This window comes from Patagioenas fasciata, chromosome 20 (assembly GCF_037038585.1).
Source record: "Patagioenas fasciata isolate bPatFas1 chromosome 20, bPatFas1.hap1, whole genome shotgun sequence".
Taxonomy (NCBI): domain Eukaryota; kingdom Metazoa; phylum Chordata; class Aves; order Columbiformes; family Columbidae; genus Patagioenas; species Patagioenas fasciata.
This window is the reverse complement of record NC_092539.1, coordinates 8,958,163-9,246,520: the sequence shown is the minus strand read 5'-3', so window position 1 is coordinate 9,246,520 and position 288,358 is coordinate 8,958,163. Positions and strand designations below refer to the sequence as shown.

General features: G+C 47.0%; 2 protein-coding genes and 2 long non-coding RNA genes across 6 annotated transcripts; all 4 read right to left on the bottom strand.

The window, feature by feature from the left end:
* Positions 1-26,690: 26,690 nt before the first annotated feature.
* OLFM1 (olfactomedin 1) lies at positions 26,691-57,170 on the bottom strand. 2 transcript variants are annotated; one of them, XM_065853908.2, is made up of 6 exons: positions 56,628-57,170; positions 44,565-44,714; positions 39,060-39,215; positions 36,556-36,775; positions 30,789-30,895; positions 26,691-28,445 (listed from the first exon to the last, which is right to left on the bottom strand). In XM_065853908.2, the coding sequence occupies exons 1-6, from the start codon at positions 56,691-56,693 to the stop codon at positions 27,771-27,773; spliced, it is 1,374 nt and encodes a 457-aa protein (XP_065709980.1). In that variant the 5' UTR covers positions 56,694-57,170; the 3' UTR covers positions 26,691-27,770. The 2 variants fall into 2 exon arrangements, with proteins under 2 accessions (XP_065709980.1, XP_065709979.1); XM_065853907.2 differs by lacking the exon at positions 56,628-57,170 and adding an exon at positions 46,524-46,954.
* Positions 57,171-65,964: 8,794 nt separating this feature from the next.
* LOC139829527 (uncharacterized) lies at positions 65,965-77,663 on the bottom strand. Its single transcript, XR_011742036.1, has 5 exons — positions 70,904-77,663; positions 70,246-70,310; positions 69,602-69,678; positions 68,644-68,804; positions 65,965-67,227 (listed from the first exon to the last, which is right to left on the bottom strand). It is a non-coding gene; the product is annotated as an uncharacterized lncRNA (long non-coding RNA).
* A 15,960-nt stretch (positions 77,664-93,623) lies between these two features.
* Positions 93,624-96,321, bottom strand: LOC139829506 (uncharacterized). Its single transcript, XR_011742000.1, has 3 exons — positions 95,736-96,321; positions 93,984-94,109; positions 93,624-93,883 (listed from the first exon to the last, which is right to left on the bottom strand). It is a non-coding gene; the product is annotated as an uncharacterized lncRNA (long non-coding RNA).
* A 3,673-nt stretch (positions 96,322-99,994) lies between these two features.
* COL5A1 (collagen type V alpha 1 chain) lies at positions 99,995-239,146 on the bottom strand. Of its 2 annotated transcripts, none has more exons than XM_065853747.2 (66): positions 238,804-239,146; positions 210,131-210,298; positions 204,333-204,546; positions 203,561-203,723; positions 178,047-178,178; positions 176,138-176,284; positions 175,766-176,014; positions 172,063-172,215; positions 171,710-171,766; positions 167,919-167,960; positions 167,587-167,649; positions 161,727-161,801; positions 160,090-160,182; positions 157,384-157,440; positions 157,177-157,230; positions 156,241-156,294; positions 155,340-155,393; positions 153,485-153,538; positions 152,549-152,602; positions 151,188-151,232; positions 148,392-148,445; positions 147,159-147,203; positions 146,505-146,558; positions 145,846-145,890; positions 144,675-144,728; positions 142,331-142,375; positions 140,689-140,742; positions 139,623-139,667; positions 138,832-138,885; positions 137,073-137,180; positions 136,411-136,464; positions 135,203-135,256; positions 130,986-131,030; positions 130,501-130,554; positions 129,509-129,553; positions 128,410-128,463; positions 127,784-127,837; positions 124,539-124,592; positions 122,843-122,950; positions 122,570-122,659; positions 122,423-122,476; positions 121,700-121,807; positions 119,914-120,021; positions 119,272-119,325; positions 118,601-118,654; positions 118,284-118,391; positions 118,141-118,194; positions 117,945-118,052; positions 117,770-117,823; positions 117,284-117,391; positions 116,187-116,240; positions 115,762-115,815; positions 115,252-115,305; positions 114,775-114,828; positions 113,943-114,050; positions 113,452-113,505; positions 113,300-113,353; positions 112,486-112,593; positions 111,979-112,032; positions 111,379-111,414; positions 110,543-110,596; positions 109,925-110,183; positions 109,396-109,508; positions 108,001-108,069; positions 104,379-104,612; positions 99,995-102,870 (listed from the first exon to the last, which is right to left on the bottom strand). In XM_065853747.2, exons 1-66 carry the CDS (start codon positions 238,901-238,903, stop codon positions 102,724-102,726), a joined length of 5,514 nt encoding a protein of 1,837 aa, XP_065709819.1. In that variant the 5' UTR covers positions 238,904-239,146; the 3' UTR covers positions 99,995-102,723. The 2 variants fall into 2 exon arrangements, with proteins under 2 accessions (XP_065709819.1, XP_065709818.1); XM_065853746.2 differs by lacking the exon at positions 108,001-108,069 and adding an exon at positions 108,124-108,192 and having other exon boundaries at positions 238,804-239,145.
* Between the last annotated feature and the right edge of the window lie 49,212 nt (positions 239,147-288,358).

The window sequence follows — 288,358 nt, the reverse complement described above, 5'->3', positions numbered from 1 at the left end:
GCAGGCAGCAGCCTTCCCTCAAAGCCTCTGCTGGGTCTCACTCCTCACACTGTTCTCCCTGGCTTACAGCATCCTCCGAGCCATCCTCTGAGTCTCTCAGTGGAACCCCCCTCACCTTTCATGTCCAAGGGGACACCAGCTGGTGACACATCTCCCCCCATCTCTCTGTGTTGTGCCACTCAGACCCTTCTCCTCCAGCTACAGCATCAGCCACGGTGCCAGAGAGAGTCCAACACTTATTCATCAGCCTGAGATTGCTTCAACCCCTGGAGCACTCGCTTTTCTCCCATTCTGAAGGCAATAAAAGTAATGAGAAGAATGATTGTGCCATCTGCTCCTCAAGCGTTTCACCTGCACTGGCAAGGCAATTTATTTCCATGACTCTGGCAGTCACCGTCCCCAGGGTGGCAGCAGGCAAAGCCCAGCGATCTGGGTGCCTTCCCCACCCCAAATGGGCTCTTCCCAGTGCAAGGAGCTCTGCAAGAGGTTTGCAGCTTGAAAAAGAAACACTGAGGTGCATCCCTTTGCTTGGGGAGACAGAGTAAGGGGCGGAGAAGTTGCTTTGGAGATGAGACTGATTCTGGCTCAAAAGTGCTTCATGGTTTGGAGTCAAGCTGAGACCAGTTGGGTGCTGGGTACCCCAAAGGCCATGCCAGTCATTCAATGTGGTGCCATTAATGGTATTACTGGAGTGTCCAGAGAAGGATGCGGACATTTTAGTGCCCAAAAGAAAAGATGAACAAAACAGGCTGAACAAGAGATAAGGGGAAGGGAGAGAAAAGCTTAAGGACAGTCACGAGGATTTGTTCTCTTAGTGGGGTTCACTGGGAAATCAATAAAGGAGATATTAATTAAAAATAAAGGAAAAGTCAGGCTGAGATTCACTTGGAAAGCGTGGCTGTGAGCATCTCAAAGCCCCCGTGGAGCGCGGTTGGAGGAAGGTTTGGGTTTGCCAGGCTTGGTGACAATGGCAATTTGTGCGTATCTGGAGCACTTGGTACCTGGGGCCAAAGCGCTCGTCAGTAAATGATACCAAAACGTCACAGCTTGCCCTGTGAATATTAACACTGCACCCCTGACACTTGTGCAACCTCAGATGCTGAGAGTTTGAGTACTTGCTTGAGGTCACAGAGAGAGACAGGCAGTGGTTGATCGTGGTGTGACCCTTCGCATTTGCCACCAGCTCACACTTCTTCATCCATCTCTCCGAGGAAATGAGAATGATTTTCTCTATCGCCCTCCCTTGTAGCTGAATGCAAAGAGATGTATTGGTTCAATCTAAAGGCACAGCAAATAGTCACAGGGCCTTGGCTCCAGAGGGATTTTTTTGTTCTTTTTTATACCAACTAATTACATTTAAACAAATTCTCACTGTTGAGCTTGTTGGGAAGTGTCAGCTCCTGTTTTTGTCATCTGGCCTCTCAACGCTCATTCTGGCTGAGTTTGCCTGGCACTTTCATTAACCTTTCAGGGCATTTTGCTGATGAAACAGTGAAACAAATGAACAGTGTGCCGCTTCGCCTGAAGTTTCAGTTCTGCTGCACTTTAATTGGCCTGCGCCCTGACTTTTGCAGCGGTCCAGTCCCTATCCTGCTTGTTCATCTGTGTCCACTTATCACAAATCAAACCCTGGAGAAAGATATATAATATACGATATATTTATGTCTTTCTCCTTATATATGTTTATAAAATCAATCTCTCATGCTTTGAGTGAAAGGCAGGACTTCACCTTACTCCAAGGCATATGGTTTGTGATAATGGGGAAAATGGAGTTGTAAAGCCTTTTGGGAACCTTTCATAATGCCTAACTGCAGGAATTTAACTAAAAAAATCTCAGTGAAGACCTTAGTCATCTAAACACAGTGAACCGTGGGGCGAGAGAGAAGTAAATGGCTCCAGATGGCTATTCTGAGTCACAGGAGACAGGGTGGAAGGACCTTGAAAAATCATTGAGCCCATTTCCCTGCCTCCGGGCAAGATCAGCTCGACCAAAACCACTCCTGACAGATGTTTGTCTGATCTCTTCTCCAGAATTTCTTCTGCTGCTATTTTAAGCCCTTCACTTCTTTTCGTGAAGAGCAGTGAACTTGTAAAAAAATTGAGCAAAACTGAAGTATCTTCCTCTCTTGTGGAAAACTTGAACATACTTGGTGAACTTTTCTTCTAGACAGCAAATGAATCCCATTGCTGGATGTGTGTAGGGAAACCACCTTCTATCATCACATGGGATGGATGGGTCTTTCTAAAAGCATCTCTGAAGTCATTCCAGAGTCATTTTTTGGGGGTGAGACCTAAAGACAAGTATTCCCTCTTCTGCCAGCTCCCCCTGCTCTGTGGCAAGGCCAGTCCTTGATGACAAATCCCTCACCCCAACGTGCCCACTGGTCTTTTTGGGAGGAAACCTTTGATCTGAAGCTTGTTCTCAACACCAACAATCCCGCAGCCTTCCTGTGTTAGACTGGTAAACACGTTCAGCCACCAATTCAAAGTTTGACCTTTCTCGCTCCTGAAGTGCACGTGGATGGATGGGGAGAGGGACACCAGTGACAGCTCCAGGGAATCACTGCCTGCAGCTCTACAGTCCATCCCTTGGTGGTACCTCAAAGAAAGGGCTGTGGAGCAGAGCTGCAGAGAACATCCACCTAAAGCTTCATTTCAGCTGCTAAAAATATACAAGAGATTAATTTCTCCTACGTGGTTTTCCCATTACAAGGTAAAAATCCTCCTGTTAACGGATCGTAATCTCTACCATTCCTCATGGCAAATAACTGGTGAGTCTCGAAGGGCAAAGGAGCTGACTTCTGCTACTTTTGTTCTTGCAGACAGGAAACATTAGCACTGACAATTTGGGCTGTGCAATATGTTTTACTCCGGGAGGAGAGACAATGGTGCTGCAGGAACAATATGAATAAAACTGCAAAGCAGCACAAAACACCAACTCGAAGGGACTGAGCAGGGACAGAACAACATCCTTGCTGGTCCTCAAACAACAACTTGACCTCGCTGTTGTGTCTTTTCATCCAAACCCTCCCTTTATCTTCTCCCCTGTCTCGCCAGCATTCCCTGCCCAGAAAAGCCTTTTCCCAAGGGCTGCAGTCATCTGGAGGTGTTGCTGGGCCATTTCTGCACAGAAGGATGAGCTACAAGTAATCTACTCCAGCAAGATATGGAGGCAGGCTTTTTGGCCAGAATCCAGGGGGTTTTTATTAATATCCCAGGCTGGGGGAAGGGGAAAAAAACTGTTCTTCCATGCAGAAAGTGCTGAGAGGAGGAAGAGAAAGATACATTTCTGTTTAAGCCTCCTGCAGCCTGGAGGCTCTTGCTGCCCTGGAGGGTTTCTGGTGGGGATGTTTGCAGGGCAGAAGGATGCGCAGGGTGGTGGGGATTGGCTGTGGTAGGACACCTGTACAACTCCTTTTTTCATGCTATACACAGGTAGGTAGAACTGAGAGGAAGGGGAAATTGGCTGTTTGCTTAATAAATTACGGAGACACCTGATTCCCGGGACAGCAAATGCTCCAGCCAAAGCAGAGGAACTGCTCAATTTGGGCCAGTTTGGGGAGGTTTAGGCTGAAAAGTGCTGCTGGAATCTCTGCTCTGTCCACAGGGTCAAGAAGGGACGTTCATCCCCAAGGGCTGCTCAGCCCACAGTTTTCCACAGAGCTCAGAGGGCTCCCATTTGAGCTTTAACCCCAGAAAACACCACCCCTCTGCCAATTCTCTGGTTTAGGGCAGCCGAGGCACCCAGAACCCTCATCAGAAATTCTAAGTGCGAAACGGTTGGCCAAACAGAAGGATTCGAGTATTTTCAGAGACATTAAAAACAGTGAAGAGGTGGCGGATGGAAACACACAGTCCAAACTCGGTGAGCAAAATTTAATTTTAGGTCTTTTTATTGAACCTTTTATGTTTTGCAGATGTTGGAGGTCAGGCTCTAGACTATCACAGGTGACATCATTAATTTGGATTTCAGGAAGCCTTCGAGGAAGATCTCTGGTGTCAGCTCTGATTTTTCTTTCATTATTTAAAGCTACAAGACAAGCCAAGGAGGTTCAGGAAAGCCCCGAGGACGCAGCAGCAGGACAGACACACAGCAGGACAAAGAGTTTGGGCAGCCAGCGTGGGACAAGCGAGCTCACGTGCAACTCATACAAAGAGCGCTCAGACCTGGTTTGTCTCCAAGGAGCATAAATCAGCCTGACACTTGGAAGAGGAGGCATCCTACCTTGGAGAAATGTCACCTCGTTCCAGGAGCATCAGGGCAGCTTTCCTCAGACTCTTGCATTTCCCATGGTTGTAATACCAGTGTTTTTGAAGTATAAGGGCTGCTTTCCTGCTCTGGGAGGCACCAGGAGACATCTGCCCCATCCCTTCCCATTGCACCTCCTGTGTGATGGAGGCTGCAGAGCATCCTTCTATTTACAGGACTGCTGTGGACTGTGAGATTTAACTTGCTTTTCTGGGTGTTCAGCTCTTCCTTTCCATTCAGTAACTTCACCTGACTAACCAGGCTGAGTTTCCATAACCCTATAATTCATTCCACTGATACGTAATGGGCTTTGCTGCAACGAGGCTTTCCTATACAACCGGCATTTAATCTGGGCTTAATAAATTCTCCCCAAGGGCTAATGCCTCACTTTTATTTTGTGATCTCCAGCAGCGGCAGCACATAGTGTTCCCCTGCCAATGTACACAAAAGCCACCAAACACCAAAAACTCAGGATCTTATTGAGCAAACTGGACCCCAGCCAGCTAAAGCCCTGAATTACCCAAACAGCAGCACGAGAGGTAACAATTGTACCTTTAAATAGCTTACAAGGAATACACAGAATGACCCTTTTTCCGAAGTCTGCAGAAATAGGACCGCATTTTCCACACCTGCATGCCCATACTGTTTACGGCAAGAAAGGGTCACATCCTGGACCACATCTCAGCTCCAGCAGACTGAAATGGTAATGCAAGTTGGTTTAAAAGCAATGATCATTGGGTGGGGAAGGGTGTTTTTCCATCCCTTATACTGACCCACAAAATCGCAAGCTGGGAATTAAAAAAAAAAAGAAAGAAAATAAAGAAAAGGATCTTGTGTTATTCATTAACCACACTTTTGAGTTTATTCTCACCAGGCAGCATCTGTGCTTGGAACAAATCCCTGTCTAAATACAAGTAAGACGTTTGGCTTATAGACTTGTTAAAGTGATAGAGAGCCAGAGTTCAATTGATACAGCCTTGTGTGATTGTACCATTCAAGGACTCTTGTTCAGTCGCTATTCCTGGCTTTAATAGCTGTGATTCCTAACCCAACCCCTGACTTTTACATGATGCCATATGTATATATATACACATACAGACACACACACACAATTTATCTCTAAAGCAAAGCCCTGGAGTTCTTGAGAAGCAGCTCTTGCTGCTCAGGAGATCTCAGGTTTTATCTTAAGCATCTCTGCCACCAGAATGTCTTGTTATCAATTTGGTCCTGTGTCAAATTTTCCTTCAACTCTGACACCAAAAAATAGCCAGATAGATAGATGAGGGTCCTTCCTAACCTGCAGTTCTGACACAGGCTGGACTCCCAGAGCGAGCACAAGGCTGGGGCTTTTCCCCTGGCTGCAGGAAAACGCAAAGCTGCTCAGCAGAAGTCAATACTGAAAGGAAAAATCTGCCCTCCCTGTGCTGGCAAAAAAGTTCCCGTGCCCAGCAGTACATGAAGATTGCTATTTCTTACAGCAGAAGAGCTGCTACATTTCCCAAGGCCATTCTCCCTCCCATCCCACACACTTTGCTTTCTCCAAAAGGCTCCCACGTACCCACCGCATCGTACCCATCACATTGCTACCCCAGCCCTGCCACCCCACACCTCTCATGGCCCTTCCAGCATGGAGTAGATTAAATCCACCCTGACCGGTGAAACAGATCTTTGTTGTCCAGCTCTGATGGGCACCACAACTTGGATCTTCCATCTAATCCCTTCCCTTCTGCAAAGGCCATCTGACCCTTTATCACTGCAGTGCACCAGGCACATTGTCAGACAGGTTCTTCTACACTGCACCAAGATGATTCAGTCCCCTGGTCCTTATTTAGGAGCCAGTTATGGCAGTGACTGTATTATAGATTTCTCCGGTTATGGCAGTGAGTTTATTATATATTTCCCCCTGCCTCGGCAGGACTATAGCGCTGCTGTCTTCTCTGACAGGGCTACAGCCTTTCCTTTCATGAAATACAGCGAGTCTGCTTTCCTGCCCTCAGAAAATAACACTGATTGCACAAGGAAAAGGTGTCACTAGATCAGATCGATCCACAGTACATAGCACTGCTTAAGATGTGCCTCTAGTTCAATTTTGAGGAGGCGAACACAGGAGGTCAGATTAAAAAGGCGAAGAAATCAGCAAGTTACACTTGCAAATGTGTGTTCGGCCCTACTTATTCAGCAATTACCTTTTCAAATCTGGCGGCAGGAGGTGGTGGTTGCAGGGGACAAATGTGTGTGATGTGTCTATGGCATCTCAAATCTTGCAAAAAGAAGAAACCCCAAACAACCCCAAGGTGAAGCTGCAGTGCTCTGGTCCAAACTGGTGCTGACCCACAAGTGCAATGAGCACAGCACAGCGATTGCTGCTGCAGAGCACCAGTACAGCCCAGTACCTTGCAGGAGAAATATTGGCAAGTTTGGTGACTTCTGTTCTGCAATAACTGGGAGTGCAAAGGTCCTCACATAATTAAAAGTCCTGGAAAGCAACAGAACTAATAGAACAAAGTATGCAAGCCCAGAGAGGGAGGCTGGGAGGAAAATGTGCAGAGAGCAGTCTATTAATACCTTCCTGTACTGCCATTGGCTTTAATCAGCACTAATAATCCCTCACTGTCAGGAGTATTTCCATTCACCCTCTAATTTTAAGTAATTATTATAATAAGGATTCTACTACAAAACGCTAGAAACAGCATCCTTGTCACTAAAACTGTACCTAGTAATTGAGAAACAAACCGGCAGAGGATCTATCAGCCACACATGCAAAAGGAAAAGAACATTAACTACCACACCACAAAGCCCTTTACTTGTCATAATATATTAGGTGTTTCATTACAAATCCTGCTGGAGCTGCAAATGTGTGGTAACCCAGCCAGCACACAGGAAGGGAAGATCTGAACAGCCAACACCTTTTAGGGAAACAAGGTTTTTGTCAACATTGTCCTGCTCCAATGCAATACGTGTCAGAAGGAATGGCCTCACCTCCCGCTTGGGAACTTGAGGGTCATCTTTTTGGGTGGCCAGGAAACCACTCACCAGCTGCACGCAGCTCACAAGGTGTGAAATCTTTGATGCACATCGGCACCATCCATATACAGGTTAATTTTGTGCATGGATTTTTCACTTATTATATTCATTCCATCTTATGGAGGAAACTAAGACGTCCTTTTCCTTTGAAGCCATCACCACTGTAACGGAGCTCTAAGATTCACGGTGCTGGAAACTCTGTGCCAGGACCGGAGCAGCAGTGCAAGTCTAATTAAGACACAGAGGAAGGCAGGCTATAATCTCCTCGGTCAATTAATCAATTGGTCAATTAGCTAGCATGGTGATGGGTGGGCAGGGAGCAAGACTATGAGCTCCAAACCTCTTTGAGTTGATCGCCTGTCCACCTCACATACCAGACCCCTGAAGACCCCTTTACCCCCAAGATCCCCCACATTCACCACTTCCCCAAGCCGCATCTTTACGGGCGTTTTCCAGCTGCTCAGTTGTAACGCAAAGAAAATGAGTGTGCAAAACCCCCACATTTCTAGGCTGGAAACCCTTCCCCGTGGCCACTTGAACCCCTGTACCAACTCATCTCGCCCCACAGCTGCTCCACCTCCACCGTTTGATTCTCAGGGCAGACACCCTGCAAGGATGTTGGCTTATTTAGGGAAGGAAATAGCGATACAACTCTGGAATAGGTCAAGCTGAAGGGGAAGGTGTGGTTTGTGTCTACTTCTCCCCTCCTCTTGAAAAGTCTGGATGGAAAACAAAACCAATAATCACTTAAAAACAACACCTCAACGTAAATGTAATTATTTAAAAGCTATGAAAATATCAGCAAAGAGAGAACAAGGGCTGCAAAAGTTGCTCTCTACAGAAAACCAAAATGTTGTTCTTAAAAATAACAAAAGGGTTGAATTTCTACCAGTCTTACCAAAAGCTTTTAAGTACTTCTCTGTGTAGCACAGCAACAACAGTACAACATTGAGAAAGACCATCCTTCTCCTTTCATTACAAATGGCTGCAAAGCCCAGGGAAAATAACCATTTGCTTCAAACCAGAAAGAACTGGGAGAAGAACCCCAGTTTCTCTCCAACCTTTCCACAGGCTCAGCTTTACTTCTAAAGAGCTGCTGGTTTTATGTGCCACCAGCTTCTTCCCCTCTGCATTTTACTGTCCTTGGAAGCAGGGACTCCTGGCTTTGCTTTAAATTTATTATTGATAATAAAATAAATAAATAATCATTGCAAAAAGCCCTAAAACGCTTTCATGCTTAATTTAAATGCACCAGTATAACGTTTGGAATAATCTCATGAAGAGATGCAGGAACTAAGATCACGTAAAATAACATCAGCAAATTATCTAGTTGCCAACGCAACTTTCTGATAATAAAAGGCAGCTCAGGACAACTTACCATTGTTTAATCTAATTTATTTATCTGCACATAATCACAGTACAGCCCTAAGGGAAATACAGAGGGGGAAATAATTGGAGTTGATTTACTTGTATTTGTTGGCTCTGAATCGGAACGGAAAATAAAAAGGTGGAATATTTTACAGAAAATCATTCCAGAAAAATTAAATCTCTTTTGTGGGAGCCAGTTTGCACCTGGCTGGTTCTTCTGCAGGCAGAGAGTGAAGCAGACAACATCCCAGTAGGCACCGAGGAGCTGTTGTTCCCATTCCCCCAATGCAAAGATCCATTCTTTTCTTCAATAAATCCATTTTTGCTGCTGCAAATTATGATTTTTTTTCCTTAGGAAAGGCTATTTTCCTCTTAAAATGCCAACCCAATCTGGAAATAACAGAGCAGGCCCCGCTAGTGAGGACTTTGAAAAGGTTAAAGGAAGTCTACAAGCTATTTGGGAAAAACGTGGCCGCTTCTGTGGGAAAGAGAACGCATCATTTTGGAGGCGAAACACGAACACCTGGACTTCGCAGCCTGCCAGCCTTGTTTTTGGAGGCAAGCAGAGAAGATGCATCCCAGGCTGGGCAGGAAAACAAAGGTCTGGGGAGAAGAACAGAAAAGCTCATTTAGTATCATGGGTTTGATGCGTTCTAGACACCTGGTTGCAAGGGAGGCAGAGAAAAGGCACTTGGGAGTGTTTAGCAAAGCCAGAGCAACATGTAGCCCTGTTCCAACTCCATGAAGAAGAGAAAGGGCTCTACTTGGGGATTTCTGATTGTTTTGTTTTATTTTTCCCAGTTTTCCCAAGGAGAATGCAAGAAAGGATACACCAAACCCATCAGTTCAGGCTGGACCTGCTTTTTAAACCCAGGTCAACTTCAGACTGAGAAAGGCGTGCAACAGTCCCAGCAAAGCAGAAGACAATGCTCTTAATTGCCAAGCTGGGAATTCGGTGACAAAACCAAAAAGAATAAAATACGACTTGCAATTTTGAATTATAAACTGGCAAAAAGGCTCCTACCGAGCTCCAGAAACCTGTCATAGGTGCAATGAAATGCCCTCATGAGCTGGAAGAGATGCTGCCAAGGCTGTCACCAGAACCAACAGGAGGACCCGTGCAGGAGAGCAGCTCCCATCCCCATCTCTCCTGGGACAGCTGGGCTCTCCCAGGCCCTCCTGGCTCCCAGATTTGATGCCCCTGCCACAGCAAAATCTGCATGTGCGTAACAGAAAGCGTAAGTTCAGGAGAAGCACTTTGATTTCTGCCTAGTAAGGAGCCATCTTAAATAAATAAATAAACCATCACACTGGAAAACCTGGTTATTTTGCTAAAGCCTTGCCTTGTGGCTCACACGAAGAAGATTTCAACCCAGCAGCATGTTTCCTTACCTAATTCTATGTCACTGCTGTTCCCCTCTCTGTCCCACATGCAGCCCCATCCCAGCAGAGGTGGTTGAAGGGGACAGGGTCCCAGTCGATCACCTTGTCCCCAGCACACAGCTCCACTGAAGCTTCACTTGTGATGCTCAGCTCTGCATTTAGAAACTCTAAGCTATAAGGACTTTCAACAGCATATTTGTTATTTTCCTTCCTTTGTTATCCATTTAACTCCTTTACATATCAAAACAGACCATTTATAGCTGCCTGTTCCTGGAGGATCTGAGCAGCTCAGTTGGCTGTGGTGGGATCTCTAAGCCCTAGGCCACATCAAGCAAGCACACAAACTGAAAGAGATCTCTCTTTGTGTTGCAAATAGAGCTGCTCTTTCAACTCTGACTGTAGCTAAAGCTGAGCAGGAACAAGAAGCCCAGTTCTCCCAGGGATTCTCCACCTCATATGTGGAAACTGAGAGCGCATCACATTTTGCCAGCACTAGACTCAGCTTTTAGTTCTTTCTCTAGCAAAAAAGGGAAGAAGCATCTCATCACCAGACTGCCAAGGCTGAAATTGCAATTATTGGCTTAATTTGTGTATGGTTTCTCAGATTGCTTGGGCCTAATAACTCCACTAGATGGACCCAATACTATTCTCAGTGTCATGTGCCCTCTGCTACCAAAGGATGATGGAGCATCCCCTGGGAAACGTCTTCCTGAGTACAGCCCTGAGCAGACCTGGCATGCAGGATTGCAGCATCCCAGAGTGGAAAGTCTCATTACAACTTCTTTTGTTGCACAGCAACATCAGATCTACAGGGAAACAGTTTCCTTTGGGTCTTTGCTTTAACTGAATGTGTGTAACCACAGCCTACTTGGATAAAGTTATAGCAAGAGAACGAGTCCTGTTTTGTGGCAGGCTGTGCGAGGATGCAGCCACTGCAGGGTTCCCATGGCTGATGCTCACCTACACATCACTGAGGGTGACAGCCACAAATACCACACAAAAGCAACAAAAGGCAAATCCCTAGCAAACTGTGCCATCTGCCCCATTATCCTCTGTCATCCCAGCCATCAAATGTGCACTTTTCTGGAAACATCCATGTGCTGTCCATCTAAACAGGACAACAATCTCTCCTGCTCTTGGCATATAGGTAAGCTGCCCAGTTGGTATTTCTGTTTTCCCATCCATCCGGGAGTTGCAGATGGCCTCTTCAATATTTTATTAACCTCTGACACCATCTAAAATCCCCAAGCAGTTTAATTTCTGCCTTCCTAAATCTACTGAAATGGAAAGTTTACCCAGAGTGATTTTCAGTCAAGATAACTCAAGGCAGAGTCCTCGACTGAACTCACTTCGCTCTCCCACGGTAAAGCCATTCTGAGCTCCTTTTACTTGCAAGTAGAGATGAAATAAAAGGACTGTGCTCTCGGAAGGTTCAGTTGAGCACAGTTGATCTCTGTCAGCAGGGTGTCTGGCCCCAGCGATGGAGACTATTGAAGCTTTGCCAGATATTACTATGTGCAAGCATACAGCTGATTCTTGTGACATCCCACAGCCCATCAGAAGAAACTATTGGTCCGGGGAGGGTGTGGAACCACACTTGCAAGTAAACACCAAGTTGCTTACAAGTGTCTTAAAGAATCACTGAAAAAAATAACAATCTTTTACCCGAACACTTGGAGAAAGCAATCCACTCCAGCTAATGCCTAGTACTATGTCCTGAGCAGGAGTTAAAATATTTATATTTAACCACATTAAAATTAAGAGCGGGTTTAATAGCCATACTTAGTTTAACGCTGCCAAGTGTTGTGTTTAACACAGGTTGTCACTTGTGGGTTTGGAACCTGGCATCGCAAAGAGTCTGACCCTTGGTGGCTTCCTCCTCTAACCACCCCAGTAACCAAGGCACACCCGAAACAGCCAGAAACCAGCCCGCTTTTCCACCGAGGAGGTGACGTTCATCTCTCCCTTGTCACACCATCACCAAACATAGACCGAAGGCTCAGGTGATTCCCTACAACAGCCTCCACAAGCAAATCCCGAGCCCAGGCTCCGGAGAGTCTGCGCCCTTCGCAACAAGGACCACTCGTGTTTCTGCCCACCCTCTTGCGTGGGACCCGGCTCTGACAGTGAAACCGATGCACGAAAGCAAAGCGGTACAGCCGGGGTCACCCGGTACTCACCGGGATGCCCGAATCCTCCGAATGGGTGACACCGCAATTCTTGTCCCCACCTCGGGTTCGTCACAGCTCTGGCTCCGTGGCAGCTCCCACCCACGGGAGGGGACTCCTCGGCCGGGGCGGGGTACTTAAGGGCTTCGGGTCAAGTAGCTGCTAATTACCCGTCGTTCCCACCCATCTCATTGTCACCTCTTTGACTTGCTCAGCCCAGGGCAATTAGCACCTCTCTGCAGGGGCCAGGGCGGAGGGGCTGCAGAGATTTAACCCCTTTCCCAGCCAGGTAACTGCCCTTTGCTCTCCATGTGCGGTGTTTTTGCCGCAGGGTGCATTTCCTTGGTGGTGGGGACGGTTCCTCGGCTGCAGAGCAGCTGCTTCCCAGCTGCCATTCGCTGCTCGGGATAACACGTTTTCCTACGGATTCAGCCCTCTGTTGAGCCGATGGGAGCAATTACCTGCTTTGTCCGATTTGTATTACAGCAGAGAGAAGGAGCCAGGGAACTGCTTGATGGCCCAGACCTTTCTGAGATGGCTAGACGAAGAAAGGAATTGTTTTCTTGTTTTCTTTCCTTTGTTTTGACTCTAACGGTTTAATATTCGGTATAGCGGCTGCTGATAAATAGTAATTCATTGAGCCTGCAGCCATCTACCCACATCCTGAGCCCTGCCAACAAGAAAGGTTGCCTATTCAACTATGGCAATTCATAGCTATGCTTTAAAGCCCCCCAAATCATCTAATCTTTACATGTAATTCAGATACACATTTATACATGTACCTATAGACAGCACCTCTGCCTTTTCAGCTACAGGTTAAACTGGCATAAACAGAGCACCGAGAGCCCAAAGCAACTGAATTCCCTGGTTCCTCTGCACAACTTACGTATACTGGTGTTTGTTGGTATATCTGCAGTGGCTCCTGTACTGAAGTTTCCACTGGGCCACAAACAGGTAGATCACAAGGGCACTAATGAGGATTCCCAGCCTGGCAGGGGGTGCTGAGTCCCTGGGCAAGCACAGCGCCCACATTGATGTTCCAGAGCAGATCCGCCTGTCTGATTTTCCCTGGAATAATCATCTAGAATCTAGAACTGATCAATGAGCGGGTGGTATGGCCCAAGAAAAATACACAGCTGGAGATGTACCAGTATGTCTGATTTCTTCAACTTGCATTAAAATCCTACATCATACTTTATAATGACTAAACCTCTGGCTGTGTTTTCGCTCCTGAAATATATTAATGTCAGCTGCTTTGCCTGGTTCCAGGCATTAAAAGCATTGCTGGATTTGAACTGTAATCCTTGGTGCAGAAGTGTAATCCAAGCAGGACTAGTACATGTGTGTATAACTGGCCAAAATACCAGATTAATGGACCAGCATCTGCCTCAAAACAGCCTTTGGAATTCCTGTGCCATTCAGTGCAAGGAAATGACTCACTGGTTTAATTTTCCCTTCAAACTAACCCAAATCCCCATTTCTCATCTTCTCCCTGAATTTTGGGGAGGATTACAGGGAATCTTTTGGATGTGCTCTCCTTCCCCAGCACACAGATACCCACACAGCTGGGTTCGCTCTGCGCCGGGTCCCACAAACCCCCTTCCCAGCCCCGCTCTCATGGAGGGCACAACAAAAGGCTCCAAAAATCCAGGGTTGTCTGTTGGCACTTCACCATTCCTCCCAGGTTCAGAGCTGGCAGGAGGAGGGATGCGTGAGAGGCGCCTGGAGTTTGGGGAGGCTGCAGGACCGAGTGGAACAGCTTTCAATTATCACAAGCCTCAGACACAGTAATGAAAATAGCATCCTGCCGAGCTGCCGTCGCTACCAGCAAGGACAGGTTCCTCATGTACGCAGCAGCCTGCGTTTTCTCTCCTGCGTGGCTGCGTATCCTGCCTACACAAAAACCATGTTGGGCTGCAGAGGAACAGAGATGAAAGGGGACAAACTCCTTGAAGCAGAAGGAACGAGAATAATTTGCAGCAGTTGAGGATCTGGCTGCTGGGTGTCACGCTCTTGTTGGATCTGGACATTGGGGGCTGCTGCCTGGACCTTTAGGACCAGATGCCATCCCACACAGAGAAGCTCACCTTGGTAATCTCACCTTGGGAAGAGACAGGGATCGCTGTCACTGCTCCAGGTTTTACTTCTCCCAGCTCAGAATTATAAACCGGGGCCCTGGAGCTGAGCTGCTCGGTTGTCTGAGCGTGCTGTCCTGAACACCCTGGCAGAGGGTAGTGGGAGAAGGACCCATTTGCACATCCTCATCATAATCACGTCTTGTCTTCTTGCCTGTGATCCTCCCGGCACCCTCATTTGCAATTTTCACATGTTTCTGCTTTGTCTCCCTGGACCATAAATCATACACCCGAGAAAGGCAAACTGGGCTGACAGAAGCCATCAGCAATAAGCCAGACAAGACAAGAGATACCATGGCAGCAGAAAACAGGACAGTGCTTTAATAATAGCATCATTTTATTTATCGTGCCATCTAAAAGTTCTCACTGTCTGTGTCTCAATACTCTGTGCCAGGGGACAGGAGGGACAGCTGGAACATAATAAGAGCTGACCTGAGCTGTTGTGGAGGGCTTAAACAAAAGACAACTAGGAAAGAACTTGAATGTTAAAAAATAGTCTCAATAATACAGTTCTTCTGGTCTTGTCTTTCTCAAATCTTTCACAGCTGATTCAATGCCACTGCTGGATCTGCTGCCCTATTGGGAATTAGCATCTGTGATGGGGTTATCGGGTTCTCCATTATACCCAATATTATTACTTACGCTGGGGTAAATGAGTGTGAAATGCCACCACCGGGACTGAGCATCCCCACCACCAGCTTTGCTTGGGAGGTCATGCCCTGTGGCACCATGTGGTGACTTCCCAGGCTCACAGACCTTCCTGGAAGGACACGTCACACGTTGTCCTAGGCACACTTGTCCAAAGCGTGGTCGTTCTTCAAGCTGCACCACAGCCCGGCACACCTCAAAGTGGGATAGGACCTTCTAGATATGGAGGTTTTTTAATGACCGCAAGAGGCGAAAATATCCCAGATCCATTTATCTTTGCAAGGGAGCACCATGGAGAGTTCATAATTAAATTGTGCACATCCAGTTGCTATGGAGTTTTTACCAGTCCCTGTATCCATCATCCAGAGGAAAATGGGTCAGTGTAGCTTTTTGCAGGCACCAGTTCCCAAATCCGCCACCTTTTGCACCAGCAGCCGGGCTCTGAGCCGAGCAGGGGCCTCACAGGGGACTCGGCAGCATTTTGTAGCTCCCAGTCCACATCCATAACACAGCCAAGCCCATGGGAGTCTCCACCAGGTCACACCAATGCGGTCGCTCTGAACTCAGATCTCACATGGACCCATTAGAAAATCCAGCTTAATTTTTCATCTCTTTCGCAGTGTCAGTCCCAACTTTTGAAAAAACCAGTGGAAGAAAAGCCAATCTTGCTGATGACCACAGAGGAGGCTGGTTGCTGTTTCTTCCCTTCGTTTTCTGGCCATAAAATTCCAATTTGAGACAGGGATGTTCTTCCTGGAGGTAGCCTTTCTCTACTTAATTTTCTGTGAAAATCAATCAAGAGTCCTGCTACCCTCTGAGTGATTATTTGGGAGATTTGGCAGTACAAATAAAACACATTCCAGACACTTCCTTCAAAGTGCTTTGGGAAATACACGTGTGTTTTTTTATCACCTTTAACTAGGTTTATGTAAAAGGTCAGAGCAGCTGTGTCCTCCCTGGATCCCGAAGAGGAAAAGCCAAAATAGACAGCGGAGCAGCTGTCCTCAAGGTGGTTTTGACCTTATCAGATGTAGGAAAGCACATTAAAAAATATATTGCTGGTGCAATTAGGCAGATGCCTCTGAGACCAGGACAGTAAAAGCTCCTGTACAGCCAGCATGGGCCTGTGACATGGGCTGGAGCAGCATCATCCCGAAAATTACCAAGCAATGGAAAGCAGTGGGGGATGTGCATATATTACAGGTTTAATTATAATCCTCCAGCCCCCTGTTTGGAGCAGTCAGAGGGACACATTATTATTACTCACCTTCAATGCAAGAACTTTCAGACTTTTCTCTTTTTTAATCAGTCAAACAGCTGGAGATGATTAGTGCTTTGCTGTCTCAAAAATGTGATTCTTGACAGGAAAGTCCATCCAGGGAGCCGGCTGCATTAGTTTGGTTCTTCCAGCAAGGGACAACCACCTCCACACCACGAACACCAGTTTCTCCAGGGCAGCAGGATGGGACCAGCCTGGTCACCCCGTGGAAGGGCAGGGATTGGTGAGGACTCCCCCCATTATTTAAGAGAACACAAGTGGCACCTTAAAAACCCTAATGAGCTCCCCATGTGGAGGGGAGACACCAAGGGATTTCCTTCCTCATAAACACCCAAAGCTCCCGGCCAAGGTGGTAATTTATAAACCTCATTATGCCATCAAAACAAATCACCTAGATGCTTCAGAGCGCCACAGCTTTTATGCAAATGCAACAAAAGCCTATTTTTTTAGGTTGTTAAGGGTGAGAGCTCAAATAGGAAAAGGACCATAAAAATAATGATGCATAGTTTGATGGTGAGGAGAGACAAGGTGATGTTTGTGCACATCCAATGGCCCGTGGAGAATTGAACCAGCCTTGGCCACCTGCTCAAGCTGGGAAAACAACACTGAGCAACCACCAGTGGTTTGCAAACCCTGGGAAGATACTGGGGGACAGGGCAGGGGCCCCTGCATCGCTCCATCCCAAACCTGTGCCATTTCAGAATGAAAACCCCAAATAATTCCCAGCCCCAAGTCCGGGCTCGCGTTAGCACAGTCCCCACTACCTCTACAGGACTAAGCTGCAATCTGACACTTTCTGAGCAAAATGCAAAGTCCACTTAATGAGGCTTGATTAAAACATAGAGACTGGTGCTGCGTCCTGCAGCTGCAGGCACCTCAGCTTTGCCATTAGGACCGGAGGGTGCTGGCAATTAAACAGCCCTGGCAATTACTTGTTTACTGCTTTTGTTGGTCTTGCTGTTGTTTTTCAATCTCTTCCCAAAAGGGATGCAGACCCACGCACCCTTTGGTGGAGCTGGAAACTGGACCCTGTTCTGAGTTAGCTTTGGAGGGTTATCAAAGATGTGGTGTAACGGAGACACAGCTGATCTGCAGGGAAAGAGAAAACGACCTCATTTTTATGTAAAAACTAATATTGCAAAAGAAAAACAAAAATCCCATTCTTTGATATTTTCTAAACAAAGGGGTAGTCCCAGAGGTGAGCTCCAGCCCTGTGGAGAAGAGGAAAAGCATATTGTGCAAGTCTGAGATTTTCCAGTGCTGCTCTGTGCTCCTGAGGTTATACCTTGTACATTTATTTATATGCCGGTGACTTAATTAGATGTTCTTTTGTCTCAAGCGGCAGCGAGATGAATCAGCACTCTCTGTACGCGTGCAAGGTCTCTTCCCAGCGCCAGCTCCCGGCAGCCCCATCCCTCCGAAAAGCCAGGGGAGGGCAAGGTGGGGCTGCTCTCACCTCTCACCCAGGACCCCCCTTTTTCCCTCTTCCCCTGCCTTTGCTCATCACCCCAGAAGAGAGAGGTGCCCCAAGCCCTGAAGGACCATTCTCACCTTTCAGCATAAGCACCATGTCCTCTGAGAGCTGCAGAGAAGCTGTTCCTTGTAGAGCTGAAGTCATTTATCCACCACCCCGTTAGCAAACGCAGCTCAGCACCTGCAAACACAGGGGTGTGGTGGGTGCATTGACACCCCACTCCCCCCCAGCCTGCAAAGCCACCCTAGGGACATCGATGAGATGGCACCAGGGGACATTTGGGTCCTGGGAAGTCCTGATCTGCTTCAGGACATGGGTGGATGCCCCGTATCCCCCAGGCAGGACCCCAAGGGTGACCTGTCCCCCAGCTCGTGTTGGTGTGGCTGCTACAAAGGGACTTCTGGGCTGATTTTTGCTGAACTGATTCTTTTTCCAGCAGAAGAACCGATCTCTTGCTGTTTTATAAGCTAAGCCCATGCGGTCATGTTCGAAGCGATGCAAGTCTGAATTATGAAGTTTTACACATTTCCCCCAGTATCTGGCTTCATTTTTCGTCGATGTTTTCATATAACGTTGCCAATATCATGTTATAAAGAAAAGGAATGACTCTGTCAGCCAGATGTCTGCACTCCAGCACATTCATTTGCAAACAGCAATTAATCCCTCCCAGCTCAGGAAAGGTGTAAAGCATGAAGCAGGTGCTGGTGCCCAGGGTACAGTGCAGGATACAGCGATTCTTCCCAGCTCGCTCTTGCTGTCACTTGGACAGGGTTTTTTCGCAAGCAGATGGGAGTGGGTTGCAGCATTATCTGATTGCTACCTATTTATGGCAGTCTCACAATATTCTGTTCCACCAGGGCAAGAAGCCATTGGCAGGGGGTTGGACATGTGAGTGGGAAGTCGTTATCAGTCGCTTTTCTTCAGCCCAATGATTATGCAAGAGTGTCCAACCTGGAGGTCTGTCCTGTAGAGATGGGGCTGTGAGAGGGGCAGGTAGGGCTGTGCCACCCCCAGCAGTGTCTGGTGGGACGTGGTGTCCTATCCGAGGTGACAAACCACCCTTCTTCCCCTACCCAGCTGCCAGGTACCTGCTCCCATCTCCTTGTCCAGCCCAGCTTGCTGCCAGACTTTGCTCCTCCAAATGCAGTTCCTTTTAGGGTTTGCACAAAGCTTCTTTGCATTTGTATTTTCAGTGAGAGATTGTGATTTAGCGCGGAGAAGCACAAAAGCCTGGCTAACCTTGCATGGCATGTGCTGCCTGCTGAATCTCCCTTACAAACCAGGCTTCCTCAAGCCAACAACCCCACTGCAAAGAGCTAAATGGGCAAAAACCTCCTGAAATAATAAGTGAACAGTCCACACTCTAGCACAGGAGTGAATGCAGTAGCAATGGAACTTCCCAGGCCTTCGCATGGCTTTGGGTGCCCCCTGAGCCCCCTGCCCATGGGGGCAGCTCCAGCTGGGGACATTGGGGTGATTTGGCCCGGACTGGCCTCCCTTGCAGCCTCAGGAGTTGTCACAGCAAACTTCTCCCTGTACCTGGAGTTGCAGGCGTTATTACTTCCGCAGCAGAGACAATATGATTTATTGAAGCTTTTTTTTAAAAAAAAACTATTATTTCCTGGTGGTTCATCCAGTGCTGTATGCATAGGGAAGATAAACTGTCTCATTATTGCCCCGATCTCTAATCACATCGCATTTTCGGTTGCTCTGCGGTGACGGTGCCATGTTGGTATTTTGCTCTGCTCCGTTGCAAAGATAAAAACAAAGGAGAGAGGACAGAGGAAGAGGCGCAAACACAAGTGTGATGCTGACTCCAAAATTATATTGCCCCGGCCTTTCCTTGAAGAACAACACACACATACACGACTCTGCTTGATTGCGTGGTGTCGCTGGAGGCGACATGATGGTGGCATGTGAAGTTATACGCATGCACGTAGGAAATTGGGGGGGTTCTGAGTGGCATGTGCACCCTCCCAGCTGTGCCTGCGCAAAGGGAGTTTGCACCCACAGCAGAGACCCCCAGTACTCACACCATCCACCCCAAGAAGTCCTGAGTAAGCCGGCACAGGCTTGTAAAGACTCCAGGAATCTTATTCCAGTTCATAGAAGAAAAATGGGATATTTTTTATCCCTCCACATAGCAAGGCAACACACGCAAAGCAGAGAACCCCTCCAAACCTGCTGTCCACCTCGGCTCACAGGGGCATGGGCTGAGCACCGCTCTGCGTACAGCGCCTCTTCCTTACCTGCCTGCAGCTGCCGTTCGGTATGTAGGGCAAAAACTCCGCAGAAAACGCTTGGGGTTTTTTATGCCATCATTAAGCAAGGGAATAATATGACCAGATGCTCTGGAAGAGACTGCTGGATTCATCAGTGAACAACAGAGAAGCCGTAATGATTAAACATATTAGGTAGTGAAAGACAACAGAGGATTAATTTCAGCACTTAATTAGAGTACCTTTAATCTTCCCCTTCATCACTGTTTTCCTTCTCTTCCCTTCCCTAGTTTGTCCACATGTGCTTCCAGAGAGCATCCTTCAGGGAAGAGGGAGGTGTGAGATATGCCAATGTTTATTTTAACAGCTCCTTTTTTAGGGCTCTGCTGTGAACACGCTCCTCCTGTTGAACAGGCTTGTTGCTATGGGATAAAGCGATCCAAGTTCCTTGGGTTTGTATTTTGTCTCCTCTTCTAACTGGCAGTTTTCACTCTTCACTGAAGGGCACCCTTGGGTGTGCTCCTCAGGCACCGGTGACCTGGTGTTTCCACCTTGCCCCTTCATTAGTGCTTCCAGGGAATTAATGAGCTGCCACCAGTTTTATTCCCTTGTGGAGTTTCAGCTGCACCTGGGCTGAAACCAAAAGCAGCCAAACCTATGAGGGTCCTACCAGGCAGAGCCCCAGTGATTTCTGCACCGCCTGGGTGTTTGACATAGCGGAGTATTTACAGCATTGATCGAACAGATGGTGATTACAATATTAATACCGCATTTAATATTTAAAATGCAAAACCGTATTAGAACAACACCGTGGACTCTCAGGTCTGGTAGCCCGTTTCCAGCAGCAGCAGCTCAGCATTTCGCCTCCCAACACAGTCCATTAGATCGCATCACCCCCAGGACGAATTTCTTCCTGACCCTTAGCTGACAACCATCATGTGCCCTGGTGCGTGAGGGCCCATTGCCCTTCCGCAGGTTTTATCCTGCCTGGTTTAACTGCAGAGGCTATTTTTATGCTGAAGGCTGGACCATTTTACAGCTCTTTATCCCAGATTTGTGCGTGCCCGGGTTCCTCGCCCTGGCTCCCAGCCGGCGCCAGGCAGCACTGAGCTCATTGCTGCTGCTACGAGCAGGAGTGTGAACATCTGGCAGCTGCAGAGCAGCTTCTATTCGCTCACATTATGATAACACAGTAACGACGGCTGGTAATTAAAAGTCTGACAGTTTTCCCTACGCAAAACACCGGTTTATTGAGTTGTTGAAAGAAAGTGTTATGGCTAAAATCTGGGCACAGAGCCCTGTTCGTTTGCAACAGCTTTACCCTCCTCTGTCTTTGCTGCAGCTCCAAGCACCTGCACTCGAGTGATGCATGTGTTGGGAATGTGGCAGATACTTCAGGATGCTCGGCAGAAATTTGGGATCTCCACTTGCAGTACACCCTGCATTTCTAGCGCCTGGTTTCCTTCCCAAGGATGAGTGGGGTTTTGGTCCTAAAAATCCGCACATGAGAGCCAGTGCCCAGCTGTGTGTCCTGGAAAGCAAAGCCACATATGTGGTGCCACCAGTGAATTGTCCCCAGACCTTGCTGCCCCAGCTGAGCCCAGACGCCTGCCTGGTGTTCACAGCCAGGATCACCAGCAAATTTGTACTCAGCTGCCAATTAAAAATCCCAGCACAGCTCTTGAGGTTCACCCTTGCAGAATTGCAATAAAGCTTTAATTGAATGCCTCCTTCCAAAGGGGACCTCCCTGAGTTCATGTCAGCCCCTCAGAGTGACCCTTCGCAGCCACAGTTTGTCTATTTTATTATGGCACGCCATGGCCAATTTAATGGGAAAAGGATACTGCTCAGGCCACCGGGAGGAAACGCTTTAACATTCATTCAAAGTGACAGTACCCTCGTGCAATACGACTGGTAAATGCTAAATTGCCACAGATGGCAGATTTATGTTTCCTTTCCCCAAGGTGCCTTGCTTGTGTTGCTGGGGGCTCACTGTGCGTGTTTGGGGAAGGACCCACATCGCAGCTGCAGGTGCTGATCTGCCTGTAGACACCTTTTTTTCTTGATAGCTGAATTCTCAAAAAGTGTTAAAATGGGAAAGAAAATCTGAAAGTGATGAGGTCTTTAAAAGCCAGATCAAAAAGCCAGAGGGAGGGCGAGAAAGCTCAGCCCTTGTCTGTCGAGAGGGAGGTGATTTACTGCAAGCCCATGGGCAGATGCAGCAGCACCATGGCTGGAGGTGGCCCTGAGCCTGTGTCTGGGTGTCACCCGGGGCTCTGGGATGCTCCTCTCTCTTCTAGACCAAAGCTGTTTCTCAGCATCATCTCTACCATCACTTGGAGGACAGCAAAGCCACGAAGCCGCAGGGAATTCCTTATGTAATCACTCCTTTGCTTTCCTCTTTTCATTCTTTTTTTTCGGTTTTATTTGACAGATTTGCTTAAAAAACAGCGTGGGAATACAAATGACATGTTCAATACAGATCAGCTGATGGCTTTACAACATCCCAAAGAACATAAGTACCACATTATCACAAGTCCTCGGCACAGGCTGAGAACAAAAGCCCAGCGCACGTCGCTTCGGCTCGGCGCTGTTTGTCGCGGCTCACGCAGATCCCTCCTTTCAGCTCAGCAAAGCCTCTTCTCTCGGTCATCTCCGCTCGGTGATACGTGTTCTCCTATGATGATTATACAACAGACTCTTAATGGCCATGACCTTATTCAGCCTGGAGGACCTGGGGACTATTTTACAGGAGGAAGAAGCTGTTTGGGGTTCATTAAAGCTCTGTGGGCTGGTGCCTGTTCTGCTGCAGACAAGCTGCATCCCTCCTTTATACTCGTCGGATGCGATGTGAAGATGGCCATCCCTTCCAGGTGGCTTGGGAACTGTTTTTAAGAGGTTTTAAGCAAATCACTCAATCCCTCTCTAGGTCAGCAGAGCCATTGCCGTTCCCCTTGCTTCGTGTTGGCTCTTGCAGATTTTAAGAAGAGCTCAGCCCTGGGCTTGTCAATCAGCCGCCCGCCTTCTCGTATTTTTGGCCACAGACTCATGCGAGGAATCCAGGTGAAGCCTCTGTGGCTCTGTGCTTTGTAGGAGAGACCCATTTTTCTCCTGTGTTCGTATCTGCTAGCTGCATTCCTCCATCTAACAGCTTGTGCAATACAGTGAATATAATCCATGCCCATCTGGCTCTTATCTATTCATGATGGGTCTGATCCTGCAAAGTGCGGTTGAGAGGAGCCGAACCTTGCTAACTCCTCCTGTACCCCTGCAGAAATGGAGGCTCTCAGCATCTACTGTCATCTGGTAGGAAAATATGCAGAGTAAATTAATATAAAGAGGGATGTGCACATTTGTTTTTACAGTGCTGCAGAAGTGGAGTTATTAGGGAATCAGCCTATAATTGCCCTCTTAATGATTCTTACTCTTCTGCACTCATTCAAAGAGAGTCATCTCTATTGTATCAGGTATAAAAAGAGCAGCTTCATTGACATGGTTTATGACTTTATTAAAACCAAGGATTTTATATTAATAACCATCAGCTCCTCAGCTATATTTCCCCAGTGAAGAAAATGTGTGTATTGGTGTAGGTCCAAGGCAATTTGTAAACACAAAGTATTAAAAGGCTCAACAATTCTAAAAAGTTTTAATTGGAAACTCAACAAATTGCTTTGCAACATCTTAATGCTTCAATATGGAGCTCTCAGATAATGAGGAGCTAATTAAGGGGCCAGGATTCATTTTTTTATGATAACAGTCTCCATATGGGCTCCACATTTGGTGCTTGCAGAACTAATGAAGGTCAGAGAAGTAACAGCGAAGGAAGAAAGGAAAATTTTTAGCTCTTGGTGTTGTGATGATGCTAAGCAACAGTCAGTATTTCTGCCTGGGTTTTAGGCCAGGTGCTGAACAAGCTTCATTTAATTCGATGGGACAGTCTGTGCAAGCGTTATCACAGCTCGGAGCTGCATTTCACAGCCCAGTGCTGCTCCCGGGGGCTTTGCCACCGGTGGGGGAAGGATGAGCTGCGGTTTCTGTATGTCAGCCCAAAAACCAGGCTCTGCCCTGCACACAAAACCAGGGACACACATCGCTAGGTGTGACCGTGACAAAAGGATTGGGAAGCATGTAGATCTGCTCAGGTCCTACCGTGGCCAAAAGCTGGGGTGGGCAGGAGGGCTCCAGGGATGGGGGTTGTCTTGGAGAGAAGGACAGAAGACGACCACTGCTTGGTGAGCTGCAGGCATGAAAACAAACCCTATCAGATACCCCACTCATCCCAGGGCAGGGTTGAAAGCACTGGAGAGCATCAGCTCATTGGACTCTAATGTCGTGACATGCAGAATTAAATCTGTGCAGTGACTTGCTCAGCTACGGAGCTGGGAGATGGCACAGCTGATGGGGCTGGGAGCAGAACCTGGGTTCTGCATCCAGCCAAAACCCTCACAAATATCTTCTGAAGTAAGCCCTTGCGAAATATTAACAACACATAAGCACACATGCAAAAGTATGGTCAGATGTTCCTCTGAAGTCGCTGGATCCCGTGACTAAATTTGGACCAGCAAGCCTCGTGCACCAAATAATTAAGTCACAGGCTATAGAAAGCAATCCTCTGGGACGTACTTGTCTTTGAATGGCTCATTCACTTGAAAAGTAATACATACCATTAAGTACATGACCATATGGCATCCATTTATAGAATATTGCACTACAGGCAAACAGGACAAAGGTACACCCCTTAAAGTGCTTTTCTCATCTCATTAACTTTGGGTTGCAGGAAAGCTTCTCCGTCTTTGTTATGTTCAAGGACATTTTGTGCTGTTGAGCCTTGTATTAAATGAATTACACTAGGAAAATTAGAATCTAAATGTAGCTGTACCCTAAAGCAAACAGCATTATTTTGCCTTTCTGTAATTCAATTTATTTTTGCAGATCAATGTTTTGAAGCCAACGTGTTCTTTTGTCCTCAAATCTTACCTAATGACAAAGCTGAGGTTGGGTGATTTGGTGCATGGCGTGGCAGGTTCGGGTGGTGTCGTGCCATGAGCTCTGATCTGCCTGAACCATCTCCCCAAAACCGGGCAGATCGGCTGGGACAGTCTCTGTGAACACCTCCAGAAGTCTCTGAGAGGAACCCACTCAGGGCTTGGAGCAAACAGAGCATGAGAAGCTCAGCTGCTGGGACAATAATCTCAACCCATGCACTCATGGAACAGGTTCAGGTGGCTGCAAAAGCTCCGTCCCTGTTGTAGCATCGGCATCCATCCCATTGATTGCAGCGGTCGCTGGATCCAGCTCTAAATCTTGGAAAAACAGTGTGCTCCCCTTAAATGAGCTTGCACTGAAGAAATACATTAATTAAATAGGAATGACTGCAGGTGTCTTACAGCTTTTTGGCTTAGCAGATTTCTCTTGTGCGTTGAAGATCAATACTGCTGCCAATTACACCATGGGTATCTAGCCCCTTTTCTTTAAGCTTCTTGTGGGGGAAAACCACTGCTAAATATTGAAGATCTCCACAAACCTGGCAGTCCAGAGCCCTGGAATTACGGTGTGCAGCAGAGAAACGAGTCCTCAGAGAGCTGTCCCCGTTCTGGATCCAGCCAGCGTTTCAGCAGGAGGAGCCGTGCTGACACAGGGCAATATCTCAAACCCCTGGAAGAGGCTCAAACATCTACATGTGGAGGATCGTTCATTGCCGGTGGTTTAATCCAGCTCTGGGAAAGCACATTACACCGTTTTTTTCCCTTTCCCCTCTACTCCTGCTGAAAAGCCCAACAGGGACCTTCTGCTGAGGCCGAGAGGTTGAAATGCACGTGTGCAATTTGCAGCCGTCACCAATTGCTTATATTAAATTTCCTGACCTCAGTGATCTGCGCTCCTTCCAAGGGCTCTAATGCATCCGTCGGCCGAGCTCGGAGCCTGAACCTCATCAGTGAGCACAGCTGTTCACAGATCACTTGGCTGAAAAATCCTCACGTCTGGTGGTGCTAAACACCATCACCTGCTTCTCTGGCTGGAAAGGAGGCAACAAGGGTCTAATGACACCAGGGCCAGCCCTTTGCAGCTTGCAGAGGTACCGAGCATCACCCTGCATCTCACAGCAGAGAGATGGGACCCCGCATCTCACAGCAGCCAGTGGCAGCAGAACGAAGCTACTGGTGTTGTGTTCCCGGTAGAATGAGCCCTGCCACAGGGACAACGGGGAAGCGCAGGATTTATTAACGGTGGTTGAGAGGAGCATGCTAACGTCCAGAGTCTTAAGCTTCAAAATACCAAGGGTTTCAGGGCTGTTCAGCTGGAAAAGTGCCTCGGATTGCTTCAAGGTGTGTGCAGCATCCTGCGATGCTGTGAGGTCCCTGCTATGGCAAAAAGAAGAGGGATGCTTGTGTTCAGCTCTCAGGTCCCAATAGTAACAGTTACTAATGATGATAAGGGTCACAGTGCTAGCTGCAATAAATGGAAGGTGATCTTTACTAGCATAAGATCATCATAAATTCAGGATAAGAACTCTATGCATTTGAGAAGGAAGATGATACCATTGCATCTGGTGGTCCAAGGCACCGTGTCTCCAACTCTAATGAAGGTGACAGACACGATTTCCTCCAGTTGCAGCATTGATACCAAATGTTGTCACGCCCTGCAACAGGAGAGAAATCTGAGCCAAAAACCTCCCCAATAATTCCTGTTACCCCTGCCCTATGTTTGGTTTTTCATACAGAGAAGACAATAAACAAAGCAGGGAAGTCTCCTAATATTTTTATTGTTCCTTAGATAACTGTGGATAGTACAAAGTTTTCCTCTTAAAAAAAATTAATTACCTTCTCACTTCCATAAAGCGGCTTCCCATGGGAATCTGATGCCACAGGATTTCCACAGAAGCGATTTCCAACCACCATAATGCTATGTAGATAGTATAACAGTAAGAGAATATTCTTGTAGTTATCAACATGAAATTGGTTACCTGTGTATAAGGGTGAACACTGATCTTTTTTTTCTTTTTAGAAACAAAACCATCATTTATTAATCCAAACTACATCATTGCATTTACAACATTCATTGCATAAACTGGACATACAAAGTTTTGCCACCTCTGGTAAATAACAGACATACATTATACAATATATTTGCTGAATACATAAGTTCAAACAATATGGGTACAACAACTTGTTCATAATACATACTTAAACCATCGTGTTTAATAGTTACTAAGACACAGATCCATGAGCTACTTCGGGTCTCAGCACAGTTAATCTAAGTGACAAGAACACAGTTGAGAGACAGTAGCTGCAATGGAAGGCGAAGAAAACTAACCTGTGATAGGTCTTGTTCAGACAGCGAGAGCTCCTCACGGGTCAGCGTTTTCTGCTTAGAAATACAAATCACACAACCATCACAGCTGCCCGCGATGCTGGGGAAATGTCCATGCAACCCACACACAGAAGAAAGCGAATCTCCCAAGGATAAACTTTCAACAGTCATTGCCTTACTTCTTTAGTATGTACTACAGGTTTGCTATCGAACATAACAAAACAAAACCCCAAAACTTAAGTGGTTCTTCAAGTGCAGTTCCAGCTGCAAGTACATGGTTATTCGTGAGTCTATAACACAGGGCCAGACTTCTAGAAATGTAGAGGTAATGCTGATCTGTCAGGTGTATGCTGAATAATCCTCCATGACATTGGTCTTAATTTTGGCAGCTGTTTATATATTTACTTATTTAAAGAGTGTTTCCTTGATATTAGTATTTTTTTTTTAATTAATTTCTCCCTTTTTTCCCTTTTTTTTGTTGTTTTCTAAACCAGTTTCTAAACAAGGATGGACTACAACTCATCAGACCTGATGACGTGGAAGAGGGTGACATTGTAAAGTATTTGGTGCCCGTTGTTCCAGGCATAGAGGGCCCGATCCTTGGGGTTGTAGTCCAACATGGAAATGTGCGAGTACTTGTTTTGGAAGGGGATGTCGATGTACTCGTAGGTGGAGGCGTTGGTCTGGTAGGCATAATGGACCTTGGTACCTCCCGAGTAGCCGTTGGTGACGTAGAGGGTGCCGCAGATGATGAAGGCCTCGCCGGCGCTGCGTTTCGGGTAGCTGGTGTTCCAGGTCTGGAGGCTCTGGAGGGTGTTGGGGTCCAACTTGCTGATGACAATGTTGCCGGCGTTCTGGTTGGTGGCGTAGACGGCCCACAGCCCGTTCTCGTCCACCATGAGGTCAATGTCCGAGTGGCCACCCCAGGCGTAGTGGTACATGTTGTTGTAGCCGGCATAATCCAGGCTGCGAGTCTTGAGAATGGTCTCTGTTTTCAAGTCAAACCTGATAATTATGTGGCTTTGGTATTTATTGAAATAGATGGAGCCGTTATAGACCACTTGACCAGTGCCTGACCATGGGTGAGGGAGGCGGTGAGAGGTAAAATTGTCAGTATTCATGAAATCTGCCATGGATTTATATTCACGGACGAAGCGGTTGTTGTGGTAGCTGTCCATGTACCAGACCTGGGCGAGCAACGAAACACATGGGGTTAGAAAACAGCAGAGACCCAGCTGAGCCAGGCACAGCACCCTGGAAACTCAACTGGGAGCAAAATCCAGAGCGAGGAATCCAACCTGCTGGAAAACAATGTACCCAGCACCTGCCGGTGATGCCCAGAAATAAACCCAATTTTTGGAACCCCAGAATCAAACAAGAAATCAACTGAATAGCAAAGCTTTCCTGGGGGGAAACTTGGTATCTGTGCAGGAACATGGGAGCTTAAGCGATGCCCTGGGAGAGCTACATGATGGTCACTGCCCTTCCAGGGCACAATTAACATCTTTTCTCTGGCTAAATCCGGATTACTACGTTGATGCTGCTTTCACTTCCCATAAGCCCCACCGAGGTGGCACTCAGTAACCGACCCCAGGACTCCATTAATCTGGCATGCAGAAGCGACGGATGCGATCGCTCATTGTCAAGGAAATTCAGGCAAAATCCATATTGGTTTAAAAGTCATACACTTCTGCATCAAAAGCTGAAACCAAGGCCACTAAAATATAACAAAGACATCAAAATGTTGCTATCGGTAGATGGGGGAGAGATTTTAGATCATCATTTAAGCGCCAGTTCACTAGGGACACTGTCTAGACGCCATAAAAAAAAAAGCTTCTGTCATATGAAACCAATTCCAAGGCAAATGACAAAGCTGTGCAGTTAATATCAAGATGAAATATCCAGCCAGTGAGGGACATTCCGTATGAAGTTATTGCCTAAAAATAAGATAGCTGCTTTCTGTAGAAACCGTTTAGGAAGGACGAAAAGTAAATTAAGTAACAAGAGGAAAGCGTTTAAGGATGTCAAATTGGGTAATGTTGTAGTGCAAACTTCTTGTGCAAACCCCTTGCAAAATCTGTCGGTATCGTCGCTGTGATCTGGCTGTCCCCAGGGTCCCTTAGAAGAGCAGGCTGCTCCCATAAGGTTTACATTTTTCCCCAGTTATACTCAATGTATTCACAATAGATTTATATATTATATACACACACACGCTTGTGAAGCTTGAGCTTCGGTCCAGAGAAAACTGCGTGTCTACCCTCACAACAACAACACACTGTAGAAAAAGGCATGGGTAAAAAATAATAGTAAAAAATACCGGTTTGAGACAAAAATCTCTGAAGACACGGAAAGATCTTTAGAATCTGATCAACCAGCTTCAGCCGCCAAAGGTCTGACCCTCCTTTCACAGATGTATAAATCATATTATTAATAGCGCTGAGGGCTGCACAGCCCAAAGGGGACAAGTCCCCTCTCTTGAGCAAAACAAGATGTGATGTGGGTAAAGTCTTCCCATCTCACCTCATAATTAGGATCGTATTGGGGCTATACATGAAGTTTTGTTTTGTAACTGTAAAATATGGAGGTTTTGTATTGAGGAATCAGTTGCTAGAGGGAAAGAGCCCAACATGTCAAGTCACTGCTGCTTCATTGCTGCACATCCACAGGAAAACAGAGCCAAGCCCAGGGGTGGCTTCTCCAGAGCATCCCTCATCCTCTCTTAGCTACTGAAAGGTGATCATGGGGCAAAGCTCTTAAAATAGATGCCCCAATACAGCCCTTGCTGCTGCCTTCATCCTTTGATGGAGGATGCTGCATGCAGGAGGGAATTACCATGCAGCCAAGCTCTCTGGGTTTTGTTTTGTTTTGCTGCCTGCAAATCCTCAGGAAACACTCGAGATATTTTCCATTCCATCAGTCATGGGAAGCCCGGATTGATTTTCAGCCAGTTATTGGCTTCCTACCTCCTTGGGATCAAAATGGAATGGTCCGAATGGGAAAAACAAAAGACCAAAACAAAGCAAAACAAATCTCTCTCCGGCTGCAATCAGTTAATGCCTCACAACAATGCAGGAGGAGGATAATGAGGATGGAGGACAAATGCAGTCAGATGATGTTATTGGAGATATTGGCAGCAGAAGAGCAGCAGGGACCAGGACCATGGGTCCCTCTGGCTGGCCCCAGCTTCCCCTTGGCTGCCAAACCCAGCTGAGAAACCCCATTTTTGATTTTTCAGGAGCACAGACCTTGTGGTGAGACTTGTGAGACCACGCACGCTCATCACTGCAGTGAGCGTCACCTGCCCTGGGAAGGGACCACTGCATGGGGCTGCTCAGCGCCCTCCTCATCCTCCCTCCCTGCGGGATGCTCAGCCCCCTCCTGCAGCAGATCCTCCCCGAGATGAATTAGGACCTTCCACCGGTTTCACAAGGCACAACCTGGGCTTCAGTGCTTGGATGTAATGAGTTTCCAACGACCTCAGGCACATCCGCAGAGGTGGGAACGCAGGGATGAAGCTGTTATGCTCTTACCTTGTTCTCTCCCTCGGGAGCAAGAGGGTCTGTCATCCATGATCCGAACCTGGACCCCGAGGTTTTAATTGTGATCGGGTCACTTATTCCCGTCAGCTTGCCACAAGCTGAAAAAGAGTGCAAGGCTGGTGAGCACCACGTCAGAGCACCTTTGGTGATGGGTCTTTGCCAGCCCTGAAGCCCTGATGATGGGCACCAGCACTGGCCACCACCCACTGCTCTCCCCTGCTGATGGGCAGCTCTGTTTTTATTTAATTAGAGGTAACTAAGCGAGGTAATTAAGAGAACAACTGTCGGATGTTTTTGTTTGTTTCCTGCCTCTAAATAACAATTATCCTTATCACACTGCCCCCAAGAAAACAAGCTTTCCTAAACCAGCCCTGCTGCTAATGTCACGGAATAGAAAATGAGAAGCGTTAGCCAGGGTCGAGCAGCCAGGTGGGGAAATTAGCTGAATAGCTCTGCTCATTTCTGCTATAAACAGAGTGGGTGCAGCCAAGATAAAAAGACAGACGTATCTATTCCAGCCCTGCTGGAAACATGCATTTGTTATAGGTTATGCAAAGGAGAAAAAGAAAACAAGGTGGGAAATTATATACAACATAAATCTCTTCCCTGCAAAGGCCATTTACTGGCTCCTACCAGCCACCTTCTCTGCTCCCTATCTGTTGGTGCACTTAGGAGACACTGAGGAATTCACCAGCCTCCTGTCTTCCCCACCAGCTCCGTTTGAGGAACCCAAACGCAGAGCACGGAGGGCAGGAGGTGGGGGGTTCCAGGGGTCCCTCTGGAGCTGCCTCCAGAATCCTCCCCAGCCTCAGCACCACCACACTACGGATGAGCACCCATGCAGCGCTACGAGCCAGGTTTTGCAGCATATTTAGGTGCTTCACACTGTTGATTTCACGCCGTTGAATTCAGTGGGGATGTCAGCACATTTACAAGCCCAGCTGAGTGCCTGGCTGTGTTTTTAAGCCCTAAACACAAGACGAAACAGCGGCAACTCTCCTCCCAACTCACTGCGCTGGCAGCTTGTTTCCCTTCCCTTCTGACACTGGCCCCAGCATCCCTCTGGGGATGCCCATGACTAGATACCCACAGCCTCAGCATCAAAGGTACAGCCACATGCCAAGTTCCTATTTCCAACAATATCCCCAAGTTTCGGCAAAGCTGCCATTCTGGTCTCCTGCGGCACCAGCATTTTAACACACGTGCACCAAGGAACGGCAGGAGAAGAGACGAAGATGCCGCAGGAGGGACCGGGGGCTGGTGTTGGATGGTCTGTGGTTACAGGAGCACTCGTTTAAAACCTGGACACATTCAGCGGACCTGCAGCAGCATCTCCTGAGCAAGGCGTTGGTATTGACAAAGGGATGCAATGGGTTAAAATAATAAATGCTTAACGTCTTGCAAATTCCCCTTGCCGAGGACTGGCCTTCCTCTAATCACAGATCTGCCCAACGCTGCCTTCCATTATCGCAGCCCTACATTGCTGTCACTTTATCTCTTTCCATCCATTTCCCTGGAGAGAACAGTTGTATAAAAGCTGATTGATTAATAAAAAAGTAAAAAAATAAAAAAGCAGCAGCTGATAAAAGTAAACTAATGTCGTTTGCAAGTAGTGAGGCTACACCTCATATATGTTTAGCTGGAGGCACATTAACAATAGCTCTTAGTAATGCAAGAGAGTTGCTCTTACACAGGGCAAGGTGTTTTCTTTCCTGGTGTAAATCTATCACAGGTACTCATGCCAGGGGGAGGTTTCAAATGGATGCTGGAGCCAAACACTTTAAGGTCCCTTGTTAGCCAGGTCCCTGCAGCTCCCAGGGGATGGACAACTTTTTGCAGCAAATGTGCTCTCCTGTTGGGATGGAGGAACGTGGGATGCTCTGGGCATTTCAGGTCACTCAGGGATGAATGTGAGACAGGACAGTGCAACCTCGTGCCCGTCCACAAGCCCAGGACACCGGGAAAGCCCGTGAGCAGCAGCTTTCGGGGCGTTCACACAAGACCTGTTTTCACTCCGGTTTCCCCAGCACTTTTCACATCCCTGGATCTATGGCCTGTGGGGGCTTGTGTGTCCCTGTTCCTGGAAAACTGCCCAAATCGGCCTCTTCCCAAGTGACCTTCCAGGCAGACCCAGCCAACTATCCTGACCTGCCCTCCTGCAGCTCAGCAGAGCAGCAGCAACCCCGCACCCCGCACACAGCCCCTTCTCCAGCCACACCGGGAATTTTCCAGCAGGAGAAGACATGCTTTCCTCCAGCTAAAACCAGCGCTACCATCCTCCCAGGATACTAACACCCCCGCTCCATATTTCTCCCAAAATCCAGCCCACAAGGGACGTTTAGCAGCTCAGCAGCAATTTATCCACCACCGCGACCGTCACGTTGACACCGGCACCGTCTCCTTCCGAACTCTGCGGTTCTGCTCGTGCTGATGCTCCTGCAGCCGAGCACCTTCTCTGCTGGGGCTCCCCACAGAGGTGAGGTCTGATCCCCCCCCATCCCATCCCCAGCTCCCCACAGCAACGCTGGGGCTGCAGCAGTTGGGTTGTGTCCTACCCTCAATTCTGTTAACCCAGCTGGGAGCATCCGCCATCCCCAAAATAGCTGGGACAGGCTGTGAGGGCTCTGGCCCCATCTCTGCACCAGGATTGTGAGCTGAGATTTTTTGCCAATAGTCTGGGCAAGCTCGTGCTACCAGGCAAACATGAGCCTGTAGAGCATGGATGAGTTAAATTCCCCCTTGAATCAAGGAGCAACAACCTCTCCACTCCTCCAAGGCTCCTCTTATGAACGTTAATGGAAACGTTAAAATCCCTGTATAAATAGTGATCTTTAAGAGTGTAAACAGAATAACAGATTGAATGTGCCATTATTGATTTTTTTTTTCCCTCCACACACATGCCAGGGTCAGGAAGTGTTTTCACTATTGATCCATCAATAATGCTTAGGGAACCTAAAATGCAAAACAGGACCTTGTCTAAGGAAAATGCTGCTGCAGTGTCGAGCATCAGTGCTGCCCAGAGGTTGGGGAGAGGTGAACGGGACAGGAACACATCCCTTCCCCTTCCCTTGTCCTGGGCTCATTGCAGCAGCTCCCTGATCCCATTCTGGGCATTCTGAGCTGGACCCTGAGCTCTAACAAGTGAATAAGCACCAGATAAGCAGCATTGCTGGTTCATGCAGGAGCAAATCTAAGATAAAACGGGCTACTTGAAACGCCAGTGAATCCCTCCGAGCAGATAACGTGCAGCAAACAGCAATCCTCAGCAAACAGGGCCTCATCATGTGGCAGTAAAATGTCTGTAAGGCTGTTATCCGAATTTAACTCAATTAACTACCATTTTCACTGGTTTACACTCCGGGGCGATAAACAACATTGGAAATTCAATCCATGCTGTTTGCTGCTAAGCCACTGAATAAATCACCCTCCTGGGCAAACCCTTATGGGATTCTGCGTCCATCTCCATGAGCACCCAGGGGTGCTGCAATGCCTCAAGGCAGCAAAGCTCCCCTGACCCCACAGTCAAAGGGAGAGCCAGTGAAGAAAGAAGGGGCACAGCCAAAAAGCCCAAATAAAGCCTCAAAAAGATTTAAAAAAACCCCATTTTTTTTCTAGAAAAAGCTGCCTGCAAGAGCTCACCATCATAGCTGCCTCCAGCTGTCTTACCTGGGCTACTGCCTGGGGTGGATGTCCCAGCTGGAGGACCTGAGCATGATGGGGATGTAACAAGCCAGGATGTGGCCCAGAGCAGAAGGAAATAATGGTCCAAGAACAAATTCTGGGGTTTTTTTGGGCCCTGAATGGTTAGGCAGCTCCTTCTTAAAGTCTGCCCAGGGTCTGCAGGAGAATCATCACAGCTTCCCCGGCTCTGGTGGAGCCAGCCTGGGCTGGGCAGCTCCACCAAGGCCGGATACAGAGGGGCTGTGGGGTCCAGGATGGTTTTGTTTAAAAAAACTATCCCTGGGGAATTACTTCTCCAGCCCCAACCGAAACCCCTGGTCCTGCTGCTGTTCCCTGTACCCCTCACCTGCGGCTCCTCCTCATCTTCAGGAGATGTTCTGGCAGCTGGTGGCTGCTGGGAGGTTTTCTACATGACCTTGGTCAACAAGACACTCCTGGGCCTGTTCACCACGGTCATTCCTGAGATGTTGGTATGGTCCTCATGCAACAAAACTCCAGGTTTTACATACTGCTATCACAGAATGCACCATGTCCTTATAACCTTGATCATTTCTGTCCCCGTTAAGCTTTCGGGGTGGAATTCAAGAGGGTGAGGACAAGGTCAGGACTTCCCTGTCATCCCCGACCCTGCTGCCTTCCCTGTGGCCATCACAGCGCGAGGGACGACGGACACGGTGCAGAAAGCGATGGCACAACTCGCCTCAGCCCATTCTGCTCCCAAACCAAACCTGGGCACATCAGCGCTCATTAATAAATGAGAAATCAGGCTCTGTCTTCCCACTCAGCCGGAGGGGTTGTACCTGCTGCCCAGGCAGCTCCCCAGGGGTATCTCAGCGCACGACTCGCTGCACATTCGTAGTTCAAATACCTCTGAGCATCCAGGCTTACGTGGAAATTCGCTTTCCTCTCCAAGGTTTCAAGCTTATAAGGGATGTACAAGGTAACAGAGGACGGGATGGAAACGCAGAGGGGAAATCTAGGGGAGACAGCTGCTTACAGAAGTGTGCAGGCATCTAGAAACAAGCAAAAGCAACCCCACCAGCAGAGAGAGAAACAGCGTTACCTTGCCAAGGATATAAAGCGCTCAGATGAGATCTGATCTTCCATGAAGTTACCTGAGAGTGTAATTTCATATGTGCCTCCAAAATAGACTGCAGAGCAGTTAATGTGTTTAGATTATCTAAATTGCTTAACAAGAAAGTCAATAATTTAAGTAGAAATTAAATCAAGCCAGAGCTAGGCCAAGGAATGGTGGGGAGATGTCTTGCAGCTGCGGAGGGCAGTGCCCTCCTTCCCCTTCTCCATCCCCGCTTTGGGGTCAGATGCTGGGTTTAGCTACAGTTGTGTCTCCCCACCATAGACCCACAGGCTTCACTCAATTAATGCTCTCTGAATGAGATTACAGACGAATCTCTTGCATTTTCACATTGCTGGTTACTTGGCCTGATGGAAGGGGCTCCCTCGGGGAACAGGAGAGATGGGGAGGAATTTATATCCTGCACGCGGCATCGTCCGGACCAAACCGCGCACCCACACCAGCTACACCATGCTCTTCTCAACAGGGATTTGCAAGATGCAAAAGAAAAGGAAAAAAGGGAAACCGAGTCACAGCTTGCACGCCCACCCCCGCTACCTAAAGCGGTGCACGGAGACCTTTGCTGAGGCGTCAGGTCCAGGTAGCAAATAAGATCGGGCATTGATGCATAAGCAAAATGGGTGCATGTGTTTGCTTTGCATAAGTGTTATTCGCAAATCGGCCACGAATTCGCCGCATTTCACCCTCCACTTATGCAAACGCTGCAAAACGCCACATGCCTAGTGCCAAGGGCCCGATCCTGAAGCGTTTACGCCATGAGCAACATTGGTCATGCCAGTAATCCTCAGCAGGACTACTCCCAAGATTCATGTTACTTATCGCATAAATATTTACAGGATCGAACCTGGCTGGGCGAGCTCAACCCTTCCAGCCAGGCCAGGCCCAAGGAGATGTCCAGTCTAGCATCTCTGCCTCCAGGCGGGATGTGGGGTTTAACATCGATGGTGTTTAGCCAGTGCCACCATGTTGTTCTGAGCCTACCTAATTTTTGCATGCATGCACGAAGCCTTTCTTCAAGATTTGACACTCTGTTCTGAAGCTCTTCGTAGTCATAGGCGCCAATCTCTTCCTGGAGTTCGTTTAGAACTGACGTCAGATTCTGGACCTCCTCTTTAAACTGCAATACCAATTTTGCATCGGCTTTGTACTCTTCCAACACTGGTATCAAAGGCCTAAGTTCCTCCATTTTCGCTTTTATTGCCTGCAAGGTTAAAATAAGCTCGGTTCAGTGCTATGCGTGCAAAAATCTGCAACACTCTGCCTTGACCTGGTTGCTTCCTATGTGAGCGCAATGTTCATATCCCACAATTATTATAATTAAAATTAGTTTTAGTTATTACTTTGGTCCAAATGATGTATTGGAAAGAACATATTAAACAGGCTGCAGAACACCAAAATATTTGGGAAAGGCCTTTATTTGTCATTTTTAGAATGCAACATCTTAGGGTTACATGCTTCAGATCACATACACAAAGAGTTCTTTTTTTTTCTTTCCAAAAAAATAAAATAAAATAATATATATATGCATTGACAAGGGTTTCAAACTATTCATGAAATGCATCTACAATTGCATGCAAAGGAAGATCTCGGCTGTGTGGTTCAAGGTTCCTTAGTGAGATATGGTGCTAATTTGGAAAATAATCAAAAAAATCAATGCATGGTGCAAAATGCTCTGTGGCCCTCTTTTCATGGTTACATGGGAGTGAACTGCTTCTTCAGTCACTGCAGCATTGAAAAAACTTGCTTTTAAGTTAGCCCTGTAAGCAAGAAAATGAAATACTGTTGAGGATCTAGCTCACTAACCTGCCTTATATAGATAGCCATTCATAGACAAATACTCTTACGGAACTAAAGAGAAAAAAAAAGACACAAGAGCTCCAAACCACTCACATTTTAATGCTGGCATTAGCAGAAACAAAATGCTGTGGCTGTTATTTAAAATGGTGCTTTGGCAGCAAATTAGACAAAAATTCCTTACTGGTTTTAGGCATGCTATAAAGAACATAAAAATCAAAGTCATTATCAAATTTATTTTGCAGAAATGAAGACTTTTTTTTTTTTTCCTTTTTCAAATTCAATGAAGGCCTCATTTAAAGGCATGGTATGCAGCATTTTGTTAAAGATGCTTTGCTCCAGCAGCTAATGAGTAGACATAAATATGCATGCACCTACCCGTTAATGAAGCATGTTAGCATACACAGGATACCTGGTGCTGCTTAAATCATTGCACAGGGGCCAAGTTCACCGCGCTCAGGGCTGTGACATTTATTTGCTGAAGCAGCTTGGGGGCGAATGGGATCAGAAATGGGTTCCTCAGCCTCACTTCTTTCCTCCCCATCCCCTCCTATTTAAGTCAAGAGGCTTTCCCTCCTGCTGTTTGCATGTGGGGAATCGATTTGTTTTCTTGTTTACTTGCATTTCTTGGTGCAAGCGCCCTGGCAGGCAATGGGGAGGATTAAACTCATCAGGATGGAGGGTGGGGGAAAAGAAAGAAATAAAAAAGAAATAAAAAGAAACTCAGGTTCAAATCAGAAAGATGGTCCTGACATCCAGACTGCAGAGCTGAATTTAGGGTCCTGCAGTAAATGGAGATGGGGAGTAGAGGTGGAGTTGGTGACAAGTTTTGAGAACCTTCTTCCCAGCTTTTCCTGATGTTATCTTGGTATTTCGGTATTTAACACATCAGTTATAATAATTCTGCTTTAGAACACCAGCCAGCTGGGCAGCTCCCTGAAGATGAGGGTGGGAATCAGCTGGGTCGCTGATCAGAAATGTCCCTAAATTTCACTAGAAATCTTCTAGATTATCTATTAACCCACAACACTACTAAAATGTAACATTCCAACTATTGCTGACAGCCTCTTTTTGGCAATTTTGTTTGCTCTTAATCAAGTTCTTAAAAGTTTGACCATTGCTTGCTTCATTTAAAAGGCTGATATCTTTACTTCTCGTTTGCATGACACCAGGACAAAACACATATAACCCATCACAAGGTGCTGGCTCTGCTGCCAGCACCATTCCTTCAAAATTGGACGTTTGCACATCCTTGAGATGTGCAGTTTGCCAGCCTGAGGTTTTGCTTTTGGGTTTGTTTTTTGGGGGGGGAGTTGATTTCTTTGCTCGATTGCCCCATTGCTACAACCACCCCAAGGGAACCCCCCTCACCCTGACCTCAGCTGCCCCGAGGTCTCCCCACAGAACCCATCTCACCCTACACCACCCTGCGTGGGGCACCCAAGTGGTTCATGGTGATGGGAATGCAGAGATTTATGCTTTTAGCCTCTAGAAAAATGTTCTGCGGCTGAGGATGTGATGGCACAACCGGGATCTGGTTGTGCTTTTGGGAGGAGGGTGGGCGGCCACCAGCACTGTGTACAACCGGACCAAGAGCTACGTGAGCTGATGGGGACCAGGGTCACAGTCCCACGTCCACCACGGCAAACCCCTGGCCACAGCTCCGTTAGAGGATTGGAAAGCAGACATACCTTAAACTGCCTTGCCAGGTGCTGCTTGTGGCTTTCTTCCACTTGTTTGAATTTCGATTCCAGTCCCCTCATCTGGTTTTCCATCTTCTCGACGTACTGTAGGTCTCTCTGAGTCCGCCTGTCCAACACCTCTATCGACTGGGACATGTTTTGCACCTGTCAAACCAGAAGGGACTCATTGAGAAGGTGTTTCTCCGGCAGCCCCGCTTGCATCCTAATGCTGAACGTTAACCTTTTCCTACACAGTCAACAAAGCTAAAGGGCAATCAGCCTATGCATTATTTACTAGTTAATCAACAGCATCGCATGGTATTATGACCCCACGTTCTAAAACAGAGCAAATTGGTTTCCTAAACATTTATTCTGCTGTGCTGCAGACAATAATTTAAAGACCACACATGCAAGTAAGGGCTGCAGTCAAGGCTAAAATGCATCATTCTCAATGGCCTCTGAGAGGCTGGGATGGCATGAGAGGCTCTTAGTCGAGCAGAAGCACATCTGACTGCGAGAAACACTTCTGAGGTGCACATCATCATTTCTTCTTGCACGTAAGTGACACTTACTGATTACTTAAGTGCAAACTTTACTCCCAGCTAGTAAAAACTTCATTATCCAAACAGCCCTGCTGTTTATCCAGCATCTGCCACAACAAATGCAGCTGCAGGTGAGGGTATCTGGAAGCTGGGAAGTACCGCGGGAGCTCCCGCTCTGGCTGGTCCCACCGGTACCTGCCCGCTTGGGCGGTTGTGCTGCGTCGGCATCTTTTGCAGCCGACCGACACCGCATCCCCGCGGCTCCCCGCACAGCGCCCATCTGGCCCTGCCGAAGGAATGATGCAAGAAGGTTGGCTGGGCTCCTCATGAGAAAAAAGGTGTGAGGAGGGAGGGAAACGATAGCTAGGCTGACCTGGTTTCGAAGGCTGGCTGCCATCTGATTTATTGAGATATTCTGTTCTCTGTTTTTTCAGGCTAGAAGAAGGTAAATGAAGCTCTGACTTAAGCAAGCACCTAATCACCTGTTTAGCAATGGGTGTAATTTAAGGTCTTTGCATCAAGGATGGTTGTGTTTGCACCACGGTTCGTACATTACAAGGCTCAGCCCGCAACTGGTGCTCCTGCCACGGCCGCGATACCCACAGAAATAAAACCGCCAACATCGGGAGGGATGACGTTTGTGCTTAAAATGAATTAGGCATCCGAGTGTGCTGCTGCGTCATGGCCCGAACTAAAGGCATCGTGGTTCAAGACTCTTCATCTGTGGGTGTCTGAGCAAAACCCAAATGTGAGCCAGTGCTGTCTCTGCAGATCCACCCCGAGATGCTTCCCAGAGCCCATCCTGCCACAACCGCTCTTGTCTCCATCCTTGCCAAAGCCACGCGCAGACAAGCTGGGATGGGGGAAGAACGGTGCAAGTGCGATATTGCCTCCAGCAAATGACACCGGGCTGCTGTGACTTACCTGGAGTGACAGAGCGAGGGGACGGCGGGACACCCACACACAGCCGGGTCTCAGAGACCACTCGCTGCAACCAGCACAGGTCAAATGCCAACTTTGGCGTGTGCATCTCTGAAGGGATCAAAATGCCCATTGCTCATGCACAACGACAAGAAGACTATTACAGGGAACTATTAAAAATGTATGGACAACCTATATTTCAAAGGCCAACAGTGAGGAAACATTTTGTACAACCAGTACAACTGCTCCAGGGGTCTGATGGTCCGCCTCAGCAAAGGTGAAGCTATTTTCAGTCTCCAAGTCCCAACACATCACTCAGAGATGGACCAGCACCCATCTTGATTGCCACCCAGGACCTGTTCAGGGAGATGTGAGGAGCAGGGAAGAGCAGAACAAGACCCTCTTGGTTTGAAGAGGAGAAGAGCAAACCTCCCAGGGGTTCAGGAGCTCCCAGCAGACACAGTTGGGTGCTAATTCACCTGGGCTGAATGGGGAGGAGTTTAAAGACCTCTCTCTACCCCTAGGCAGGAGAATAGAAGTCTTAGACAAGTCTTAGACTGGTCTGCAGATACTTTTATCCTAGTAATCCAGCCTACCTTCCTTTGAATTGAGCAATATCTACACAGCAGAATTGCTCCAACTGATTGGAATAAGAATGACTTGTAGGGATTGTACAAAATTGGCCACATTTATGCCACTAATGCCTAACCCTAATTAAAGGTCAAGCTGCAAGTAATCAGAAAAGAGCATTTCTGTAGCGATACGCTGGTACATGACCCTGCAGGGGCTGAGCGAGGCTATGAGGGGCTCCTTACGCTGCCTTTTGGGCAGTGGGGAGGGAGAGACAGACTCCGCTAGGAAATGAATCACAGCATCTCACTCTGCTTCTGCTCTGAATCACCTCTGGAGGAGCCTCCCTCTCCCCTGCCTGCAGAGGAAAATAAAATAGCCTCCTCGCACGGATCTAAACCGAGACGCCTAAAATTAGCTGCTGTGCTATTTCGGGGATGTGTTTTACAAGCCCAGGCTCTCGCTATTTGTTGCCCATGCTGTTTTCAACCAGGCAAGATTCTGGCCAGACTTGCACAAAGTCAGTCTCCATCACTCCTGATCTCTGACAGTAACGCGTGCTTCATAAGCTGGAGATCTACTTGTTTTCCTTCATTAGCACATTAAGCCCTTGATCCAGCAAAGTACTTTGGCACATGATTAGATTTCAATGAGCCTGTTCATGCTTAAACTTTAGCGTGTACATAAGTGCTCTAATGAACCAAGACTGAAGGATACTGTCTCTCAGATTCCCCCAGCTTCATCCATTAACCATTATCCTCAAATATCAGCTAAAATGCTTTTTGCCTCCATTGGTGGAACACGCACTCTTAACATGAAACCTCATTTTCCATCAAGCTAATGGGAGAGAGATACCTGCAGTTGTCTTGGGGAAGAGTTAATTTTAGCATTTGAAATAGAAAATTGATACAAATGAAACTTCCAGTACTCTTCTTGTCATCTTGTTTCAGAATTAAACCAGAGTAAGGGAGAGTCAGTATTGGTTTGACAAGATTTGCATGGCCAAAGCCATGGTTTGAACCCTGCTCAGGCTTCCTTGTGGGTCAGCCCAAAAGAGCTGTTCTAAGCCCATTTTTGGGGTTTGAATTGGGATGAATCTTTAGCTTTGGGTATCCAGACCAGCTGGTGGAGCAATACAATGAGGCATCTTGAGGCAGATTTTCATGGTCCAGAGGAAGAATTAGGAGAGATATGGACTCAGCTGATGGACCAAGACATGAAAAGTTCATCTTAGAAGGTCTGTAGAAGGCAAAGCGAAGCCTGAGAAGAAATGTTGTTGTCCTCCCTATGTACACCTCAAAGTGAATATCAAAGGAACAAAAAGAACTGTTTAATCTGGAAATCAGTGCTGGCAAAGAACAAGAATTGGCAGGAAACCAAAAATGGTTAAACTATCAGAGGAGGAAGCCCTCCAGATAACAGGTCCAAAAAAAAAAAAAACCAACAAAAAACCAAACAAAACTCAACTGTTCGAATATAAAACATAATCTGTTTATGACCAGGATTTAGCTGATGTCTTGGCTTGAATGCGGTCCAAGCCCTGGCCTCAACACCTGACACACAGGAGGCTGGAAGGACTCGGTGCACTCCAGCCAAAGATGAGCTCAGGCACCTCGGTGTCACACCAGGGCTGCACCGGCTGTGCGGCGGCCCTGGCTCCCCGTCCCCCCCACCCCCTGCTCTTGATGCTGACGGGGTGCCCAGGATTCTCTCGCAAGCAGCATGAGCTGCAGTTTCTGTGCCTGTGCCCATGTGTTGAGTGTCAACGGGGTCTTGGCAGCTTTGAGCCTTCAAGTACATTCAGCTGCTGAAGCCTCTGTGCAGAGATTTTCCACTGAGGATGCTGTAATTGGTTTGTGTACACACACACACATAGAAACGCAGGTTCTCTCTTGCCCATAAAAGCAACACCTTATTATTTCCATAGATGAAATGCAGGTCTCCTCCTTTGAAAACCTAAACACAATTATCTCTTCGCCACATTATGCTGCTTTGTCTGCTGGCAGAGAGAAATCAGGAGATGCAAGTTTTCCCATCTCAAAGCTACAGCTAAAATGCCAGATGAAGGAAGGAGTTTCCAGGTTTGAAATCCCTCCTGGGAAGCTGGAAGCTCTTCTCTGCCATTGCGTTTTCCTATAGGGATTATAATTTCAGCCTTCATCAAGATCAGATGTCTGGCACTAAGAGCCTGTTCTTTATTTTGGGGTTTTCATATAGGTTAGCGTAGGAGTGAGATGCAGACGGATTATCAGGCAGGTACCATATCCCCAGAACACATGCCTTGAAATTCCGCTCCTCCCTCACTTTATTCATTGGCAGCCAGAGAGCTGCAGAAGGGGAAAAAAATCAGCGAGCACTTTCAGCCTCCGCATGGGAAGCGATGCTACCCCAGGTCTCGTGTGCCCAGCTCGCCCGTCCATTAGCAGAGGGCATTGGGTCAGATCCTGCTCGTTTAATGCATACGAGTAGTTCTGGGAACACGACGGCTCTCGGACGCCTGCGTCAGCTGCTGATATAATTCCTGCTGCCTCTCAGACAAATGTGCTGTTGGACCCATTGCTGTTATTGCTTAGAGAAATAAAAGCTTGAGTGGGATTATTTATAGAAGCCTCTGACATACGGAAGGATTGTTTTAGGGCTAAAAGTTTCCTGCCTCGCTTTATTGTCCTTATCACATAGGAAAATGAGTTAAGTGTAGGTTTAATATTGTTATGAGTGACTAACACATCAACTTCCCAAAAGCAGTGGGATAGAAATTGTTTTGTCATGCACAACACATGCCAACATAGCATTAGGGCATGAGGGATAATTAAATCTCAAGCACAGGAGTCCACTCCTATTTTAAAGAGAAGAGCAGCGTTTCACATGAAACAGCATTTCTTCAATGAAATCTATTATCTGGAAAATTTCTTGTTATCGGGAATGTTTCCCTAATGAGATTCTTTGATCTCTTTGGACAGCAGACTATTAAAAACTAATCAAGTGGATGTCAGCATTAGAAAGAAAACCACTAACTGTCATTTCTGTGCTATTTGATGTCGACAGCTTGTACTGTTTTATTTGACCTTTTTAATATCAGCTTGGCTAGGAATACAGGGGCTTTGGGTTTTTAATACTATCTTCTCTCATCTTGTTGAGGCTCATCCTTTGAAACTGCTTGTGTTAGCGTAATGAAAAAAGGAGTAAATAGTAAATTACATCTTTTTTTTTTTTTTGCAATGTGGTTCAATATTTTTGCTTTGATCTCAGCAGTTTTAACCTGACCTTAGGCCACGGTCCCTTTTCCTCTGTGCCTCACAAACACTTAGAGATTTATCCTCCTGACTGCAGCGGATTATTCCCCACTACATGGGGACGGCTACAGCACTGCGGGGCTGGCCCAAGGGGTCCGTCTGCCCTGCAAACCAAGGCTCAGCACAGGTTTTTATCCCCAATATCATGCCAAACCAAACCACCTTTCCCACAAGGGTTCAACCGTTACCTTTTCTAATAGTTGTCTCAGCTGCTTTGTCCTGGCATCACGCGAGCACATCGTCTGTTGAGGTGCCACCACTGTGCATATACAACGTCCCTCGCTATCTTGGGCAGAGCTGTAGACCTGCCAGCTTTCCTCTGGGTTGGTAGGCAACACCTAATTAACACAGGGAAAAATGGGTTAAGTAAATGAGGGGAGGCCTGGCGGGAGGTGAAGGGGGCTGAGTGGAGGAAGCCATGGGGATGTGGCAGATACCGGAGCTGTGCTGGAAGCAAAGGGAGGCTCCTCTGAGGGCCAAGCTGGTGGAATTCACTTGCAATGCAAAAATATGGATTGGGGACAAAGAAAAGAAGGGTCTGAAAAGGAGAGCAAGAGCCAAAGCAACATGGAAATGTCAGTGGTAAAGTATGGACACGAGGAAATCCATGAAGGAGCAAGGGTTGTAGTGAGCTGTAAGGAACCGAGCGCTCGTGGTGGGGGACCCGCTGCCCGGCTGTCATTGCAAACCCCTCGACTTCTCCTTGGCACCATGAGAAGAATATGCCCAAGCTACCAGTGAGGATACAGTGTCCTGGCTGAGGGCTGAGCAGCGGTCACGGTGTATCTGCAGAGCTCTCCCGGAGCAGCAGGAAAACCAGCTTTTCTGAGCAAATGTACACCGGGAGTTATATTTCCCCCCTTCTCCACCAGACTCTCCTGGGGATGGGGAGCTTCACCTGAACAATCCTTTCCCTGCCGATGTTCTGGGGTTCAGGGCAGGGAAAGCCCCAGCCAGGCACACCAGCAAGGAAGGGATGTGGTCCAGAGGGTACGATCAGCATCTCAGCCTGAGCTTTCAGGACAGACCGCGGAAAGGGAGCCCAGCCACAAGCACAGCACATTCCCCAGTCCCCCTCGTGCTCTCCAGACCTCTCAGATCTTAATTTTCCTTTGATCTCGCAGCACTTTGCAAAATACGTAATTTAATCACAATTCAGCCTCTGACCGCTTTGAAGGTAGCACTGTTTTGCCAACCAGAAAGGAAACGTTCTCTTCACTATTTCAATCGATTACAAATAACCTTGCAAATACCCATGTTGACAGACACGCACTATCAGAGACGGCTAGGCACACAATTTGATTCTCTAGCTAAAACAAGCCGGGGGTCGGGGGGAAATAACGGGTCTCATAATCCCTTGTAACATGGAAAAAAAATCCAGCTTCATTCATATCCAGCAGAACCACTACATTAAATACTCGTCTTGAAACTGCAGAGCTATAATACGTTGGCTGCTTCGGAAGGCACAAGCATACAGCCTGGAGGCAAAAGGTGCCCGTTTTTCCCCTGCTAAGGCAAGACAGACAGACGAATTGTTTTTCTCAGCTATTTCCAACGTGGCAAGATCAGGCACCGTCCCAGCCCTCCAGCGAAACAGGGACAGGAAACATACGGCACGACCAAAATAACACCGCAACTTCACTGCATTTCGCACCCCATTAACGACTATTGATTAAAGGCTGGGACGCGAATGAGATCTCGCACCTGCTGTCCCAAAGCTGCTTTACCCAGCGACTGCAAAGCAGCGACGAGGGAAACTTTGCAACCCTTTGGCTGAAGACACCTGGGGGGCAGCCGTGTCGCCCCCAGCCCAGCCTCCCATCTCTTACAGCCCCGCACCGCGCCGATCCCGGGGGGGACACTTTGCAAGCGATGTCCCCCCATCATCACCCCAAAGGGCGACGGCTCTGCCTCTCTCTGCAGCCGGGGGGGCTCCTGCAGGGTCTGCCGGCGGGAGGGGGAAGGCGGCAGCGAAGGAGCCAGACGGCCAGGGAGCTCCCAGGAGCAAGAAGGGATTTAGGCAGCCCGGGGGAGACCCAGGCAAGGAGGGACCGGGCGGCCGGAGGGGAGCGGGGCGCAGTCGCCCCGGTAGGCAGGGATGCTCCGGGCAGCCGGGCGCCCCCCCGCCCGCCGCCCCCCGCACTTACTCCCGTGCTGCGGTCCAAGGTGCCGCCCGTGGCCGCCGTGAGTTTGGTGGTGTTGAGCCCCACGAGGGAGGGCAGCGTCTGCGACATCCAGTTGGTGATCATGGCCATGGTGCTGAGGACGACTCCAATCTTGAGTAAAGGCACAGACATGTCTGCGGGGGGGAGCGCCAAGCACCCTTCATTCTGCACCGGCGCCGGGCTCCATGCCGCTGGGGACGGGCTGCACCAGCCGCCCGGCCGCCGCCACCGCTCGCCGCCGGCCCATCGTCCGCCGCCGCCCCGCCGCGGCCCTGCCCGGCGCTGGCGATGGTGCTGCCGGTGCCTGTGCCGGTGTCGCCGGTGCCGGAGCGCTGCTGCCTCCCCTGCACCCGCCGGGCGCGCCCCAGCCGGAGCCGAGCGAGCGGCTGCAGGAGGCGGGACGGGGACGGGACCGGGGCGGGAGGGAGAGAAGAGGGAGGGGCGGGAGGGGGGGCGTGAGCGCCGCGGAGCGCCCAGCCAGAGAGACTGCGGAGGGCGGGTGGGAGGCAGCGGGGAGAGAAGGGATTTGGGGAGGGAGGAACGGAGGGGAGGAGAAATTTAGGGGAGGGATTTTTTTTTTTTTGGAGGGAGAAGATTTGGGGAAGGGGAGCGGAGGGGAAGAGAGGAGAAAAGATTTGGGGAGAAAAGATCTGGGGAGAGGGAAAAGGACTTTGGGGAAGGGAGAGTGAAGTTTGGGGAGAGGGGAAAAAATTGGGGAAAAGGAAAAAGATTTGGGAGGACGGACGATTTTGGTGAGGTGGGGAAAAGATTTGGGGAGAGAGGAAAAGAATTTGGGAGGAGGCGGCAAAGATTTGGGGAGGGAGAAAAAGGGGGCGGGGGGGGGGGGGGGCGTCCCCCCCGTTGCGGCGCGGCACGGCAGCGCCCCCTGCTGGCTGCCGGCGGCAGCGCCGGGCGCGGTAGCGGGCGCGATGCGGGATCGGGATCGGGATCGATCGATGCTCGGTCCGGAGGGGCCGCGGCGAACGGGGGACAGAGGGAGCTGTTACCAGGCAGGGGGTTTGGGAGCAGCATTCCCCGCTGCGGTGCACGCAAGGCTGCGCCACTCCCGTACAAACCCACGAGGCATGGGACCCAGGTGGGGGCACACGGTGGTCCCCAAGCCTGTGGTCTTCCCGGGCTGCAGGTCATCAGAGCATCTCCCATATCTCCACTTGCCCCCTCACCACATTCTGCTGCCTTTCTCCATCAGCACGAGGGATGCAATACACTTGTGTCAAACCAAAACACCCAGAAACTCTGCTCTGGAGCTGGCAGCCCCGTTCTTGCCCCAGCACTGCTCTTGCCCCATTCCTGCCCTAAAGCTGCTCTTGCCCTGCTCCCAGCAGGCAGGGCTGCATGGACAGGAGAGACGGGACAGCATCCAAAACTGCCAGAGCATCCCACCCCAGAATTCAAAAAAACCTCTTGGCTTTCTGTGGCTTGTGCAGCTCTGAGGCAAATCCTAACAGGACCTTAGCCCTACCTGGGATCATCCCAGCACCCTCCGGTTCTGCTGCTCTGGTCAAAGGGAGCAGGGACAGGTGGCAGCCAAGTGAAGCTGGTTCTGCAGAGAGCGCTGGGGACTTTCTGTTAAAGCACTGAAAGCACATTTACCAAGTCCACCAGGTGGAGGAAAAGAGATGAGTTAGAGTACGAGTGCTGACATCAGGTTGGATCCTGTCCCTCCAACAAGGCAGTGGCAGAATCAGATGCTGGCAGCTGGGAGGCAGTGGCTGGTACGTATCACAGGCTACAGCCATGAAATGCCATTCCCTACCTTCACTTCCCAGCACCCTCAAACAGCATTACCCCTGTCCTTTCCTCCCGCTCCAGCCAGACCAACTCTCATCTGGGTAAGTCAGCCAGCTGACAGGTCAATCGGCTGCTGAAATCAGTAAGAAAATACTCCAGCCCTCTGAATGTGACACTGTTCTGCTCAGGGCTCCCAAAGTAGATGAACCCCATCGAATCTGCTTCAGCCAGCCCGGGCATCCTTTGCATGGCACAACTGTTGTCAGGTTGTGCTGCGTTGTCCCTGAGGAGGCGGTCAGCACCAAGGTGTTCCAGCTGTGGTTGTAGGAACAGGGTCATTAGGCAAAAGCCTCAGATGGTTTCAATCTTTTAGAATAAATCACAGCTCCCCGTTTTGTTCCAGTTCAGCCCGCTCTGCTTTAACAGGTGCTTTTGCTGCGCTCAGCACTGTAGCAGCTGAGACCCTGATTGCTTCTCTGATTTCATGCCATATAAAACACTTGAGTGCTGCACTTACATCATCTTAATGTTCATTTTGAAACAGAGTTTGTAAGTAAAGTTTGTCCCTCCTATTTGTCTACTCCAAACACATACAAAGGCAATTAGACCTACAGATATGTTGTTATTTAAAATGGTATTCAGCAGGGTAAGAAGCATTCCTCTGCCTTGCTCTGGATTCCACCTGGACTAACAAAAGACTCATTTCCTACCAGTGCACGCAGGTAATTTAATTCATATGCCCTTCAAATGCTTTGCAATGATTAAAGCTTCTGCAGACAGGGACAGCGAGGCACGGAGAGAGGAGCAGCAGCCACAAGTCCCTGCTAAGGAGGGGGCCCATTATTTGGAATATTTTAGCAATGCCCAGCACAGAGGGTCCGTGCAGGCGGGGGGAGGCAGCAGCAGTCAGGAGAGTTGCTCCATGTCCCTGCAGCAAAACCCTTACGTCAGCGGAAAGAGGGGCTGCGGCTGTAACAACGGGGGAGAGAGAAATCCAGGTGATTTTCTTCCTTCCTCTTGCTTCCAGTGGCTATGAAATAGGCAAAAGCAGCACATTTTTGGGAGTCTTTGCTGGTAAGATAAAGGGAGTTAAGGCAGGGACATCACGAGATGGGCTGTTCTTTCCTACCTGTTCAGAAAGTTCAGTGACTCGATGCATTAACGGCCTGCCCGGGGAGCAGGGTGGCCCTGAGCCCATAGGGTACACCCTATGCTGGCAGAGCCACAGCCCATCCCCAGCACATCACACTGCCCGTGACCAGCTGAGTCCACATCAGCCGGTCCCAAGCAGAGACTTGACAAAAAAGAGGCTCCCAGAAATGCCACTATTTCCATTTTTCAGGGATGAAGGGTTATTCAGCGGGAAGAGGCGCTGGTGACCGCTGTGCAATGAGATGCTGCCGCTCACCTCGTGCTGTGCTGGGTCACGGGCATCAAGCAGGAAAATGACCTCTGTCATCTCAGTGCCTGAAGTGGGTGATGTGCAAACATGGAAACCTCTTCCCTACCCTAATGATTTCCCTGCTTGTAGAAGCTCAGCGTGGCAACAAAACGAAACATAGGCAGCAAAAAACAGAAGGGACGTGAACTTGATGTGGGAGACATGATGTTGCCCTTACTCATGCTATAGCAAATCAGAAGAAATGCCAGTAAAATCAAGAAGGAGGGGACTCGGGTGACACTGTTTGACCTGAGAGCATTCACTGACGGGTCTTTCCAGAGAAAAGCAGGATCCATCCTTAAAAAGAGCAACTTTTCCTTGTAACATCTGCAGAAATCTGTTCGGTACCGGTTTTGCTGAACTGGTTGAATTCACCTTTCTCCTGATCAATGCACAGGGCATTGCCTTGCAAAAAAACCTCCTCATGTCACTGAGTTTTTCTTGTCCTGAATGTATTTGCTACAGTCGCCCTTCCCACAAGAGCATGGGGTGCAATTGTGCCCTCTTGGTGCCCCCCCTGCAGAGAGTAAATAGCAGGAACAGATGAACTGTTAGGGAACAAAAGATCCTATTTGCATGCATATATTCTGAGCAGAGAATGAGAAGGAATGACAGGTAAAAGCAAAGAATAGGGTCTTCCAAAATAGCTACTTGGTGGAAAATTCTGCTGCTGGGAAGTGCTAATGTATAATGGGACTTTCTGCCTGAAGGAGCCCTACAAGGGTCAAGGTTTGCAAACATGGCCAACTCCTCTGTGTGTGTGCAGGACGTGACGGTCATTGTCTCCCTCTCCTGGCTGGTTCAGAGAAGAGGTGCTGAGGTTTCTGTTGCTCCCAAGCTTAGGTGGCGATGGTGCCTGTAGACCCCAGTCAGAGAGCTCCTATTTAATGCATGGTGAGAGGATGAGATCTGCTTTAAAATATATACACCTGTATTTTAACAGCCTCAAATGTTGCTGTTGCTCCAAGCTGGCTCAGTAAATGCTGGAGGCACCTCAGCTGACACCTGACATCTCCGGCGAGGAGGACACGTCCAGCTGGCTGCCGGATGGAGGGCAGTGCCCCAGGCACCTTCCCAGGGCTGGCAGCTCCTGTCCTGGGAGCGCAGGGCTCAGGAATTTCCCCGGGCACTCAGGTCGGACCTGGGATTGCTCCGGTGCCTGGCACAGCCCATACTCCAGCTCTTTCCCACTCCCCTCTGCAACGAAGCCCTGTGAGATGTTCCATGTCCACTGGCCAAGAGGCTGCGGGAAAGGTCTTGTCCTATCCAGAAGGACCTCTCTGTGTCACTTCAGGAACCCTCCTCAGACACTTAGACTGACTCTTCTCCAAATCTCCCTCCTGTAGTCGATGGGGCTCTGAACCAGCCTCTGGAGGACTCTCTGCCTCCGCTGCCTCCTTTCATCCCTCCCGGAGTCCTGACCAATGCTGCCCCAGTCCCTGTTGCTGCCGCGTTCCTGAGTGAATGACGACATTTCTCATCCCCCTCTCAACACAGCAAACGTTCACCCCCTTCCCTCACATTTCTCATTACCTGGGCTTGTGGCAGGAGGTACCCGAAATCCCTCTGCACCAGCCTGTGTTCAGCAAGGGGCTGTGAATGGTGCCAAGAAGCAGAGACACCCCCACCTACTCCAGAAAGCAGTGTGGGCAACTTCATCTCATTTAGGAACATACACTTTGTACCCATCACCTCTGGAGCGTGCGACAATCTTCTGTTGCGGTTGCCGTGGGGCATCTGTCTCTCAGCAGGTCACGACTGCCACGGGAATAAATGGTACCAGGTTTCCACGATTTTTGGCTCTAACCTCCAAATATCCTTGTCCTTTTGGCTGTTTTTGTCACTGTCTGTGCTACCATCACTCACACAAGCCTCAGTCTTGGAGCTGCACCCTGTTACCTCAGCACTGTACCAAGGCAGAACAAACTCTTCCCCTCCCATTATGGACAGATGGGGAAAGCAAAGTAAGGAAGAAAACAGCAATTCAAGCCCCTAAAGTGCTTTGGACACAGTGCCCGTGATGCCGCAGATCACTGCCAGCTCCTGGTGGGACTTGGTGTGAAACCACCTGTGCCTGGTGCTGAGCTCCGCTCCAGGAGCGGCCTCATTTCAGGATCAGGCACCTCAATACGCTTTGGAAAGTTCACCCCCGAACTATGGACACTGGGACTTCTCCTTCCACAAGCAAAACGCTCTGCAACACTCCCTTTCGTCACCCGCACGGCGCGTGGAAACGCTGCAGCAAAAGGAACACGCTCCTTATGTTACGCTAGAACAGAATAATCCCCTTCGCAGGTCTTCACTCCGCTAAATCTGTGTTTAGCTAAAGCTCCTCTTGACATGAAACTCCTGCTCTACCAGCGAGTGCCAATCCGTGTCAGAGCCTCTGGGCAAGATCAGAGCCCATTAAAGTCGGCGCAGGTTCCGCCGGCGCGTCAGCGGGTTCCTGTTACTCGGCTGTTTTGGTTGGGAATGATGATTTTTTTGACGTATTTCCCTGGGTCAGTCGCACACGCCTCCAGTCACAAAGTGCCTTTACACGGAAAAACTTGTTCTGTGTGTTGCTCGCTAGAAAACACGGCATCGCTCCAGGGGTTCTCCTGGCCCCAGCGCTGGCACGAGCCGGCCCCCGCTCTTATCCTTCCAGGAGATCTGTTGCATTTTGGCTGCTTTTGAATGCTGGAGGCTGGGAGCCAGGACCTGGGTCCTGAACACAGGAGAATGGTTCCCAGGGCCAAAACCCAGCACAAAAACCTGGAGGCTGAGAGCAGGGTCCTGCGCTCAGCTCTGGGAGGGCAGTGGGCAAGCAATAGCTACAGTCTACAAAAGAAGGAAAAATCAAGATTTTGAGGTGCTCTTCCCCCACAAGTGGGGCTCTGAGACATATCTCAGGCTCTGTGCCTCGGTTTCCCCAAGTGCATCATCTGCTTTTTGGGGGACTTGCTTGACTGATTCAACCTCTCAGGTATCTTCCTGCCCACCTTGGGTCTTCCAAAGAGCCCAACCAAGGCACCTACAGGCAACAAACCCCAGAGGAGCACTCCTTGGGTGTCCCTGTCCCTGCTCCTTTTTGTTCACAGCTTCACCACAGCAAAGCCAACACTTATAACTCAAGAATTAGCTTTTTCCACTGTCAACGCCTTCTACAACCTTCATCTGTCTAACTCACTCAGATAGTGATTAGTTTTGTATTACTTTACGCAGTGATGCTAATACTGATTACAAGGCCTGATAACCTGAGTAATAAATAAGACCCAGGGCTGAGAATTACCTTTCTTTTTTATTGGTTAAAGCTGAAGTTAGTGAAACAAGACACAAATTGGTTTATGAGATGAGGCAGCTGCCTCCTGTTACAGGCTGCAGATTTGCAGCTTAATCCTTCGAGTTTTGCCCTGACAGGGGAGGGAAGAGCCCGGCCAGCACACAGGGCACTGGGAACATCCCCATGGATGGAGGGGACCAGCACAGCCAGACTGGATGGCGCTGGGGGCATGGGAATGCTCCCCTGAAAACAGCCCCGAGAGGGACCTGATGTCCTTTTTCAGGAAAATCAATGGAATTTTTATTTATTTATTTTAGAAGCCTTGAATGTTTAATAACTGCCTGCTCCAGGAAGGTATTTCTTCCCGTGTGGTTCCAATGATTACCAGGTAAGCGGATGTCACAGCATCGGGGGCCCTGCTCCGCGCCTGGGAAACTTCGAGGAAAGCAAAGAGCTTTTCACTGCTAATATCCCAGCAGCTCACCAGCAAGCACCGAGCATGACAAAAGGACAGGTCGGACAGACAGACAGACAAGCAGATGGCATCCAAGACCCCCTCTGCCGATACCCCTGGCTTTACTACAGCAGCCCAAATCCTCTGCCCCCCTGGCAGCACCATCTTTCTGCACGTGACAGGCTGATCCTTAGAGAGCAGAAGTTGGCTCTGCTCCTCCACGGCTGCAGAGGAGCCGTCCTGGGTCTCACCCAGAACACGACAAGGCGAGAAAGCCCCGTGCTTTGCCTGGGGAGCCCTCAGCCCCCAGCTGCATGCAGAGCCGGAGTGAGGGTGCTGCACCCCAGGGTGCCCCCGCTGCACCCCAAAACCAGCCTGTTCCATTCAGCCAACACATGTCATTTCAGGTTTTGACTGCTGACCTGTGGAGAGCCAAGACAAGGCACAAAACACATCAGAAAACCTTTGGCTGCTTGGGCAAATCCCAGAGCCTGGTACAGGTCTTGCTTTGGGGCTCCTGCAGCCCCACCCTGGGGGCACTTTGGGGGATTGAGGGAAATCTGCAAAGAACTGGGATGTTGGGGGGCATGTAGGGGCAGCTCCCCCTTGTTTCTCACAGGTAAAACTACCATCCACTTTAGGCTGGTTTCAAAGCCCCGACCAAGCGTGGGGGTGCAGCCCACAGTGTGTGTGTCACCCCTGTGCCCCCAGCCAAGCACCAGCACCTGTCCCCCCCCTGCAAAGGGGCCCATCGGAGGATGCTGCAGTACCAACTCCTTGAAGACAACTCGCTCAGCTCCACCAGCAGAGCTTTCCCAGCTCCCAGCTGGAAGAAGAGCCACGTGCTCACCCCCTGCAGCCCCATTTCACAGCCGCCCATCTCCCCATTTCTCCTTTTCTCCTGTGCTGGTCTGGCAGTGTCACTGCAGGGAAGGAAAGGAGGGGACGGCTGTAGCTTCTGCATCACCAGGGAAAGCTGCCTAAATCAGCAACCTCTCTCCCTTGAACCTCAATCCCTCCTTTCCCAGCACGGGATCTCTGTAGGGGGTGGGAGAGACTCCACGTGTGATGGAGATGTGAATCCAGCACTGAATTCAACACGGAAGACACTGAGCTGGGCGGTGTCTGGGCTGAAAGGCATATTTGGGGACTGCATCTGGCAGCTGTGCTGCCGAAACGAGATGCTACAAGTCTGAAAGGGCTCTGCAGTGCCAAGCGAGGCAGCAGGCACGCTGGCGGGAGAGCTCTGCATGGCTGGCAGGACTCGGATACCTGCAGGCACCAAAGCCCAGGTGAACACTGCAGAGCAGAAAGCAGCTCTAGCTGAAGGCAGCTCAGCAAAGCCAGGGCTTTAGCAGGGGCTCCCAACCTGGGGTCAGTGGGCAGGGATGGGCTGGGAGGTAACTCTGCCAAAGCCTGCAATGTTCAGAGCAGATTTGATTCCCCATCCCCACCCCAATTTAAAGTTGGGTGAAAAGTTGGAGTGCTGCATTCACCAAAAAAAACCAACCCACAACAAAAAAAAAAAAAACAGGAAAAGGCAAAGCAGCCAAGCACAGCAGCATCCTTGGCACAAGAGCTGATAACTCCGTGTCCTTGAAAAAACCCACCAATGCAGAGCGACGGAGGCTGACAAGGCCGATGGGGGTGGCGACGGCCCTGGGAAAGGGGACACCACCCGGGTCCCCAGGCCATGGGTGCAATCATGGGGCTGGGCAGGAGGGGAGGCTGGAGGGACGGGGGGTGACAGTTGGCCCCACCATGACTCTGCCACAGCCCCAGGCTGGCTGTGGGGCCGCTGCATGGCCAGGAGCCCCTTTCTGCTGATTCCCAAGCAATGCTGGCGGGCGCTGCTGCTTTGTCCAGCGCGGCGCATGCGCCTTCCCCGAGCATCCTCACACACAATGGGCTTTTCCTGGGCGCTCACTCGCAGCTCTGGTCCCTTCCCACCCCTCCTCATCCACACAGCTCTTGGATTTCATTGCCTTCCCCCCACTCCCCGCAATTACTACCTTCTCATCCCTTCTCCAGAGGGCTCCATGCAATTAAGGCAGCTCTTTCGCCATTTCTTGCTGGGGGCAGCAGAAATACTCTGAGGGTGCAAAGCCAAAAGGTTTCAGCTACTGAAACTTCAGCAATAGGGCAGTGACAGGAGAGACCATTATCAGCAGGAGAAAGGAAAAATTCTACATAAAGCATCCAGGATGAGAGCCCAGCTGCTAATTGCTCCTACACTACGAAGCCTCCATTTCTCTCCTATTTATAGCTTCTTTTTCTTTCTTTATTTTTTTGCTCGCAGGCAGCATCACAATTAACCCCACAATCTAGAGCATCCTCTTGCAATTACTTTTCTTCCTTTCCTGAGTGGCTGGGGAAAAAAAATCATAACCCAAAAAGCAAAAGGCAAGCTCCCTGCCCGCCTCTCCCCAGTTTTCTTAAAGAAGTCAAATGGAGTTTTAGCTCCACTTGCAAGAGATGGCTTTTGTGTGCCTCCCTTCCTCACCCCAGCCCCACTACTCACTCAGTCCAGGGGCCAGAACAGTCACTGCAAGCATTAAAATCCAACAAAAGCCAAAAAAAAAAAGTAGAAGGGGGAGAGCGAGATAAATAAGATGCTCCCCTCTCCCACAAGCCTGTCACAGATGGAAACATCAAGGGACATTTAAATGTCACCTAAAATCAGCAAAGCTACCCCCAAATGAGGAGCTGGCGTGGAGGGGGGTGACGAGGAGGGACCCGCCACCGCACTCGCACGTCGCGTCCCTTCGGGAACCTGGGACGGGGAGCCCCGAACTTTGCTGAACCCCAGCCAGGGTCCCACTGTCCCCCAGCACCCCCAGCCCCACATCGCAACTTTCCCCACAAGTGGGGCGGGCAGGTGGGGTGTCCCCCCCAAAACTCCCCAGGGGGACCACACTGGGGTAGCCCCTTGTCCCCCAGTTCTGGGGTCTGGTCTCTTGAGTCTCCCCCCACCTGCTCTCCCCCCACCAAGGCCCGGAGGATCCACCTGCTAAGCAAACTGGGGGTGCCCTGGGATGGGGGCACAAAGCTGCAGCTTCCCACTCCAGTTTTCTTTTGTGCTCTCGAGGTTTAATAGAAAATGGCGTTGGGGAGAAAGGGAGAAAAAAAAAAGGGGGGGGGGTGTGTTGGGGGGGGGGAAGCAAGAGAGAAACCTACTTGGGTGAGTTCTGTGCCCATCAGGATGAGGAAGCAGAGGGTCAGGAGCTTGCTTGCCGGTTGCATGTCTCGCACCCAGTTCTAGGCACCTTGCATACAGATCACCTCCGGGCGAGCCTCCCTGTGCCGATCACCGAGCGCCTCGCTGCCTCCTCAGTCCTTTATTGTTCTTATTCTTTTAATTTAAAATAATAAAAAAAGACAAGAAAACGCAATTAAAAAAAAAAAAAACAAACCAAAAAAAATCAGAATAATTCTCCAGGCGGCTCTCAGCACCCCCAGGAAGCAATGCAAGAAATCTGCTCAGCAGAGCCTTCACTTTGCATATTTATTGGGATCCCAGTTTCTCTCCTCTGCTCTCGGTGCTGGCTCTCCGGCAATTGTTTTTTATTTTAATGGCTCCCTTGATCAAAAGACATTTGCGAGGAGAAATTCAACGGAGCACAAAATGATTATCGCTGCTATTGCCAAAAGTTTGCCTTGAAAAGGGGGGGTGATGGGGAGAGGACAGGGATTAACAAAAAAAAAAAAAAAAAAAAAAGAAGGAATTGGTAGGGCTGGCTACTAGCAGGGGATGGCTGTGGAACAGGATGTGACATCAACTGAGGCGGGGGAAATTTAACTACAGACGGCAAAAGGAGCCGGGGAAAAGCAGCCTCGGGAGCGGCGGTGCGGGGCCGGCGGATGCTGGTTTAGCCAGGGCTGGGGGATTATTAACCCCTTCCCTCCCTCCCAGGAGCTCAAGGACCTGCTGGGCCCGCCCCCCAGCTTTTCAGGGGTGCTGGAGGGGGTCAGAGGTATCTAATCCCCCGCCCCCAAATACCAACCTCCAAGCAAAGATGCTTTCTCAAACACAGGGCTCTGAGCAGCATCCACTGCAAGGCTCAAAAGAATGGAAGACGGCAGGAGGTTGGTGCTAAACCTGGCTCTGCTGGGCATTCACCCTTGCACCCGCTCCCAGCACCCTGTCTGAGGTATCAGAGGTATCTAATCCCCCACCTCAAAATACCAACCTCCAAGCAAAGATGCCTTCCCAAACACAGGGCTCTGAGCAGCATCCGCTGCAAGGCTCAGGCTCAAAAGAATAGGAGGCGGCAGGAGGTTGGTGCTAAACCTGGCTCTGCTGGGCATTTGCCCTTGCACCCGCTCCCAGCACCCTGTCAGAGGTATCAGAGGTATCTAATCCCCAGCCCTAAAATACCAACCTCCAAGCAAAGATGCCTTCTCAAACACAGGGCTCTGAGCAGCATCCACTGCAAGGCTCAGGCTCAAAATAATAGGAGGCGGCAGGAGGTTGGTGCTAAACCTGGCTCTGCTGGGCATTCGCCCTTGCACCCGCTGCCAGCGCCCTGCCAGGGTCGTGCTGCTGCTCTGGGGGCTTTGCTGGGGGGTTGCGGCCACTGCCCACCCCACACTGTGCCCTTCTCCTCCCAAATCCATGGGGGCTGTTTACTCTCATTCCTGTCTCACACACACTCCTCAAATGCTCCCCAAACCCCCATTTTCCCAGGACCTCGTAAATACTGTGATGTTTCTTAGTACCTGGCAACGCAGGTGAATGGCATCATCCACCTTTTCCAGAGGTGAGAAATGTAATGCAGATCTTCTCTTAATGATTATTGAATGATTTAATACAAATCGCTTGCCACGTGCTCACAATTAGCAGAGGCTCCACAAGACGATTTTCCCCCTCGATTGCTCATTGCAAAAGGTTTCTTCTGAAGTCCTCTGGTACTGGTTTTTACTGGAGCGGGAGATGGGATGTCTGTAGCGATGAGCTGACCCAGGGCCCTTGCAAAGTCCTGGGATCCCAGAGCACAACATTCAGCAGAACCAGGAAATCTGCAACACGGTGACCCCAGGCTGAGGCTCAGTGGGAACAAATGGCTGAGGACAAACTGGAAAGAAAAGATTCCCGTGTGTTGCGATCAGCAAATGTCCAAGGGAAGGCTGCCCCGGACCTCCTGAGCATGGGTTTCAGCAGCACCTGCAGCTTCAGGCAGCTCTTCCCTAGGAAGGCAATCAACACATTAGTTCAAAAAGATCTTAGAAATAGGCAGTCCAGAGAGGAGCTGTGGGAAATCTGACACGTCCGCTTATCCCACATACATCTATCTTTAATATACTTCCCTCAGCACCTCCCTTTAAGGTCAATACTTTATAGCCCATAAAAGCTGAGGACCTTTAAAAAGCATTATGCTCCCTCTGACTTTATCAAGAGCTGCGCAACGAGGCCAAAAACATCGGTGGTGTGATAGGGTTTGAACACGGCTGCCTCTGGTGCCTTAGGAGGTGGTGTGTGGTTTTGTTTGTGTTTTACCATGGGTGTTACCTTCTCCCCCTGGCAGGGGCTGCAGTCGGACAAAAAGTTTTCCCAAAAATAAGGGGAAGAGGGAGGAGTAGCAAGCTACACGTGGCTGTATTTCTCTGCTGGGAGCACGATCTAAAGTGCCTTCAAAACCCACCTGAGCAGCTTCCTCTGAACTCTGTGACACAAGGCAGCAAGTGGTTGATGCAGCTCAGGATGCTCCATGGTGTAGCTGGAGCTCCCAGGGCTCAACACAGATTTGAGAGGTGCAGAAAATGAGCAACGAGAGTTTATTTCCAATGCTGAGATCAGCTGCACCCTAAGTTGCTGGGACCATGGAAGGTGGATTCAGCCTGGGAGTCACAGACCTCAGAACAGAAGAAACTCCCTGTGTTTTCCACAGCGGTACCAGAAACAGCACCTTTTCCTAGTCATCAACAGCATATCGCCAAAAACAGGATCTCTTTTCTCCCCCTGCTTTGCTTTTATACACATCTGGCTTCATTGACCTTCATGGTCATATTCACAGTTTGCACCTGAGTAAATGACAAAAGCATCAGCTCTGCAATTTGTTTTAATTTATTCATCTTTTGAAGTCTTTCTTAATTAACATCAAGAACCTTGTTATTGAATTCGAGCTCCTGTACGGTCCTTCCTCCAGGAAAGAGCCCTGTCCTATGGAGCTTCGCTCCCAGGATGTAAATCACAGAAAGCAAGAGAAATAAAAGGGAAAACAAATTGCCCCATCCATTGCTTTCCCTGCACAGGGCCAGGTGGTGGCCCTTAGTTCATATGGCCCAGTTCTCTCTGCCCTTTACTAGGATCTGGATTTAAAGAACAAAACTCTCTATTTTCTCCTCAAAAAGCAGGTTGATGGTGTCCCTGGCTGGAGCTTCCCTGGCTCTACCATCCCCTCTCACCTGAAATCCCGGAGCCAAGCGCCTCTTGCTCGCTGGGCTCCTGCTCTTTTCCTCCTCTCTGAGATGAAAACTCTTCCAGGCGTGGTGAAAATAGCTTCACAGTGCTTTGTCACCTACAGAAAAGCACATTTCAGACACATCTTTTTTTTTTTCCAAAGACCTATTTCCACGCTCAATCGTCCTGCCTTTTGTATGAAGTCAGTGAAAACAGCTTACTGTCTGTTTTTTTGCACGCTTTCCTCCGAAATTTTGGTGTCGGGCGTACCAAGGTGATGCTGCACTGAAGATATCGAAACCAGCCCTGCTGTTTGCTGCTCCCTGCAGTGGGTCCCTCCTGCAGAAACCCACGGGAAAGCAAATTCCTTCCTGGGAAATGGGTTGCCTGTCTGGTCCCCGCAGGCAGCATGTGGTCATACTGGTACTGCTTCATTGCTCTTTGCTGGGATGTCCAGGGATGCCCCACACTGAAGGGGACTCTCCCAGCCTGAAGCGCAGGAGCCAGGGTGGATGTTGGGAAGAGCCGCGAGGTTCAAGTCAACTCTGGCAGCCCCAATATGCTCAGAGAACAAAAGAAAGCAAACTTCATGGAAGGGAAGAGATCTTCCGCTTGCAATCATTTGGACAAAGTAGGAGACTTTCAGCAGCCCTGGGCTGTGTGATTCTCCTGAATAACCCATTCCATGCAGACAGATGATGATGAACGCAGGACGCTTTCTTCCAGCAGCCGTGATGCCGCTGTGGCTGCTTGTGTAATAGCTTTTCCTCTTCTGTTTGGAATTGCATCAGGATCCCAGCTACAGATACTGGGAGTGAATTTCTCCATTGCTGGTTTTTACTGGCATCAACCCAAGAGGCGGCAAACCCTGGTCTTTATTGAAAAATTGGCCCAGTCTAGTAGAAGATGTTCATATGGACAGGAATGGTGGAGACAACTGAACAAAGTTGTAGATCCAGCTTGCCCATGGTCACTTAATGTCCTTTTCCTCCCCTTACAAAGTGGGAACACTTTTGGAAAACACCTCCATTTTCTCGCAAGCTTACACCGCGTGTAGTCCAAAGTGGCTGCGGGCCATGATCAGACAGTGCTGCGGTCCAAACAGTACATCTGAATTAACTCACTTCCTCCTCTTTCCTTACCAGCTTCTGGCGCATCCCTGGCGAGGGGCCGGGCTCAGCCCTGCTCCCTGCCCAGTGGGAAAGGCACCACGAAGCCGTACGTGCTGCTTTAAGCCAGGGCTCCATGTACCTCGGGCAGAGCATCACCGTAACGTGATGCGGCAGTTGCCAAGGTAACAGCACCGACGTATTTTTTCATGAACAGCGAAGCAAATTGCCATGGAACAGTAAAAACCACACACCTTGACAGGATATATGGTTCTGTTGCCCCAGGGTCACAAGTATTTACAGGCTGTTTATTCTTTTTCCCATCTTGAGAAGTGATCTGGCACGAGCCTATGGACTGTTTACATCCAGAAACATCTTATTTGCAGCTGTGTCCGCTCACAACAGAGACACCAAATTGATACAGTGCCTTTGGCCAATGCACACGTGGAGACTTTGTCTGAATTTTCCACACCTCTTCACTTTGCTCTGTGCCCCAGCTGAACGCATCTTCAATACCTGGCCCTTTAATGTATCCCCCATCACGTTGATGGGTTTTGCATTTGCTCCCAAGGTACGGAGGCTCCAGGAACACCTAAGGCAAATTTCAGCTGATTTCAGGCAAATTTCATGAATTTACCTCCTTCTCTGAGGACCTGATCTCTTGAGCTGTTGATGTGGGGTCAGGCAAAGCCACTTCCCATCCATTTTCACCTGCTGTCTCAGCATCGGGGGTTCAAAACACACCCAAAGGACAGATGAGATAAGAATGAAAAGCAAGATACGCACACATCTGAAAACACGGCATACTTTTTTTTTCCTAAGAAGATATCTCTCATTCTTTGCAGCTCTTCACCTCCCTGCTCAGAAGTGGCTCGAGGAGCAGACACCACCAGGCTTCAATTCATCCGCTGATGCTTCAGGGAGACCGAGAACAGGTCAGAAAGCAGCAGCGTGCACGAGGAACGGTAAAAACCAGCCTTTTCCACCAGAGAGGAGGAATAACACAGCAGCTGAAGAAACGGGGAGGTGAAGAAGACAAATAATAGGGGCGGGAAGTTAGAAAATACAGACCTAATGACAAGAGAGAAAACAAACCTCATTCAGGTTGACTTCTTTTTATAAGTTTTGCAGCTTGTCTCTTTGGTGCACGGAATCAGCGCGTGGCAGAGGTGAAGAGGACGGGGCGGTGAGTGGATGTGAGACAGCAGCATCAGTGACATCCAGTCCCAGTGACATCCAGTCCCAGCGACATCCAGTCCCAGCGACATCCAGCTGCGTGCCTCCGATTTCTGGAAGATGCTGAGTTCTTTCCCCATTGCTGCACGAATTCTCAGACAACCCCAAGGCAAAGTCTGCTGTCAACCACGGTGCCCCAGGCAGGAACAGATCGGTGACAGTCTTCTCCCTGTCATTTGTCTCGAGTTCCCTTTCCCCGGTGCAAACAGCACACGGACATTTTGCCTTTGTGTCCCAGTGACTTCCCTGAGTCTTCACCAGCGTATCCAAAATTTCCAGATGGTTGCACAGCTCGTTCCATCAGCCACATTGTGTTTCCCTTTGCTTTCTGGTACGGTTGTATTTTTCCCCTCATCAAATGCTTCAGTCCAAGCTTCACAGTTGGAAATTTTGTTTTCCAGCTTTTAAAGAGTAGAACGGTGCCTTTCCTGGCCTCTTCTTTATCCAAATAATTCAAGGACCTGAGCAAGAGAATTAAAACCTCATGCCAGGCAAACCTGATGCAGAAGGGCAGAATTTTTGCTCCTGTGCAAACATCACCTTACTTCCTGGTACTTTAAAGTGTTTTTTTTTGCGCTTGATGTATTCTCTTTGAAAGAAAACAAAATCCACATTAGCAGATTTTCAAGGGCTTGCAAGCTTCCCAGCAGCCCTGAGCTCACACAAGGATCAATGCTTCATGATAACAACACTCAGCCACTACCCAAGCAGGCAAAACCTCCAGCATGTTCCTGGTGTTTCCGTCACCTGGAGGGACTCCACGCTTTAAACCACATTTTCCTATCAACAAATGGGGTCGAGGAAGATAAACAACCAACATCAGAGACTCGACGAGCCCCAGTCACACAGGGAAAATTGCCTTGTGCAGTTCAGCAGCCTGAGCTCTGTTAAAATAGCACTGAATTGCGCATCCTTGCTTGAGAAGCCCCTTGCTTGGGAGAGATTTCAGTGGTCAAAATATAGTTGGAAAAGGTGAGAATAATTTTGCAGAGTTTACCTCTTTCTTTTTATTATTTTAACAGGCTATTGGAGTGGTTTATGGGGCTTTGGTGTGCTCTCCAAGAGTTTCCATGGTATTTCTGGAGGGCAGCTATTGGATGGCAAACAATATTTGGGATTCTGCCCTCTTAGACATTTTGCAATTGCTGGAAAGATGCAAAAAGCCTCAGACCTAAAGAGAAATACCCCACCGAAACTGGAGCATTAAAAAATAAATATTAAAAGAAAACACATTCCTGAATTTTCAGAAGTAATATTGGCTCATAGGGAGGGAAGTGCAGACAACAGCTTATGTTGCTAAAAAAACAAGTTTGCAGTGTTTTGGGTTCAGCGTTTTAGCCAACTGCTAAGAACTTCAGAGTAAATCTCAGCATTTCCCAGGGCCCAGATTGCATATTGGACCATATACCCTGAAATGTTTTTATTTAATTTGAGTCCACATTATGCTGCCTACATATGGTGACACACACATTTCATTTTATGGAGCAGATGCTGCTTTGCTATTGAAAATGTAATATACCGAGTACATTATAGTATAATTTGGTCTAGGGTAACTGCAGTGTTTTTTAACTCTGATTAGCCTTAATTTTAAACCTGATTTCCTAAGGAAATGAAGCCTATGACATTCCGCTCTGTATGGATGCTGCTGCACGCTGTGCATCCATTCGCTTGTCCATCATTCTGCTGTTCCTTTAGAGCTCGGGGGCCAATTTCAATGCAATGGGGGAAAACCCAGTCGGCTTCCCCTCACTCTGCACAAAACGACTTCACGTGGGAAATTAAGATCACAATACAAGTTCATGAGCCCTGGGAAACCATGCTGACATAGCACTTTCCCCTAAACTGTAAGCACTTTCGAAAATTAAAGAGATATGGGTAACAAGGCCACTCTCCAGCAGCACCTGGGAGGATGCATCAGGCTGAGCCGCACTGCTCTGCATAGACGCAAAAGCCCATCTCAGTTTTAATTAGGAGCTGATTAAAGTCTACAAGCGATTTCAGCTTCGCTGACCTCCCTCCTGGCTCACCCTGTGCTCCCCCAGTTTGATCCACAGACACCAGTTTCCCGTTCCAGCGGCAATCGCATCGCAACGGGGCAAACCCGACACCCAGCACGGCGGGCGTGACGTGTGACCCCAGTCCCAATCGCATCCAACCCGCCCGCTCCTGTTTGCAGCCAATTTCCCCAGAATCAGCAGCAGTGGGACACAGCTGTGACCGAAACGAATGGCCCTGGGAAAACCAGGGCATGTTTTCCTGCAGCTGATGCTGCTTTGTGCTTCTCAGCAAAATATCAGGAGAGAATCAACAGCAGAGTAACCACACGCCTTTGCCCACCATTCAGCTGGCACAAACTAGAGCCTGGTAACTTCATTAAGAGACCAGATATGACGGGATAATTCCCTCCAGCACCCCAGGCTCTGCACAGCCCCAAATTCACACACTCTGCCATAATCCAGTACGGATGCCGTCAAGTACAGCCATAAACAGCACTTAGTGATGCATAATATATGAAAATGGCTCATGCTGAGCTTTTAGGTACAGAAGGATTTTTTTTCCCCTCTTATTACTATTACAACATTCTCCTGCAGCCATAGAAGCACCATCATAAATATTTAACAGGAGGTTTAAAAGACCCAGTCTGTGCGGACTGAATATTTATGGCCACCAAACCCCTTGACCTTTAGATTTAGGGTACGGCATACATAAACCAGCCTTATTAAACTGTGCACCGCAAGTCAGCCTGGGGACCCAATCTGAACTGGAATCTCTTTCTGAGCATTTAGCATTTTTAAAGTAACCAGAGTGCAATAAATAGGGGTTTCAGCTGGGGGGAGAGGAGGAATGTGCAGAGGTGAGCAAGTCCTGGGGAACAGCCCGAATTCCCCCTGGGTTTCAATTTTCTAGCATCTAAAGCAGAGCAATTAATAGCAATGGAATAACCTAACAAAAGCTGGCCAAGCTGTTAAATGCAGAAAAAAAATGCAATATCGGGTATAACGGGAATCACTTGTATTCTTGGAGAGTTTCCTCCAGCCAGCTCTGCTGCCTTGGATTTGTCCCGCAATGGCACCAAATCCCCCACCGCACAAAGCCGGGTGTGCTCAGCCAAATCAGGGCCTCGGCGCCTTCATTCAGGCTTTTCCAGCAGACCCGCTGCAGTTCAATACTTCAATCAGAGCCAATCAGAGATTTTCAAAACTACCGAGCATCCCAGCTGGCACATATATATTTTTTTTTTGTTCCTTTTCTTGAGAATTATGACTCACGCTCAGTGTTTTAAAATCAAAGCCCCACATTCCCTCTGCTCACTCAGCTCATCAACCCTGTGCTTCTTTCCCCAAAACCCCTGCACGAGATGGAGCCAAACTTACCTCCGGGAAGGATGGAAAGGGGAGCCAGGACTGGACCTCACGCTGGATCCAGCCAGGAGGTGCAGCAGAGGGAATGCACAGCATCCATACATTCTTTTTCTGAGTGAGGCAGGAGCCTCTCAAGAGCTCAAAGGCCCTTCAGATCTATTTGTAGCCAGGAGTTTGAAATGTTCCTCTGATGTATTTGCATATTTAGAAATAAGAGAGAGGCAAGAAGATGAAAGGATGAAAGGGAAGAGTTTGTGCACGGCAAGCACTGACGTGCAGAACCCAGCACTCACTGGGACCACAGAAAAGCGGCACCCACTGAAATCCCATTCAAGCTATTGGAAAAGGCAAAAACTATGAATTTTTAAATTGATTTTCTTTAGTTCTTAGCCTACTCCTACCTTTTTTTCCTGGATTTTTTGTTCCTCTCCCAACAGGAGGAACCTCCCGGTCGGTGCCGCCTGGCAGGGCTGGGGCTGCAGGTCCCAGTTTTTGGGTCCCTCGCAGGTCATGGTCCAGCTGGCCCACATGTGCCAGAGCCCATGTGTTAAATAACCCGAGCCCAGCATGGATGAGCAAGGCTCAAGTGCTGTTTAAAGCTTAATGGGGTTGGTAACAAGTGCTGGTGGTTCAGTTTGGACAGTCACATTTCAAACTCATTTGCAGCACAGTGCCAGATGAGCAGCACTCAGATGCCACTTAGAGGCCTGCGGGCAGAGGTACTGCAGGGGACATTTGCAGCCGAGTTTTTGTGTGCGTTGCCTTGTTTCCAAGTGCAATTTTCCCATCCAGCAGTGCCCAGCGATGATCAACAGGGCACATGTGCTTTTATTGCTTTTCTGATGATAGGCTTTCCACAATTCACGTCCACTTCTGCAAGGCATCCATATTCCTCTGCCATAGCGCTGGATTAATTGTCCTACAAACATCTGTTTACCAGGTGTATGTCACAAGTTATCTACGGGACCCGGATATCATTTTTCTGACATTCCCAGATTTGTTAGCTGGAATTGATCCTGCTGCTACATTAGCTGCAAAATAAACAGACCTACAGCCAAGTTGGCTGCACGCCTAGAGCTGGGAACCTGCTGGAAAAGACAGAAGATCCAATATTGAAGTTAATAAGTCCACAGGGGTGTTTTGAGAAGCGTCTTCACTTTGACACTTCACAATGCCTTCAGTGCTTCCTTTCAGACCGAGCCGAAGGCTGTTATGGATGATCCCTGCGCTTCCCCATGGAGACCCACCGGGATCTGCCTTTCTCCTCCTGTTTTAGCATCCTCCCGAGACTGCTGACAGCCCCTCTTGCAGGGGACAGAGGGACAGCTGTCTGCACTCTTCCCATCTCTGTTCCTTGTAGAGACAGCAGCCCAGAGAAGCCTTTTCCTATCCTGGGCTCCAACCACAGGTCCCTACATATATAACCAGGTGGCAGCTATAGGTGCTCACGGGCAGCCAGAGCTTGAGCAAGGCTGGAGCCTCTAACTCGGGTCTTTATCCAACTCCTGTTCTTTGCAAACCCAAGGAAATATCCTTCAAAATGTCTCTTTTCCTCAGATTCGGCTGGTGCCAGGGTTCCCGGGGGTGGTGTTGGCACCAGGGCTGCGGCGCCTTGTTTTCCCCAGGAAACGCTCCCGCCTGCCAAATCCGCCAGGGATGTTTCCTGCAGCCTAGGGAGCCAGAAAGAGAAACCATAATGATTATTTTTGCATGTAAATAGTTGGGAGGGGTTCAGATAGGGAGAGATGTGCGGATCACAGAAGGCCTGAGAGGATGTAGGAAGGATTAATTAGTGAGAGCGGCTGTAGGATGTACAGAAACATGCTGGCTTTTGTGGGTTAAAACTGTTGGAAGTTTGGGGTGGAAAAGGCAAAGAAAACACCCGAATAAGCGTAACCAGGCCTATTTATGTCACTAAAGGATCTGTCACTCTCTTGTTGCTTTTGGGAGCATCTTTAATAAACTTTGCAGAAGGAAACATCTTCTCAGAGCCATCCACGGGGGTACCCCAGGGAGTCTTTGGCACATGAAAACTTGGGCATGGTCTCACTGCTTTGTTCCCTCTTGTGTTCAGCAACCTGTTCTCCCGTTCCTGTTGTTTTTACAGGCTTGCTTTCACTAGATCCCCATCTCTGAGCCTGATGGTCTCCATAATATAAAGGGAGCTCAGGGAATCGCACCGGTCCCCAGGGAGCCCTCACTCCATCCCCTCCTGCTGCTCTGGGTCTTGCGCCTTTGGTGCTCCAGCTCCCCGAATTTTTAGCACCTGCCTGGGAAAGGGCGAGGAGCCAACCGAGTTAAGCCATTTGCAGCAAGGGGAAAGGTTATAAACCTCATCAAAGCAAACCTTTATGGGTGGTTTGACTAGCAGCTGCTTGTGAGTACTCAGCACATTAGCAGAGTTGCTGCCATTTATTGTGCAATCATCATTTTAAAGCCTCTCCTTTTCTTCCCCTCGCTCCACAACCACCAAAATGGAGCAATAAAAATACAATCCGAGGGGGACAAATAATCACCTCTATGGTTTGTCCCTGGGCCTGATGTGCTTGTGCTCACTGTTGGGAAGCTGGTTGGGAGCACGAGGGCTGGTTTGTGCTGCCTGGGAGGGGGTGAGCAGCACAGGGACCCCAAACCTCTGCTGGGCGTGCCAGCCCCCCAAGGTGGGGACATTTCAGAGCAACCCCAGCCAAGCTGCCTGATGAAACCTCTCCAGTTTGAAACAGGTCCCGGTCCCCTTCCCTGTCCTCGGGGAGAAGAAAGAGCCAAGACCATGAAGGAACCTAAACTGTAGTTTTTGGTGGCTCCAAGGCACTCCAATAGCTGTGTTTTTTAAAAATTAAACGCCCGCATCCAATTGTATTTGCACTGTGTAGCGTCCTTAGCCAATGCAATCACTTCAAATCACTGTTCTTCAAATCCTCTGGGGCATCTGCAGTGAACAGAGGGCCCAGGTCAAATATAAACCTTCTGGCTTATTTGGGAATGTGTATGTCGGTGTTAGCATTGCATTAATGAACCATGTAAATCGTAGCCAGTTGTTAAATAATGGAGGGGAGAAGGAGGGGAAGGCAGGAGGGACTTTATACCCTTTATACAAAGAGCTCTGCAGCTACATGAAAATCTGTGTCAGTGTTGCAACCTGCCAGCTTGGAGGACATAAGTTTCCCGTCCAAATATTGCTTCTTCAGAGGCTCTTGCTGCTCCCAAGAGATTCTGCGGGAATTTGTAAAGCCCGACTGCAGCACGCCTGTGGAGGTATTTACAGAAGGATAATACGAATATAAGTATTTTTAGTTACTAAGAAAAAAAAAGAAAAGAAAAGAAAAAAGGTAGAGAGAGACAGGTTGCTCGTCTTCTCCTTCAAGCTTTCCCCGCAGTGCAGGGATCAGACTCCACCGTCTGTCGTTGATTCCCAGATACACAACCATGTTTCTTGGTTTGTCAATCACCCTTCAGTCTACACATGATATAAGTCCAGTCCTGAAAGGGGCTCCTCAGTTCCATATAATGTACTGTTATTACTTTAATATTAAAGGAAAAGAGAGGGGGGACTGGGTAACCAGGCGTGTTGCTTGGCTGGAACTGTGTTGTTTTTTTAGTTTTCTGGCTGTCTCCCTTTCCTCTCCATCTGTCCCAAGAGACAAGGTCCGCTCCATTTCACAGCACATAACACGTCCCCGCGTTGCAGACAGACCAGCTGGCTTTGCCATTTCATCCCTGCTTGGCCGGATAAACCCTCTTCCACCCCGGGCATCGGGGTTCATTGCTCATGGGCACCAGCTGAGGGGCCACATAGGGGCAGACACGTTGTTTACAGCCAGAGAGGTGTAAAATATCACAGCTAGACCAGAATACAACACCTGAGCAGGAAAGCACCTGTCCTGCCCTGCGCTAACACACACACACCCCCAATGCTCAAGATTTGCTATACAGGGAGTGAGTTTGTGGTCCTTATATTCTGTTTTCCACTAAGAGGCTGCTTGTAAAAAGTTGATATTTCCTATCCTGATCTCCACTGTTTCCCCTCTACAAGCTCGTACTTACCTGTCCAGTAGAAATCTCTATTTGCTGCAGATGTGTTGAAATCATAATATAGGTTCAGTCCTCTCAATGCTCCTTTCCTGAAAATACAAACCAGGATGGCATAAGGCAGAATTGTTAATGTAGTTATAATTTTCCTAAGCCATCTTCACTAAATTCATCCTCATGTTCCTGCCTGCAGTTTGGCTTGGGTTACTGCTGGCAGTGGTGTTTTGGGAGCTTTGTGTTTTGACATCAGGTAGCAAAGCAGGTGAAATTAAAAATAGTTTATAATGAACCTCATCTATTAAAAACAACACCCAAACGACAACAAACCAAAGCAAATGGGTTATTTGTAAAATTAGATTGAAGTATTTAAGATTTTAAGTGTTGTCAGCAAAACCAAAGATATTGATTTTCTGCAGATTGCCATCGGCTGTGTCCCTTATAAATGGAGCAGGAACCTGCATTAAACCCCAGGTATGAACACATCAAGCAGGGAGACAGTTTGATTCCAGACATGGGTTTAGTGAACTGAAATACACTTGGAAAGCTTTGGAGAAACTGTTTCTAAAAGCTGCGGGTTGGGCTGGTGACAAAAGGGACTCGGAATCGCAGTGAATCATCCCAAACACCGCACGTGAGCGAGCGGGTCACGTCACACCCACCACAGAGCCGGACGTCATCGTGCGTTGACGGATGCAGCCTTCGCCATCCCAATACAAACAACCTGCTGAACACAAGAAGAAAAATATATTAAACTCATCCAACAACACTGAGACACTATTTTCCCTTCTCTCCTCACTCTCAGATTGCTGAGATCATTTACCAGAGCTATGGAGGAAATGTGTTTGCTTACACTGGCTTGCACTAGGTCAAGTCTGGAATCAGTCATCCACAGGGTAAAGAGTGACAGTATTTCATGCCCGAGTAATCTGCCTTGTGAAAGAAATGAAGCTTACATGGTGTTTGGGCTGATGTGATCTTTATTTCCTGAAAAGCCATATTTCCAGTGCTCATCATCATTATTAACACAAATGTTCAGAACCGCATGCACCATCCGGCTGCTAGGAAACATCCGTCACAACCGCAGCCCGAGCAAATTCAATCTGCCCTGCTCTAATCGCAGAGCTGCTCCTTGTTAAGCCAAGGTGGAGGCTGATAGATGGGGTGGTTGGGGGGTGAGCCTGCCTTGTTTCTGATTTTGGCTCAGCTGTGACTGTCCCTGTGTTACCTGCTCCAGGGCAGATACAGCATCTGCAAATTCCTCCTCTTTAGGGGAGCCAAAGAGAAACATAAATAGGGCAACAATAGACTCAAGCTTACTGGTTTGTGATGCAGATGCTGGCTGGCCATCAGCTTTCAGGTGGGCACAGCTGCATCCGGGAAGGCTTCAAACACATCCTTTAACATGACCTTCAGTCAGCTGTATACAAGAACACCCTCCAGTTCACATCCATAAACCTGTGCAGTGCACGCTGGTGATGAAGTGGGATGCAGGTGGAAGCGTGGCCAAGGTGTGGCTGTCAAAAAAAAAGAGGCTGGAAAAGTGCTGCTTATTTCAGAGAGCTCAAAGGAGCTGCAAATAAGAACCCTGCCCAAATGTTCTTCCCGAGCTCCTGCACCCCTGGAGCAGTGCTAATCCTCTAAATCATCATCCCTTCCCATGGCAGACCCTGAGTGAGATGAATTGCTGATTTAGGAAGAAGGAGGATAGAAAACAGAGCAACTGCAAAAGAGAGTGGTTTCACCATTTTGCCCCTTGATTAACTAATGCTGCCTGTACACTATTTTTCCACGGAAGGCACGCGGCCTCGCTCCGCAGCCTAATGGAGCGTGTTGGCACATGGGACGCGACGCGCCTTCCCCTAATTGGTTTCATCACCAACGCGCCCGCAGCAAAGCCCCCATTTGTTTCACTTACCTTCCCTCGGACCAGCGGCTGCATAAAACCAATTCATTTCCATCTCCACCAGGCCCACAGCACTGCTGCAAGTTTTTCTTCCTATTTCGAGGCTGACATTTGCAAATATATGTATTTATACATAATCCCTTCTTTTACTGAGTGCTTTTTTTTTTAAACCAAGCTAGAATGAGACAGATATACATTTTTTTTGTATAATAGTGAGATGCCATCAACGCCTCAAGCTGCACATTTTGCTTCTGCAGGAGTCAGGTATTTATGTGTTGGAATAATGAGCCATCAGCTGAGTTGCTGCAGAGTGACAGGGACATTCTGCATTTTATAGCTTTTTGTGAAAACAGTCCCTAGTCTAAAGCACAGATTTTCTCAGGAGGAGCAAACCCTATTTGCAGTTGATATTTTCGGGGAAGCAGTAAACTCAGAGCTCTATGAATCAGGGCAAGAGCGCAGGGTGAGATGTCACTGTGTCGGAAACAGCCAACGATCAGTTCAATTGATCCTTATCTCAATGTGGTTCCCTGGGACCTGGAGTTAGAGAAACGTAATAACAGCATAAATGTATATTTTCTCTGCTGAGATTAGTGTCTTTGAAGCTCCATTACCCTACACTTCCTCTGTGATGTGGTTTTAGCTTCTTTTTGCAATGGTTGATGCCTAATGCCAAACATCTCGCAGGCAGCATCCTCTGCCCCGGAGCGCGTTGGTGACAAAGGGACACCACCCCGAGGGGTTGAGGCTTCACTGTGCTCACAATCCAGACCGAATCTGCCGGACACAAACAGAAGAGCTGGAAAAGACCTGAAATTTCCACTCCTCAAGTGATTCCAACACTTGCAATGGAGCAAATAAAAGAAGCGCAAAGCCAAGTTGAAACGTGGCGCAGGGGTTAAAATAAACCCGGCGGCAATAAACTGTTTTGAAATGTTTGATAAGAAACTATTCCTTGCTTGCAGACTGGCAGTTTCCCTTATTTTTCTCCCTCTTTGAAAGATTTTAGAGTGGTAAGGATTTTAAATACATCCACATAATGCAGTTCAGACAGCAAACAGGATTAAAACCCGACTCCAGAAAAGGAAGGGAAGTTAGATTACTTGTCAAAATTAAATTTGTCTTTGGATGCCATTACTTTCTACATGAAAAAGCTCTGGGGATTAGGAGATAAAAGAGCTAAATCCAATCTGGAGACAGGCTCAGAGGAAAATGTCAACCAGCCAGTAATCCAGGCTCTTTTCTTTAATAGGATCATCCTGCAGTCAAAGAAAGTGAGGATAATTATTTAATTCCATTTTGGAGTCTGGCTTCTTTATCGACCTGGCTCAGCACCGCTGTTTCAGCGGTAAATCAACTGGTGGCATGAACTCCACAGCTCCCACCAGCTCCACGAGTGGTTTGCGTTGCCCTCCGTGCAAAATGGGCCCCACAGGTCTCTGTGTCATTCACCGATGGTTTAAGCGCGACTAAACTTTGCAAAGCCAGGGAGAAGGGAATGGTCCATCCGGACCTGAGTAGGTCACTCGGGTAATTCTTCACTACAGCTCATGGTTGACAATATAAGTACTCTCTTGGGTGTTTTTTTCTTATTTAAGGGTAATAAATAAAACCACATATTATGCTGAAGCACAAACACGCTGTTGCACGTCCTCATGCCACAACCGCCACAAAAGCCCGACAATTTCCATCTTCCAAAGACCCAGAGGAACGGAGCCTTTTCCAGCAGATTCCCCTTCATCTTTTGAAACATACAGCCACAGAGCCAAAATTACAGTCTGTCCCAAATATCCCAGCACCTAAAAGACTGTAACCATGGTTGCACAGCTATCTGCAGGCATGGTTATCTACGCAGACACGCATGTATTGACTCAGAGGATGATTTAGTTCTTCAGCGCGGTACAAAAGACACGAGAAGCCCCGTGCTATCTGACACACTGATGGATTCGGGCCAAAGTTTTCTTTAAGCCAAGCGCTGGACAAAGCTCTTTGGCTACCGCTGTGGGTAGGAATTAGCAATCAATGAACATCAAAGTGCGTTAGGGCTTAGCGAGACACCCTGCCCAAGCAGGGTTGGTGGGCACGTGCTCTGGTTGCCAAACCCAAGGAGATCAGAAGAGGAGCTGTACTTGGTCTTGTTTAATGCAGGCTCAGATGATCCTGGGAGTTCAGAGGTGGGCAAGAAGTGAACACTGGATATGAGAGTGTTATTTTTAATAGGAGAAGGAGAGCAGGCATCTCCGGAGAGCTGCAGAGATCATGCACTGCAGTTCAGCTGAACACACGTGTCAAACCGCAGGTCAAGAATTATTTATCCAGAGACACTTTACTACTCTAAAAAGGAAACATAAAATAGCCTTGGAAAGAAGAGATACGGCTCTACCATCAAGTAGAGAAAACAAAGGCTCTACTAGACCCCAGTGACTTTGGGGCTGGAAAATGCACCTTCTCATGTAGAGAGGGCAGCTGTGCAGCTTGCAGGTGATACAGAAGGTAAGTAAATGCCTAACAGGATGAAGAAAACTGCTTTGAAATCCTCCTGTGTATTTGCTAAGTATTTTTTTTCTGCCAGTTCAGGTCACGTTGTTACTCCAGTAGGGAAACGCAGGGCAGGAGGCTCCGGTTGTGTCCGAAACACCCGCACCAAACCAAATCTGTGCGGGGATGGGAGTCAGTGATGCCCGAAGGCCATTGCCCCCAACCTTGGCAGCCCAAGTCGTGCCCACACTCTGCCACACATCCTGCATTTCTGTGCAGGTGTTTGGTGCTGGAAGGTCCGTCCATGCAGAGACACCACTCCCTGCGTTTGCTCTTCCTTTTGCCATCGAACACAGTGTCTTAGATGTTTGAGCCTGGGGGTATGTTAATTTATACAAATAGCAAAGGGCAGCGAGGGGAAAAAAGCTGCAGTGAAGCCAGCCAAGCGGATGGACTAGAGGGGTTTCTGGAGCTGGCAACATGGGTTTGATGACAGAGGAAACTGTTTGGGTGACATGGTCCTACTGGGATGCCACCATAAGTGCCCATGCCAGCCCTCCTGCTTTAGCACAGGGAAGGAGGCCCTTCCTGCCTGATGCATCGCCTGTTTTAATTAAACTAGCTGCAGGGAAATATAACATTTTCCTCCAGTAATTCATCCCCGTGGCTCCCCTATTTTGTCATTTTAATTACAGCCAGTCCCAGCCACAGTTTGGATGTTTGCAGCAATTAGTATTAAATCAAGCTCAGGCCTTCGGGACTGGCCCGTCTTTCGCTTTTTTTCATGTGTTTTTACAGCAAAAAACATCAGGGTCTGAGGCTGAATGTGTGAAAAGGGCAACACAGCTTTTATTCCTTGATATTTCAATATCTTCATATCTAGCACATTAGCTGACCCCCATATCAGCCACTGTAAAAACAAGTTCTACAGAGACCTTGGCTGCAGGGACTCTGTTTTATTGCAATGGAGTCAGCTTTGCATTACAAAAGGCAGCAAGGAAAGCTTTGTGCTGGGTTCTCCCGGTGCTATGAAGCTATAAACTCAAGCTGACTGGAAGCCTAAAATATTAATTGATCAGCCTACATCTGCTGGCCATGCAGAAGTAATTGCAATGGAGTAAAACAGAGAAAACCCATTTATATCTCTCATGGAGGTTTATTCCCCAAAGAAAATTAGCACCTCTCTCTTAAATAGGAACTACACAATTTTTAGTCTCTTTTTGTATGCTTGACACACTTTTTATTCTCCTCCTCTCATCCCAAGATAAGCACACCTGCTTGGTAAACAGAAATGCGGGAGAAATTCTAAAGAATGGGAAGAAACAGAAATCACAAGTTTTTATCACACATACTAGAGAAACATCGGGCGATAAGCGCTCTGGTTATGCACAGAAGAAATCCATAGGTGTAAACGTACAGAAGCAATTGAAGGTTAAAGCTGAGACTCTCACTTGTCTGCTTCCGAACTGAAACATGGTTTACGGTGAGGAAATCTTTGGTCATAGAGTAATGAGGTCTAAATCAACTGGAGCCAGCTAAGAAAGGACTCTGGAGCCTGCTGTGATTTGTTCCATAAATACATCTGGGTGAAGCACAGCTGGAACGGTCTGAACCTGAAATACCTCCCTGGGACTGCGGAACTGAGCAAGAACCATACAAAGGGGTTTGAGAGATGAGCAGGGTGCAGCAAAACGACTCTTTTGCCAGCAAAATGACTCTTTCAGAAGTGAGAATGAGAGATGACTTGATGCCTTTTCTCCTTGCAGATCTGAGGCTCTGGGCACCCTCCCCAGCTGGCACCAGCACCCACCGACAGCCCAGTTTAACCCTGAGCAGCACAGGGGTGCATTCACATACCACTTTCCATGGAAAGTATATTTACATGCAATGAATAAACAAAATGATGATTTAGTATGAGCTTTATGGGCTTGGCTAGCTGGTGGGAGTAGGAGGAAGCCTGCAAACCCCAGCGCTCATTACCAGCCGTACATCCTCGGCTGTTGTACGTAATAGTCTGTTCCTAATGAAGCTTGAACTGAAGCCAGTGAAGTTGTACAAATGCAAGGGAGAGGGAAAAAAAGAGCCTTGTGCTTTAAGTCGGCATTAAATCTTGTCTGCTGAATAGATGTTAAATATTACAGATCATTTTGCACCTGTAGGTGATGAGAGGCAACAATGCTGAATGCAGCACCTGCTGTATTTCATGTTTAGGCCCGGCACGGTGGTATCTAAGAGAAATGGATTGGAAAATATAGCTCTGCACGTGTTGTTAAACATGATATATCTTGTACCAGATTCTTCAGTGTTTCAGCACAGCCTGTTGAACTACTCTAATGAGGAGGAGGATCTTTTACACAAAACCACTAGTTTATGAATGTGGACTTCATGCACTAAACTTGACTGCTATTTATCAGACTAGATCTGGCAGCTCTGAGAGTGATTTATAAACAGCAAATCACTTAGCACATTGCCTCCAAAACTGAACCAAATAAAACCCCAAGGAATAACCCAGTCCATGGTCACTGCCTCCATCAAGGTCTTCGCTCTAGACATGTTTGTATCTGCAGTTATATTACAGTGGTGCCACAGGAATATCTGTCCCATTTTCAAGTGTATCAGCTATCTAACAGAGATGCTCCAGTTTTACACTTTTCATTTCCTGCTCTGAACACCAACAGAAAGAAAGGTGCAATGTTGTCAGAGATACGAGTGGAGAACGGGCATTTTATAGGGCTGCTCACCTATTTCTGTACATGCACACATACAGCTGGCAGCTGCTGGGTCTCTCTCTGCAACCCTTTTCCCATCAGTCCTTGATGGGTCTGCATTTGCTGTGGGTTTCGAGGGATTAATCAGAATTTCAGGCTGGAAATGTCCATGCACCAAGAACTGAGCCAACAGGTGACAAACAAACCTTGAGTGGAGAGCTGCACCAGTGCAGCTTAACAGAGGAGAATTTAATTGTAAGCAAAAATTAAACTGGCTGAGGTTGTTCCTGGGCATTGATCAGACAACTGAAATCATTAACAGCTTGGTTAATGACTTGATCAGGCGCTTTACTCAATTCCCAACTGACCCACTAAGAGCTGGTCTTGCTCCTGTCATTACTGGTCCTACTTGGGCACCACCTTGCACTTGAGGGGCCCCTTGTCATCGTGTCCCCTTCACCGACACCCAGGGGCCAAGCAGAATTTGGGTGTCACAGAACACGGGAGCTGCACCAAGGCTGCCTCGCCATTGCTTTTGGGATGAGACACGAGAGCCCCGTGTTTACTCTGCCCCGTTTGCTCATCGAGTGAAGAGCAGTGCCATGCACAACCCTCTGCGACAAACAGATTTTCCCTAAGAACCCCATAAAGGACTTGGAAAGGACATTTATAGCTTCATAAAGCACTTTGCTAACGACTTGCTTTACCTCTGCTAAATCAACTGAAATCATTTAGCTCTGTCCTCTTATAACTTGCCACATTTGGTCTACAGGGGAAAAGAAAAAAAAAAAAGGAGTGCTGACACTTGCAAAATACATCTCAAGCCATATTAGATGGTGTTAATTAAAATGACTTGCTGGGTAATGAGCTACAAAAAAAAAAAAAAAAAGAAATCAATCAATCAGAGTCTCAGTGCAATTCAAACCCAGCCAGCCCTGCGCTGGTTTGGGCAGCACGGGGCTCGCTTTGACGAATAATCCTTTCCGCACAACCCCTCCTTCATCCCTGCAATGTGATAGCATGGGGCTCATGCCTTTTGGAGGATTAAACACCTCCCATGGGTGCTCCCGCAGGCAAGAGGAGCAGCCAGGCTGGCCTGGGCAAGGCTGCACCGAGGGAGAGCAAACGCTCCCATCAATACCGGCAGATAAGGCAAAGGATGTTCCCAGGATAAGAACAAAATAGCAAAGAGAAGAAGAAAACCAAACAAAACCACAAAAAAAAAAAAATCCCCCAAACAAAACACTAAAAACCACCACCAAACAATAGGAACAAAATACACTGTTTTATCCCCCCAAAAAGCACCTTGCAGGCAGTTAGATTGTAGTGCAGATTAAGAGCACGGTGAGCATTTTGTAGCAGCGTTGCAGGCGCTCTGTGTAGTTGAAAACTGAATTACAGAAAGAAATGTAACCACATCCCCAAAGTGGAGAGTTTCAGTGCTCTATTGTGGAGCGAAGCCGTGTATTCTCTGAGCATTTTGCAGCTTCTGCTCCAAAATTCATGTAAACATCTGCCTTAGTTTAAGTGCTTCCTTAATACCAGCGCTTTCCCGAGCAGAGTCCCATTTCAGAAAATGCAGTACAAGGCTTCTGCCTTCTAAAGCTCTTATTAAGTGTCAGAAGAAAATGGGCAAAAACTTGCCGGTGAAAGGAGTCAGGCTGACAGCACTGGAGAAAAGTGGCCTCGATTCATCTTCTGAACAGGTACATTCAAGCAAGCAGCGATAAAAGCTCTCTGCTTTTCCCAGCCCAGCCCTGGAGGACAATATGCAGAGATAGAGAGGAAGTTTGGTCTCGCAGGCTTGCCACCAAATCCATACTGAATATAATAAATAACAGTAATGGTACTTTTTCATTGATTCTCTCTTGAGACCATCCGCTGAGTTCCCAGCCTGGGGAGCTGCAGCCAGGGCTGGGGGGGCAGAGCCGGCAGCTACAGCTGAGCAGGCTCTCCCAGCACTCATCAATTTTAGTTAATTACCTCTCAGTTTGAGCTTGGCTTTGTAGCAATGCTGCAGAACGAGAAGTTTGTATTTCCCGACTTATTTGCTAGACCGTGACACGATGTGTCACACACTGGATCCCCAAAAATTTAACATTTCACCATTTTAATTGTGTTTCAAGAACAAGGAGGGGGAAAGAGTTAAAACGGAACCAGAAGATGCAGTTTTTTCCTCTCTCTAGCTCTCATCACCCCTCATGTATTCAGGCACACCGCAGAGCTAACATACCTTTCAAATTTTTAAATAAATAAGTTATTACTGCACAAGTACCTGAGCATGCCCCTGTTCTTCCTTCCCCAGCTGTGTTTCTCACATGCACAATGGGACCTGGGGCAGAGCCGACCAAAACCAGTGAGAGGCTAAATAGGGAGAGAGAAAAGCCTCTTCTGTTCCCCATGCCCATGGGGAAGAGCTTTCCTCCCATCTCACGCTCACTCCCATTATTCTGCCATTAACGATGAGGCACAGCTGTAATGACTACGTGGGATGAGAAAATCTGGATGGGGCTCAATAAGAAACCATTTCTGCTGCTCACACACATATTGCAAAGGAGAAAATTCCTACTTGTCGCCAGCAGCAACGCAGGGACCATGAAGGGGTTTTGGCTGTCAGCCTTTGGGCTGTTCACCAGCAAAAGCTGGCATCATGGCACGGAGCCTTTCCTTCCTAATCTAGACCCAAATAATTGATAAGCGCTGTCAGAAAAGGTTTGAGTGAAGGCAAGTGTACCAACAACCCACAAGTAGAGGCTTTTATTTATTCCAGCAAAGCCCCTGGTGTATGACCCTGCGAATCAGAAGGATGGTCACATATGCACTTCAGATTTAATTTTCTTAAATAATGCATTGTTAGAAGGGATGAGAGCTGGGGAAGTGCTCTGGCATGGCTGTTCAAGGTGATATACTGAAGGCAGCTCCAAAATGTCATCGCTGAGATACAGCTCTTCAGAGGACAGGGCAGATCATCGATCCAGATTTAAACCTATGTAAAAAAACCTGGATCACGTGCAAGAACACATGTAGAGAGTTGTTACGAAAACCCCTCCGCCCGCCTGCTGACAGTGATAAATAACCCTGAGTTTTCCCCAGCGAGTGACAGGAGCGCCAGCCTTCGCTCCGGGGAAGGCAGAGCCAGAGAGACAAGTGGGATAGCAGATCAGGAGCGAAGGGGATGGGGTTTTTATAACAAAAAAGGGGGACCTAGCGATCTAGCCAAGCGGGGATGAAGTGTTTTGACAAATCTGAATACCCACGGAGGGCTGGAGCGATGCGACCCCCCCACACTGCAATATCGCGGTGCATCGAGATGGGAGCCAGTTCGCTCTTCACACCTCGGGAAGACCGAAGCATCTCCCCCGCGTTTTCACAGCCAGCAAAAGCGTTCGCATTTTCTTAAAGGAAGACACTAAGCAAACAAATGGGAGTACAAGCTATTCAGCACTGTCTGAAAATGGTTCTCTTTGACTCCTATGAAGTTCAAAGGGTAAAAAACAGAACTGGGTGTGCTTGGCTGCACCAGAGCTGCTTTCAGAATGGCTCTGCTCTTGAGATGTGTGTGCGTTTTTAATTATCTGTGTTGAGTGAGTGTGTTTGGGCAACTGGAATAAAGACAGGAGGATAAACATAAGTCCCCTTTCGGAATGAATTTCTACAGAAACCAAGCCAAGGTTGGTGCACACCATCACTTTCATATCCAGACCTGAAAGACTCCAGATCTCACATGGGAACATTTGCTGAGGGAGATGGGAGCTCCTGAGTCAGAGCAGTCGCTAGCAAGAGTCAGACAGACTCCACAACTCTCTGTTTTCTCAGTTTTGTCCAAAAAAGTAACAACAACACAGTTCTCTGTCTCCCAAAGCACTGGGCACCAATGTCAGGAGCACCGGGGTGACTTCAGCATGTAATCAGTATTGCAGGGGAAAGGAACCATCCTCTTTTTCTTGTAAATTTGGCAGGACTCCCTTTGGTTAAAGAAAAAAAAAGAAGCACTTGTGTCATTTAAAAAATGTACAGGTTAAAAAATAATCAACAGAGATAGAGATGCCAGAGGAGCCTGTTGCCTGCAGAAAACACTCAACAGCATCTTTGTCAGAAGGAAGACTTGGTTTTCTCTTTCTCCATAAACTACCAAAGACGATGGGATGCAGAAATAAACGATGAATGAAAGGCCTTAATTAAATACAAACCAAGATGGACTCAGGGCATTGTATTTTAATTGTGTCTTCTGACAGCACTTCATAAGCCTGAGGACAACACCTTATTTGCATTTTATAATGCAAACGAACTGCTGCACGAGCAACCTTCACCTTCCCAACAGAAAAGATGGGAGAGAGGAAAGCTTTGGAAAAAAGATCCGAGAGGCCAAGGGAAACCAGCATCACCACCATTGAAGAGGTAAACAATGTCTTCCCAAATACTTTTGGAGCCTATATATTCTACCCCAAACACCAAGCCTTTACACCCATGTGGGGCTGATTGAGCTGCTCCCTGCACCTGAGATGGTAAAGGCACAAAAATAATCAGCCACTGGTGCTGGACTCTCCCACTATAAATGTGCAGCGGCCAATTAAAACATTAGCACAGTCAAACTGCAAAGGTATCTCCCTAAGCAGCATTTCATCTTCAGTCCACGTTGCCCTACAGCTGAAAGAGCCGTCCCTCTGTGGGCTTTTTCTTTTCTTACTCCCCTAGTCCTTCCAGATCTAATAAACAGGGCTAATAGACAGCTACAGCCAGAGATTTACTGCATTTAAGCCTGACGTGAGGATCCAGAGATGGAGCCCTTAAGCGCCGATTTGTATTCAGCGCGAGCTGTTAGCTCAGGGACCGGTGCCAACCGCGACGCCGAAATTCCTGATTTCACAGTGGAGGACTTAAAAGGCTACAGGCACAATGTCATCAGAGATGGTTTGAACTCGTTCATGGGTTTTTTAATAAGACTCCCAAGATCTTCGTTTGGGTTATGGGAGGATTTATGGGTTCGGGAAGAGCGGTTCTCAATGCATCTTATCACAAGTTCCAACAGGAGGAGAATAACTCCTTGGGAGACAAATGACATTGGCCAGGGCTGGTGACAAGGGATGCGACTCCTGCAGCTGGTTGTGCTACAGTTTCCAAGCCCCCATCGGGGCTCGAAAGAGTCTCTCTTTTTCCCAGCCTGGAGAAAGGGCAGAGAGGCAGGATGCTCATTCACAGCCCATTTTACATTCCCATTTGCCTCTGGTATCTTGAACCTTTAGACACCTCTAGAAGCCCAGAAGCATTTTCAAGCCTTTTTCTTCACCTGTAAAATTCTGAAGCAGAACCTCTCCCTTGCAATCCCAGGAGCTCACTTATTTTGGGGGGATCTCACAGAGCAGTCAACACCAGAAAGCCTATGTGGGGTCAGGGCTAATTTAGGCTCATTGGACACAGAACATCCACGGCTGAGGGAAGGACAGGTACCATTTGCATCCCAGCACGATCCCATCTCACGTGTCCTCCTCGGAGGCTGGGCAACCAGTGTCCCTGTCACAGCTCATTGAACACTCGAGTCAGACTCGCTCCTCATCTCTGGCAGACAAACCGACAGCTCAGTGCTCTGTCATCAATATTAATCGGCTCATTAACAAAGGCTTGTAAAAGCCAGTCCCAGGGACAGGGGGAGGGAAGGGAAAAAAAGGAATGAAATCAGCAAACCAATCTATCTTTGAGATTTTTAAGGTTCTGACTATAGATTTCTTTCCTTCACTCAGAGCAGGGAGGGGTGAGACCTGTGCAGTTTTACAAATCAATTGATGAATTTTCTCCCTGACATTCCGGGGTTGAGTCCTGGGCTAATCGTAAAAAGGCACTGCCAGAGGATTTGAATAAATCCCTTTAATTAAGTGATATGTTTAAAATTAAATTATGATGAAAACTATAAATCCTTTCCCAATGAATGGAGTTTAGTGCGCACAGAAGTGAAAGGGCATTCCTCTTCTTTTATCTTTCCGTTTTTTCCACCCCTTAATACAAAAGCATTCAAACAATTAATTATCAAACAATACAGGAAGCCATGTCATTTATCACCCTGAAATCCAGCCTTTTAAGTTAGCCAGGTTTAACCTTGTACTAACTAATCCTATGCTGGCAGAATGGTTTATTTTATTGCCTCTGAAAGACTCCGGGGCTTTGCTCACAGATAGTTCCCATAGCACCAAATGCAGGTGACCCAGCCTGGGGCCTCTCCTTGGGATGCCTGAACAGTGTCCCCTCTTTAGCACAAGCAAGGTCCATGTCCTCAGCTTGCCAATGACCCTTTAGGAACCTCAGCCCTATGCATCACCCCCAATGAGGTGATGCAGCCATCCCGGATATACAAGAAAAAGCGTTATTCATGCCAGTAAAACACCCTTATATACCAGGGACTTGTGGTGGGAGGCTGCAATAAGCTGGCACAAGGTATAAGGGTCACTTGTCCCTGACCTCAAGGGACTTTCCTCATGTGCTTTATTGATAATCACAGCTCGCAGTGGCACTGCGACCTGCTCAGCCCCAGCCCTGGCAGAACAGACGGGTGTCCTGCTCCTGCCATCGCATCCATCCCTGGGCACGCAGCTGGCGCTCGCCTGTTTGACAGTACACGGGTTCTTGAAATGAGAAGCACGCCTCTGAGACCAAGCGCAGCACCTTGCAAAGTCCCACGGGAGATGGGAACTGCTATTGAACAGGACAATGCAGCTAGAGCAAGAAAAATCCCAATTCTGTTCACCCCTGACCAGACCCAGAGTGGACATGAGCTCCTTGCTGGATTTGTGATTTACTAAGAAGGGAGATGAGGCTTCCAGGGGAGGCAGAGGAGGGAAAATGTGTCTTGCTGGGATGCTCACACCACCCTCCCCTTGCCTCTGTGCTGGGGTGGCTCTGCTGAAATTGTTTCTCAATTGCTGGTTTATCTTGGACATTAAGCACCGAGCACATACAATTCAGTACAAGGAAACCTTGAACCAGGGCAGCTAAGAGCAGGAAAGAATGGAGCAACACGAAAACAGTTCAGGAAAAAAAACAAAATAAAAGCAAAAACGTGTACAGCTCTGCGCACAAAGCTTCACCTGCTCAATGGGTTGTCCTATCCATCACCATTTTGTTGTGTAATGTAAGAGCTGCCTTAATGCAGGACAGAGAGAGTCAGCAAGGATGGGAGAGAAACTCAACAAGAGTGGTCCCCAAGAGGCAAACAGAGGCTCTTTGTTAGCATATTTACCTTGCTCCACCACCGTTACACTTGCTGCCTAAATACAACTGTTCATTTTCTCCTCCCAACCAGCTCAGCTCCTCCATTGGGATATCAGTGCAAACAGCTCAGGGTACCAAGGCTGTTGTGTTATAATATCCTTTTCCAACAAGGCTGATAGTAATTTCAATTGGAGTAACTGCTGAAAGGTTGCAAACAAAGTGATGGAAATACCCAAGTAAAATAATACCATACTGAGAAAATAGAGACTAATAACAGGAACTTTCTTAAAGTTGGCTCCTCCATTGCTACACAAGGACAAGAGCCCTGGCACTATTTCTGAAACCCACAGAGGCCACAGCAGGGCCAACAACAGCACTTATCACACATTCACCACTTCCACTCTTTGAAGTGTTGATCCATCTCTAAGCAGTTTGCCCCCAAACCAGACAGCATTACAGCCAGTTGAATCCTTCTCATCCATCGCCCCAAGAAACTATTGCTCTAATTAAAACCCCTGAATCTTGATAAGGTTTTTCAGTTTCCAAACACCACCAGCAATAAACCTTCTGGCTTAACTCCCCTTGATCTCAAAGGAGAAGAACACATGAGGTGAGCAGCTTCAGAGCCCTTCTCACTTTGCAAAGAAGGAAAACCCTGCAGCTGTTGGCATTTTTGTGGAGCAAAAGCAATCAGGAGCCTCACCTGGTGAGCACCTGGCTTACTACCGTGTGCCTCAGAATTAATCCTCAAATATTGGTAAATAATGCAAGTCTGAATATTTCTCCAAAGGAAACAAGACACAGGTAGCCCTGAGCTCTCCTGCCCTGGAAACATTTTCTGGGTTTTTCCCTTGCTTTACCATCAGCACCACCATGTACAGAACAGGGGGTTTGCACAGGGGTTCACCAACATCACCTTGCTGTGGTGGGTACATGTTTTACCTCTTCATTGCCCAGCAGCCCAAATTCCCATGCTTCTCTGTTTCTGGCAAGATGCAGAAACCTACAGGAATCACAAGAAATGTGAAGGTGGGAGACAGAGGAACAGAAGCTGCTCTTTGCTCATCCCTTAGTGAAACAAACTCATAAATTTCACAATTAAAATTGAAAGATGGTAATTGATGAAACACAACTTATCACTGGTAAAACAGCTATTTTCAATAATTAATATACAAGATACCTTTAAGAAAGGCAGAGGTCTTGTGGAGTGGAAGGTGCAATTATTGTTTCATTAAAGATTGATTACATGTGCGGCCAGTCATTTGAATAATGGCTCTGCTGACACCTTAAATGGAATGATAAATGAGGTTGGGTCCACCGCTGTGACATGATGCACAAGTTGACTCATGAATACTTGTGAGGAACAGCAGCATCTTTCCAGCCCAAAAGGTCATCTGAAATATTAAAGAGCTGAAGATCAAGTAACTATGAATAAGGTCAAACAGAGCGTTATGGTGGCAGGACCGGAATTAATTGAGTGATAATTGTCCTACATTTATGCATTCATTTTATTTTTGTTATGAAGGGAATCCAAAGGGAGTGAAAGGCAGAGTGTTTGCAACCAGGCACAGCAGAGCAGTTCCTCTGCTCAGAAGGTGCCCATTTCAGATGACAAGCCCTTGCACTCTCAATGATGCTGATTGTTTTCAAGACAAAAGCGCAGTCTCCTCTTTTCAATGGCAAAGTGGGGACCTGGCCAACACCAATGTCCTTCTGCAGCCGGCAAAGTTTGCAAGGCAGGAGTCGCAGGAAGAAAGAACAAATATGTGTTGGAAGTAAATACCTTGATTATATCCATGATTGGTTTTGCCCTAGACTACAGCACAAAGGAGACCCTCTTCTACCACAGTCAATTAAACGGTTGCTATTCTCCTAAAACCCAGCAATAAAACAAGAGCTGTACATATCCATTAAACTGCAGTACACATCCATTAAACTTGCTTTTGCTGCTGCTGCTGTTCATTTACTGTGAGGTTTGGACCTGATTCTGATCTCATTTATGTGAGTTTTACCCTGGTATTATAGCAGAGACTTTGCAAAGTCAGTCCAGCTGATTTACTCCAGCCTGGTGAGGCTACTGACCCAGTCACAAAGGCAATGAGGCAGATACTTCCTTTTTAAAGACCTACAAATAATCTTTGTGCATCAATAAACCCAAGAGATTAATGGTTTGCTAAACAGCCAAGTTATTCTAACATACACATATCTATATGCAATTCTTGAAAGAAATTCCTCCTGGAGATAGGAAAGCTTTCTCCTTGAAAACACCTTCAGAAAGTGTGTGCAGAGGAGGAGCCCCTTCTGCACCCACTCCTGTTCCCTTGGATCCTGGGAAATAGAGGTGGAAGTGACAATAGGGGGTGCCATCCCTCCAGACCTCTCGTAATGCCCCCCAAATGTATGCTCCCTCCTGAGCATTTGGCTTTTATCATATAGGGGGTGTTGGGGATGAAGGCCGTGATGGCAGGTCCAGCTCAGCCACCAGGCACGGACTGTGGCGCATCCAGAAAGTTTAACTTTTTATAACTATGTTGGTATTTCAAAGCGGGGAATTCCCTCACACAGTGCAAGACAAGGTGTCGAAATTATCAGTGCCTGAAAGATGCCTTTGCTTTCTTGAGATTTCCTTGAGGAGCCTCACGGTAGTTTCCTCAAAAGGAGCTGAAGATGACAGGGAAATGGCAGAAAGGTAGGGAGGGGAAAGAGGGATCCGTGTTCACCTGTGGGCAGAGCACAAGGAAGTCAGGCAGGGTGACACTTTCACAAGCATCTGCACATACTGAGGCTTCTGTCCCGGTGGCTTTTGTACAATGTTGAGCAGATGCCTTTGAAAAGAAGATCCCTGCATCCCAGGAGGCACCAGGACCTCTGTCCCTTCGCCTCTATGGAGACTCTGCCATTCTCACTCCGCAAGGAGCTGTAAATGCACGGAAAGAAATGCAGATGTGAAGGCAGAAACCACGAACTCCTTCGTTCTGGAAGATGTTCTTGATGTGCCTTCGGGGTCACCCGTGGTTGTGGTTTTCATTTTGCCTTCAGAGCAGCTGCGAGCACAAAGCCATAACACTTAGTGGCAATAAATAGGGCAGTAATGAACCTGATGGAAAAGGAAAAGAAAAGGTCACTACGCCCTTGTCTATTAACGTGGCCCTGCAGAAAAAGCCAGTGACTAATTAAAACTGTGGGCTTCGCAGCCAGGAATACTAATCCTTACATTTGTACTGGCCTTAATTATCTACCTCTGTGTGCTTCTTCATGAAGGGGAAAAACATCCCATATTCAAACTAATTGGCTTAATTTTTATAACTATGTTCCCCCCCCGAGATCCATTTCTAAAACAATTTGGACTGTTTTTTCAATATCCTTTTCTTATATCCTTATGATCATCTCATTCATTCTAATTTGGAAGGAGGGTCCATGAAAGAAAGAAAAGAACCTCGAGTTTCTTTTGGTTTGCGCGGTGCATGATGTGAATTTTCTGACAGCAAGAATTCTGGGTCTCCTCCTGAACAATCCATTTGGTTTTTATTCCCAACTAGGAATAAAAACTACATTTTTAAGAGAGAAAATTAAAAACAGCAGCAACGCTCCTGTGTTTGTGGTGGAGTTGTCTCGATTTTAAAGTCGAGATAGGCTGTTTCTGTAAATGAAAAGTTCAGCTTCAAAGAGAAGTATTAATGAATTCATTCACAACCGGGAGATCTGACCGGTCTCTCCCTGCCCTCCAGTCTGTTCATCTTGGGCTCCCACCCTCTAAGCGCTCCAAACCCTCCCAAAATACCCCCAAAACCAGGGAGTTTGCAATGGATTTTAGTATTTCTTTTTCTCAGTTTGGACTTTAATTATTAAAGATAAAGAAAAAAAGGACGGTGAGAGCTTTGAGATTTATGGCATCCAATAAAAGCTCCATACGCAGTGATTTACGCAGCCATGGCAGAGCTCCGACTCCAGCAAGAAAAATGTGTGGGACCGTATGATTTATGAACACCCACCTGGCATTTTCAAAATTCTCCTAGCAGCAAACTATCAGGTCAATAACGCTGTTAGTGATCAGTGCGGGGCATGAGGTCAGGTAACAGACCCAAAACATATGCTTTTCTGCATGGTTATCTACTTTTTTAACTCATCAGCGATACTTAGCAAGGACTCGCTATGGGCTATAGACAATGGGGGGTGCACCTGCAGATTCTTGGTCAGGGCTTCAGGCTTGTTTTCCCGGTCAGCTGCACTACAACCATCAAAACCACATCTTTATTTTGGCAATTTCACCTTTCCAAGGTGACATCTCCGTGGCTGCAGATGCTGCCCCCAGCCCTGAGACTCCCCAGCAGCCAAAGGGGTGGATTTTACAGGTGCCTAAATCCCTTCTAAATTCCCAGTCTAAAACTGTGCTTCAGTTCTTCTCTTCATCTCTCTGAAGGCAAAGCGACCAGTTTTGGGTGTGCTGGAGCCCAACAGCAGCTTCTGAAAGCATTTGGTCCCACCTGCCCGAGGAGGCAGCAAACAAACTCCCGTGCCTGATGCCAATCCCAAGAAGTATGTATTCCTCTTTTTAATCTATTATGCAACGTTTCCATGTGCCCACTGTATAGGAGGCAGCTTTTGGAAGTGTCGCACTTCTAAATAATAGCAGAGAGAAAGAATAATGAAGTGTGCAAGGCATGGGAGGTAGGGAATGTTTCCAGTGAAGAACTGAAAAGCAATGGGGAGTTGATGAAGATGAGCAAGGAGGAAGGCTGAGTCAGACATGTGTGATGGTGTGGAGGAGATATGGGGCACACTGGAGGAAGAGGAGGGCCCCCTGATTTCTGTTCCCCTCTGTTGTGATGGGCAGGAGACTCATTCCCTGGAAATACACACTTCTGCCAGCGCCCCGGTTCCCTGGAGTGATGACAAGTTACGGTGTGTGAGAAGCTTTCAAAACATATTGATATTTATGGGACATGAGTTCATTTGCAAACCATGACAGCAAACCTCAGGCTGGGCACGGAACTGAGCCCTGCAACGCTCTCTCCTCCCGCATCTTTCCCCCACCTCTCCTGAAATACAAAACACGCCTTAGTGCTGAAATATAGATATATATAGCCAGCCGAAAAGCGATGGAATAAATGAGTCAGCAGCATCCAAGTTCAGAGATAACTCCTTCGAGTAAAAGAGGGTTAGAACTACACGCTGTAGCTCAGCTCTGTAATCCCAGCCCTGTGCTGACGGTCCCTTTGCAAAGGAACATTTGATTTTGTTTTCACGGAGGGAAGCGAGCGCTGCCGGTCCCGCTGGCACCGCCGCGGGGCGGAAGCTCATCGGTGGGGACAGATGGACCCGGCTGTGAGTCACGACGGGACGGCTCCTCGTGACAGACGGTGAGAGGGGGAAAAACAACTCCACGGCGTGACAATCTGCCCGTCTCTCCATCCGTGCCAGCACAGTGCTGAGCAGGATCAGCCCTTGAGCCGCCCATCCCCTGGCTGCCCCCAGGTGGGGTGCTCAGGAGAGGAACCAGGTTGGGTCCTTGCATGGTCCTTGGATGGAGACTCCTCCAGGTGATGGGAGATGCTGCTCCCAGCCCTGATCTGCAGCGCTGGGTCCAGCCCAGGAGATTCAACCAGAGGAAATTGCCCCAGAAAGTGTACGGAAACGTTCAAAAAGTCGCTTAATGCCATTCCAGGGTACATGCACACAGGGGGCAAGGTGCGGGCGAAGAGGTAATCGGCTAGAAATGACTTTTAGTAGAAGTCTTTTGATCGTTAGCATATTAATGAAGTTTTTAATAACACCTTAACCTTTCCTCATTCCTCCGCCCTGAAATCACAGCACTGCTTTGGTGCAGTGAAAAGGGCCGCCCTGGGGAGATGCGGTTCTTCCAGCCCATATAGTCATTAGATTTAATGTAAGAAATAGGTTCCTCTGAAAAACTCAAATCACTGCACCCTGTCTGTGGGCCAATCCAGCCCTCTGCAGCTCAAGGCCCAGCTCCCTTCTCAGAAGAATCTGCTTTTTTAAAATTACTTATTTTATTGCTGGAATTTATTATTTGGTGGATTCTATCTTTCCATAAGCAAACATGACTGGGTAAAAACTCAGTAGGGGTAACAGATGCTTCATAGGTGCCAAGAATGAAATATCAGCAGATGCTACACAGGAACTAAAGGTGTTAAAGAGCTTTCGCTGCTCTCGTGCCTTCCCTCTCTCTGAAACCCCGTTTAGTAAATGAAACCGGTTTTCTCATACAGTATTTCATACAGAAGACTCCAGTTACTAACCAAGGGCTCTTCCTTGGTCTTGGAGAAAAATAGTGTTGGATAAAATTGATTCCTTTGCTCCTAAAAGCCTTTTATTTCACACAGGTGGCTCCTCCAGCTTTTCCCGAAACACAGTCAGTCCAAGATGATTACGTATTATTTCTCCTCATTACTATCATTGCCACAGGCTCAGAAATATCTCCTGCATCCAGCACCAGTTGTAAAGGGCTAAGCTGAAACCTAAGCTTGGACATGCCACGGGAATGATAAATTCAGCATCAGTCCTGGCCTGGTGAGCCTTGTGAGCTCCTATAATTTCATTTTTCTTGCTGTGATTTATGACACGAGGTGGAAGACCCTGCTTGTGTTATTTTTGAGGAAGGCGCTGAGGGTTTGCTAACAGCTTTGCACTTTAGGGCAGGGTTGAGAGGGAAAAGAGAAAACTGCACTAACACCAGCAGCAGCAAATTGTGAGACGCTGTACGGTTTCACAGAAAGAAGGAAACTTCTCACCGAGTATCTGAGAGCTGTTGATGGCAACAAAAATCCTAATCTTCTCTTGATTGCCTGTCAACCAAAATTATTCATCCTGGGTGAGCAGATATCCGCAAGGCTGCATTTCTTTGGTATTTAAACATATGGGCAGAGGAACCATCAGAGTGATATATGATCCTTGAATAGATTCAGAAAATCAACTAAACCCCAAATCTAGGCAGGGACCGGGAACTTTTTCCCATCTCTGGGGGAGCTGGAGCATCTTCAGCTCTGCGCACGTGCCATGCAGCAGGTACAGGTGAAGCAGAGCCCATCACAGGTGGGAGATGCAGCTTGGGCTCTCTGCTGTCACCCCAAAGCGGGCTGGGGACCACCGGGACCTGGTGCTCTGGGCAGCAGTAAATAAACTAACAGGTAAAACCAATATAAATGGAGAGAGATGTTTATCCCTTGTGGCATCCCACACATCTCATTCTGCAATCCTGGCTCCTAAAGAACAGGAGAGCAGCGACAGTGGTGCCAGGATGAGGAACCATGGGGCTGGGGACAGCCGGGTGCCTCCCCCTGCACCTTTGTCATCCCTATACAAGCCTGATAAATACACAACTTTTCATCCTGGGGATGGGAACGGAGCCCATGGATCGGATTGTCACCCGGTGCAATGGGACACGGTGCCGCTGGCATCAACACAGCATCAGCACTTTGCACCAGCTGAGCCTCCAGCTTGGTTGAGTGCAGATGAGCAGGCATCTTAATGCGATCCTCTCTATAAATCATCTACACAGCGCCTGTAAATCTCATCAGTCGAAGGAAGCAATACTCAATGATTTATTTCTACAGCTGGCTGACGAATTTTCCTCAAAGCATCTCTTTTAGGAGAAAATGGCTCTTTAACAATATGGACATCTGGCAAAGTTTCTCATTTTGAAAAGTTTCTCATTTTGAAAAGTTTCTCATCCAGAAAAGAGCCATTTCTGAAGATTTCAGTAATTTCGAATGATGAAAGGCAAACTGAATATTTTGTTTCAGGTCTTCTCCCTCTTCTCCACAAGAAAATGCATAAATATATTCCAAACCCACTTCATTTTACACTTTCAGTTATGTTTAGGCTTCTACCACATCAGGGATACATTACAGGGCGTCCGTAGCATTACCTGATACAGAAAAATGTCTGACTCCAGAAGTGTAGAGTCAGGCTTGAAGTGTAACAGATGAATTGTAAGAAAACAGGTGGAAAAAACTGCAGAATTGGAGAGGGAGACAGGTGGGCAGTCCCTTTATCCACCTCAAACTCCTTGTGCCATCTAAACCCTCCTCTCCCAAGGCTGAGGTTGTTACTCACATCTGCTTAGACTCGTTCTTGCTCCCTCAGCTTCTGTCTCTGTTCCCTCATCCACACACTGGCCCCTATTTTCAGCCAAAGTCTTTCAGGGCTGCTGCGATAAACGATAATAGTAACTATATAATGAGATTCCCACCTCTCCTCACCTTAATGTTATTTTCAGGCTTGATTACCGAACTCGTATTTCCTCTGGATAATTTACACTATCTTGGCTGCAAACAAATGGGCAGTTTATTACCTGCAATTGGCCTCTGCGAGAGGATCGTGCTGTTCTTGTACTGGTGGCTTTGAGCTCTTTCTTTCTAATCTCCGAATGATATTTCCAAGCCCTTTCCCAGGCGAGGAGAGATAGCGCGTTTGTTATTGATAGAATTTCCATTTAAATTGAGGATGTTGCTCAGTGCAACGCGTGTACCGGTTAAACGAGACTCTTTCCTCCAGCAAAAGGCAACAAATTATATGAAGAAAAAAAATAGATGTTCGGGGGGGGAGGAAGGGAAAGGGAGAAATCACAAAACTTAATATGAAATCCAGCCAGAGATATGCCTGCAATAAACCAGCTAGATCTTAATAAGGCTGTGGGTAAAGCTTGGATTACACACCCGGCTTTACACGCTATCTGCTCTTCAGCAGCTGCTTCTCTTGAAAGCTCCTTTCTCCGCTTGCCAATCCGATTAGCGCTCTAGAAAATGAGAAACAAAACAACGTGAAATCTTTTAAAAAATAAATAGAAATGCAGCCACAAGAAGGGGGCTGGATCAGCCCCAGAAAAACCTTTTCAAGTGGATGATGACCCCGTGGGACAGACATTTCAGGTGGATTTCCTTTTGGTCACAAATTGTTACTTGTATTGGAAATTAAATTATTTGTAGTGGGATTTAAAAGGAGGGATCCACCGAACAATAGGAAAATGCATCCAGTTGGGTGAGCACAAAGAAGGTTGCAGGGCAGAAAGAGGAGGATGAATCTCATCTCCTGTGTGGCCATACACCAGCTCCGGAGTGATGCCCGGGCTGGGTGGCCTCTGGCGACCACATTTGGGGGGCCCCAACCCTAACCCAGACCACATTAGGGGGGCCCCAACCCCCTGACTCAACTGGAGCCATCCAGGTTCTTCTCCCCAGTTCAAAAGCACAAACCTGACCTGTCAGCTCTGCCCTTGCAACCTGCAGCATCCCAGCAGGTGACATCTTGCTGTCCCCAGAATGGGTTTGGTCTAATCCAGAATTTGGGTGCAGGACACTGAGCCCACTTAACTTCAGCCAAGCAAAGTTGGGCAGGTGTAACTGGTGACCTGGAGGTGTAACCGGTGACCTGAAGATGCTCCAGTTCCCACCGACTGGCAGCCCTGGGTACCAGGCAGTGGTTACCCAGAGCACAGATGGTGCAAGAGGCAGCTCAGTCTCCCAGGGTGGTTTCTAGCCAGGATGACCTGGTGCTACCAGCTAGGATGGTTCATCTTCGTCTGCCCTTGGCTGCTTTCTACTTCTAATAAGATAAAAAAGAAAAAATAAGCCTTTCAGTGAACCAGTTCTGCAATCGCATCTCATCAGCTCTGGGCAGCTGGGGCAGGATCTGGGGGACAATGTGTGCACCAGCCCAAGTCCTGTCATCCTGCCAAGTAGAAAACCCACCTGCAAACCACCTAAATCCCTACAAGAAACAGAAATCAGCCTGTATCTGCTCCACGCGTTCAGGCGTGGAGTGGAGTCAGCTGGCCGGGGTGTCCCTGCTCTGGGTGACAACGGAGGGACCGCAGGACCCTGAGCTGCTTTCGAGGGCTGACGTGCCGAGCTGTGGTTCTGTGCCAGGCTGGTTTGCTCCTCTCAGGATCCGCATGATAGGCTTTTTTTTTTCCCCATTTGCAGGGTCACCTCCATGTCTAAATCACAGGTGCGAAGTAATCCGCTCCATATTGTGCGTTGGCGGTTGCTATGGGGGAAGAAATGATTAATTTATCACCCATTCCAAGATCTGAAGAAAGAAAGATAGGGAAAGGGAGAAGGAAGAGACAGAAGGAAAAAAAACCCACCTCAGAATAATTCTGCCTGAGCTGCACAGGAGCATTATTTACGGTCCAAAACTTCCACGAGCTTCTGAATGTAAAGCAGAATCACAGCATCTATAACACCATGCCCTGATCAGAGTGAAAAGACATCTGAGAAGGAAGAGGAGGGAAATAATGGCATATTTTCAGCTAGCTGGGGAGATTGCAAAGGGATTTTAATTCCAAAGATGCTGAACAAATTGCAGATGAGACTCTATGAGAATAAATAGCGTCTGGTCATAGATCAGCACAACTTGATTTTCTCCTCTTTAAGTGCAACGGTATCAATCTTTTAGAGGGGAGGAAGGGAAAAAATCAAGGTGACAAATGAATTATTCCTCATACCTTGCTCCTCAGGCAGGAGAAGAAGAAAACCTTGTGGTTGGCAGCATGGGCCCAGGAGGGGAGATGGGGGGCACCCCACGACCACGCTGGGGGAGCAGCCATAGATTGAACTGGCTGGAATGGGCAGCAGTGCAGGAACTGGTGTGTGTGCGGGTCTCACGTTATTTTCACTACTTAACACAAATATTTTGGTCCTGGAGCATCGCCGAGCGTATTAACAATATTTAATGTAAAATAGCTGGCTTTCAACCAAGGGTCTCAAAACCTTTCGGAAACATGCGTTTAATTAGATTATACAACACCCAGCGATAGAAATGTCTGTGTTTTGCCAGACATGAAATGGGGAAATTGCAGGAAAAAGATATGGAGTGAAGTATGAAGAAGTGTTCTACATCCCCCTCAGACCTACTAAAAATAGATGCCTAGTGGTTTGTGTTTTCCAGGCTCTGGGAAAACACTAATTAATCCCTGGGGAGTTTGCATGTGGCAAGTGGAGAGAAATATTGAGCAGAATTCCTGGCTTGTTTTCTAACCTATTTCAGGATCTATATTTGAGTCCCACTTGTCTTCTCCAGGCAGATCCATGTCCACTGGCAGCGATGGCAGATGGAGGGGACAGGATTGATGCTCCAGGGGCTGGAGATGCGGAGGCTTGTGGGTGCCATGGGTGACATGCTGGGGTTTCTGTGACGCTCCCTTCCCAGGCAGGGGACAGGGAACATCAAGAGAGGCATTTTGGGGTGGTGCATTTCAGCACTGATCTCTGAGGCTATGGGCTAAATTGCGTGTTTTCTTTGCTCCTCCGACATCACAAAGCTCCCCGAGCATCACAGCACTGGAGCTGGGGATGTGGGAACAAGGGACAGGTCCCGCTGCATCCGTCTGTGCTCGAAGCCAGTGGTTCCTACAAAACCCATTTAAATTCTTTAGCAATAATAGATGCATTAACAGCTGTGTTGTGCAGCAAAGGCACCCACAGTCCTGGCCACAGCGCGTACCAGACGTGCTTCTATGCCAGGCAGACAGGCTCTGGAGAACAAGCAACTGAAACACAAAGCAGGAAAGAAAGTGGGAGGAAAAAGAAGGTATTTATATACAATAAATATTTAATACTGCTTAGCGTTTCCTCCTGAAAAAACTTATAGGGATTAATTCTTACACGTTCTGCCTGCTCCGCTAGCGCCCTTCAGCAAGGTTAATCTTTGCCCAATGCAAGTTTGAAAATTAAATCCATGGTGGCGTACAAACTTCCTGGGTAGTCTGATTCAATTTCTTTCATTCACCACCAAAATGATACATGTGTTTTGAATACACAAACGCTTCCTCCTAGAGTGGATAATTCATGAATAGGCGCTCCCCTCCTTCCCTCTCCCCCTCTCTCCTGTTGTGTACCTCAATTAATGTTTCAGGTCCGGCAGTGTTTTGATTTCTGTTTCTGCAGGGTCTCTGCTTGAAAGGAAAACCTTAAAGGGGGACCATTTTCTTTTTGGTTTCCTGAAATTCAACAGGATGCTGGTGGCAGTGAGGAGCAGCTCCAGGCTGGGGTCCAACCTGCAGTGAAGATGCTTCAGTTATTGAGGAGATAGGGCTGAAGGGAGACGCTTTGCTAAGCCAGGCTTATTTCTGGGAGCCCCCAGCAGATGTTTGGATGCGAATTATCACTGCAATCCCAAAGAGACCAAACTCTTCACCACGCTTGTTTATGGGGACAAGAGACCACCCATGGCAGAGGGACCCCTCCAGCAGGTCATGGCCCCTGCTCACCCACCCAGGCGAAGTTTTTGCACTCAAAAAGGCACAGCCGACGCATCTTTTCCCTCTGGGACTCCAGGCAATCTGCCTTTTGCAGGGCTGGGACCATGGCTTAGCTGTCCTAAGGGATGTCCCCAAGGTCACACTGATAGTCGTCACCAGGACGATGCTCACACAACCCAAGGACTCTGTTGCCCAGGGAAGGGTCCCCGGGTGCAGCCTGTGGTTCCACCCCGCTTGAGCCAAGGAAACAGAGAAAACCAGAACATTTGCCGAGCTAAGGAGCAGCTGACAAAAAGCCAAGAAGGGTGCAGAAATTCTCTGCAAAGAGGAACATCTCGTTGTCAAATTAACATATTAATAATTAGGCAGAACGAGAACACGAAGTCCCAACGCAGGGCCCGACGATGGCACATTTGCTCTCTGCGTTCAGCTGCGCCGAGCAGCAGTTCCAGGGGTGCCACCGAGCGTGACAGCCTGAGCCTTACAAGATGTAATTTTAGCGCTTCAGAGCTCTCTTAGTTATGCATCTCTTCAAAAAAAACAAGCGTGTTGGCTTTTCTCTGAAGGAGAAAAACAGCTTTTTCTTTAGGGTTTTCACGTGTTTGATTTCTTCGGGGTGTTTATTTTTGCTCTGGGCTATTTGAGAAAACCCATTAAATACAGGCATAAATTGCTAAGTTTTGTTTGCTATGAAGGTAGAAACACACAGGGCCTGTCTGAGCTATTGAGTTTGTGCCCCTGGAGAAAATCACTTTGCTGCCGTGATGCCCCAGGATGGAAAAAAACCATCTACAGCCAGAGAAGTTACAAGGAATAAATGAAACGGCAATAGGTGCCATAAATAAAATGACAGCACATTAAGACTCCCCTTGCTTTGGAGATCAAAAGCAAAATGAGCTTTCAATTCTGTGACATGGGGAAAATCCAGTGAGAGCCCCAATCCAGGAGGTTGATTATGTGCTCAGAGATGCTGGGATGGAAGATCCAGTTGATGTGAGAGGGGACACCCATTCCCCCAACTGGAAGCACCAAGGGAGGGATGAGTTATGAGTGAATTATTTCCAAGGATGTAACAATCCAAAGGACAATTGCAGGACAATGCTGATGGATTGCAGCTTGGCACTGGTGATTTTGCAGTGACCATCCCCTTGCTAACCACAGCACAGCACCCTGCTGCTCTAGAGAGAGATGGGAACCAACCCAGGGGGAACATCACAGACTATTGAGCATCCTGGTACTCAGCTGTAAGCACCAAATGCCAGGGCTGGTATTCAAACTTTGCATTTTCCTCTCATTGCTCAAGTCACAAAGCTGCACATTTGTACTCTTGAATACCAAGTAGTGCCTCCTGGTTGAAATCAGAGCTTGGATTAAGCCAGATGCTTTGAAAAGCATTAAAGCTTGGCGATTTTGGGCCATTGTGTAATGGCAGGAGAGCAGTGCTGGTTAAACAGTGCCTGACAGATGTTGAACATCAGCCCAGGTTGGATTCAAAGGTCGCTCTTGCCTGAAAGTAAGAAAAACACATGGGAAGAAAACAGAGAAGAACCAACAGATAATTCTGCACGGATAATTCTGTCATTGCTTCAAGCTGAAACTCTCAGCAAGGGCTCCAGCCAGGCTGGGGGTGGAGGTCCCGGGTGTCACCTTCACCCCAATCCCGGAGAGGGATGGGACGCGATGCTCTAGGACACCAGGCTTGCGGTGCCAGGTGACACAAGAATGAGCCTGATGCAACTCACTGCTGCAGCAGCCGTCAGTCCTGCTCAGAGCACCCTTTTCAGATAAATACTTGAAAAAAATCTGGAAATTGTCTGGTGGAGTGCCCGGAAAGCCCGAGCAGCGAATTTGCAGTGGCACGGGGCCTGTGCGAGGTGCTGAGAGAGGGGATACATTTCATTTGCTCTGTATTAGCTTTTGCTGGAGACTCTGTAGCTTAATTTACAGGTAATGGTGAAGTGCCAAGAGGCATCTCCAGCTCACTTGCTCTTTCTCCCAGAAAGTCATGGAAAGGTTTTTATTTCATTTTCCCACCCAGAGCTGTGGGTCACATCAGTTCCAGCCTTTTGATTGAGATGTTAATAAAAGTCTGGGGAGAAGATGCTGGACGAAAAGCAGCTGAACAAAGACAGCTCCAGGTTGCCTCGTATGCTGTGAAAGCCTCACACTGCCAAATGCTTTACATTTTCTCTTCATGCTAAGGCACGTTCCTCTCCCCTTCGCGTTATAGCCTCCCACTTTGTCTTGCTGTTTCTCTCATTCCAGGAGAGCTTTAGTCACACTGAGGAAGCTCAATACTTTTATTAAAACACCCCTTCACAGTTTTTCTTGTAAATTGTTTGCCCAAAATCACCCAGACCATAGGGAATAAGCACCCCAGGATCTGGTCTCTAAATTTAACCATAGACAATGCTTCTTTTATAGCAATTTTTATTTTACCAACCTCATGATAACAAGGTATTTAAGGAACCAGGAGGAGCATCGCTGTGAGAGATAAGAATAGAGCAGGGTGCATCCCAAACAAAGCTGTTGTGTATTGCAGAGAGCAAACGGGGTGTGATTATGGTGTGTCCCCACATGGTGTGGATGAGGCTGGAGTGGTACATGGCAGAGCTGTGACCCCAGTGTGCTGCTCCCCCTGGTCTGCGGACCCCAGACCCCCCGCCCCCTTCCCCACCAGCCCCAAGGAGGAGCAGGAACGTGTCCATCACCATCAGCTGCCTTCTCTTCCAAACCATGGGCTGTTTTAAGGACAGACACAAACCAAGGGGCTCTGAGGAACAAGTCAACAGACACACAGCTGGCATAGGGACCCGGGCCCTTTCCTCCAGAACGGGGCTAAAAAACAAACCCTGAAGGAATATTTCCCACTTTGCCAACAGAAAGCAAGTCACACAGCAATTCAGGTTTTACCTTCGGAAACAGCCTGGGAGCAAACACACAGCTCCTTGTGCTGGGGTCAGCTGAGGGAACTGGATGGGAAAAACTCTTCAGGCTTCACCTTCTTTCTTAATACAGAGAAGTGCATAAATCCCAGCCTAGCTGGGCCTCTGCCTGTTAGGAAATTAAAGAAAAAAAGAAATCATAGGCAGAAGAAAGCAGATACTGGTAACCTTGCAGCTTCCGCTTCCCCTTCCCCTGCCCAGGTGCTTTAAAGGCTGTTGGAAACACCACTGGGCTCAGTTAACTCTCCCCCAGCGAGGTTGGTGTCACCTTGAAGCATCATCAGGATCTAAGTTACGCTTTTCTAGCCAAGCCTAAGTAATTCAACTATTTTTCCAACTAGTTTCTTCCCCCAGCTGTGGTACCTCTGCCTTTTAGGGATCCATTCGGATAAAGCCATTTCTTACAAGGGTTTCCAGAGGAGCCATCATCTTCTTGCAAGTCCCTGGAGTGAAACCTGTGGGACGCAAGGAGAGGATGAGCAACGTGTCCCCCATGTCACGTCCCCCAGCGCATCCATGCAGCAGAGCCCTGGGGACAAGACATGAGTTTGGGGTTGAGGAGCTCACCAAGAAGCTGGAGAAATGATGTTTTTTCCTGAATTCACCTCAGGGTGGGAAGAGCAGTTGAAGCAAAGACTCCTGGGGTGCCGCTGTTGCTGTGGTGGAGAAGGTGGAGAGCTGGTGAGTGTCTGATCTTCTCATGCAAGTCTCAGTAACCACAATCCTTGGGTTGGGTTTCTGCACTGTTGGGTTGATCTGAGATCCTCACTGACGGAAAAAACAAAAGATTCCAGGCCTGAAAGTTCTCTCTCTGATGGGTTTATTATTTTACAGTATCTACTTACCTTTAAGTGCTTTCACCGCTGCTCTGATGAACCTTCCGGCTCCACGGAGTGGTCGTGGGGAAATCGCGCTGCAATCAACTTCAAGAAGACATTCACATCATGTTGGTTTAGGTGGAAACAGTAAACTTGATTTATTGAAAAAAAAAATCTATTACATTTATTCCTTTATTACACAGGTTTAAAATATTTAAAAATAGCTCTTACGGGCATTACACTTAAATTTTATGACATGTTTATCGGACTTCGAAGAAATGTACAATATGTCTTTTGACACTATATTTTAAAAAGGGCCTTATGTACTAAATCTTTTTTTTCCATAGGTTTTATTTTTCTTATCAACATTTGTTCAAGTCAATATATATTAAGGGAGGAGGGAAATAAAATTACACAAAAAGAATGTCTGCAAATACAAGTAGTAATTTTATTGCAATATACCGTAGCTAAGTGGTCTGGGGAAATCGGAACAGTTTGGAGCTCAGTACAATTACAACACTGTGGAATTCGACAGAGGATTTTTTTATTTTCTTAAAGCAAAGAAATAAAAGGAAAAATAAAAGAAAAAAGCTCCCTTGATGAAGATTTATAACAGAATCACATGACCTGGACAGACGCACACGTGTGTACAGACATCAATATATGGCTTATCTGCTGCAGAGAGGAATGTGCAACGTTTTCTGACCTTCCCACTGCTCCTGGACAAGGCTCTTGCCAAGGTGACGGAGAAGCTGAGCTCTCCTATATATTATTAAATACTCCTTTTCACTGCTTTGCTGCCGGAGTCTGCAGTTTGTAGAACAAAAAGATATACGAGAGAACACAACAGAAGAAGGGAGATGGATGGATGGATGTGGCTCTCCCAGACCAAAAGCACCACACGGCTTTGCCTCCCTTCTGCTTGGGCAGGAGCGGGGGGAAAAGACACCATATATAGGCTTTTCTTCACAGTAAATGTGATGTCTTTTCCTTTCTGGTGAAAGACCCCCCCTTGGCTCAAGCATCACTGTAACGCTCCAGGCTAAATAATAATAAAAAGCGCATCCCGCAACATCTATTTTCCAGCCGAGAGATCGAAACGAGGAAAACGGCCAGGGAGAAAACGAACGAACCGAACGGAAAAAGGTGATGGTGTCAGCAGGTTGCGAGCTGAAAACGCTGCACGAAACGAGAATGAAAAACCAAGGCGTCCTGGCAGAGCCGGCGTGGGAAGAGCAGGAACATTGCAGATTCCCGGGAGCGCTCGGCAGGAACCGGTGCGGCTCTGACATCGCGTCAGGACATCCCAACAAATACATAAATTAGCACCACAAACGTTCAGCGACTGAGTACAATCTGGTATGGTTACCACCGCATCGAATGCGGGAATATTTTTGGGAAAAAGAAAAAAAAGATGTAAGCACATTTAATACGCTTTCTATGTGGACCGTATTAAGCTACCGCAATACAATTAAGGCAAGGAGCGGGTCTTCTACATAACAAATTCTGAAGGCAACATGCATTTATAATCAAAGACCGTAGCAAAAGCCTTCGGTTTGTGTTGAAAGTGGCTAAAAAGCAAAGGCTGGCGGGAGATGGGCGATGGCAGGGTACCACCAGTGTTGTATTAAAGTTATTCAAATAGATAGCACCACAGAGACATGTAAAAATAAAAAGCACCTTATTTTTTTCCTTTCTTTTTGTTTTTACGCTTTGTATTCATAGAGGACAAATGGATTTCCCCTGCCACTGCAATCTGCCGCTGGGAAGGGATGTTTTATCATTATTATTTTAAAAGAATGCTGAAGAAAAGAAAATTAATTTAAAACATTTACATTAAGGTAAGCAAGTGCATAAAAAGGCAGAGAGTCAAAGCGGATCCTGCTTTTAGGTGAGGATTTTGTTGCGATCTCATTTAAAAGTGGCTTTAATTTCTTTATGGTGAAGCGAATCATTCCAAAAGGCAACTGTGGCTTGCAAGGGGGTGGTTTGCCCCAAATCCAGGGTTGGGGACACGAGTCGCCGTCGTCGTTCCCAGGTGGACGCTGGGCTGGTGGTGGGAAGGGTGGTGGTTTTCATCCAGACAGGGTCACATGCATGTTTTGAAGCCAGAAACCATTTCAACATTTAAAATAATATACAATAGAAATATTTACTTACAAACATATAAAAATATAAGCACCTTTAATACATGGGAAAGAGATGCCCAGGGTGACTTTTAGCTCTCAAATTCAGGGGGTTGAATTTCCTAAAATGCAGAATTACACGATTCAACGGCGATATTAAAAATTCTGGAAGTGGCCACGATGTCAACTTGTTATAGCTGATCCAAATCTCATGGAAATCAATGAAATTCCTCTGACGGGCTTCAGCGGGGTTTGGATTGGGGCCGGGACTTGAACATCAAGCTGAACACAGGAGTTTCAAGTTATTTCCATTTTTTCCTTAGAAACAAACACACACACGCTAAGGTAGAGACAAGCGCTCGCTATCGCTTCATGGCAAGAAGAAGAAGGGGTTGTCTTTGCTGGCGGTGGGGTCTGCTGGGCGGCCGTGGAGCAGCGCGGTGGCGGTGACGCGGGGACGGGGCTTGGGGACAGGGCGCGGGGCCACGCGTGCGGCGGTCGGTCATGCGATTCTGCGTCTGTGGCGGGAACGGTCCCCTCGGTCGGCGGTTCGGTGGCACAGAGGAACTCGGGCAAAACGAGGAACGAAAGGAAACGGAAAAAAATAACCCATCGCTGTCCAGTTTCAGAACGTGCATGTGACAAGGAACTCCTCTTTTTTGTTTTGTTTTAATTAATTAAATGGCGCAATGAGGTTACGAGGTTGCTCATTTGGAGACTAGTTTTCAGGTGGCTCTTAGCCCATGAAGCAAGCTGGTCCCACCTCGAATCCAAATTTCTGTGACGCTTCTCCGAAGTCATTGAACATGATGTCGACTATAGGTACTTGCTCTACCTTGGGCGTATTGATTTCCAGGATTGTCTTCTGGTAGCCCTTCTTCGCCTGATGGGGACAAGAGGGAGAAAGGAGAGTTCTGGTGATGCCTCCAACCAGCAACAGCAAGTTATTTGATAACGATTCACCAGTCAGATGGGAATATAGTGACACTATTTCCCGGGTATCTTGTGAGCTATATTAGAGGCACCCAAACACACATTTGCCCCACAGTGTCATCCCAAGAGTGATGGTGACCAGTGACCAAACCCCTGGGAGATACCAGTTCTAAGCCCAGACTTTGGAGCAGAAGAAGCTGCTGCCACAAAGATTAAAAGACATTAAACTGCTGCCAACACATCTCAGAGCTGGAACAGGAGCCTGGTAAAATTGTTGTGGCTGTGGTGTAGTTGTTTTGCCTCCCCAAGGATACACATGGGTTGTTGAGCAAATATGAGCGATTTAATTTGAATATATTAGTTAGACTATTATCCAAGCACTACCGAGAAAGATCACATTTAAAGTTTGATGGAATTCACAAGGTGATGTTGTCTTTTTATCGTGCCTGGTAGCCATACGGTTATTTCCAAAATATAAATAATTATTAGAGGAGCAGAAGTGCACCCGAGGGCATACAAAGCTGCACAAACAAGTGAATTTATGGAGCAGCTTTTGGCTCTGCCTTACTCTCTGATTTGTGTCCCTCAGAAGAATAGGCTATCACAGCTACTGAGAAAGGGCTGTAAGATCAGGAAAACCACATTGTAATAACAACCCGAACATCAGCCCTGGGGACCACCCAGTGCTGGCCGCAGCAGCGTCACAGCCAGAACGCAGGTCTGACCAGGACCTCTGTGGTCACCCCAAAAATCAGGTAGCCCAACCTCGTTTTTCATGTGGTAGAGCTCAATCTTCAATATCCTGCCTGTGGTCCATGAAGGATGACCTACTAGGGTGCCAGAGATGGTACAGGAGATGCAGAGCATCCTTCTGCAAGGCTGCAATCAACTCCCTTGGCACATTTTACCTCCTTTTTACAGCCTGCAGGAATATCTGTAGCAGAGAGGAAGGATTGGGGTACGCTGGTTTGGAAGTGATGCCCAAGACTCTGAGCCAATACCAAACTCCTAATGCTTTGCCTCCAAGATTTTCTGAAAGCACTTAAATTATCAAAGCCTGCAAAATTCATATGCAACTGTGCATCATCGCTTGCCTTGTCCCATGTGAATAAATGGAGTAGGAGCAAACGCAATGCGGGGCATTTAAAAGCAGATGGTGGTTTTAGGTAGGTCCTTTTCTTTATGCAGAGCCAGAAACAAAGGAAATTAATCTGGTTTCTAGAGGTGCTGCTGCTGCTTCCCCCGACCTTAAGTGGAATTATGTATTCCCAGTAAAGGGAAGAGCAAGCTCGATGCCTCCCATGCTGGGGACAATCCTCAAGGCAACTACGAGGCACAGGGAATTTGGAGGGGATTTGCTCTGAGACAAACAGTGCTGGACAACCAGGGGAGGTGACAGACACCTCCAGCACTGTCCCTTTCTGCAGGGATGGGCCAAGCCCAGCTCTGCCCACATACCGCGCAGCCATCCAGGGTGGCTCGGATGTAGGGGTTGTTGTCGTAGGACATCTCCTCGTCGTTGGAGCCCAGGAAGCGGATGGCCTTGTCGTAGCTGTCGGTGGTGGCGTCGTGCCAGGCGACGGACTGGTAGCAGTTGTACGTGATGTTCTGGTGGGCTGAGGCGCTCAGGAGCCGGAGGAAAGTCATCTGCACCACTCCGATGGGGTTCCCGTCCGAATCCACGTAGGAGAGCTGTGAGAAGCGGAGAATGGGAAACACTGGGCAGTGAGGGGTAGCACAACGTGTTTGGGGGGTTCTGAGGACCACCAGCCTCACCCGTTCTTGACACCCAGCACAGTCTCACCACCCCTTGGGGACACAGATGCTGCTCCTGCCACAGGGATGCTCTGGTCCCCCTGTAGCCAGGCCACAGTTGTTGAGGGCACTTCATTTCTCTTGCTGCTCATGAGCTAGAAAAGCTAAGGCTAACACAGGGTAGGACGAGAAATAAGAGGGGGATTTCAAGCTCTGGTTGCGTAAATGTGCAGTGCTAAGCAAATTCAGGGGTATATATCTCAAGTTTAAGGCAACAGAGAGCATACTACTCCAGCTTTTGAAAAGGAGAGAACGCAGATTTCTGTAAGGGTTTGGGGATTCATTCTTCTACCATTTTGGACATGATTTTCTGATTTGTTCTGCACGCACTGGGGTATTTCCCATTCATTTTTTCTTGGGCACCAACACACTGAGTTTTAAGCAATCTTTGCACTTAGTGCCAATGGGGGGACAGCTAGTTTCCATGTATAAATGAATTTCAGGTGGCATTTCCAGCCATGGCCAAGCTACCCAGAGCTGCTGTTACTGTCCTCTACAGACAGTGGGTTTCCTTAGAAATGACCAGGAGAAAAACAGAAGGTACACAACCAGCGCAGTGTTCTTCGAGGTACCACGAAACGCCGGTGCAAGCTGCAAACAGTAGAAGAGATCCATAACCAGACAATAAAATCATGAGTAAAACGATAATAAAAATGCATAAATATACCAACCGGTTGTCAGGATACTGTTGCACTGTCCTCCTGAGAGTTAAATATGACTGACCATGGGAAAGCCACGCATGCCAGCAGGAGAGCTGCCAGAAAACCACCAGGACGTGGAAGGAAAGGGACACAAAATGCCAACTACCCGGTGACACATGGCACTACTGATCCGTAGGACCCACTTGTCTTATTTTATTTGTTCTTATTTCAAATTAGTGCTTGGTTTGGGAGCCTGGCTGCTGGTTACGGGGTCTCAGTATGAAGACCTGCCCCAGTTTTTTGCAACTGGGGCCACTAGGAACTGCTTGTGTGCATAAGGCTTGCTCATGGGAGCACAGTCCTGCAAAAATCAATCCTTTCCTATTTTCTCTGTGATAGCGTCATATTACCACGGCAGACGCCATACGGCTGTGAAGGATAACAGGATGGGATGGGTGACAGGCCTTGTTAGAACTACTGGGAATTGTGTGCCACGCACACAGCAGGAAAGCAGAGTCCAGAGGAAAACATCTGCAACCCTTTTATCCCTCGAAATGCGGTTTGGCTGCATCATGAGAAATGATAAGAAATCAGCTCCAAGTGCTCTGTGTCATTGATTAATGACAGTGCAGAAGCATCAAACAAGATTGTTTCTTTGTATTTTATGTTTACTCTGTTCTCCATGCTTTAAATAGCCCCAGAAGAAGAAGCAAGCACCTTCAGGGCTGCACAACTCGTGCAAACGCTGAGATTTGCACAGAAATCCCCCATCAGCAACCTGTGCTCTTGGCAGTGCTGAGTAACCGGGTGGAAATGTTCCCCTCGGTTTCGGGGATCCCCATGGGCTCAGCCCCCCCAAGAGACCACACTGGGGCTGCATAGGAGGGACCTTCTCCATGGAGTAACAGGAGCAACAATGCACCCAGAGGGGAACCCAAACTCAGTCATCCCACCCAGTTGCACACAGATTGCAACCATCCTGGATCCAAGAAAATGTCTCCCCAGTTTAGCAATCTCACAGCTGGGGCAAAATGAGAGGTACTTTCATAAAGAAAAATCAAAAAACCCTCAAACTTTACTTTTACAGTTTGCATGTTTAACAGTTTTGTAGTTTGCTTAGGTGGGTCTTCTACGTGCTGGTGGCTTTTTTCCCCGAACAGAAAGTGCAGGACAGGTAAAAAGCAAAAAAAACCGGCAACACAGAAAGATGGAACAGAGGGTTCCAAATAGCACTGAAATTCCTATTTAAAAACAAACAGACCCTAAGCTCTAGGTTGGCAATCCAGCCTCTAATGTAGCTGATAAACAGACTGGAAACAAAAAGGCAGAGAAATGGAGGTACTTGTAATATGGACTGAAGAAGTGCTCTGTAATTAAGCCATGAGCAGTTGCCCTCCAAGGAGCTCCGAGGCTGCAGCTTTGGCTTTGCGGCCGTATTCCATGAAGCAGAAAAGCTGCAGCAAGCCATACCCCTCCTTGTGGGCAGAACCAGAGCAAAATGTGTTTAGTGGCAATGAAATGTGGCTTAAGAAAACAACACGGTGGCTTTTTGTTGTTGTTGTTTGCCTTTTAAGGTGGAAGTTTGGGGCACTGCACGAAACCTCTGCCCTGGGGAGAGCGGGACTGCATGAGACAGCTCAGAGCTGTACATTGGAGCATCTCCAGTTCACAGGGCCAGCTTGGTTTTATCCACCGAGTATTTCCTTCTTCCCTAATTCTCCTGATTTGTCTGAGCTCGTTATCTGCATCCCGCTAATCCTACAAGAATGGATACACACGGGGGAGATTTCTGTTGCTTAAGGAGACCTGGCTTACACTAATCAGTTGCTGCTCCGACAAGGATGCTCTGACATTCCCGACCAAAGCTCAGGCTCTGTGGGAATGATCCATCCACAACATGAATAACCTGTTACGCAACAAAATACTAGAGCTCTTTCTCTGGTTTATGTGTTGCTGTCTTTCTTGCTTGCTGACATCAAACATTGTTTGACCTTATGACAGTTTCTGTCTCTTGAAAAAAAAATCCTTAATTGTGACTAAGTCAAATTCCAGGCCACCGGGCTTGACAAACACACATGGCTTGAAATCTTCCTTTAAACCAATGCCTTGACATCTCCCAAGCTCTGCAGGTGGCATGGGAGCCCTCTATGTGGCTCATCTCCAGTGTGGGAGATTAAATCCATCCTTTGGGGAAAACCTGCCCCAGATGTGCCAATTCACCCCCTTAACCTGGGTACCAGCACCATGCCCAGCTGTGGGCTGGAACATCACATCGGGATCCCGGGATAAGGCTAAACTGCTGGGGGACAGCAGCACAAGGACACTCAGTTTGTCCTTGTCACAATGGGAACTGATTAGGAGACAGCAAGAGCTCTTCTGTGGGATGCAGCACCCTCACGTGGGATGCCTGTTCCTATGTTTCCAGTGAAGTGGAATGGAAAAGAACATCCGCACTGGATTTTGTTTCTTTCTTTCTTTCTTTTTTCCTTGGTATTCCACCTTAAATATTTTTCCTGTGACTGGTGATGGTTATTAGTCCAGCATGCAGAGTGCAGCAGGTCTGGCCATACCAAAGCAGATGACGCGCTCTGATTCAGGCCCGAGGGCCAAGGTTAGCCACTTACCAACGACCCCCGCTTGTACTGACTATACCATGTGGAAGGCTTTTCTTTGGGCCAACGAGCCATTTTACTCTGTAAAATACGACACGGGTTAAAGACAACAGAAAGCACCAAGATGCATCTTACCAGTTTACCGCGCTTGAATTCACTGAACCAGGAGCCTGGGTTTTCCTTTGGCCAAGAAGTAATTCTAGCCTAGTTTGTGGACGGCAAGGGGGAAAGAGAGAAAGAAGAAAAAAGAAATAAAACAAAGTTACATTCAGTTCCACAAGCCGGGTCTACATGAAACTGTCCAACTTTAAAATGGTTTCTTAATCTTTATACAGCTGTAACAAGACCAGTTGGCAGCGCCCCAAGGCACCAGCAGCCTCTTGAGCAGAATGGGATGATGTGGTGCTGTCCTGCATGCCCAGCGCTGCTTTGGCACCGGCCTCCTTCGTTAAGGTTAATGATCTCTGCCTCGTAGATACTTGGGATGCAAAACCAGCAGCGCAGTTTATCAGCCGGGGACAGAAAAGGGGAAAATGAAAGGGAAATATCAATGGTAAAAGATTCATTGATCTCCGTGAGGTGGAAAAGCGACGCTGATGATGAAGGCTGCTGTCACTCTAGCGTCACATCCAGGTGCTATGGGGCTGGGAAAAGAGTGGGATGAAGGAAAAGTCTCTTGTGTTTGCGCAGCAATAAGCTGTAGCACAGGCAACACATCCTCTGCAGTCGGTGCTGGCCCATCACACATGATGGAGCTCCAACCACCTGGAGCAACACAGGGGGTGATCTTGACAAGGAATGAGCTGTCGGAGCAGAATCACCTGGAGTCGGGCACCAGGACGGAGCGTGGCTGCCGTCTGCTCCTTTTCCCTCTCACAAACTCCCTCACGTCTGCTGGAAATCTCCCCAAAAGCAACAGCCAAGCTGTGTGCAGGTGTCTGGGAATTGTCCTCTCCTGCACACAAAGCGAGTCAGTGTGTTTCTGCCGGGTTGAGGATGGACGGAAAGGGGATACGGATTAAATTCTACCGCGGCTTACAAGGAATGAGTTAAATGAAGCTCATGGGGAGCTGCAGTTCCTGCACTGGCACACACTTCTGCCTTCATAAAGCAAAGTTAAAAATAAAAAAAAAATTAAGGTTTTAGCATTTATTATGCCTGGGAAATCAAAGACGTCTCATATCACTTTTAATCTGACTTACTCAAAGAAATTCTCTTTGTAAACATATTCCTTATTATTTCAGAAGGCAACGTTGCGTAACAAAGAAATGTTCCGGATCTTTAATCCTTACTTGCTATTGTTCAATTCTCCTGAAAATGACTGTCTATGAATATTCATATTAGGAAACAATCTCTTATCGCTGTGATATAGAGTGGGGGGGGGAAAGAAAAGTTATGTGGACTTACTCCTTCAGATTTCTTATCAGGGAAGATGCAAGTCTCTCCGCCAGCTGTGAAGTTACAGTAAACTTTGAAAGAGTCCCTGGAGCACCCTTGGTTTGGATCAACCCAGTATTCACCTGGATGCACAACAGGGAAGAGAAGGGAAGGAAGAATCAGCACTGTGAGGGAAGAACGATGGGCGCTTCAGCAGCCGCTTTACCAGGGATGTTTCACCTCTCTGCCATAAGTTATTATTTATATGTATTTTTTCTGAAAATCGGTTATGTTCTGATTCCACATATAATGTGGCATCTTACAAGAGCAGCTATGTTTCATCATATATCCCCATTTTAAAAATAGAACGGAATATTTCAGTTGGAAGGGACATACGACAATCATCTAGTCCAACTCTTCTCCACATTTTCCTTCTCTGTCATCTCATGGGGCACCATGGACTCCCCAAATTCCTTCTCTCCCTACACTCACTGGTATTCACCGTGTGGAGCTGGGAAACCCCCGGTGTTTTCCCCACACCCCCCGTCCCAGCACACACCATCTGGGAAATCAGGATGACACAGCTGCAGATCCTTGCAGGTACGCGCTGGGTTGTGTTGAGTGCCCAACGGATGCTTCATTTGCTCAATTTCCAGTTTCAAGGAATTCAGCGACCCGAAAATTTCCTCCATGCCGTCTGCGTAGTCCATGTAGTTGTCGGCATTTCCGTCGTCCACCAGCTGGCTGGCGTCGATGTTTCTCCTGGTCCTTTTGGAAGCCTGGATGGGCAGTGGCTGGATGACCTCTCCAGGAGGACCCTGAGTTGTGGGGAAAGAAGATACGACTTCTGATTGTGTTGGTGGTTGGGAAGAGACAGAGGAGATTCGCTGAGGAACAGCAGCATCACAGACACGTAAAACACCCATGATGGAAATGATGAGAACCACCAGGCTTGAACACTGGCTCCATCTTCTCTTGTCATCCTCCCATTAATGATTTCTCCCTTCACACCCTGCTTTCTTCCCCAGCATCTCTAAGAAATTCCAATCAACTGCCAAGACTCCCAATATGCTGAATCTTCCTCCAGAAACCTCCTCCTTCCTCACATTACAGCACCCATTAAATCTGAACCTCATTTCACATTCACATTACCATTCAGGTAATGGGTTCTACTTACAGGAGGTCCCGGGGGCCCAGGAAGACCCGATTCACCCTTTGGACCTGTTGGACCCTGGGTGGAAAAACAAAGGAAAAACATATGAGTCACTCAGGAAAAAACACTTGTCAATTATATCACATCCCAACCTTTATTTATTTTAATAGTGTCTTGTCGCAAAATCTTTGTGTCCCTTCAGGCACAGAAGAGGAGTCTCCTCACACCCCCTCCCCAAGAAAATGCTTATTTTGGTTATTTTAGATGCCTAGGTAAGAGAAAAACATCAAATGCTTGGGGTTAAACAGTCCAATTTTACTTATGCTTCCTATGGAAAAAGAAGACCCTTCCAATGCATGAAAACGTTAACTCTCCAACTCAATTCAACGGTTTTATAAATCAACTAAAACTTAAGTATAATAAAACATTGAATTCTGCATGGGAAAAAGACTTCGGGAAGTTGCCCAAGAGAATTTTTAGCTGCCTGCATAGCGAGCTGTAAATGAAGCTTGCTTCAGCATCGCATTTCTCACTGAATTCTTCACTTTTCAGCTCGCCACCTCCTGCTTCGCGGGTTATTTTTCATTCCCACCACTTTACAGCAGCAGGTTTTCTCCCAAGGACTGTGCGCTGGATTCCTCCTTATGATCTTTGCTGCACTGATGTTCAATGAAGTACAGTGAGTGCAACAGAAACCTTCCTCAATTATAATTTCTCGGCTTAGCCAGCCTGAAAAGGCCACATTTTGTACAGTCATCTTTAGCTAATTGCCTTAATGCCACTGACGAGGAGAAGTCGCAGCAGGTTACACACTTAATAAGAGCTCCTCAGCCTCTCTGTTTAACAATGTCTATACTCACTGATGATCCTTTAGCACCTTTGGGACCAGGTGGACCCTGTATAAAGAAAAATACAGCAAGGAGTCAGTACATTTCCTAGCAGAGAAATCGGTCTCTCCGTACAGAGAGGAACAGCAGTGTTATACAAGGTGGTGGTGTTTTTCCTTTTTAATTCACTGCCTTTCTGTTTCCACTTTTCACATCCACTTGAGTTCAGTGCTGCTTTTATTTGCCAAGACACAAAAAGCGTTTGTGTCAGACCGATCTGTGTCAAAACTCCACACTCCCGCCTGGATGGGGGGCTGGAAAAGCTGCTGTGTGATTCCCATAGCCTGGGGCTGATCCTGGCTTAAGGACACCCAGCAACAAGAGATGCTGCCCACCCAAAGCTTCAGGCTTTCCAAAAGAAAAGGAGAGAGAAACAGGGTGGGCTCATTTCTGTGCCTCATGCCCTGTCCCCTGTGCCCATGTCTCAGCTCATCCCAGTGATTTTAACAGGTTCAACTGGGAAACCCTCGCTCCCATCAGCATCCTCAGAACTGCATGTCTGGGAGCACTGAGGTGGCCCCAGAAGGGCTGTGTAGCTCCCGAGGAATTAAAAGGTAATTACTTGTCACATACCGGTAATCCTGGTGGTCCTGGAGGTCCAATGGGTCCAGAAGGACCTGTGATACCCTGAAAAATGAAGCAGAATAACATTGATTTGCATGGAGCAATGCTGGGCTATAACTGCACAACTGACATCTGACCACCTGGTTTTGGAGGACTCTGTTCAAATCTGGAGCTTTACCTGGTTGTAAGCATGTGTATGATCCAGACAAGAGCGTGATTGGAGAATCTCGTATCTCGTTTAGGCACATGATTTTAAAAATCAGTCCTCTAGATGCATATTTAATGTTAGCATTCCTAAAATCTATTCAACTGTATTCATATGATCTCTGAGAATCTGCTTTCCACTAAAAATGGATCATTTTGGAGCATGTCTACACTTCACCTGTAGAATAAACTACATTAGGAAGATTAGGAAGATTCTCCTGCTGAGGTTGACCATTTCTGCTGTACCTGCTGGAAGTCAGCAAACACCACAGCTCAAAAGCACATTTAATTAAGGCCTTATGGAATATTTACCTGCTCTCCTTTGGGTCCTGCTGAGCCCTGGGGGCCGGGGAGGCCTCTGTCACCCTTTTCTCCCTGCTCTCCTGGTGGCCCGATAAGACCGATTAAACCTGGATGACCCTAGGGGAAAACAGCAGATGTTATTTACCATCTCTTACCAGAGGCAACCGAACACCAAAGACATTTCTAGATACAACCCCAAATATCTAAGCAAGGTGGTGGGAGTTTGTAGTTGCCCTTGACACCTGGCAGTAGCGGAGCAGAGCAAAGCACCAGCTTTTTGCGACAGAAAACACTATAAATATAGAAAATGATGTGCTGCACTGGAACGCCTGCTCATTTTGTGCGTTAACATTTATTACATACATTTCTACAAGACTGAGAGTGGTTTGCTGAAGCCAGGCAGGCGTCTGCACCTCCCTGTGCCCTCTGCTAACGTGTCTGTGTTCAGAGCTGCCCTGGGCTGGTGGAGAGGAAGGCAGAGATTCAGCTCCTTCGTGTCACCTCATCATCAACATCAGTGCTGGTGATACAGGGATGGGGAACCAGCCTTGGATCCAGATGTGCAAGCACACACGCTCACCCACAGCACAACCATCCCTTGGGGCACGCTCACAACTCTCCATCTCTCCTTTAAACATCTGTCTGATGCTTCCAGGGTATGAGAGAGTGCACAGGGGGCTGGTGGCACTCGTCAGCATCATCCCAGCAGCTGCAGGACCTCTCTACAATGACATCTTTTGACCCCTCTACAATGACATCTTTTTTCCCCGCACCCAGCCATAGACATCAGGTCATGCAGTGAGATTGCATGTGATGTTCTCACCTTCTCCCCTTTAGGACCAGAGTCTCCTTTAAGACCAGGCAAACCCGGTGGGCCCTTTGGGAGAAGGGGGGAAAAACAAAAGAAATAATTAATTCACGTAATATAGAGTTGCCCATTTCAAAACCTCACAGAATTTGACGGTCTGGACATACCATTGGGCCTGGAGGACCATCTGGGCCAGGGGATCCTGGGAGACCTTGTTCACCCTGTAAAACAGCACAATTCCCTCAAAACAATCATTCACAACACCAGAGCTCCCAGCAGGTGTTATTCTGATTATTCGCCCGTCCTCATCTCGTCCCTGTGCCAAGGGACGTTCTCCCTGGCTTCTCACAGATGGTAAAGGCAAAGGCATTTATGTTCCTTTCATGCTCAGATTTCCACTGGAAAAGGGACTTTGGAAGCCATGGAAACTCTCACCCATGAAGAGAGGGTGAGCAGAACCAAGACTCAAAACATGCTGGGAGATGGTATTTACCGTACATTATTTCCACTAAAGATGCTTTATATACTCTCAGTCACTTAAGCATGGACAGAACATTACACTGGGAGAAAGGCACATCCCGAGGCAGAGGAATTATGGTAAAGCACCAGGAACAACCGTGCCCAGCAGCTTTCTCAGCCTTTGCTCAGTTTTACTCACCACTGGACCAGGAATTCCTCGGAGGCCATCAGGGCCAGGCTTCCCGGGAGCCCCTTGGGGACCGATGGGGCCAGTCTTCCCAGGAGGCCCTTCCAACCCAGCTTCACCCTGGATGCAAGAGGCAGAATGGTTTAATTGGAATTGAATTTGAACTGGAATTGGAAACAATCTTCTCGATACACAGTGGCTGCTGTCAGGATGTCACAGAATGAATACAACCCCATTTCAAGTTTGTAAAACTTTCTGTTTGTTGATCTTCCTACCCCCTTACGCACGGAGGACAAGTCTCAAAACTCCCTCAACTTTTCGGCCTTCCCTACTTCTGCTGATTTCCAGCAGGAAAAGCCCTTCGGCTGTGAGGTTTCTGGAGCAGAAAGCTTTCCTGGGTTTGGTGAGCAGAGGGCAACCGAGCGCCATCAGCGCTCCTGCGGTTGCCACAACAATTGGATCTATAATTTCAAATCCCACTCTGTTTCCCCACCACTCCTACCAAAACAATCGTGGTCCGGTAGTGCCATGTTTGCCCTGGGAAAGGACGCAGGGCTGTGCACGCCGCATTATTCACAACGCATTAAATTGCCAAATATGGCACTTTGACATTTCAAAACAAGAAAAACATTCCCATGACCTTACCAAGCCCTAATTATCTCCACTGAGTTTGTTAAAAGATGAAACATAAGCTGAGAGTTGAGGTCAGCGGCCCCAAATTCAGGCTAATTTGTTGTAATGCACAGCAAAATTAAATCACTGTCTTCAAACACCAGCGTTGTCAGAGGGCTTTTCTTCGGCACACGAAGGACGTAGTAGAAGTGAAATCCCATTCAGCTCTTACCTTGGCTCCTTTCTCTCCTTGCCTTCCTTCGGGACCAGCTGGACCAGGAGGGCCCTAGAGAAAGCACAAAAGAGATGCAAAACACAATTAGATCACGCTCATCTGAAATGGTCCATTGGAATTAGCAAGATGATGCTACAGCCCCAGGGAAGAAGGCAAAAAGGAGCCAAGTATCTCTGAAAAGCTTTTTAAATCAGGTTCTCGCTAAGTGAATCCCTGAGTTCTGCCAGGACGGCAGGAAGAGCAGGAGCACCTCAGACTTGTATTATCTTTAGGGTGTTAAAATCTAAAAGAAACTATGGGATTCGGTTGATGACTTCCCATCAGTTTCCAGTGACTGTGGATGGTGCATCAATTTATTGCTATTATTGTTTTACATGCCACTGCCTTGCATTTACTGTAGACCTAGTAATAACATTGGTTTCACAAAGTAAATACAAATACTCTTGGAAAAATACTCATAAACAACCAGCTTACCCTTTTTCCCGGGGGTCCGGAGGGCCCTGGCTCTCCCGTGGGACCTGGGGAACCCTAAATGGAGAGGGGAGGAGAAAAAGCCATAAATACACCACAGACATGGGAAGGAGGAGCAAGCGTGTAAAACTGGAGTTGAGATCTAGAGTTTGTGCTAAGCTGAGGTGTGGGCGACCAAGCACAACTCCCGACACCTCCTCGGGGTGCAGGTGGTATCTTGTTTTATCCCTTCCCACCATGCAATACCATAAGGCACAGCCAAATTAAGATTAAAGACTAGATTTTGGGTTTCCATAAGTTAATTTTCGCTTTCAGGAGGGATTGCTGAGCAGCCTGGATGGATGGTGGCAACCGGGCTGACAGGGACAGGATGGGCAGGCATCAGGGGACCAGCGCAGCAGAAGCTGGTGGGAATAAGATGCTGGATGTTCTCAAGTGGCAAAAGTCCTTGGACTTGCTCACAAAAACCAGGGGGACTGATGGGGAACAGATCTCATCCATCCAGTTACTTACAGTCTGTCCGGGTTCGCCATCATCACCTTTGTCACCAGGGGGACCATCTTGCCCCTAAGAAAGGAAGAAGAAAGGAACAAGCAGGTGTATTTAGGGCACAAATAGACTTGAGCAGAGCATCAGCGGGTGTGGTTCAGCTGGTCTGCATGTCACCAGGCACCATCCCTTCTCATCTCCTCCTGTTGGGAACATTGGCAACTGCAAATGTTCTCCGTCAAACACTGTACATAACAGCATTTGTATAGATACTGCCCCAAAGATGGTGGTATGGTCAGACAAACAGCCTTATGGTGGGACTTCCCACTCTTTCCCAAGTAAAGGAAGAGTAAAAGTCAGAGGAGCTGCTGATGAGTGAACATCAAACAGTTGTATCACACAAACCAAGAGGAGGAACATAACTGCCCTTCCGTGAGACAAACACTTACAGCTGGACCAGGTTCTCCGGGAGGACCAGGGTCACCAGGGAAACCAACTGGACCCTGCAAAGAAAGAAGGATATTCCCAAGTCAGAGATAGTGCATCTGCAGAACTGCAGCACATTAGTGCCTGCCACCCCAATGACAACACCAGGAGTCATCTCACAGAGAAAAACCCCAATTCCCAACCATCAGACACAATCTCAGACCACATCCCATCTCTGCATCGTCAGTAATTTCCTCCTGTCACAGCCACCAGTTCAGCTCTGCACCCAGACTGCAAAGCTCCAGTGTTAACGCTGGCAATTTCATCTAGTTTTTCATAAATACATCGGACAAGAGACAGTGAAATCCTTGCAGTTCTGGGAATGTGCAGATTACAAGATTTTGCTTTTGCTTACTACATGATGTGTAACAATTTTCACATGAAGATCATCTCAAAGCATTTAATAACTAAAGCCCTTCGCTATTCTTCTCCGTACAATGTCCATTGTGCACTTCAAATGATTCCGAGACCAGTGTTCAGACAACAGGCTTCAACCAATAATGTGATATCCCAAAAACCCATCTGTTAAGAGAGATGAGTAACTCCCCTGCCTCCTCTGCTGTTTCATGCCATCTTTGCTTATCGCATAAGAAATTTCTTCAGCCAGCAAGCATCAAAGAAACCAGCAAGATAAATACCATTGTCATCTGTTATAAATCAGTATAGCTCTACTAGCTTCAAGAGAGCTACAGCAATTAGCATCAGCAGGGATCTGACCCTAGAGGTACAACTCCCAAATTCACATAAATCTCCCCTATGGTATTTTGGAAGCTTTGTTCTGGTGCAGAGGACCTTGGCAATGCATTAAGCTCAAGCACAAAGTAAAGCCCACTGCAAGTCTTCTCCATAGGGGTGAGTTTTCTGATGGTCTGCAAAAAGGACTGATAATTCAAGGTGGAAGGTCTGGTGTAGCTGGGTCTCTCCTCCTTAGCACACTAAAGAAGGTGACTGGTAAACTATTTCAAATTTCCACAAAGATCTCTGGAGAACATTTTTACATTGAAAAAATCTCTGCTGGGCAGGACAAGGAAGCAGGACTTGGGGAGGAGGGGGTACTTACAGGGCTGCCTTTGGGACCATCATCACCTGGTGGACCTTTGGGTCCTGGTGGGCCAGCAGCACCAGAGGGACCCGCTTCACCCTTTTCACCTCTTTCACCTTTCGGACCCTGTAAAGGAAAAAGGGTGTCTCTATTATCCAGGAACACAAGTTACCCATCTCTAATTATCCTTTCATCAGTTCGGAGAAAGAAGCTCTATTTGTATCTCAAAACACGAGGATGTGATTTAGCAGTCCCTTCCCACAAAGATTAAATGGTGTTCATGTTGTTCAGTCGTGGGTAGCCCATATCTGGTGACTAAACGGTTCACTATAAATACCCAGTAACATGGTGATGTGTCACCCGATACCCAAACCAAGGACATGGTTGAGTCTCTGCAGCCCCATTCACACCCATTCCTCTCTGAGACCCCTTCAACCAGCTCCTCAGGGGACACCACTGTAGAAGAGCTCTTCTCCATCAGAGCAAAGCCGCCCTCATACTCACCGGGAGGCCAACCTCGCCGGGAAGACCAGGCTCACCAGATTCACCAGGCTCACCCTGCAGAGGGGAAAAGAGGATGAACACTACATTTCTGCAGGTTGCTGATATAGCAAAGCCCCTGCATGAGCGTTGCAGTAAACTTCTGCAGGCTTCAATCACATTTGTCTGGATGCTTTACCTTCTCTCCTACTGCTCCAGGATTTCCTATTCCACCTGGAGGACCCTGTGGACCATCTGCTCCTGGTGGTCCGGATGGACCTCTGGGTCCAGGTGGGCCTGGTGGGCCCTGAGAGAAAGAGGAGACAAGTTTAAGAGACATTTCTTGAAGTAATGTCTATGTCAGTGATGAAAAAAGTAGTATGAGAGCATCTCACCATTTGCCCAACATCACCCGTTTCGCCCTTCTCCCCCGGTGGTCCAGGCAAGCCCTGTGGAGGTGGAGGGGGTTGAGTTTTAGTTGTGAACATTTCAGGTGGAACCCCAGCCCTCATTACCCTCCCTCAATACTGCAAATTACCTGCAAGCCCACAGGGCCAGGAGGACCAGGAAAACCTCGGGGTCCTTCATCACCCTTCTGACCAAAGAGGCCTTGCTGTCCTCTGGGACCTGGCTCTCCATCCGCACCCTACGAGGAAAGAGTTTAACGCAGCTTAGCGAAGACCCGGGACAGACACAAAGCTCCATCCCCACCACCTCCTGCTGCAGCCAGCAGCAATGGCCTGAACACGCACTGGGCATCACCAGCGCCAGGCAGAAGCTGCCAACCCTTGCAGTGCTTCCCGGGAGGTTTTATGGTAAGAAATGGGATTTCTGCTACCAGGGGACAACACTCACCGCTGGGCCAGGCTGACCGATCGGACCCTGTGGGCCGGTAGGACCTGGTGGACCCTGTCACAAAACAGAAGTGCAACATGACTGTTAGGAGCAGAGAGTAAGAAAACACATCTACAACAAGTGATGCCCTTCAACACAGCCCCCATTAAACGTACATTAATTCCCCAAATAGAGATGGAGAAGAGGGTCAAGTGTCCTTGGACACACCAGTGTCCCTCAGCCCTAGTGCCAAGGGCACAGCAGAAACATCTAAATGTGTTTTCATTCCAGCAAAGCCATATCATGTCATATCTATCCAGATACTGATGTGTGATTTACCTTCCTCATGTCCTGAGCAGCACATAAATGCTGCTTCTGTGTGCTAGAAACAACTAGAAGAACACCCAGCCAGACACCCAACTTTAACAGCAAGGGCTGCTAATACTTTACAGATGTTTACACAGTACATGAGCGACACAGAGACATCTCAAGTGTGTTCCTGGGAGCTGGAGGAGAAACACACTTCAGGTACTTGCTCTTTTTTACATCTTGTGGGTATTGGTGAAGCAAAGGAGAAGACAAAGGAATGATAGAAAGAAATTAAACTGATACTGTTCTCTGTTTCCAGCGAGTCACACAACACGGCCGCGCTCCTCCAGGGAAGCAGCTCTGACCATGTCCAACCCACTCACCTGCTCCCCTTTGTCGCCCTTGCTGCCCTTCTGGCCGGGCTCCCCGATCTCGCCCTGCCGGGTACAAAGAGGCACAATCAGTTCGCTCGGTAACCACATCCATATCAACACTGAAGCAATAGTCCTGTGTGTCTGCACCCTCATCCCAAAGATGCCAATTCCTACAGAAACAACCCAGTATCTTCTGGAAAAGGCCAGAGAATTGGCTATCGCAAGTGTAACCAAACCCTTTTAAACCTAAAACTTTCCTCAGCTGCCATGTGATGCGAGAAGCATCATTTTGCACATCTTATTAGCAGCGATGAGTGGTTCGTCCCAGCTAATGTTTTTTTAAGAATGCTCCAGTCCAGAGGGGCTTAATGAGAGAGTGGGGAAAGGTAATTAATTTGGAACAGCCAGGCACCCACTACAGGCTTTGGGGGACATTTGGGGGATGCTAACTGGACTTGAGCAAGCGGTTTGGCTGGCAGAGCATACACAGCCCAGTTTGCTTGCTGCTGATCTCACGGGATTGCCAGAGTCAAAAGATATCCCTGTATTAAGACCACATCCAACCCAGCACGGTGGAAGCAGCATGGTGGCAATGGGACATGTTGCCTGGCTCCTCCCCAGTGCCCCCATGCAGCAGGGAGCTGCTCCCACCTTGTCTCCATCCTCTCCGGGGGGGCCAACGGGACCTGCTGGACCTGGAAGTCCCACCGGGCCCTGGATGCCATCCCGGCCAGCCGGTCCTTGGGGACCCTTCTCACCCTGGAAGCAGAACAAGCAGGTCACACAGAGCTCTCCTCCACCCTCCAACTGATCCATTACATCCCATTAACATTTTATTCATCTGCTAATGACCCCTGACTATATGGGCATGTACAGCAATACCGGTTTCCAGCTGATAATTCATCCGGCTGTCTGTGCTCGCTGTCTGAAACAAGACAAAATTTCTATCTTGAGAGATAAAGGAAGAACAAACAAATCTAAATGGCGAATACTCAGATCACAGCTGCAATTTCACTGCTATAGCAATGTAATCTGATTTAATCTGAACCCTCTGCCATCTCTAGATGACAAACAAGACCTCAGCTAATTTTTATTCCCACAAGGCAATTTTTTACTGATGCTGGTCCTGGCTGCCCCAGTGCTCACTGTCTACTCTCTCCCCAACTAATGGGGGTTCCTCAGGGGGCCCTGAGCTCCCTCCTGAGCTTTTGGACAAAGAAAAACACTTGAAGTGAATAAAGCAATCTCTGCCAGCCTCCTACTTAAACATCCACTTCCATCCCTCAGACCTAGAAACTTCAATTGAATTTGTTTATAGGAATTGAACAGTGAATATTTTTCAGTTTCCTCGTACATAATTTAATTGCGTCGGAATCCTGGGTGCTCTCTTCTGAATAATTAGATGCCACATGAATTGCCTATTCATCTAGCCACTGATACATCATATAGGTACTTGGTAGGACAGATGTTCATAAAGCTGATTCACCAGGAAATTCTTGCCTCTGGACTAGCTGCTGGAGTTTCTAATAAGCCAGCAAATGCAGAATGCGGTGGCTGATAAACACTTTTGATGAGAACACTTATAGTGATTGATTGTTGTCATCTAGTCTGAAATCACCAATACCAGCATTTGCTCAGTTTGCTGGGTCTGAAGCTGAGTTTAAGTTTGCAGTAAGTCCCTGTGAAACCATTTGGGCGTGAATTAGAGGCACAGAGTCCTTTCCTGGGGACTGTCACAGCACTGTGCTCCTCAGGGACAGAAATAGCCATCCCAGCCCACTCGCCCCTGCCCGCACGTGACGTTTCACGCGGCCGCCTGGGGAGCGAAAGACGCGCGAGCTGGCTGGTGACGGCTCTGGACAGGGACCATATGGCAGGACTCAGCCACACTCCTGGGGGGAGCAGCGACTTCCACAGCACCTGCATCCCCCTGGGATCACGGCTGCTGCGGCAGCATCCCGGGAAACGGAGCCAAAACCTCCCCAGCACCTTCGTGTGCTGCCCCTCGGTGGGGCAGAGCGAGGGTGAGCATTTCTTTGGGCTCAGGGGAAGTTGCTGCTGCCGGTACATCCTTGGAAGCGGGGATGGGGTTGGCTCTGTGCTCTGCCCAGAGGCCTGTCCTTCGGCTCTTTGTCACTAGGAGGTCACACAAGCTGTCATTTCACCTGTTCATTCCTCATCCCTTCTCGTTGCCTGAAGACATTTTGGTCCCTGGGATCACATCCATTTTTGATAGCATGGATGTCACAAACGGGGCAGTTGAGCAGCTGGCGTTCAGTGGTTTGATGCACCCAAGATGAGAAAATTCCTTTCTAATTCAATTTTTTTTTCCCCAGATCTTTCATACACCTACTCCAGGGACTGTCTCTGTGCTCGGCTTCCTACTATGCACATTTCTATTTAACCCACAGCTGTTAATCTTCATACTGGTACTTACTGGGGCTCCCTTTTCACCTGCGGGTCCTGGAGGTCCCTGGGGGCCAGGTCGCCCTGGCAAGCCGATGGGGCCGGCTGATCCCGCAGGACCGCGCTCACCAGGGGAGCCCTGTTCGGAGGAGAAGGAAGGAATCATTAACTTCATCATGCTTCATCTGTATACAGCCAGAAAGAAATCCAGCAGTAGGATGTTGGAAATGCATCATCTGATGGGGTGACTGCCATGGGATGACTTGGTACCATCAATCTAAGGGGTCCTGCAGATCTTTTTTTTAATTAAAATCCCTGGAAGGGCTGTGTTCTCCTCTGGATGGTGCAGGGAGCTCAGTTCCTGGGGGCACATTATCTGCTTGGAACAAGAGCATGAGCCACTTCAAGGCCAATGCAGCAGGGAGGGTTGGGTGATTAATGTTTTCTTCCAGGAGGGTTGCACTGAGCACAAATCTCAAGCGGGGACAACTTTCAGAGGGAAACCAGGTGACTGAGAAGCCAAATTCTCCATGTCCTGAATCATTCCGGTTCCCTCACGTATGTTCACAGCTGACACCACAAAACGCCTGAGCTATTACATGCGTGTCTTGTAAAATAAAGCAAAGCCCAGCAAATCGTTAGTTAGCGCAAAGGAAATAACGGATAAAGCACCGAGCTGTGACTAACCCTCTGTTTTGGCTTTGCCAAGCTTGTAAACACGTTAGGTGGTGCGTGTAAGGGCAAGGATACTCACGGCTGGACCGGGGGGGCCTGGGGGACCTTCGTTGCCTTTCAGTCCTGTAGCACCCTGCAAGGAGGGAAATAAAGTCATTTTATAGAGCTGGGTGCTGCATCACCCGGGCATCCTTCCCACTGGAAGGACCGGGCAGCCTGTACTCACAATGGGGCCAGGGAGACCTCTCTCTCCGGGGAAACCTCGCAAGCCCGGGGGACCGTCCTTCCCTGGGAGGCCGGCAGGACCAGGGTCTCCCTGCAACGACAGTGAGAAATAGCTGAGGATCTGCAGGCTCCGCAGAGACCCAGCTCCTCCCGCTGGGCTCAAGTCGTGATGAGGCACTGCAAAAAACATACTTTCTTTTCTAAATCATCCCCCTCCATCTCTGGGAGAGAGGCGGGCATCCAGGCTTAAAACGAGGGTGTTGCTGATCCCTACCTTAGTCCCTTCTTTTCCAGTGAGGCCAGGAAGACCTTGTTCACCTGGGGGACCCGGAGGGCCTGGATGTCCCCGCTCACCCATTGGCCCGGTCTCACCAGTCGGACCCTGAGGAAAGAGAGATCAAAGAGAAGATGGTGGGTATCGGCAGAGCAAACAAATACAGAAGAGATTCAGGCCAATAGTTTATCCATAGAATCATTATCTTGGTTGGAAGAGTCACTCAACATCATTGAGTCCAACTGCTAACCTAACACTGTGACTGAACCATGTCCCTGATAACCTCCTTCAGGTTCCTTTAGGTTGCAATGGGATGGAAGATGCTCCTTTCCCTCAGCTGTCCTCTGCGGTGCCACCAGGGAACCATGCAGAGGTGTCTCCTGTGGCATCTAAAGGCACCTTGTTTTGGACGTGGCCAACATTGCACTTGACAGACTAGAGACACTGGGAACCTCTGGAGTGAAAGCATTCACATATGTGAGATATTATTACTACAGTTATTACGCTTAAGGTTTTCTTTGTAATTGAAAACTTCCTAATTACTCTACAATCATACTGATTCTTCCTTATATAGGGCATAAAAAATGGATTAGGCTTATACTACACAGCAATTACTGACTGCCTCTGTGCCACACGCGGGCACTAATGGCAATGAGAGTAACATAAAGCCCAGTGCAGAAGGTTTCCAAGTGGCCCATTTTGGGGGACAGGAGCCATATGCACAAGACTATAACATCCCTGCACGTCGGTGTCCGCTGGGACGGTGACTGTAATTCATGTCACGCTGCACGGTGCCACTTAGTGTGAGCAGAACAATAACAGTGCCATCGCTCAGCAACCACAGATCACGCTAACTACGAGCAGCGGAGACAAATAAAATTGCCATAGAACCTAATTTGCACTTGAGAAGAAAGACACAGTCAGGGAATTGCCCCTAATCAGGGAATTTTCAAATAAGGGACTTTACACTATCATTAAAGAGGACAAATTAATTACTTTGCAATTAAAGAGCAACTTCCCCTGCAGTTCAGGATAGAAGACTCAGCTCAAAGCCGGTCCTACTCAGTCCAGGACTCTACCTACAAAACTGATGCACAAGCCTTGCACGCCTGTACTTCAGGGGTACAAATTCTGCTTGTGCAGTTACTATTTCCAGATTGCACAGGGTTCTTTGTGACTAAAAGAAAAATGACCCAACTCTGACAGAATCTGGCAGCACTTTATATTAAAGAGGGACACATTTCATCATAATGGCACATCAGAGCACCCGTGCATCACGTTCGTACTGCCCTGAACAGCCCCTTGAGATCACCTTTAACTCTCTGGTTGCTTAAGGTCTTTAGGTCAGACTGTGTGTAGCTGGTCTCTCTCTCAACCTACACCAATTTTACACCAAGGCAATTCTGCTCGTTCACAGGAGCCACCTTATTTACAGCGACCTTCAGGCACGTTGCCTAAATACGGTCCCAATGTCCCAATGAGATGGGTTGGGACCCGCTGGGGTATTTCACAGGCTGGTCAGGAATTTCAACGCCATCAAGTTTGCTTTGACATGGCTTTGCTTTCCCTGGAAGAGGAGGCTCTGAGCTGTATAACCGGTGGTTAAGCTCCAGCTTAACCATCAGAGCTGTGAGAACCGGCTGTGCCATACATGAGCTGCCAAGGGCTGGAACAAACACGAACATTTATTTCTTACCTGAGGACCTACAACACCAGGGGGTCCTGGAGGGCCAGTCTTGCCTTGGAAACCCTGGTGGAGGAAAGGAAAAGAGAAAGAGGTGACACTTGTGCCAAGGAGAGCTCCAGTGAGGGTCCCAGGCGGCCACCCGACTGCTCCTCCTCGGGTGAAACCACTGACCAGGAACGGATGGACACCCAAAGGAAAAAGAAACCAGAAACCAAAGAGAAAGTGGGAAAATGTGTGTTTGTACATTTATACAGCGATGAAACAGAGGAAGAAAAAGATTCTCAAAGCTCAGCTCTGCTCTTTTGGTGGAGTAACTATGGTTTGGCTGAAGGACTGGCCATATATATATATATATATATATAAAATTTCTACTCTCCTAACACCTACAGAGGAAAATGGCTATTAAAAAGTCAGAATAATTCTTAATAACCATTTCCCTTCTCCTGCTCCCTGTTCTGGCAGTGGTTTAGGCTTAGCTCTGGTTTAGGCTCAGCTCCCAGGAGCTCGGAGGCTGGGTGACCACCCTCCACTTTGGGCACCGGCAGCACCAACCTGCAGCCCGGGACCCACCAGCTTTATTTCCTTCCTCAACACCTACTGAAAGAAACCACAACTGCGTTTCTCTCCAAACGCTGATGAGTAGCGAAGTCTCCATGACAGCTCCTTCTAATGACGATCTGAAGAGTGACAATTACCAACTATCACCACTGCAATTGTTTAGCTCTCCTAAGCTGGTCTTTAAAAAGCACATTAATTATTGTTCTTACTATAGCATGCTGACAAGCTTGAGAAATGTCATTTAGGGCACACAGGCTATTTTCTCCTTGCCACAAAAGAGGATGGGATAAAACCCAAGCCAACAGTAATGTCTCATGCTAAAAAAACTACTCAAATGCTATTCTATAGCTGTCTGCGGATCACAATAAATATCCTGTCATTGATGGGGAGATGGCAGAACATCTTTGTGAAATGAGTGAATGATTTATACTCTTATAATAGAAAAATATTTCAGCCAGCTCTGTGCAGGACTTCTCTTATTAACCTGAAGAAAAAGGGTTCCTTATATCCTGCCTGACCCTTTGGAACAGAGTTTTTAGAACTGTTATTGGTTTTCAAATCCAATCTTTGTAAATCTAATACAGCCAAATATTTCAGCATACTTGCAATGTGCCTATTTGCTACGTAATGAAAAGTAAAATAAAGGAAAGTATTTGACACACGGATTTCAAGTCTAGGTTTTCTTGCATGGAGGTGCAGAGCACTGGTAAGGCTGCCCACGTGGAAATAACATTTAATTTGTTTTTATGTTTCTCTCCTTGCTTTTTTGGCACTGTGTAAGGGAAGGGGACAAAAAAGGGACTTCTGCTACTATGCAGACTTGGGGATTGATGCTTTATTCCAAGCTGATAACAGCAGATGCAATTAACGTTTTTACTACTACTTCTAATTTGAATGTAGGTGTTCCGGACATTACAGAAAACTCAGCAAACGAAGACTAAATGTCACAGTAATGACTGACAGGTGAAAACTCTTCTCTTCGTCTTTAAGTTAATCCTGACCTGAATATAGTGTGTTTAAAAATACCACAACCATTGCCTTAAAGTCAGCCTTACGGACTCTAAATGAGTATCTGGTGCTGCACTAGGCAGGATTTGCATCGCCTTGCTTAGCAAATGCCAGGCAAGTTAATTAAATTGTTGTGCGATGAGTTGAGGGGAAAAAACGCATAATGTGCAAAGCCTTTTTAATGCTCATTTGCTTGGAAAGGCAGGGCAGAAAAATGCAAAGCTGAGTAGAGGAAGTTTGTTCTTTTTATTTTCCTTTTTTCCTGTAAAATAAACACAGAACAAAGAGTCTATCTGCTAACATGCAGCATGCGGTGCTGGGGAAGGGGACGTACCCACAACAGTGACCGAGCTGGACTGTAACCAGCCAAAGAAAAAGAATAAACACCCCCAAAAAATGCCAAAGAGAAAGATACTAATTATTGCATGCAGAAGAACACATGGCAGAAGGGTCATTTTTGCAGAAAACAGCCCACCAGAGACACACGACAGCCAAGGTGTCATACCTTCCACATGCCTCATCGCTCTGCTTTGGTGAGAAACAATCATTACATCTGTGCAACAAAACCTTTGAACGCGGACAAAGCAGTCGGGGGACGACACAGCGAGGTCCCCAAAGAGCCAGGAGCTGCTCCGGGGGTTGCAAAGGGATTATTGTTGGATGGGGCTTAAGCGAATCTTGGTGAGACCCTTGTGCGCAGCTTTGGCTAAAAGGCAGCGTCAGCAGAGAAGTCCTTACTTGGGTGCTAAGGCAGTGGTTGACACGTGAGTGCGTTGCAGGAACCAGTGCGGACAGAAAAACCAGAGGAAAACCATTGCACCCCTCATCTTGGCCAGGAATTGCCTTCCTCTCAAAGCAAGCGCTGCCAAAACTGGGCTGTAACTCTCCTCTGCTGTGCAACAGTTCTTGGCGTTTGCCACGCAGCGCATCAAGAAATGGAAAACGTCTATTTCTCCCCATTGCAGGTTCCAGAAAAAATAAAACTGCCTCTGAGCTAAGGTAGCTGGGTGCAGAAAGCCGAGCTTGCAAAGGAAGGAGCCCTTCTTGCATGAGAAATTTCTGCTATCTCAGCCCTAAAGTTATCTCTGGAATAGATAGACGTAAAACCTGCACATCTCCAAAGGATGGAGTGAGAACAGAAGTGGAGAGTTTACCCCGATGCTCCAGAGAGCCAAAGGCACAAGACCTTCGGCGAGTCCTTGGGGTATAGAGCTTGTTGCTGAGAAATCACCCCCCAGTTGCTGCTCCGCCTCACAAAATCATGTGCCACACCAAGCGCTGGTGCTGAGCCTGGCTCAGCCCCAACCAACGTCCTCCCACCTCGCCAGGAGCTGCTTCTGCAGCTCCCACCACCCAACTGCCTCCAATGCCGCTCACCAGCATCACCGCATCTCTCCACCCTTATTTTCTCTGTGCACGATGCACATGTTGACCTCCACAATCTACTAAAGGGACAGAGAGAGAGGAACTGGTGCGCAACCATCACATAAACCATCATTAGCCCGACCTGTCCTGCTCAGAAGAGGGTTGCTTCCCATAGACCATCCCATGCAGCTGCAGAGACACAGACCTCTGGGGAAACCAAACATGTGGCCACATCTCCCCAGCTGCACAGAAAGGTTTAGAAAAACCAACCGGCAAGACAAGACTCACGACTAATGATCTGCCCAAGGTTTTTGGCTACTTACGGTTTCTCCTCTCTGTCCGGGGTGACCAGGCAATCCATCCTTCCCAGGAGGACCCTATGGCAGAAAACCAGAGTGAGAAGGAACGTGACCAAGTGCTCAGTAGTAAAACTGAGAAGGACGGAATCAAACCTGCTTGCACCGTTGTGTTAGTCCCCATCCATTTTACAGTGAAATTGGGGTGCTCAGAACCTTCCCCACACATCTCCCAAAGGATTTATCTTACAGGTCCAGAGTGGAAGCGAGCTGTCCACCACAGGGAAGGAAATCACTCCAAAAAGGGTTTCTGAGATCCCCCACCAGTGTATGATAATTGCAAAGACAGAATTGTTACTTGGTTGTGCTGTCCTCTCAGTATATAGAGGGAAAATAAAGAGAAGAGCAACCATGCAAGATCCTAGCGATACTGAGTCATTAGGAAATGAACATTTATAATCAGCCACAATTTACTCAGCTATTTAAAATCTCAAACCGTTGGGTTATTATCATGATGTCTCAGTAATGCCTTTTATTGGGTACGTCACTGCTTGTCAGGGAAGCAGCTAAGACTGAGCTGGCACGGGCAATCGCAGCTGGGTGGAAAAGACTTCATGTATTTCTTAGCATGTTCTAGAAAGAGAGTTACTTACAGGGGGGCCTTTTGGTCCAGGAAACCCAGTCGGTCCTTGAGGCCCTGGTGGTCCCTGGGATGCAAAACAAGCCAGAAAACATGGTTAGAGAACCTATAAGGATTTACTCTGAAATACTAGCACTGTGTGAACAGCAGATGAGCACAAAGATATGGAAAACCAGCTACTTCTACCTCCCAAAAATGCCCCAAAGTGCGAGATGCAGCTTTTCCCTTGGGAAAAGAAAAAAGCATGTAAAAATAAGAGCCACTGGGCACAGTCAATTGAGTGGCCTGTCCAGTGGCAAAAAGCACCATAATCACAGACAGTCCATCAACTGCTTTGTGCCTTTCTCTCCCAGGGCTATGAAAAATAGGTCTTTTTTCCCATCGCAGCTCAAGCAAGAGCACCTGGGAGCTACCAGCTCCTGCAAGAATGAAAAGGATGAGAGAGCCCGGTGGCTTTGGGGCCAGAGCTGCCAGGCAGCTGATGCTCTTCAGAGCGCAGCTTCCCCCTCATCCCCATGGTCATGACCTGCAGATGATGCAAAGCAGGGACCAATTTCATGTATTTCCTCCCTGGGCAATTTTGTAGAAAATCTACAAACAAAACAAAAGCCAGGAGGGAAAAAAAACCAAAAAGGCATAAATTTAGGCTAACATCATGAAAGTCCCATTGCTTCAGTGCTTTCCAACTGGTGTGATGTAATCCGAAGAAAGTAACACAAGGTCCTGGAGGACCAGTTCTCACAGAAAACCAGAGCTCTGGCTGGCTGCACAACACCCAGGGGTGGTTTTTCCCTTTTCCCATGGAGCGATGCTCATGCAGGACACCCAAGGTTCCTTTCGAGCCTTCCTTGGAGAGCTCAGAAGGGACCTGAGGGCTGTAGGTCGCTTCCAAGACCTTTCCACACAAGCACGTTTCACCTTGGATTTCCAAACAGATTTTCCCTTTTCTCTGATCGAGATACGCTCAGCTGCATCCCAGTTCCCACAGGCTGCCCACCCCTCTCTCTGCTTAAGGTCCTTGGGGGGATGCTGACCACAAAAACCTCTCAGCCCTGCAAACCCACCTCGTCTGCCGTATTAAACTAACGGGCCCGGATCGCGTCCTGCCTTACCCTTTCGCCAGGAGGACCAGGGGGGCCATCACCACCAGAGTTGCCCTTTTAGGAAGAAACAAAACAAAACATCATTAAAAATACATGCATCGCCACTGCAGCTGCTTTGCACAAAGACTGCAAATGGCACCAAGCCCACGGTGACAACCTCACCCCACCGGCTCCCCCGGCCCCTCTCTGTTAATAATTCTGTACCAGGAGTAGCATCCAGTGACAAACAAGCAGCTGCCTGTTCCCCCCACGTTGCTTAATAAAAATACAGGAAAGATAACGTGGGGACTCAGGATATTTCCACCAGATAACGGCCTCCCTCTGAGAGATAAATGCCGCCACAAAGACAAGGTATTTATCAAAAATTCATGCCGACACAAAGCCGAGACATTTATTTTTAAAGCCGGCAGCACGGTGGTGACAATGTCTCGCTACAAAAGCTTTGCTTCCATCATGCCCGGCGATTGATGGTCACTTAATCAGTCTCTGCAGCAGGTTCTGGAGCTGTGTGCGCCTCTGGAATGGCTGGTAGAAAAAACATACTTATTTTACCAGTGATCAACCATAGTTTGGTGTGCAAAGTGGATCGGCAAGGCACAAGGGTCTGGAGCCCAGCAGCAATATATGTCCCTTCACCCATGGAGCCTCTAAGGCGGTTCAAATGCCACTTAAACACCAAAAATTAAGGTTTCGGGGAAGCGTCAGTGGATTGTAGGGTTGTGCTGGTCCCTGATGTGTGGGTGTTCCCTCCTCTTCTGGCCCTTAATTCGTGCATGGACTCGATGTCCTGCTGAAATGTGGGCCAACGCATTTTTAGGACCTGTGCCTATACTTTATGGTTGGGTTATGAGCTGTTTGGATGGGCAATGGAGCTCAGGAAGGCTCAGCTTTCAAAATACAACAGAGAAATGAGAGAAGGGAAATGGAGGGGAACGAACCAGTCAGTCTCTTACACCAACACTTTTTAGGACACAATTCCAATAGTCTCCCCAAATCCTTACCTTTGGGCCAGGCTTCCCAGTGCTTCCCCTAGGGCCTCTTTCCCCACGTGGACCCTTAAAAAGACATAAAATATGACATTTTAGCCCTTTTGCTACCCACAGCTCTACACTGTGATCAGGCAAAGCACCCAAGAGAATCACACAATGGTTTGGGTTGGAAGGGACCTACAAAGCTCATCCGGTCCAACCACCACCATGAGCAGGGACATCCTCACTCAGATCTGGTTGCTCAGAGCTGCACCAGGTCAACAACCCATCCCACCAGCAGCAAGGGATGACAGGAGCCTTTGTCACAGCCACCAAAGGTCTGGTGACTTTAAACCATGTTCACCAGTGAGCCCCAGCCCCAAATCACTGCGTCTCCTCTGCTCAGCTTGAACTGTGAACAGTCAGATTCCACCCAGCGAGGATGTAAATCAGATCCCACTTTCCCCCCGTCTTAACGAGCTTTCAGAAGGCAGGAGAATGACAAAATGGATCCTTACTGTTGGACCGCGTTGCCCCCTTGGACCCGGTTTGCCAGGTGTCCCCTGAAACGAAACAAAATGAAGAGGAGTTAGCGGCATCATGGGCTGAGCTCGCAGCAGATGAACCCGCAATGGAGCGTGTTGCGCACAAACCGCCCCCAAAACCTCCTGTTCTCTTTTGCCATGGAAAGGACAACAGCAGGTTTATTTTTGGCTCCTAATTCTTTATTTGTTTTCCTTTATAATGCTTGGCCAGGCCTGGATGGCAATTCCCATGCCCAGACAACACCTCCCATCTGAGGGAAGGAATCTCTTAATAAAAAGTATCACAAGCCCTTTCAAACACCACAAAGGCTTTCAAAGATGAGGCCACCCATTGGACTTTGCAGTCTCCTGAAACACCAGCCAGCGCACCAGCGCCAGCAGAAAACCCCCTTATCTTTACTTCCCAAACCCTAAAATCTCTTTTCCCACTGATTTTTGGTGGTCCCTTCGCTCAGCTCCCAAGGTGGGAGCAGGGCAGGTTGGCTCCCACCGACACACAAGCATTGCAAGACTGTTAAATATTTAAGGAATAACAGCGGCAGAGCTCCTGCCCCAAGCAGTTATTTTATGCCGCTCAAGCCAATTAAGCCGCCCCACATATTTACAAATCTTTCTTCATCTCCGCGAACTTTGCGCTAAACAAGTAATTTCAGACATTGTTTTGCAGCAACGACAAAGCAGCGGGCTTATGAGATCTGACAGATGCACTCAGCTTCCCCTAATGGGGGACTGTGATTAATCCTGACAGAGAAAAGACAGAGACGGCTGGGGCCTAAATCTGGCAGCACGTTAAGCTCCATTACCCTGTGCCTAAAAGAAAACTAATGGCTTAGAGCTTGTTCCCTGAAAACGCTGTTTAGGCTTCTGTCAAGTTACCAAAAAAATACCCATAGTTTTCATCTTATTTTTTGGGCCTGAAGTCCACTATTGTTACCAGTCACCTGCTAAAGGAAGGAAGAAAAAACCTTGCTTTCTGTGTAACAAGCACAGAACGCTTAAAGTATCACTTGCCATTTTCTGCCCCAAATCCATCATCTCACAATCTTGCTTTCTCGTATTTGGCGTTCATTAGCCAGGAGAACATAAAAACAGGAGCTAGGAAACTTTACAATCAACTTCAAGCTACTAAAATTAGTCCTGCTAAACCTTCCTCGTTCTGCAGCTCCATTTAATAAACCCTGCTGGCATACTTTTCTTTAATTAATTAAAAAAAATCACTTTAAAATACTCCAGCTAGTTTTTCTTTAACTACGGGAGGTTAAATTCAGAGCCAGTGGAGAGGAGCGTGTGCCACCTCCCCGCAGGTAGCCCCGCGCACTCCTTTCCTCCTCCAATTTCATTTTTAAGCAAAAATTTCTGCTGCTTATTGCTATCGTTAATCATGCATACTGCACCGCGTAACGTCGCAAAGAATTTATATAGCACTGCAAATGCACGCCGACCTATATTTTTCAGGGATAGCGAGGGAAAGGCATCTAAATTCAGATTATTTTCTAGGCACCCAAAATAAATGATGTGGATTTCAGTCCCTCCACACACTCCCCAGGGTCTGTCAGAGTGGACGAGCGGGGAGATCTATTACCCTGCGCTAATGGCAGAGGCCTATTAGCTCTAAAAATAAGACCCACTTATTCACATCTAACTATTGATTTTATGAGCAAGGTTTGAAAACATCCAGGCAAGTTCACCCCAGCTTGTCCCTGGCTGCAGGGACCAGGACGAGCAACCGTTCGCCAAAACTATCGTTGTATTTAACAGGTCACACATCTCTGAAAACACCAAATATTTTATTTTATATTTTTATTTCCTCCCCATTTTTATTTTGCCAGCCCTTTTGTGCAGCTGAGCAGCCAGGAGCTTTGGGATCCTTAGTGGCTGTGGGTTCTGACGGCACCAAAATTCAGGATCTGTTTGCACCATTCCCTATTTAATTTCACCCTATTTAATTACTTAAGGACTTGGGAAGACCCCTTGTGTTGTTGAAATAACAACCTGGAGAGCTTATCTCAATTCCTGGGTGATGATGATTGCCAAGGGAAACATATGATTCATATTATTGGGATACAAACAATTGGATAGTGTAATACTAACACCTTGTAAAAAGAAAAGATAAATGAATTTTGACTGTTTCAGCTGCAAATTGGGTTACCCCACAATAGAAACTTAGAAACTCTCTATCTTGACTATATGCAGACATACTCATGAATAATAGCAAATTTAGCAGTCCCAAGAAAAAACAGAGGGGGCTTTATCAAGTCTAACTCAACAAGGTTTAAATTAAGTTGATGGTCTCTATTTAGTTTGTGTGTGCGATCCCAGCTCAGTCTATCGTTCTGTGTATCGTTACTTTTCACTTATTTCAAATTGGATACTTAGAAGTAAAAAAAAGAGGATACCAAACCGGTTACTGAAAATCAGTATTTTGCTGCTCTTAAAATATTTCCAAGCTGGGCTCCTTGTAGTAAAGGGATTTGTCCACGAAACTTTTCTCCCTCCCATGCATACTGATTAAACAAGCACACTGCTGGTCTGGGTGTGGAATGGCACAAATGTTAAAATCACAAAGTAGAGAGAAAAAACAAATTACCATAATTAATAATAAATACTGCTGAATTTGTCTTTTATTGTTTTATTATTATTACCTCGGTCCTAAAGCTGGGGCCTTTCCCAATACACCTGCTCCCTCCCCTCAATCCCTTTCAGGTTGGACATGGCCAAAATTCAACCAGCTTAATGCTTGGGGTTTTTTCCCCATCTTACAAATCCCAGAATGTCAGGGGTTGAAGGGCCCTGGAAAGCTCATCCAGTGCAATCCCCCCATGGAGCAGGAACACCCAGCTGAGGTTCCACAGGAAGGTGTCCAGGCGGGTTTGAATGTCTGCAGAGAAGGAGACTCCACAACCTCCCTGGGCAGCCTGGGCCAGGCTCTGACACCCTCACCATGAAGAAGTTTCTTCTCAAATTTAAGTGGAACCTTTTGTGTTCCAGTTTGTACCCATTACCCCTTGTCCCATCATTGGTTCATCAGCTCCTGGTACCTGCTCCACTCCCCAAAAGGTTTCCCACCCAGCGGGGTCTGAGTCTCCATCCCTCCCGAATAAAATGAGCAGATGGAGCAAGAGGGATGTGGATGCTCGGGGATGCAAAGCAACACATCTCCTGTTTTAAACCACCCAAAAATTCAGCCCAAGGATTTTATTGCTGTATATTCGAGAAGGCGGGTGGTAATTATAGGGCTGCAGTGAATTCAAGGCTGTTGGAGCAGCTGCCTTATTCACAGCCTCCCTCCTCTCACAGAGGGAGGGGAGAGGATGCTACACTTGTACTTTAGAATGAAATCAAAATTACTCAGTGGAAAAAAAATAAAAGGGGGAGTGGGTATAAACCAAATTTCAGTGGTGTGATATTAATGCAGTGCAAAGTGATTTATATTTTCCGGGCTCCTATCAAACACGTCTGCTAGAAGTCATTTGTATTTAAATGAGAGTAAAAAGGAAACTAATTCCACTTGCTCTTCACTCCCTCCCTTTTAATCCCTGTGACCAGAGCTGGTGCAGAAAATTACTTCATGTTTCTACTCTGGATCCCCTAATTCAAGCACAAATAAAGTCACCAGTGTATTCAGACATTCCCTACTCAGGAGCAAAGATGTGGGATGAGAGGGAGGGACAAGTCTGGAGGATGGACCCCCCACATTTTAAGGGTGTTTATGAATTTACAACAACTTTCATTATATAAAGGAGGAACTTGGAAGAGTGTTTTCAGCTATGCCTTTGAATCTCAAGTTAGGTTAAAGATGGGTCTCGCTGCTTCTGAACAGATTCACCCATCTCTAGTAATTACTGTTAATTAAAAGATCTTCATGCCCTGAGCGATGTCTGACAGCGCGGGAAGGATCCAGCTTCAGAGAAATCTCTTCAAAATATCTTGAGGGAAAAATTTCCCGTGTTTAATTGGAAAGCTGCTGTCTGCAGAGCTGCCTGGGCTATTACAGGACTCTCCTCTCCCAACACCCGGCATCAGGAGCCTCTTGCCTGGGATGTGAGGGGTGGGATGAGGCTTTTTGGGCAACCCCTTGGTGCAAAACCAACCCAGCAGCTGCTGGCAAGGGAGCATTCCCCACGTCCTGCCCAAGGACCTTCATTTGGAGGGGAAAAACAAGCAGGAAAGCACCTCAAAGCGGCTCTTACCCGTGTGCCCTTCTCTCCGTTGGCGCCTGGAAATCCTGGGAAGCCGATAGAGCCCTTGGAGGGGGGGGAAGAAAAGAGAGACAAAGTGGTTCAGGACACCACGAGGAGCAGCTCTGCCTGGAATAACCCCCAGTGAGCACCCACGGATATCTAAACCTTTTTTTAACCTTCCCTTAATAAAACCAAACCCAAAGACAGACCCGAAATGACCTCAGAAACTAAATTTCATCCAAAAATAACACCACCAACAAGGTCCATGCCTCGTTATGAGTCACTGCAGAGGTCCAAGCCCACGGTTGTACCGGGTGCCTGGGGAACAGGCAAGTTTTTGGCTTTTAGCTCCTAAGTCACTACATATTGTACATGAAAATTTAACTCCTGGTTTGTTCCTTTCTGATGTGAGTGCCTGGAGAGTAGCTGCTGCTGCTCTTAAAATATGGATTAGATGAAGAAATGCAAAAAAACCCACCCCTTCCCCAGATATAAAATGCAAATTTAAAATTAAACCATCAACACCACAACCAGGAAACAATCTCTTGCAGATAATTATGTCTCTAGTGTTAAACAAGCCTGTGTTTTTTCTTTTTTCAAGCAATGAACATGAATAATAAAATATTTTTCTTAAAGTTAACAAAGACATAGGTTCCCAAAGCCTCCAGGGCATGTAAAAACCCGGCTGCAGCCTTCGTCTGTGTAGTGGAATTAGCAGTTTTAATTTAAAAAGAACATCTTCAAATGGCCCAAACGAAGGTGGGCGTGCAGATAAGCTACAAAGGACGTTTGCGAATCTGCAAACGGCAATTTTACTTTAATTTCAGGGAAACCCTGGTTCATTAGCCGTTTTCCTTAATTAATTAGTTAACACTAGTGCAGAGCTTTGAAGATATAAAACTTAATGCACGGAGAAGGACTATCGTGCCTGTTACTAGCACAAAGCTCATGTGGACCCTGCTTCTACCCATCGCTGCTGCAGCCCCCGTCCCACCACTGTGCAGGAGACCCAAGTGATGCAGAACCCATCACTTATTTGTAAATCTGTAAGTGTCCTGCATAAGGGGAAGGAAGGATCATGCGGTAGGAGATGCTGCTGTTCCACCTCATCTCATTAGCGGGGGCTCAGCCCAGCATCACCAGCAGTGCTTGGCCAGTGTCTGCTGGGCTCCCCAGCACATCCTGCACCAATTTGGGGCTGGATCCATCCCAGTTACCTTCGGGCCCTGCCTGCCTGGGTAGCCGGGCAGTCCTGGCACGCCGAGCTTGCCCTGAAACACAAAGAAAAGGGCGTTAGCATGGGCAACAGAGACCTTGGGAGCAGCTCCAGCAGAAAGGAGAGATGCCAAGTGCAGAGAAGTCAAGAACAGAGCAGAAATGACGTGAGTGGAATAAAGCCCTCAGGACACCGGGACCATCCTCTGCCCTCCCCGGGGGAAGCCCAGTGGGGCTGATGCAGAGTGAGCCCTGTAAACATCTTGGGACCTAGTGAGGAATGGTGATTTTTTACTACCTTTTTGCTTCTTTTTCAGCTGGATGCCTCTAGAAATCAGACTGGAGTCCACGATACTTTCAAATTCCCCATTTTTCCCCCCCGGTCTTTTTTTTTCCAAGACATTGTACCCAAGCAGATAACCCCAAAGAAACCAACATTTCAACACGCTCAAATCACACCACAGAAGTAAAACCATCTCCCCTGGTCTTTGCATTCAGCAACTCAGGCCAGACTTCAAACAAAGCTCCTGAAGCTCCTCTTCATCCCTCTGCCCTAAAACTGCCTCCCCCATGCTGGGCACTGTCCCGGCCACCCACCCAGGATACACAAAGAAAAGTGGGTTTTCCTGTAAAACCTCCCTGTGTGATTCCATCCTTCGCTCACCTTCTCTCCAGCAGGACCAAGAGGGCCGGGATCTCCATTGGGGCCAGAGCGACCTTTGGGACCTTCAGGACCATCCTCACCTCGGGGACCAGGAGGTCCGATTTCCCCCTGTTGACAACAAGAAAAGCATTGATGGGGCAGGCAGGTCCCAGACCCCTTGTTTATTGACAGCAACACCCTCAGGGATGCAATCAGATATTCTACGGAGCTGCTAAAGCAACTCTTGGAGAAAGCTGGTCTTCACCAAGAGCCCCAGAGGAGACTGTCATACATTAAATTGCAGAGCGTTATTAAAGCACCAGGCTTTCATTCACACAGCCTGGCCATTATCTCCCACAACAGCATCTTTTCCCGTGGCCCAATTATCCCATCTACACACAGCGTCTCTCCACCAAAACAGCCTTCATTAGCTCTGATTGCAACCAACCCTTTTAGCCACCTCCCGCTTCCCAAATCGCAGTCTGATGCGCAAGCAAAACCTGGGAAGTGTTTAATTGAGGGTTAAACTGGGTAACTGGAGAAGAAAGACTGGGCTGAAGCTTTTGTGCTGAAAATCATTAGGAAATCTGAGAGCGGAGAGGACCGTGCTATTAACATGAATTGTTGTGACAACTGCAGGTTTTGGCACACAAAACAACAGTTGTCATTTTGTCGCGCACGGTAACAGGAGAAGCTTCCACGCTGCGAACACAGACGGCCTTCTTCTCACTCACCAAGAGCTGGATGGACGCAGATTTATCTGCGGGGCTCCCGAGTGCCCCTCGCCCTTTCAGAGCCCATCACAAAACACAAAGAGCTCGCTGGTGGGAACTGGAGTCACCAGCTTTGTTTGAAGGAGCTTGTGTCTGTCTGACAGGAGCCACCTCCCCGGGATGCCACCTTCGCTCCTCCTTCCTTGGTGGGAAGTGGGGGCTGGGGAAGTTTCCAATTATTTTAACTGTTTAATTACACAGTTAAACACCAGGAGGAACGGAGCATTTCATTTCCACTTTTACAAGACTTCACGCAAGGCATGCATTTTTACTTTGAACACGGAGATGAACAACAGCAGAGCTTCCTTGAGCCCTGGGAGAGCTTCAGAGCTCAGGGGGGACACTGAGCCCCAGACGATGCATCACTCAGAGAGGGGACAAGGACATCCCCCTGTCCCCAAGGGCTGGGGGCAGAGGATGGACAGACAGACTGCATCCACTGCCCACATCCAAGCATCACCTGTTTTTTCAGGTGTTTCAGTGTGTTCCACTGATTTTAGATGCTTTTGCGAGCAGGCAAATTGTCCTGCTGCTAAAGGTAGGAGTTTGATACAAAACCGCACCCCTGGCAGTTTTCACAGTGCTGCTTTTGCTTCTATTAAAGTGTGTTCCTGGTAACTTCACTCTTCATGTTGATGGTATAGAAGAACATCAGGCTCAGCAAATGAAGATGCCTACCAGAGCCTAAATGGAATATTATGTGGGAAAAGACATACTGGAAATGAATACATGATATAGCTACATTGTGCAATAATCCTGGCAGTCAAAGCAGCAAGACAGGGCCCTCTATTATCACTGTTTATTTTACCTTCAAGGTAGGACTAGCACGTTTCAGGATTTACAGCTGCTGTACTTGACATGAACATGAAATTCCCGAGTCCCTGAGTTGGGACAGGATGTGCCAGAGGACTTTGACAAGCGTCTCTCTCCCTGAGCTGCACTTGCATGATAACGCCCAGGCTTGAAAGGCAAAGCCCTACCAGGGCCCATCGGTCACAGACACCTACCCGGTCTCCTTTGATGCCCATGTCACCTTTGAAGCCAGGGAATCCATCTTCACCCTAAATATCAGAGAGGAAAAAACAGACAGGGTGGATAGATGAAAAAATAATTAAAAAAAGCTTCTCTAAGCTCACTGTATGGCCCCTACCTGGAGGAACAAGATCAGGTCTCCCATTGCCCATCCCATTGGCTTCTCTAAGTCTGTGGTGTGCACAAATGGGCATGAAAACCCAGCCAGGCTGTGGCCACCCAGGTCCCCAAAGGATCACAGCAAGTATTCCCTACATCCCATCCTGTCTGCAAGTCAAGATCACAAATCTGGCCCAAAGTGAAAAATGACACCTTGCCAGTACCGGAAACCAATTCTTTCTGAAGTATAATTGGTTTTATTTGCATGGAGGATGTTTTACACCATGCTTTGAGGCAACCTCTAGGAAAGTGGCAATATTTCTCTCAGCCAAGGTTTAATTGCACAGCTCAAATCAATAATTTATTTTATCCTACAGCAACTCTCGCATAGGCAAAGACGACACAGTTCCCACAAAGACTTTTAAAGTTTGGAAGGATTCCCCAACTAAAAGGATCAGCTTTGCTAACAAATTGCTGGGGAAAGGAACCCAGCCTGTGTCCGCTCCAAAAACAAAGAGGTGATCAGTCCTTGGGGTGCTCAGCCTCTCTGCTCTAAGAGAACACCCCCATGCAGGAGAAAACATCTTGGGGAGCATCCTGAGGGACCAGTCTGCAAAAACACTCAGGGACTGTAAAAAGTCAATCCAAACATTCAGTGTTAACTCACCTTTTCACCTTTGGTGCCTTTTAGTCCACGAACACCATCTGCTCCCTTGTAGGGGATAAAACAAGATGTTACAAGGGTATAGGTAAGCTTAAGGATCAAGAATCATTAATCACGGTGATTTTGGCTTCCTACGATGTTGACAGGGGTATCTCTGCAAACTGTGATGTTCCAAAACACATTGCTAATAGAACACTGCTTGTAGGAAGCAGAACCTTGTCTGTTTGGCGAATGACACGCTTTCTCTAGACCTTTGTAATGTGGAACAGCTCCGCTTTAGAGGTAAACACATTAGCCAACCATTCCCTAATGGACCACTACGTCTCAATGTACAATTTTGCAAGAAATGACCAAGCAGCTTAGATTTTGACACCCCGCTTAAATTTTGAAGCCAGAACAGCAAATGGGTTTCTGCTATTGAAAAAGAAAGATGAAGTGGTTTAAGAGGGCTTAACTTCACCTACAGCTGGTCCCCAAGCTGTGTTGGTATCTGCTAGCACAGATCCCTGCAGATTCATTGGACCTTTGGAATGCACCTGAACTAATACATCTTGATAGGTATAATAGCAAGAGCTGAATGGGGAACAAAGTTCCCACTGCCTTCTTATCAGCATGTAAGTGCTGCAGGCAGCAGGAGCGAGGAAAGAGCTGGAACTCAAAGCACATTGCTGAGATGCCCAGGCTTTGTCCAACAAGCTTTTGGATCAGCAACATGAAAAGCTTGCTTTGTTTTAATAACAGGCTATTTTGTTTTATTAACAGGCCTTGTTAAAGTCTCCACATTCTGGCTGAGATTTACTTCGGTTGTAAACTGGAAATGATTGGAATGGGACTGAGCCATGCCTACAAAGAATTAAAAGAGAAATCTCTCCAAAGCGCTGAAGGATGCTAGGAGGGGTTATTGGAAAGCAGAGGATCCTCATGGCCTGCAAGAGGTTGGACGAAGGCTTGCCTGAGCAGTAAACATGCTCAGTGGTGGCCCTAAGCATCCTCAAAGGGCATCTGTGCCCACCAGAGAACTCAAATTGAACAAGCAACACCACAGACACTGGTTTTGCATCTTCCTCACCTTGACTCCACGTGGTCCTGGATAACCAATGGGGCCCTGAGGGCCTGGTGGACCCTGGGGTGAAAAACACATCAAAAAATCAACACAAAGGTGCAGCAATAAGGAGGGTGTGTGTAGAAAACCACATATTATATATCTATATCTATCTCTCCCAGGCATCTGTCTGCTTTAGACTACATGGCAATGGACATCTGAAAATAGCTCAAAATATCACTACAGGAAGATCACCCCGAGCAGGTGCACAGGGCTGAGCCAATGGCATATGACAGGAAAAGAGGAAAAGACAGCAACAACTTGTTAGAAAGAGAATTTATGTGTAAGAATGGTGATCTGTGTTTCAGATTAAAGAAAATAACAAGTTCTCTGAGAGGGAAAGGACATGTTCTGCTGTCTTCCCACTCCCAAACTATCCTGGTTTTGCTGTAACACAGCAGAACTTGTGATGATGATCACAGAGAGGAGTTATCGCTTGAGGTACAAGCTTTGGGTGATGTCCTTTGGCCTCAGTTGTAGGACAGGAGGTGCTCACAGAGCTCCCTTCTGGCACCAAAAGCTGCAGATCCCTGGAGACACCAGGAACTGCGCTGGACACGGCACCCGATACGTGCCCTGCAAAAACCGTCCTTCCCACCCTCACTGGAACGCTGTCTTACACCTGCATATACATCATATTCTTTATAGAACCCCGTTGGCTTTTATTCCCTAACTAAACAAAAACCTTTCCACTTCTCCCAGCCTGAGACAGGTGAATTTTTCCAGCCTGGCAGCCAGATGGAGCCGACAGGTCCAGCAGCATCCCAGACCTCGCGTGAGCATTGGCTGGAGACCTGCAGCATCAGCCCCGCTCCGAGATCACCTAAACGTTCACCGAGCATCTCCCAGCACAAGGAGTGCCAGCACAACCACTTATTAGCTTCTCATGTTCTGCAGAGACCAGCATTTGTCTTCTTTGCCTTGTGTGACGCCAGAGGACAAACAGCTGCAGCCGTGGGTTGTGCCCCGTGCAGCACACGAGCAAAGCTCGAGCGGACGCCCATCAAACTGGACTGCGCTCTAATCAAAGGCTTTTGACAAACGTAATGTTTTTCAACTGAATGCGGCACAGCGGGAAAGCAGATGGTAAATCTCCTGGACAGACGGACGACTGTATAATTCAAGGGCTCTAGCCTCCAGCAATATTCGCAAATATATTGTTAAAGAGGGACTTTGAGGGGGAGGGGAAGAAAAAGGAAGACTAGGAATACAAAAAGAGTTATTTTCTGCATTCCCTGTGTCATGAATGATATTTTTGTCTGATTAAGAGAAAGCTTCTGTTCACAGTTTCAGTGTTCACATCCACTGGGCTACGGAGTGCTACCTGACACGAAAACTGAGAGGAGTTAAGACCAGCCCAAGCACCAGAAAAGGCGCCCAAGCACCAGAAAAGGCGCCCAAGCACCAGAAAAGGCGCCCAAGCACCAGAAAAGGCGCCCAAGCAGATGAAAGCTGGGCTCAGCTTCCAAATTTCAACAGGCCTTGCTTCTTGCCCCCTGCACTGACCCACATCCCCCAGCTTTCTGGCCATCCCCTCACCCCACCGATGTCTGTCTCCATCCAGCAACCGTGACCTTCCCCTCAATGGTGACAATAGGTTGACACCTACCTGACTCCCTTTCTCTCCAGGAGGACCTTCCTTGCCAGGGTGACCCTACAAATAAAAGAGACAAAGGGAAGAGGGAAATGGTTTAGTGCACGTCTAACGCTTCAGAAGCCAACAAGCACACTCAGGCAGCTGTGGTTTATTTGTAAGAGAAGAGTTGCTCTCCAGAAAGCTCTTACTGATACAAGTAGCCTCCCTGAAGCCAACTTGTATGAGAAAGCTTCCCCCACTGGGGTCCTTGGTGGTTTTATACCTGGTTATTTTACGCTGTTACTTTTCACCACCTTTCAACAGAGAAGCACAAACCATTTTGCAATATTCTTCCCCTATTAGAACACCTCAATGAGTTCAGCAGCAAACACCATATAAACTTTGCAGACAGGAAAACAGACAAAATCAGCTCTGTGTGCTAGCAGACTTGTGGAGATCACAAGATGCCCAGACTGGTCAGAGCCCCTCATTAATTTCCTAATTCCTAGAGTCCATTACAAGATCCCATGACAAACGCTCGGCCAACCTGCATCCCCGTCAGACAGCGGCTGGTTGGGCACTGGCCAGCATTCCTCTTGGGATTAGATGCTGAATAACTCAACATCCAAGAGTTTCCAATTCATAGGCCTTTAGAAGCCTTTTGCTGGGGTTGCCGTCAGTAGAAAACAAAAGCGTGAGTTGCCTCAGATTTAGCTTGGAGGATTAGCAAGAAATGGGGGAAATCCATTAAAGTAGTTTTTAGTGTTAATTTTCCTACTGTTGGAGACAAAGTGGAGCCAGGATGGAAGGTGACTTTGGTTGGCAGTGTCTGTACAGAAGCACCAGGCTCCCTATGAGGGCACTCACTACACACCCGGGGACCTTTACTTTTAAATAAAGATGATGAGAACACATCCAGCTCCTCTAAACCCTCTAAGAACTTCTGCACTCAGTGGTTTCTTTACTTCTGAACTCCCTTCTAAATACACAAATGACTTTCCAGCAATATAACAAGTAAAATCACAAGACTATTTCCCATCAGCAGTCTTCGGAACAGCGATGTCAGACAAGACAGATTTCATAAAATACACTGGTTTAATAAAGAAACAAAATGACAGCTGTCATTTATACATCAACAAAATGCAGGGGAAAATGCAATCTGCATCTCTGGGTTTAAATGGCACCAAGAGCATCAGTGCACAAAGGGGATCATCCAGCCACACTCGCCTTCAGCTCCTGACATCTGCACGCTGGGGGAGGCAAAATCTAAGCGCAGCAAGAGTTCAAAAGCCCTTGTCTGCTCTACACTAAATCATTCCCATTTCCAAAATGCCCATCTCCATTACCGCTGCTAAGATCAAAATCTTGATTGACTTTCGCAGCGAGATGCTTCAGGCCCTGGGGGATTTTCAGATGTCTCCCAAGACCAATTCCTATTAAAAGAACTGGTTGGCAGGGGGGGTTGTGCTTCGACTGAGCAACCCATATTCTTACAAACCTACGCATTGTCTGTACATGGCAAAGGACCATGTCCACGCACACCCACGGGTGCTCAGCGTCGCAGGTCTCACAGCCTTCAGTCTGTACAAAAATAGACCTGGCATCTTCTCCAGCTCAGCTTCCCTGGAGGCTGCTGTAGGAATTTCACATTGAAAGCTGCAGCCTTAGAGACATTGTGGGCTTTGTTTTAGCTGCTCTGTTGACTCAGCTAACAATTGTACGGATGTTCAAAATGCCCTCCTAGGAATGATAATCCCAGGGTGGGAAATGCAATTTTTTTCTTGTCATACTCTGCATTTGCATTAGTGGAATGTAACTATTTCCCATTTGTCATTCTAAAAACCAGATGCCTCTGAGGTGTGTAAAAATGAGATCAGGTTGAAAGGCCAAAGATTTTTAAGACCAATTTCCAGGGGAAGGAGCAAATGATGTTTGAAGTAGGATTAGGAGGAAGCTGCAAGAATACGAAGCTGACAGGCAATTTCAACCTGTTCTTATCACCGTTCTGCAGCAGTGCCCGACAGCCCCGAGCGAGATGAGGACAACCCTGTGCCAGTGGTGCAGGATGAACAAACACACGCAAGACCATCCTCACCTCGGTGAGCTGCCAACCTACCTAAAACCGAGGGGAGAAACAGGAGAAGGGGAAAGAAAGGACCGAAGAGATGGTGAGAAGTATCTCGTGGTGTGATGCGAGGCTGAGCAAAGCTTGGAGCAAGGCCAGGACTTCTCAAACTCAGACCCTTCAATCCAGCCAAAACATGGGCAGGGCGAGCCTGACCTCGCAGGCTCACAGGGTGCACATCCCATGGAGCACCCTGCAATGGGTGGGTGCAGGATCTGGTGCCAAGCAGAGACCCAAGAGAGGAAAACTTACCGGAGGACCATCTGCACCAGGCATGCCAGGAAGACCAGGTTTGCCCAGCGGCCCCTAAAAACAAACAGTACAAAGTCAGCAGCTGCAATGGTCAGTCTCCAGAGCTCTGGAGGATGGAGCTTTTCAGACACACTTCTTGCTCTTCCTAGCTGTGAAAGGCTTCAGAGAGGTCATTCTGTTGGAAAAGCTGCCGTGACTTGTCAGAGTCTGCTTATTTCTCTGGGCAGACTCTCCCAGCACCCTGAGATGCTGCCAGCATCTCACACAGACACAACACAGCAATGAGAGCTCAGCAGGAGACAGTGGGACACGAAGCATCCAGCTGTTGTCCTGCGAAAGGGCACGATGCTGCACATGTGTGTAAGCACAAGCTGGAAGATATCAAACTATGGGGCCCACTGGACCAAGAAATGGCCGTTCGTTGGTGACAAACGGCAGGGAGATTCACTGGCAAAGGACAAGTGGAGCTGCTCCAATTGACTGCACTTGCTGCTATAACACTGTTCAATAATTACCTTTTTAATTAAGCAACCCCCTGATTTCTCACACCACAGCTGCTGTGTGACTCAGCACTGAAACCAGAGAGCCCTTTATCTGGCAGAACTGCTAATGGGCTCGTTTGCAGGAGAATTATCGATAATTGGGGTCCACAGCACGCTGTCAAGGCAAGAGTGGGATTCTCCTGGGATGCACGCTGTGTCTTTACCCACCGGGAGCTGAGCAAACACCGGGTGAATTGCTCCTCTGTAGGCAAAACAGTTCCCCTTGTTTAAACCCTGATGGTTGGGGGAAACTGAGGCCACAACCTGCCCCACATCAACAGCAGCAGCAGGGAGGAGGCAGAGGGAGCCAAATCCTCCAGCTCTTCCCATTACCATCCCACTCAGACTTCCAGGCATTTAGCCCACACAAAAAAGACAATTTTCAGTCCTCTCCTAATGCTTTACCATAGGCTGCCTTCAAAATGTTTCTCTTAAGAGGGGAAATGAATGCAAATATTATGAATTAGACGTAAACTGTGCTTTCTTGTCTCTCTTCTGTCTGGAATGAGAGGCATTAGACTTTCATAGACACGGCTGCAAACAGATGTTGCATATGGGGCAAAGGAGCAGCTGAAGTAGCAAATGCATATTAATGGCAACAGTTGTCTTAAGCAAGTATTTAAACGTACTTTTTCTCCTGGGGGACCGATTGCGCCTTGTGGACCTGGAAGACCCTGTGAAAAGAAAAAAGCTAAGGTCATTAAGTAACAAGTTATCCCTTCCAAACGCATTTTGGCAGCACCTCAGCTGAGCATCATTCTAGTGCCTGCAACGGCTGGGGATTTCCCCAGCTCCATTCATTCTCAAAATGTCTTGCAAGAGACGATAAAATTTCATTATTGCGCTGCATGCCCCCTCTGGAGAGCTGCACCTCTCTGCTGTGTGCAGCCAGGATCATGGAAACAGAGATGCTTGGAGGAGCGAGACTTGCTGAGAACCGCGGAGGAAGCTGACAGCAAGGCTTGCACATCTGTATTTCCCATCTGGCTCCGGAGCAACCTGACCGTGGGACGCTAAAAACCAGACGTGAGCCACAAGATGCGACTCGGCCGAAGAGACTGCAGGGACCTGGGTTTGGCTTCGCATCACAGCAGCAAAACCCAGGTGAGAACTGGGGGGTTGTGAAACCCGGGAGCATTTTCAGAAAGATTTTGGGCCAGCGATGTATCATCACACAACTTCCCAGCAAATCTCAATATTGCCGGTCCATATTTCCGCGGGGGAGTGAAGCTTGTTCAAAAACATCATTCCTTTTTCCTACCCATCGGAAAATGAGTTTTTCTCTTACCTGAGCACCTGGGTTACCCTGCTGTCCTGGGGGACCCGGCTCACCCTGGGGACCCTGTGAGGAGACAAGGGCAGGGCTGAAGGCTGGAAAGGCGAGAGCAGAGTCCAAACCCTCCCGCAGCATCTCGACACCTTCTCTAACCCACCACTGATACCCAAGAGCTCCTGGGAAAGGGAAACAGCTTCTCTCTGCGGTGGGATAGGGAGGGGTGAAGTGATTTTAGGGCACAACTCAGTTCTCTGCATGGACATGCAGCTCAAAGGAGCTGAGCTGGGCTTTAACACAACCTGGCTTTGCGTTGGGCTCTTCCACAGGGAGCCCATTGCAGCTGATTAGTACAGAGTATGAGGCACATAAAGGACTTTTTTTTTCCCTCTCAGTTGAATTACTATATTTTGATATTCATTAGGACAACACACATCTCGATGAAAATGTTTGATCTTTCATGGGGAAATAATGTGTAATTCCATCAGAAATTATAATAAATTAACATCCATTTGCTGTAGGAAGATAGTCTCTGTGGGTTTCACAGGCTCTGATAGGAATCTGGACCAGGCTAAAAAGCAATTAGCAAATCTAATTTAATAGAGTACATTTTACATTTTGCTCTATATAATATCTGAACCATCTGTAAAGTGTGCAGTGAGAACTTACCACATTCCCCTTGGGACCTGTTTGTCCATCCATACCAGCCACACCCTGAGAAAGGATTGAAAAAACAGCACTAAGAAAACATCTCGTTATTCTGCACCACAAAAGCGGAGAAATTGCCTTTAAAAAATAACAAAACCTTGGGAGTTACTTTGGACCATGTGGAAAGGGCACAATTTTCAAGGTGTTTGGTAAAGCAGTCAATTCCACAAATCCAGTTTACACTCGAAAGAAATCATTTCAGTGTTTTCCCCACTGGTTTAACCTGTGAGACAGAATCAGCACCAGGTCGAGCGAATCTCGGTTAAGTATCACAGCTGATCAGCTCCAACAGTGAGCAGGAGTGGAGTAACAAATGAAAAGGAAGGACTGGTCAAAAGACCTTGCTCAGGACATGAATGCATCAATCAACATGGCAGCAGGTGAAGCCAATGGGGCTGTGCTGCCTCGTGCCAAAATTAGGATTTGACCATAAAAGGCAGCTGGGGTCAAACACACCCTGAGCTTCTTCATTAAGGGGGTGAACATGGTACATGGTCAAATAGAGATGTTCCCCTGCCACGGTTTTGCTCTGGTGAGGCAACTTATCTGTGTGTAACAACATCCTTGAGTTTTGGAGCAGATCCCAAAACCTCGTTAAATTTCAGCAAGACTAGGAGCTCAAAGTGAAGATGTCTTTGTGTCCCAGGAGGGTTTAAGGGCTGCACAGCTCTCACCATTAAATGCTGACCCCTTTAACTCTAGCAGGAGCCTGGGTTTAAGTTTTTAAGTTCAGGGACTTTAGTGAGCTGCAGTGATTTATGGAGAGAGCCCCTGAGTCAGCACTTCCAGCAGCGCACGGCAGATAAGGTGACTGTCTCCCGAATGAAAAACAGCACCTTCTTTACTCAGCTTTCACCCGAAACATGAGCAAACTGCTTTAAAGCCTCACCAGCCCCCAGGCAAAATTTAATAGCAAAGCCACTGTGTTAATAACTCTCATTCTTCCCTTTCGGCCTGAGCGAGGCATTAATATTTACTCAGGTAGGCCAAAGCTTGAGCTGCTGTAAATGGACGTGACACCACTGAAAATGAGGGAGAATATGGACTCTAAGCCATAATATTTTTTTGACCACTCCTTTTTTTTTTTTGCACAGACATACAAAATTATGCAGCTGTATCATCTGCTTGAATGACTAATGGGGACGGGTTATTGTGCCTGCAAAGCTGAGGAGGGCAGCAGCGCCCAGAACTCACCGGTGGCCCGGGGGGTCCTGGTGGCCCCTTCGGTCCCAACAGCCCACGAGGTCCCTGTTGGTGGAAAGAAACAGGGTTAACATTCCCAGTGACACCCCCAGCGTGGATCGGGGTGAGCTTGTGCACGGCTGAGCATCGCTCTGCCTGGGGAAGGTCAGAGCTGCACGGCAATGACCTTGTTGGTTTTGCAGTAACAAATTTTACAAACCGGTAAGAGAAACCCTTGAATTATGAAGATAAATAATATAAGCACAGGCATTTATTCTTTGGATCGGAAGAGGACCAATTGAAACCTTCTTTTTTTTTTTTTAATTAATTTAATCATATTCTTGGGTTACCCTGTAATGCACACAGTGATGCAAAACACTTTGCAGCCAAGTCATTCTAGCTGGGGAGTATTACGAACAATGATCTGATACCAGTAATGGGTCATTAGAGTTAGCATTTCAGAATCTCTCCAGATTTAATATTTATCCTTGATGACCTACAGAAAAAGGTTTTCAGCCTGCAGCATAAATATATATTTTCAATGGCATTTGGTTCTTAAGCCTTAACCAGTCAGGACTTCTGGTATCATGGTGTTTTCTTTCCATTTCTAGCTTCCTCACCAGATTTAACCTTGCGCAATCTCCAGGGACATTGGTAGGATTGGAGCATCACATTGGATAAGCAGAGACATGGCAGGAGAATTGTATTAATTTGCAAACCACACCTTGGCACCACCTCTACCTTGAGCCTTCAGGTGGGTTTGTAGTGAAAGGAAAGAGATGGGGGGGTCTTGGGTGTGCTCAGCTGCAGATCTGAAAGCTCCTCTTTTAAGCACAAGCTCTTTCTTAAATTAGGGACTGCAGGGGAGCTCTGGGTATTAATAAGGGTGGTGCTTGCTCACCATTCAATTGTCCTTGATTGGTGGGTGGTTTTATCTGTCTGCCCAAACATTATACATCCCTTTTTTATGATGCAGAGAGGACAGAGGAATTAAAATGAAATACGCTACAGGATAAAATAGGGGACGTTAAAAATGTGCCTGATCTCTGAGGCTGTGGGATTTTTGATGCTGCGAAAGAAAAGCAGTTTGCAGCACACGCTGGATGCAGGGACCGGGTGGTCCATCCCAACCACCGGAGACCTTCATGGGCAGCAGCTCTGCACGCTGAGCCCCAGCAGCGCAGAAACTCTGCTTGGATCTGCTGGCGATGGGAATTGGAAGGAAATGGAGCAGAACAAAGAGAAAGACGATTTCACACCCCACCACTAGTTTTAGTTATCATTAAATTGGGTAAGACCCTCTTCTGGCTTGGGGCAGAGAAAGAGGCAAACATACAGGTTTAAATTGTATATATTTATAACAGAAAGTTTCCTGGAATGCAATTTAAACCTTTCCTCTGGCTATCACAGATATTTTTACTCATGTTGCTGAAATAAAAATAAACCTCCCTGCATGCATTATCATCAGTTAAATTCCTCTTTTGTTACTGTGTTACCTGAGCACATAAATGCTTTTAAGAAGTTAATAACCCATAAGTTATTGCTTAGACATGTGCTAAGGAGATAGCTGGGTTGATTAATCTTTTCCAGAAGTTAATCAGACATCTCATCTATAATTTAGTTCCAGTGAGTCCGTAAATGCCAACCCTTCCCCTTCTCACATGAAGTGTGTCCAACAGTTCCCATCAATTACCCTCGGGCCACCACGCTGGGCCTTAGAACAACAAAATAAGACATTTTGAAAGCAAAGCCGATGGTAAACGATAGAGAGATAATGTTCTTCTCATAACAAAGGAAATGCATTTTGGATTAAATAAGCAGCCGACAACTGTGCTACACACAAAAACCTACGGACAGCCAGCAGCTGAGTTACCATTGCCAATGAAGTGAAAAATACTCACTATTGAGGAAAAAAACATGCTTTGAGAGTCTCAAATTGTCAAACCAACTGTTTCTTTTCAGTGGAACGCTCCCTGAAAACCTCTCTTTGGGATGACCAGGAGGTTTTTGCTCAATACCATGAGCTCCTTTTAACCTTATCAGGACCAGGCACTCCCTCCCTCGGCAGCGCGGGTTCAGCTGCTCCATGCCAGCAGCAAGTGGAGGCCCAAACACTGACAAACTCTGCAGATTTATTAAGTTTTGTGCACTGTGAAGAGAATATTGACCCTGCTGAAGTCAGAACAGTGTCCTCCTGAGCTCAATCCCGCCAGGATTTCATCCGGAGATTAAAATGGGATCACTCACGCTGCACAAAACCAAGCGTGCGGGCAAGGGAACAGCACGGCTAATTGCTGCCATTGCCTGGGCAATAGTGGATAAACCCATTTCTCACTGGAATTTGCCATGAACGCTCACAAAAATTGTATTTCACATATGTTTACCATGCATAATTTCTACCCCAGCCTACTTACCTGAATCCTAAATAACACGTCTGAAAGAAGGATACATGCAGGAAAGGTATGAGACCAATCTAAGCTAAGCTTAAATTTAAAATTATCAGGTTTAAATTTCAAATGCTAGCCAGGGAGCAATCAAAAAAAATCAATTAAAATTTTGCTCGTTAAGGAAAAATAAATACAAAATTAAACCAAACAACCCAGAAAGCAGAGTTGTTACAGCAAAGATAACTGTCTGGACTGTTCACATGGATCTTTCAGCATGAGAAGCTCAGACCCTATAAGACCTCAGGTGTCTTGTTTAGCACCAGAAAAACTGCCCCACAGGCCCCCTAAACCAGTGTTATCATATCAAGACCTTGCCCAAAGCAGTGCTGCTGTAAATCGAGCCAAAGCAGGAGGTACTCACAGGTTCTCCAGGTAAACCTCTGGGTCCAACTTCTCCATCATCTCCCTGCTCAGCAGCAAAGGTGCAGAGAGAGAAGCAGCAAAAGAGACAGAACAAACCAGTTATATTTCAGTCACATCACAGGTGTTTCGTTCTTGTTAAATAATAATCACACAGCAAACCAGCTTCCCTGGAGTAATAAAAGGGTAGCCGTGCAGAAGGAAGACCTCGTAAGCCTGGAGACTAATTCTGCGTGTGCAGAATTTACCGAGGATTAGAAATGCTGTAAGGATACTTCATAATTCATGTCGATGTTTATCAAGATGGATTTTGCTAATAGACAAGATATTATAGAAACAATTCAGGGCATGTAAATCAATAACCACAAGATTTAGTACCAAACTAAATGGGAAGCCACCATGGGAATGGGATTTAGCCAAGTTAGGGATGCTAAGATGGTTTAGACAGTGGTTCCCTTGAGTTGCTTTTAAATCACCCAAAACCTGAGGCTCCCTCTTAGGAAATGAATCCCAGCAGCCAGCCCTTGTAAACCTTCTTCTTCTCCTAAAATTCAGCTCCTCTTCCCAGTTTTCCCCTTTGAGATTTTCTCCCTGCACACCTCAACTGATTTCTTTTTCTCTTTTGGATTAAAGATACTTGTTCTCCCCCAGCAAGACATAGGTTTGGTCTTTTCAACTTCAAAGCACTTTCCAGCTCAACTAATTAATCCTCACAACCTCATGGTGAGGAAGGTGTTATTATCTGTCCTTTACAGAGGAAACAAATAGCCACAGGTGGAAAGAAAACATCTTGGAAGGGGATTAGAGCCTGGGAAATCCATACTCACTCCTCCGATTGAACCACACGCTCCTCACGGCCACGGATTCAGCATTTTCAACCTCTGCTCCTAAACCAGCCATTCTAGACCTGCCATCGCTAGTCTGAGCTTAGCTAAAGGCCTTCGACTATTTACTAAACAGTGTGAAGGGAGAAGCAAACAATTTAATCCTTGACTCCCAAGGTCTGTCTGGAACTTCTGTTCCCCAAGTCCTGCTGCAATTTATCGGACCTTGGAAAATTAGAAGTGATAGTTTGCTCATCTAGAGAATGAATGCTTTTCTTTAGGTTTTTTTTTTAACAAAACCTGAGTTTTCTGACCAGATCTTCAAAAATAAATTCTTCTTTTCACTCTTCTCCCCATCTCATTGCTCTCCTTCCCCCTCTCCGCAGCATCCCCGGGACACAAGGACCAGCAGCAGAAGACACACTGGTGCTCATGCTCTGGCTCTCTTGCCATGTCTCTGGCCGATACTGCATCTGCTTCTTGTTTACAGGAGTTCATTATGAATTCAAAGGATTGCCGAATCCAGAGACCGACTCACCCTCTCCCCATCCTCTCCAGGTGCTCCCGGAGGTCCGTGGGGGCCTGGCTCACCCTATAAAGAAATGCAGAAAAAGCTTCAGAGAAGGCAGACAGGCTCTGGCAATGGAAAACACTGGGTTGACATTGACAAACCAAACAACAGGCTTGATTTTTCTGTCTGTTCCATGTGCTGAAGGTGCTTGTAACATCCTGGTTCCCCTGTCTGTGCTCAGCCCCTCTCCACCTGCTCAGGGCTCCAGCACCAACAGACCAATGTCCTCCAGAGACCAGAGCTCATGGATTTACTGGTACCAGTTCAGCCAGGGTCTGGGGACTGAGCAGGTGCTGGAGCTCCTTTGGGAGAGAGCTGGGGCTCTGCACACTGTTATTACTTTACCCAAGGCATGCTGTTCCATTTCTAGCTGATTAAGCATCTCTCTCGGGCACCGTCCTCCCTTTCCTGCGTAGCTTGTAATCACGATGTAATCTCCGCTGTTCAAACACTCCCCTGCCTTACAAAGCAATGGCTGCGCTCTCCAGGGAGGGGAGGCACGAACAGCCTGCCAAAATAACACACTTCTGACATTTTTTCACCATTGTTTAATTATAAAGCAAAGAGAAGAATCCCATTATGTTTTTGGCAATTTCCATCCATGACTGCACTGTCTGAAAGCAGGTCTTGCTTCTTGCTTTATTTTTCAGTCTGTATTTTATTAAAGCGTTGAGTTTTTTTTCTTCCCCAATTTCAAGCCATCCCAGAAGGATCTCGCAGCTTCCCAGGATGTGGATGCTGATCCTGGGAGGGATGCTGTGACACCCCACAATCTCTTACTCATCCTCTCCTAACTGGACCATTGTGGCTCATCCCCAGCAATAGGTACCATCCTCCCAGCACCTCCTCCCGCCAACGTTTCATTACAGACAGTGGCCAAAAGACAAGTGCAAGGTAACTTACTCTGTTTCCCTTCTCACCAGGCAAACCAGCCAAGCCATCAAACCCTCGGTCACCCTAAAGGAAAAAACAGTTCAGTACACGTTTCCACCTGCTGTTGAATAACTTCCCAGTTTGTTTCCTTTCTGTCTCAAGGAAGGATCCGTTTTCTCCCTCAGACATTCAGCCTTCAGCTCCCATCAGAGCAGTGATGATTTCAGAGTTACAGATTTAAAAAAGCAAAAAGCTCAAAGTAATTTTAACTCTTCCCTCAGCACCTACAGTTTTAAATGGTTTTCCATGTGGATTTCAGAGCTTCTCCAGGGGATTTCTCCATGATTTAAAGCATCTCTGTTCTGGACAGGTTCTTCTAGTTCACTGTGGGTCTGTTATTCCATGGAATTACAAATGGTAATCCACTGGTAAGCAAACTGGACACTACCATTCCCATACCTGACAACAGGTTTCCAAACACAACCTTGAGCTTTACTACAACCCATCCCATACACCCTTTTAACCATCCTGGACACTCCAAGGAAACAAATACCTAAGCAAATAAATTCTGGAAACTGTCTTGATGAAGTCAAGGTCAGAAGACTGACTTCTTTTGACCTGAAAAGCAATGTCATCAGCTGGTAAATTTGGTGACTTCACATGGATGCTTAAGGGTATTGGGAAACGGGTGGTAAGTGGAGAGCTCATGGTGAACCATGGCAAGCAGCAATAGTTTCTCCTCTTTGAACTTGTGCCCTGTGCCAGTCCTGGGTGTTCTGGGGGGAAACGGGGACAGGAATGCACACAAACAGCCTTTTCCCAAAATTCCCAACTCTTGGACAGGAGAGAAGACACAGGGGAGTTTGCAAGTGGTGGGTGACACCATCTCCCAACACCCAGGGCAGAAGGCATCGAGCACCACCCAGCAGACAGAAAAGTCCTTTTCTCTCTCTAAAGAAGTGAAGCCACTTGTATTTTCACATCCTAACGGCACGTGAAAATAGCACCAGCTCCTCCCTTGCACAAATCCTTTCCCTATTAGCAAGGAAGGGAAAGTCGGTTGCACGTGAGCGGCTCAGAGGACGGACCAGCCTGGCCGAGGTGCACCCGGGGCAACCTGCAGCTCTTTCCTTTCGGCACCGCTCTGTCTCTGCTCACAGCAAATCTCCTTCTCCTTTCCAGCACTGCTCATTATTCTGTTTTCCCTTCTTCCCTGGCATCTACTCCTTTGAGGGCAGTCGACACTCATTAAAGCACTTTACTGGATAAATGATTTGCAGTCTCCTGTCTCTGTATCAAAACCCCCCATCTATTCCAGCTCTAAGTATCTACATAATAAAGTACTTAAACCTTCTAATACATGATTCCCTGAGCAAACTTTCTCTGCATCCAATTTCAGTGGAACAGCTTCTTTCTTGCTTGATAATACCAGCAGATCTCAGCTTAATGAAGGGATTTTGTCTCAAATAAAAATAAAGGGCATTAAAATTCCTCACCACGCCTTCTACATTTCCTCACTCAGTTAACAGCTATTTTTTTTGGTAGTTATATTTCAGGACGTTTCTAACCGCTCATTCATGTTTGTTTTTCATAATTGGGATTCCAAAGTATTTGTTCTACAACTGCAGCCAAGGGAGCATATTTCATTCTTAAGAGGATCCAGCAATTAAAAAAAATTGCATTAAAAAAAGGAAAAGGATTGCTATTCCACCTTCTAGGTGTGCGTTTAATTTCCCTCTCTCAAACAGGGATTTCACAGGAGTCGCTGGACCATTTCAACGACCCCCTCCAAGCAAGGTGGGCTCCTTCTGCCAAAGATCCCTCAGTTCACGCTTCGCTAAAAAGCAGATGCGGATCCCAATAGCAGGTAAATACGTGGCGCTACCTTTGGTCCTGTCTGGCCTGGCATTCCCCGGGCGCCGTCGCTGCCAGCTCGTCCCTGCAACAGAGAGAAGCAAAGTCAAATACAAAGGGTAAGGCAGCGCCGCAGAGACATCTGCTCTTTGGTCTGCGGCTGAATGAAGTCTTATTTAAGTCTGAGCTCAGTGGCTGGGGAGCAGTTTCCCTTGGCGAGGGGAAAAAACGCTGGTTTGTTTTTGAAGCAGCATCCCGGGCTCAGCCCGGTGCTAATGAGGGGTGCGAGACAAACGGCAGCGAAGATGCTTCGCTACATGTGATGCTGGGACATGGTCATTGATTTTAATTTGGAATAATTATCTTCCAGCGCATTTGAAGATATGCTAATGACGCTGTCTGCAAATTGAAATGAGATTATTTTTAAGAAAGCCAGAAGTGGGTCACACAAAAGACTTTCTCATTTCTTCTTCTGGCAAGACAAATTACTATGAGCTAGAGGATGGTGTAAAATAAAAAGCAGCATCAGCGATGTTGAGAGAGCGAGTGAGCACAATTTATACCAGCTCCAGAAACCCTCTGGGGACTGAACCCTCCTCACGTACTACTGAGACTTGGGGACCATCCAAACCAGCCCAGGGCGTTTATGGAGATACAACCTCAATGTCACAGAGGGGGAAAAAAAGAGACAAAAGAGCGGGAAGTGGACAAAAGCGTGGATCTGCAGTTGTCCCCACGCCACTCGGCTTTAACTCTCATCCCCATTTGTGTCTGCCCAGATGGATGGAGAGGCCCTGGACAAGCCACCCGCTGGCTGCCCGCCCGCTCTTGTGCAACGTCCTCGGCGCTCAGAAACCGTTTGGCAGCAGAAACAATTTTGAGCAGTAAACTGTAGTTAATTCAGTCATCAGCGCAGCTCCCAGGACACTCACCCTGCGGCCTGGTTTTCCTGCTGGACCGGGAGGACCTTGGATGCCTCGTGGACCCTGCAAGGCATCGAGGACAGGGGAAAAAAGCCGTCACCAAAAGGCAGGACAGACAGACCCAGCACCCACTGACATCACAGATCAGCTGCTTCTGGGGCTGTCTGGGTCACCATGGCTACAAAATGGGATGTGAAGCCCACAAGCAGAGCCCATGGTCCAAAACACACAGAAAAGGCTCAGGACTGAGCATCTCCAGATGGGAATTGCGCACGTTTAGCCACAAGGAAGGTTTTGCCCTGCAAGCAGCTCCACATGGCGGAGACAGATCACTTCCCCCACCATTATAAAAATGGGAATTTTCCCTTAATGTATGATTTACGGCTTGGAAGAACAATTTCCTGAGCATTAGTGAACTCCCCATGCTCCAACCTATCTTGTATTTACAGGATATCTGCAGGGAAGGACTACCACCTGCAGAATTTTACACTATTGGCTTCAAGTATGTCTTGAGTCTGCATTTGGATACTTGAAGGGACATTTATATGCAAACCAGATGTTCCCATGCCTTCCTACTTTCAGCTGGCATTGGGTTACTGAATTGCTCCTTCACAACATCCTCTAATGCAGGACTGGCTGATCCACACCTTCATTTCATAAAATCACAGAACAGTTTGGGTTGAAGGGAAAATCAAAGCTCATCCAGTGCCACCCCTGCCATGAGCAGGGACACCTTCACCAGCTCAGGTTGCTCAGAGCCCCGTCCAGCCTGGCCTGGGATGTCTCCAGGGATGGTTCATCCACCACCTCTCTGGGCAACTTGGGACAGGTTCTCACTACTCATTGCAAAAACTTTCTTCTCCATGTCTGGCCTGAATCTCCCTCCTTTAGCTTAAAACCATCACCCGTTGTCCCCCCCTGGTCCCCTACTTCGCCCATACTCACCTGAGGTCCCATTTCTCCAGCTTCTCCCTTTAGCCCACCACTGCCCGGGGGTCCCTTTAGACAGAAAATGTGATTTATTATTATTATTATTTTTATCTTTCCCCACAGTAGAGCCAGAGGGAAGATTCCAACCATGCTAAAAGGGCCACTCATGCATGTGACCATTCACGCTGGGTCTGCTCCATCCATCCTTGCCCATTCACTTACCATGGGGCCCGGCCGCCCCGTCAGACCCATCGGACCCGCCGGTCCCCTCAGCGCCAGCTGCAACAGAGACAGAAATGCTGCTCAGTTGGTGTCTTTGCTTCATTATTGAGATGAGACAAAGCCACCATGGTGCCACCACCCGTAGACATCCTACACTCTGCTCCATGCCCATAAAATACAGAACCCCTATAGAGATGCGTATAGACACAGATCAGGGCAGACGGAGGGGCGAGGAGTCACCTGCGTTTACACCAGATCAGAATCTGCATCTGCAGGTCAGATATCTTTTCCATCACTATATACACACAGAATTAAATGCGCACTTCTAATAATAAACTACTGAAAGCATATAACAAAACTTTGCCCAAGCAGGCTACAGAGGTTTGCTCACTTATCTTTACAATCCCTGTTCAGTTTAAGAGGAATTTTCGTTATGATCCTACTAGTTCAATTTTGGAGGAATTTTTTCCTCCTTTTTTTGGTTAATATTGAAAATCCTGCGAACAGAACAACAATTCCATTCACAACAGCGAGTTTTTAGCTCAATAATTAAGTAGTCACGTAACCAAGTCAGTAATTTCCACGGTGGGTAATGGGGCTGGGTCCACACTTTAAAACATCACTCGGACAATTCGTTCCCTCGTGACAATTCAACACAGTTGTAATTATCTGTGTACTGCAGTAATCAAAACCTACCCATGATTGCACTTGGAATAGCATAAATATTTCACAAATGCTAGATTATGTGGTATCTTTTCACAACACCCCATTGAAAGGGAGCTGCTCTGAAACACTGCCGACTGGGACAACCTTCGGCGTGTAATAACAGCCAATTTTAAGGGAATAAATCAAGCTAATAACGCAACTAACAACAGCGATAGCACAAAAACCAAAACCTAAATAAAGGAAAGAAGATATTCTCTCCCCTGCAGGACTCCTTTTCCATTCCTGCCATATCCTGTAACTTCCACACAAAAAGAACGAGTCATTTATTTCCCTTTTTGCTCTAGTATCAGAATTGTCTGACGATATGTTGAAGTTAACCAAGAAACGGACTTTTTACCATTATGGAAATATTCAACTTTTCATCCACAGCCCAAAAGTCACCCAGGATTTATTTGTTTTTTAAATTTTTCCCCAAAATGGAACATTAAAAAAAAGAGAGAGAAAAAGGACTTTAAGTGATGGGAGGGTCTTTGTTTTTTCCATAACAGTCACAATTTGCAACAGTCAGAAAGAAAGAACAAAAACAGAGAGTCTGAGAAAGCAGATGCTTCTCATGAAATGTTCATCTGGTCAAAACCCCTATTTCCCAGCAAAATAAAATGCTGATGGAACAAACCATAGACAGCCTTGAAATTAAGACTGACAAGGTAACACCAGAAACCTAATCCACTCATATTATTCTCAGCACAAGGTTAATGGACAAGAAAATGCAGTGCCTGGTAGCATCAGAGCCCCGTACTCTACCTGAATATGTATAATAGCAAACTCCAGTGTAAAAGGGGAGTTGGATGGAAACCAGAATAGCCCGGGCTGAGCCAAACCCCTTCATTATAAACCTAAAAGGAGCATGTGCCACCCAGCTGGGTGGAGACCCCAATGGACCTTGTTTGGTTTCAGGGTTCAATGAATTGCTTTTTAGCCCATTTCAGCCGAATCACCCAAAAAGTCTGTGCTAAAGCAACTGCCAACAGCTCTGAATAACTGACTGGCCATGTCCAAGCAACACAGCCCAGCTGCAGACAGATGTGGGCACAGTTGGATGAATGCATTTGGCAAGGAGAGGAGCAATGCCCCCAAAGCTGCAAAATGCCTCCCTAAATTAGCTGGTATTTTCTGCAAGGGTGTGGTTATAGCCCAAATTTGGTCCTTCTTGGGCAAAAGTGGGGCAAACGCAGCAGGAGGGCGTTTGTGGGGCCCCCACATGTTCCCTTTGGCTGTATTTGTGCCTCTTGCATCTCTGCATTCAACATGTCCACGATCAAATGTAACTTCACACAAGCACTCCTAAAAGAAAAAATTAAAAGCTGTACTGGCCAGAAATTAAGTTTTATTTTGAACAGATGAATATGAAACCTTATAGACTAAGGAATTCATCTAGCCAGGGAACAGGAGCTGTACTGGGAACGTGCACTGAGCCTCCATAATAAACACTGCTGGGGATTATTTGATCATTAATCAATAAGGTCAGCCGAGGAAAAAAAGGTTGCATGGATATGTGTTATGTATTTCCAAATAAATACACTAAAGGAAATTGCAGTCTGCCTGCTGAGGCTCGTGGAGCTGGGAACATCCTACATCTGTGACATGCATCTAATTATTACAATTTACTGGAAAAACTGAACAAAAGAAAGCCCCTGCAGCACATACCCAAACTGTTCATATAACCAGATAAACAGCAAACGCTACTGAAGCCAACAGACCTATTTCTACTGGCACCAGCAGACCTGGTCCAAAGTCTGTAGGAAATTTAAAAGCATTTAAATTTACATTTTTAGGGCCTGGCCTGTTCCTTGCCATTAGTAAAAGGTCAAGTCATCCAGATATCATCACCTCAAGTCATGCACTAATTCTATCTCAGATGAGAGGCTGTTACCACCACCAGCACCATGGATGGTGCAAGTATGGAGCCATCTCCTCCGACATGTTTATTCTGGTCAGCTTCCACAGGTACCTGCTACATCCCCACCACCCTTCACTTACCCTGGCCTGCTGCAGGATGGCTTGGGCTTGGGCCTCCTGGGCTGAAACGAGAGGTCCTTTAGAGCCAGCATCTCCTCCTCCACTAAAGCGGAACTGATGGAAATGAGATAGAGAAAAACAGGTCACGGGGTTGTTGTCTCTCCATCGTCACGCTAGCCTGACTCCTAAACAATTCTGTTCAGCATGACTGACCCAACCCCATCACTGTCCTGCTAGACCAACCCATTAGCCATGGTGCTCTTGGGTCACCCAGTTCATGGGCACAAACCAACCGTTTTCCACGTCCATACCCGGCACAGCAAATTCTGCCAGTTCGAAGCAACGCACAATAATTAGGATTGTAGGCTCTGAACTGTAAGGACCTCACATGACATCTTTCAAAACTAAATGCAAAGTTCTCACAAGGCTGATATTCCCCACGCAGATGCTGTTGGCCAGGAGACCCCCAGAGATGGGGTTGTATCAGGCTATTTGGCAATAGCTGCCTGTTTGCCATGGGACAAAGGCTGCATTGCTCAAGTGCCTGCTTCAAAAAACAGAGTTTGGCCTCTTGTTCAAGCCAGGATCTTCCCGCACACGAAGGATTTAAAACAAAACAAAACCAAACAGACACTAAGTTTTTATTTTTCCAGACTTGAAAGGAAAGAAGTTTAATGTTTTCTTCTGCCTCTTCCACCCCCAACAGCTACGTGCCCACTCTCCAGGACACACACCCTTCTCTTGCCTTAATTGCATGTGTCTTTGGGGTTTTGCAAGCAGGACTTTCCGGGCTGCAGAACCTACTTGGACAGCTCTCACCTCCACCTCACCTCTGCATTTCACTTGGTTGGCACTAGGTATGCAACCACATTCAAGGAGATGCAAGTTGTAGGCCTACGGTTGATTACTATAGGGGCCAACCAACGTACGGTAATGGTCAGCTGAGCTCCATGTTGAGCGCTTGGCCCAGGTTGTCCTAGGCACCCTGCCAGTAACCTACCCAAGTATCACCCTACCATCTGGAACCCGTACAAGACTGCTGCGGTTTTTCACTAAAGACTCTTTCCCTTTGGTACCTAACCACTTATTTTCAGTAGCTGGTTTCCTTAGGGTTTTCTCACATCAAAGCAGACACAAAAAATAACCATGTCTTTAGCATCCTACGACCAAGAAAGGCAACTCGGTACTTGCTAGCTTCACATATGACAGAAAAACAACGCAAATTAACCTCTGGTCATCAAAGGAGACCAGTTCATTCAGGTACTTACAATTTCAGCACCTACTCTGAAGAAGTTAAGAGGCTCCTCACCTTAGGAGGGAGAGTTCTGCTTGGAAATCGGGCCTTTGGAGGTGTCTTCACTTGCTTCTTCATGACTTTCACCCTCCAACATCATGCCCAGCCTGAAGCATTTAAGCTTATTCATTGTTTCTGGAAATTTAAACTTAGCTGCTCTGCGCTTTTGACCAGTAAAGAAGTTATAGTGCTTTGCAAAAAGTAAATTTACAAGGGGAACCATCTGGATCCATCTTTCATACCAAGGAAAATGTGTCCTTGGTGTAAAAGAGATAGAGGACTTCTACAGGAACAGGCACTAAGCAGTAGCAAAGCCAAGAAGCCCAACTCATTTAAATGCTTTTTTAATTATGCCAGTACTTACAGGCAACATAAGCATCGTCCCTGGTGGTCCTGGTAAACCATCTGCTCCTGGAAGACCTGGGCGGCCAGGTGGTCCCTGAAGAAGGAGAAATAAAAGTAAACTTCTGTAGTGTCATTTTAGTCCTGCCCATACATAAGTAGTCATGGTTGTAAAGGCATTATCATGATACAAAGGACTCCCTGTCTTGACAGACAGGCACTGACCATGTAGACATACAAACTCGATGACAAATTTTGTAGAAGCAACACAGTTGCAAGCAGACGGAAATTCTCTTCGTAATTCCCTCTTCTTAAATCCTGCCCCCACATTTCCAGGGTCTGCCACATGCAATTTTTGAGTGAGCAATAAAAATCTCTGCAATGTTCCAAGTCAATGGAATCAATGTTTAGTTAGGTCTGTTAAAACCCATTAAAAAAAGTACAGGAGACATCATAACTCAGGTCAGTGAGATAGAAACGTGGAAAGATAAATGCATTTCTGTACATGTTCAGTCATCTGGGTCATTCCATTTTTCTCTCTTCTGTCTTTTTTCTTTAATCCTATGAGGCTACTTCCATCTATGATGGAACGACCCCGTCAGTAGCTGTAAATCAACAAAACTCCGAGGATCTCAATGGAGCTGTGCTGATTAACATCAGTTGAGTCTCTTTAACTTGTACTAAAGAAACAAGTATGCAGTAAAATATATATTGATGAAGCTATAAATAATCAAATACAGCCAATTTTCTTAAGACAGCCCATAGATTATTTGTATTCCCAACTGCGTACTTAGCAAAAAGTGTAAGTTAACCCAAATTTGCACATCCATCCAGAAATCCTACATGCAAATGAGGGTGACATCCAACGATAATAATAAACCCATCTATGGAGAAACAAAGCTCTTGGAAGGGCAAGAAACAAACATCTATATTAGTTCTTAATCTCCTCAACCTGCTTGGAGCCCTCTAGCCCATACAGACACCAAATGAAAGCAAAAATAAAACCCTACCATGAGTCACAGATGCATATGGACACAGTACAGGGACACAGAAGAGCCAGACCTTGTCCCAGAAAGTCAGATGCTCACCCCACAAGGCAAAGGGAGGTGGATAAAGGTCGGAAAGGGAGGAGGGAAGGAGAAATAGGTAACAGAGTCCCTAAAAATCAAAGCATATAACAAAAAACCACTTGATACGTTATCCTTGCCCCACCATCTGCCAGCAAGACCTTGGTGCATGTCTCTGTTCTCTTTTCTTCCATTCTCTCTATATCACGTTCAACTCCGCATTTCCCTTGTCATCTCCCTCTTAAAAAGGAACCCAAAACATCCAGTCCAAAGCTTCAAGCACTAATTTAGAGCCCAGCACCAGGGCTGGGGTTAAGGGCTGTGTGTGCTCCACCCTGCCCCAGCATCGCTCTGGCCGGACCAGCACCACAATTACAGGGCAGAGCCGAGGGCTGCACCGCGACCGGCCCGGAATAACAACGCTGCTCCCGGCGCTGCAGCCGCTGATTTATCAGGAAAAAAACTAAAAACAAATAAAAACACACCACCAGCAGCTCCCTCAGTGCCGAAGGGAGACTGAATAACACACCAGCCCATCTATTTTTCAAGACAAGCTCATGATGTTACATTCATGCTGTTTACTTAGTCTGGCCGACACCGGAGTCCCTGACTCCGCTGATGAGGTGCAGGGGCAGTTCCATCTGTTGGAGCAGAAGCACAATAAATAATTTAGGCCAGAGTCACTTTATATAATAAACTTTCTTCCTTCTCCTTTAACTCTGGTCCTGCATATGATGGATCAGGAAGGAGCTTATTTATCTCTCAGTGTGTACTCTGCCTGACAAACGTCGATGCAGTGTTTTTACCCATAAACGCCTCTTTTTGTTTCAGGTTGGGCGTGGGAGGTCTTTTCCTTGTGGGGTGGAGCAGCAGGGGGCAATGGTCTGGAGGAAAATCAAACCATAAAGCACTTTGTAAATTTAAATTCATGAATGCCTTTAAGAAACGCAGCACGCCAGACTCGCAGTTGGTGTAAATCTGTGTCACGCTTACTATGTAAATAGAGATTTGCTGATATATAGCAGTTAGAGATGGGGACTTCAACTTTCATTTGGTGCAGTGCTCTAAAATGTTACACTGAGTGCAAACGCTAATGCAATATTTCAAGGAAATGTTTAAACTGAAATCTTGGTGTTTTACTGCTTGGGCTCCTCGAGTAGCAGCCAGGGACAGAGTGGTGCCCAGCAGCCCACAGTGCTAAGCCTCAACATTTGCCTTTAATTGCCTCTCTAGGATTGTTTTTTTTTTCACCATTTTCAGTCTCAGAGAATTACACAACAGAAGATCTTTCTCACAGTATCTGCTGTCTTCTAGGTAAAGCAGTGTTTGCCATCTGATGGAAAACAGGGCACCCTGAGAGCATCGAGCCTTTCAGAACCCCAACAAGGAATTTAGGGACCTTTTACACTTTGGAGATGCAAAGCTGGACTCAGTGGGAATAAGTCCAATGGGACACAATGACTGCATGGCCTTGGGAGATGTAGCAATGGTTTTGTGACCAGTCCGATCAAAGCCAGGGCACCCAGACACCCCAGGTTTCCAACACACAGTGGGGTTGGTGACAGAGCTGCAATTTGCTCTGCTGCTGCAGCTCATTTCTTTCAAAGGAACACATTCTCCCCACTTTCTTTATTCCAGTCTGGAGTACCCATGAAATAACTCTCCAATCTCCTAAGTGCCATATTTCCTTCTTCCCACTGCTTGAAGAAACCTGCCGAAGTCATCCTAAACCGCCCTCTCCGCGATGAATCCTCCGAAACCTCCCACAAACAGGCTGCTCTGCAGCTTTGACGGTGACGCAAGCTCTTCTGCACAATGTAAAATAGCTGGGATAAACGAACGAACTGACAAGATGAATAAAACAGAGCTAAATGAGTGTTGGGCAATATTAACATAGCTGAATATTGTTGGTATATTAATTCCGTGCACCTGCTTGATTGCAAATAAAGTCTATCAGATGAAGGCATAGGAATCGTTCCTCACTGCACACGTCATGCAAATTCATGAGTTGCATGCAGGGTTAATAATAAACAAATTAAAAGAGGAGCTGCTCTAATTGGAAAGGGGTATTTTAATACAGTTGCATTTCCTGGCTCTGCAAGTTTGTCGCTCCTCTATGCACAATATGCTCTTTACATTCTGTTCTGGACAGTCGGAAAAGCAGGATGTGCCGTCTGTGCTGGAATGCAAATTCCGCCTTTCATTTCAGGGTGTGGAGCAACTTCACTGGGCACAGCGTGTCTGGTGCTGAGAGGCTTTGTGTGGCTGTTCAAGAGGAGCCTGGGCAGCAAATATCTGCAACTGCCCAGACAAAGAGCAGAGACACAGGCTCCCCCATCACCAGGGTCAGCATCCATCCTGCCAGGCAGCGGAATTGCGTGGAGTAGAAGCACATCAAGGGAAGAAGAGAAAGCTGGGTAAAATATAGGACTCATGCAGGATGAAGACCCACCGGAAGCCTAACAAAGCCACGCAGATCTTTGGACTAATCCTAGACTATATAGCAAGATGCAAAACACCACCGGGACCTTGCTCCGCTTGCCCATCCTCTCTGAAGTCCAGCACGTAAAGATGCAGAGCCCTCCCCTGGTCCTTGCACACCAGATGAACCAGGACCGTGGTGTGAGCAGGGTTAAACCAGCCTCTCGGAGAGGTGGCCCTGGCTCCCGGCCATGGGCTGAGCCCACCGCTGCGTATTGACTTTCTGAGCTTGCAGGCACTGATCGATGGAGCGCAGTCAGGGCCTCTCGTTCTCAATCATGTCACAACCACAAGAACCGTTATTACTGTTGCATCAAAAAACAATAAATACATCAGGAGCGTAGATAAGGTGGGGGTCTTTACAGCAATGCCTCGGGGGGAATGCGGGAGCGCGGCAGCCAGCAGACTCCAGCCAAGAGCCCCTGGGGACCAACAAGGCAAAGAATAACCTTAATTAGACAAAAAAAAATAAAAGGCAAGGCCACAACACAAACCCGCAACAGCAGTTGCAGCAATTAGCTGTGCTAAAACACACATCGGAACAGCATAACACCCCTTGTCTATCCAGACCCTCCCATTTGAACACAGTTATCTGTTTTTTCCCCACCTTGTCCAGGCAGAATCCAACCAAAATCTGCCATAAGAATAGGAAGCTCTACAAACGCAGAGAGCCTGGGTCACCCCAGTTTATCCTTCCTGGGTACCCAGGAGGCAAAAGGGATGTGGTTACCCATCTGGAAACCACGGGTTGGAGGGGTGGAAGATGCTTTGGTGCACAAGGGCCTGCCCTGGGTAACAGGCTGCCTTATGTGACAGAAAAACACGCTCCGGACCTCGGTGATCAGATTAGGGAAGCATTTTGCTGATAAGCAGCTCCCTTCCCTGGAAAGGTGTTTGGCATTCACCAGGTGACAGCGCTGACAGCAGCAGGATGTTGTGTGTCCAGACATCTCCTGTCACCAGTGTCACCACTGCTCGCCTCCCTCCTGTGCTCTCCAGGAGAAACTCTAGGAAAACAGCCCTCCAACCAAGCCTGCCTTCAGAAACACACCTGAAGGCACTTTTTTTTGCCATTTTTGGTCAGGGCACCTCAGATCACAACAAGGCACAGGTGGAGGTTGGTGTTCGGACTGTGAGGAGCCCATTCCCCAGCTGAAAGAGTAGTATCTCTAGGAGCCATTTTAAAAGCACACTTCACTGCCCTCAACATCAAGATGCACCACAACACCGAAATGATGTCAAGCTCCAAGCTCCGTTTGTTTTGCTCATGCAAACTTGCTGAAATCAATGAATTTACTTGCGTGAGATAGCAGCTGGTACACACGTTCCCCTGTGATGCTGCAGCACCAGCCGGCAGCCCTGCACCAAGACAGGTACCACTTCTCCTGCCAGCACAGCCCTGATTTGCTCCATCACCCAAACCACCATTGCTCAAGGGTACTGCGTGAACTCTAAGTTTCAGACCCAAACTGAGAGGGAATAGGCTTGAACTGTGGGGGAACAAAAGCAAAAGGAGTGTACTGGTACAAGACTCATTTTAAAGAATCAGCTTGGAGAGCGGGTTTTAATTTTTGGCATTGCCAAGCGCATGGTTGCCGCTGGAATGGTGTTTGTGCACCACTTACTGACCCGAGGCTCCAGTTCAGCATCTTCCAAAGCACAGGCCATTCCTGATCCCAGCAGTAACAAATAAATATGCCACTCTGAGCAAAGCGTGGTGTTAAGCTATGGGATTCGGGGTCACAGTCCACAAAAGTGCTTGGGAGCATCTGCTTTCAATGAGTAACCCCGAAGCTGGAGGCTTCTGCAGGCAGCAGTTTACACAGCAGTGGCTGCTACGGACAAAACCGATTTAAAGTGACATCAAAACCAAACATGCAAAACACTGAGTTACTGCATTGCTAAAGCACACAAATCAGTCTCCAGTGCTCGCTGGAACAGACCAATAATCCACCTAGAGAAAAGGCAAGATGCTACACAAGAGCCACCTTCCCCCCAAGAACAGCCTAGGACACAAAACGAACATAAAGACCCACAGCAACGACCTCGCTCCTGCACTGGAACTGGTGCAAACAGAGAGCAGAAGGTTTATCAGCCTTGCATTTGGTTTGAACCTGAAGAAAACCACTTAATGCATTTGTCTAGCGTGACTGTTCCCCCACCTTTACCCCCGGATGCAAATGGCTGCCCTGAACCTTACCATAAGCTCTTTTTGGGACTGACTCAAAGGAGGTGGCTATTACAGGATAAGCAGTATTTTAGGGCTCCAGTGATACACCACAGTCCCACTTTGTGCACACCAAACAACCCAAGGATTAAAACACGGGTACTCACTCTCTCCCCAGGGTCACCCATTAAGCCCACAGGTCCAGTTGGTCCTGGGGGTCCTGGAAGTCCCTAGCGTAGAAAAGACAGGAAAAAAAAATAAGCCACGAAAGGAAAACGTGTTATTATTTGTAACATATTTGTACAACGAGCAGGAAAAGAATTAGGGCTCTCTGTTTGTTTTTCACCAGAAAAATAGACCCTGAAGCGCTCTGGACACATGCATGGCATATGGAAGCGGTAGGGCCCGGGACCAGCTGTGTGCTGAGCCCTCCACCTGCATCCCGCACCAGGGACCGCGCGCATCCTTCGGAACAAGGTGTAGGGAAACCGCCACTTACTGCTGGGCCTTCGGGACCAGGCGGGCCTTCCACCAGCATGCCCTGAGCGAGAGGAATAGAAAAACATTATTAGCAAAGCACATCCTCAAAGTCACCTTGGCTGCAGGGCTGGAGAGCCCAACGCTTTATCTGTTCTTAAACATTTCAGGTGTTGCTGCTGGGTCTGGGCATCCCAGAGCTGAAGGGCTTCCAGCCTCTCTAGACATCACCTCCTAAGTCCCATTGCCAGAGGATGAAAAATCCAAATACTGTGTATTTGCAACACGCAGGACATGTGAAAACAGCCCTTTTGCCCAGCACCAAACACAGGGTCACTTTCCAAACCACAACCATTCTCTCTTGGCTCATGGGTAAACCCTGGGGCACATCCAGCCTTATAGGAGAAAAACTCCTCTTCAGGAAGCAGCTGTTTCTAGACCCAAACAGCTTAAAAATTATATATATATTAATAATCAAATTGCAAGGGTGCTTTTTTTTTTTCCTTTTAAATTACTTTCCCAGCCGACTGCACACTGTGATTTACTCTGTGTACCTAGGAAATCACTCTGTGGGCAAAATGGCAGAATAATGTTATTCCATTCCTTTTAATCTAAATATTTTGTCATAACTTTAAATCAGGTCTATCACGTACTCACTAGAAATGAGCCTTTTTTTTTTTTTTTCCTCTCTCCTCATAGGTATGGAAGAGGCAGGAAAAAACCTCCCAATAAACCTGGCAAATGGTTCTCAGAGAGCATCAGGATGATGGGGGAAGTGTGGAGGAAGCAAGTGCAGGGACTGGTCTCTGGTCACCCTTGGCCAGTCTCCGGGGCTCAGCTATGGTGCTAGAATCCTTGGCTGACCCTGCAGCAGCTGCTACTGCAGACGGGGCTGAGCTGAACAAATCTGAAACGTCTAGAAGAAAATCCAGGCATTCCTGCCCAAAAAGCCACGGTTTTTAAGCCCAGAGCAGCAAAAAACAGCGCAAAACATGCTGCCACAAAGCATTCCTGCTTCCATTAGTGGAACGCGTGTTTCTGCACCATGGATGCATGGCCAGTACTGTTTTCTGTCTTTGTGTCCATACTACTCATTATCACCTCGTTTAAAATCTGGCTTCCACTTCATCTGGATGCATTAGGGGAAATTTTCTGTTGCTGTTATTACAGAAGCACCTGTGCAAATGTTCCTCAGCCATAAAGAATTTAAGTCATGGACTTCACCCCGTGCCCATTTTGACAGCAGTTTCACTGTCTGCCATAGAAACATTGCTCTCTTCTGGGTGGGAATTTGGGGTGAACCCTATACAACATTCCTCCAACCTGCACTACGTATGAGCTATTTGCTCTTAGAGGCCACCAAGAAGAGCCGAGTTGTGCTGATAGAGGTGTCCTGTGAGAATAACATCCACTAAGCTCCCTTTTACACACGTGATGAGGACATTGCACAGGAAACCCCAGATGTCCCAGCAAACCTCTCCCCCTATGGACACTCCAAGGTCCATTGATAGACCAACGATGGCGTGTTGTGGTGCAGCAAACTCCAAAATAGAAACTAATAATTGTCTCTGGGCTGGTGCAGAGAACCATGGGCCCATGTATGTCCCCCCAGGATATTTTTGGGCTGCTGGGTGCCAGCATTCCCATGGTCTGAGCTTACACGGCACTGAAGCTCAGCTTTCCATGGCCAGCTGCAGAGCCTTGGGATGCTCCTCTGTATGGGAGAAGAGTCCAGGCTAATTAGCCAATTTGCGATGCAAACATCCTTGGCATCTTCCCATATTTGCCTGTTAGTTTATGTTGAGCTCTGGCTTTAGGGACATCTGGAGATTCCTCCACTGTTTATACGACTGCTGATCAACAGGAGCAATGGAGACGTGCGAGGGTTTTGGGACCGAGACCAGTGAGGGGATGCCACCTCGGGGGTAGCAAGCAAACCATGGATTTGGGACTGTCCCAGGGGAAAACAGGGCATTGCTTCCACTCAATCAACCCCAGGCGCCACCCACAAGTCGACTAATATCTCAGAAACAGCCCCAAATCTCCCTGTGACACACAAAGGTGCCATGCAAAGGCTGATCACACCCTCCCCCAAGGCAGGTGTGAGCATCAGGGTCCCCCATGAAGGACAAAGGGCTTTGAGGAGGTGAAGGCAGCCCAGTGTCCCCAGAGCTGGGATGTGGGGGTCCCCACCATCCTCCTCCATGCCTCCTCTTCCCCCGCCTGTGCTGCTGCGCTGCCTCCAGCGAGCGTCAGCACCGAGCAAGGATTGAGGGACAGGCGGCTTGAAGGAAAAGGAGACAAAATCCAGCAGAATCCCACTTCTGCATTTGGCTTTTATTGCCCCTCTGCTGCAGCTCCCATCAAAAAAACCCCAACAAACCACGCTAAAGAGCCCAGCAAATCTGAATTTGTCTCTGCTGAAGAGGAACTGCACAGAGGGAAAACGCAGCATTTGGTCTTGTTTACTTTCTGGCAAAAGCTATACATGCTCCAGTGTTTTGAAATAGCAAAGGGAGCCAAATTCTTTCTGGATGATTAAACTTAACCATTTTGTTTGCTTTGTGGCGTTTCAGATGAGTTCTGGACAGGGCAGGCTGGGTTCCTGCCCTTGTCTTTGTGGGGTTCGCCCACCCCCACTTCCCACACCTCCAACAGGCAAATCACTCGCTCCTCCTTTTGTTTGCAGAGGGAGTGTGAGACCCAGAAAGGAAAATGAGGAAGGAAAGGTCGGAAATGCTTTTTATAAGGCACTCGTTCAGGTTTTTCAAGCTCCACTGCTGCACCGCAGGTCCTTCCTGCCCCCCCCTTCTATCTGCAAAAGTATCAGGTGAAAAAGGAAAGGGAGGAAGGATTTAAAGAAAAATAATGGCCTCGAAGGGATGGAAGTGCCGCTGTGATGCTGGGCACCGCACTGGCCCTCGGCCAAGGAAAATCAGGTTAATTGAGTTGCTGGTGCTCAGCGAGCGTGCGCTCAGCCCTGCGGGGATGGTGCTCGGGAGAGGTGGCTGCAAGGACCCAGAGCCCCGTTTCCAGCCCGGGGAGGAGACATGGGGGTACCACAGCATCCTGACAGGCTGAGAGGGACAGACACACGGACATGAAACAGCCACTCGCTCTGAGTGACCACCAGCCATCCCCACCACGAGGGCAGCTCCATGCTCACCTTGGGCACCTGCATTTTTACAGACTGCAAGGGGCATGGGTGGTTTATAACCATTTTTAGAAAGAAAAACAACCTCATAAAAAGCCCAGGGTAGAACTGTAAAGAAAAAGAGCACTGGGTTCCACTCCTGGGTTTCTCTGGAAGTGGAAACTGGTAGGATGCTGGAGCGGGAGCAAACCTCTCCCTTCCCAGAGCTCTGTGTGGGGAGAACCCTTTTATTTCCACAGAGATAAACCCATTAGCTGCACAATTAAAGCCAGCCTCAAGCTGTAAATTCAGGTCAGGATACGACCTGGCCATCAGTTGCGGTGCATTTCAAAACCCTGGAGAGATGAGAAATGCCCTCTGTCCAGTGCTTCAATTCTAAAAGGCTTAGGTTTTATCTTGGTAAAAGAGAGATTTCATGGGAAATTTTTCACTTCCTTCACAACTTAGGTTGGTTCTTGAAGTTTTTTAAAATATAGTAATTACTGTGTTTTATATTTAAAGTTTAAATTAACCAAGTAATTCTTCCATGGGAAATTTTCCATCTTCCTCCCAGCTGCAGCACTGGGAGGCCACACCGAACACATCCTTGGTACATTTTTTTCCCCTGTGAAAGCAAAAACCACCATGCCAGGCACCAAGAGAAACACGATGGTCCTTACCGGCTCAATAATCGCAGGTTCGCCCTTCTGTCCCTTCTCTCCCCGTGGGCCACCAATCTGTAGCACACAAGGGAAACACAAAGCCAGAGAGTCAAAAAGGGCATCACCTGCATCAGCATCACCACCCCAAGCAGGACTGGGGTCCTGGGACAACCTGCAACCAAAGGACTCCTGATGTTTGTGTGGAAAAGAAACGGGGCAGCTCCTGCTCATCTCATGCAACACACACACCCCACAGTGGGTGAATCCAAGCGAGATGCTCTCGCTGGTTTTTGCATTGCTAATCTCTATAATAAAGGGAAAATAAACATTTTGAACTAGGCTTGTGTTTGATGGAAAATTAACCCTCTTACCCCTTCGTAGATGGTGTCCTGGTTAGCAGGCATGCCAGGGCCAATATCGGGAGAGACTGTTCGGTCGTAATAGTTATCGTAATAATTCCCGTCGTATTCTTTTATTGTCTCCTCGGTGAAATCTTTATCCAGGTTGTCTCCTCCTTGAGTAGCCTGGAAGGAAAAGAGCAGCAACACGTCAGGTTGCAAATATCTCCGGGCTGCATGTGCTGGAAATAGAAGTGAAAGACTAATAAGAAAAGGCAAATGCTTTATAATAATAGTTGCAAACAAAAAGCACAAGGAAAGTTGAATTCTGGAGTTTTAAGGTCTCCAATGATCTCCAGTGGCAGACAAGAAGGATGGAGAATCTTTATGTCTAAACATACACCCCTCAGTTTCCCCAGGATTTCTGTGTTGATCCCTGAAATAACCCTGTGAAGGTAAAAGTTTGAGTGAGGAAAACAAATCACAGCACAAAACAACAGCTCACATCACGAGGACTCAGCAAACTCGTAAGGTCTAAAGGAATGGAAGCTTCAAACTTCGAGCCCTGCTCATTTCTCACAGCTTCATTATTGCAGACACTAGATTATTAAGCATAAGAAGTCACACGTCCAGTCCCATATTTAAAATGCATGTCAAAAATGCAATGTGTCATTATGAGTATCCCATTGCCGGAGGAAATGTGGAAAAATCCGAGTTCACTTCTACAAGAAACCCTCTTGTTTGTTTAGTCTGGGATCCAAGCTGGGGTTGTGCTTGTCCAAAGAGCAGAGGCAGAAATCTTTACAAATCCGATGCGTTAATCCCTGAACCCTTTCTGAATCCTTAGAGCAACAGCTGCTATGGACCACACGAAGGACATCTAGACAAGCCTCAGAATTTCCTTGTCTCCATACCCCTGTGCTTTCTGCAGCCTGGCAGGAACCACCTCTTGGCATCCTTTATTCTGAGCACCATTGTGAAGAAGAACATGTATGGATGATGGTTTTGTTTGTTTTTTATCCTCATCCAGGTAACAACTAAAATTGTCCATAAATTGCCTTATTTCCAGTGCTTCCCAGGGAAATTATCTCCTCACTACTATGAATTCCAAATCATCTAAACACCTCCACCACTTCCAGACTTTGTTTCTCTGTCAAAACTGCTCAGAACCCATCCAAATTCAAGAGGTTTTAAAGAATAAACCCAGTGCTAAGGCCATCATTGCTCTGCCGCCCCATCATCTTTTACCTACGCAAATACTAACTGGTCTTTGCAGAAATCAGAGCTTGGCAATTAGTCCATTAGAAAACTTGGAGAAGTTAGCCTTATATTTTCTTTCTACCCTTCAAACGGATCCAGCACTATGACACAGCTTTTATCCTGTTTGAAATCTTTTATCTAGGTTTGCACTTTGAAACCTTAAAACCTGTTTATCTTGCTATAAAGCTTTTGGGGATAACATAAGCTTTTTTCAAACTCCATTTCTTGAAATGAACATCAAAAACATCTGGTTTGATATTTTGATTAAGGTCCCCAAAGTCAATTTGCATGGAAAGATATGATATTTTTAATAACTAGGTAGAGAAGGAGGAAAGTTCTCCATGATGAGAGTTGCAAGCGTTAGGTAACCTGAACCATAAAACAGCCTGCAAAGAAAAGAGGAGGTCCAAAAATCAGTGTGCGAAATACCGTGACGCTCCTGCGCCGATAAAAAGCTTCATTTAAATCACCTTTTAGTCTTCCCCTTTGAGAAGTCGTGCAGATATGAAGCCATGGTATACGCATCTGGACAAGTAAAGCAAACTGCGTGATGAATAGCAAGCAGTCAACAAAATATATCTGTCCCCAGCTCCTGCTGTTCACAGGAGTCTTGCTGCCTCCTAAATCTCAGAATTGCTTCACTGACGTTTATCACAGAGTTATTGGCCATAGCGAAAGCCAAGCCCAGGGGAGCTCGGTGACTACACCTGGCTCCAAAACCCCTCACACAAAGTTTCTATTGTGTAAAACTAAACCCTCTTTCAATTCCACTTTTGTAGGAGAATAAGAGTCTTCCCAGAATATAGGCAGGTGAACTTCAACAGTGATGGACATAGCTCTGTGCAGGGATGCTAAAAAACACTATTCTGCACCAGACCAACATGATTGTGTTTGGTCCCAGGACCTACAGACAGATTTGCTGGAGCAACTGGAGGAATTGGAGCAGCCGCCCAGCCCAGGGCAATCCTGCAGCCCCCTCCATCCAACGCTGCCTCTTTTGGAGCTGCTGGACCTGGGCGGTTTGGACTCTTCTCACCCACAAGATGCTTTGCTGAGAGCAGCTGAGCTTTCACAGGGAAAGCTTCACCATGTGTTTCCCTACCTGAACTTTCCTCCTCTTCTGTTTCCTTTTCCTAACAACTAAAGTGGCCCTGGAGTCTCTTATTCCCCCTTCCAAATTTTTTAGGTCCCACTATGCAATCTTTAATCCCTCTCTATTAGAAAGTTCAAGCTTGGCCAAAGATTTCTGGCTCTTTGTCAGGAAACAGAAAAGTTCCCCATCCATGGGTTTCCTCAGGTTGGCGCTCACTTCCTCCATAGGCTGGAGCCTCTTCTGGTTCCCTCTGTGTCATTTTGGGCTGTACAACCTCCTCCTCCTCCTCCCCATTTTTCATCCCCAGCTGCCCCCACACCACCAGCTCCCCATGCCTGGCTCCAGCTGCTCAGCTCTTTGCTTGGATGCTTTCCCTGACACCTTTCCATCCAAGCTTCCAGGTCCAACTCCAAATACGCTGGCCAGCTTTTGCTGTCTCTTTTGCCACCCTCCCGCACCTCCCAGAAAGCCTGGAGGTTTTTTTGACAGTCCCATAACTGAGTAAATCATCTCCATTTGAGGAGGAACCGCAAAACTCTGCCAAGTCCCATCCTACCTCCCAAGGAACATTATCCCACTATCAACTCCCATTGCTGAAGCTCCTGGATAATGAGGAATTTCCCTCATCCGGCCTAATTATTGCCTTGCATCGTGGACTACACAGTATACAGCTGCATGACAATTAACTCACCCTCATCTAAGGATGAGACCAACGTCCATCTATCTGAGCACAGACATATAAAGCAAGAACTGGGCAAGTCTCAAGGATAGAAGAGTCTCAACATATTTCAGTTGGTGTGTATTAAAGTGTAACTAAAAATGTGATCGCTCCAACAATCAGCTGTGGGATCTGCACTGATCTCATCCTTGAGCAGATCTGTGCATGAAGCAGAGGGGCTGTCTGGCGAATGCAGCAGTTGGAAATCAAAGGTCTGTCCCAACATCGTAATTAAAATAAGAAAGTTTCAATCTTAAAAACATAGAGACACTATTCAGTGGGAACGACGAAATGAAAAATATTGATGCTCTCCATCAAATCAACATTTTAAGGTTTTGAAATAAAATGCTTTTACCCAAATTTTAACACCAGCCCTCATTTTTCTTTTTGTCAGACAAGCAGTTCGCACAGGGAAATGCAGATGTCAATATGAACAGATTTTTCCAGGGGAATAATCCTTAACCAAATTCAAATTATGCGTTTCACACCCTGAAATATCTGGAGTGAAAATATTTTACGAGAAACTTCCTCTTCCAACAGCTGCCCAAACCACTTACAGATTTACCATATGGATGGTTCACATCTCCTTTGCTCTCAGGGCTATGAAACACCAGAATTCATAAGGAGGAAAAAAAGCAAAAGGAAAAAGCAGTGATTAAAATTACATCGGTTTCGTTGTAGGTGATGACTGTACTTGTGGGGAGTTCGGCTTCCACAGCATTTTCAGTGAGTCCGCCCTGGGGATCTACTTCTTCATTGTAGTTGACATCTTCATAGGGCAGAGGCGTGAAGTACTCTTCGTTAATGGTCTCGTAATTGTACTCATCCACGAGAGGATCATCCACCGTCGCATCCCCTTTCGTCCGCTTGCCGGGGTCCCCTCCATCGGGTGACGGCGTGGGAGCAGGATAATCCTATTACAGAAATAAAACGCCAGAATCAGCAATAAAACCAAAATTCGGCAGCATCCTCCACCTCCCCCTCTTATCAAGGTGCCATTTGTCAACCGCAGCTTTGCCAGGACCCCGTGTTGGTACCTCCTTGGTTTCGGGTCTCTCTCCAGCAGCCACTTCGGGGGCACTGGGTTTGGTGGTGGGTGGTTCTGGCTTTACGGCTTCATCAACATCTTCATAGTAGGGATACTCGTAGTAGTAGGTGTCACCTTCTCCCTCCCCATCGGTGTACTGCAAAGAGAAGTAGAAAATGAGCTCACAGAACACAAGCGTGTCCCTGCCAGCTCTTTTAGACATTATTTCACATCAAAAGGACCATGTCATGATACAGATCCGCACAGTGAAATCCTTCCCTTCCTCTTGTTTGTAAACCTGTGACACTTCCCCAAGAGCTGGGCTTTGGGCACCTTTGGCCATGGCTGTGACGTGAGGAGGTTCCAAAATCATCTCTTGGTCCTGTGGCACGTTCTCCCTTATCAGAGAGGAGGGACCTACCCCGCAGCAATTCCATCACCCATGATAATGCAATTAAAAAAAAGAAAATCCATTATTATTATTACTATTATTTTTTTAACCTCAGATTGTTGAGACCTCCCAGGTCACACATCTGGCTTTTTCAGAGCGAGGAAGAAAACACCTGAATCCCACAGCCCCTCTGAGAAGCGCGGATGCTATTTCACTCATCCGACCACACCAACAGCATCTGTGCTAATTCCCATCCGCCCACAGGCAAAAGGGCTTTGAAAACCAGATATTTTCAGCGTTTTCCACAAGGCGTCAGTCATTCTTCAAAATGAAATACAAACAAAACGTTTGGTTACAGCCGGGCATGGCAAATTTCTTTGCCAGTCCATCATTCTCATGGGCAGCAGCCGCTGGCTTGTGGAAGAGTTATTCTTACATGGAGCAACAGAGCCCTAAGACAAGCCAGCCCTTGTTGAACTGCTGGCTCCTAAAGAAGACTTTTATTTTCCTACTACTACATATTTTGACTACACCGAACTCTATTTTATTTTACTTATTTATCGTTTCTCCAGAAGTGCTGGCAGAGTGGTTACAGCACTTCCCCAGGGCTGGGCGGCTCTGCCTCGCCTGCCAGCATCACACTGCTCCCCAAAGCCCTGTTAGGCTCAGCTTTTTAATCCAGTCCCAAGGCTAAGCTGGAGTGAGTCGATGGCATCACAGCTTTGTAGGGGTTCAGCAGGAGCCCACAGATCCAAGACCAGCAAAAGCAGGAGTGCACAGACCGGTAAATCAGACCAAGAGAGCAGCCAAGATGCTGCAAGAGCTGAGGATGCTGGACACTTTAATTGCTGTGAGCTGAGCCTAAGACCTCTTAAAAAAGTGTAAAATTGAGGTGATGTTCTGGAAATAGGCCACATCCAGACATTTCCAATTGAGCAACAGAAATTAAAGGTATCCCACAGTCTTTTTTCTTTTAAAAGAAAATATCCAAGACTAATTTTTTGTGGAAGAAATATTGAGCACAGCACCTCATACAGATGAGCTGGGAGCATTTCTGCCAAAATAGAATTCAAACGTCAAATACCTGGGTAAAAATGTTTCCTGCCCCTTTAACACCTGTTGTTTCAAAGAATATTGAGAAAGCTTGTTTAATCTTTTTACAAGTTCAACAGTAAAATTTGAAATTTAGAAACAGGTGCCTGTTTTGGACGAGATTGGATCTGCTGGGGAAGGTCAGTATTTCCCACTCTGCTCAGGTTGTCTCTCCTGCAAGTTTTTAAGCTCCAGGTAAATACTCATTTTTAGTCTCTGGAAACCGGAGGAGAGCAGAAAGGAAGGAAAACTCCTGAGGGCAAGAGCCAAGCCCAGAACGTGCAAATCCTAAAGCAAAGCTCAGTCTCAGCCCATGACTTAAAGATGAGTCTCGGGGAAGGTGAACGGGAGGAAGAAGCCGAGTGTGTTCATAACCACAGTGCAGAGCTGGATGCTGCTGCCCCAAAAACATCCTGAAACCATGCGAGAGACTTACGTATTCATCCTGGTTGGGGTCCTGGGACTGGGGGGCGTCGGGGACGGCGGTGTCACAGTCGGGGCTGTAGTGCTCGCAGTAATCGTGGGCTGCTCGGGGGTCCGCCACGATCAGGAGCTGCTGGATGTCACCCTGTGAAGGAAGAAAGCCAGAGGGTCATGGAGATGGACGGTGCACATGGAGCCACCAACCCAAGACTGCAGTCATGGGGGTAAAATGCCATCAAGAAATAAAACACTTGGTAGTGCCATATCCATGACTTGGGCACATCACCTGAGACGAACCAGGCAAAAACCCTCCTTGCGCAGGGCCGGGTCGAGCAGCCGCTTATCTCGGGTCGCTCTGCCAGGTGTGAAGCCACTGTGCCTCACACTTGGTCCCCAATGCACCTTCCCAAGAGATAACAGCACCTGCAGAGATGTCACCCCCACGTTTACAGCACAACAGCACTGACAGTCCCAGGCAAGGCAAGTGCGGTAAAATAAGAGCGCTCTATGCACTCCAAATCAGTAATGTCCTGCAGATAATAAAATCCTTTCCTACCCAGTCCTGTGCAGCTCTGCAGGGCTCTGGAGTTGCCCTGCCTAGGCCAAAAAGCTGGTTTTTAACCTCAAAACTTCTCTGCTTCTCTTATCGCATCAGTTGATCTCATAAAAGACATCACCCCACCCTTCTACATCTTGCCTCACCTTAATTGCCCCCCCACAACAGTGTGGCAGATGTAGAGATTAGAAACGCATCTGATAATCAGAAGAATAGAAAAGAGGAAGGGGGGTTGCAGTGGTTTATTAAAGAGCCAGTGCAGGGGCTGAGGCTGCTCCCTGCGTAGTGAATGAAGCACAATGAGCCACAGCCCGAAGGTCAGAGCACAAATTGCTCTTTAGCTCCCTGAAGAACCACCGCACTGCTTCACCATAACGCCAAAAATCAGTAGACAGTTACATAAGACTTTAGTACTTGGGTCATTAGAGTTGATACTTTAATTAGTAGGAAAAAATATCTTATTTAATAATAGAAAAGCATGGCTAAGGCACTGGAAGAAAAAAAAAAGGAGCTTTACAGAAAACTGAGAGGATGACTTAGGCACGTAATAGGAACCAGAAGCTCTGAGCAGGGCCTGGCCAGACTGGCAAACAGCCCCATGGAAAACCAAAGGATAGTTTTGATATCATGGGCCAAATCTGCCTCACGCACACAAGCCGCGCTCGCTCCAGCCACGGGTGCTGCTGGGAGCTCAGCATCCCACGAACACATCCCATCAGCTTCTCCAGAAATAGGTGCTCTCTCTGTTTTTGGCAGAGATCCCCTGTGAAAAGAGGCTGTGAGGACCCTGTGGACCTGGCGCATCCTGCTCTGCTCCACGGGGCAGCTCACGGCTGCCGGGGGTCCCCTCCTCCCTTTCCAGGTTATCACATCCACCTCTGCTCATTGTAACGTCTGGGTATCTCAGATGCTATGCAAATGACCCTAAAATTGAGCACTGGTTTAAACTTAGTCATGTTTCCTCTGAATAACCTTTATAAAATTAAAAGAAATGTCTGCAAAGTAGTTTTCAATTTCCTTTTTTAAGAAATAGAAATAGTCTTTTTATTTAATAAATCCCCAGAGCAGTTCTGCCATTCCTGTTCTAGCTTGCCTTACTTTTTCTCTCCATCAATGCAGCCACTAGCTCTGGTCACCATGCAGCAATGGGACCTGCACAGGGAACTCTGCCATGGTGTGACCAAGGGGACATCACCCAGCCCTGAGTGGAGACTTGCAGGAATTTGGGGGTGTTACGGGGTTACTCACACCACATCATCGCTATCTCCAAAGGCCGTTCATAGCAACAAACCAGGTTGCCCCTTCAGAGCTCCCTCCAGTGGAAGATGCCCAACCCGGCCAAGGCAATTTGCTTAAAGTTGATGACGTGAAGATCCTTCCAGCTGCTATTTCTGCCCACAGGACCTCAACCACCCCATCCTTCACTGATACCCGAGTTAAGCCATTTTTGCCCTTCTCTCAGTGGGGTGGTTAAAGCTCCCCACTTTCCATAGGGTTATGGATAGCATCTGGCACTCTTAGGACAAGCTGAAATAAAACAGCTGTAAAAGCAGACTTAGTACTTGTCTCTGAGAGGCAAGGAAAGCAGGCTGAAAGTGCTTTCTTCCTGATAAGGTCAGATTTACACCTCAAGGAGAGCTGATAGTCTGCATCCTATAAGTGAGCAGCACTATAACTGTTTCCTCGAGGAAAAGATAAAGCAAAGAAAGGCACGTTGGCTAAACACAGTGCAAAAGGTTAAGCGGAAGAGAATTTGCTAAAGCTGAGTTTGCTTTCAGTCCCAGCTGATGGCAGCTCCTGAGCTACACACAGGGAGGAATCCTGGCATGATCCCCCCATTCCCCTGCAGCACAACAGGAGCAGAGCATCCTCTGGTGCTGATGGCTTGAGGTACCGGCAGCACCTTTGAGCACATGGAAGAGCATCTCCTGCAAGTGCCAGGAGCCAGAGGCTCCAGTCTCAGGACTCCAAAATAAACCTCAGCCCCACTCAACATACTTGTATCTCCTGCAAGTGCCAGGAGCCAGAGGCTCCAGTCTCAGGACTCCAAAATAAACCCCAACCCCACTCAACACACCAAAGGACATTGTCAGGTCTGTGGGTGCTGCCGAGCAAGCAGGGGACGCTTGAGAACCTGAGAAAAATCAGTGCATAACCGGATAAATCTGGTACACAAAGGGCGCCAGGAAAAAGCGTGAGCCGCATCAGAGAGCTCCTTTGGAGCTCACCACGCTTCATGAGCATCACTCAACATACCGACTATTTCCCCATTTCCTTTTCAAACCCAATCAATCACCCTGCCCCAGCAAAGTTCACCCTTTTCTTCTTGTTCCAGCAGCAGTGTGCAAGCGTGCAAAATCAGAAGGAAAACCAACGCACCCGATTTCGGAGGAATGAGAGCCCCAGGGAGCATCTGAGCTCGAATACACTGCCATGGGCTGAGCAGCTCAGTGCTGGGGGAAGTAGGAATGCTCCCGGGGCTGCTGGACCATTCATCTTTGTTTCATTAACAGCACTGGTGGATACCCCATGTTAACACTTGTAAAAAGGAGACAGGAGTAAAACCTTGTTAGCAAGATTCCCAGTCAACTGACCTCATCCCTCCGTGCAAAACAATAAAATGGGCTAATTTACCCTGTAATAAAAAGCCCCACTATCTGAACTTCACAATAGATGCACAAAGCTCTGCTGTCAAGAGCCCCATTTCTTTGATTTAAAAAGCCGACTTTAAATAGAGCAAGCCAGGCTGGGAGGTTTGCAGGTCTTCTGTGTCCTCTCAAGTGTGTTGCCGCTAATAAATCGCACCAAGAGATATCTGCCCCCAGCCCCCTGTTCCTGCTCTCCTTCCTCGCTCAAATATCTGTTTGTTCCACTGTTCTGGTTACACAAAACATCCAAGCCCTTCTCCTTCCTATGTCAGCATCTGCTGTTTTCAGCAAGAGCAGCAATAAGGAAGATACTATTAATTTCCACCCCTCCTCAAATATATGAACCAGCTATGGATTTTCCATGAAGCCTTTGCAAGAAAGAGAACTTACAATTATACCAAGAGAGCGGTTTAAAGACTTCACCAGCCAAGTCATTTAAGGTTTTTTTAAGACTTATTTTCGAGGGAAGAGGTGTCTAAGTCAGGGAGGCAAGTCAATAACTCACTGGTGTTGGTTCCAAAAAGTCCCCAGCACAGTTTGCTCTCCAGCCCCAGCCACCCATGCAGATGGTGCGTAAAATCCTGTTCTGGCACGCGAATAAGTTGGGCACATCTGGGCACATGTGGGCACACAGGGCTCCAGAAAGTGTTCCTGTAACTGGCGTACTTCACACAGACAAAAGGCACAGCTGCACTTTCCCAGTTTGACTAAAAAAATTGAAGTGGAGAACAAAAAAAGGTCAAATTTTGTCTCAAAATAACCAATATTTCATCCATCAGAAGAGCTATTTTTTAAAAAGGGAAATAAATCACATTTTGACCTTTATTCTAGAGCTTCCCATGAAGAGCAAGAAGCAGGAGAGCACATTTATGAAAACGATTGCGAATTGCGAGGCTTTTATTTGCTCCACCAAACAGATGTAACTGGTAACTGTCAGGACCAGTAAGAATCTGTCTGACATTTATGGTAAAGCCATTTATGCCTGATGACTCATTTGCTTTATGGATTAAGTTCCATCAAGTCAGTTTAATTCAACTCCCCAGCCAGCTCCCAGACAAGACTGGAAATGCTCTTCTGGAGCATTTTTTAACACTTATTCTATATGTGTGCAAAAATGTCACATCACTTCCAATGACATCAACTTCAGTAACTTGGAGAAATCGCTGTGGTTCAACAAAACAAACAGCTGGCGAGGATAATCGGAGTGACTTCATCTGGCATTGGCAGCAGCTCCATAAATACTGGGATTCTTCAGGGCTCTCAGTGCAACACACCAATAATTAACTGGACTGTTTTACTGCCTTACCCCAGGAGTTGTAGAGACTCTCAACATCCATAAGAATAAATACTGCTTGATGTGCCTTTTTTAAACTCCTACATTTAAATTGGATAAACCACAGGCCCAGAATATATTATACAATTGTACTGCCCACAAAAAATATCTTAAAAATTATTGGAAGCAATTGGGACGTCGCTGAGTTTTATTACGACAAACTCACTGTCTCTATAAACGCAAACCCAGCCAGGTGGCTTAAGAGTGGCAGAAGTTCACTGGTGCTCTATGATAAACTAGGAGCTTAGAAATCCCAGCAACCAGCAAGTTCCCAAAAAACCTAATCCCTGTCTTGGACACGACCCACCAGCCCTCAGATGTTCCACTTGATAACACCTGTCACCAGCACTCGCCCATCTCTCTAAGGACACAGCAGTTGCCCTGGTCCAGGGCTCTGAGATATTCCTTGTCTGTGCATACTGGAGTACAAGTGGTGCTGGAGAAGCTGGTGAAGAAGCTCTGGGTCTCCCCTTGCTTCCCTTCTCATCATTGTGCAGTGAGACCCCAAGTCAGAGGTACCGTAACCGCTCAGAGCATCGGTGCAGCCCTGGTTGGGCTGGCATCATCCCAGAGCCCCTCACTTAAACACAGCTGCTCCAGAAAAGCAGCCCCAGGGTCAGACAAAGCCTCATCACCCCCACCATCCCCTGCCCTGAACCCCACTTGCTGGCCAGCCATGGGGAGGGGTGAGCTCACCAGACAGAGCACCTACTACCTAAAGAGCATCCTTTGGGCTTCCAAAAATTGCACATTACAAAATAGGAAGGCAATAGTTGAAGGTCTGGCTTTAAAAAGAAAAAAAAAAAGCCTCAAGTCACACGCAATCATGAGTCAGCTACAAAGAGCGGGTGGTTTGGATGAACCCGCCGCGGATGTTTGCGCCCGGTCCTGCGCAGAGGGGCTGCGGGAGCAGACGGAGCAGCTTTGTTGTGGGACCTCGGCTATTTCCCCTCTCGGGCTTCAGGCACTGCAAGAACAGCACCCTCTTGGCTTAGATAGGAGCCTCCTCTGAGCCCTCTTTAGACAAAACAGGTTTCATTACGCAGAAAAGGGATAGACCTTTCACTGGAACTAAATGTGGCTTCAAAGAAAAACCTCTTAAGGGCTGGTAATAGTTTGTCTTTCTCACTGCACCTCCAGTTGGGAGAGGATGTACCCTAAGAAACTCTGTTCTCACAACACATTATCCTAGTCCTGCATCGCCCCACAAAGATAAGCTGTTAGTGTTTCTGATATTATCTTTACAGGACACTACCAACAGTAATTATTTGAACAGCCCACGTGCCTCTTCCCCTGACCACAGCAACAAGAAAATAACCCCTTTGGCTCAAAGGTAATTAACCTCCCAAGCAATTTTCAGCCTTTATTTTACAAGCCCAGGGAGGAACCCAATTTCCTATCACACGGGGATCCGTTAACTCACTGCTAGCCCTGGCTTTGAAGGAGCAGGGTCCCCTCTCTGTGCGTCTTCCCCATCCCCTGCTCCCCTCTGTCCTCAGCTCCAATGGATGGAAGCACGGCCGGGCAACACAAGATCGTGCTTCCTCCATCCGTATCTGCTGCATTCCCAGGTCAGCTGCTCTGTGGCTTCTGTGACTATGAAAAGAGGCTTTTTGGGGCGTTTGTGTTTCGCACGGGCTTGCAGAGACTGTGGTATACTGTAGGTCTGTCGGGGTAATATCACAATGCAAGTTATGAGCAGTTTAGCAACGATTCGTTACTGGAAGGGAAGGACAAGCGATTCTCTAAGAGGAGAACAAAAGCCAGATGGCTTTGCTAATTCTGGAAAGCTCTCCTGAAGAAGCTGTCGCTCTGCCAATACCCAAATACCAGTCAAGGACTTGAGTCACTAGCAAAGCAAGAGACACTAATACGAGCTTAATTTCCAGGCAGCTACTTCCCCCCATCCCCAGCTCTCATAACCACACAATGTCAATAACACCCGGCCCTAATGCAAACACTCCCCAGCAGCAGCTGAGCACCCTCTGCACTCACCAGAGCAAATGCAAAGCCAGGGCTTATGCCAAAGTCCTTTTTGTTTAAGTGACAACGCAGAGCTAATTCCCAAAGACAATATACACAGTATTCAGCAGCAGTATGGATTATTTACACAACATGGCTTTACAGGCAACTGACGGACCCATCCACCATTCATTCCAGTTTCCTATTTGTAATGGGTGAAAGACTTTTTTTCGCCTTTCCAAACAACTGAGTTTGTCAGACCCATTAATCATTGCTAACTTCTTTCTACTGCTTTCCCTGGAATCCTCACCAAATCCTGGCAGCCCAGAGCCCCTTTGCTCATCCAGCCCCATGTAACATCTCTACAATCACCCCCTCCTCAGCCCTCTGCTACCCCCTGTCCACTTCACCATCACATCCTACCCCAAGAGCTTCTCACATAGTGACTGGCAATGCCTTGAAAAGAACAGAACAGGGACAAGATTAAAAATGTGACCAAGCTCATATGGTTGTTTAATGATGGGGCAAGAGCTCAAAGCTCCAGACTCACCAACTGGACCAACACAACCCCATTCCTCCCTGCACCAGCTCCACATCACTGCCAACACCGATTCATCCCCAGGCACTTCACCTATTTGAAACCTCCATCCTTGCAGCGGAGACATCTAATCACCAGTCTGAAGATCCCAAAAAGCTCTGGGGCTGCTTTGAGGCAATTGTACTTCACCTTATTCAGCCCTGAGCCAGCTGAAGGGGGCTGCAGTGCTCAGATGAAGCATCATGTGCATTGCAGAGTTTGCTACCCCATGGTCCTCACCATAAGCCACAAATGAGCATTACTTCCAGTGGGCAGCATGTCTTTCCTAGGTAAAAGCTGATGCCTAGACCTTGGAGGGCAGTTTTTGTTCAAAAAGTTACCAAACAGATAGAAAACCCAGATAAGGCAGATTAGTAACCTGTCATTTAATTAAAGAAACAGGAACTTAGAGGGCACAGGGTGGAAAGAAAAACAATCCTTGAGAAAGGGGCAGCTTGGAAAACAGGTGGCCTTGGCAGAAGCACAGTAAACGTCAAATCTACAAAGTATTTACTCCAAGGCTAACATAGCAACTCTTTTCTCCAGGGTTTTTGTTTCAGGGCTGGAAAAGCCGCTACAGGTGCAGCACAGCATCTCTGAGCAGGTCTGACCCACGCAGCCCTCCAGATGTGGCACTGATGGGGCAGGACCTGCGGTGCTGGGATGCACGAGAGGCACAGGATGGGGAAAATGAAAAGGAGAAAAAAATATAGGAAAAAATCCTCGCACCACCAGCTGAGCGGCTCCCGCAGGAGCATCCCAGGTCAGGCAGTGCCGAGCGGGAGGCAGCATCCGTCCCACGCACGTACCGGGGGACACGTCCAGCTTTCCCTTGACTCATGTCTGGTGCTTGCAAACCACCAGACAGCGGCTGCGTGCTCCACGGGCTGCACTGCAAAACGGGCGAGTACTTTTAATAACTGCCACAGCTAATTGCACAAGGGAGCAGGACCCACCCAGAGCTGAAATGACTCCTCGGCTCCTGTTTATTCTCAAGCCTTCCAGCTCTGTGCAGGCTGCCTTACATCAGCTGCTGCAAACATGGTGGCATCACCCTCATGCACCAAAGTCCTCTGGAACTGAATATTTGCAGGCTTTGATTTCCCCTTCCACTTCAAGCCCCCTTGTTAACCCAGGTCCCTCTTAAAGCTGCTGCCATCACCCCGCTGTTGATTTGTCTGCATTCCTCCTCTTTTGAGCGAGCACAAACACCCTAAACTCCTTTGATGGGACGGGAAGGTACGCCCAGGGCAAAGCAGCAGCCAAGCGGTAGAGACTGCAGGAAAAGAAAAGGCAGCCAAGATGTCTTCAAAAATAAAGCGAATACAAAGACCTGCTAAAAACACCCAAAGAGACAGATATCCTTAAATCAACAACCGTCATGCTCGGACGCTCAGCTCCGCCGGTTATTTTTATATATTTGTTAAACAAACAAACCACAATCTGCTAGGATTTTGGGGTGTGAAACAATCAGTTACGGACACAGAAAGCGGGATGTGACCAAATAGCTTCCCCTACTCTGCAGCCCCTCCCTGGAAGGACAGACAGACAGACACGCTGCAAAGACTGGTGTGACAAAAGGCAGCTTTATATTCCCTTCTGCTCTACAGCCTGACCAAGCACCAAGGTAACACAGGCAAAAATACTACGAGATTACTGCACTGTCTTGCAAAGAGGGGGGAAACAGCAGCACACAGTTCAGATTTTTAAAGGCAAAATGAAGGAAAACCCTGACAGTCCCACCTCTCTCCACCCCAATAAAAAGAGGACATGACTCTCACATTTCATTTTCCTATTGTAAAGTCAGATTTTATTTGCAAATTGAACATTTCTAAACTTTTTTTTTTATAAATTATGTGTTCTGAGCAGATGTCTGACCCCCCCCAGCAGATTAGAAACACATGGTAAGAACAAGGAATCCAAACCACACGTTTTATTGAACTGCACGACTTCTAGTTCCAATTTCATCACAATGAAGTAAATATTTTCCCTCTAAGGTAGCAGCTGCATGTTAGGCTACCCATAATAGATATTTCACGCATGCACACATGCATGCAGGTGCCCATGCACATGTCCTGTGCTTGCTGATAAACCTGACAGATGTCAATGTGAGACCACACGGCTAAAGCGCAATTTTCATTTAAAAAGCAACCTGCCTGTGCACACACACACACAACTAAAATAAATCTGCAAGGGTTCAAAACTTTTGGAAACACCAGATTTAAGGTTGCGTACCCTAAATCTATCACTCAGCACAGGCATATTAGCATATAGTCTTTAATTATTGCACAGAAACATGATACTTTGAGAGTACTTCCACCTCACATGGTACATGAGTGACAAGGACACTTTCCTCCATAGTCCCTTTGCACACCATCTGCATACTTCTGAGCTCAAAATGCAGCCAATTGTGTTTTGCACATTCATGTTTTGTATCTAAGCACCTGTATTTAAGTGTGACACCTATAGATGCAGATGTTAAGCGCTGCCAACTTGGGCGCCTGCGCTGATGGAGGAGGAAAGCAACCAGATCTGGAGAATTTTGAAAGACCAGCTTCCTAATGACTTAGTTTCCACCCTGCTAAAGCCGCACATATTCCCGGCAGCTTTCCCAAAGCCAAGGCTTAATCCTTATCCCGGCCTCTTCCTGCGAAGCTGGGATGTGTCAAACGCAGCTATCGCCGGGTGTTTATGGAGCACGGGCATCGCCTCCGCAGCCCAGTACGCGTTTTCCACCACAGGACCGACCGCCACGTCCGCAGGGATGGACCCCAAACCGGCCTCAGCAGCCCCGCTGGCAGGATTGTCACCCCCACCAGAAGCTCTGATCTTACCACGAAGCCACCCAACCCTTATGGAGGACATCAGGGCTCTGTGCCAGCCCCAAGCCCCTTCTCTGAAGGGCTGACCCAGGCCAACCTGAAGCCAGCTGAGTGTGTCCCATTTACCCTTTGCACCCACGCCACACACTAATAATCTTTGGGGATTTCCATCACTTGCAGCAGAGGCAAAGCCAAGTCACAACCTGCTCATGGTACCCACCAGCGCTCTTATTTCAGCCCCAGCAGTGCAAGAAGCCCAAACCCCCAGCTGATGAACACCAGCTCCATAGGAACCTCAGGGCTGGAGGATGGAGAGTTGCATCCACCTACAATGACCAGCTTGCTGTGGCTCTCCTGGCCAGCTGGGGACATCCTCAGCTGACAGTCCTCTCCTAAAAGCTTTTACAGATCTCCTGCAAGAAGAGAAAATGGACAGGAGCTGGAGTCCTTTGGTCGGCTGGGACTGAGTCACCAAAGGCCCCAGAGCTCCTCATAGCTGTGGGATGGAAACCTTGCAACGCCATCTGTCTAGAACATGCTACTAACCAGGCTCGACTGGAAGAAATAACGCCTTTCCTGGCTTATTTTTGAGCTGCTGGCCGGGCAAAGGTGTTCCTTCTATTTCAGGGCAAGAGTGAAGAGAAAAAAAACTTAAAAAGAGGTAAAAAAACCTGATTGCAGAGAACCCTTCCAAAGTGACTAAATTTTCTTTGGCTGCTCCAAAACTCCCATGAACATGGTAAACAGTCTGACTCTTTTCCCCTCTCCAGTTTTGACTGAAAAAATAGGAAACCCAATTCTGAGAAGAGCTGGAATGAGAGAAAAGCAGGTTCAGACATCACATGCAGGGCCAGCTTGGCAGGAGGACTTGGACACTTGCACCATCTCCGAGGGAATGTGTGTGATATTAAGGTCAGACCTGGTGTAGGTCCTTAGCAGACCTGATCTGTGCATGCTCCTTAAGTAGGATCTTAAATGCTGCCTCCCTTCAGTTGGGAAGAACAAACCCTGTTGGGTTTTCCAGCACAAGGAGATACAGCAGAACAAGATCCTACCTGGAGGAAATATTTGAAGGAGTGCAGGGAAACACCTTCACCAAAGCAGCAACCCAGCCTTCTGGCCACCTCTGTAATTACAACTGCTAGCAGCTAAATATTCATCTGTAGACCAGAAACCACACAGTTACTGAATTCTAAGGTTTAAACTGACACGAGGGAGCATTCTCCTCTAATGAATTCATTAGGACAGCAATGCATTTTTTTGGCTGCTTTCCCCTGAAAGCAAGTCATGTGTGATCTCTTTGTGCAGCCACAGGTGTGCCCGTCTATCTCAATAACTCTTGAATCCGATAGCCCATTTCCATCACTTCTGACAGAAGGGAAAAAGGCTCAAGATAATTAAACTCCTATAAATATCATGGCAACAGCCAGGTAAAAGAAAGTCATCAAACAAGCCCATTGTCTGAGGGGAGGCTTCGCAGCAAGTTCACATCTGATCAAATAAAGACCTGCACAACAAAAACTCATCTCTTTAATATTCCTACCATAAGAAAAATTTAAGCAACCACAAGACACAAATTAGAAGGAATCTAGACCTGACTAATCTCAAGGCATCTCTGAGATTCCCAGTTCCCACAGTAACTGGAAAAAGATGAGCTGAAGCACCACAAAATAAGCAGTTCTTCTCGCATTTCTGCCTATAGATGGAAAACACCCTCTCCTCCTCAATTTTCCAGACCCAAGAAGAATGGAGAAGAAAACCAAGCATCTCCAGGTCTCAGCCAGCCTTTCTGCAGCATATACTCAATACCCAGCAGCTCCCAGAGGAACATCACAGGACACAGCAAAGCCCAAGGGTTTGGTGCTACCTGTCATCAAGTGCTGGCCACGTTCAGGATGGCATTACCTCCCAGGCAACCTTGGATGAGCCTTTACTCAAAGACAGCGGCTCATACTCATCTGCACAACAGACTTGTAATCATTACTGGCTCTCCGGCAAACACACCGGGATCAAAGCCAGGCAGTTATTTTTTCCCCTGTGTGACCACACATCAGCCTGCCACACTGTGATTTCTGCCTCCAAACTCTTCATTTGGGAATTTAAAATCAGCATTTATGTCATACGCCACACAAATTACAGCGTTGATCCCTAAAAATAGAGGCCGCACAATCACCATGTAGTCTCTTGTCACTGTCTGTACATCTAGCCCAAATACAACCTTTATAGCATGGTCACTATATGACTCCAGATTACAAATGCTGAGGCAGGGATAGTGTAAACCTGTAGGATAGCCTTGAAAAGAATGTCTTAAAACAACTCAGAAATGGTACTACCGAGTTCATGGGTGTTCTTTAATAGCTGCACCCACCAGTTGTTCAGTATATTAATACCACCAGCCCAGAGTGACTTCATAGCAACAGATTATTTAAAAAACCCCTCAAAACTATCAGATATCTATGCAGAATTTAAACATGGCTTTTTCTTCTTTTCTGTAAGTTATTGTCTATTCCAAATTGCTTGCAAAAATAACAAGTGTGACTAACTCCACAGCAGAAGATTTTTCAGGCAGTTCCGGTTGTTTTCCAATAGGAGCTGATTTGGCTCAGGTCAATTCACATGGTGTGGTTTTTGTTCCCTAATTGAAGCATCAAGTCAGATTATGGTTCTGAACACTTGGAAAGCAGCAAATTAGACTATTAAAAAAATCTTTATGCTTGCTCAGAAAGTTTGCTTCCAGGGATATGCTTAAGCAGAACAACTCAGGAGGCACCTGGCAATGGGATTTTGCAGCTGTAACGTCCTCTTGATGGTCAAAGAGAGAAAACTTCATGCAAGGGTGAAACAAGAGGATGGTGCGACAGGTGGTGCTGTCCCTGACACCTGTCACAAGTGCCTGGTGTGACAGCAGGGCTCAGATGCCACCAACCAGCCATGGCAACTGCTGGGCCAGCCTGGGAAGGTACCAGAACCAAGCAAAGTTTGACTTCACATCAGTGGTTGTAGTGCATGCACACCCCACCACCCTTCACCAGGGTGCCAATTGAATCGGTGGTGCCCTGATGCTGGGGTGACAGATTCAGCATTGTTGGGACAACAGCATCCCCCAAAACTCACATTTGGGCTGGTTGGGAAGCTACATTAACTGATAGCCTGCACATTGTGGGAGGCATTTACATAAAGGGAGAATAGTATCAGTCTGACCTTCCACTGTCCAACATGGTAATTAGGAAAAAAGACCCACCATGAGAGCCCAGCCCAGGCCTCTGTGAAATAAATAGGACAAGATGAATGGATGTCATTGTCTATCACGATCTGCCAGCCCTTAACTAGCAGTTAATAAAGCTGAGAGGGAGAGAGAAGATGAAACAATGAGCAATTTTGAAATAGCACTCTCTCTTTGCATCTGGTGTACTCCAAATAGCTCTGCCTTTCTGCAGCATATACTCAATACCCTGTGCTCCACAGACCAGGCTCAAAAAAGCGATTTTCTCCATTTTCTTCACCGCATTCATTAGGAAACCCTGGAAGAAACCCAAGTCCCCATGTCCCCTTGTCCTCCACTGCCCAGGGCAGCCCTGCTCTTCTCCACCAGTGCCACCACTCTCCAGGTCCCAGTTGTCACTGTCCCCATTGCAACAGGGCCCAAGGTGCCCCACAGCCTGTCTGGTGTCCCCATCCCCAGAGTCACCTCTGGGCAAGGTCTTTCTACCCAGCCTACGTTTCTCATAGAACATAAGGAAATCACAGCATTTTTATCGCAGAGGACATGCAGCCTGTAGGGGAGCGTGCAGCCTCCCAAAACTCCACGTAAACTCAAATTAGAGCCCGCAAAGCTGCCCAAGGCTGCCCAGCCTTCCCATTTCTTCTTGCGGTCATGCAGACCTGACCACATAACTTGAGTTCCTTATTTTCTTTACCATTTCATTTAGTGCTGCATTTCCCCATCCACCTTCATCTCCTGATGTCACCGCCTTGCCAAGGGCTGATCACACCCTTCCAAGTTTCCCCTCTCCATCCAAATCAAATAATCCACTAATAGCCAAGCTAAAGGGCTGGCTTTTCCCTATAGAAGTTATTTTTTCAATGACATATGTGTGAACCATAAGGGATAGTTTAAAAACAGATTCTCCCTCATTACAAGCTGCGGCACGGCACATCACGGCGTTGCTCTTTTGTGTCTTCCCCCTCCGCGCCGAACCTTGCCGTTTCCTGGCTCCGGTTTCACGTTGATTTATTTCCCTTTCATCTATGGAAAATTAGGAACAAGATCAGCTTCTGCTGGCTGCACCGCCCACACGAAGCTGGATATGCCAGCGTATTGTAAAGGGGACTCTCTCACAGTGGAAAATATGTAGTAAAGCGAAGCTCTTGGCTTAAGTTACACATTTGAAAATTTGCTGTTGGAGCTGTGCTGAGCCAAAGTGGGGGCAGTTGCTTGGTTTTTACTCAGCCCTGTGTATAGAGAGTCACGGTGTCTTGCCTGGGAGGTGTTGGTCCCAATGATCCAGAAAGCTTTGGGCTTTGTTCCCACTGCTGGCTGTGATGGAGGTGGGAGATGCAGAGGGAAACAGAGGGTTGGTGGAAGGTGATGAACAGTCTCAAGAAACACTTGAGGAGCAGCTGGTCTTGGTAGAGAAAAGGAAGAGCAAAACTCAACCTACAGTCTCCATCAACCATCTAACCATGACCATCCGTGATGGTCAAACCCAGCAGCTGGCATTTTGCAGCTCCACCAGACAATTCCCAATGCTACTATGAGGGCAACCGGAGCAGCCCCACACCGCCAGTGTGCAGATCCCCCATCTTTGCTCCCTAAACACTTCCAAAACTCCAGTGTGAAACCCCAGGCAAGCCCTCAGCTGGCTCCAAAGTCCATGGCTCCCTTTGGAAAGCCTCAGCCTCCCCCAGTCTGGGCTCATTTCCATCACCAGAGGGTGGCTCTTTGCTTCCAGCAGCACACTGGGGCTTCCTGCTCCCATCCCACAACTGCTGGAGCTCTTTGAGCACTAAAGTACCTAAAAGCAACATATCTCCTTGCTTTTGCTCCATTTTTGTTTTTCCTCATAGCTGAATTAATCTGGAAGCTGAGCTGCCATGCTCTCAGCCCCACAGATGGGCTTTTCCATCCCTTGGATGGCCACAAGCCCAAGACCCATCCTGAAGTTTCATCCTTAGCCCTCTGCACCAAGGAGGCTGAGGATCAAGGGGTTTGTATACACAGAGGCTTTTAATCAGGACTTGGAATGTTTTCTGCCCCAGGAGGTAAATACAGAACCCAGGTTTTATGGACTAAAGGGAAGGGGGGAAAAAACCAGACGTGTCTGCCAAATTTATCTCAGGATGTAAGTGGGATTACATGCTTAGCCATGGGGATATCTGCTGACACACTCAGAATTCAACTTAACACCAAATTTTGGTTGGGAAAGAATTTCCCTGCATTTGGCAGGCGACAATCGCCAAGCCATGGAGCATGGAACAGGACACATCTGCTGGGACCACCTGAGAAGGAAACTTCAGTGCAGGTTCCTATTGCTATTTCACACCACTGCTGCAAATTTGGCCAGTGATGCTCAGGAAAGAGCTGGAAATCGAGAGCTGAGCACATGTGGGCATAACACCTCTCATCCATACACCCTTCACCCTCCCTTTCTCCAGGAAACTGGACTGACTCCCTTTCCATGTCCACACACCTCTCACCTCCATGCTCCACAGTACATCTGCAGTTATGTTCCAACACTGCTAACTGTCCATTAAAGAAGATTTTTTCATTCCTGCAAGAAAACCTCTGTGCAGCATCTCCCATCACAAATTCAGCATTCAAAAAAAATCTTGTGTTTAAACACAAAATCCCACGCAGCTCCCATAACAAAGCTAATTGGGCACCATCCCAGCGTTTTCATCCCCAAGAAAGGAGTTGGGTTTGCACATGTGAAGTTCAACCCAGAAATGTGGTCATCTGACTGACACCCACTAAGGAACAGGAACGGATGCAGCGTGACCAGCAGTAGCTGAGCATCACTGCTCAGATTTCAGTGCTCTGAGCAGCAAGCTGGAAGAGAGTAAATATAATTTGCAGATAAATTTGCTTATGCAAGGCATCAAAGCCTCAGGAAAACCTTTGCTATGTTTGCACACATTCCAGAGCAGAGACCAGTGCACAAAAGTAATATTCACCACAAATTCTCTCATCTCCCCACACATTTCACTTCAGTGGCCAAAGCACTGTTTGTTCAAGCAGACTTGACCTCCTGAACCACGGCCAGTACGTGGCTACGTGTGGAGAACAATGAGCCCACGGTTCAAGGCTTTTTTTCCGTGTTCTTGGAGGGAATAGAAAACACACATACACACAAATACACAAATCCCATCCAATATTCTGCACAACTCATTAGGAATACCCTCTTCCAGCTCCCATCCCCAGGGTGATGTATTTATTGTGAACATATACATGCGATCCTGCCCGCTCTGTTGAAGTCAGTACTACACCTGCACGCTGGGGATGTCTGGAGTGGGCTTGCATTTTCCTTTGGGCTTTGGCAAGCAGCCCAGACTGCCTCAAAAACATAAAATAGAAAGGCCTCACCATGTGTAAAGAACATGTGTTTCATTTGTTCATACCTAAATGGCAAGGGAACGGGTTGAACACAAAGTCAACTCAGAGGTTTCTATGTTAGGATGGTCTTTTCTACACTAGGTTTACTCTGTTCTTACTCAGTGAGATGCTATGTATGTAAAACCCTAGTTTAGAGAAATTACAGGCTTCAAACAGTATCCTACAAAGCAATAAAGCCCTGAATTTCAAAGAATCATCAGCTTGAGTGCTGCCAGGTCAACAAGAACAAGCCCACCTCCCTGCCTGGCCAGCAGAGCTCAGTGCTCACCATCCTCTTCCCTCAATGCAGTGTCTCCCATGAGTTTGGCTCAGACAAGCCTGCACCTCCTAGAACAGTCTGCTGCAACAATGCAAATCTATCAAGCTTTTTGTATATAGAAGAGGATTTTTTCCTATCCACAAGCATCTGTTGCAGAAATTCACTTTTTTTTTTTTTTTGCAAATAAGATTAATTGGTGTGTCACCTCCCACACAGAACAAGGTTCCCAAATTAGCAGGCAAGGGGAAACATGCACTGATTGGGGCTGGTGGCTTGCTATCGCTCTCTGCTCTCAATAATCACTTTTCCATATTGCATAGCAATGCTGCCAATAAAGTTCAGCTGGAAACTTCTCCCCAATACCATGAGTATTTGGCTTTTCCCCCCACACTCAACCAGAAGAAAATCATCTTTCTCAAACATGCCCATTTGCTCTCCCCTTGGGTGCCTTCCTAACACACCCCAGATCCCCTTGCGGTGCATTTCCTGCCCCTGAAGCCCCATCCTGCTGCCTGCTCCCAATAGACACCCGTGTCCACAACGCCACCATAAACCTTGGCATGATGTCACCGGAGAAGAGCAGGTTTCCAGCATTACATCACCCCGTCTGGGCTCAGCAATCAGCCTCCTGCACCTCAGAGTTTCCATGGAAGGAACCGAGCCCCCCCCTCCTCCTCCCTCCCAGGAGCCAAGGGGGGAAGCAAGCTACAAACGAAGTCGTCAAACACAAGAGTAATGACACTACACCTAAGAGCATCCATCACGGATAACGAGCCTGCCTGGGTTGCTGCCTGCCAGCACTTAAATACAAAACTCTGCCAAGTGAGTGTCAGGAACAACCAGAGAATTCTGCTCCCCAAACCCCAAAATCCCTAGGGGTGGAAGTTGTTTCTGAAAGATGAGCTTTGCTTTGTAGACACCCCTCAGTTACCCCACTTTCAGAAGGTACCCCAGGTCAGAAAGACTTGGGCAACAGCCTGCCTGTCCTCTCCATGTCACAGCCCAAGATAACAGCGGTGACAGAGAGCCCTGCACACCATCCCTTAGCATCCCTCCCACTGCCAGTTCTGCCCCCCTCACCATCCTTGCCTACCCCCTCCAAAATGGCAAAAATCCATCCAAACCAGCTAGCCTGCACAAGTCCCTCATAAGGCAACCATGAGGCTCCAAAACTTGCCTATTTAAACCATAATAATAAAAATCTTGTTTATTTCTCCACTTCAGTAGCCCCTGGAGTTATTGTGACCAGTGTCCAGGAGGTGACAGGGAAGCCAGCAGTTCCTCAGATCAGGGTGACATCCCATGTCCTTCACTGGCCATTCACAGAAAGCATTATCCCTGGATTTTAACGATTCTAAGTGCCCAATATCCTCAGCATTCACACCAGGCTTTGCTAACAAATTGTGAGGAGTGACCCCCTCAAGCAATTGCTTGGCTCCCTGCAAGCTGCATCTCACCACCAGGTTCCTCAGTGCTGCACTCCAGATATTCAACCTACATCTAAGAGGATTCTATATTCAACATGCTAAGCACACTCGCCCACAGGTACTGCACAAATGGGACTGCACAGTGAAGCATCAATTAAAAAACCCTTACTCAGGATGACACCAAAAGGATTAAATCCCATTTCTAGACTAACAGTACACACCAGCAGCGAGGTCAGGATGGGCAGCCAAGCACAGCGCTATTACACACTGCCAGGGTCCCGGGATTCCGCTTTCTCCCCATCTCCTCCCATGCAGAGTCCTCCTTGTATCCCCTCTACTGGACACAGGGAATATAAAGTGCTTTGGATAACCACAGCCTCCCCTTATCGCTACCTCAAATAAGATCAGTACAGCTTAAGTGCCACCTCTGTACCTTATTTTTTAAATTACAGTCCGTGCTGTGCAAAGATCCAGAGGAGGGTTGTTAACATTGAACTAATGCAGGCGTCTGCAACTGAAATTCAGACCTGCAGCAGTCAGAGTCTGTTTGGCACAACACGATGCTGCCAAGTTAGAAGCAGCTGCAGTAAGTGACACCCATCATCTTGAAGGTACCACCCAACATCACCCACATCCATCACCTTGAAGATACCACCCAAGAACACCCATCGGGAGATGGAAACCTTGTGGGTCCTCCTGTCAGACTTGGGTTTGACTCTGGACAAACCACCAGCAGCAATGAGATTGTGCAGTTTCCTAGGCTGATGCTTAACTTGGCCATATTAAAACAAACGATGCACTGCATTGACTGCTAAACATTAATAAAAGCACTTTTCTGGTCTGTTTGAACAATAAAGCACATCTCCCCATGCACTGAATGCTATCAGAGTCCTGAAGGCATTCCATACCAGCAAACTGCAGTCATTACCTACACACACCAATGTACTGTTTCTTTCACAGTTTATGAAATTGAATGTAACACTGACCAAAAAACAAACAAAAATAAATATTTAATATGTATATTTTGTAATCATTACTAATAAAGCTACATCATTACAGGCAAGCCTGACCCAGTCGCAAAGCTTGACCATGGTCCAGATAACTAAACTGCCAATTACCCAGCAAATCTAAATGTGAAACGAGAGTTTCAGCAAAGTGTATGCAAACAATTAATCTGATGTTTCCACCCAAATTCTCACTTTCATTGCTGGCACCTGACAGATAAGGGTCAGATGAAATGGTGTCACTTCAGGATCGTAACAAAACCACCTGAAGCACAGATTAACTTTTACAAGCTGTTTTGCAATTCTTATTCTGGCTCAGGTCCTGCCCCTCCCTTGATACAGACACGCTGATAAAACCAGATGACGTCCCCAGGCACCCGTGTAAGACGATGCTGGGGGCGAGATCTCGCCAACTGGAGCCAAATATCACGTCTGGGCTTTGATTACACTGACTGCGTTGCTTGGACTCTGGCACTAAAAAAATCTCACCATTAATTGCAAACCCATCCAGAGGTATAAAGTCCAATAACTGTAGACATTTTCTAGGCAGCATCGTTCTCCTGGAAGACCCTAGTTCTGTGATTTAATCCATATGTCTCAAGTGCACCATTTCACTGAAGAACATCTCTTCGAAAAAACAAAAGCAGAAGAAATGACGAGAAAACCAGCAACTAAATGGAGAGTTATTAGGAGACTGGGGAAAGCTACAGACATCTTCAATAAAGAACCCTAATGCTGGCTCAGAAGGTTTCATTTTCCATCATCTCACATCATGGTATATATGCTGGTGGTGTGAAACATCGACTCTTTGGACTCCCTGAAAGGCTCTACAGCAAAAGAGGTGAAATCAGATTTGGCAGGGCTGGGAAAGCAGGCAGCCAGAACTGTAAATTAGCTTCTTTCAGCAGTCTGCCGAGGCAGGAAAAAACACACAGCAGCATGTATCCGTGGTGCATCTTGACAGAGAAATTCACATTAGTAAAAAAACCTAATTAATTAGAAAAATGCTTTTCGAAGGTTAACAAAAAGTTAAACGTGAGCTCTGCCCAGTTCCTTCCAGACCCTCTGGACTAAGCCCAGATCTTGCAGAACGTGATGGGTTCAATGCCACGAGCATCAGAAGCCTCAGTGGAGTCATTAAGAAACTTTTAATTTGAGGATACTGGGGACCTTGTTGCTTCTCCTATGAATAAATAAATAAGCATTCCATGTGCTCTGTACCTTGTCACCACTCAGTTCAAATTTGTGCAAGAGCCTCCTGCAAACAGGAACAGCAAAGACTGATGCACCGAGGCACATTTGGGTCTAGATGTGAATCAGACATGGATTGGTGCATTTGTACCCACGAGCTGAAGAAAGTCTGCAAATACTGGAGTTACCACCAATTTGGCTTTCCACATAGCTCACTGTGCTAGCAGCACAGATATCCTCCTGAAATAGTAGGTATTTGACATATTAACAGCAGATCTGCCTGCAAAATTGAAGCCCTAAATCTCTCCATCCTCAAACACCAAAAAATGCCATTAAGATGTGCCTACGTGTGTAAGAGCCCTATTTTCACTTGTATACCTTTCACTAAAGCAAAAACTATTGATCCAATCTTATAACCTCAGAGAAATCTGAGAAAAATAATGCACAGAAACTTGAAAAAATAAGAGCACTTTCCAGAGCAGGAAACGCTCCAGCCAAGAGCTTGGGATGGGAGGGAGAATTCTGATGATGGTGAAATGAAATCCAGATTATCAACTGCAGTGATAATTGTGTTTAAGTGTAAACAGGCCAAAGACAAAAAGAGAGTTGGCACTTCAGCCCAAGAGCAACGCAGCACCTGAACAGCCCCAGCATCTCAGCAACGAGCATCGAAGCGTCTATTCTGCTTTGTCTTGTTGCACCTTGAAACGTTCAACAGCCCTAAGAGCAGCTCTGGCATCTTGCCCGGGCTCCCTGGCTCACCCCAAACTGCTTTCCCTCCGCTTCTGATGTCTTGATTTCACTAGTGGTCTTCAAATAAAAAAACAACACACAAAGGAGAAAGGAGAATAAAAAGCACCATCCTTCCAGTACCATCCAAAGCCCAGCAGCGGGCCGTAGCTCATCCCAGGTCAAGCCTTAGCGTAAGTTAACAGCAAATACCTTCTCAACCCCTCAAGGTTTCACTGCCTTGGCAGATCGGCGGACGCAGGTGTCTGAGACCGTCTTGCTTTGCACCGTGTTTGGCAGGATCAGTGGTTTTACAGCACCAGCGAGAGCAATGAGATACAGTTATGGTGCTCAGCTCGACAAAATAAGCTCCTCCTGTCTCCAGAGGAGCCAACAGAAAAAGACGTAGACCTTAAAAAGCAATATACACATGCACTAAGCTTTTCCGCTTATGAGAAAGCTAATTTTATCTGCACCAAAAGCAGACGCTACTCAAACATCATTTCTAGAGAGTCAAAACACCTTGTGGGATGATCCTGCAAAATTTTCATCAGATGAACCACAAATAATTTAGATCACACGTACTCACTTTTTCCTGGGGTATCCTCAGCAGTTTTACCAAAACCTACTCTTTTTTTCCCAATGTCCACATCGCAATTTTAACAATGGCAATGCTGGCTGTGCCAGCCAGGTGCTGGGCGGTAATTTATAGGCACGTTGGCCTCACACAATAGTCTCTTCCTGACAAATCAGAAGATAAAATGAAATTTTCAGCAGAAATATGGAACATATCACCTATCGGGGATTTTGGCAAGGCCTGGATGAGTTTCATTTTGGTCCTCAGCCCATCACTGTGAAGTGTTGGTCTACAGAGCAACGCTGAGCAGTAAAACAAGGCTGGAGTACTTGTTACCACAGAAACCAAACTTCCATGGGAATACATGAGGTGCTTCAAAACACCACTTGCAAAGGGGTTAAGTTCACCTAATCCAGCTCAGAGACTAACGTTTACCTGCCATAGACACTGTGCAGCACTTTCCACACATAAAGCTCCTCCAGGTGTGGGTTATGGGATTTCTCGGTTCGCTGCTGTAATTCAGCCGCTCCTGGGACTGAAGCACAGCACCAGCGACCTGAACTCTGTTTCAACCCACATCTGCTAAACCAGAATGACTTCAGCCCAGAGCCAGCTGAGCTGCTTTCCCACCAGACCAGCACAGCAAACAGCATTTTGGAAAAGCCAAAATGAGGAGATGCCATCCACAGGGTCCTGGGATGTGGTGGTCAAATGGATTAAGTGAGTTGCTAAAAGCCTTGCCAGGTTCTTGATGGGGGTGGGAGAAAGCCGTAATTGAGCCTGAATGCCCAGACTAATGTTGTACCCCAATCCCAGCAACAAGTTGTGTATGGAACAGGAATCCCTTGGCATGAGCGTCCTCCAAGGATGACCTCAAATGAAAGCCCACAGCCATGGTTGATGGGTACAACGTGCAGCAGCCAACACAGAACAGCCAGGTAAACCCTGTAAGTGGGCAAAGCTTTAGCTTGACAAGCACTCAACTTATTCTCAGTTCTTACACAGGCACAGGCTACCAGGGATCAGTCCAAGGCTGACAGGTCAGGAGATGCTTTGCTTTTTGGGAAAGGGGCTTTCCCAAACTTCATCCTCTCCCTGTTCCTGCACATAACCATTAGACTGTGCTAGGTTTCTAACACATGTTTTAAAGAAGCACATCAAAAGAAACAGTTAACCCCTCTAAAAATGAGATGCGTTCACATGTCTTCCGACTTCCTTCCAGTGCTGCTGTAGCCACAGGGACACTGCCTTCTACAGCCTGCGAGCAGAGAGAAAGGGTTTGTCCTTCACCACAGGCTATTTCTTTTCTCTTCCCCTCCTCTTTCCACAAAAAGGCGCTTTGCCATCTCACAACAGCATCCTCTGTCACAGCTTGAAACCAGCCGCCACTTCCCAGCCCCGGCGCGAGAGCCTGTCCTGACATTTGTAAACTTCTGTTTCGAACAACAGCACAGCACAAAACTCAACTTGTACAACCTGGGCTGCAGGCTTGGCCCCTTTTCAAACCTACCCAGCCTTCCCCCGGCCGCACAGAGATCCACACAGCCTCCCAACTAATTGAATTTTAATGAGAGGAAGTTGTTTTTCCACTGGAAGAATGTTGTGCTAGAGCAAAATGTTTTGAAATTCCTCTAACTTTTCCTGCCTGACTTTTTCTGCAGCAGCACAGGAGCAAAGTCCCATCCGAGCGCTCCGTTGACACACAGCAAAGTCATTTCTCTGGTGACCACGGCTAGACCTGGAGCTTAAATAATTACAACTCCCAAAACAAAAGTGTTCAGGGTTCTATTTGATTTCAGTCCTAACAAGGAGGATGTAAATGACCTCCTGCTGATCCACAGCCTAAGCCATCCATCCATCCCACATTCAGCTGAATTATTTGAATTCCCAGCAAGAGCCGGGCAACCCCACGGGTGCAGAAGACACTGGGGGACATCTTGCCAGCCGAGGTTTGCAGGGCATTTGCCCACAGGACAGCAGCGGTTCATCATTCTGCATTCAGTCCAGAAATTATCAGCTTTCCAGGAATGCAGAATTTTAACAGCTTACACCCATTTCCCCACTGTTCTGAGCCACAGTTTTCCCAATAGAGTTTCTGCTTAGGCTTGCAGAGAGAGGAAAGGAGGGGCCAAAGGCAATGAAGTTGCTGAGATATGAAGTAAGTTTTAGTCCACTGCCTTCCTAAAACCTATGAATTACATTCAGTTTAAAGCTGTTGATATCTTGATTAGCACATGCATGAATACCCTGAAAACCTTCTTTCTTTGATAAGGATGACAAAAAAATACCAGAATTAGAAAGGGATCTTTTTAATATATATATATATATGCTGTATGAAATCAGTACATACACTACAAGGCAGAGGGGGAAAAATACTTGCTAATGATCCAGTTCTCAGCAAGTGACTGCAATGATCTGGTAGCTGCATCTTGTACCCAGAACAGGCAACAAGCTCCAGTGGAGTGGAACACTTGCTCTGTTCCACTCCACCTCCCTAGATCTACTAGATCCCCTGGCTCCAGCAGTCCCCAGGAAAGTTCACTGCTTTAATAACTCCACTTAGAACACAGCATCCAGTACAACCACTGACATTTCTGGCAGAATGTCCACCACTTGTGAAAGACACTCCAGTGCCCATTAAATCCAGCTTTTACTTTCCATTTTAATTGTTAAACCTCCCAGGGAACGTCTATTACTTTAACACAATTTAGAGACTCAGCTCTAACTCCGTAAGTGGGATTTTGGCAGCAGCGTTCAGTCCATGCATTCTTGCTCTGTTTACAGCAGACCAGCTCCCAGATGTTGGCAATGTTAAACAGACTGGAACTTTCCTTCCGAGCAACAGCAAAACGCAGACAAGAGTTGGCTTTGCTATGGCTCTAATTTGTCCACCAATAGGTGTTCCCCATCCCTTTGCTGGGTTGGGGAGGCCCTTGAGATGCAACTCCTTCATCACAGAAATGCAATATGAATAAGGAGATAAGAGATCAATAGGTGTTACTTTACACTGGTGCTGATGTCAGGGAAGCAATTCTAGCTTGCAAGAAAGATCAGGGACAAGATTCTCATACATGTGAAAGCCTCAGAAGTGCAACAGACCATAGAAGTTGAAATTGCTAGGGAAACGCATATATTAAAGCTGCTGAACTACAGAAAGAACTTTTACCATATGTACCTTGTCTATAAATAATCCTCTGTCTCTTTCCCTGAATCAGAGGAGCTCATGGGAACATTCCACCCATCACAATTTTGGTTTGCTTTTTAAAAGCAGCCGCTGTGTGGGAGGTGACGGAGCTGCCAAACAAGCTGTCGAGCAGAGTCCTCTCATGTCACAGTGCAAGAAACCGAGGCTCAATGGCCAACACGTGGGAAAAGAGCAAATTCTGATAGCCCCAGAGAGAACTGTGACTTGCCAGGGAGCTGCTTTCCTCAGCCTTCGTTTACTGCCACTGCAACTTTATCTAAACCATAACCAAGGGATGAAGGAAAGCCCTGTGAGCCCTTCCCATGCCAAACACACTGAGAACACAAGAGCTACAGATCTGCAAAACCCCAGTGCAGGGGTTGAGCGAGAACCCCAGCAAGGGCATGAAACCAGAGTACCGGAGGAGCTTGCTCCAACAGGTCATCTCACCCACTGCTTTCATCATTGCTATAGAAAGTATTTACCTAATCGAGACAAACTTAATAAAAAATTACATACAACAGTGTTCTATTATGCAAAAATCCAAAGCAAGTTTCAAATATGAACTGTAAACACCTCATCAACCAGAACCCAGCTCCTCATCTCTGTGGAACGTCCCCAGGTCTGTTCGTTGTCGTGACTTACCTCAAAGACTTCTTCATCCAATATCCTTGTTCCAAATACAATGATGCCATTGACGTCAATGATGGGATGGTCACTTCGGTCCAAGAACTTGGTTATCTTCTTTTTACAGTCCAATATCAAGGTGACATTTTTTTTCTGCACACTGATAGCTATTCTGTGCCACCTAGAAGAACACAGTCCACAGATATGTTAAACAGAGCCTTGGGCTTTCAGGAACAAGCTAATGATTGTATAATGAAGAAGCTTTCATAAACCAATGCTCTGCAAGCCTTCATGCCAGCCATTATCTGCAAACACATGAAAATCATCCTTGGGCAGACCCTACAGATGTCATTTCAAATGGAAATGGTTGTAGTAACAGGTGACACCATTCACTTCTCATCCCTTCAAACCAGGCAGAGTGCCAGTTGTGGCTTCAACAAGAGGCAGAGAAAAAGCCACAATAATGATTCCCTATAGCTATGCCCTTTTTCCACCCTCCTTATGTTCTGCAAAAGACCCAGTGTGGGTTTTGCAAGACCCTTTGCAGCAAAAATCGGTGTTCTTTTCCCCATAAGCATCAGACAATTTGCAGACTGGTATGTGATTCACGCTTTTTCTATATGAAGCATTTATTCAAAGGGTAAAGTTCAAGAATTGGACACTTAGCAGTGGTCAAAGGTGTGTATATACATTTATAAACACATGACTCCTATTTACAAAACGTTCAACATTCTGGTATTGATATAAACAATGTACTTTTTTTGTCCTTTGTGCACAAAGTTTCACTTACTTGCCATCTGCAAGGTTAATGCCTCTAAAGAGAGGATAGTCTTCTGGGCCTGGCTTTCCTGTATGGTCTTCATACAGGAATACAGGAGATCTACCCATCTCCACACCAATTTGCTGGATCCCTTGCTCATTGTAAATTGAGATCAAGAAGGACTGACCTCCTTTCTTCGCTTTTACAGTGGTTAGAATGGAGAAGTCCTCTGGGAATGGGGAAGCTGGAGCAGAAAAGCAAAGAGGTTAGTCAGGTTTCCATGAAAATTAATCCCTGCACAAACATTCTTGTCTAATGACCCATGGGAAGAACATTCATTTATCCCACCAGGTGTGTGCACATCAGCAACCCTAAAAATTTATATAGGGCAGCATCTTAGATGCCAGATGAATATCTGGATTTGTTCCAAAACCTATTGCAATGTGGCATTGGAATGGGCTGCAACCCAACGTAGATCACACCAGTAAAGCCAGTATAGACCAGTGTCTAACCTGGCTCATTAAAAACCCAAGCATCTCTGAGGATCACTTATTCATGATCAGAAAGCCTTTTTTCCAACCCTTATCGCAATCTGCCACAGAGCCAAAAGCCACCTCACATTTGAACTTGCAAGCAAAGGATGGTGGGGGGTCTACTGGTTTGGGATGAGACCATTGTGCTGGGGAAACAGGTTTGAAAAAACTGTTGGTTTAAACCTGTATTATTTGCATCTAATGCTTTCTCAGTGATCTCCAGAGCTTTTTAGGAGACAAGGCAAAACGTTCACATATCATAAGGCTCCAAAATTAACTGAAGATGTCAGAGGGACAGAGGAAATTAAGCATCCCATGCCAGTTAGGCAAACACAACATTGAAGGGTTTTATTTAAGGGAGCAGGGAAGTTGCATCAGGTTTTGTCTGTTCCAGATGAGAACAGAGCATTCTGTGGCTTTGGCTTTCAGGGTTGATGCACATGAAACACAACAAAAAAAAATCCGAAAACAGAAATAAACCCGGCAATTGGTAGGATATGCTAATTTGTCTGCACATTAAAGAGCATCAAACAAGTTTCCTAACTTTTTCCCTACTCAGGAAAGCAACCCTGCTTGATCTCAGGTGGTTCCTGTCTGTACTTTTGCAAGTTTTGTAGGATTGAAGTCATTGCAGTACAGAGCAGGTATAGTCAGTAGAGGCAATGCTCTGCACGAGAGAAGTGTCAATCCCCTGCAACACCAACAAAATGCATTTCATGCCAATAATGGGTGTCAAGTCACACCCTGTGCAGGATACAACTCCATTTGGGATTTCTCTGCCATTCAGACTGGGAATATTAAACCAAAAAAAGCTTGGAACACCTTAAAACCACCAGAAACCTCAGTAAAGGATCTTTCTTGATCAAATTATCATCAAAACAGCGGGTACCCACAGGGCACCACCTCCTCCAATGTTGTGTTTCAGCAGCGTGAGTCTTGATGGGTATCTTTCCTTTAAGGTCCAGGCTTTCAAAAACAAGGTTTGCATTGTACCGCTGGGTATCTGCTTGGGAAATCTCCAACCAGGGCAGAGTGGGGCAGCCCGGCCACGGGCACTGCCGGGGACCATCGCCGTGTGTGGCAATCGGTGGCACGCAGGGGACAGAACACAATGGAGCATTTTTAAACTGCGGATCCATAGCCAAATAAAACCACATAAAAAAAAAAGTCAAGCTCAGCACCCGTAAGCTTCAAATAAATTTTCTTCACCCCTTTAGGCTTTTCTTAGATGGTATCCCAGGGATTTCAACCCAGGGAGGGGACAGGGAACATGGGAGTGGGGAGTTCTTCCAACCACAGCAAAGCTTGCAAGTTCAAAAGCAAAGAGGCCATGAGCTCGTCCTCTTTTCTGCCTGGGAGTTGCTTTAACTTCTCTTAACAAACCAGTGTTTAAAATGCATCTCGCTGGGCTGCATCAGAAATGAGCTGTGCTGCAAAGAGAGGACACACGGGGGACATCTGAGGACACCTACAGAGACACGCACTGTGTGCACCCAGTTAATATCCCTCACCTTAGTTAAATAACATTTGGAAAGAAGCCTAAAGCGGTATTCTGAATAGAGGCCTCACAGTCTGTAATTAAATGCCATGATTACAGCCTGATTTCCCTCTAGGACACAGACACATATTTGGCAAACGCAGGCATCTGGTTATTGTGCCTTCCATAGGATGCACTGAGCTTTATCTCTCTCCTGCTGTATACAAATCCTCCTGTAGCACTGAATCAAGACCATACGCCTTCCTGGTTCCAATTACAGGCTGCAGTTTTGGGCCTTTTATGTAAAATAGTTCATGTCCAAAATTTCATTATGAACCCACAATACAGTACCTTTCAACTTGGACAAGCCGCCAACTCATTAAAAAGTTGCTTTTAATTTTTTTTTCATTATTATTAAAATGTCTCCATGGTGATGCAAGTTTCCCAACCCAAATAACCATCATGGAGAAATTATAGCTGACATTACTCTGTTACTGCTCTGCTGTCCTGGCAAAATAACAATGCTTTCACTGTCATAGCGAGAAATGACCCAGGCTATTGAGTGATGTATGAAAATGCATCCACAGACACCAATACTAATGCACACATCATAAATATACGAAGCACACAGAAATTGACCCAAATCCCCTTAAAGATGATGGAGACAACCCCTGACAGCAGGTTTGGGATTAAGCCTTTATATCTGTTCACTTCTTCAAACAAGCTCATGCTGAGAGATGTTGCACATTCACCTCTTCATAGCACTGCACTGGTGCTGAATTTGGCTCAGCATCGCTCTTTTACCCTATAGCCAAGTCCTTTCAGATTCACTGCATGCAACCTCCTGCAAGGCAGCGAAGGGTTAAAACCCCAATTCTGCAGATGGAGCCACAGAAAGAGCCAAGGAGGTCTGGGGTGACAAAGATCCCTCCACCCCACACACCGATGCCATTATATTCACTTGAGCAGATTCCATCCATGGTACAGCCCAATATGGAAACCAGTGGAGTCAGGCTGAGTTTCTTCTCTCCTGAACATCGTGATCAGGGATCAAAGGCTCATGGTCTTCAAAATAGGGACAGCAGGGACCTCTTCCTAACCCAGATCCTGCAGGTATAACCCAACACAGCCTAAAATAAAGAGCCCTGATGCTGGTCTGGGAAGGACAGGAAAGCTTCAGCTGCTTAATAGCAAAAAAAATATCTGCAAAGACGATGAGCTGATCCAGGTCCTGACACAAACACAACGCAGATCTGTTGTGGAGGTGGTGTCACTTCCAGAGCCGCTTTCCAAAGGAAAACACCTTCTCAACAGTGTCACCAACTTCTGCCCTTTTTCTTCATCTGAGAAGAGTCTCAATTTTGGAATGGCTTGTTTTCCTCAGACATGACTGTTCAAGCTATAGAGATTTCTGAGCTCTTAAATACATATGCAGACACCCACAAGCAGTGTGGAGAATACAGATTTTGCTAGAAGAATGCAAATGACATTTTGCTGGCTGCCACTGAACGCTTTGCTTTTCTCATCTCTGCTGGAAGAACACAGCTTTACTGGGAAGCAGAACTCGGGGAGCAAAGACAAAGAGCATCTCAGCAGATCCTCTCACTCTTGTGGGATTGAAAAAACAGGCAAGCTTATATATAAAAATATATATTGCTTTGCTGGCTGTGGAGGCAGAATGCAAAGCCCATAAAATTAGCATCTTAGAAAAGCACCAACTTCTAATTAACACAAACTATTATGCACAGCATACATCTGCCTTTGGTGCTCTATAGCAGAGAGGGAAGTTACGTTACTACCCACCCGCCTGTTATCATGAAATCACTAAAACCACATTTCTCCTGGTACGTTGCACTGCAATTACTTTGTTTTCTTTATCTCCTCTCTCATTCATTTGGTGGTGTGAGCTGCAGTCACATTTAGTTATGCAGATGTACTGAGAAAACCTCGTGATCTGATGGAAAACACTGGGGGTTCTTTGCTCTTCCCGTCCTATTTCCTTAGCAAGCAGCAGAGAAGACACCATGACTTTGGAAGTCTCTGGAGAGAGCCAGAGCTTTTTCAACCACCCCATGGTTGTCTAAATGATTAAATGATTTAAAAGTTACTTGATGATACCAAGGAAACACCATCCAGATCTTCTCATCCAAGGCAGACAGTAAACCCAAACCAAGACCTTAATGAAGACACATTAGTAAGGCACTCCTATGACGTCAAGTTCCCTTCAGTGACCACAGCGCAGTTCCACATGCTGTCTTGTTGAGTTAACCTCTGTTTTAAGTGGTGTCATCCAGACTCCTTGATATGTTAATTAGCCAGAATACTCCATCCTTGGTTTTTTATCTCGGGGTCACCACTGTTTGCTGTTTCCATAACGCAAGATTTCTGAGTGGCTACAGCAACCACTGGAAAGCTCTCAAATCCACTACAGTTGTATATTCCAAACTGGAACCGTTTTCTTCAAGCACTTCTAAGTTGAAAGATAACAATTGGTCCAAAGCTTTGCATCATTTCAGATCCATGAGAAGAGAGCATGTGAAAGCAGTTAAACACACACCGGTGAGGTCGAGCTGATCTTGCCATGGGACAGATGGATGGACTCGGGGACCACCTCTCAGTTCATATGCGAGACACAGAGCACGCTCCTGCTCACCAGGGATTAAAGATAATTCACCTGTTTATTGTCACAGCAGGATAATAATGAAGTCTGAAAACGACCTTAGTGGCAACACATGCAATGAAAGAAATACAGAGCTGGTGGATGTGAGCACATCAGCAGTCCAGCCTCGGAGTCCTCACTCAGGCCATTAACAGGCTAGGTCTGATAAATACAATGTGTTAATTAAAAAGCATTGGTAGCAGCATGCTATATTACCTCTGATTTAGCTGATGCATTTTGCAGCAGTAAGGCCCTCACAAACGCCAAAGGAGAATGTGTTTGTCTGCTTTAAGTCACCATCTGCCCCACAGCCGAGTTACACACAGCATCTTTCTGCCTCATTGCTAAACCTTCCTCGGCAAAGCCGCTTTTCTCATCAAACCTAGAAAATCCTTCCATGCCTACCCCCAGCATCGCTGCCCTCCAACACTGACAGTGACTACGTGTTCAAGGCTGAAGCTCTCAGGCAGTGAGTAATTTGGGTCCGTAATGTGTCCAGTCTTTTCACAAGTACATTTTACTCTGCAGTAGTGATTGTGCCTTGGCCAGGAAAATTAAACTCCAGCACATCCTCAGCGACAAATGGAGTAGTCAGCAGCCCACACGCTCTTCAAGGGCTTTGTGAACTCCTGCATCTCAGTGGCTTTCTCTAATGAAGCTCTGATTTCTTCAAACAGCTTTTCTTGGGACGTCTGTTCTTGGGGGTCAGTCTATTATTCTTATATGGTGATTATTTGTGTTATGAGAGACACCACAGCCACAGAATAAGACCCCACTGTGCTTGGCACTCCACAAACACAGAATAAAGCACAACGTTCCCTCACATCTTCCAAGTCTCTCCCCAGCTGGATGTCCCTGTGTGATAATGAGACAGCAGAAAATTCCTAATATAGGAGGGAACAGATGTAGACATCGGCCACATCTTCTGCAGTGAAACCCACACCAGGTGCAAATACAGCGATAAGAGAACAACTTATTGCAATGTTATTTGATGGTTCAAAGTTTACAGCTCCCTATAACAGCAAAATCTCTCCCTGCAGAAGAAGCGTGCAAGCACAACTGGAAAATGAAGGAATTACACAGTGCCCTACATGTGCCTGCAGAATCCCAGAAAAGGATCAGATATTTCCGTACAACAGATAAAAAGCTGCGGACTCACCAGGATACAGCTGCTTTGTTGGTGCACTAAGCTGAGCATCTTTTGTTACTCTATAAGCAACATCTGCTTCTTTCGAAGACCTTCTGCTTGTGCAAAACCCTGTTGTTTTTGTTATACCATCAGGTAAATTATGAAAATCTAATACCTTCAAGAGGTCTGCAGGTTCAGCTGTAAAAAGAAAAGGAGAAAACAAGAATTAGCAGGCAATAAAGACTGTCACTTGCTCAGATCCAAGTCATTATTAGCCAGCCTCACACAAACCATTCATCACAATTGTAAAAGATGATGAAATGTTTTCAATACATCTGCAAATACAATGTTAATACCAGCTTTAAAACTAGGACACTTTACTGTTGGTCAGAGACACTAATTCAACACAGAGAGGAACAGCTGCCTGCACTAGGGCAGAAGGGAGAATATACTGTCTTATTAGCTATAGTAGTTATGTTTTCTGGATGTCTTCACTCAGTCTCCATTATTCCAGCACATCCTGAAGATTAAGCATTAGACAGGAAATTCACAATCTGAGAGAAAGGCTTTAAATCAAGAAGTTGCTCACCTCACTGATACAAACATTTCCATTCTTTTTTTAAGTCAGTTGATTCAAAAAGTCATTTTTAAGCTTCCCCAAAGGATTACACACACACACACACCACGCAAAGCAACAACATGTGAATGCACAGTAGCTGGGATACAGATAAACCACAGCCATGCCTTGGTATGGACACGTTATAGCAGAGCAGCATCGCAGCACGGTGGGATTCCTGCACAGCCACCAGTGCACACAAGGGTGCAGCCAAACTGGCCAACAAAACACACATACATCACAGGAGACAAAATCTGCATGGGTGTTTGAACTAACGACGTGAAGCAAAAAGCTCATTTTCCTTAACAGCCCTCCTTGACCACATCCCATTAAACTAGAAACATTAGACTAGTTATTGGAGTGCACTCTCTCACACCCAGCACTCCCCACAGCAGCAAAGTCAGAGCTGCTTCACCTCCAGATGTTCAGGTCTTTAGAACACTGATTAAGTAATGCAAGGGATGTCTCATTAACTTCCTAATCTGGTCTTGCTTACATCCAGGAGAGATGGTGTCTCCAGAAGAGGAATAAGCAGATCTGACTTTAAATGCTTAAAAGGAATTATTCTGAATTTTGACTTGGTACTTGGAGCAAAGTGCTGTCAGAAAGATGAACCACCCAACTCAGCAAACCCCAGCGCCCAAAGCAAATATCTGCACAACAGCTCCATTTAGCCTTGCCTGGACAATATATCACAGCTGTATTCTGTTGCCACTTGATCCATTATTTTCCCCAAACAGTGATATTATTCAGATCCTCAAGGACAGATACACACTGGATAACTGATGTTTGCAATGATACCCAAGACAAACCCCTGGGCTGGCTGCCCAAGCTTCCATCAGGATCTCAGAGCATCTCACCACACTGCATGGCCAAGGGTGCAAAGCTAATTACCAGCTTGCAGAACAACCACAAACAGCCCAACTGCATATTCAGGAATGTGCCTAATGTTGGGATCAAGCATATTATTAGAAAGAGAAGAGAGAGATGATTTGCAAGGGATATGCCGTATACATCTGGCTGCATCCATGGGGAAGAGCCAGAGTGTGCACATCAGCACTGAGCACAATAAACACCCCAGCAATGGAAAGAAATTGCACGAACACATCTTTTACAATATAAAAAGTTTTGGTTACCAAGAAGAGCAGCCTAATATTTGCATGGAAAATTCATGTACATTGTTAGGCAGTTTTTAAAAGTTTCCACAATCCTGCGAAGTCGGGCTCTCAATGAGAGATTACAAGCATATGGCAAATCCAAGTCAATGCTGTGGATAATAAACCAGCTGAGAGAGTCTGGCCTGAGGAGCACAACACAGCTGTAACATTTCCTCATCTCTCTTATTAGACACTATATGGATGGATGACACATTTGTCTAAGCTGTCCTTGCTGCTTGGATCTTCCCACTGCCTTTAACCATGTCTTATTTCACAACGAAATATCTGCATGCACACAACCCAAGCTGCGTTTAAGCAACTAAAATTACAATAAAACTCCAGCTCTGCTTCCAGTTACCTCCCCATGCTCCAAGAGATCCAAATCAGCCAGCTCCTAAGCTGCTTCCAACATTTATTTGGGGAGGAGAGGGGAAAAAGGCAAAGGCAAGGGGGAGGGGATGTGAATTCCAGACTCCTGACATCAGCCCAGTCCCCACACCGGGTGCAAGGGGATTTAAGCCTGGCTCAGAGCTCTGCACATGAACCATCCCACTCAGAGCAGCCACGGTCAGGCCAAGGTGTTTGCAGGAACAGCAGCATCTGCAGGAGAACCCATCATCCCAAAGCTCAGTTGCCGCTGAGACAAAACCTGTGTGAGCATCATCTCCTTTGGCAAGGGAGCCCTGGTTGACATCAGAGCCAGTTGTGGTCACCTTATAGGAAAGCAGCGTATAGTGCTGGATGGCTTAAACGTTGCTCGTTGTCGTGATATTATGGCTAAGATTGTGAAGCATGTTGAGAGCAAGGAAGCGTGACATGAGAACGGATTTTGCCAGCTTTATGCATTAACAGAATGACACTTGCAAGCCATATGGCAACTGCTTGCCAAAGGCTCCTGCAGTGGTTACAGCAAGGTGATGGGTGTTGAGGGAGCTGGACCTACTCCAGAAGTGACCAGGAACAGATCTGGGGCTCCAGACAAGGCTCAGAGCAATTCCCACCCCACACCAGTGCCCTGGTGCAGCACTTCTTTGTAAAAGGTGATTCAAGCACCTCTCTGCCTCCCCATGCTGCTGTGAGCCTCCAAACACAAGTAATTCATCTTCATTTCTGAAGGAAGATCCTCTGTACCTCCGTAACTATGATGGATTACATAAAAGCAAGATATTAAAGTAGAACAACAGTCTGGGTGTTGCACAAACTGCAAACCACACAGGTAACCAGCAGGAGAGGAAACAACCCCTGTTCACAGATGTGCATGAGTGTCTCACCTCTGCTTGCTCCTGGAAACCCAAAGAGGAGGTGAGGAGCCAGCTGAAACCCTACAGACCACTCATGTTGCACTTCATCACTAAGAGCATCGGCTTGAGCAGCATTAAAGTCTTCAGCTCCCTCCAGAAAGATGAGCTTCACACAAGAGCAGCTCTTATTACTGCCCAGCTAATCAGTTTATTTCCCCTCAATTTTTCAGCCAAATCTCAACTCAGCAATTTCCCATTAGGAGCTATGATGGCATCGTGTACAGAAGGACAGCAACCGGCCTGACCAAAATCGGGCCCTATGGGGTATTTCTTACATGCCTGCACTGGGCTTGGCCTTCATCCAAGAACTGAATTAGCTGTTGCTTTATAAGAGTTTATTTGGTTTTTTTTACTTGCTATTTTATGAATAACATTACTATGCAGCATTATACGCAGGATCATTCTTTCACTCAAGATGCACAGAGCTCCCCAAAGAGACCGGCAGCTCGGTCCAGGGGTAATACACCCAGGACACAAACAGGCAAACCCCAAATAGCCAAAAATTAAAGCAAAATCAGACCTGAGGCTGCCCCAAAGCCTGCACCCAGCAGCACGTAAAGCCCTTGAACAAGACCAAAAGGAGTAATACTTCCAGTTATAACAGAGCGGAGATGAATGACTTACTGATGAACCGACAGCAGCAAAAGGAAAAATTAAATCCCTAATTCCTCCATGTCTGACCAAGGCTTTAACCACAAGACCAATCTTTCTGTGTCAATCTGACTCCTAATTATTTAATTACTTGTTAAAACCTGGAATAGAGGCAGCTGGTATTAAGTTTATAACACTACCTCTACACAGCAGCAGCCAATAGCCACTTTTTTCTTTCTTATACATCAATATTAAAGCAAATCCAGCAGTGTTCACTGAAACAGGCTTCAGCAAAGCATGGTCCATGTGGCGATGCCCTGCCACCCCAGCACAGCCAAACCAGTGCTCAGGCTCAGCGTTGGGATGCAGGAGCAGAAACATCCCCAAGGAACTCAAATGGAAACCAGAGCATCATTAACATCCAAAGGTGCATTTTAGAATGCAGTGAACCCCCCCACCTATGGGCAAACCCCATTCTGAACACGACTGGGTTGTTCATCCTCATCTTTCCTTTCCCTGACTATTCTTTAAATCAAATTGCACCATCTACCACACAATCTTCCCCAACACTAACTACCACTGCCACCTCAAGGCACATCTGTAGCTTCTTCAGTCTTATCTGACAACATTGGACATGCCTTCAGTGTCTTCATTGAACACGTTCTTAGAACTCAGGGTAACAAAAATCCACTTTGTTCAACTTTGTGCCTTACAACACCCTTCAAAGTGGAAAAAATTCCTCCTCAGCATCCTGAGACACATTTACTGTGCACAGCTGACCTGTCGTTGTATTGACGCAATAACTGAGACATTCAGGTATCTGGAGAAGGGGTCACCAGCCTGTAACAGGGGAGAACCATTCTTCTATACCCAATTTCATAACAGCTAAAGGGCATCCAAAGACCTTCAGGACTCAATGACACAGCACTTAGTCATACTATAGTTTATGTGCAATTACTGCCAAAGATTTGAGGTCATAAGGTGAAGAATGAATAAGCACTTATGTTCCCAGCTCTTTCCAGGTGCCCTCTGCAACTTTCTCATCATTTAACACGTAACCCAGCCTGGGTATTTGTACCCAAGTGTCCCTCCGAGAGGGAGCTGAGCCTCCACACTGATCCAGTGTGAAAATGAGCAAGGGAAAACAAACACACATACCCTCTCCCTTCCATCTTTCATGTCTTTAAATACTTTTCCAAGATAGTTTATTCTTAGCACTAAATAAACACTCAATTATTTCCTCTGGAGGCCCAAGCTCAGACCTGCAGCAGGGCAGAGCAAAGGATGCCCCTGCACTGCCCTTGGGGTTTCTCACTCTCCGGGCGGTTGCCCAGAGGTTGACATGGACATCTTGGTTTTTACCAGGAATTAAATACCAAGAGGTAAATACTCCAGTACCAAGATCCACAAGAGACAAACACAGATGCAAACTGGAAGCTGCTTCACTTCTACAGAACCCAAAGGCTCCAGGTCACAACCGAGATTTCAACAATTTCTTCTCCTTATCTAAACACTTTTCACCACTGTTGACCACACAGCTGCAGCCCTTGGATAACTGACTAAAGGTGGCAGAGGCTAAGACAACACAAACAAAAACACAAGAATATAAAGCTCCATTTGCTGTTGCTCGAGCATCCTTTGGATGCACTTAAATACAGCCCCTTAAACTCCTCAGCATCCCAGCAGCTCAGTAAAATAAGTTACATATTTGGAAGAAGACACTTGAAAGAAGAGAATCAAGAAATCTGAACTGCAGGACTGCAAATATAAAAGCTTGTTCCTTAGCAAGGGGCATAATACAGCAAAAATGTCAACTGCAAAAGAGTCAGATGCTCATTTGATGCACGTCAGCCCTGTTCCAATAGCTGCAACGGAGCTGTGTCAATTCACATTGCTCTAGATAGCCGAATATTTCACCAATGACTCATGTCATCCCCTTATGAGGCTTTTTTAAAGACCCAAATAGTCCCAACTGTGAACAAAGGAAACCATTATGCAGTCAGATTTGAAAGATCATATGCATACCCAAAAGCAAAAGAAAGAAACCCAGGACTGATACTGGAGCTGCTCTGCAAGACTACATTAAATTCAAAGAATCAAATAATCTTTGTTCCTCCAAGTGTAAATTTTTTTTTTAAGTAATCAATCATTTGGGTTTCTAACAAAGCCGTGGTGTTAGCAGCTAACAGCAAGCAAAGAACAGGCCTGTCCCCCACTGAATATAATTAAACCACGGCAAGAAAAGAATCTCTGCTCCAAACGCCATGCAAAACTTCGAGATACAATGCACAGAAAGCAAGCAAATGTTGGACTGTTTGGTGGAAAACAAAAGACAAAAGAGGAAAAAAGGTGCTAAAGGGGTAGGGAGGAGGGCAGGTGTGCTTCTGAGGAGCTCTGACAGCCAAGTGACATCTGTCACCAAGAAGGCAGGGACAGCCCACAGCTGCGTGCCAAGAGCAGACAGAGGACACAGCCCAAAGAAGGGGCTGCTGACCCCCATTCCTGCACATCCTGGGGAAAAGGCGATGCCCAAAATCCAGAGCACAGACAAAGGGCAGTAGTGGAATGCCCAGGATGGCAGGTCTGGCGTGCAAAGCCAAACCACAACATCCCTTCCCCTGCTGAGGCTCCCCCAGCCCTGCAGGGACCAGTGGGATGTGAAGAGCATGAACATCTGGGGACCCCAGCACAGCTGCTTCTTTACACTCCCCTCCCCACTGAAGCAAAACCATCCCATCCGCTCCGGAGAAAAAGCTCAAAGCCTTTTAAGGCAGAGCCCAGGGCAAGCTCTGCCAAACCCCAGCCCACGTCAGCGCGGCTGTTCAGTGTCCGAGGAGCTTTTCCGGGCTCATCCTGACAGTGGGGTCAGAAGAATTAGGTGAGTCACCAGTCTCGCTGCTGCTGCTACAGGGGATGCCTCACGTTCCATTCTGCCCACAGCCCCATCCCCACCCAACTGGGATGCAGGGGGAGCTTCCCAGTCCCCCCACCAGCCAGATCACTGGGTCACTGTGACATTTGTGGGAAGTTTTCCAGCAGAAGCTTGATTACTGGAAGGAGTCTTGCCCTTTAAACATTAAAAAAAGTAAAAATGAAGGGTGAATGGAGTCTAAAACTTCGAGTTGTTAGAACTACAAACTCTCACACTCAGCAGATCTGCAAAAGGAAAGGGTGACGGAGCATGACTCCATCTTCTGAGTGATTAACTGAGAGGTCCTAAAGAGAGCTCTGTTTTAGGAACAGCTTCTGAAAGGCAGCCATATGGGGATGCAAGTTACTTGCAAGGGAACAGGCACCGTCCTCTCCTTCGCTCCCACCCCAACTCTCCAGTTCCTTTACTCAAAAATCCCACTTCAAAATCCCTGCAAAGCCCCCCGATTACCCCAGCCCTGAGGGAGCACATGGGGATGGACCAGCAAGAGATGGAAGTCGCATCCAAGGAGTCTGCTGTTCTTCCCGAGCAAAACTTTGGCACAGCCTTTTGGAAAGCAGCTCTGCAGATACAGCGTTGAGGTTTTCCATGAGAAAACAAGCCCTCTGACATGAGAATTGCCCCCAGTTTCTCTGTGCTGCCGTGGCACTCACCTAAGCCACTGCAGACAACACGATGCTCCTCACGGCTCTCAAGCAGGTGCATTTGAAGGGGGAAAAGGAAAGCTCAACCTTTCGTCTTTGCTCTAACAAGTGCCATGTGTTTCTACTCGGACAGCGTTTGCATTTTCAAAGTACTTTGTAATGATCAGCTACTTAATGCTCTTTGCAAGATTTAATTAGAGCCTGATCTTCCAGAATATTAAAGTCAAGGGAAGTTTTGAAACCAGTTTAATGGGGTGCAGAATAGTTACTCTCATAAGGAGAAAAGAAGTTGGCATATTCAGCTCCCAGACAGGAAGAAATAATACACAAAGATCTGACATATCAGTTTCTGTGCCAGAGCAAGTGTGAGCATCCTCCCACAGCCAACTGCACAATCTGCTCCAGCACATCACAGAGGGCACCCTCCCTCCTCCTTTTGGTACCCAAAACCACTTGGCAGTGGATCAAGAACAAGAAGGGCACCACCCTTTGATGAAACCAGGGACACACTGATCGAGGCAGTGGCCTCCTCCATATGACATCTCTCAAAAATCTAAGTCATTTTATGTGAGCAACCATCTCATTGCATCCCAAGGATGTCACTGAGCACCACACAGACATTGGGACAAGCTTGGGGAGAACATTATCCATTCTGGAATAATAAATACCCTCTTCTCAGCCTTCCTAGAACTGTGCCCAGCCCTTTAATGTCTGTTGTGGTGCTGTGAGTGGTTTGCCCAGCCATAAGCTTAATTAAACACATTAACACAAGCACCTGCATAATTACAATCATTTCCACCATAGTAAACATTGCAGCTACAGTCAGGCTGGCAATCGGCATCAAGGGGCTGGCACAACACACCAACCGCTGGAAATGGAACCAAACCACAGCGGGGTTCACTGCGGGGCACTACCCCACTCCCACAGGTCACCCACCCCCCCCGGATACCAAAAGGAGCCAAAAGACTCATTTCCATGCACTGCAGATTTTTAGTTGACCATAAAGTTAATGGGACTAAGCATAAGTAACTGATTTTTAGATATCTCATCGAATAATTTTTAAAATGAATTATTTCCAGCATTACTGTATACTCGAATATTTTGATACGGGGAAAAGTAAAACCAATCCTTCCTCTCAGATGTTTAAATGAATGCGCTCACAGTATTTACTTTATAGCTATATCTGATTTTCCTCATAATACGTAGCTGGAAGGCAAATTCCAAATTAATATCTACTTGACTTCACGCAAAGCGTTTCTGGGGCTTGTTTTCCCAAGTTTTCTCAGGAGCATTAGCTCCTTTGTGAGTTTATATAACCCACATCTGCACAACCCAGGTGCTGCTCTCAAGGCAAGAACAGCAGGAGGATGCAGCTCCAAATTAACCACCCACAGCCACGGGTTTCGGGGTTCTCAGCAAACACCACGAACAAACCGAAGAGCTGTGGTGCTCTCAAGGGGACTCCTCAAGCAGGGAGGAATTCACCACTTAAATTACTAGTTCCTGATGATTTTTTTTTTAAGTCTAATCCATATTTACGTAGCAGAACTTATTCCCGATTAGATGTTTAAATGGATTTCTTTGTTAACATCGCTAGGGAGTGAACATTGTTTTACTTTAGACAAATTGAGGGGGTTTTTTTATGGACCAGCCCGAATAATATATAATCTGTTGATGACCAAACAAGCACAACAAGAGGCTCATCCAAATGCAACATTCCAGCTCCCATTCCTTTCCAATTTCCAGCCTCATCATGAATAAATCACAAGTGCATAGTGGATTTTCCCAACTGCTCAAATTAAGAAACGGCACTTTGTGAGGTTTTGGGGTAAAAGCACAGGATTCCTCTCCACCCACAGGCCCCTGGGTGTGGAAGGGGGTTTATTACCACTAACTGAGCACATCAAGAGGCATTAGGGTGATAGCAAGAAGCTCCTGTTCAGCCTTGACTGACCTTTGTGATCTCTGACCCTCGGTCATTAGGGGAAAAAGCCAACCCATTAACCCCCTCCCACACCCCGAGCAGGATCTGCATTACAAACAGCTATCAGGAGCCAATTAGGAGCTAATTAGCTAATTAGCCCCCTCCTCCCTGCACCATCCTACCTGTGATGAGACAGACCCTCCCAGAGGTGGCAAAGCCACCAGACCCCATCCATCACTACTGCTCTAGGAGTCGATTTAAAGGAGACTACGGGTTGGTTTTTTGCTCACCATGTACCAATATTCCTGTAAAATCACGACTCCATCAGCTCAAAACCCACGGCTGCCACTGTGTTTTGCAGCAGCGATCAAGGTGCACAGGGACACAAACAACTGTTGAAAATTCGGGTTACAGCTGCATGATCATTTCCTCCCCGCTTCAAATATTTTATATTAAAGCCAGTTAAAGTGATTTATACATTGACTGTTCTTGGAAATATCTGGTGCATTTAGCAGCTGAGATGTCATCTCAGGTCGTCCATTCTACACACAGAAGATTTCAAGCCCAAAGCATCTAAATCGAAATATGCTACTATAAAAGCTAACAAGAAATATCCAAGATACCCATCCAAAAAGCTTTCCCAGGACTCAAACTAACACCGGCCCAGACAAATATTTACATAATTATTCACATGGGTTTGTTTTAAATAAAGAAGCTTTTATTATTATTACTGTGGCAACCGTCATTTAATTAGAGGCCAGTAACAGTTAAATCACTGCAAGATCTCCCAAGGAGAAGGGACCTGAGTGACTGGCAGCACCGGAGCTGTCACTGCCCTTTGGGGAAATGAGGAGGGGATGATGTCCCTGCAAAATGAGGGGATGGAGAAGGGACAGCATCTGCCCCCAGCTGCCTGTGTGGCTGGGGAAATAGAAAATAGATGGGCAAAGGGTAAGAGGTCTCCCAGAAAAAATGCCAACTAGCATCTGGTTCTTTCTCAGCTCCAACGCCAACACTGTGCTTTGACACTGGATGAGCCACTTCCATGCATCTCTGCTTTACATATTTGCTTTTGGGATCAGCCTTGCCCTGAACGCACACAGACAACTCAGCAAAGCAGACCTCAGTGCTAACATCCTACCATGGCACACAACAATAGTGTAGGTAGAAATAATCCACTTGGCATAGAAAAGAGAGAAACACAAGCCCCCCACAGCCACATGATGCCACCGGCTGATATACATAGTCACTTGCTGAATCTCTTTTTCCTTCTCTCTTCTCACAGTTTTATTGTGCTCCCGAGGCCTTTTGAGCTGGGATCCAAGTTACTGAAAGCAAGACAATCCATCAGAGCATGGCTGAGAAAGAGCAGAAATGGAGCTGTTTGGGGCCATAAAGCTAAGTTAGAGCAGTAAGAAAAATTTCTCACCCGTCCCTGTTGATCTTTCCACCCCCAGGGCAGATGCAAAGAGAGGAAAAAGCCAGAAGAAGTTGCTTTTGGAAGGTGCTGCCTTCACAATAAGGAGGTACCTTATCACTGGTTGCTTTATCAAACACAAGTGTCTGTGCAAGATGTTCCTGGGGAGCCTGATAAAAAAGTGACCCCCGGTATTTGCATTCACTGAAGAACTTGAATTGCTGCAAACCCATTTAACTCAAGCAAGAAAGCAATTAGTGCTCCCTTCTAGTGAAAAGGTAGATAATAACTATTGGGTAACCTTCCTGTGAACCAGTCCCGAAGCGCCAATAAAAAAAATATGAAAATATATTTTGCTCTACCGATTCCTCTTCAGCTAATGAATAGAAGCAACTGAAAATCTCCTTATGCAATATTCAGCCAGTGTGGTGACCGGTGTTGCATTTCTTTCTGGAGGTAAGAAATGGGCTTTGTATTTCAGCAGCTCTGTAAACCCCAAACAAACCCAACCTTGCTGTGCTTCGGCATCTGGTAGAGGTCCCTTCCAGTCTCAACCTTAATTCCAGTTGCCTGGAACTGGTTCATGGCACAACCTCTTAATCATTCTCGGAGGTTTAAAGAGCTCAATCGCAACTTTGATCAGTCAGGCTTGTAATATTTGCAGACTGCTATGACCACGCTTTCCATATCCTAATGTATATATACTCTAAGCGCTTTCAGGAAATGATGCTTCTGGCTTCTTAGCTGCAACCAGCTCACTTAGGTGACATTAAAAAGGAGCTTGGCAGAGGGCTGAGCTGTTTGGCACAGCTGCGGGCAGCGGCAGTCGGACCCAGCAGGAGGATGCTGAGTGCTTCAAAGCACCATTGCCTGCTCTCGACAGCTGGGCAAATCCTCATTCCCAGGCTGGAAAAACAAATAAAAGCACCAAACAAGCAGGGCAATACAAAGAATGGCACGTGTGCGCTCCTGGCAAAGGGAACCGGTGGGATTAGCGTCTTTTCTTTCATGTTTTTTTTGCAGAGATGCTTGGCCCACTCTTGGCACTTTCAGCAGCAATACCCACCATGTTTTATTTTCCCTGCCTTTTCAGTCATGGGGAGGGAAGCCCAGCGAGATATTGTCCTTCTTCAATGTTTCCACCTCCCTGGTTGCCAGTAAACTTGCTCTTCAGATCATAGTTCATGTAGTGCATAAACCCAAGGGGATGCATTTGGGGGAGTTAGCAGTCCAAACAATAAAGGAGGAAGCCACATAGGGACTCAGTGTAAAGAGTGGTGATTCATCCAGATCTGAGCTATTTCAGAGCTCTACCAGAGGTCAGATACAACAGCAAACGTGAAACAAAACCTTGGTGCTGCTCTAAAGAAAGATCAAAGATGAAGGAAATTGAGTCTCGCTGCCAGCAGCAGTGAAATGCAATTTTAAATCACAAATACAGACTTTTCTTTGCATTTCAGATCAAAATGGATTCCTTGCACCTCAGAAAAGAAATTAAATAGATGCTGGAAGATTAATTCCACTGCAGGGCCACCCTCCTGATGTCCCCCAACCTAAAATGGTGCCAAAATCGGAATGGAATTCAGACTTTTATCAAGGAACAAATCCTTCTGATATTGTTCCGAGTTTCCAGGACAGAAATCCCAGACAGCTACACAGACTCCATTTAAAGCCAATGAAGTGCAGAAGAACAACACCTTGATACACCGGCCACTAAAAGCTGGGCTTTTTTTGTTTGATTTTTTTTTGCCAAGCCTGAAGAGCCAGTTTTCCACCAGATTACTTAATTCTTCAAAGGCAAACACTCAAATTGCAGCTTTGTAAATCAAACGCCTTAGCGGAGCTGAGGTTTTCTGCAGAAGCCCAGCACAGCCATACACTCTGCATCACTCTGCCAGGCCCTATTCCCACTGAGGAATAATATATTACTTTGCTTTCAAACAATCCCAGTGTGTTTCGTGACAATTTACTTAACAAGGTAAGATGATACGGCTGGCAGAATCTGTCCCTAAGAGATGGGTAATCAAAAGATAAATGTAAGAACATAACACAAGCAGCATTCATTTACATGATGTTGAGCAACGCAATCACAGCATAGAGAGACACCTGACAAGTTCTAACACAGCAACCTCTGGCACCTCCAGCAACCAAGTCAGTGCCCCAAGCTCCAAGGGTGAGACACTTGGCTCCTGCACTCAGCTCTGCAGCCCCTGAAATCCTTTCGGGTTAAAAGCGATTGATCCAGCATAGCCAGGCTAAACGTAGCTGGTGTTGACACGTGCTCTACTTATGGCCCTAAACTACAGCACAAGCAGAGCCCACATCATTCTCACCCTTCCGAAGGGGGGAAAAAAATGCAGCAGGTAAAAAAAAGGCAAACAAAACCCCCCCACAAAACACACACAGATGAGCAAAAAGCAGCACAAATCAATACTCTGACATATTAACCACTTTTAAAACCATCCTCTCTGTAGCATAAGATAGTTACCTTGACTTTATCCTCTTTGTTTTAAATTATTTGCTTTAAAGGCTCACAATTCTTGTTAAATTTATTTTCTTCCTTTACTATAAGCAGATGAATAACACAAGTGCCCTTGAGCAAGCACAGGAGTCAGTGAGAGATGAAGAGACAGCTCATCTGCAGCTCTGAACTTCAGACCATACTGACCTGACCAACCAATAAACTTCCCCTTAATCACCTATGTTAGACATTAAATGTTAATTACACAAGTGCTTTATAAGCCTTAAACTGGATTCTTTTCTTCTGCCACTACTATTCAGTCCCAAACACATCGTAACCTCCCCACCAAGCACATGCACAAGAACCTGTCTCAAGTCCCAGACCATTCAGCAGCCCCTCCGTAGTGATGTGTTGGGCATCCTATGAGGATGACAACTAACTTGGCCCTATTGCCCTTTAACAGTTTTGAACAAGACCCCGAGCTGTTTGGAGCAGATGGGCTCACCGGGCAGGAATCCGCTGGTGCTGTCACCAAAAGCAGCTGTCGGCCGCTCCATCCACACACAGCCCAGCCAGGCAGCCCCTCCACCCCCATGTACGCACAACTATGTTTGCTTCTTTCCATTTCATAAATCAAGATCTGGTAAGAAACGCACCTGCTTTCTCAATCAAAGCACACCAGGTACCACTTCTCACCTCCTTCCCAACTCCATCACCCATCCCTGGGTGAGTTCGCTCCATTCCGGAGCTGCGAGCAGAACCAGCACCCATGTCCTCACAGTTAAAGTGTTCTTATCACCCTTGTTCCTCCTCACATTTCTCTCTCCTGGAGGAATTGCACAGCATCTCAAAGTGGCTTCTTTCGACTGCAAAAACCACCAAGGTTAAACTGCATAGGCACAGATCCCCCCGTGCCAAGCACACCTTTGCACTCGGAGAAATAAAAGCATCATTTAGGCAAAAGTACCAGAACAGAAGAGCCCTTTGCGAAGCAAAGGGGTATTCAAGGATGCTCTGGAGGGACAGCTGACCCCCAGGGAAGCATTTGGAAATATTGCTGAATTACACTGTAATATTGCAGACTTAAATCTCACCTGCACCCTGTGGCAACAGCCCTCAGAGGTACCAAGCAGGACAGCCAGCTGAAGAGTCACAGGCAGAGAGAAGAGGAGGCAATAGCTTCAGCAGGGGATGAAGGTGGATCCGCAGAGATGTCCTAACAAGCTGACCGATAGGACAAGCAGTGGTACAGCTGGGGACAACACAGGTGTCATCAGGTGGGTGAGGGATGCTGCTCCTGCCTGCACTCCCAGGCAGTCACTGAAAACTGAGTTGGAAGTGTTCTCCCACATAAGTTTGTGCCTGTGCAAGAGCCAGAGCTTCGACCAGCAGCAGAAGAGGGATTTTGATTAATGAGATAGTGATGAGATAGGAACATAGCTTAGCTATGCATAACCAGGGTACCACAGAGCAGATCCTCGTGTGGCATAAAATCAGCATCACTCCACCGAAATCCTAACAGTACTGGGCAAATTGATGCAAGTGAAGATCCTCCTCCTACACACAGATGAACCACAATCTCAACATGACAGTCAGCACATAAGTTACCAGGTCCTTTGTTTGGACACGTCCTCAAAAAGCAGCCAGCCAGGATGAATGAAGATAACACCGAGCAAGAGTATTTCAGATTCAATTATAACAACAGCACTAAAATACCCACAGAGACAAGTATTTGAGGGAGTCACACAAATAGCTGCCAGCTTTAGGCAAAAGCAGATGGAAGGATAAACTGAACTACAAGTGTGCAGTCCCATCCCAGGGGAACCTTACACAACAGAAGTAGGAAATATTTGGGACATTTTGGAGCCTTGCAATTAAAGTTCCTTCCAGCTCAACCCAAAGAGAGAAGAACCGCGTGAGCCAGCACAGCTGGGTACGCACAGGTAGAAAGGGAGTCGAAAAAAACCTCTCAAAAAACTTACTTGCTGCGCTAAAAAGAAAGGTCAACAGAAAGAAAAAAATACAAGCAGGATCAAGTCTAATTAAAGGAACAAAAATAAGTGACAGCTACAAAAAGGCAGGGGCTATTTTCATACAGAGCAAAGGGTCGCTGGTGCGTATTTGCAGAGCTCCAACACCCAGAAGGGTGAGAGAAAAGAGGTTCTTTGTGAGAGGGATGGGGAGGCTTGGGAACGCAGGAGCCCTGGGGGAGCTCAGAGGCATTACTGTACTTAACACAAAAGGGAGGAACAATAGAGGGCAAAAGGAGACCGGGCTGTTTATTTTTCCGGGTATGGCAGAAAAGGGAGGGCTCGCAAACAGTGTTGGGAGAGAGGCTGGAAGAAGCGGCCACTAAGGAAGGGAATGTCAGGCCCAGATAACAGCCAGAGAGGCACACGAGGTTAAAAATGGGGGAATCCTTAATTAGGCATAGTTAGAAAAAACTCTGATAACAGCTGTTTCCCTGAGGTAAACGGCAAACCGGCAATCTGCTTAAATAATTGCTATTATACAAAGTATGTTCTTGAAAACATGAACAAGGGTATTTGAGAAATGTAAAGGATTATTAGAAGTAATTACCTAGAAAAACCCTTACAAGGACATGCTATTTCTATACAAAGCAAAACGCAGGGTGGACACAGAACACAGAAACAGTAATTGTGGATGCATTTCAAAGGCTCTAAACAAAGCCTCTCAGCTCAGCCTCTGACCCGGGGCCAACACGAAATAGCGAGCAAGTCCCTGGAGCTCTGCGCAGTTCCCAGAGCCGGGACAGCCAGGATGCAAACAGACCACGGGAGGGAAAGACAACATAAACGGGTCTTCTGTTATTGCTCCGATTTCAACAGGACTGTCTTGAGACTCATCCAAGCCAGCTGCTGAAAATGCCAAGAGCTCAGAGCTTTCATTGAGAGACGTTCAGTCCTTCATTGCCCTAACTTGGGCACCCTAACCCAGCACCCATCCCTGGGGCTTTGCCAGCATCTGAGCAGAGCAGCTTCTCCACAACCCTCCCAATTTCTACAACTCCCATCCCCAAATAGCCTAAGAACTTAAAGACATTGTGCAAATAAAACAAACAAAACACCAGCATCCTCCTGCAGATCAACAGAAGGGCAATAGAACAGAGGTGGAAACAGAGCTTACTGAAGTGCCACGAGATGCCCAAGCACTGGGACACCAGCACTGCAATCACACATGGGACAAGAGCACAGCAATCCCCAGGCAAACTGCTGCATTCGTGCCATGCAGAAGAAACCCAAAACAAAGTTAATCTCGCTCACTGAGTGGTTCTTCCCCATGAGACAGCCCTCCCTGCCAAGACCAAACTCAGCTTTCCCCACAAAACCAGATAAAGACTGGTCATCCTGCTGCAAACCCCAATCTTTACATTGTTTGGAGTCACAGCTTATTAATTACATTTCAGCTCCTGAAGGTTGTTGCTGCTATGGAGTCTGCAGCTTCGCCCCACACTGCTGAAATGGAGACAAGAATCACTCTGTCACTTCGGTTCAAGTCCGGTAGTAATTAATTTCATTGAGTTTGACATTTGAAATAAATGAAGTAAGGAACACACATCCACCATCTGGAAAAGTGCATGCTGACACTTCCAATCATTTGTGCATCCACTCGTGAATGTGCATAAGTAATGTCTGGTATTTTTACATATAGAGAAAGAAGGTAAATGACACATCAAGGCATCAATCCATGCAGACAGGTGCGGCAGCCCAGCACCGCTCATCATACAGATGAGCAAAAGGCGTGCTGAGTAGTGGAAGCGGCCAAATGAACTACGAAAATATTTGGGAAACTGGAGACAAAGCAAATACAAGAGCTATCAGTATATTTTGAGAAGACTGATTTATACATGAAGCATGCTTGATATTCTCTCCATCACTAAAGTAAGCAATATATAAAGTACTTTGTACTGGGGTATACACAATAGCTTAAAAGTAATCTGTGTACATTTTATATGCCCTCATTTGTTACTCAAATGGAAGACAGACTTTGCATGGCTACAGGAAAACAAATTTGTCCTTACAAAAGTGCAAAGAGGTCACTTACAGTACGTCCTCTCTCCTTCATTAACATGCTTGAGATATTTCCAGAGCAAGAAGAAGGGAAGAGACATTCCCTTTGACATTGAGGCAGACATCCTAGAAATAACATCAGCCGCATACAAGACAAACACACAGGAGTTTGGAAAGGACTCTGCCCTTTTCCAGTGCCACCCTGGTTCCTCCTGCCAAAAGCCACCAGGACACAGAGAGAAGCTCCAGTTTCAAGTCCATTGCTACATACATAGATAAATAGAATCATTGCACATTGAAACAGGATATTGTGGGTCAAGTTCACCACCACCACCAAATCAGCCACAACCTAGTTTAAAGTTGGTGACATGAAACTGGAGTTTAACGCTAACCAGGACTGACCAGGGTCTATGAAAAGGCTCCACCAAGGCAGCAGTTGCAGTGCACACATCACATCTTCCTCCCATCACCAGCCTCAACTCTCTTGCTTGTGCAAATATCTAAAATAACCCTACCGCAGCCCTCACTACAAGGGAACAGGGTTTCTGCTTTTCCCACCCAAACCTTGGTGCAGCATTCATTGCCCCAGTGCCTCCCCCGCAAGAGGGACGGACAGGGCAGCTCCTGCCCCACATCCATCCCCTCCTCTGCTCGCTCTGGGAGGCTTTGTATGTGCCAGGACACTTTGGAGAGCAGTGACACCGAGTGCCGTGACACGGAGCTGCTCACCCAGCGCTGCAGGATGCTCAGCCCAGCAAAGCCTCCCTGTGCCAAGTGTGCCGCTTCCTTCCCAACTGCTGATCCGTCGCCTGGCAGGTCTCCAGGGGCACAGATGAGGATTGGGGCTTGTCTAGAGCAGGCTGTTTCACCTCCCAAGCCCTCCGATTATTATTTCTCACTAGACTTTACTTCCTAGAAGCATTTTCCACTTGCCTTATTTAATCCCATGTCAACTGACATTACACAGGCATGACACACCTGCCTGTATTAACACCCCCTTCCACTACCATTAATTGCTCACTAAAATAGAGAGAAAAAGTCTTAAAACAGATCTGTCCCCTCAAATACATCTGCAGCTTTTGTCCCTCAGCATGAGAGAACCCATTCCAATTTCATAGAAGCTCCCCCTCATCTCCCACATCTATTTTCAGCCTTTCATTGACTAAAATTTCCTATAAGATAATCCAGGGCTGGGCACTTTGCCACCATCAGAAAAATAACCAACTTAACCTCACAAGTCACAACAGGGCAGGTATATGGGGCCCCAAACCCCACCCAGGTTCCTCAGGGGCCATATGAGCTCAAGCAAAGATGTGGCACATTTTCCCTCCCCCAAAACCAGATGTTTCAGCTTCATCCATAAAAAGCTTCATCCCAGGCCACAAATTGGCCAGATCTGCTCAAGCAGCAGAGACTCAGCTCCTTCCAGGCTTGCAGAAATGGTGCTCATTTTAGCAGCACGGCTGTTCATTATTTGGGATGAGTGTCCCCAGGGCAAGGAGGGCCCCGGCTTGTCTGGCCAAGGCTTTGGAGAAGGGAGCCGCCGGGAGGGAATCACGCTGGGTTACTCTGGGTGTACAGAACATCTTTAACTGATGTTCTGACTCTCAAAGTTTCAGAGCATCTCTAAGTTTATTGGTGTAAGTTTTTTAAGCACTTTCAAATGAGGAACCTAAAGCTTTTTACAGACATTTCCACACCCAAAACAAGCTCCGGTTTTGGTCCTGGTCCATATTTCATAGGAAAAATCTCAGTGGGCTTGGTGTTATCCAATGTTCCCCATTGCCACGAGCAATCACACTGCATTTTCCTAGGCTGAATCCCAAGCGGCACTGTAAAATGCTTCATAAATTGCCAAAAAAATGCAGGCCTGTAGGCAATGAAGGCAGCAAGACAAAAGCAGCGGTAAAAAGAAAAAGAGATGAAGGGTGGTTTTGTGATTTAGTCCTGATGGTGCTGTGCTACTTGGCTGCCTAAAGTCCCAAGGTCAGCAGGAGTCACATCCCAGCCCCCTGCCCAGCACTCAATTCTCAGCTCTGCTCATAGGGAGCATCTCGGTGTCAGACCCTGCTGTGGGAATGCGTCTGTGGTCGGAAAATAAAAGTACGGTGAGACACTGCAGAGGGCTTAACCCTCCATGCCAGCCCTGGCAGAAAGGTTAAGCCTTTTCTATACATAGTCCTGTAAAGACAATAGCCTCCAGTACATAAAGGCTTTGCCGCTTCCTGATATAGCTCTTTAATTACAGAGCACTGGGAAAATTGATGTTTCCAGAGCAGATATGGCCCTTATTGTTTTCTTGTGTTTCGCATCCTGCAGGGAAGCAAGACTGAAGCTTAAAAAAAAAAAGCCAGAGCCAGTTATAAGCACTGGGGGCTGGGTTTGCTCCTCCTCCCAGTCCCAGCTCCTGAGGTCAGCAGGGAAAGCACCCAGCAGTTGCAGAAAGACAGATTGTTTTCATTTAAACATTTGAGAGAGGCAGAGTGAGAGACTTTCTCCCGAAGTGTACAAGACGTGATAATGTGCCTCTCCCGATCCCTGCAAACCCTTACGAGAGAACATTCCGAGCAGTTTTCCTATATGAGCACTTGCCAGCGTGTGCCAGAGGGAGCAACCAGGACAAAAGCTGCTTCCTCCTCCCAACCCTCGCATCGCTTCTGGAGCACAGAAACCACGAGGAGATTCTTAGTGATCTGCCCTCCCTGTTACAAAAAGCAGAATCCCCCAACGGGATCAAGAGGAAAAAACACCAGCCTCATCAAGAAAAGCATCCGCAGGGCTGCAGGCGAGCAGTCCTTACCCTTCAAGGAATCAGCAGCTTTCCAAGATGAGACACTGAGCAGCCCACGGTCAGGGAGCAGACGCTGTAATTGGGGGGGTGGACAGACTTGTATCTTTCAGGGGAAACAGCCCTCCCATGCACATGAGCTACAAACCATCACCTCCCATCCTTGGCCAGCATCGCTCTGTTGCATCATTAGCAAATGAGTCCCAGTTCCCATTCACTTGATACCAATCGGAATTTGTGTTGTATATTCAGTCACCTTGGATCAAAGCTATACTGGCAAATTCATCTGCAAGTTGTTCACGGGAATGGTCTTGCATTAGGTGTGCAAGAAAAATAACTGGTTTAATGTTCTACTGAAGGTGTATTTTGATGTGGGGAGGATAAATCAAGATTCTAAAGCTGTAGTTAGTTTTTTGGAGGAATATCTGTTTTATGCTGGAGGAATGATTTCAGAACAGAAAAATCCAATGGCTAGAGATCAAAAATGTAAATATTTCTATGTGTTGTCGCTAAGGATTCATGTTCTGCCAAAATACCAAAGCAGTGCTAGACAATGTGCAGGGGTGTCTGCTGCAGCACACCCCCTCCAATGCACTGGGGATGTTTCCTTTCCAAAGCAGCAAAAAGCAATTAGCCAAAATGCTGATAACCCCAAAGGAAGGTGTTTCAGACACGTGAAAAAGGAAACCCACAGGTTCAGGAGCCCACGACTTAAAGAAACTCTACCCCATTAAAAAGTGCATAAACAACTCCTGAACTGGCTTCTGTTTTCTGGCCTCCCAGCCACCACTGCTGTTTTATTGAAATTACCCCAGCAGTATCAATTAAAGGAAAACTCTAACTCCCCCATCCTATCCCACCCACTTGGCATTAACCCATCCATAGCTCACACTGCTCCCCTCTTCCACACGTGCAACCCATGAGCCACATTTCTATTCTCAGCACTCTGCCAGGGTGGTTAACCTGGGACTTGTGGAATGAAGCTTTTGGGCAGGAAATTAAAAACCACCTTGATTTACAACTGGGTGCAACTGCAGCTCCTTTCCTCAGGATGGGGCAGAAACCAAGCTGGGACCCATTGCTCAAGGTGCATGGTTGTCTCAGCAACATTTCAAGAGATAATGCTGTCCCATGATAGCACCTTCACAACGCTCCTACCCTTGTTGTAAGAGCTGGAGGAAAGTGGCCTGGCTGAGCATTAAAATCATAGAATCACAGAACCATTTCAGTTGGAAGAGACCCTCAGGATCACTGAGTCCAACCATAGCCTAACCTAACTCTAGCACTAAACCATATCACTAAGAACCTCATACTGGGAGCTTCCACATTAATTTGGAGGAGACATTTTCTTCTGGGTATACAAATAGGCTGAGAAAAAGAGCATATTAACCCTACAAGCTCCAGCTGTTTGTTTTGCAAAACACCTGCAAAAATAAGCCAAACACTTCCAAAAAATTACCCTGAATTTCTGCACACAGCCTGCATCAGTAGCCACCATTGGAGCCCCAGCAACTGCAATTGCCAAACCCCAGCCCCTTGCTAACTCTTGGGTGCCTGAACACTTCAGATCTCCGCTGAGATTTACTCTCGTAACTCCCCAAAAGTACAGTGAAACAGAGCAGTTTGGCACCCACTGAAACACCTGGCTTGGAAACTTTTTCTCTTTCCATTTCTTCTGAGCAGAATGACACTTGTATTCACAGTGACTCATCTCCTTGACCTTTCTATTCACTTTTAATGGTGCAAGCTGGAAATAAGGGCATACAAACAATGCGCTCATTCTTCAGCTGGTGAACTGCAGCCCTCAGACCGAATCTCTACCCCGCAGCAGACAAGAGCACACAGAGCAGATATCTCATTCCGGCACATCTAGAATGAGCCCTCTCAAAGACCACACAAACCCACTGCTTGATTCGTATTTGAGGGGGTGCAGCTCAAGGAGCCGCACCACAAAAAAATAATAAATTCTAAAAAAATCACTGTGTAAAATGCTGCAGGAGTACAAGAGATCCTGGGAAACTGGCAGTGTCATCTCCAGGAATTCAGCTGCAATGAATTCTTACTTAAGTATTGTCTTGGAAACCAAAAAAAAATGGGGGAGGAGGAAGGAGAAGCAGAGGAAAAGAGGCCAGCGAGGCTCTGGGTGAGGATCCATGAGCTCACCAAAGCACAGCTCTTTCCTGTATATCCACGTTCAAAAAATAGAAACTCCAGCTGACATGCAAATGAAACACTAAATGTGATCACTTAAACTGCCTGACGGTCCCTTCCAGCAGGGACTCCAGCAGACCCTTAGTGACCCCTCTTCTCTAGAAGCTCCCCCCTCGATCAACCTCACAGCATCTCCAGCAGAGAAGCAAACTCCCCTGTCCTTTGCAAGTTACAGCAGTGAAAAGCAGAAAGGGGAGGAAAGAAAAGGGCTTTAAACAGTCTGCTTAAAATCCAAGCCAGGAAGAAACTTATTACTTTATTTACTCTGAAAGAATTAACATCTCCCTGGCTGCAGATGCACAGCTTGAGCCAGGCAGGGGTGGCATCCAGGGTCACCCGAAGATAACAGCAAGATTTAGCTGCACTTAAGCTATGTATGCAGATCATCCAGGTCTTCAGTAAGCTGCAGCTTCCTAAAGAGAAAGAGAGGTCCCCCAAATACACAGCCCATCCCTCACTAGGCAAACAGGGCGCCCAGCTCCTCTGGGTGACATCCAGACACTGTTCAGACCCATGGAAAAGTTGCCCCAAACCCAGCAAGATTAAGGTTTGGCCTTCAAACTCTGGTGAAACCAGAACAGCAGAGCTGAGCATCACGAGGAATATGGTATTGGGCATGGGAGGCTTCTCATAAATCAAACCAAACCCATTGGGATGAATGCACCAAGCCCATGGCCTGGGTAAGGACAGACCGCTTAGCAACAAAATACAGTGGAATTGCTTTCTTACAGTAGCAAAACAGCTCAATGTCCCCACCCCAGAGCCAGCAAAAAGACAGACCAACAGCAGCTTTCCTGACCTGTTCCTGCTCACAAAATCCCACAGGGACACCCAGCACCTCCATGTGCATCCCTCCACCTTCCCCATGGGTGTCTTCCCAGTGAACTGAAATGTGTGTGGCTGTTTAAGAGACCTCCTGCCTGCTTCAGATTTAATTTTAGATCTGACGCTTCAAAGTGTTCTGAGAGTAGTCAATACAATAGCATGGTGGTCTGGATTGTACCTCATCATATAATCTGCAAGAACACTGTCCAAATCTAAAGATAAAAATCCAAATATCCTTCTGGATTTGCGGCGTGAGGAACTCATGTTGGTAGACACGAAAACACCATCCCAGAGAGGAAAAGTACTTCTAAAGTAGAGAACTCCCAGACCACAACCACTGACATAACCTGAGGCACGAGGATGAAGAGACTCTTGGGCCACTTCAGTGCTTGAAAACACACATCTTGTCAGTACATTAACATTCAATTTGTTTTAAAGCAACACCTCGATGCCAGGTTCCATACAGGGAGGCAGGATCAGACCCCTGGGCATGGGAAGCACAGGGACTGACTTGTCCAAGGGCTGGGACAAAGTCCGCAGCAGAGCTCAGAACAAGCACTGATGTAGCTCATGTCACTCATTCAATCCCAGAAATATCCTTCTCTGCAGCTCCTTACACAATCCTGAAGGAAAACTCTGGCATTATAAATACATTAATACCACTTTCCCAGTTTCAAAAGATGACATCTCTCAACATTGTGAAAGCTTCCAGATGATGCGAAGAATCCTGTTGCCTTCTGGAGAAACAAAGAGCCCAGACTCGGAGCAACCAACCTCAAAAATGCCTTTTGTGTAGCTCCTCCATTTGTTTATTTTAGTTCTACAGATTTTTCCAGACACATCCACAGAGAAACCACGGCATCATTTGGACGGCTCACTCAGTGCTAGGCTTCATTTCAAGAGCCTTGAAACTTGCCAAGTAACCCAGTGGTTAATTACACCATGTTGCCAACCTAAGTTTTTTCCATATAACATTAGATTTTAGGAAAATTTTTCCATTCATTCATGTCTCAACTCTTTTTCTCACCCCGGTTTTGCTCATCCTTCCCACACAGGGCTTTTGTTTCACACAAAGGTTTATTTAGTTTTTAAGAAAAACTGTCAGCTTGCAAACACAGAACCTATCAGATAAACTTCAATCTAGCTAGTAAGAAGAATATAGTTGATATACAACAAGGCCAGGCTGCAGCTGGAAAAGACAGTGCCAGGAACCTCTATCAAGTCAGGCAGGCAAAGAGGGAATGGACCACCAGGATTAACAACAGTGAAGGTGTAAGTAGGTAACAGGCAACACCAGGAGGCAGAAAACAAATCTTAAGGGTCTGAAGATTGTATTCTGCTTGCCTTGGTCAAAGATTTGCACCCACACCAACGAAACTGCTAGCACAGGACACCACTCTGCCTTGCTGATGGGTGCTCCGCAAAGGGGAACAGCCAAACTCCAGCAATAATACTGCTTCCTGATACAGATATGAGCAGAAAGCACAAGACAGCATCCACCTGGAAGGATTTCCCTTCCAAAAAAATCTCCTGTATGCAAGATAGATGGTCACATTCCATACTAAAAGCAGCTGAAAGTCAAGGACCTACAAAGCGCAGGGAAAACAGATTATCAATCTGAACTCCAGTAGCAGAACTCGTGTGCACATGCCTTTGTGGTGACATGGGCTTTAATGTGGGACAAATCCTGCAGATCTTAAATTTGACCCAATTCCAGCAGATGACTGTTTCAGGCCTCAGCAGTCCCAAAATATCCTCAACAGCATCAGACCTGCAGTAGTCAGGGCTTTCCTAAAAGTCTACGGTGAATAAGAGCATGGAATGAAGAGTGGAAGGAGCCTTCCTCTGCCTGAATAAAGCCTGGGGTGTGTTTCGTAGTTCATTCCCAGTTTATTTCCCAGACAATTCTTCTCTCATTTTAAACAGCAGTTTCCATTTACCAAAAATCTAAGTATTGAAAAGTTATAATCATGTCTTCAACAGAACCCAAATAACATCTTAACCTTTTTCTCTGCAAAATAATTCATTTCATGGAATGATAGCTGCTTCCCAAGGGTAAGACTCCTGCTGAATAAACCAGGCAAGAGCAAACACAGGCAAGTGTGTACAACCATGAAGTGTCAGATTTATACTCAATGCAGCAGGGATTTCCCCCGTCTTAGGGGCTGTTACACTTCAGAGTCAGTTCATGTGGCAGCAGAGCACAAGCTCCAAATGCACTTGGTCTTCCCAAAATCACTCCAGACCCAGGCACCTCCATCCCAAACCACATCATGCATAGTCTGGTCCTCACTGTCTAATATACCAGTACCAACCAGCAAGCCCAATGGGTTCCAACTCCCCCTTGGGGAGTCCTCTAAGGGCAAACAGCCCCACCTGTGACACACAAACCATTTGTTTGAACATGGTCTGAGATCCATCTCTGCACCCGCAGTGTTTGCTGCCGTCCAACCAACCACCCTCATCCTCAATCTGCTCATGTGGAAGCATTCCCAGCACTATTGCTCTGTGCAGTTTTTCCAAGCATAGACTTCCATGTTTAGGCAGAGATATTGGTGTCCATCATCCACGCAGCCCCAGCATCCCCATAGCACAGGATGGGCACATCCAAGAATCAGAGTGTAAGACAAAAGGTAGAAAAAGTGATTGTCAAAATCATTTAATTGCCAATTTGCTTTACACTCTATAGAAGAAAAAAAAAACCTCAGACTGAAGAGCAGTTTCCTGGAAAGTACTCCCACAGATTTATTTTCTGAAGTCCAGAGAAAACTCTGACTACTTAAAATCCTCCTCTAAATGATACTTCACACAACTGCCTCTGCATTAGTGGTGCATGTCCACGCTGTCATCCCTCTTTGCACACCACAAACCAGCATCTCTTCAGCAGTTTTTGCCTTAGAGCTGCCCCTAAAGACCAGAGATGAAATGGGATTTTTCCAATCCCCAACAAATCAGTGCCCAGACAACACTACAACACGGACTGAAGAGCCAAAGTTCCCAAGAGCTTTGGTGGGAGCCGGCAGAACCAGCTCCTCAACCATGAGTTTGAAACCAGCTCCAGCATCCAACACAGCAAAGATTTGTCACCTTGACCCCAGTTTACATAGGAGAATAATATATTACACCAGCTGAACGTCTCTGCATTGCCTGGACAGGGCATGTCCAACAGCTGGGTGCTTTTAACTTACAAAGTCCTGTTCCAATCTGGCAATACATTGACAGCATAATCCAGGCTTTACACTGGAAATCTGATCTGCCATCAATTCCAGACTTATAAAGTCATATTTCTTCTTGTAAAACAATATCAACACTTTTGATTGGCAAAATATTAAACAAAACACTTCTAACTGGTTGGATAAAGATTATTATTTTTTTTAGCTCATTCTAGATGGCTGGGGAAGAGCCAAGGAGAGAAGCAACAGATGGTAACAGGATACTTCATAATTTCCAGCACTTTTATTTCTTTTAAAGGCCATGCTATGTATTCTTATTACACTTCTCTCCACCACTGAAGGAAACTGCTGCTTCCAAAAATTTTCACCCAGAAACCTGATTCAATTTCACAGGGATTTGTAAAAGCAGAGGCAGATTCCAGCTTTGTCTGTGGGTTAGATTTGTGTGTGACATCATCTGGTAAAATATGGGAAAATGTGAGCTGGAAGGGCCGTTCGGATGCTGTTCAATTCCTGTCCTTCAACATTGCTGCTTCTTTTTTCTGGAAACCCTCTCTGAGAGGGTCCTTCCCCTCTTCTTTAGAGCCACCCCATGGATCTGCTGCTGAAGGTTACAGAGGAGATTCACCTCTCTCCATACAGAGAAACTGATTAAAATGGAATTGAAACAAACAATCTGAGCTGAAATAACCAAATAAAACCAAAGAACCCAGAAAGATTTTGAAAAGCTATAAAGAGTATTAGTCAATGGCATCACCAGTTCCAATCTCACTCCTCCCTCCTCCAAATCATTTTATGCCCTATTAGGAGGCTCATTAGGAAAACTCAAAGCCTTTCACTGCCAGAGTCATTACTTGGAACAGCACACTGGCCCTAGAAAAGCTCTCCAGCCTCTCACCGCAGCATCAGCTCCAGCCAGCCCTCCGCTCCCTCCAGCTGTGCCTGCAGCTGGACCCAAAAATCACAGAACACTTCCCAGGTAACTTCAAAAGGAGCTTGGTCTGCTGAACTGCCTGAAGGGTACCCAACAGGCAAAACGCCTAAGGATGCCCCCAAACCATTAAAATATTAGCACGGACAAAAGAAAACAAACTAACAAACTGACATCTTTCTTTTGAAAGAGACAAGCCCAGTAATAAATACTTTTCAACTAACACAAAGTAACCGAGCAGCCTGACAAACTGCACCAAAAAGGGAGCTCAAGATGAGCTATCAGACCAGTGTTTTGGGCAGAAAAGTGCTCCAACAGTCCGATACCTTTGCAGTCCAACACTCACTCCTGGGGCAGCCTGCTGTTAACTTTTCCTGCAAAGATATTCTAGAGGCATTTTGTTCATTGCACAGCAACTTATTTTCCATCTTGCTCTGACTTCGCAAGCAAACCCTTAATGAAAGCATTCCTCTTAACGCCCACCTTTTTTCTTCCTTAAGGTCATTTTAAGAACCTAGAAATCAGAGTAATTTGCAATCACACTGCTGTATGCAAAATCCCACACACATTTGTCCTGGTAACACCCAAACAGCCCTGCAAACACCACTGCCTGGGCTTCCCAGGGAAAAAACACCCAGAGCACACAGAAATCCAGCCTGGAAGTGGAGTCCCAGACAGCTCAGCTCTTCGGGGCACTTCTGGCTCCGTTTCTCAAGTTACCCTGCACGACTCCATCTACTTCAGCTTTCCAGATTTCAAAGCCAGCTTCACCAACAAACCATTTCTCAGCCTTGCCCTTCAAATACAATATAAAGGGACCTCAGAGCACCAATACCTCCATGTGTCTGCTACCAACTCAGAAAACACACTAAAAACGTTTCCTAGCAGTCCCACAAGTCTCCTCTGCCCTGCTCTGGCATTTCACAGCCCACCCGGGCCGCGCAGACATTTGGAAAACAGAACATGCTCAAAGCTAAAACGTTCATTTGGTGAAATAAAGTGCTTAGTCCCAACTCCTGCACAACTGTAAAAAAAATGACATTCCAGGGGTTTTCTGGCTGCATGTCTGCAACATCTGGTACTCCAGAGCGCTTCCTCTTGCTGCACTCAACAGCCACAATTTTAGGGAGAAACCCTGGAAAATGGGGCTGGCAAGGAGAGGACACAGTGAGCCTTGGGGTCCCCAGCAGAAGCGGCTGCAGAAGCTTTTGTGGAGCGAGATCTGCCGCTCTGATGAGCGGAGGGGAGAGCAGATTACTGCTGGACAAAAAGTTTCTTCTCCTCAAGGAGCAGGAACTATGCAAGAGGAGAGAGTTCCAGTTCACTAAATATATATTCTACATACATCGGCAGATATACAAAGACCTAGAGCCTCCAGAAAAACATCCTGACTTTTACTCCAGAAAAAAAACCAAGCTCAGCAACAGGCTGCTCTGCTCTAAGGAAGGCGAATAAAGTATTGTTTTAAGTTTTTTCCCCTTTTACGGGCCCCCTGACAAATGGCATTCAGAGACTCGGGCAGCTAAAGGAGGCTGGGTGGTGGTTTTCTTTCCTCTTTTTTTCCGGAATGCAGTGAGTACGGAAAGACAAACGCTCTGCCCCGTACAAAAGCCCCCTCTGGCCCTCCCCACCCTCCTCCCTCCCGCGGGAACCGGGACCCGCTGTCCCGGGGATGGAGAGGGGACTCGGGGGGTCTCTTACCTGCCCGGCCGGGGGACAGGGCACCCAGCAGCACCAGCGCAGCGGGTACCAACCAGCTCCGTATCCAACTGCGCCTTTTCCACCGCGTGTGCGTATCCATGGTCCACAAAAAACGGGGCAACTGGGGGGGAAGGGATGGGGGGGAAATACTATATATCTATATACACACAAGTGAAGAAAAGCCGCTCAGACCCCCCCCGCCAGCCCCCCCCGGAGAGCAGCCGCTTTATAAAGCCATGGGGCGGGCGGAGGGCTGTTGGGGGCTCCGCCGCACTCACTCCGGCCCCTGCCTGTTCCTGCAGCGAAAAACTTTTCTTGCTCTCCCCCCACCCCTTTTTTTTTTTCCCTTTCCTCCCTCCTCTCCTTTTAAACCCAAAGGCAAGAGTTTGTCAATCTCGGAGCCGCGCAGCAAATCACGGCCGAGCACTGCGGCCCCCGGCCCGGCCCCGCCGCCCGCCCCCCCCGCCCCGCTCCCGGCAAGTTTGAACGCTGCACAGCCACCCAAAAACACGGTGGGGTTTTTTTCCTCCCCTTTCCCCACAGGAATTAGCCGGAGTTTTTCTTCGCCCCCCAGCCCTCTGCTCTTTCCGGCTCCCGAGGGAGATGGAGCCCGGGGGTTGTGGAAACATGGAAAATGGCAAGGATTTGGCAAAAAAAAAGGTGAGGCCGCCGCTGCAAAATGTGCGTGCAGAGGGCAAAAGCGCAAGGAGGAGGGATGGAAAGGAAAGGCGGCGTCCTCTGTCAGGCCAGCTGGGTGCTGGGGTGGCAAAACCCTCCTCTGGCAGGGAAAGGAGGACAAAAAGGGTAAAATACTGTTTGCCCCCTGCTGCACACGCAGTCTGGTCTGGGGGTCCAGCCCCAGCACTGCTCCCATTGCTTTTCCTCTCACCACACCTCTGAGCACACTGACCGCCTTTACGCACCAGTGGTGGTTGATGCATCCCACTGGCAAACATGAACTTGGAATGATTTTACTTGTTCTGGTGTTGTATCACAGCAGTATTAGTATAGTACTAAAAAAAACACACCACACACAACACCCACAAAACCAAAAGCCAACAACAAAACACTACCTCAAAAAACACAAACCCATGGGGAAAAAAATAAAAAATACCAAAAAAACCCTCACACACCATAACACTGATGTGACCTCCCTACACTAGATCCTCCAGCAGTGCCCTCCTCAGGTCCCAGGAGAGACCTCACACTGTGGGACCAGGTGGCACCCAATGCTGCAGAGCCCTGAGCAATCCCAAGACCAGGTCATCAGGAGACAAGAGAAGGAAGAAAACCAAAATGCAGACGTATCCCTTCACTAAAAATGCTTTGAAGACACTTGCTGGTATCAATATTTGCTTTGTCAGTGCCATTGAAGATCTGGACATCATTGCTAGCACACATCCGGGTAACAGCCCCAGCTCCTGTGACTTTAGCGGTTGGAGTTGTACCAGTTTTCATGAAGCAGTGGTTTCACCTATGGACACATACCCTGAGCCACACCAAAGCATCCCAGTCCTTGCAGGGCAGCATCCTTAAGGACTTTATTGTCCCCTGGGAAAACAACCATTGGTGTCACCTGAACTCCCACACCCTGCCTACCCAGCTCCGGTCTCCTTGTCTATAGACTTGGTCAGTCAGCACTGTAAGAACCTGGGCAGTCACCAGCCATTCCATTTATCACATACAAGAGGAGCAAAGTATGAGTTGAGGGTCACTCACCACTACTTTGGGCTGCCTGATGGAAGAACTCACCACAACCAGAGCTTGTGTTGAGCTTTAGCTATTCATCACTCAATATAAATATTTGAGCTGTGGGAATGAAAGTTATGATACTTGGACAGACAATTCATTACAAACTAACATATCAAAGCTACCAGTACAGGAGGCCAAACCCCACCAGACCAAGCAAGGGGAAAGGGATGCTCCCAGCCTGCTCAGCTTGTACCCTAATAAAGAAGTTACCAATGGTTCAATGGTGAAGAGCTGTAGGAAATCTCTCCCTTCACCTGTGAACCTGCCGAGATTCTTTCCCCCTCCTACCACCCTCCCCGCAAAAGTGGAAAGGCTGGAGAATGAGCCACACAGAAGATGAGATTCTCTGCTGAAAGAGCTTTTCAGCAGGCAGTAAGAGGCAGGTTGGCCGCGAGCCCCTGCGTGGGGAGGAGGAACGCAGCACACGTGCTGGCGCAGCCACGTGGAGGGTGGGTACGGTGCCAGGGGCGCCCCTGGGCAAATCCCACAGATGAAAGCCCCTTCCAGTTCTCGCCTTTTATGAGTAACCAGATGACTAGAGGCTGGCAAGACAAATTAAGCGATGCTCCACATCCAGAAGGAGCCTGGAGGGATGCTTTTCCAGTACTGGTAACACCTGTGCAGCCCCACAAACTCCACTGCAGGGCACCCGCTGGGTGCAGCCCGGCAATGACAGTGCCCATCAATACTGCTCCTCCCTCCTGCTTTAAAATACCCCACTGCTCACAGGAACAGCCCTTTCCACAGGCTCACAGCTGCCTCTGGTATGGAGCAGAGGAGCTATTCTGCAGCTCACGGAAACACTGCATGATGGAGATGCTTTCTCTCCTCTCCATTTGCATGAAAGATCTCAGGCATACGGATATCAAACTAGGACAGCTAAAAGCACCATCACACCTTGCAGGTTGCAAATACCCATCTTCTCATTAACCCCTCTTATTATGATGACAATAACTTGATTCACAGTGGTTTTTATGGATACCTGATCACCCTTGGGAGGCCTCACTGATGGTGGCAGTGTCTGGTTTCAGTCCCAGTTACACAACGGCAGGATCCTGGGTCTTCTCATCCCATATGTTGATATTTCTGGTCATACGTTGCTTTGGAATGGCACTTTCACCTTCTCCAGCTACAAGTGCAAAACCCACTAACACCTGAAAAACAACCAGAGTATTGACAGTCCATGCCCTTCTAGGGGCACACACCTATAGGAACAGGGATACTTAAGGCATCAAAACCACTGCAGATAAAGAAATAAAAGCAGCTCAGAGCACTACACACACACCCCATCCATTTTCCAAGGGCTCCAGAAGCAACACAGAATACCCAAACCTGGACCTCCATCAGCTGCAAAGCAGCTTTGCCTTACACCAGTTGAGAACCTGGTCCACAGAGCTTTTACTGAGCAGCAAGCCTGAGCTTCCAGTTGCTTTCCAAGTGATTTAGGAGCTTGCACAGACCTGTTCGCCCCTCCTTGACTGTAACAGAGAAATATAGAAATAAGCTTGTACCAGCAAACTGAAGAATTCCAGCATCCGCATGCCAAGTTCAAGCAGCCAACCTCTGAGACAGAGTGTGCCAGATCACCTGGTGGTACAAGCTCCAAGGAGGTTTACACAAGCTGGGCTGGTTGACACCAACTCCAAATCCCTCCAGCAGCCAGTTGGGGTAACATCTGAATAGCCAAAAATTGCAGAAGTGGCAGATGGCCAAATATCTTTAAGGAACAGCAGTTTATAGACGTATTTTCATCACTAAAAACATCTTGAGCCAAACTAGTGTTTATAGGATGGAGGACGCATTGGTGAGCTTTCCAAAAAAACCCAAGCAAACACAAACTTAAGATATACAGTTACAAAAATTAAATCATGTATATGCTATAGGACACAAGCATTCAGCCAAAAAACCCCAAAGGGCCTTATTCTGTACTTTGTAAGTATTGGGATAATCACAAAGAGTAGTCCTGGGTGTTACTTATAACCAGTTACACCTATGACCAGGCTGAAAATGAAAATAACCCCATCTTCTGTGGTTAAACACCTGCTCTGGTTTTGCAGACTGGTTCCTTTACAGAACAGCTACAGTGCTGCGATGCCTGGAGTTGGATGGCCAGTCCTCCCAGGTCCCAGCTGCTCTGGTGGAAATTCAAACCTGATTTTTGCCATGAGGTGGCACCGGGACAAGCCCCATCCATGGAAAGAGCAGCCAGCACAAGGTGGGGCTTGTTTTTTGTATGTTTAAATGTTTCATAGTCAGAGAGCTTTAGCAGAGGAAATAGCATTATAAAAAGCACAGACTTTCCACTCCTTTTTTTCTAGTGTTGTTGCCTTCTCTTCAGTTTCACATTGACTCCAAGCCCTATATGTGTTTGAACCGTACTGATCTCAAACACAGAAGGATGAATTGCACTAGGATGCCTATCGAGAAGGATGAACTCAATTCACCTTCTTTCCCTTCCATCTGGTTCCTCTCCATGGCCAGTGCCAGCCTGGAAGACTGGCAGGAGTTACCATTCCCTCTTCACATCCCTGTGTTTTATTTCCTCATGCCCTATAATCTGCGGTCAAATGGCCCAGGCTAAACCCTATATAATCTGTCTAGACTTCAGGGAGATAATCCTTGGTGCTACAGCAAGTGTTACATTAAACCACAAGGCTGCATGTTAACAAGGACCTGTGATTTGACCTGTGATCTTCACAACGGTCAAAAAAAAAAAGATGAAGAGATTCCCAAGTGAATTGGACTAAACTCTCACTGACCCCAATGATGTTTTCCTTGAATACAGACCACAGAGTTCGTTTTTGAGCTCCAGTTTGTCCATCGTAATCATGTCTGAAGATTAAAGGTGAGCCCAAACCACAAAGCTTATGGACAGGTCCAAAATCACACAGACATCTGGCTTTAGCAGTTGAGCTTGGGTGTTCGGAACATTTTCATCTAGAACACTGTGGTGTTCGTTTTCACACCTATGCACAAGGAAGGTTTTGAATGAATGGGGACAGGCAGGAGTCAAATGGACAGATGACAACTTAATTCTTATGCACCTCCACTTTTTGGATATTAATGGTGATCACAAGTTTACCTAATGCTCTATCTACCGATATATTTTTTGGCAATATCGATATATTTTTTGGCAATACCGATATATCTTTTGGCAATTGTTAGACCGTAGAATTGTTAGACTGTAGATCTTTTAGACTTCCCAAAGGAAGTGATGAAAAACCCCATTGCCTGAGTCAGGACAAATCAGTCTGGACAAACCTATACACCGCTGGGAACAATCCTGTCCTGGCGTAAGAGCAGGCTAGATGACCAGAGAGCTCTTTTCCACTGATGGTTTCTGCAGCTCAGTAATCCTGAAAAAATGTGGGTGAATTTCACAAGACAGTGTGGTCACAGCACTAAGACAAGCCCTGTGGCTCCTGTTCCCACCAGTGGGCAAGGGGCTTACAGACTTCTCCTGCCTTTGTGGCACATACAAGACCTCAGTAGCTCTTCTCCTTGGGCCTGGTGACCATGGTACCTCTTCAGGACAAGGAATATCATTTGCTGGGTTTTCCACACACAGAAGCTTGTAAAAAAACCCTAAACACACAAGCAACTTTTCATCCCAATGAGCAATAACAATACAAAAATGTTCATGTTCTACATGCATCCAAGCACACTCAAAATTAGCATCACTTATGAATTATTCTACCACTCAAGTCTAGTATCCGATTAAAGCATCATGGTACATTTTGGTTGCATCAACTGATGGTTCTTTCATCCTGTAGACCTTCCTCAAAAATAATAAAAATAGAGCAACTTAAAGTCTCAAGGTTTTATTTTACCAAGCGATTTTCATCCACATTTCCCCTTCTCTAATATTTCTGTCAATTAACCATGTTACGCAATTTCCAGCCAGCTATTCCCATTTATAATTTTGCTGCACTAACTGTACCAAAAAAGGCACATTCCATGGATTCCCCTTTGATTTCACAAGATTACAGGTTCATTCCAGGGAGGGCTTCTGGAGTGACAAACCCTTTCATTTTGTTGTCTTCCCCCCCCTTGTTGAAGTAGCGGTTTAGAAGTTCTGAGAACACAAGGACACTATGCGCACCACCCAGCTATCAAAAAGCAATTCAAACAACGGGCAATAGTCTCAGTAAGTCTAAGCTACTTCCTAAATAGAGAAGGGAAATAAAATGTCAGGCAAAGCTGTCATTTCTGTGGATGAATCACTCGAGGAATCCAATCCAGCTACTGAGTGGTCTCTAAATGACTAATTCTGACTTCTGTCTGTTCAGTGTTTCCAGCTAAGTCACCTTCTCAGACACATCAGCACCTTTCCACAAGTCCCCACAGTAACTTTCTCCCTTCTTTCCCCATGGATGAGTTTTCCGGTTTGGGGAGCTTTGGGGTGAACCAGAGGTACAGACCCCAGCCAGAACAAGGTGCCAGATGATTAACATTTTTAACTAGAGACACAGTGCTCTTACACCCCAATTTAGCATCAATATACCACCCCACCACCTGCTAGCCCTGGTTCATGCTCCAGTCTCTCAGTCTCTTCTTTCAGCTGGGTTTGCAGGATGCAACACCCACATATACACCCAATTTTTACAATAGATGCTCAACTACTGCTTGGGGTGCAATACCCTCCTGTGCTGGTGCCTTTCTGCAGCATCTGCAGTCTTCCAAAACTGTTACCAGGTTTCACAGCTGTCTGAAACTCCAGATTGTTTATTCACCTCTCACAGGGTGTCTTGCTTAATTATTTTTTTAATACAGACCTGATTTTGTTCCCAATTCAGTTCCAGACCAGCATCCTAAAGCCTCCTGTTTACTTTTTTATTTTTACATTTCTCAGACACATTCCAAGTAGTCCAAGTAGCTTTGGCTACACATTATATCTTCAAAATCATCAGCACGAAATAACCCACCAGCATTTCACATCCCTTTGAGGTTCTGATCCAGAATAAAAGCCAGTCCTAATGGTTTTTTTCCTGAGGCATTAAAAACCAACTGTATCAGGGAACAAGCAGCAGACTGACCATGTTCTGCTGTGCTTCCTATCATTGAATCACAACTAAATCAAAGAAAACATCAGCTACCTAGTGATGGGTATATATACCATTCACTTGCATTTGTTTAATCTTCCCTTCCCAGAGGGTGGGGAGATCTCTTACACTTGCCCCCATAGGTTGTAACTCTCTTGTTGGGTTAACAGGGTTTGCTGCCTCTCTGTATCCAACTTCAGAACATGACCACAGGCACAGATTTGTCGCTCCTTGCAGTTTTATGAGCCCTGGGAAGCAACACTGTGCCTGTTGGGGGTTTTGCAAACAGAGAGAGAAAGCCTCAGACATCCAATATATATATATGCAACTCCTACATCAAGAACTAGATATCAGCATCATTAACATTTGAGGGAGATTAAGTTGGCATAGAGATTCATATGGTCCTAATTAGGACCAGATGTGGGGTTTTTTTTCCCTGGTGATGCTCACAATAGGAATTTGGCTGGAGAGCCCAGCTGGGTCCTTCCCCATCCCTGATGCTGCTCACCTTCTTCAGCCCCTTCCACCTCTGAACACCACAAAACAGCCTCATAGCACTGCTGTGGATTTATTCTCTTTCCAGTTCTATTCAGAGTCAGACAGATCAAAAGCACAGAATCGCAGGAGACCGAGTCCCCAACCCTGGGCTAAAGCAAGGGCACCAACTCCAGAGTGTCCTGAGCAGCTCCCCTTTCACACAAGCAAAGCTCCCAGAGAACTTGGCAGCTCATTACACCTCCCAGCTGTGTGACTTCCATATTTACCCAAGTCTTTAACCCTTTCCTGCCCCAGTGCCTTTTATTTACCTATCCTAAGCTTGCTTTCCTCTGGCAAGGCTTCCCCATGGCTTTGTATTCATAAATCATGAGGCCAGAGGGGCTCATGTTTCACAGAGGCCATGGGGCTTCAATGAATTAAGTCTTGTTTGAACTAGAGTATCTTTTTTAGCAAACAAAACAAACTTCTTGACCTGACTTGTACTGCAACAAAATGAGCCCAGAAAGAACTCCTGGCTGCAGCAGGAAGGTATTTTGCTTGAAAAGTCAAGTATAACAGCTTCCTTGTGCTACTGCTGAGAGAATGGAAGATCTGAGGAGACACCCTCATCTCAGACATATTCTGCTGGGTCCAAGGCTGATTTATGTAAGGGCCCTTTATACCCTCCTGGCAGCTCTTAAATTGCCATCAGTGCCTTCTTGCAGTTAGAGATGCTTTTCTCGGTGTCATGTTTGGCCTCACTAAGCACCTTTTCTCCTGTTTGCTCCCTGGTTTTAGCAGCAGAAATGTGTATTTTATCCAGATTGGATGCTCCACTGATTTAAATTGACATAGCTCCATCAAAGGCAACAAGGCTTCACACATTTATGCTCCCAAACATGACAATTTAATTTCCAGGGTGACATTGAATCTTATTGTTAATTCTACATTCCTCCCCAAGACCCACAGAAAATTCAGTCCTTTTCCAGAAATGCTTTTCCATTCAGTCAACAATTTACTCCCAGCTCTTACAGGACTTCAAACACTTACTGACCGATTCTATGGGCAGTGCCAAGGAGCCAACAGCTTAATGGGGCTCCCATGTTTTTGCTCACGCAACATCAAACTCAAAATCAGAAATCCCAGGACTGTTACCCTCAACCTGTGCTCTGCTGAACCACCTATTCACTTTATGGACATTTTAGCATAGATTCCGCTTCTAAGGATCTGTGTATTTAAAAAGACAGAAGAGGCTTAAGACGAAGAATTCCATTGACAAAGGTCACCAGCAAACATGACTAATCCATTATGCTGTTAAACAACTCAACATGCAGGGGTTAATCAATGCTAGCTCAAGGTCTAATCCCTCTTTCTGCTAAATAACTCACTGAAAACAAACTACCTACTAATGTTCTGGAAAGGAAGATAAATGCATACAAGGATTGAGAAGGTTCAGTTTTCAGAGCTCAGTTGCTATAAAGCCCAACTACTGGCAGTCCGGCCAGATGTTTTTCCCATCCTCCTGAGGATATGGATTAAGGGAAGGTTGGTTGGCGCTCGGCCGCTTTACAGGAGTCAAAGCACTGGACTCCTCCTCAACCTGACTTAGCAGGGCTGTCCTGCACAGACAACACAAGAGTCTCCGTTCCCTTGGGGTTTCAGTGCCTATTCCAGACCCCTATATATAGCTGCTATTTGTGCTTTTACAAGACGGTAATTTCATGCAGCTCATAAATCTTTCCCTGAAAACTGGTATTTGTAGGTCAGCAAGGGGAGGAAGCCAGCAACCAAAATTGTTGAACTTCTGCAGAAACCATACAATTGGGCCACAAACACTGAAATGCAATTAGGAGAAATCAAAGAACCTTGTGTTGTCTCATGTTGGAAGGGGATGTGTTTGTTCCATGTGGATCAGTGGCTGCTGCCTACACACTGGGGAGGTTGTTTGGGATCTGGGAAGAGGGTGACACTGTTTGTTTATCCAGCGGATCCAACTCACTGCATCAATATGCCAGCCAAGTTTGGGCTGGCAAGTCACATTGCTGACATTATGTCATGAAAGTGTTCATCCCTTTCGGGTTTTTTGCATTTCTTACACCTCCAGGGTTGCATTTTCCCTCAAAAGGGAATGGAGACTCAGCAAATGCCTTTGGCATTTAAAGATTTTGGGAGGAAACTGCTACTAGTTCAGACTCCACAGTGTTGGAAAGGCCACTTATAGGAATGCTGACCTGTCCTTAAGACTCTTCTGTGTCCCATTGATTCTGGGGCAGCCTTGCAAAGGCCCGGTCCCCTGGAACAAATGGCCACACAGAGTTACTGCAGGCTGCACCAATTGCTGATGCTTTGAGCAAGCAGGGATGCTCAAGACACAGGGGCTCGCACATCACGTTTCTTTTCCCTGTCAGTGCTCCCAACACTTTTACTCCACATGCTTTACTGTCATATGTAAACATGCCTTTTATAATTAGGAAAGAGGTGTTCAATTGCTGAAAGAAAATAATGAAAATAAACCATTTTCCAAGTTGCATTCAAACGCAAGGGCATTCTCAAATCAATTCAGCTTTTCATTGTAACAGCTTCGCCTGCCTCTGATCAGCAATCAGTGACTTGCAGGATGTCTGGTGTTTGGCTAAGCAAAACCCTTGCTGTTTTCGTAAGCAAACTGTAGCAGGTTTGTTTTTATACAGCACTGGAAATTATTGCAAGGTTCACACAAGAGCTCCAATGGTAAATTTGCAAGCTGCTTCTTTCCACCTGAGATCTCCAGGACCATCTACCAACTGATGCACCAGAGACACCCAATAAAAAAGTGATTACAAAGCAAAGAGCCCAACACCAAAACTCTCAAAAAGTAAACTTAAAACATCTTAAAGACCTTGTACCTGACCTCCCCTTAGTTACACCCGAGTACATCAGTAGAACCTATAGCCCAAGCAATCCTGTTGCCCTGTGAACTACTTTGAATTCTTGAGTCTTCTCATGCAAACAGACCAAGAGGCTGGGATGCGAAGGAGGGCAAACATTTATGGAAAGCCAGAACTGTGTTCCTGTACCCTGGCTTCACCACCCTGTCCTGCTCATCGCAGGCTGTTAGCATAGGGAACACAGTCCCCATTTCCCACCCACCAGCACTGCAGATCTCAGCTGGGTGGGCACCCACAGATAGCAGAGCTGGAATCTCACCCAGCAGCTCCGCCAAACCCTTGCTGGAGCAGGAGGCAGCAAATGTGGAAAGCAGATGTGCGAGCGGAGGAAATCGGGTTTGCAGAAGACGAGGAGAGGAAGCAGAGAGCAGCACCTGTCCGCCCAGCCGAGCTGCACGCTCCTAATAAAACGCCTTCACAGCAGAGACAGGCTCACCAACCGACCAGGGCTGTCCCACATCCTCCCCTCATTTGTCTTCACACAGCAGGAAGCAGTCTCGCCTTGGAGATACCAGGAGACATCAGCAGGGACCAGACTGAGGATTTCCAGCAGCAAGATGTGCACAGCTCCCCACCGCAGCCAAAGGAAAGAGCCTTTTGACTGAGTCACTTGCATGGGGAAGAAACCTCAGTTATTTCCCAGCCCCTCTACTGACTCTTCAGTGAATCGGTCACTGAAGTTGAACTGCAGATCCCACAATGGCTGCAAAGCAGGTGTTGTTTTTTTGAGAAAAACACTGAGTTTTGTATATTTTGAGATGTTGTACTGTCTACCTGATTTGGAGCATAAATTTAAACCCGCTCTCCTCCTGCCCAGCTGTGGAAGATGAATTCTAAGTTTCCACAGGTTTAGTCCCAGAGGAGCAGAACTTGCCAACTGCAAAGGAAGCAAACATATCAAAATCATTCTCAGACAGGTCTGAAAAATATCCTGCAAGTCTTTCACCGGTGACTTTTCACTTGATCTGAGGCAGGATGAAGGGGAAAAAAGTCAGAAGCTGCTCTTTTCAGGTAGGAAGAGCTGTAGTTTAGTTCAGCACAAATTCTGGAGTATGGGGTGCTGGTCATCAGTGCATGTGTAGCATTGTACTAAACCCTGTTCAGTCACATAATATTAAGTTCAGGTTTTTTGGCTCACTGTATGGTAGCTGAGCTGTGTCCTAATGCTAGGAACATCACAGATGGTTCAGTCATTTCCCAATAAAGCTATATGCTGACCTCTTCAGCACCTGCATTTTTGCATCCCCAAATGAATAACTAAATACCTCTGAATATCTGTATTCCTCAAGTCTGTAGTTTAAGCACGGACTGAGCAAATTCCTCAGACAGGTTGGAAACACATTTACGAAAATATCAGTCTAGAGTCCACTGTAAAATCATTATCCCCCACACAGATCCCCATGGTGTAAATAAAACCAGACAGGCCAAGTGGCTGCTCTGTGTTCTCCTTGCTACAGCTCAGATTCTCTCTGACACTTGCAGGAGGAGATGTCAACCTCCCACGGGTACCCTTTGAGAGCCCAAGAGCAACCCCCCGACCCCAACAGGGACTCACTTTGCTGCTTTTGCTTCCTGAGGTTCGCTCTCTCACATTCAACATCATCCCCATGGGACATGACAAAAGTTCGACTGGTGGCTGTTGTATTTACTGCCAGCTGCAACTTCTCCAAGCGCTGCAGCATCTGATACATGAAGTCTGATAAGATGTATACATGTCTCCCTTATCTTGCTCTGGCTTTTCATTTCCTGGAGACCCACAAACACAGCAGGAATCATATCTTGTAATACACAATTTAGCCTTCAGAGACACTGAGCATCTTGGTTCAGGACAAACATCCAGCTTGTGGCAGCACAAGTATCATTTAATAGCAGGGTTGAAGTCCATATTTACTGGTAATAATGTCAGTTTGGTGCAAATGAAGTTAATTCACATGCAGCTCCACCGGTTATTCATCCACTTGCTGGCTATGATATGATATGGAGTTAACATTTTAGTTTAAACAGGGGCTCTGTTGTTTCCCCAAATGATGCATTACCATCAATAGTCCTGGGGAAGAAAAGAGCTGCAGTCTGTAGCTGTCATTCCTGTCTCTTTTAAAGCACAATAATATGAAAAGGAACTAATCTATTGGCTTTGTTAGAAAAAGGAGAGGCTGCAAAACTTCAGCTTTCTATAGCTTTTGATAATTCTACCAGCATCCCTGCCAAAACACTACTCCGACGCTGTCAAATGGTCCTTTCTACACACAATGTCCCTCCGGGGCACTCACCATTTGTTCCTCCCAGAGCGCAAAAAGCATCCAGTGCCCCCCACTCCTTCCCAGGTCCAGCTGCCATGGTGACTGCAGCAGCTTTTGGGGACCTTAGAGGTAGAACTACCTCCAGCAGGTACTTTGGAGGAGTCACCAGTTCGTAAAGACATCTTTACCACTGGTTCCAAAACAAGAGAAGGCACAACATACCAATGATTACTGCCACAGACCTTGAAAAAAATTAAAGTTTCTTGCCCCTGTGTTATGTTACAGTCTCAGCGTATTTAGTTGCATAAAATGGAACTAGTGTGGAAAATCTTGGTATTCAGAGGTGAGAGACAAGACTACTGTGACACTTCAGGGAAAGGCAGAGAAAGGAGGAAAATGCCATCACAAATGTTTTTCTCCTGAGCCTGCTCGAATTCTCCATGCAAATTTAGAAGTTCAAGTTACATCGCTTCTAGTGAACAGGCAGCGTGCATAAGTGTGTGCACAAATAAGTATTCCTTCATTATATCCAGGGAAGAGTTAAACATGAACATTTCATGATATTTAGTAAGGCTGAAGGAAAATAAATCTCTTGCAAGAACAGCACAGTATATCAGCCTCCTAAGAGCTGAATTACTTCTGGCTTTACTATATTCATCACTTATTCTGTCCAGAGGTTTGACAGCGGTGCGGTCACAGCTGACAATGCACACAACACAAAGAACCAGGGCCAAGGCTCAATCCCACTCTGTTGATACAGGACACAATCTTAGCTGCTGCCTTCCAGAATTAGCCAAGCTATTTGCATTTCTCATACATACCATGGCTTTCTTTTGACGCAAGAAGAGAAAAAGGGATTTCTTCTTGCCAAACGCATCTTGCTGCTAGAAGACATCGTAATGAGTCTACCAGCCCTTCAACGCATGAGAAAGTGTCATATGGAAAAAGCTACAGCCCTCAAGACTGTTGGACAAACCTGACTTTTTCCCCTTGTTAGACCTGAGATGGACACGGGGAACAGCTGGGATGTTGTTTTTAAACAAGAGCAACAAATTTAATGAAATGTGAAATTTATGAGCTGGTCAACCTGAGGAATAATTAAGTTCAGGGACCCTCTGGGATCCAGAGGGTTTCTCGGTAATGGAAAATCAGCTGTCTGCCTCTAGGATCTATAGACTGCCATGGAGCAACCCATAGCTGCTTTGGGTAGCCCAGGGGCTGATGTACGACGACTGGCATCACAATACAGAAGTGAAATCCCAGTTGTGACCTGGAATAGCAAACTCCCAGCTTTTCCACTATGCTACACAGCTGGCTTTGTCATTTCTTCTGTGCTTTTGTTTTCTTAACTGCCTCCAGCAACACAAGCCTGGAGTTTTGTGAATCGAATCTGCAGCGGGAGCTGCGAGTCCAATTTGGACTCAAAGAATGTAAATCCACTAGCGAAACTGCACGTGTATGGAGGGGAGAAGCTAAGCATGGGAAAGGCAGGAGTCCATGTCCAGGGCGAGAGAAATGCAGGAAGAGAATAAAACACACATTCCTTTTGTATTCCTTTCAGTTTAGCGGTTGGTTGGGTTTGCTCGTTTTTCACAGACAAACTAACTGCAACATTCTGTAGCGGGAGTGGACCCAGAATAGGAAAAGTGGCCACACTTGGGCTGTCCTGCAGCTCTGCGAGGCCACAACAGCAGATGAATATGGGACAAGCAATGGGTAGCAGAGAACAACCCTCCCCAGCGCTGCTCCAACACACCCATTTGCAGAAGAAATAAATATATCCTGCAGATCAGGGCAGCAAAGATCACAGTTCATTGCTACATCGAGCATGTATATGAACCGAGTGCCAGAACATCCTCCAAAGTAAAATAACAGCAGAGCAGAACAATAGCTGTAATAAACACAGCAGCTTCCAAAAGGGACAGATTTAGCCAGTCCCAGATAATAGGATGTGTCTGGTGCTCACAGAGCTGTCCTCTTCACTTATCCACCAAAATATGAGATAACATTGTGCAAAACCTATCCTTAATATATCTGGTATTGCACAGCATCCAACCACATCAACAGCAAACAGCTCCCACCACCTCCTAGGATGTTTCCCACAGCCCCACAACACAAGCGCACCACCAGGTCCTGCTGCTCCTAAACCTGCTTCCCTGGCAATGGTCACAGCAGCTGCATTTCTGCACACCCAGATGTGCAGGACTGCTCACAGAATATTTTGCAAGAGCGACCAGGGCCCGCATCACGTTCCCCACCTTCACCATGAGGATGGCAACACCAGTGGCTCTTGCAGAAGGAGGATTTGGGTGGCCCTGCCCCAGCCTGTCCCCTCTGCAAACGCCACCTCCAGCCCCAGCTGCAGGGCTCTCAAGAGGGGTCAGATCCTTCAATTGCATCTGTGGTCCAAGAGCAGCTCCATCACTCTCACCATCACAGGAGAACAGAGGGTTTTCCTCTTCTCCCTCAAGAAAGTTCACAGATCTTTAAGAAATAAATCACATAGTACCTTTGCAAAAAACTTAATGCCTGGCACTAGTAAGGAGCTGCCAAGATACTCATTTTTGAGACAGAAAACAGTCTTCTCAGAAAACCCAGTGTAGTAAATTAATCCCAGGAGGTAACAGACTGAGCTTTTGCTACTGTAAATAGACTTTTTCATTATTCTGGAGCATTTTGAGGCCAAAAAATTGTCCCAGCATATTGGAAAGTGTAAGTAAGTGTCTCACTTCTCTGCAGAAGAGGAACATTAAACAAGCAGAGCAAGACAGATTGATTAGTTCTTCCATTTAGCTGGCAGAGTGTAAAGAGTGACTGTTGTTGGGACTCTCACTTGTTTCTTGCTGGGGAAGAGCTGACAGTGGGAGAAGAGAGGTCCAGGACCATGTTCTCAGCTTCTCCAGAGATGTCAAACACATGGGGCTGGTAACCACCAACATTAGGTAAAGAGTAGTCCTGGCATTTCCTTTTTCCCACCCCTCTTAGCTACAGACACTGTTGTCTCTCTTGGCTGGACAGTACAAGGTGACACTTACACAAGCTGGGATGGGAGCTATAAATGGGTTTTCAAACCCCTGGATATAATTTTTTTCCCCCTTTTTTTAATTAGGACTTGCATGTCCCTCCTGCCTTACAGCAGGGTGATGGCACCTGGCTTGTCCTAAGCAGGAAGTTATTTGGGAAAGCTTTAAGCCCTCTCTGCTCCATTGAATTAAGCAGCGCAATGAATATCATGCAGCATAATAAGCATCCCCATGTCTTGGCTCCAAAATTAACGCACCAGTCCGGTCTCCTGTGCAGCAAGTGTGCATTTAGGAGAAGGCAGCTTGCTGCATCAAAACAAAAGTTTAGTTTCTCTGAACTGCATTTTGTATCTCTCCACCCTCCCCTCTTAAATTATGCTATGGCAGTACCAAACAACATATAGAAAGCTCATTAATTCAGGAAAAGATTAAAGAATTATTTCAACAAGAAAAGATATTCATCAAACAGAAGCAGATTGGACTGAGAATTTCTTCATCATTGGGCCCACAATGTGAAACCCACATTAGTGCCCCTCACTGTCATTTACAAGCAGCAAGAACTACTGAAGGTTTCCTCACCTGCGCATAAATGGAAACACCTGAAGACACCCAACAAGCATTTGGGGAGAAACCTGGAACTATGAGCTTTGCAGACTGCAAAACTCAGCTCATCTTCAGGGAGGAGCTGGCAATTATTGCTAATAGCTGGAACAAATTAACCATTAATTGGGAACACGAGATGCACTTAAGAAAGCAAACCAAACCTCCAAGTACATCTCAGCAGAGCTACAGAGCAATACCCCAACACCATGGGCACCCTAACTCTCCTCCTCATTAATTCAGAACTACACATCTTAATTGTTTATAGAGATCTTTGCTTTTAGCAACAACACAAGACCATACTAGTTCACATTTTCCTAGGACTGCAGTGTTTCAACTTCAATCACTGCACCATGCTAGAGCTGCTAAATCCTTCTCTGCAGATAATTAGACACAGTAATTTTGGATTATGTTTAATTAATGAGGGAAAAAGTATGGTGCCTCCAGTCTCTAGAATGTCATTCTATAGTTATGCCACAAGTTAATTCTTATTTCTTTTTAGGCTGAAAACTGCCTCATCCCCTCATCAGCATCACCCACTGCTCCTTAAGGGTTCAGCTGGGCCTAAGCAACCTGCACTAACTTTCAGGCTGAGGCTACACATGAGTTTTTGTTATTTTAAGTCCCACACAAGCAGTGTAGGTCTACACTGACTAGTAATGTAATTTTGCCACCAGCAGTCAATGGGAGCTTTCTCATTGACAAAGGTATAATAGTTTTCCCATCAGCTTCAGTGGGAAACATCACAGCTCCATGGTTTCCCTTCCCAGGGATCCCAGCCAGCTGTCATTTGGTTTCAATTTAAGTGGATTCACACCCCTTGACTTTAATGTGGCTTTGAAATTCAGGTTCAAGTGAATCAAACTAAGCTGTATGCAATAAATATCAGAAACCAAGACATTTTGCTTCTTTCCCTACCAGTATTAAACAAAGCAAAAAACCCCAGTCATAGCAAAGTTCATTACTAGACTTGTAAAGCTACTACTCATCCACAGAAGTAGTTTTTGTCCTCTAGTTAAATTCCACTTCATCAGAAGTTCCATCTTTCCTATAACAGCAGCCTGTGCTCTGAGCAAGCTCAGCAGAAACGCATCTCTCCAAAAGCCAGCATGGCCTGGGCAGCATCCTCAGCCTTTGGGGTACAAGATTATAGAAGGGAACACCTTTTAGCTTTATATTTATATTATCTTTATATCTATATATCTACATTCTGCGCAAAGTAATGTACCAGTCTATTGCTGGGGCGGTACTACAACACAAACACACTGTGTCCACATAAGTGCACTGAAATTAATGTCTTTCACATACTAAAAATACATATAAAAATAGTGCTTCCCCCATTAACTTCCCTCTCTATAAATATATGCAGGGATATGTGCGAAGTTTCCAGATCACCCAGTAGCAGACTTGCTCTGATTCAAGCTGTAACATTCACCCAGCTGTTTCTATGGGACCACTCAGGAATTTTAGCCTGTCATTACCCACAATATTTAACTTGGCCCACATCAAATGCACAATAAATGTATGAGATCTCTATAAGAAAGACAATACTCTCTTTGCCCTCATTCCCAGGTGGGGAGCCCCTCCACAGACAGAACCACCTCCAGCATCCTCCATGCCAGAACCCAGTCCCTGGGTCCTCACAGACCAGGAGCTCCCTGAGAGCATTTCCCACCTTCATCAACCTCTCAAAGATGCTTCCTGAGGACAGCAGGCACAGAAAAACACCGACGTCCTTTGGAGCAGGACCCAGAGGAAGCTGTTGTTACCTGGTGTGTCTGTGTGTGTCCTCCAGCACCACCCATGCAGAAAGAAAAGAGGGGCTGCCTGTGAGCTCCTAATAAAGCCCACTCCTGCTTTGCTCAATCACCCAGAACTGCGCTCAGCTGGCAGCTCAGCTGTTAATAATGTGAAACTTCAACCTCCTGCTGCTTTTTTTTTTCCGAAGCTTGGTTATTCCAAGGTGTTTCCTGTAAATCTCTCCCTCTTGTCCCCCTTTTACCCTGGCAGAGGAAACACCCCTGCCAGCTGCCCCGTGCAGAGCCCTGACCTGGACCAGCAGGACAGGACAATGTGCCGTGGGACATTGCGCTGGACCATGCAAGCAGATGCTCTGCTGCAGATCTCTCAGTGGGAAATAAAAAGGACTGAGAGCAGAGGTGTCAGCCACCGTTTTCCTGGCTAATTTCCACATCAGGGACGCACCTTCTGCAAACACAAATCCCCACTGCAGTGTAAATGAACGCAGAGTTATGTTCTATTTCCAACTAACTGGTGGCAACTTCTCCTCTCTAACATCATATGTATAATTCATTATACGCTTCAAGGCACATCAGCTGCCTCACTGCTACCTTGTCAGAGCTTTACAGGTTCAAGAAGTGTCTGTTCCATCACATTTCCCTTCCTAGCTGCCATGTCTCAGCGTTCTGCCATTTCACTGTACATCATTAAACTACCGCTGCACCGCAGCCCAAAGATGGCTGCACATCGCAGTGCCAAAAAAATATCCCTTTGTGTAGTCAGATCGTAGTTCTTGTAAAGCACCGAAATGCTGGGGGAAAGGCACCGTCGTAAATCAACGTTCTGTTGGAGATTTGTGCGGCGATTACAAAACCAGGTCCCAGGTTAATGGATGGAACGATATATACACTGCAATAAAACGACAGATTGCAGACTGTGCAATTTTCCGTTTGTATTTACAACTGTGCGATGTCGCTTGGCATCGGGGCCCAGATCACAACAGAAACCAGAGATGTGGTTGCAGCAGGATGATTTATGTATGTCCTGCCCTAATGGCCGTTTGCCCACGTGTAGAATGATAACATCTGCGTGGATATGTGGTGTTCGTGGGCCAGCTCTGTTTATTGTGTGTCAGCATGTTTAACTCACTGACACAGTAAATACATGGATTTATTGACCACCCTGAGCCCACCTCACCGTTGCAGAAGCAGCTCTTGGTACAAATCCCATTCAGACCAGGGTTATTGATCCGAGATAGAGATTTTTCCTTGCACTTGCCTCAAGTTCCAGCTGGTTTTTCTAGGTCAGTGTTAGGAAACCAGCAGCAACGCCTTGTTGTGGAGTGCCGTGGAAGTATGGAAAATGTGAGCCTTGATGCAGAGTCCACTTGCTCTCCTTTATTTTCCCTTCTCCCTACCTGACGTGCAATCCTGTACCTGAGCCCATGCACCTCAACGCTTGGTTTGCTTGGGGAGGTGGTTTCCACCCCTCCCCGTGGGGAGCAGGACCCTCCTGCAGGACTGACTGTGTGTGGGAGCGTGGAAAACAGACCTGGGAAACACCTGCGAACATCCCTAGGTCCAATTTCCAGGCCAGGCTCCATGTGTTCAGTTATTCTTTTAATCTTTAACTCATTTGTATTCGTCAGGTGCCTCCGTCAGTGCCTGATCAAAGCCCTTACCTGGTCAGTGGTTGCATCTGAAATTTGCTGCCTGCTGCTCCCTCCAGGGCTATAAATGAAATAACAGAGAACACATGTTGATCTAGCAGCAAATGCAATTGTTGAAGTCAAAACTTGAAGCGGTCTTGCATGACCAGTGCTGGAATTTGATCATTGTTGACTGAAAGGAGACGTGTAAGAAGCAACTCTTCTTGTGCCCTCCCATACAGGAGGAGGGATGAGGTCTTGGTTTCCAAAATCATTTTTGTGGAGTTGCACCCTTAGGAAAATAGCTGGTCACCAACCCCAGACCTCACCTTGCTCCTTATCACTGGGCCTGTCACAGCGGGAATGAAATGGATTTACTTTTGGAAACATGACATACAACTTACTGCAGAGGGACAAAACAAGTCTCTGTCACCAAACAAACTTCGTTGATGGGTGACACAGTCTTGCCACCCTGGGGACATCAGGCTTGGCCACCTGGTTGGATGGATAAGCTGTGCCATGGTGTGGGCAGAAAACAGGAGGCTTCTTTCCTGTAAAAACACCCATCACACCTTCCAGTCGCTCTGGCAAGTGCTAAGCGAAGGATGTGATTTCTGGTACCCAAACCCTGCAGACAGATGTGCTTATAAACATGCTGATGTTTATATTCGTTTCTCTCTGCCATGCTTGGAGCTGAATCCACCGTGTCTGTCCAACACAATACTTTATTATTAATTTATTAATAAAAAGAATGGAGGGAAAATAACTCTGCGGGGAGAGGTCGAAACTTTAATTTAGCAGCTAAAGGCTTGGCTGCACCGGTTGGAAATTCCTGGAGTTATGACCATGAGGTAATTCTGACGTAGGTGAGATGTGAAGGCGGAGCATGTCCTCGGAGAAGGGTTCAGAACCTCCCCGGTATCCCTGGCTCTACCATAGCCACAGCAACTGCTGTGACCATCACCCCCCCTCCATGTCCCCCTGGATCCTGTGTCCCCTGGGAGATCCCATGGGACAGACACTTGGTTGCTGGAGCTCAGCCCTTCAGCAACATCACCTTGGAAAAGGGAGTATGGGGTGTGTGGGTGTCCTCTCCAGGACTGGGGCAGGGAGGTTGCTCATCTGCTCTGCACCTTCATTCAGAAACAGGACAAAGCTCTAGAGCGATAATGGTTTGCGCTGTAACAGCACATGCAGGGGAGCAGCCTCGTGGTGAAGGGCTCAGATCTGGGTTTCATTCTCAGCTCTGCCACATGTTCTTTGCATGACCTTTGTCAAGCTGTTTAATCGCTCCGTGCCTGGGCTGTTTGGCAGCAAATGTGCAAATGGTTCTTTTCTACCACTCCTTATCTCACTTGTCTAACTCACATCTAATTTTTGTCTAGCAGCTCTCTCTCACCGTGCATGTGCAGCACTGTGGGTGCGCAAGGAATCCTCCGATTTCCCTTCATAAAGGAGATGAACAGATGGATCACCTGCAGATGAAGAACTTCCTTTGCTAAAGAGGGCTGCTTAGCCCAGCAGAGCAATGCAGAGGAGGTACAGCTGGGAACTGTGCATTGCTCACAGCATCGCAGCCCATGTCCCTGTCCCCAGCCCACTGCGGTGGCTGCTGGATGAAGGGAGCAGGGGGATGCGCAGACAACCCCCAGGAATAAACTGGGAGAAACTTGTGTTCTCAGAGTGGGGAAAGCAGTAGGGGCAGAGAGGGGAACATTTTATTTCTATTTATTTCTTTTATTCCAGTGAGCTATCAGCAAAGATCACACACAGTGATGTCCAAAATCCATCACCAAGTTTATACATCCTGGCCAAATGTACATCCGTATATATATGCATACATATTCGTACTGGGTAGTGAACTCTGCAGAATGGGATTATTTGTTTTGTGAGCTGACAGAGGGAGAGTAGCATCCAATTCTCAAGGAAATAAAACCCATGTAAAACCTAAACAACAGCTCAGGGTTTTGTCTCCAAGAATACCTACTGGCTTGTGGTGCAACCTGGCAGCTTTCCTGCTCTGTATAATGTGCAGCTTGGAAGATGACAGCAGTGATAACGTGGGACTCCTCAGCAGATATCGAGTGCCAGCCAGTGAGCGGGTTCCAGCCCCTGTGACAGCTCTCGAGCGAGCAGGACAAATGCAAATCACACCCAGTTTTGTGGCTGCGACTCCTGTGTAGTCTGCCAGCCAGAGCTGGCATCGCGCTGTAATCCATCGAGCAAAGTGCCTCCGACAGCGGTAGATCAGGACTCAGCATGGGAGAATAATTTGTAAAACGAGTTATGTGTTACATTATCCTCGCTTGTTCATGACCAGCTTAAGGAAAAGAGCTGCCTGAAATTGGATATGACAAAGCAGAACCAGTTTCCCTGTTTTGTGTTGCTGCGGGAAGTGTGATTTCTTTTTAGCCTGGAGAGATGCTGAAATAGAGAGGCAGCTTGAGCTGACGTAAGCCCCACCAGAAGACTCTGTGAATAGAAAAGAAGTCCCTTGTCGCAGGGTCTGCGATGGATCTGAAAAGGTTGGATCCCGCTGGATCTCTTCTTAGAGCAGGAATTCCTGGTTGAGGATTTGGGATCGACGGAGTGAGGACTGGGGCCACTGGCCATTTCCAATGCACCCGCTGCCCAGCGGTCCCAGTGAGATGCTGGCAGGGAGGAAGGATGCTTGTTTCCTTTAGCAATTTTAATTGCATTTTAGATGTTTCACAAAGGCGCAGTGGTCAGCCACCACCTTTTAGTACTTCATGCACCTAAACTAACAAATTATTTAGGGCATCTACCCAAGCGCCACATCCCTGGGGGCCAATCTGCCAGCATGAGAGCATGCTGGTGTTGAGAACTGATCTAGCTAAAACACAGGGGATGGGAAACAGGAAAAAATCCCACCCCAGGCACAATCCCTGTGCATGGCTGAGCTGGAATTTGCTCCCAGGCCGGTGGAGGAGCCAGGCTCTCCTCGAAGTGAATTCCTGTGATTTGTGCCCCAGGGCCCCGGGGAATCCTCTGTTGCAATCCGCCAACTGGGCTTAAACCACGCTGCTTTGCACAACTCGCTATTGAAGCAGAAGGGGCTGTTCCAGTTACCGACCCTAAAAAATCAGTGGCATTTAATTCACTTCACTGCGAAGTCTTTTGGAGACATGGCATATGGAGGGCGCTGTAAAAATCCATCTTCTGCTTTATAACCCATGTCACCGTAACTGCTAATTGCCTATCAATATGCCAGGTTTTTATAAGACAATTAATTCTTCTACACTCAAAGGAGCATGTGGTGGAAGAAGAAAATAAGAGAGTTTCTTTGTTATTTTCCAGCTTATTTTAAGCTTCTCCTGAATTGGTGTTTGTTTGTTTTATCAGTGTTTTTAAAGCATCCCGTGGTCTATGTGGCATCCTGGTATGGTATTGAATATTGAACGAGAAAATTGACTGTTCTGTGTTTGAGAGGCTGGTGCTAAAGGAAACATTAGAAAAATAGCAACTGCATTTCTTCAGAGAAAAGAGAGGGTTTTTTATGTGCTCCAGTGCAACAGCACAAGCAAGCAGTGCTAGGCTCTGGGTTTGATTAATAGTTGGCTAAAGATAATCTTAAACTGTTGGGGATTAGGGAAACAGTCCTCCAACTCTGAAATCTTGGAAGAGAGAAATCTGTCTGTGAGCCAAAAAACTCCAGTGCCAGCTTAGAAACTAAATAGGAAAGCAAAACTGTTGGGGACAGAGTCTCAGCTTGTGACAGCAACCTTGAACCTGTGGAGCTGTATGGCATCCATGGGCAGTGCGTTCGGGTCGGAAAGTCTGAGGGCTGATGTCCTTGGAACTGGAAGCGGGGAAGGTCATCAGGTATTTTCTCCCTCCGATATGAGGTTGGGGATTTGAAATGCATGTACTTACATCAAAGGCTTAAATAACAGCTGGAGACTTGAAATGATGTTGCAAGCAAGTTATGTGACTTTAAGGTAAAACTAAATAAAACCTGCAACAGAAAATCTGCAGCCCTGAGAGCTGGGGCAGCTCCTGATGGGGCAACTGCACTGAAGCAAGGAGCTGCCCTGGGGGGATATTTGTCCTTCAGCCCAACAGATTTCCTCAGCATGGGGGTTTATATCTGACTTGGTGGGCACAGGAGTTTTCTAAGCTCATTTCAGCAGCTAGGCTGAGGCTATCGGTCTGTTTGGGTCACATCCCAGGCAGCTTGGTGTTGCTCCATTGAAGAGAAAACGCTGGTGCAATCGGCCCCACTTTGCCGCAAGCAGAATTCCAGCCCAAAATGCTTGGACACAGCACCAAGGACCCATTTGCAGTGCCAGAGACCCAGGGAGCAGCCGGGGCTGCCTCTGCTCGACTCCCAGTTCCACACAGATGCCGTGAAACACTCCAGGCAACACAGCAAGTGGGTTTGGTAACCGGCACCCAGGGAGTCTCGCTGATTTGGCCCTGTAACAAAAGTCGTCACGTTGGAAGCTGAACTGAGAGCAACTGAATCTGGTGGTGTCCAAAGAGCTGCTGAAACCCCAGCGAGATCCAGCCCGGTGACCCCAAACCTCAACGGTGGGTCCCAGTGATGCAGTTTGCTCTGAGCAAGCCAGCATCTCCACCCCACACTTGATTTAAATACTCCAAGCAATTTGGGGATGCATTATATCCCTGGGGAATCTGTTCTAACGCTTAATCATGCTCACTGTAACAAAAGGATGTCCTATTTTCAGCCTTTATTTTCTGTATATGTTCCAGGGTGGTGCAGTGAGGAGGAAGAGCTGAGGTGGACAAAGTGCGGTGAAGATGATCAGGCAGACACACGCAGCTGGGACCAGGTTCTGCCGTGTTCTATGGAAATAACTCTCTAAGTAACACAGAAGAGCTCTGCTTGGGTCTCTGAGAGCAGGACTGACCTCAGCTGATTGCCTTCTCACACAAGAATCTTTTGAAAACCACGTCACTCTTCTCAGCAAGAATGTGGACAATTATTTCCCTGCCAGAGAAAAGGCATTGGTACAAATAAATCAGCAAGCGAACACAATCCTGCAAAAACACACCAGTGTACATCTGTGATGACAGCAGCAGCAAAGTAGTCATCCAGTTTTAGTTTTTCAATAGGATATAATCACCAGGTATCGGGAGCAAGATTAGCTTCCAAAAATGTTTGCACAACAGCTTAAGAAATGCATCTGTTTGCTTTGTTTATGAATCTCCTCACAGGTGCAGAGACATCTCAACACCTCTGTCTGGTGAAATCTGAAATTATTAAGAAGGAAATTCCCCTATTTGTCTTTATTTCTTAAGCATGTCCAGTTGTAAAGTTCCTGATGAATGGAACATCAGTAGAGTGCATTTGATGATAGATAATAATTGTGATTGACTACACGTATTCAAGTTTAAGAGATCCCTTATATATTACTTTTTTTTTTAGATATTAAAGACATATGCTTTTGAGCATGCAACAAATGTCTTGTAATAAGAAAAGGACTAGATTTAGTAGCATAGGTTTTATTAATTTCTTTAAAATATTAACCAATTATTGAGAACATATTTGCTGAAACTTAGCAAATCTGAAAGAGGTCTCTACCTACAGCACAGTTAATCCTCAATCTATTTATTTAACAATCTATTGATTTATATTCAACCTCCCACCAGAACCAGTGCTGGGGGCAGGTGGGCACCGGCAGACGGGAGCTGAGCGTGCAGGGTCCGTGCTGCTCCCTGGCTCTGCTGTCTGTCCGTCCATCCGGATTAGTGTGGGTGGTGTATCAGGTGCCAAGGCTGAACCTCTGCATGTGGATTTGTGGTGCAAAACCCACCCATTTTCCAGAATTTGCAAACGACCCGTTTTCCTGCATCACCTTGTCACCTCCATGATGCCCAGAGGAGATGGGACCTTCCTCCACACCCCCATTTACACGTGCTCCTCAGCCCCAGCTGTTCCCAACTGAAATCTCCCATGTATAAACTCCTTTCCCAATTTTCTGATGCAAGGGCTGAGGGTTTTCTGCCCCTGGGAGTGAATACTGCATCTGCAGTCAAGTCTGCTGTTGGAAGAGAACATCAGCTTCTGCAGGGCAGTGACCAGCTGTGCTCGTGGCTGCTCAGACCCACAAAGCAGAGCCAGGCGATGGCTTTTTGGAGTAATTTCCCCCCTAACCCAGCGCTGCACAATAGGCTGTGCCCGAAATTCCTGCAGTGCAGGCAGGTTTATGTTGGCCTGTTCAACATCAACCGCAAGGGCCAAGGCAAACAAAAGGGGAGAAGTGATTCTAATTATTTGATGCATTAAGGGCAGTGACATTTCCAGGAAAAACACAGGGGGTGAGATGAGGGGTTTTTTCTTTCGTGTTTTAGAGCACACATATTTTACGTTTTTCTAGCTCCGGTACAAAGCATCACTTGTGAGCTCTGCTCAGGGATGCGGAGGATAAAAGGCAGCAACAGCAGCGGAGCTGACGGCAGCGTGGGTGCTGCCTCCGGCATCTGCAGGAGAGGGATGAGATGTGAATTCATGGGGAACCTGCTGTATTGACAAAGGGAACATTGGTTGCGATGCTGGGGCAATGTGCTCTTAAAAGCTGAGAGCTCTGAACAGCGCTGCTGCAAAGGTCCCCATTTATTGTATTATTACATCAGCAGAATTCAACTAAGCGGGAAATTTCCCCAATAGATCTTTACCTGCAGCGGCGCTGCCAGCCCCAGCTCACCAGTGGCATTTCAGACCCTTTTTCCTGCTTTTTTTTTTTCAAAAGAAGCAATAGCAAAACCGCAGTGATCCGGTGATGCCCATAAAATACCCAGACAAACCTGGGAAGGGAGCCAGCTTGTGCAGAATCAAGTCCATCAGGCTTTTCTAGCTGTCCCTTTTGGTGGAGGTACATGAGCTGTGTGCCAAGAGCCTGATGCTCCTCTGGCCACAGCCTCAGCCCACTTGCCTGACTGAGCATCTTTGCCAAGTATCTGCCACCTGAACTCTAACATCTCCCTCCTGTCCAACACAAGGACTGTTCTTCCCTGAAGCAGCCCCTTCGGGCACATCCTCCTCTTTCAGACAAAAAGCAGCTTTGGCTGAGTTTTGCTCAGTTGTTTCCCAGAAGAGACAGGCTGCTGCTTTCCCAGTTTGGCAGAGCAACAGCCATACTGGGGGAAATCATGCTTTGGACCTATCGAGCCCTAAGCTGATGGTGTTGAGCAGCTCATTGCAAGCAGAAGCTGCTTGGTTCAAGGGTGAGAGGCAGCTCAGCACATGAGCAACGTGGCTGTTATAGGGCTGGTACAGTTGATTGTGTAAAGAAGCAGCTGTGTCAGTAGATGAGATGAGAACCTAGTGAGGCCAGGGATTTAGCGTGCTGCCTGGGGCACGCCTGCTCACTCGCTTGCCCAAATTTCCCCCCACAGTGTGCCATGAAGAGCAGTGACATCTGTAATATCCATATTCATGCTGTCCTGGGGTAAGGGAAAATTAAAGCGGAGCCTGATGGAGCTGCATGAGTATGAACCTTCCACCTAATTCTGCTGAGGAAAACATCCCCTCTGCTGACATTTCTCATTTCTGTGGCTTAACCTGGCCCCTGCCTAAAGCAACGCTTCATACAGGTAAAACGCATCCTCGACTCCACTCGTGCGCAATGACTTTCCAGGTCAATGAAGCACCAATTTAGCAATTTAGCACCAGCCAGTGGCTGGGCAGGTTCGTGGTGGTGAAGGGAAACTGGGCAATCCCTGACAGGTACCTGCGTGTCCAGGGCTGTTACTGCTCCAAACACAGCCTGTCAGAAGGGATTAATACCAGCGTTCGGCTCCACCGCTACCTTGCAGCATCCCGCTTCCAGTTCATTTGCATCTCCCAAGTGGATCTCATGCAGTAGCAATTACTTAGCAAGAAAAGGATACTAATTAAAAAGCTCATTAATAGGAAGAACCACTTAACCAGAGATCTCCCTTTGATGCAGTAACTGCAGAGTAAACAGGGAAGCGATCTGGGAATAAACACCGAGGTTGTCCCTGACCTTACAGGTACCGAGGGAGGAAGGGATGACATGGTGTGGTTTGCCAGATGAGGTTTGGGAGCCCATGGAAATGCTGGTGACCCAGGGAATGAAGCAGAGGTTACTCCAAAATTCAATTACAGTCCTGAGCAGTGAGCTCAATGCAGATCCTTAGTGCTGGAATTTGATGCCTCGTTATTAACATCAGCATAAACTGCCTTAGGCTGGAGCAGATAATACTGATTTGAGGCGTGCAGATTGAGAGGTGGCTTTTTAAAGCCTGGATCTCTCAGGGTGCTCAAAGGAAGAAACACAGAATTTGTATTTCATTGTCTCTGTTTGACTCTTTAACCTCCACACTTTATTGATTCACTAGAACTTTCTAAATACAGTTAATAGCAGTTTCAAGTGTTTATATTTTCAGTACTTACATTTATTAAGGAAAGACTTCTTTTCAATATTGGCTCTTTCTTTTTCCTTCAGCTGGCAAGCAGCTCCCAGGAGCTTGTGCTGATTCTGATCAGATGTCTAAAACTTTCCATGTATGATGCCAAATTAACATCTCTAACTCTAGAAATGGCTGAGGAGAAACGTGTGTATATCTAGGAAAAACAAATGCTAAGGAAATTATACACAGAGCTGTGTGTGCAGTGGAAACACCTCTACTTCTCTGTCAGATCCATGGCAAAATGTGAGATGGGGGGAGCAGGACGGGGAAAGTGGGAATTGAAGGATCCAGCCCTGCCCTCACCACCCAGATCCAAGTGCCCATGGTGATGCCATGGGCCTGGGAAGGGAGAAAGTCATGTCGTGCGAGAGAGGGATGGAAAGGGGGGATCAGTAAACTCCATTTCCATGAAGGCTGATATCACACTTCTGCTTTCAAAGGTAATAAATAAGGGAAAAGCTCCCAGAGCAGTGGTTAAACCAGAGAGAGTTGGCAAATGGTGTTCTCTAACATCTGCTGTCTTTAAAAACATACGTCTCTGAAACATAATCATTGCATACGACTCTCCAAAGGTCTTGTCCAGTGCCTGCTCAGGGAACTGGGGCCTGGGGAATTGCGGTGCAGGGCAGGTTGGAGCCCACCCAGCCATACCTCGCTGCCCTTGGCAAGGACAGCGATGCCGTGGTGCGATGGAGAAGATCTCCTGGAGTTTGCCGTGAGCTGCACCCCATGCCCTTGCTGAGCAAACACAGCTCGGGTAAATCTGTTTATTCCTCCAACAGCCATTTGTTCCTCTATCAAACCTTCGCTTGCATCTTTTTCTTCCCAAATCCTTTCTCTGATCTGGGGACTCAGTGACAGGCTTATTGAAAGTGCCCTTCTGTGCCCAACCAAGGCAGCCTTATCCTCAGTTTTCCACCATGTTCCAAGCCAGACATAGCAGACTTGAGGATGAAAATTAAGTTTTAGCAATTAGGTGTGTGTCTAAGAGCCCTATTCATCCTTTTCTCACACTGATTCTACTGGTTGGCTAACCAGATGTTGATAAAACTGAATGTTACTCAGGCAAAGCTTGGCACCTTCAGCAGAATCTCTCAGGAATGTGGAAGGCATAAAGAGGGCTAATTTCTACATGCAGAGCGGCAGCATTTCAGGGAGGAAACAAAATTCAGCTGCAGACTTATAAAGAGTGTTGCTGAAGATGTTTGCTCAGCTCTCACGTTCTCCAGAAAGAAAAACTCCCTGCTCTTAGGAAAGTGCTCTGCCCAAACTACCAAACTTTGTCACTGTGATGACTCCGTCCTAAAAAATGTCCTGCCCCGATGACACCCACATCTGTCCTATTTGTTCTCCCAATAATGGCACCACAAAGTCCCCACGTGAATGTCCACGGCTCCGTGGGATGCTCCTTGCTCCCTGGTAGGATGTGTCTTCAGGAGCGCACACTGATGGGACTGCCAGCACCACGTCCCTGCCGTGTCCCCAGGTCTCAGTTTGCAGGTCAGTCGGATGCAGATGAGAAGGTCTGAGTCTCCATGTGGCACCACTGACCAAGCTTCAAAGCAAGCTCTGCATCGTTTTTCCTTCTGAGCAGCATATGTGCCAGAGCTCATTCCACAGATGAGGTTGCCATCTGGGCTCCGTCCATCTGCACTGAAGCACTGAACTGCAGCTGATGAAACACGAGGGCTGGAGTTGAATTTTCCAATATCTCATAATGTTTAGCAAAGCTACCCACTCAGTGTTATGCATTTAATAAAGTTTTGTTGTTATGTTTTATATTCAGAATAGTGCCTGACGAGGCATAGGCGCAAGCTCTGTTTTCAGTTATTCGGGATTTCTAGAGGCCATACCCTATATTTCTGCTTGTGGACGTATGAGAAGATGGTCTGTAGTTTTAATTGCTATTTAAAATACCCACAAATGAAAGTGGGCTTTCAGTCTGGTTGGTAAGCTGAGCTGCTGGCAGATGTTTCCAAATGCTTCATTATAAATGCAAACAAATCAGAGTTTTTGTGCTCAGAAATTTGCCAGGGGATGCAGAAGAAAGCAATAAGGCTCTGTGAGGTGATTCACAGGGTATCCTCCCAGGAGAATGAAAAAATATATATTTACCATCTGGTGCAATCAAATCTCTTCTAAAATCAGCAAAACCCACCCCTTTTTCCTCAGAAATATCCTCATGAGCAAGGGACGAGGCGTCCTTGGAGGCATCCAGAGCAGGGCGAAACAGCACGAGAGGAACAAATCCCTCCTTTCCCCTCCATATTCTGTTTCTAATTTACCCTAATTATGTACATGTTATTTTTAATTTATCCTATGATGGAGTTTATCCTGTGATGAGGAAAAGTTTGCGTGGTTACAGCGGAGAAAGAGGACTCAGGTTGCCTGAGCTTTGGTTGCTGTGATGCTGGTGGCCGTTTGCCTTTTTGGGGGGAGAAATCAGGTCCATCCCTTTAGGGACACAGCAAGGTCCCTTCAGGCCAGCTGATTCTCAGGCACTGCTATTTCCCTTAGTGCAGAAACAGTGGTAACTTCTAAATAATGGAGCTATCTCGCTGCTAAAAGAGCCAAAAACCTTTGCATAAGTGGTTGTTGGATGTGCTGAGATATTGGGGTCGGGCGAGAGCGCGGGGAGCAGGGCAGGTGAGCGGCAGCTGGGTGTGCAGGAGCAGATGTTCTGCAGAGGAACGTGTCGGGGCAATCCCAAGAGGGATGTGCCTTTATTTTGTGTCTTTTTTTTTTCTTTTGCAGGGCTGGGATGATTCTGATTCATCCAGACAGCCTCTCCTGTGCTGCAGAGAAAGCTTCTCCGCATCCACTGACTCGGGTTCAGATTCAAGATGAAAGCAAGCGGGGGCAGAGCTACCTCAGAGGCCACGCTCTGGATGAACATATTTCTGCCAAGATGCTTTCAAGGAGTACACTGGCTCCTGGGGCTCCGTTCTCCAAAGACAGCGATTAGTCTGGAGAATGCTGTTCACCCTGGAGTACCTTACAAATTACAGAGAGCTTTGATCTCCCAATACGACTGAATTTATTTCTTTTTGCTTTTCCTGCTCCCTGGTTGCCACTCTCCCTCATCACAGACCCCAGTCGGTGTTACAGGTACCACGGCACCACTTGTATCCCTTGCTAAAATGCACAGTGCAGTCAGAGAACCCCATCACAACATGGGGGCAAGACATGGTTAGACGACCTGGGCATGGCTGGCCACAAAAGCCACGTTGAGGTTCAGCAGAGCATTTTCCTCCTTCAACCAGCCCGTGCACTTTTCAAAGCACCCAGACAGCGTTCCTCTGCCTCGTGGATGAAATAAATCGGCTCTTCCAGAAGCTGTCTGCGGCCCAGATGCATTCAAGGGACAACTGGGCTCCTCTTTCCAGGAGCTCCTTTGATCTCTCCCCAAAAACGGACGTAGCATTATTTTTTTTTCTTTCTTTTTTATTTTCAGTATGCATTGCTATCTATGGGAGACGCAAAAGATGTAGGACATTTGGTTATCATAACACAATGGTTTCAATTAGCTGAACCCCCCTGCCCTCTTTTAAATCAACTGGCCTGCCTATCAAAGATGTCGTGATGGCATCTGGGGCACATGTTGTGACTCTGAAGCTGAAGAGGCTCTTGTGAGCCTCCTCTTCCCTCTCAGTACTGAGGTCGTTCACGGAAAACATGCTGTTTTAATATATTCCAAATTAAAATGTAGTTCAATCAAAGACCTGATCGTTATGGATGCCAGGATTTTTTGCAAGCAAAAGCCAGAGGGAGGTCACAGAAAATAGTGTTGTTTTGTTTTGCCTTTTTTTTTTCCCCCATTTTTCCTTTCTTTTTCCCTCACTACCAGTTCCACATCATAAAGAAGCTGGAAGATGGTGTAGGATGGCTCCAGAAATGGACAATCCTCTCCAAACGCTGCTCATTGGAAGTGAAGGCCAAGCTGCCATGCACCAGCATCCAGATGTGTTTCTCCTTTCCCTTCTCTTTTATTCTCCTCCACCACAGCAGTAGAGCCCAGGAGCTGAAACAAACCTCTTTAATACCAGCTCCAGTGATTCTTTTGCTGCTAAGAAAAGCAACAGTGGAAGCAGAGATAGAAGCGTTACCTGTTCCTAGAGATGCACTTCCAGTGTCCTGCAACTTTTTGGGGAGGAAATGTGTGCAAATGTGCTGCAGGAAAGAGCATCAATGGGGAAAGGAGGTTCCCCAATTTGGATTTGCCTTGTAGTACCTACATGATGCAACCACAGCCATTCCACAAGCACATTTTTAGACTGTGAGTCAAATTTCGTGGAGGTTTTGCAGTCATCCCAGAAGCATGTTTGATTTATAGCTACTTTCCACCAGAACATATGGAAGGAGACTCCAGCTCTGTTAATAATATCTGGAAACAGAGGCATTATGTGGTGAGGGATTCTCACAACATAAATTAAACTGGGAGTCCAGTTCTCATGCCCAGTGCTTTCTGGAAATTGAACTAAATGATACACACTGTTTTTTCCTTGTTTGTTCAATCAAAGAGCTCTCAGACTCCAATTAGCATTTAGAATAAAATTGGAAATAGCTTGATCCAGCCCCTAGATTTAAATCCAGACTGCCTCGAATACAAACTGCATTTATTGGTGTGCCTCTCTGAATGCAGACACATGGCTTCTGCTGTAATTACACATGTTCAGTCTGTATTTCTGGGGAAGAAATGAAGATCTATTAAAAGTGATTTTTCATGCAGTAGGAGATTAGGACACAGCAGAACCTCCTCGTGTCTGCTTGGATGTAAAGGCATTCATGAAATTTTAAAGTAAAATAGAATTGTGACACTCCCTTATTGTCCATTTCTTCCAGCTCTAATTAAATGGATCCCAATGAGCATGGCTTGTGTAGTTCTCTGCTTGTTGGACTACCTAGAAAATCACTGCACTCACCCCTGGTGCCGAGTGACGGCCGGTTTTGGAGAGAAATGATCACCATGCCATGAGAGACCTATAGACTGACGTGCCTTCCCCCACATCCTTGCAGCACAGCTGGTCTGGACGCAAACAGAAGTCCAGGCAGAGTCAGGCCATGATCTTTACTTTGGGAATTCACTGTTGCACATCTTCTTCCAAGAAGCCATAATCCCTTCTGTTCATGTTCTCATTTATCCCTCCTTTAGGAGAGCATCAGTAAATCCAGAGCCTCAATGATGCTTCACATGTTACCGGTGCAGCAGAGCTAGTTGAATACTGCTGAAAAATTAATCCTGGAGAATTTGTGTTAATGGGAAATTCTTCATTAGGGTCAGTGGAATAATTTTCTCCTTTTATGCTCATTTTGCACCAGCTCATGGGAGGATCTCTGCGATCTCCAGTAGATGAAAATTGTCAGGATTGCAGATGTGATCAGAGTCGGTTACATGAGCAGGAAGGCAAAGGTGCAGCATCAGCACAAGCTGCATTTTTCATTTAATTTCACCATGAGTTCGAAGCAGCAATAGTCATTCGTGTGTGCATGGATGGCGCTCTGCATTATAGCTTCTGTTTAATTCTTATATTTTGCTTTGCTTTGAAAGTATTTGTCCTGGAGACTGAGAATCTCAACACACACAATAAAAACTGGAGACTTGCTGAGTAAAGGCTCTTTCCAGTTATGATGGGCTGGCTCAGAGCCCGAAACTGGTAGGAAAATCAAGTCCTAATTATTAAGGACAAGCTCTGAAAACTTGACCAAAAATGTAAGCTAAAGGCTGTGAGAAGGATTTCTTTGCCATGAGGAAAACTGCTGAACTGGGCTGTCGGGAGAGCAAGAAACGCAACAGCAGCAAAGTCACAACGGTGACATTTGCTCTCGATCCACCTCGCAGCGAGAGGGGACCCGTCATCGCATTGCTGGGATGGAGCACAGGGGTGAATGGTGACCCCACTCAGACCATCCACAGCTCCTGGGCCTTTGCTCTACCTGATTTGCCTCTTTTTTTGACCAAGAGGAGAAAATGAGGCAGATGGACCCTGTGACGCCTCCCAGTACGGTTCCCATTTCCACTGGGTATCCCAGCCTGCACCCAGGAACCACCCCTGGGCAGAATTTTTCTCCCAAAAGAGACAGATGCAAATTATTTTGTAAAACGAATACATTTCCACCAGTTTTACTGCTGAATCCCTCGTTTCAGCACAGTGTTCAGGATGCTCTGGGTATCCCTGAGCTGCCGGGGGCAGAGACCGAATCCTGCCCATCACAGTCAAAGAACCATCATTCACTGTGACATTTAAACACGGAGTTTTACTTCTCCGGGAAATAAGCAATGACGGTAGTTTCAGACTCAAATAAGGGTGGATTTGAACACCAGGCTGTAACAACCAATGCTGATTTGGCTTTTTGGCAATTCGGAAATTGCGGGAAAACAATCAAACTTAGTTTTGAATACCTCTTCCTCCCCAATTGAAATACATCTGCCTGGCTTTGAGCAAAGCATCCAGGTTTGAGGCCAAGCTTTCAAATGTTTGCTCTTTTTAAGTAAAAATCCCAGGCTAACAGATTTGATATTTTCAATATATCATACATTTCTACTTGCTGGTTCTATAGAAATACAGATCTATAGCTCGTTTCTAACAACCTTCTATTTCAAACCAACTTTGAAAGTTTATCTTTTCCTAAATGATGAAGTAGGTAGGTTCAATGCACATTTTCAAAGCACTCCAGTATCTTTGAACCTGCATTTTCTCGTTGAAAAAAGCTTTGTGAGAAAAATGTCACTTATCTCTAGTAACAATTCAATCAAATAAAAAGCTAGCAAAAAGCAATTTAATGTGTGTGTGTGCCCTGCATAGAATGATCTCCACGTACAGGATGTGCTGGGAATGTTTTCATAGCTGGAGAAATAGAAGGCTGCTTCTAGGAAATCATCTCCTCCAGGCACAGACTGACTGTATGAAACAGCACAGATTGCGAGGTTTTCTGACATGGACTGCGCTGACTTGAAAGCTGAGTAAGAGTGAAAGATTGTGCTTTAATAGACCAGCAAGATCTTAAACGACATCCAAGGCTCCCACAGCAAGAAAGGGAAACACCATATCCTTCAGCTCCGAGGTAGAGGAGCAGCAAGAGATGGCGTGTTTATAGAAACATCCCCAAGCCTGGATGCTTTCCAACGCGTTACTCGACGCGAAGGAATGTATTAAATAGCTTTTTGAAAATGTATGTTGAAACACACAGCTCCATATGTCCCGTGTCATCGCTTTTGTGATATACCGCGTGGCCAGGAGCCCAGGTTCGAAAGGCAGAGCCAGCCGGGTTAATGCTTGATCCTACTCAGGCCTGGGCACTCACAGTGTAACCCAAAAGGTCTGTCTCTAGCGAAGTTCAAATGTAAAGCCAACTGCAACATTTGCTAAGGCCAAGGTCTGCACTATTATACAAGAAGTAATTGCTTTCTGCCTGAGCTCATATGCAGGAAAACTCGCAGCTAATCCACTTCATCCTAATCCTGCTGCAATAGGAAAAAATTAAGGCTGTTTCAACCAGAACAGAAGAAGAAATGCACGCTGAAAACCTGAAGTTGAGGAGTAACAAACCCTGAAATCAGCTGTGCACACAGCACAGGGGACCAGAGGTTCAGGTCATGGGGTCACGGCCCCCAGAGCCCCCAGGACCTGCCGAGCACTGGCAGTGATGGCGCAAACAAATTGCTTTTCTCCTCCTGAATGCATGACAGCACGGTCCTGCTGATGGGTGCATTGCTGAGGGCTTGGAACACATTAAATAACAACCTCTTTGCCTTCGTGGCCTCTTTGCTTCATTGGTTCCAGGTACCGACCGGGTCAGCTCAGGCCGAGCAAGTGGTGCTGGTTAACAACTGGCATGGCCTGAGCAGACAGAGCGATGGAGTCAAACACAAGACCTGCTGGGGATGTGTCTGTCTGTGTCGGGGATGGGACCCACTCACCCTGCCGTGGTCTAGGAAACCTCAGCAGGGAGTTATCCTGCTCTCTTTCATCACGGCTTTGCTTTACACTTTGTGTTCCAGTTTGAACCCATTACCCCTTGTCCTATCACTGGTTGTCACCGAGAAGAGCCTGGCTCCATCCTCCTGACACTCACCCTTTCTATATCTGCAAACATGAATGAGGTCACCCCTCAGTGTCCTCTTCTCCAGCTCCAGAGCCCCAGCTCCCTCAGCCTTTCCTCACACGGGAGATGGTCCACTCCCTTCAGCATCTTGGTGGCTGCGCTGGACTCTCTCCAGCAGTTCCCTGTCCTTCTGGAACTGAGGGGCCACAACTGGACACAATATTCCAGGTGTGGTCTCCCCAGGGCAGAGCAGAGGGGCAGGAGAACCTCTCTGACCTACTGACCACCCCCTTCTAACCCACCCCAGGATGCCGTCCCCTGAAGCAATGGGAACATCCAGACCCAACAGAACAACAGGTCTTGAGAGTCTTTCCCAAATTCATTCATGGCACAAAAACCCGTGGGATGGGTCTGCTCTGGGGAGCAAGGTCCCTCCAAACATCCAAACTTCCATCCCAAATCTGGGGACAAACTTGGACCCGGGGTGACCGCTCTCGCTTCCTGTTATTTAAACAACGGCCTCATGTTCAGATTCCACTGATAAAGTCAAGGCGACGTTTTTCCAGGCAGTGAGATAAAAATCCCTTCTGAACTTGCAACTTCTTAAGTTATCTGGGGCTGCTTCAGAGCTAGAAACAACTTCAAATAGATGGAATTACAGTGTGCCTTTACAAGCTATTTTGCTGTTTCTCCACTGCAGAAATAAATCCCTTTGTTCTGTCAGATAAAAATGTGCAAGAAAAGCCAGTCCTCAATACAAACTCTGTGCCTGATTATTTCTTAAAGTAAGCAAATAAAAAGATCTGAAAGAAATAAATGGAGTTTTCTAAAGATATGTACAAACATGAATTTCAGGTTGTAGTTAGAGGTCACGTCCCGTTAGGGCACAGTTTTGGGGTGGGGGTTGTATTTGGGGTGTCTGAGCTGGTGGGAGTGGAGTTTGGTTCCCGATTTCCTAGAACTGAACTTCTTTTTCTCATCCCAACCTAAAGATCCTGGCAGTAAATTTTGCCCTCTATTTTCGCTCTCTTTCTCCTTTATCATCCTTGTTTTGCCTCATCACTGGGACAGAGAGTTCTTTCCACTAGCGAAGAAGTGATGGAAAAACTATGGTGAAAGGAAGAGGAAGGGAACTGCTTTTCTTCCCATTGACACGTTGGATCTGTAGCAGTGATTAAAGAGAAGTGACAATTTCCAAGGAGTTGTCTAACTTATGAAGGAATTTGGGTGCCAAATTCCATCCAGATTCCCAAGAAAAGCACAGCCCAGGTGCCGGTCTAAGAACAAGCAGCTCTGAGCCTTAACAGCTCCGCTCCCTTTCATGTCAGCAGCAGATCTGCTCAAGGGTTAACGGCATCTTTAACTTCCATCAGCCCGATTGCGATTCAATTTTACATTTCATCTCTATTCACAGAACTCCTATTGATGTCAATATCCTGTTAGGTTTGTTGTTTTGGGTTTTCTTTTCCCTTTTGATGTTTGATTTTCTCCCGCTGGCTGCGTGCATGTACGCAGAGGCTGATCAGAGTATATGACACTTATTTTAACAAGCGAGGAGAGGGAATGGGATGTTTTGTCTCGCTCAACATCCCCTGCTTTGGGAGACAAGGTAGCTGTCACCACATCTCCTGCATTTCACGTATGGAGTGTATAGTTACTTGGCTGACAATAACATAGCTGTTAATTGCAGAGAGTGAAGCTTCCGAGGGAGTCGGAGCCCTGAAATCCTCGCACAGACTGAGGAGGTGAATGGTGCCGGGATGCAGGACGCGTTCCCATCCAGGGGTGCTTTCTGGTGGTGGAACACACAGCAGATCTCCATGGTGAGGAGCTCAGCCCTGCAAACTGCCACGTTTCTTGGCAGCCGCCGTCTGGCAGGACTTGGGAGGCTGAACTCCCCCCCGATGGTCACTCCAGGTGCAGGCTGAGCCGCGCAGCTGCTTCCACTCCGAGTTTTGTTTTGATGGATGCCCCTTGGATGAGGATGAGAAGTTGGATTTGCTATGTGTTCTTTCTACAGACCATTCCTGATAAAGTAATGCTTTTTTTTTTTCTTTTTTTCCTGTGGCACAGCAAAATGCCATAAAAATACTTCACAAAATTGGTATTGATGTTGGCATATCTGAATAGCATGAGCTGTATCCAGGCAGAAAAAATAGGCCATGAAAACCTTCCCTAATTTTGTCATATTTCTCAATACAAATATTGCCAGCTTCAGTGTTCGGAATTCAAAATTTGGGTCCAGATTTCCTTTGGCAGTGACTTCTTCAACTTAGGATGGGCTGACACGGCTGGGGAATGAAGGCATGTGTTGGAAGTCTGAGACAACTTGGACTCCGCTCAGAATCCACAAGTTCAACCCATCTCTTTGCAAATAATTTCCCCTGAGGAGGCATCACTGCTCAAGCTTCTTTCCTCTGGTTGGGGGTGGGGGGAAAGGGTCAGTGTCTGGGGGGACAGATGTGACACAGTGCACGTTACAGGAGCGCTGTGTATTCATACGAACACACGGCTATTCGAGAGCTTGTGCAACCAATGGCTGTTTGTTTTATTCCCCTTGGAGGAAGCTAAGACAACCTTCCCAGTGGTAGCTAAGCTAATAATAATTTAACAATGTGTAACTGCTCTGTTTATGGTAAAAATGCTGACCGCATAGTGCACGATGGTTTTCCGTGAGCTGTACCTCACTAGGAAAAAATGCAAAACCCACGAAGAACAACTGAAGTCTGCAGTTTTTCCCAGTCTCCAAATCGTTTTCCCCAGTAGCTGGAATGTTTCTGATGTGGCGTTTGCTACCATCCCGCACATGGCAGCTGCAGGGACGCGGCTCAGGAGCAGGAGTGGTGGCACTGAGCAGACTCCATCTCCGAGGGCTTTCCCCATCTGCTGCTTAAGAGCCAGATGGGAAGTTGTCCCCAAGACAGAAGTGGGGGGATATAACCACAGCAGCAGACTGGAGGACAGATCTGCAGTCTCCTTCAGTCTGTCAGAGCTTGTTTTTACAAACTACCGGTGCCATAATTCAATTTAAAATCTCTTCCTTGCTAAAATCACATTCTGCAATCAATAAGTCAGCATGTCTACAAGGCTTTGGGATTCCCCAGTGCGAGACAGGGCAGACAACGGTCAGATCACTATGAGACCAGATACTTTTCTCTTTGAACAAGAAAGAACACACTCTCTTACTACGTAGAACTGGCATGAAGGAAAAGGTGATGATGATGATAATAATAATAATTGCAATGGGTAGTATGATAAATTGCTACCCAAATCTACCAACCATCAGGAAAGCATTTTACCGGCCTCTTTCCATATTACCGGGTTTAATTAATGTGATATATGGACAAACATGTATTTTATTTCCAGAATGGGAGCTGTAATTTCCTGAGGCTTGGAAACCCAGATGTTTTTTAGTTTAGAATATATAAGGATTTGTTTTTAAAGAGTATTTCAGTAAAGGTTAGAGGAGGGGGGGGTCTTTTTATTTAGTTCAAAGTTTAATTTGTGTGCTTTCAGATGAAGTTCAGAGCTTCTGATCAGACGCTTGCTGGGAGCAGGGGTAGTGAAGGGCTGAAATATGCAGACAGCCACAGGACAATAGCTGTGGGAAGCCTCGTCTGCCTTTGAAATGAGCTCTCGTCCAAGGAACAGGGATGGTCCAGCCTGGAAGAAGCCCAGGATGCTGACAGGCGATGGGAGCAGGGATCACGGCCCTCGAAAGTGACACCAGATCCAAAAATAAACCTCGCCACCATCGCGCTGTGGCACTGGGAGGGATCCTGTACTGGTTTTGAATGATACCCTTGAGATGACACAGTTAGAGAGTTCTTGGGGTTAGTCATCCACAGGCATAATAAGGACCCATTTCATCTTTTTCCCTGAGATTCTCTGCCTTGTAAGGGCTGGAATAGTGACTCACGTCTTAAGTACATTAAACCCATCTTAATGGGCCCATGGATGGAGAAATCATTAAGGAGTTGACAACATCTCTAGCTCAAAAATCAGTGCACACTGATTCATTAAATGTTCCTGCAATCTGGATGCAAACCGCTTTGCTGTATCTCTAACCCTTTTTTCCCACCCACTTTTTGCAAGCTTCTGTTTCTCATTAACTTTTTTGAGTCCCGCCACCTCCACAGAGCTGTCATGAAGCATTATTCCAGATGTGCGATGCCATCCTCTTCTTGATGCTGGTTACACACTCATAGGATGAAGCACTTCTTGAAAAGAAAGAGCCATTAAACCCAACAGAACAGAAGGTTTTAAAAGGCATAGAAGTTCTCATTTTTCTTACCCTGTCATCTTTTTAATGCTACTCGTCATGGGAGCAATTGCAAATCAGCATCTCTACCAGGACCAGAAAGCTCCTCTAGTTTTCTCCTCTGAGCCCTTTAAGGAATTCATTTTAACTTAATTACATCTCAGCTAAAATCTCCCTTTCTTTTGCTTTGTGTAGTTCACCAGATCAGAAAGTGGTCATTGGGAAACCTGCTTTCTGCAGTGCTGAGCAAGCTCTCCTACCCCCACCAGCATCACGTTCTTCTGCAGGAGAAATAGATTTTGGCAGAAGTAATTTTGTACCCAAACACTCCAGAGCCTGTTTTCTCTAAATCTCTCCAAAATACACCCAAATGCCACTTTTTATTCTTAGCAGAGTCCAAAGAGTTTCAGCTCCTCTTTCCCAGCAAAATTAACCCTGGCTATCAACTGTGTCTGCATTCAAGAGGCCAATAATTGTAGAGTTCTTCAATAAAGTTGTGTTTGACAGTGAGCTGCTGCTGCCCGGAGCCTTTGTAACCAAACCCACGGCTGAGTTGTGTAAACGCTAAAAACACTCAGGTTGATTGTTGGTGGATGGAAACTCCAGACTCAACTTTTGGTCTGCTCAACGAGTCTAAATAATGGGGCTATTAGGTGACTTGACTTCCAAGCTGAATGCCAGTGATAACTGCAGTGGAGTAGATGTGGACCCAACACCTCCACTAATCAGGGTGGGTTCTGTGCTGTCACAGCTACCTGGAGCACAGCTGATTGGGATCCTGATGTTTTTCTACAGGTAGAATAGATTGCTCTTAGGTTGAGTCTGTTCACACCGTCAGAAAACACGTCCTGCCAGCAGCAGCTCCTGGTCCGGCTGCAAACTTGCTGTGACCTTAGGATGCTGCCAACGTGGCTTGAATTAGAACAAGCTGATCTTCAAAGGGAAAGACTCAGTTGCCACATCGAGTCCCCTGGGACAGTCATTCCTGTGTGACAGCGTTTTCCTTCAGAGGGTTTGGTGGATGCAGGGTAAAGCTCTGCAGGCCGTTGGCAGCCCTGGACCCAGGACTGGGAATTTTAAGCTACACCACCGGTCTGACAGCTGGAGGGGTCTCCTCCATAGGCACTGCAAGCCTAAGCCTTCAAAAATCATGAGATGGCTCGAAATATCCCATTGAATAACAATCTTGTTCCACTTCCCTCCTCACCTCAAACTTCAACCATTACAGGTCTCATTTGCTCTGAGATCGTTAAGGATGAGGATTTCCTATTTCTACAGAAAAGGAAGTCACTGTTCTTCCATAGCTGTTGGGGCCCGCAGAAAAACACCAAATATCCTGAGACTGCTGGTGATACTGAGGGCTGATCACGAGAACTGTCCTGTCACCATCAGAAACACCAGATCACATTTGGGCAATGATGTAAATCCCTCCATACCTTGGTTCTCTAAATTAGGACCTAAAAATACAGAAGGCAGTCTAGACGTGTTTTAATCAAGAGCTCACTCTTCCTTCTCCTGCTATTTAGGATGTAAGCACCATGGCTGAAATAATCTTCCAAACACACAGACTTTACAAAATTGCAGGGAGGAGGCAGCACCGTATCATTATCCTCCTCAGAAAAGCCTGGTTAAAAATATTCCACATATCTGTGCAGGCTCCAGTGCAGAGAAGGGCAGCAGCTTTCAGATGCAGTCACCAGTTCAAAGAGAGCTCCATTAGGGATAAGCAGTCAGCTGGGATACTGTGTTTTTCAGTCTGTTTTTCATTCCCTGAAGGGATTGTGTGTTAGTGAGATATTCCTGGCTGAGACTTGAGCACCCATCTTCATGGAAAGGGAAAGCAATGGAAATCAGCTCATTGTCACCCAGTGGATGCAGTGGGACATCCCACCTGAAGCAAGTGATGTCCTCTCCCATAGCGTTTTGGACAAGATACAAGCAGCAGCCATAGAGCATCTGCCACATGCTCACAGATGTGCTTTTGGTGGCTGTTGTGCGAGTGCCCTGAAATAGTTTCCTGCTCCCTCGAAGTGTCAAAGCGAAACAGGATGGTTAACAGCTCTATTTCTGCTTCTATTTCAAGCCAATGTCAGCTTGCTGTCGCTGTTGTTCAATTCTGGAGCCTCAGACCATGAGCTAATTTGGCTTCTTGGAGCAGAGGCAGAAGCCAAATAGAAAGGAAAAAGAAATAATAAAAGGAAATAAAAAAATAAAGCAAACAAGCTCCCTGTTTTCCAAGGCAAAGAGCTGTGATGGCACCAGCCTGCTCTTTCCATCCAGTCCCTTAGCAACACAAACCTGTGTTTTCTGTCCCTGCTCTGAGTTGTGCGTGTGGCTGATGAGGGCCTGGAGCAATTGCCTGTGGCTCACCACAGTCACGACGGTTTTCATGTGGCCTCGGTCCCCTCCGAAGGATACAATGCTCAGGAATGAGAATATTACAGCCTTCAGGAGCCGCGGCCTCTCCTTGCTCCAGAGGAACATTGCATTTTGGTGAGGTAGGAGGTTCTGCTAAGATGCTCCCCTGGCAGAACGTGTTTAAAGGATTCATAAAAATCCCTTTCCAGCCCTTCTTTCAGCAGCTTTTCTACCGAGCATCACCCACCTCATGTCCACGAGCTTCTGCCAAGTGCTCCGGCCCCAGAAAAAGCAGTTCAGTGAAGGAGAAGCTTCTGGAAAAATCACTGCTGACATAGTACAGCCTGGTAAGAAAGGCTTTGCTTGTACACGTGTTTTGTGTGGTTTTTATTTGACAAGCACTGAACGAGCCCAAAGCATTTCAATAGGCATAGTCAAAAGTATTTTCACCTTTTAGTATCATTCTCAGTTCCAGTTTTTCATTCCAAATGGAGATGGTGATGGGGGATTCTCCCAGGACAGGAAAACTGACTCTTTCTGTTCCTTTTCCCAAAACCTGCTCAGCACCTTAACATAAAGCCAATTTTCCAATAGCAAAATAAAACCTGCAAAAACCATCCTAAGGGATGGCTGAAAGACATATATATATATATATTTTTTAATTGATAAGGGAATTATCTGGCCTCACTGCAGGCCATTAGTACATGATACCTCCCCAAATTTTGAGCACACTTCATGTTTAATTCTCTCCAAGTTGTGCCCTAGGATAACTGTGTTAAAAACCAGGGCTGAGAAAAAGTGATCAGTGATGATAGTGGTACCAAACGTGCTGATAGATGCTCCTGGTAAACCCCTGGACCTGCACTGAGCCCCAGCAGCTTCAGTTCTCTCTCTGCTGCATCTGGCGAATGGGCAAAACGTGAATTCAATGCAGGATACAGAGAGAAAAGAAAAAAGGAGACACTCCAAAACACTGACCGCTTCTGAAAGCAAATCAAAGGTTTACAATCGAAGGTTTTACACTATTCACCTGGACCAGTTTCCCATGGGCAGTACGCAGCAGAAATGTAACTTATTCCTATCACCAAAATGTATTGCTATCACCTTTTCTGCTGCTTGCAACAAACAGCTCAGATCCTCCCATCTCCCCACAAGAATTCAGACTCAGCCTCTTGCCCAGAAGGGTTTCATTAACCAACAGCCAAGATCTCTGTAGATTCTCCTTGGTTCTGCAAAATCAAGTGCTGTCAGTTCCCAACACTGGGAAAACATCAGGCTCTTGTGGGCTTAACGTGGTTCTTTGTTGTACAACCATTGGAAAGCTGATGGCCATTCATGAACTCACAGTGTTGCAACATGATCCCCCCCCTTTCTTTTTTCCAGCGTGATTTAAGAAAAAAAGAAGAAAAGAAATAAGAAAGTCTTTTAGCAAAGACATTTCAACAACTCTTTTAATGGGTATATAAACAGGAACAAATTCAAACAGCAATTAGCTGTAATTATACTTTAAACTTAACGAATCCCACACATGTGAAATGATTACCATAGCAATTACTGAGGACTTCTGCGCACATTTGGCTGGCATAATTATACCAAGTGTGCCCTTCAGGAGAGAGCAAACCCCTTCCCTTGGTGGTTGCTGGGTTTTCCTCCTCCTGATGGCTATGGCAGTATCTGGAGCAGAACAACCAGAGTGGTGACTGTAACAAGGCTTGAAATATTGGTGCTGGAGTGAGAAGACCAGGGAAACTATGTGTTTCAAAAAGTAATTTTCAGCCTTTGTGTGCGCTCATGGGAGGGATGTAACCAAGGGCTCGAGGATGTGAGTGCCAAGGCACCAGCTGGGAGCTTGTGCCACCTTCATCTTTGCACCTTGGGCTGTGGTGGTCCAGGGCTGGGGGATGCAAAGGACATTTTGTATTGTCTGGGAATGCCACACCATGCTGCAGGACAAGGACAACGCGAGGCCTTGAAGCTGCTGTGCCAAAACTGAGTGTTTTCCACCAGAAAGGTGAGGCCAAGGCTGATGAGTCCCTCTTGCAAAGGCAATAGCACCAGTGAGACTGATGACAGCGTGAATGACAAGTCTGCTTGTCCCCATGGAAATGTGCTCTCAGGTCACGTCAGAGCCAGTGCTGAGGCCCATTCTTCCTCCTAAGGCAGTAGAACAGCCGGCAGGCTGATTTCTATTCCGACCAGCACCACTGTTTAATCTTGACTTATGGAGGAAACATATGGAATGTATTGAAAAAAATATTGCTGTACTCTCTGCAGATCTTCTCTCCCTCTCCTTGGAGCAGGGACCAGAAATATTAAACATCTGCCGTTCTTTGGCACCAGCTGACTTACTGGGGTGAGCTTTCACCCCCTGGACCAGGGCTTAGTCCTCCCTGCGGGTACCATGGAGGGACATGGAACACATTGACTGGGATCAGCCCAGGCCCCAGGAAACATGATCTGGTTTCTCAAGACACAGGCTTTGCAGATAGAGACGGGACTGTAGTCACCTCCAAACCTTCCCCAAACATTCAGCTGTCAGGTCTGACCAAGCAAAGGCCACAGGTCCTGCTAGCCCAGGCAACCCATCATGGGTAGATCAGTGTCATGGTCTCCTGTGATGTCTAGTTTTTGAAAGCCTTTAATAAATGCAGATTTCTTCGAACAACAACAAACCAAAAAAAAACCAAAACCAAAACCAAACCAAACCACCACCAACAAAATTGCTCCTTCCCAGCTCATACATGTTTTGTGACCAGCAGTTCACACCTCCTGCAGCTGCCAGCATCTGCAAACCCAGACCAAACGTGCTCCATCTTGCCCCTGAGATCAACAGGGGTTGAGATCCAGATCCAGCCTTTCATCCATCCTTGCATTTTCAGAGGAAAAGGAGAACAGAGACAGGCGAGAGCGTGTCAGGGTCACACAAGTGCACTGTGGTTCCCAAACACAGTGAGACCTGTAGCAGCTTTGCTGCCTCACAACAGCCCCACCAGAAAAGCCGCTGGGTTTCAGTGCTGCCTTGACCCTCAACAGCGTTTGGGGTTGGCACAGAGACTTTGGGCTTCCCTGTCCTTCAAGATATCAGTGTATCAGGGCTTAGCATCAAAGACTTGGCTTCCCGTGAAAGACCCAGTTTCCCAGAGCCAGTGGACAGGACAAGAGGCTTTGGGGAGCTGCAGTGGTTGCAGAAGAGTGTGATGGAGATGAAATCCACACTCCTCAGCAGCTATTGTGGGAAAGACGTCTACCTGCTCATACCAACAGCTCTGCAGCCTCCCGGACAGCAAACGGGCATCAATCTCTCCCAGAGAGGCACCAAGGTGCAGAGCTCAGCAGGATCCCCTTTTCAACCCCAAAGATTTATGACTTCAGCATAAAGTCTCCCATTTCTTGAACTCACCCAACAGATCTTATGTCAACTTAACATTCTTTCTAAAGTGCCTGCAGTGTTTATTCAGTCCAGCCATTGGTTTATTCTAGTTAAATATCTGTTTCAATTTGAGGCAAGTTCATTGTGGGTTCCTATTTCCCCACTGCGGAGCTTTAGGACGAAAAACCCACTTGACAGCTGAGTAAATGACACCGATAAAGAGCTCTAGTTGGCCTGTGTAACAGCTGAGAGACCTGGAGCAGAAAACTCTGAAGTAAAGATGTTTGTATGTTATATATTTGTTGGGACTGCTCTGGCATGGACTCACTGCCTCTGCTTTCCTATGGCTTGAAGCGAGTACCAGCCTGGGTATGCTGAAAAAAAAACCCAACATTTCTTAATTGTAGCTGGGACTGCTGCTGGGAAAAGTGGCTCATTTACTTCTGAGGGCTCAGCATGAGCTGCAAGACCCCTGGGACATTTCAAATGGAAAACATATCTGTGCTGCCTCCCAAAAGGGAAGAATGAACTGCCAAGGCTGAAAACACGGGCGCTTTCATGGGACCCAGAAGGTTCCTCTGTACGTGATTGATTCTCCTGCACAGACATTTCTAGATATTTTTCTGGCTTTTAAGTTAAGGAAGAAAAAAGACACCAAACTCAGTGTTCTGGAAGGATTTTAAACTATCATGGCCCTTCAGCTGTGTGCTTTGTGGTGCTGTCTGAGATTCCTCCTGGGAAGTGCAACCCTGTGGTCCATATGCAGCAAAAGAATGGCCAAATAACCATGGACCCTCCTAAGGACTTCGGGAGAGGTTTGGTTTCCTTCTTGTGAGCTTCTACGAGGCCATTTATAACAGAGCTTTGTGGGTGTGGATGTGTGTTCACTCGGGGTCTGAGCCAATTGAACTCAGCGGGAGTCCTTTGAAAGTCCTCTCCTGTACCCCAAATAGGCTCTGGACTTGGCTTGTAATGACAATATTCCTGGGGAAGGATTTACTTGAAGGAATGTTTTGCGGAAGGAGCAGATTTTCAGAGCGTGTTGATAGAAAGTGGTTACCGACCTCATAAATAAAAGCATTTGCACTGGCAGGGGTGAATTAGGTGAAGAGTGCATTAGGAGCGCAGGTCGTCCAAAGCCAAAACCTGAGGAGGGGAGTCTTTTAACTCTGAGAAATTGCTCACACGCTCTCAATCCTCCCAGATACTTGAGATTACAATCGCATCACCTGGGCGAGCTGCTTGCAATGTGAAGTGATGTGGCAGGAGGGACCAGAGGCTGTGTAGCCCATTGGGGTGATTTTTTGCATGTAGGGGTAAATATTAGAGCTCTGCAGGTGCTGGAAGGGTGGGAGCAACCAGGGATGTCCCCACTTCAGCTTGAGTAAGGACCGTGACAGCCAGAGCACCCCGGGGCTGGGGCCCTTCTTCTGCGCTGGGCTGCTTCAGCTGTTTGATGGCTCTCCTGGCCTTCCCCTCGCATCAGCCGTGCCAAACATTGAGTGGAACCATCTGATAAAAGCTGGAAGTGTATCAAAGATGTGATTTGAACACAGTAATTTACTCCTCATCTGCAGTCCAGAATCACCATCTGCTCGACGTGTCCTGCCCTGGTTCTTCACCGCGTGGTGAGGACCATGTACAGCATCCCCCAGCTTCAGCTTTTGCTCCAGTTATAAAATGAACCCAGAAACCTGACTCTCCTCTCACTCCAGTGTAAGTTTCTGGACTTTTATTGATGTTAGAAGAGGAGAAGTGAACTCACAAGTTGTTGCACAGCTTATGGAAATATCAGAAAATGTGCAAGGCCCTGGAGGGATGGGTTTATGGGCAAGAATTAGAGCCTGGATGTATAGCTTGGCTTGGAGAGGTGAGTTAGAGAAGTGGACATGATAGCAGCCTGGAAGGATTTCAAGGGTGTGAGCACAGAGGACTGGGATTAAATATGTGGGGTAGTATATGGAGGTATGACTAGGAGCAAAGGAATGATATGGAAGGGTGAAGTACTGTGCGTTACGAGTTGAGCGAGATCAGCCCATGGCCGTTTCACATTGTTGCCGTGGAAAATTGGACAACATGGATTTTTAATTTAACTAGTTGCTTCATTTGTTTTATTGAAGTGTTGTTAGACACGATCATTTTTTGCCAGCTGGATTTGGGACTTTCAGAACAATCACAGACAGCACTTTGGTGTTGGAGCAAGTTTTTGTGCGTTATTCTTCCGTACAACATCATGCATCGTGCAGTTTTGGGATCTTAAGGGTCCTCCCTCAGTAAAAGTAAATACAGATTTTAAACCAGGGGATATGCAAAAGTTACTGGTTTTTCCACAATAAATCGGTATGAAGACAGCGTCCATACTCTAAAAGATTTCAGTCTTTAACATGTATGATTGTGGGATCTCATATATTTTTCACCTTTGCACAAACCTCTACTGACATATAAAAAGAACTATCTGAGAATGGCTATATTTCATGTTAGCCAAGAGTTATTCATTTAAAAACCCTCTGCATATTCTTACGTCATGCACTGGGAAGCCTTTACTAATTAGGGACAGATGAATCAATTCAGATAAAACTAAATTCCGTTTCAACTTTTGCCCCAGTTTCCAAGCGACTCCTTCCCTGCAGTTTGCAGCAGCCTGCCGGGGGCTCTTTGCCTTGTTCTTCCCATGGCTCAGGTTGATTTGGTGTCTCTGGTTTGCAGGCTCAGACCTTGGCTTCTTCGCAAATACAGGCACTGGGATGCTTTCTGTCCTGCTTAAATGAAAGCAAACTAAGTGCTCTGCGTACTCCTTAGCAAGGAAACCCCAGACTGAATAAACCTCAAGGGGACATGAATATAAACCAAAGCTTTACTTTGCCGCAAAAATAGAAAAAAAAAGGAATTTACATGAATCTAAAACCTCTTAAGAGATTTCCAACCCAGTTTTTGCAGACCAAAGGAGCTTTGCAGACAGAGGATTCCCACCAGCCGGTTCTCCGCTGGGTCAGTCTCTGCTGCATCTCTTCTGCTTCAGCAGTCGGAGCATCCGAGGGCAAAAGGCAGCGCTGATGGACCGGGATCTCCCTTTGATACCCGTCAAAGCGCCTCGCTCCGTGGTTTCTTCATCAAATCTCATCACTCGCAGCCAAAGGAGCGTGTGGCTATAAAATGACATCCAAGGGGAAACTTGGCGTGTCACTCTAAGTACATTTACCGCTGATTTATAATCAGGCATTTAAGCGGAAAATCAGGTTTGCTGTGTTCAAATAGACACCAGAATTTTGCCAAGCTGAACCCCCAGGCTTTCTGAAATTCATTTATCCCTGTGTTCCCAACCTCCTTGGGAACAGCTCTGCAGCAAGCAGAGGATAGTGTTGTATTCCACAAACTTGCCTCACCTGCTGCTGAATCCAAGGAAATCTTCCCTTTGCTCTTCCATACATCAGTCAATAACATACCAACAGCAATCTTTCCTTTTGGACAGAGGGTTGAGGAGCCCTCATGACCAGTGAGCCTGAACAAAATCAGTGCTCAAGACAGGTTTCGAGTTTTACAAACCAGTTTCCAACACATTCATTTTCTAACAGGGAAAATTTGATATTTTTCCCACAAAAACATATGTAAATCTCATTTTTCTGTTTCTTGATGAAACATTCATTTTTGCTACATCA

Bases quoted from the DNA above. Each gene is read 5' to 3' on its own strand.
- OLFM1 (XM_065853907.2), bottom strand. From the start codon at position 46,673: ATGTCTGTGCCTTTACTCAAGATTGGAGTCGTCCTCAGCACCATGGCC. The intron at 36,776-39,059 runs GTATGTCTGCTT...TTAACCTTGCAG, and splicing joins ACCTGGCAAGGCAGTTTAAG to GCAATAAAAGCGAAAATGGA. The intron at 30,896-36,555 runs GTAGGCTCAGAA...ACTCTTTTTCAG, and splicing joins TGCATGCATGCAAAAATTAG to CTTGTGGCAAGCTGACGGGA.
- COL5A1 (XM_065853747.2), bottom strand. From the start codon at position 238,903: ATGGATACGCACACGCGGTGGAAAAGGCGCAGTTGGATACGGAGCTGG. The intron at 152,603-153,484 runs GTAAGTTACCTT...ATTTCTTTATAG, and splicing joins CTGGTGAGAAGGGAAACAGA to GGTGAGCCAGGCCCCCACGG. The intron at 138,886-139,622 runs GTGAGTTAACAC...TCTGATATTTAG, and splicing joins AAGGCACCAAAGGTGAAAAG to GGTGAAGATGGATTCCCTGG.